Source organism: Nematostella vectensis, chromosome 10, assembly GCF_932526225.1.
Source record: "Nematostella vectensis chromosome 10, jaNemVect1.1, whole genome shotgun sequence".
Classification (NCBI taxonomy): domain Eukaryota; kingdom Metazoa; phylum Cnidaria; class Anthozoa; order Actiniaria; family Edwardsiidae; genus Nematostella; species Nematostella vectensis.
Window position 1 is genome coordinate 14,848,915 of NC_064043.1, and position 228,976 is coordinate 15,077,890.

At 41.7% G+C, this 228,976-nt stretch overlaps 11 protein-coding genes, 3 long non-coding RNA genes and 2 other non-coding genes across 38 annotated transcripts; 7 read left to right on the top strand and 9 right to left on the bottom strand.

Annotated features, from left to right (window-relative positions):
- Positions 1-335: 335 nt before the first annotated feature.
- Positions 336-36,261, bottom strand: LOC5509407 (integrator complex subunit 13). The gene is made up of 22 exons (XM_048733378.1): positions 35,921-36,261; positions 34,540-34,614; positions 33,378-33,565; positions 32,632-32,691; positions 32,164-32,251; positions 30,439-30,564; positions 28,000-28,084; positions 27,599-27,736; positions 26,612-26,655; positions 26,251-26,296; positions 26,089-26,163; positions 25,494-25,597; positions 24,675-24,756; positions 20,564-20,640; positions 9,110-9,181; positions 8,621-8,706; positions 8,237-8,318; positions 6,682-6,766; positions 5,160-5,211; positions 4,776-4,936; positions 4,179-4,335; positions 336-999 (listed from the first exon to the last, which is right to left on the bottom strand). The coding sequence occupies exons 1-22, from the start codon at positions 36,158-36,160 to the stop codon at positions 969-971; spliced, it is 2,154 nt and encodes a 717-aa protein (XP_048589335.1). The 5' UTR covers positions 36,161-36,261; the 3' UTR covers positions 336-968.
- On the top strand, positions 9,412-20,823 carry LOC116616299 (potassium voltage-gated channel subfamily F member 1). Of its 9 annotated transcripts, none has more exons than XM_048733381.1 (8): positions 9,412-10,597; positions 13,140-13,234; positions 13,529-13,685; positions 14,958-15,024; positions 16,613-16,743; positions 18,679-18,777; positions 19,430-19,498; positions 20,267-20,823. In XM_048733381.1, exons 1-8 carry the CDS (start codon positions 10,076-10,078, stop codon positions 20,270-20,272), a joined length of 1,146 nt encoding a protein of 381 aa, XP_048589338.1. In that variant the 5' UTR covers positions 9,412-10,075; the 3' UTR covers positions 20,273-20,823. The 9 variants fall into 9 exon arrangements, 4 of the variants coding, with proteins under 4 accessions (XP_048589338.1, XP_048589337.1, XP_048589336.1 ...); XM_048733379.1 differs by having other exon boundaries at positions 9,413-10,597; positions 19,430-19,625; XM_048733380.1 differs by lacking the exon at positions 18,679-18,777 and having other exon boundaries at positions 19,430-19,625.
- Positions 36,262-36,503: 242 nt separating the features above from the next.
- On the top strand, positions 36,504-42,763 carry LOC5503371 (pleckstrin-2). Its single transcript, XM_048733874.1, has 12 exons — positions 36,504-36,554; positions 37,002-37,058; positions 37,136-37,213; positions 37,290-37,415; positions 38,010-38,083; positions 38,422-38,519; positions 38,800-38,996; positions 39,586-39,678; positions 40,159-40,209; positions 40,619-40,702; positions 41,017-41,122; positions 42,214-42,763. The coding sequence occupies exons 1-12, from the start codon at positions 36,504-36,506 to the stop codon at positions 42,351-42,353; spliced, it is 1,155 nt and encodes a 384-aa protein (XP_048589831.1). The 3' UTR covers positions 42,354-42,763.
- Positions 42,764-50,125: 7,362 nt separating this feature from the next.
- LOC125573295 (protein unc-13 homolog C-like) lies at positions 50,126-51,941 on the bottom strand. The gene has a single exon (XM_048733832.1). The coding sequence runs from the start codon at positions 51,415-51,417 to the stop codon at positions 50,731-50,733; it is 687 nt and encodes a 228-aa protein (XP_048589789.1). The 5' UTR covers positions 51,418-51,941; the 3' UTR covers positions 50,126-50,730.
- Positions 51,942-55,711: 3,770 nt separating this feature from the next.
- On the top strand, positions 55,712-69,714 carry LOC5503381 (sodium- and chloride-dependent GABA transporter 2). The gene is made up of 13 exons (XM_032371726.2): positions 55,712-56,029; positions 58,806-58,937; positions 60,871-61,153; positions 61,514-61,646; positions 62,186-62,320; positions 62,750-62,853; positions 62,957-63,081; positions 63,703-63,815; positions 66,959-67,096; positions 67,369-67,471; positions 67,544-67,644; positions 67,937-68,107; positions 68,352-69,714. The coding sequence occupies exons 1-13, from the start codon at positions 55,897-55,899 to the stop codon at positions 68,484-68,486; spliced, it is 1,806 nt and encodes a 601-aa protein (XP_032227617.2). The 5' UTR covers positions 55,712-55,896; the 3' UTR covers positions 68,487-69,714.
- A 7,017-nt stretch (positions 69,715-76,731) lies between these two features.
- Positions 76,732-84,256, bottom strand: LOC5503377 (transcription initiation factor TFIID subunit 3). Of its 2 annotated transcripts, XM_048733416.1 has the most exons (8): positions 83,909-84,256; positions 82,823-83,068; positions 80,012-81,141; positions 79,947-79,979; positions 78,908-79,065; positions 78,557-78,737; positions 77,873-77,958; positions 76,732-76,958 (listed from the first exon to the last, which is right to left on the bottom strand). In XM_048733416.1, exons 1-8 carry the CDS (start codon positions 84,072-84,074, stop codon positions 76,835-76,837), a joined length of 2,124 nt encoding a protein of 707 aa, XP_048589373.1. In that variant the 5' UTR covers positions 84,075-84,256; the 3' UTR covers positions 76,732-76,834. The 2 variants fall into 2 exon arrangements, with proteins under 2 accessions (XP_048589373.1, XP_032227627.2); XM_032371736.2 differs by lacking the exon at positions 79,947-79,979.
- A 1,442-nt stretch (positions 84,257-85,698) lies between these two features.
- On the bottom strand, positions 85,699-187,537 carry LOC5503383 (transmembrane protein KIAA1109). Of its 10 annotated transcripts, none has more exons than XM_048733411.1 (74): positions 186,827-187,537; positions 184,590-184,668; positions 184,379-184,470; positions 181,281-181,347; positions 179,772-179,824; positions 179,437-179,503; positions 178,780-178,867; positions 178,586-178,672; positions 178,022-178,125; positions 176,873-177,082; positions 175,712-175,868; positions 175,218-175,342; positions 174,696-174,859; positions 173,965-174,123; positions 163,881-163,978; positions 162,477-162,938; positions 160,131-160,325; positions 159,794-159,931; positions 154,519-154,695; positions 152,585-153,007; positions 151,885-152,131; positions 151,571-151,777; positions 150,592-150,846; positions 149,944-150,059; positions 149,419-149,564; positions 148,941-149,175; positions 148,444-148,679; positions 148,099-148,320; positions 146,464-147,368; positions 146,007-146,192; positions 145,378-145,493; positions 144,713-144,994; positions 143,881-144,048; positions 141,230-141,490; positions 140,308-140,683; positions 139,359-139,548; positions 121,531-121,645; positions 121,181-121,414; positions 120,576-120,768; positions 119,882-120,160; positions 119,625-119,703; positions 118,987-119,199; positions 116,702-116,933; positions 116,198-116,287; positions 115,690-115,950; positions 114,332-114,469; positions 113,788-113,908; positions 112,818-112,888; positions 112,240-112,491; positions 111,346-111,390; positions 108,693-108,861; positions 107,953-108,132; positions 107,510-107,572; positions 106,603-106,903; positions 105,515-105,785; positions 105,167-105,323; positions 104,721-104,988; positions 103,983-104,305; positions 103,543-103,701; positions 102,769-102,941; positions 99,007-99,526; positions 95,605-95,824; positions 94,758-94,882; positions 94,171-94,326; positions 93,361-93,565; positions 92,726-92,883; positions 92,389-92,565; positions 90,421-90,714; positions 88,541-88,876; positions 88,108-88,116; positions 87,441-87,700; positions 86,743-86,974; positions 86,154-86,614; positions 85,699-85,975 (listed from the first exon to the last, which is right to left on the bottom strand). In XM_048733411.1, the coding sequence occupies exons 1-73, from the start codon at positions 187,095-187,097 to the stop codon at positions 86,244-86,246; spliced, it is 14,814 nt and encodes a 4,937-aa protein (XP_048589368.1). In that variant the 5' UTR covers positions 187,098-187,537; the 3' UTR covers positions 85,699-85,975; positions 86,154-86,243. The 10 variants fall into 10 exon arrangements, with proteins under 10 accessions (XP_048589368.1, XP_048589366.1, XP_048589363.1 ...); XM_048733409.1 differs by having other exon boundaries at positions 108,699-108,861; positions 112,240-112,530; XM_048733406.1 differs by having other exon boundaries at positions 112,240-112,530.
- Positions 91,045-91,116, bottom strand: Trnap-ugg. The gene has a single exon. It is a non-coding gene; the product is annotated as a tRNA-Pro (tRNA).
- Positions 92,004-92,075, bottom strand: Trnap-ugg. Its single transcript has one exon. It is a non-coding gene; the product is annotated as a tRNA-Pro (tRNA).
- On the top strand, positions 95,871-98,824 carry LOC116611354 (CUB and peptidase domain-containing protein 2). 2 transcript variants are annotated; one of them, XM_032371738.2, is made up of 4 exons: positions 95,871-96,550; positions 96,907-96,954; positions 97,490-97,771; positions 98,279-98,824. In XM_032371738.2, the coding sequence occupies exons 1-4, from the start codon at positions 96,490-96,492 to the stop codon at positions 98,647-98,649; spliced, it is 762 nt and encodes a 253-aa protein (XP_032227629.2). In that variant the 5' UTR covers positions 95,871-96,489; the 3' UTR covers positions 98,650-98,824. The 2 variants fall into 2 exon arrangements, with proteins under 2 accessions (XP_032227629.2, XP_032227628.2); XM_032371737.2 differs by having other exon boundaries at positions 95,876-96,550; positions 97,490-97,909.
- LOC125573081 lies at positions 160,457-162,470 on the bottom strand. Its single transcript, XR_007313948.1, has 2 exons — positions 161,189-162,470; positions 160,457-161,142 (listed from the first exon to the last, which is right to left on the bottom strand). It is a non-coding gene; the product is annotated as an uncharacterized LOC125573081 (long non-coding RNA).
- LOC125573082 lies at positions 164,354-173,955 on the bottom strand. The gene is made up of 2 exons (XR_007313949.1): positions 172,619-173,955; positions 164,354-166,962 (listed from the first exon to the last, which is right to left on the bottom strand). It is a non-coding gene; the product is annotated as an uncharacterized LOC125573082 (long non-coding RNA).
- Positions 187,538-190,827: 3,290 nt separating the features above from the next.
- On the top strand, positions 190,828-195,929 carry LOC116615668. The gene is made up of 2 exons (XR_004295058.2): positions 190,828-191,002; positions 195,358-195,929. It is a non-coding gene; the product is annotated as an uncharacterized LOC116615668 (long non-coding RNA).
- On the top strand, positions 191,565-194,354 carry LOC116611352. Its single transcript, XM_032371727.2, has 2 exons — positions 191,565-192,160; positions 193,875-194,354. The coding sequence occupies exons 1-2, from the start codon at positions 191,888-191,890 to the stop codon at positions 193,989-193,991; spliced, it is 390 nt and encodes a 129-aa protein (XP_032227618.1). The 5' UTR covers positions 191,565-191,887; the 3' UTR covers positions 193,992-194,354.
- Positions 195,930-206,532: 10,603 nt separating the features above from the next.
- LOC5508699 (putative beta-lactamase-like 1) lies at positions 206,533-226,131 on the top strand. 4 transcript variants are annotated; one of them, XM_048733598.1, is made up of 13 exons: positions 206,533-206,792; positions 209,568-209,817; positions 216,861-216,899; positions 217,267-217,407; positions 217,720-217,857; positions 218,142-218,263; positions 220,722-220,883; positions 221,154-221,282; positions 221,873-221,987; positions 222,784-222,859; positions 223,197-223,337; positions 224,386-224,492; positions 225,059-226,131. In XM_048733598.1, the coding sequence occupies exons 2-13, from the start codon at positions 209,605-209,607 to the stop codon at positions 225,413-225,415; spliced, it is 1,740 nt and encodes a 579-aa protein (XP_048589555.1). In that variant the 5' UTR covers positions 206,533-206,792; positions 209,568-209,604; the 3' UTR covers positions 225,416-226,131. The 4 variants fall into 4 exon arrangements, with proteins under 4 accessions (XP_048589555.1, XP_048589556.1, XP_048589554.1 ...); XM_048733597.1 differs by having other exon boundaries at positions 206,534-206,792; positions 217,717-217,857; XM_048733599.1 differs by lacking the exon at positions 216,861-216,899 and having other exon boundaries at positions 217,717-217,857.
- LOC5508704 (F-box/LRR-repeat protein 8) lies at positions 225,658-227,515 on the bottom strand. Its single transcript, XM_001629210.3, has one exon. It carries the CDS (start codon positions 227,438-227,440, stop codon positions 226,301-226,303), a length of 1,140 nt encoding a protein of 379 aa, XP_001629260.1. The 5' UTR covers positions 227,441-227,515; the 3' UTR covers positions 225,658-226,300.
- Between the last annotated feature and the right edge of the window lie 1,461 nt (positions 227,516-228,976).

Sequence of the window (228,976 nt, forward strand, 5' to 3'; positions counted from 1 at the left end):
TATTATTATTATTATTATTATTATTATTATTACTACTACAGGTTTTTACTCTCCCTTATAAGAAGTACGACAAGACGAGCGACACAGAAAGCTCTGCGCAGGAGGGTAGGTTATGTCCTATTCGATGAGAAATATACGTCATCATGACGTCATGCCGTAGTGGGGGCCCAATGGGATGATTGTGGACTGATGGATTAGGACACAAAGGGACCCCCCATGATGTACCGCGAAACAAAGCTTTACCATATTTCGTGGTTGTCCTTGCCATCTGTCATGTGACTGCAATAGTAGCTTCACGACACAGTGTGATAAGCAATGGTCTCTTGTAACATTACTGGGCGAGTCTCGTGAATCTTTATTGCAAATATCTTTAGAGCAGACAAAAAAAGGCTTGGCTTTGGCTATTCCACTGCGTGTTTAATGTCGTGACAGATCATTAATCATTATTCCTTTCGATACGAAGACTGTGAACAAAGCCGTAACATGGGTCTTGAAATAATAGCAGCATACAGCTCTTTCAATATAGTTTGTCGGTCGCTAAAGCCTACGCACCCTGAATGAAAGGTAGTTTGGCTAGAAGCAAAATATACTTTATTGATACCTCGCTGTTGTAGATGCTGTAATCAAAAGAAAAAAAAAAACAGAGCTTTGCTGAAAGCTAGTACGAATGTCCAAAGCTAAATATCAACTCGCAAACTCGAACAACGAGCACATTTGTGCACTTACACATACAACTTAGCAGTCTGGGTACGTAGAGTTTTACAACTTTTTTTGAAACAGCTATATACGCATTCCATTTCCAACACCAAACCCTTCTATGGTGTCACGCAATCATCTATCATGTTACGCCATCTTTCATGTAAAGCAGTGCCATCAGCTGTTACGTAACGTCTTCTGCCATGTTATGTAACGCCATCTATCATGTCACGTAACACCATCTCCCATATCACTCTATCTGTTAGGCTCATTCATAAGGTCTTTACAGGAGTTCCCCTGCCACTGAACAAAAAAAAAAAAAAAGGAACACAGGTGTAAAGTGCTGTATAGTCACGAAATAGGGGGTAAGGAAAGACGAGACAAGATAGGGGGTAAGAAAGGACGAGACAAGATTGGGGTAAGGAAAGACGAGACGAGATAGGGGGTAATAAAAGACAAGATAGGGGGTAAGGAAAGACAATACAAGAAAGGGGGTAAGGAAATACAAGACGAGATAGGTAGTAAGGAAGGACAAGACGAGATAGGGGGTAAGGAAAAACAAGACGAGATAGGGGGTAAGAAAAGACGAGGTAGGGGATAAAGAAAGACGAGACGAGATAGGGGTAAAGAAAGACGAGACGAGATAGGGGGTAAGGAAAAACAAGACGAGATAGCGAGTAAGGAAAAACAAGACAAGATAGGTAGTAAGGAAAGACAAGATGAGATAGTGGGTAAGAAAAAAAACAAGACGAGATAGGGGGTAAGGAAAAACAAGACGAGATAGGGGGTAAGAAAAAACAAGACGAGATAGGGGGTAAGGAAAGGCGAGACGAGATAGGGGGTAAGGAAAGACAAGATAGGGGGTAAGGAAAGACAAGACGAGAAAGGGGGTAAGAAAAGACAAGATAGGGGGTAAGAAAAGACAAGATAGGGGGTAAGAAAAGACAATACAAGAAAGGGGGTAAGGAAATACAAGACGAGATAGGTAGTAAGGAAGGACAAGACGAGATAGGGGGTAAGGAAAGACAAGACGAGAAAAGGGGTAAGAAAAGACAAGATAGGGGGTAAGAAAAGACAAGATAGGGGGTAAGAAAAGACAATACAAGAAAGGGGGTAAGGAAAGACAAGACGAGATAGGTAGAAAGGAAGGACAAGACGAGATAGGGGGTAAGGAAAAACAAGACGAGATAGGGGGTAAGAAAAGACGAGGTAGGGGATAAAGAAAGACGAAACGAGATAGGAGGTTAAGAAAGACGAGACGAGATAGGGGGTAAGGAAAGACGGGACGAGATAGGGGGTAAGGAAAAACAAGACGAGATAGCGGGTAAGGAAAAACAAGACAAGATAGGTAGTAAGGAAGGACAAGACGAGATAGTGGGTAAGAAAAAAACAAGACGAGATAGGGGGTAAGGAAAAACAAGACGAGATAGGGGGTAAGAAAAAACAAGACGAGATAGTGGGTAAGGAAAGGCGAGACGAGATAGGGGGTAAGGAAAACCAAGACGAGATAGGGGGTAAGGAAAGACAAGACGAGATAGTGGGTAAGGAAAACAAGACGAGATAGGGGGTAAGGAAAGACAAGAGGAGATACGGGGTAAGGAAAGACGAGACGAGATAAGGGTAAGGAAAAACAAGACGAGATAGGGGGTAAGAAAAAACAAGACGAGATAGGGGGTAAGGAAAGGCGAGACGAGATAGGGGGTAAGGAAAGACGTGACGAGATAGGGGGTAAGGAAAGACGAGACGAGATAGGGGTAAAGAAAGACGGACGAGGTAGGGGGTAAGGAAAGACGGGCGAGATAGGGGGTAAGGAAAGACGAGACGAGATAGGGGGTAAGGAAAACCAAGACGAGATAGGGGGTAAGGAAAGACAAGACGAGATAGTGGGTAAGGAAAACAAGACGAGATAGGGGGTAAGGAAAGACAAGAGGAGATACGGGGTAAGGAAAGACGAGACGAGATAAGGGTAAGGAAAAACAAGACGAGATAGGGGGTAAGAAAAAACAAGACGAGATAGGGGGTAAGGAAAGGCGAGACGAGATAGGGGGTAAGGAAAGACGTGACGAGATAGGGGGTAAGGAAAGACGAGACGAGATAAGGGTAAGGAAAAACAAGACGAGATAGGGGGTAAGAAAAAACAAGACGAGATAGTGGGTAAGGAAAGGCGAGACGAGATAGGGGGTAAGGAAAACCAAGACGAGATAGGGGGTAAGGAAAGACAAGACGAGATAGTGGGTAAGGAAAACAAGACGAGATAGGGGGTAAGGAAAGACAAGAGGAGATACGGGGTAAGGAAAGACGAGACGAGATAAGGGTAAGGAAAAACAAGACGAGATAGAGGGTAAGAAAAAACAAGACGAGATAGGGGGTAAGGAAAGGCGAGACGAGATAGGGGGTAAGGAAAGACGTGACGAGATAGGGGGTAAGGAAAGACGAGACGAGATAGGGGTAAAGAAAGACGGACGAGGTAGGGGGTAAGGAAAGACGGGCGAGATAGGGGGTAAGGAAAGACGAGACGAGATAGGGGGTAAGGAAAACCAAGACGAGATAGGGGGTAAGGAAAGACAAGACGAGATAGTGGGTAAGGAAAACAAGACGAGATAGGGGGTAAGGAAAGACAAGAGGAGATACGGGGTAAGGAAAGACGAGACGAGATAAGGGTAAGGAAAAACAAGACGAGATAGGGGGTAAGAAAAAACAAGACGAGATAGGGGGTAAGGAAAGGCGAGACGAGATAGGGGGTAAGGAAAGACGTGACGAGATAGGGGGTAAGGAAAGACGAGACGAGATAGGGGTAAAGAAAGACGGACGAGGTAGGGGGTAAGGAAAGACGGGCGAGATAGGGGGTAAGGAAAGACGAGACGAGATAGGGGTAAGGAAAGACGGACGAGATAGGGGATAAGGAAAGACGAGACGAGATAGGGGGTAAGGAAAGGCAAGACGAGATAGGAAGTGAGGAAAGACGAGACGCTAAAAACGGAGGATAGCTAGAAAATGTTTCTTACAGGTAATAAAGACCTGTTTAGACTAGTTCGGCCAAAATGTGTGTTTATTCTGGCATTTGAATGGGCTCATAATATATGCCGTTAAACGAGAAATGTGGCTGTTGTGTTGATGTTATGCTAATGTATTTTGCGTGACAAAAATTCACGCAAGTGTCACATACGTTCAAATACTGCTATGGTCGTGTAGATGTAATGGTATTGTGTGCTGCGTCACATAAGCGTGTACTTGGCTCTCGAGACGCTATCGGGATGTGGGTATGGATCAGCCCAAGGAGTGAGTTGCGTGACGAATGTTGCGTGACGAGTGTTGCGTGACGAGTGTTGCGTGACGAGTGTTGCGCGACGAGTGTTGCGCGACGAGTGTTGCGCGACGAGTGTTGCGCGACGAGTGTTGCGCGACGAGTGTTGCGCGACGAGTGCTGCGTGACGAGTGTTGCGCGACGAGTGTTGCGCGACGTGTGTCAAGCACGTGTGTACCTGGCGCTGGAGTCAATGTTGAGGTGCGGGTAGAGATCAGCCTTGCCGCCGCCACTGGACTCAGCGCGCCCGGCGAACTCCTCGTGCCGTTTGGCGGCGAGGGAGTTGATCTTACTCGTCCAAAGAGAAAGGAGAGATGGTGCTGCTGATATGTCACCTGGGGAAACCACAGGCAATATAACTATCACGAAAAAAAAACGACCAGGGGGGGCAGGATTTGGCTTTAACGGCCTAACCAAAATTAAAAAAAACTCCAAAATTTCATAAAAAAACTCCCCCCCCCCTTTTTTTTTAAATACCTGACACTAAATTCTATAGCCGTTTCCGTACATTTCAAATGCGCATTGGAGCAAGAATGCCCCTCCCAATTCAACAGGCGACATGCACTTAGAGGTCATGTGACTTTTAAATAAACACATAAATGACTGTGCCCGTCACGCTAAAGAGAAAATTTTCTAGCCGATTCGTAAGCGTTAAATTGCTTTTTGTTGTCATTTAACCGCTAAAAACCGAAGCGCGCGCAAGGTTGCCACCAATACAGTCACTAGCTTCCTTAGTGCATTTCTTTCATCAAAACTGTAAATCATGGGTGCTTACCTGTAGACTTGAAAGCGTCCGATTTATCGGCCTCCGCGGCTCGGATTTTTTTCTGTGCGCGGTCGATGTCGGGGGTATTGCGACCACGCTTGAAAAAGTAATCATTGTTTGTGTCCCCGCGATTGAAGTCCGTCTTTTCTCGTTCCGTCATACCCTGATATCTAAAGCACAGACACGAAACGCAACCATGTCACACAATAGACTTTACATGTCACGATACGCAACCATGTCACACAATAGACTTAACATAACTTTACTTTACATAACCATATCAAACAAACACTTTACCAATTAAAGCGTGTCAAACAATAATGTGCAACTTGACCAAGAATCCAATGTCTTGACATTGACGTGGGTGGAGCCCATGACGTAGTTTGTGTTTACCTGTCTATTTCTTTCCAGGCGAGATCGTTACTGGACATACTACCACCAGGCCCTGAAGAAAAAAACATAACTTGCATGCTTAAATGTTACAAAGCCAGCTAATATATCTGAGGATAATGTGGGAGGGTTTATCATGGAGAGGGATGGACTAGATAGTTTGATTTACAGTATCTCTCGCTAGAAGCACGAGGTGGTAGCCAGGCAACAAGAGGGTTTGGTTTACAGTATCTCTCACTAGAAGCACGAGGTGGTAGCCAGGCAACAAGAGGGTTTGGTGCACAGTATCTCTCACTAGAAGCACGAGGTGGTAGCCAGGCAACAAGAGGGTTTGGTTTACAGTATCTCTCGCTAGAAGCACGAGGTGGTAGCCAGGCAACAAGAGGGTTTGGTTCACAGTATCTCTCGCTAGAAGCACGAGGTGGTAGCCAGGCAACAAGAGGGTTTGGTTCACAGTATCTCGTGTTTGAAGCACGAGGTGGTAGCCAGGCAACAAGAGGGTTTGGTTCACAGTATCTCTTGCGAGAAGCACGGGGTGGTAGCCAGGCAACAAGAGAGTTTGGTTTACAGTATCTCTCGCTAGAAGCACGAGGTGGTAGCCAGGCAACAAGAGGGTTTGATTTACAGTATCTCTCGCTAGAAGTACGAGGTGGTAGCCAGGCAACAAGAGGGTTTGATTTACAGTATCTCTCGCTAGAAGAACGAGGTGGTAGCCAGGCAACAAGAGGGTTTGGTTCACAGTATCTCTTGCTAGAAGCACGAGGTGGTAGCCAGGCAACAAGAGGGTTTGGTTCACAGTATCTCTCGCTAGAAGCACGAGGTGGTAGCCAGGCAACAAGAGGGTTTGATTTACAGTATCTCTCGCTAGAAGCACGAGGTGGTAGCCAGGCAACAAGAGGGTTTGGTTCACAGTATCTCTTGCGAGAAGCACGAGGTGGTAGCCAGGCAACAAGAGGGTTTGGTTTACAGTATCTCTCGCTAGAAGCACGAGGTGGTAGCCAGGCAACAAGAGGGAGGAGTGGTAGGGTCGAGTTGTTTTCCGTGACTTGCAAGCTTAACTGACACCGGATCACTTAATGTTTAAGTTTGAATAGGAATATTGTTGGTTGTAATAATAATTACGGAGAAAATCTTTGGTAAACACTGCAATAAACATGCATTAAAATGCCGATGTGTTTGAAAAGGTACGGGAAAGCGGTGAAGCCGTTTGCCATTTGCCATTATTGTTTGCAAGTTAATTGTTGTGCATTTGTGAAATTTTGTTGTCGGATGTTTTGCTTGTCGTCTGTACTTTGTCTACAGTAGTATGTGGGGTTACTCAGTTTTTTTGTATAATTGTCTTACAACTCTGCTATTTCTAAGCATTTTTATCATTTTGTAGTAGAATAGTTGAGAGCAATAGGTTAGAAAACAGTTTTAACGGTTATTATGTAAATCTCGTTAAATAAAGCTTATTGTATTACGTGTATTGTATTTTTGTTTAAATATAATTTTTAAAAATGTTAAAATGTATCACAAGACTCACTCTCGAGCTCGTCAGTGGGCGTGGCTCGCGGGCTGCTATGGGAACTGAGTGACGGGCTCCCTGGCGTCTTGAGGCACTCGTAAACCTAAAACACAATATCACTATGACAACTTTTCCACTGAAGGAAGGAATAAGATATATTGGGGAAACGTTTTTAACTAAACTAAACAACACCCAAATCCAGATGGTAATATCCACATGGTAATAACCAGATGGTAATATCCAGATGGTAATATCCACATGGTAATAACCAGATTGTAATATCCAGATGGTAACATCCAAATGGTAATATCCAGATGGTAATATCCAGATGGTGATATATAGATGGTAATATCGAGATGGTAACATCCAAATGGTATTATCCAGATGGTAATAACCAGATGTTAATATCTAGATGGTAACATCCAAATGGTAATATCCAGATGGTAATATATAGATGGTATAAACCACATGGAAACATCCAAATGGTAATATCCACATGGTAATACCCAGATGGTAATATCTAGATGGTAATAACCAGATGGTAATAATCTAATGGATATCAAGATGGTAATATCCAGATGTTAGTAACCAGATAGTAATACCCAGACAGTAATACCCAGATACTAATATCCAGACACTAATATCCTAATAGTAACTTCCAGACAGTAACATCCAGATGGTAATATCCAGATGGTAATAATCAAATGGATATCCAGATGGTAAAATCCAGATGTTAGTAACCAGATAGTAATACCCAGACAGTAATATCCAGATGGTAATATCTATATGGTAATAACCAGATGGTAACATCCAGATGGTAATATCTAGATGGTAATAACCAGATGGTAATATCTAGATGTTATTAACCAGATGGTAATAACCAGATGGTAACATCCAGATGGTAATATCTAGATGGTAATAACCAGATGGTAATAACAAGATGGTAACATCCAGATGGTAATATCTAGATGGTAATAACCAGATGGTAATATCTAGATGTTATTAACCAGATGGTAATAACCAAATGTTAACATCCAGATGGTAACATCTAGAAGGTAATATCTAGAAGATAATATCCAGGTGGTAATATCCAGATGGTAATATCTAGAAGATAATATCCAGATGGTAGTATCCAGATGGTAACATCCAGATGGTAATATCCAGATGGTAACATCCAGATGGTAATATCTAGAAGATAATATCCAGATGGTAATTTCCAGATGGTAACATCCAGATGGTAATATTTAAGTGGTAACATCCAGATGGTAATATCTAGAAGATAATATCCAGATGGTAATATCCAGATGGTAATATCTAGAAGATAATATCCAGATGGTAACATCCAGATGGTAACATCCAGATGGTAATATCCAGATGGTAACATCCAGATGGTAATATCCAGATGGTAATAATCAAATGGATATCTAGATAGTAATATCCAGATGTTAGTAACCAGATAGTAATACCCAGACAGTAATACCCAGATACTAATATCCAGACACTAATATCCTGATAGTAACTTCCAGACAGTAACATCCAGATATTAATATCCAGATTGAATTATAATTCCTACCCTTTCATGATTCCTTGAAGTCTTACTCGCTGCTTCCAGGAAAATCTCAAGCTCCGCCCACAATTGCCGGTATTGCTCATCCCTGTAAAAGGAGGTGATACAAGTTGAACCAGACAAAGTAAGCATGGACATAAAAGGCTATAAGGAGGTCATACAAGTTAAACCTGACAAAGTAAGCATGGACATTAAAGGCTATAAGGAGGTCATACAAGTTAAACCTGACAAAGTAAGCATGGACATTAAAGGCTAGAACAGGACTGGCTTTTCACCTTGGTGTAATGTGACTAGCAACAATAAGACGATAACTCACTGACTAGGGTGACAACCCCCTATCGCTTAAACTATGTGTAGAACCTGGCCCCCATACAAGGGGCGTAAACACACCTCTTTGGCCCTTTCCCCCTTACACCCATCATCGTGATGGGCAGGACGTCGTTTCTACTCTCCATCGCTTGCAGCTTGTAGATCACCTAAAGAGAACAACGAGTATGGGTCAATCAATCATTTGCCCTAATTCTCATGACTCATGAAATTTCCAGCTTTTATTTGATAGACCAATAACAGGGTATTTTTGGTCGATTTTGAAATAGCGGCTGGTAGATAAAAATAGCAAATAACTTAAAAGAATTTAAAAAATACAATTTCACTAAAATTGAAATCTTTTCCCGGAGACCTAAGGTATTTTATTTGCTAGTTTTTAGTGAAAAGTTATCTACACTTTGCATTTCTATAGGCCCCGTGTAGACAGCGCCAATATCGGACAGCATTCCTGGCAAAAAAGAATAATAATAACTAAATATTGGAGAGCTGCTTCGAAATACCACCACACATGGTGTTCAGGTTCTGTTTGCACGGGACTTTAACATAACTTACTCCCTTGCACTCCAACACCTCGTCATCCGTTAGGGCCTCCTTCATCAAGTGTGAAGACAAAGGTTCTAGATGCTAAAGAAAAGACAAATGATGGTGACATCTATTGGTCAATCGGAAAGGGATGAGTTGGGATAGGGGGGAAAAGGAGGGGAGTGTAGCGCTTAAAAAAGCAGGTGTGTGTATTGAAGCTTTCCTTTGTGTCGGGTAACTAACAGGTACTGGTCGCTATCAACGCAAATATTCTATTGATTTGCTATTGTTCTACCATACACCATTTAAGACGCAATAAAAGATTACTAACCCATGGACGATTAAGCTTCAAAAGCTCTAAAATTGATGCCCAGCGGCACATCTTTTGATAGAATATCTTTCTAGTTAATATACAACTCGCAGTACTAAGTTAGTTCGTCGTTATAGTGCGTAGCCCAGACACGCGCGCTAGCGTGGAAACCTCGACTATTGAGGATGTGAGACACACATGCTTTCTAATTGACATGAATTGTACTACACAAACTACGAGGGAAAGAAATGCTCGCGCCTCAGAACACGGCGGAATAAGCGCCTCAGAACACGGCGGAATAAGCGCCTCAGAACACGGCGGAATAAGCGCCTCATAACACGGCGGAATAAGCGCCACAGAACACGGCGGAATAAGCGCCTCAGAACACGGCGGAATAAGCGCCTCAGAACAAGGCGGAATAAGCGCCACAGAACACGGCGGAATAAGCGCCTCAGAACACGGCGGAATAGGCGCCTAAAAAAAACTTTGTATTGGTGGCCACGCGTCGCACACAATAATAGGCAATTAGTATGACGGCACATTGCCAAAAGATGGTAAATTACATAGACATCAGAGGTGAATTGATAGAATAAACAATATAATTATCTTAACACGAGTCGGGTTTTCGCACACCAGTACAATGTTTTTACCCTGCCGGCTTAACCTCCATTCGCCCAACTCGTGAAATGTTTTTTAAGATTAGAATCTTGTTACTGCCCATCATAGGGTTTGGACTTAGGGCCGACAATATCACCATTTGCCCAAAGGATCTAGCAGTGTTGCAAATCTACTGGAACACTCTTATTCCTTACATATATCCAAAGAATAACACAGCGAGCGAACCCGAAGGAGAGTTGGTGGAGTACTTTGCGTTGGCTTCTACATTCTGTGGTTGCGGTGACCAAGTCAAACTTAACTTTACGAGGATGAACGTGTCGTCATCAGCCGAGATAGAGCTGTTTATTCGACACTCCATGCCCAACATAGTACCGCGATTGGTGTTTCCCGTCATCACCAAAACTGGTGTGAATATACAATACCTGCGGAGATTTTTGGCATTTCACCGCTCGCCAGGACCGGCGATTCTTGAATATGTGCAAACGAATGGTGGCAAGATCAGTTTTACCGAAATGGCAGTGCGTTCTGTCCCATATCTTATCATTATGGTGTTAATAGCGATTTCTGCAGGCACTCTTGTTTGGGGCATTGTAAGTAAATTTTAATGTATTTTATTTTTCAAAGTGTAAGTGAGCTTTCGTAAGCCATCTACGCATTGATCATGATTATCAACACATATTGTTACCAAAAACGGGACAAGATGCTCAACAGAAATTCATACCAAGCATCTTTTAATTTGGTAATATGGTGTTTCCAGACTACTGTGAACTAGAATCAAATCAATAATTAATTTTAAAGCTCTCAAAACCTACTTCGTTCTGCAAGTTGAAAACAATTTTCACAACAAGCGGTAATATTACTGGCTGATATGTTAAGCATACAAAAAAAAACAATCTCTTTCTGTACGGAATAATAACTTCATCTTTCTTTGGTTGAAAAGGGCAAATAGAAGCTGGGGGCTCAGTTTCAAAGTATTCTTTCTGTCACCATAGTGGTTTACTTTTTTAGTCAAACTCTATAAACCCATGAGAAAAATATATATATATGGAAGATGGTGAGGAAATTCAGTTCAACTTAATAAACAATTGTTCCGAGATTACAAAAAACTATTTGCAGTTTATTTGAAAAACATATTCAGATAAACAAAAAAAAAATCGAAAAGAAAATATTTTTTACCTTTAAAAGTGCCAATCAAGAGTGCGAAAAATTTAGTGGGCAAGCAAACTGAATACCAGAAAACAACAGATTACTCGAGGCCCCTGGTGTCAGAAGGCTTATTATTACCATTATTCTAATGAGCCCTGCTAATTCGACTCCAACTTCACCTGCATAAGTGAGAATTCATCTGGTAATTGTGGCTAGGGGCAGCATTTTTGGGTTGGATTATCACTGTCGAAATTACTATCCAAATAAGCATCTTAAGGCAGTCAAGTATTTATGACCAAATATTGGTATAACACTTGTTCGGTTGAAATAATCTGCAAATTATTATTAAAGTCGATTATTGTTTATTTCTTTAATGTGTTAGTATCCATATGAATTGCATACGAAATAAAGTGATGGTTTGTTAAGGATATTGAAAATAATATTATCTAAAAAATCATATTTGCAGTACTTCAGTTGCGGAATCTTACAAATGGTATATTCAGATTCAAATGGTAAATACTGAGATGCGAATCAGTATGCCTACCTTAACCGAAGGCAAAAAAATTATACATGCAAAACGGATACCACAGCAAAGCATAAGCAAGTAAAAGAAAAATAAAACGACTTTTCACTTTAGTTCCAGCATAAAATCTAACATGGAGTTATTTTTGAACATGATTACGAGGGCTAAAACTAAACTGTGATTTTCCTGCACTAGTGATTTTCTTCTTTTTCTTCACTTCCAAATTACACTGTTAAGTACTGTGAATTAGGTAGTCGCATACTTTGAATTGATGCATTTCATTCATCCCATCTTGTAATAAAATCGGATCAATATTTCTAAAGTATACACCATTTTCAATAAGTGTTGACTATAAGAAAATAGAAAATTACAAATGCCTTACACTACTGGTTAAAGAATACAAGTCCTGTGTCTGTTTTGACATTCAGTGAGGCTATCTAGGTTTTCAGTGAGGCCCATGTAGTGAATACGCCATTTTTGACACCAGAAAACAACATAGTTAGTCAAACTTTGTTCCATTTTCCATTTTCTTATTGTCAAAACTTAATTAAAATAGATGTATTAGAATGATTTCCATTAACCCGTGGACTAACTACACTTTAGCGTATTACGCTTTATTGCGTTCTAATCCCATTGTTCTCTTTTGTGTTTTCCTGACTATTGCACTTTGACTATCATACTTTATTTCACGGGTTAATGAAAACCACTCTAAACAGTTCAAGGAAAAACACTTAGTTCATGGGCCGAGCAATAGGAAAACGGTAAAAGATAATGAAAGATGTATCTAAGTATCACATATTACAAAAATAATGTTATTTCTGGATTAATTCTTAGTGAGGCGTGTGGATACGGACAGTCTTTCTAGATATGCATTCGTACAGACACAACGTCACTACTCGCTGTTTAATCTAGTTCTTTCAACACTGTTGAAAGCTAGGATACCGCTGACTAGGTGCAGCTGTGTTTGACTTTGACTGTATAAAACTCAGAATAGGGGGGAGGTATCTGTTTTCAGTCTGTTTTTTGTAAATTCAGCTCAAAAATAGCCAGAAGTCAATGGGTTAAGCAAAAATAGTAATTATGTCATTGTGACGTCATAAATTATTCCATCACACTCGAAATAGAGTGTGACGATTATTTGCATGCTGGTGATCATTGTCTGTAAGTTTTATTGTCATAGCCCAAGCGATTTAAGATTTAAATAGGTGGGACTTTTCATCTCTTCTAGTGTAGTATTGATAGTGACGTCATTTGATCACGTGATTTCTACATGACAGCTACCGTTTTGGCTATTATATAAAAACATAAAGTACATGAAACAAGCTTTCAGAAAATATATGATAGCCTTTGTCCCTTTAGGGTCTTAGGCCCATGACTAATTTTCAAGCCCGATTATTTGTCATGCAAGTTGGGCGTTTTTTTCCTGTCTATCTTTTTGTATACTTAAACCATACTCGTTCCAGGAAATGCATAAAAACTCAGAGCAGTTCTCGCGACCATTTCCTCATGGGGCCCTTAACGGCGTATGGTGGTCTTTCGTCACTATGACAACAGTCGGGTAAGAAAACAACAATATCACCACAACCTACAAAATTCATCGACAGTAAATAGGCAAAAATACTACTATACAACAACGATGATAAATGCAAGTCTTTCACTTTTTATCCTCGTCTCATCATAACTGTCCTAACAAAACTGCATCATAAATATTTCATCATCACTACATAAACATCTTGTTATCATCATAGTTATCATCATCACCGTCACCTTCACCACTACCATCGACATCATCATCATAATTCCCACCATCACCACCAATTAACATTAATCACATATTCTACTACGATCTTAGGTATGGCGATAAATCCCCTGTGTCAGTCATAGGTCGCATGGTCGGCATAATTTGGATGATCGTGGGGACTATACTTATGTCGCTCTTTAACGCACAAATAACAGCAGCCTTCGCATCTAACGAAATCGGTCAGGAAGTATCTCTAGTTGGAGAAAAGGTAAGAGACTTCGGCGTATATCACCAAAACACCAAAAAAAGTGTCTTTTGGTGAACAATTTTCCGTTTACCCGAAGGCGCCTACAATGGGCCCCTACCGCCTACCATGGGCGCCTACCATTTACCCCTACCGCCTACCATGGGCGCCTACCATGGTCGCCTACCATTTACCCCTACCGCCTACCATGGGCGCCTACCATGTACCACTACCGCCTAACATGTACTCATACCGCCTAACATGTACCCCTATCGCCTACCATGTACCACTACCGCCTACCATGTACCACTATCGCCTACCATGTACCACTATCGCCTACCATGTACCACTATTGCCTACCATGTACCACTATCGTCTACCATGTACCACTATCGCCTACCATGTATCACTATCGCCTACCATGTACCACTATCGCCTACTAGGTACTACTATCGCCTACCATGTACCACTACCGCCTACTATGTACCACTACCGCCTACCATGTACCACTACCGCCTACCATGTACCACTATCGCCTACTATGTACCACTATCGCCTACCATGTACCCCTATTGTCTACCATGTACCCCTACCGCCTACCATGTACCACTATCGCCTACCATGGGCGCCTACCATGTACCACTACCGCCTAACATGTACTCATACCGCCTAACATGTACCCCTATCGCCTACCATGTACCAGTATCGCCTACCATGTACCACCTACCGCCTACCGTGCACCAGTATCGCCTACCGTGCACCAGTATCGTCTACCATGCACCACTATCGTCTACCATGTACTACTATCGCCTACCATGTACCAGTATCGCCTACCATGTACCAGTATCGCCTACCATGTACCACTATCGCCTACCATGTACCACCTACCGCCTACCATGTACCAGTACCGCCTACCATGTACCCCTACCGCCTACCATGTACCCCTACCGCCTACCATGTACCCCTACCGCCTACCATGTACCCCTACCGCCTACCATGTACCCCTACCGCCTACCATGTACCAGTATAGCCTACCATGTACCACCTACCGCCTACTATGCACCACTATCGTCTACCATGTACCACTATCGCCTACCATGTACCAGTACCACCTACCATGTACCACTATCGCCTACCATGTACCACCTACCGCCTACCATGTACCACCTCCCATGTACCACTATCGCCTACCATGTACCACTATCAAATCACTTTGGGCTGGGCCATCAAGTCCAAGGTTGTTAGCAGTCAATTAGCTGTTGTTACAACAATAACATACATTCCATACGTCACCAGGTGGCCTTGCAGTTGGGGACGGAGAATTTCTTCTCAACCGAGACTAACCTGGGGGGGATCTACCAAGGTCAGCGCATTCCTCGTTTTATTCAAAGAGGGTTAATAAGGGCTATTAAGTGACCATGCTGTAAGAGAACGAATCCCCGTGGCCCATTATGTCGTCCTAGAAAGCTATTTTAAGATTGCCCGAACTTATCAATCATAGCATCCATTAATGATTCGTCGCGCCATATTTGGCTAGAACATTATCACAACAAATTTTTTTCCTCTGTACTTCTTTACTTCGTTCGCTACCTGTTTTTATCCTTTTAGCTGCTCTTCAATGCTCATGATCACAATGCTACTCGTAGGGTGGTGTCCTGGTATCTGTTAAGTTATCTAATTATTTTAAAGTTATCTAAATGTTATCAAATAATTGAAAGGGAAGACGTCGGGGAGACAGAGAATTTGGAGTTCATTTAAGATGTGCATCGTGCAGACTACTAAAAAGTTCTTTTTCTCTGCAATAGAATTTCTCTGGGTCTATGTTATGTATTTTAATACAAGAAGGCCTTTAATTTTCTTTGATTTACAATATTTTTTAGATGAGTGAACTTCAATTCTTCAGGCAAATGTTCAGAAATGTCACTCAAGAAACCCTTGTCACTGGAATACGGTTTACTTCATTATAAAGACTTGAAACCTTTTATTTGTTAAATGCCTGTCTAAATAACCACAATATCGGTGTGAATATAATGGTATTAAGTTCTGGATGTATCTTTTTCATTAAAAGAGAATTGGAAGAGAATTGTGTGTTGAAAACACAGATTTCTGATTTATTGTTGTTTTTTATTGCGAATTAGCTTTGAAAACGTTTACTGGTGAAGTTCCCCACGCCTAAAATCGCGCACTCTATGCAATTTAATGTCTTTAATGTCCGAGAAACGGTCGATAGAAGCCAGCGTATTCTCTGGAAAATCATTTTCACAGCGTTCGTAAAAAAGGAGGTATTTTCGGTCAAAAAGATTTCCATAACAGCCTTTGCCGGTTCACATCGCTTAAGATGTGATCGCGCGTAAGACTCATGTTGCTAGGAAACGTGAGCGCTGACCAATCAGAGGCCTATCTTAAAATAACTGGTTGTTCTAAAAATAGCTTTCACGGACGTCATCATTGGAACATACCCTAATACGGGGGATTCGTTCTCTTACATCATGGTCTCATGGGGCTATACATTCTAATGACCTTCTAAGGCACCAGCAGCGAGATAAGGACTGTGAACTTTAAAGGCCTGGAACAAAACAAGCTGCCAATCTTCCTTACTCCCCCTCGTTTATTTTGTGATCAAAATTCAAAAAGTCCACATATACACCAAATACACCAATTTCACAAACCGTTGTCAGTGCAAACGTCAAATGGCGGTTAGAAAATGGCAATTCAACGATCGGAGGGACCCATGGATCCCAATAGAATTATATCAAATGCAGAAAAATTCGGATATTCGTAGGATTCAAGCCGTCATCAATGTATGTCTCAGGCATCGCTTGATTTTATTTTTCACCTTTCTTACGAAAAGTAAACATACACCTTTCGGTCGTAGATTTTTCATTTGCACTGACAATGAAATAGGTGAAATTGTTTGAAATAGGTGCAAATAGTTTTTGCGTTTCCTTCAGAGCTTGAGATAGATGCATACGCCACAGAATTCCCAACCGGTCCATTCAAGTACTTTCTCGTCCACGACTATATTGCTGTGCAGCAGTATCCGGATGAGACCGTGAAAATGGTGAAAACAATACACCATGAGGTAAACAACAAACCCAGACGTAAATAACACCCACAGAGGTAAACAACACACCGAAAGGTAAACAACACCCACAGAGGTTAACAATACACCAAGAGGCAAACAACACGAGAGGTAAACAACACACCGAGAGGTAAACAACACCCACAGAGGTAAACAAAACACCCAGAGGTAAACAATGCACCCAGAGGCAAACAACACACCGAGAGGTAAACAACACCCACAGAGGTAAACAACACACCGAGAGGCAAACAATACACCGAGAGGCAAACAATACACCAAGAGGTAAACAACATGTGAGGTAAAAACTACACCCAGAGGTAAAATACACACCAAGAGGTAAACAATGCACCCAGAGGCAAACAACACTCCCAGAGTTCAACAACACACCGAGAGGTAAACAACATGTGAGGTAAAAACTACACCCAGAGGTAAAATACACACCAAGAGGTAAACAATGCACCCAGAGGCAAACAACACTCCCAGAGGTCAACAACACACCGAGAGGTAAACAATACACCAAGAGGTGAACAACACACCGAAAGGTGAACAACACACCGAGAGGTAAACAATACACCAAGAGGTGAACAACACACCGAAAGGTGAACAACACACCGAGAGGCAAACAATACACCGAGAGGCAAACAATACACCAAGAGGTAAACAACATGTGAGGTAAAAACTACACCCAGAGGTAAAATACACACCAAGAGGTAAACAATGCACCCAGAGGCAAACAACACTCCCAGAGGTCAACAACACACCGAGAGGTAAACAACATGTGAGGTAAAAACTACACCCAGAGGTAAAATACACACCAAGAGGTAAACAATGCACCCAGAGGCAAACAACACTCCCAGAGGTCAACAACACACCGAGAGGTAAACAATACACCAAGAGGTGAACAACACACCGAAAGGTGAACAAAACACCGAGAGGTAAACAACACACCAAGAGGTAAACAACATCCACAGAGGCAAACAACACACCGAGAGGTAAACAATACACCGAGAGGTAAACAATACACCGAGAGGTAAACAACACACCGAGAGGTAAACAACACACCGAGAGGTAAACAACACCCACAGAGGTTAACAATACACCAAGAGGTAAACAACACGTGAGGTAAACAATACACGCAGGGGCAAACAACACACCGAGAGGTAAACACACCTCACAGTTTCCTTAAATTTTCAGTGTTTCATTATTTTTATCGAATCAAGAGCATTGGACACCAATTCACAAACACCGCGAAAATGAGTAACAAAAACTCATAATACCTCATAAAATATGAAACTACTAAAAAATTTACTACTCGAGCACACGTATCAATGGTTGCATATGCTTGAATCACTGTCTAACAAGTAGAATTTATGTACACAGTCCAATGACAAAACGTTGTCATCAACCGGCTTCGCGACTTCGCGACAAGCCCGCATGTAAGCATGGGTAAAAACCATTGAAGCGCCTAGCTGCATATATTAGCCACCGCATAACTTCAGGCTTAAACGCCGTGGCTAATATACACCTATTTCAATATAGGTTGTCAGTGCAAATGGCAAACGGCGATTGGCAAATAGCAGTTCTACTACCTAAAGTAGCTATGCGTCTCGAAGAATATAGATAAATCAAAACAATTATCCATTAAAGGTTACCAATGCGTGGCACTGAAATTGTTGGACTTTATTTAACACCTTTAATTTTACAAATAAAAAGTACCCACAAGCCATTTACCATTTGCTATTCGCCATTTGCACTGACAACCTTTTGTGAAATAGGTATATGCAGCTAGGCGCACCGCTGGTTTTTACCCATGCTTATGTGCGGGCCTGTCGCGAAGCCGGTTGACGACAACGTTTTGTGTTGTGTATTGTTGAGGGTTGATGGAGGCCGGTTATATTATGGTGCCCTTAATTTAATTATGCAATATTTGACTAGTTATCGGTGGGTGCTGTGGTTATTGGAAATTACGAGAGCGCAACACATTACTTGGAATGTTTACATGGTTACATCAACAACGCATTTGGTATAAGGCAGGTAGGCTATTTACATAGAAGCACTAAGCAGTAAATAAAAACTATTAGACACACGAAATTAGATTATCAGGCTTATTTTTTTATCATTTTAAACAACTTTATTGAGTATCCCCAAATGCGTCAGCATGAACTGCATATTACCTAGCCTCAAAGCCTCAAATAAAAATCACTAGATGATAACGAGTACAACGTACACGCCAATCAACCGAACATTGTACGTCACAAGGCGATTAACCACAAATTGTACGTCACAAGGCGATTAACCACAAATTGTACGTCACAAGCCGATTAACTGCAAATTGTACGTCACAAGGCGATTAACTGCAAATTGTACGTCACAAGGCGATTAACTGCAAATTGTACGTCACAAGCCGATTAACTGCAAATTGTACGTCACAAGGCGATTAACCGCACATTGCACGTCGCCATGCACCAAACCGCAAATTGCACGTCGCCATGCGCCAAACCGCAAATTGTACATCACCTGGCGTTAAACCGCTTGACATACATCACCTGGCGTTAAACCGCTTGACATACATCACCTGGCATTAAACCCAAAAAGTACACAACCAGAGACAAAACCGCCAAATTTACCTGGCTTAATCCGCAAATTTGAATAATAAGTCAAAGCTCAAATAAACTGTTTTTCTCAGGCAATTATCAGAAAAACATTTTCCCAACAAAAGAAAACGATGCATGCCAACGAAACCCGAACAAAAGAGGTAACTCTTCAGACTGGCTTCATAGATAACGCGGTTTATGTTGCATCGGCTGGTGTGTGTGGCCTCTTTCTGATATTGGGGGCCGTGTGGGAGATACGCAGACGAACGAAACTAACGCTAGTGGTCGGTGAGTTGTACACATGATAGGATTGTACAGTGACATCACGTCTTATACCTCTATATAGCGACCAACTGTCAGGCAAGAGCCATAAAGTACCCACCCGAGTACTGTATCGGTCTCTATGCGCTATATCTTATACCTCTATATAGCGACCAACTGTCAGGCAAGAGCCATAAAGTACCCACCCGAGTACTGTATCGGTCTCTATGCGCTATATCTTATACCTCTATATAGCGACCAACTGTCAGGCAAGAGCCATAAAGTACCCACCCGAGTACTGTATCGGTCTCTATGCGCTATATCTTATACCTCTATATAGCGACCAACTGTCAGGCAAGAGCCATAAAGTACCCACCCGAGTAATGTATCGGTCTCTATGCGCTATATCTTATACCTCTATATAGCGACCAACTCTTAACAGCCATCTTCTCTAGTGCGGCACCTAATGCAATGGCTTTATGAAGCGACACGTTCATTAAGCGAGAATAGCTCCCATTTTCTAGTCAGTGACAATTTGCTCTATATAGCTATGCTATTCTACGTTCTCGCTAAAATTTTCAGATTTTTGTGTTCGCTCTGATTGAATGGAGGATACAATGCGTATCATAAGAAATATCAAATATGTTTTCTCTTTTTCACAATTCTAGATCTAGAGAGACAGTAAGGGTGAAGGGTACTGCAGAAGTGTGATGGAAAAGTCGAAAACAGAAAGCACAGGCTTCAAGCTATATCAACTTGAGCAACTTTTAGTTGACAACTGTAGGTCTTTGTGTACACGCACCATCAACACAAACTATTTGTTGAGAACATTTGGCGTGTCCTGCATCATGTTGGGTATGCTGTGCACCTGTTGTGCCTGTTAGGGGACTGGTGATTAGATACCTGCATCATGTTGGGTATGCTGTGCACCTGTTGTGCCTATTAGGGGACTGGTGATTAAATACCTGCATCATGTTGCCAACCAAGGTGTCACTGATGACAAGGGGGCAGTGCCGTGTGCAGCGTTCAAGCCTTCTCATACCTGGTACAGAAAAACAGGCACCATTAAACACAGTACATTATAAAAACATGGCACTTTGGCTACAAACTAGGAACAGAGGCACGTTCACACATCTTTTCCTTTTTTTGCTACGCCCAGTTGGCGGCATTTTAGCATATGAGCATGGTAAATTGTATAAAAAAAAATAAACCCTTTAAAAAACGAGACATCTTGTCGCAAAAGGGGGAAAAATGAAACCGGTGAAAAGTTTGTAAACAAACGCGCGCGCGCCCTGAAAAGCCCGCCATTTTCAAACCGGAAGCGCTTTTTCCCGCCTAAATTGCGAGCGCGCGCGTCAGCGTAGCAACCAAGGTCGCATAACAACCTAAATTCCGAACACCCTTAATTAGTGTGTGTATCAAAGGGATGGGGAAAAGTTCAGTCATTGCGTGTCGCACGTTAACAGCTGATTCCCTTCACTTTGCGATGGATGCACAGGTTAGTAATCACTGTAGTCGGAGGCTAAGGTACAGATTGTACCGAAGTTCCATTTCCAGTGGAGAACCAATGGCAGTCCTACTTCATTCAATCACAAAAATGATAAAAAAGATGATCCATGAAGTGACTTTTCCTTGGATCAAAGCAGAAAATTATTTTGATAGAAACTCCACTTGCGCTCCAGTTAATATCAGCAAAGGAACATGCAGACTCTCCAAGCCAAACCAAAAAAGACCCCTACCCCTTCCTGATCACACCCCAACCACCCCAAATACACAAGTCCATCTACTCCACCCACCCCACACACACAAGACCATCTACTCCACCCACCTCACACACACAAGACCATCTACTCCACCCACCCCGAACACACAAGACCATTTACTCCACCCACCCCAAACACACAAGACCATCTACTCTACCCACCCTCTCACCCATACACACAAGACCATCTACTCCACCCACCCTCTCACCCATACACACAAGACCATCTACTCCACCCACCCTCTCACCCATACACACAAGACCATCTACTCCACCCACCCCACACACACAAGACCATCTACTCCACCCACCCCAAACACACAAGACTATCTACTCCACCCACCCTCTCACCCATACACACAAGACCCCACTCACCCCAAACACACAAGTCCATCTACTCCACCCACCCCAAACACACAAGACCATCTACTCCACTCACCCATACACACAAGACTATCTACTCCACCCACCCTCTCACCCATACACACAAGACCCCACTCACCCCAAACACACAAGTCCATCTACTCCACCCACCCCAAACACACAAGACCATCTACTCCACTCACCCATACACACAAGACTATCTACTCCACCCACCCTCTCACCCATACACACAAGACCATCTACTCCACCCACCCTCTCACCCATACACACAAGACCATCTACTCCACCCACCCCAAACACACAAGACCATCTACTCCACCCACCCCCCACACACAAGACCATCTACTCCACCCACCCCAAACACACAAGACCATCTACTCCACCCACCCCAAACACACAAGACTATCTACTCCACCCACCCTCTCACCCATACACACAAGACCCCACTCACCCCAAACACACAAGTCCATCTACTCCACCCACCCCAAACACACAAGACCATCTACTCCACTCACCCATACACACAAGACTATCTACTCCACCCACCCTCTCACCCATACACACAAGACCATCTACTCCACCCACCCCACACACACAAGTCCATCTACTCCACCCACCCCAAACACACAAGACCATCTACTCCACCCACCCCAAACACACAAGACTATCTACTCCACCCACCCTCTCACCCATACACACAAGACCCCGCTCACCCCAAACACACAAGTCCATCTACTCCACCCATCCTCACACCCATACACAAAAGACCCCACCCACCCCAAACAAACAAGACCATCTACTCCACCCACCCCGAACACACAAGACCATCTACTCCACCCACCCCAAACACACAAGACCATCTACTCCACCCACCCTCTCACCCATACACAAAAGACCCCACCCACCCCAAACAAACAAGACCATCTACTCCACCCACCCCAAACACACAAGACCATCTACTCCACTCACCCCACACACACAAGACCATCTACTCCACCCACCCCACACACACAAGACCATCTACTCCACTAACCCTCTCACCCATACACACAAGACCATCTACTCCACCCACCCTCTCACCCATACACACAAGACCATCTACTCCACCCACCCCACACACACAAGACCATCTACTCCACCCACCCCACGCACACAAGACCATCTACTCCACCCACCCCACACACACAAGACCATCTACTCCACCCACCCTCTCACCCATACACACAAGACCCCACTCACCCCATACACACAAGACCATCTACTCCACCCACCCTCTCACCCATACACACAAGACCATCTACTCCACCCACCCCACACACACAAGACCATCTACTCCACCCACCCCAAACACACAAGACTATCTACTCCACCCACCCTCTCACCCATACACACAAGACCCCACTCACCCCAAACACACAAGTCCATCTACTCCACCCACCCCAAACACACAAGACCATCTACTCCACTCACCCATACACACAAGACTATCTACTCCACCCACCCTCTCACCCATACACACAAGACCCCACTCACCCCAAACACACAAGTCCATCTACTCCACCCACCCCAAACACACAAGACCATCTACTCCACTCACCCATACACACAAGACTATCTACTCCACCCACCCTCTCACCCATACACACAAGACCATCTACTCCACCCACCCTCTCACCCATACACACAAGACCATCTACTCCACCCACCCCAAACACACAAGACCATCTACTCCACCCACCCCCCACACACAAGACCATCTACTCCACCCACCCCAAACACACAAGACCATCTACTCCACCCACCCCAAACACACAAGACTATCTACTCCACCCACCCTCTCACCCATACACACAAGACCCCACTCACCCCAAACACACAAGTCCATCTACTCCACCCACCCCAAACACACAAGACCATCTACTCCACTCACCCACACACACAAGACCATCTACTCCACCCACCCTCTCACCCATACACACAAGACCCCACTCACCCCATACACACAAGACCATCTACTCCACTCACCCTCTCACGCATACACACAAGACCATCTACTCCACCCACCCCACACACACAAGACCATCTACTCCACCCAACCCAAACACACAAGACCATCTACTCCACCCACCCTCTCACCCATACACACAAGACTCCACTCACCCCAAACACACAAGTCCATCTACTCCACCCATCCTCACACCCATACACAAAAGACCCCAAACACACAAGACCATCTACTCCACCCACCCTCTCACCCACACACACAAGACCCCAAACACACAAGACCATCTACTCCACCCACCCCACACACACAAGACCATCTACTCCACCCAACCCAAACACACAAGACCATCTACTCCACCCACCCTCTCACCCATACACACAAGACTCCACTCACCCCAAACACACAAGTCCATCTACTCCACCCATCCTCACACCCATACACAAAAGACCCCAAACACACAAGACCATCTACTCCACCCACCCTCTCACCCACACACACAAGACCCCAAACACACAAGACCATCTACTCCACCCACCCTCTAACCCTTACACACAAGACCCCACTCACCCCAAACACACAAGACCATCTACTCCACCCACCCTCTCACCCATACACACAAGACCCCAAACACACAAGACCATCTACTACACCCACCCTCTAATCCATACACACAAGACCCCACTCACCCCAAACACACAAGACCATCTACTCCACCCACCCTCTCACCCATACACACAAGACCCCAAACACACAAGACCATCTACTCAACCCACCGTCTAACCCATACACACAAGACCCCACCCACCTCAAACAAACAAGACCATCTACTCCACCCACCCTCTAACCCTTACACAAAAGACCCCTTACCCCCCTCTCCCCAAACACATGTAAGTGAAAGTTAAAGTGTAAAAGACAGCCAGCCTACTTCGTTCTAGAGGGATGACATTTCCTTTAGATTTCTTGGGAAATGGTGCCAGCCGGTTAGACTTCATGAATTCACCAAAATCCTGATAAGTGAAAAAAACAAAGGCATCATTTGTTTGTTCCATTTGTTCCTTTTTTTTTAATTTCCAGGCCCATTCAAGTATTTCACGTTTTGAGGTTGACACTTGTGATTAACCTAGTTTGATTAACCGTGCTTCACCAAGTGAGACTCTCCTATGTGATTACTTTTGCCACAAAGCTTATTAAAAAATTGTTATCAGGCTTATTCTGGGTCCCTTGGACCTGGAAATGTTTAGTTTGGCTTTAGGGCAAAATTTTAAACAACTGTCATGAGAATGGAGGAAGAGTTGATGGGAGTTGATAGAGCGCAAAAAAGGTATCTATTTGTGGCTTATTCTGTGTTTTCTTCTTTTTATTTGTGTGTTTTGTGTGTTTTGCTGTTGTGTCTTTTTAATATTTTGATTATGCATTTCGATTACGAATTGGTCAGAAATCAAGGTTGATATTTTGACAACGGAGTCAATTCTTTAACATTGCTTGGATGAAGGTCGTCTATGCCTTGGATGAATCCTTGAGTATTTGGATCTTTAGGGGATGGGGATGTTTAGTTTGCATTTCTAGTGCCTGGGAGCGGGGGCTTATAGGAACGAATGAGTTTAACACTTGAAATAAAGTGGCATTTATAGTCCATCAAACATAGTATAGCCCCATCAAGTGAAAAACAATGCAAGCTCATTTCCATTCTTTCCTATAACAGTAGTCAGTTCATACTTCATTTTTAAAAGTATGTTTTACTTACATTTATCCTGTAGTCGGTTACCCGCCCACCGACCCCTTCACTAATAGAGGGAGGATCCTCATTTGGGGTGCGCGATGTAGAGACACAGTGAATGTAGATGTCACCTTCCAAGATAAAAAAAAACAAGTGTCCATAACAATGATACGGTAACAAACTGTGTATGAGGACCTAAGGCTAAGTTCACACGTCGTATTATTCATGAGCCGTATTCAATGCAAATGTATGCAAATGAAGATGAAATAATTGACTCGATTCATTTGCATGCATTTGTATTGAATATGGCTCATGGATAATACGATGTTTGAACTTAGCCTAATTTAGCTTAACTAACATTTCTGTATTTCATTATTTTACATTTAATGCCCCGCCTTTACAACTATTTTTGTCATCTTTATATTCTTAGAAACACTTGAAGTTCCTCATGATATATTTTAAGAACTGGTTACATTTCAGCCTTGAATGATTCTTATTTAGAGGTGCATAAAGGGAGAATTTCACCCTAACAGGTTCTTAGAGGCTTGATTCTTATATGTGAGTTTTTACCATACATTTTAATAAAAGTTTCTAGCTAAGAGAATGAGCTATCAGCACAAACCTCCATGACTCATCAAGATATGAGAGATAACTTTGCTACCAGTCTTTCGTGGTTGTTCCAGCATCACGTATCGTCCTATAGCACAAGGACAAAACCACTAACAATTATAAAAAAATAAAATAATATAACACTGTTGAAAGTAGTCTTTCTTTTTTACAGTACCTTGTAACAAAAATGATATGAGGCATGCTGCTGGTCTGCTGTTAACCTAAAAAATAAAAAATAAAGAATACACATAAAGTACACTTCAAATAACGGCAGAATATTTTTATTACACATTGTGCTTAGTATGTCGATTCTGATTGGCTAAGAGCGTGTGCTTTATTTTTAGAATAAGGTTATCTGTAAATAAATAAATTATCAGCTAGCAGGTTAGTGATTCTACGTGCCCAATGAATTTTGGGAATAGGGCGTGAAGATGCGATTGTAAGTGGCGTGCAAATCGGGAATAAATTTTGTTTTCGAGAAAGTGTGTTTTACTGGATCAATGTATAATGAAACAATTATTGTTTAGACATCACACCTCAACAGGAGTTAGTCTGTAGGATCCAATACAAGGCTGGAGATCTGCAAAAAAAAGCAATAATGGAAAAATGTCTTGCACAATGGCAAAAAAGAATGCTTTGTGTACCTCATGAGACACTAGCATGTAGAGCAAACATATTCATTATTGGTGAGCTGTTTGTGGTAGTACCCTGCTTTAGGTAAATGCTGATGTACTGAAATACTCACCATTGGCAGTACTGTTCTTGGGTGTACAAGTAAATACTCACCATTGGCAGTACTGTTCTTGGGTGTACAAGTAAATACTTACCATTGGCAGTACTGTGCTTGGGTGTACAAGTAAATACTCACCATTGGCAGTACTGTTCTTGGGTGTACAGGTAAATACTCACCATTGGCAGTACTGTGCTTGGGTGTACAGGTAAATACTCACCATTGGCAGTACTGTGCTTGGGTGTACAGGTAAATACTCACCATTGGCAGTACTGTTTTGGGTGTACAAGTAAATACTCACCATTGGCAGTACTGTTCTTGGGTGTACAAGTAAATACTTACCATTGGCAGTACTGTGCTTGGGTGTACAGGTAAATACTCACCATTGGCAGTACTGTTCTTGGGTGTACAAGTAAATACTCACCATTGGCAGTACTGTGCTTGGGTGTACAAGTAAATACTTACCATTGGCAGTACTGTTCTTGGGTGTACAGGTAAATACTCACCATTGGCAGTACTGTTCTTGGGTGTACAGGTAAATACTCACCATTGGCAGTACTGTGCTTGGGTGTACAGGTAAATACTCACCATTGGCAGTACTGTTCTTGGGTGTACAGGTAAATACTCACCATTGGCAGTACTGTTCTTGGGTGTACAGGTAAATACTTACCATTGGCAGTACAGTTCTTGGGTGTACAGGTAAAAAATCACCATTGGCAGTACTGTTCTTGGGTCTACAGGTAAATACTCACCATTGGCAGTACTGTTCTTGGGTGTACAGGTCAATACTCACCATTTGCAGTACTGTTCTTGGGTGTACACCACTTGAGGTAGACTGTGTCCTTGTTAACTTCTTTTTTACCACTGCTTGATGCCCCTGAGCTAGGGGGAGCTGGAGGTGAGCTCTCACTCTCCTCACCACACAGCTGATCTAAAAATAACCTAAAATATCAGGGGCACTTTATGTGTAACAAGCACGTTTTTCTTCACTTCAACCAAATCGAATTAACTGACAGGAACTAATTCCCATGGAGAAAATGATTATGAGGAACTCTAGTTAAAAATTTATATCTTAAATGAGTTAGATAATCCACTTTTGAAAGCCAGAGTCCACATATCCCTCACTACATGCTTACAACACAATATTATAAGGCAATTTTCTCTTTACAAAACATATGGAAGTAGTGTACGTACTGACAACATTCAAATCATGATGAACCTCAGCAGGGTGAAGAATTTCTACATCGTAGTTAGCTGAGCTTCCCGACTGCTGCTCCTCCTGCAAGGGAAATAGAGGGAGTTTTCTTGGCTGGGCTTCTTTAATAGATTATGACTAAGTGCCTGAGGGAAAAAACATAATTATTTTCATTCTCTCCTCTAATAGGTTCTACTACTTCTACTTCTACCAGAGAATTAATCAATGTACCAAAATAGTTTGTTAATCAGAGTATAAAATCGATTCATCTAAAGCTGGACTCTCACTGTTTGTTGAACTACTTCTACAAGGGGATACAGTAAAAATAGCAGAGTTTATAGCACTGTAAGAGGCCTTGTTCACTATAGTATTTTTGTAGCTCTCCTTGTAACATCTAGCCACCATATAAATATCTAAGTAATTTATTTAAATAAAGTAATAAGGAATAGCAATTATATAATTATTACTTGGTATACTATATTCATTACTTGGTATACCGATGACATTTTCATGATCTGGACTGAAGGTGAGGACACTCTGAGAGAGTTTATGGCTCACATGAACTCTATACATAGAACTATAAAATTTACGTTTGAGTGGTCCACTAGTAAGGTAAATTTTTTGGATGTTTCACTTACTCTTAGGGATGGGTTAATATCTACAGATCTGTATAGTAAGCCTACTGATAAGCATCAATATCTTTTTCATACGTCCTGTCATCCGTCTGCTTGTAAGAAAGGCATTCCTTTTGGGCAGGCACTACGTATCCGTAGGATATGTTCGGAAGACTCTTCTTTCGAAAAGAGGGTATTAGAGTTACAAGGTTATTTAGTTGATAGGGGTTATGACAGCAGGTTTGTGGGGAGGGAAGTTGACCGGGTTAGACGTATTCCTAGGGACGACACATTGAAAGACAGGCGTAAAGGTAAGAATGATTGTGTACCTTTTGTAGTCACTTTTCATCCAGCTTTACCTAATTTACCTGGTATTCTTCGTAATTTACAGCCAGTTCTAGAATCTTCTAGTAGATGTAGGGGTGCTATTGGTAGGGTACCTATGGTGGCTTATAGGAAACCTAGGAGTTTAAAGGATATGTTGGTGCACTCCTCTCTTAAAGAGGATGGTACTCAGGTTAGAGGTTGTGGTAAGTGTGGCGGTAAAAGGTGTAGGGTGTGTAACTTTCTTAAGACAGGGCGGGAGTTTCGCAGTACAGTTACTAATAAGAAATATGTCATTAATTTTAACCTGGACTGTAACTCAGATTTTGTTGTTTATCTAATTACTTGCTCTATGTGTAGCAAACAATACGTAGGGTCTACTATCAATTGTTTTAGGAAGCGTTTTAATAATCATAAAAGTAGGTTAAATAAGCACCCTAGTTTACCGGTTAGTGAGAAAGTGAAGGATGAACTTATCTATCAACATTTTCATTGCGACAATCATTTAGGTCTTAATAATGTTATGGTACAACTTATAGATAAGTGTAACTCTGAGGCTCAGCTTAGGGAAAGGGAAGGCCAGTGGGCTTATCGGCTTAAGTCTATCTACCCACGGGGTCTTAATAGTGATGACTTTTTTTGTAGTAGGAACCCACGTAGAGATGTGTAAATTCTTTTTATCCATAGCGCGCGCTATTCTAGAAAATGCGCGTTTTTGTCAGTTGTAATGTTTTTGCGTCTCGCGCCACTATTCTGATGTAAATAAGCTTGTAACGATTCACCTTCTTTAGTCTGCCCTGAAGAAGTCTTATTAAAGACGAAAATTTGGCAGAGTCGATTTCCAGTTTTTGGAGTATTACATTACTTGGTATACTATATCCATTACTTGGTATACAAGATTCATTGCTTGGCATACTTTATTCATTACTTGGTATACTATTTTCATTACTTGGTATACTATATCCATTACTTGGTATACTTTATTAATTACTTGGCATGCTATATTCATTACGTGGTATACCATATTCATTACTTGGTATACTATATCCATTACTTGGTATACTGTATCAATTAATTGGTATACTATATTCATTACTTGGTATACTATATCCATTACTTGGTATACTACACATTACTTGGTATTATTCATTACTTGGTAACATTATTGGTAACATTGGTAACATTATTCATTACTTGGTATACTATATTCATTACTTGGTATACTATATCCATTACTTGTTATACTATATTCATAACTTGGTATACCATAATTCATTACTTGGTATTATTCATTACTTGGTAACATTGGTAACATTATTCATTACTTGGTATACTATATTCATTACTTGGTATACTGTATATCCATTACTTGGTATACTATATTCATTACTTGGTAACTATATTAACCATTAGACTGAACTTTTATTCAATTGAAAGCCTCTATACCATTATTACACTGTACTGGTATTTTAATTAAAAGACTCATCTATACCTCTTTACCTTCATTGGAATCCCAGTTACTGTTGTTGAGCTAAGAGTAAAGTGCTTCATGGCCATTAAACTCAGTTTGGTGACAAGTTGAGATGACTTGACAGAGTGAACACAGACTGACAGACTTGGTGAGCTCTTTTGGGAATAAATAAATAAGACATGAACAGAGTTTACTTTGCACACTTTTGTGCTGATGAGAATGATGCTGATGACCATGGTAGGTGAGCAGGCCATGTGGGTTGTGGTGATGGTGATGCTGTTTCTGTTGCTGGTGGTGGTGGTGTTGGAGATGATGGTGATGGTGGAGGTGGTGGTGGTGAAAATGAAAGTGAAGGTGATGATGGTAAAAGTAGTTCTGGTGGTGGTTGTGGTGATACGAAATCACTGACAACGGTACAGGATGGAAGAGAGATGGAACTATCCCCGAATCAAGTTTTTAAGCAATCTGCCAAAAAAACATGCGAGAAATGATTTTGGAAAGTCAATTTTAGCTTTTTTGGGGGCATAGCAGCTGGTCAAATGGCATCCTTGGAATGTAATTTGCATAGACTGCAGAGCCCCACACCACCCTAGACCCAACTTGTCTTTCTCACAGTTTCCTCACTAACTTCTAAATTAACCACAGGTAGCCCAGGCAATGGTTTTGAAGATTGTTCGTAGCTCGGAATCGGCTGTTATTTTTTACATGCGAGCTAAATCATTTTCCCTGGCCGCTAGCCATTTTTTTGAAACGAGTAAGCAGGCATTTGAATCCTTGACTTCCGCCGTTGGACAATTAGGTACGCTCGGCTGAACACGGAGCAAAGCAATTTATGATTAGCCTGCAAGGTCTAGCTGCGAGGTGAAAAATCTGCAAGGCTGTCATCGGCGCATAGTAATCTGTTATATGAATTACACAAAAATAAGAGATAACAGATTACTTACCTTGCTCCGAAAACTGATAGTTCTGAATTTTAGACCACGAAAAATTATGAAATTCATATCGAATGCGCCGGTGACAGCCTGCTCACTCGTTTTAAAAAATGGCTAGTGGCCTGGGAAAGTGATTTAGCTTGGTTTTTTTTGCCACATATCGAATGTAAGTGCACCCTGGCATAGGTCTGCGAGATAAAAATATTTCGTTTGTTGTATTTTCCTCGCGAATTTCGACAGTTTTTGAGTGCTACCGAAAATGGCGCCTCCAACCTTGTCTCTTCCTTAGTAGGGGGAGAGAAGTCATATATTGTTAAGAAAACATCCAAAATAGTATATTACACATAAATATGACAACAACAAGGCATGTTCTAAGTTTTAAGGCAATTTTATTGGCAATTTTTCACAAAAAATCGCGACTTCAATCCACTTGTTTTACCTCTAAGAATAACAGCCGATTCCAAGCTACGAACAAGCTTCAAAACCATTGACTGGGCTACCTGTGAATTAACTTCACAAAATAAGAGACAAACTTAAACTCGTAAAATCGAGCTTCTATGGAAGAGAAACCACCACAGCCGGATACATTTACATCCCAACTAAGTTTATTTCATGAATTAGAGAATGAAGATATAACTAATAGATAATTATTTGTGTGAATTTGTATGTCCTTAGAAATCCTTTACTTACACGGGTGGTAAGCCTGTGATGATAATAGCGTTGGTGCAGGCTAGTGATGATGATGGTGATGGTGGTAGTGAGGGGGAGATCATTGTGGGGGAGCACTGATAGTAGTAGGTAGTTATATTTTTGATTACTCACTGGCTTTGGTATTTTTTCTGAGAATTTGGCTCCATCGGTAGTATGGATGACATGGAAAATTGTCAAATCGAGAAACTTGATGGGATCACTGAAATAAAACAAGACATTTGAGCCATAGCAAAAACAATAGCAGACATTTGAACCATAACAAAAAAAATAGAATATATTTTAACCATATTAAAAAATACCAGACATTTGAGCCATAGCACTGGCACTAGAAGGGAGCTAATTATGAAGGTACAGACAGCATGGTAAAGACATACAGTAGGAGAAGAACTCAACCCGGGCAGCTGCCATAAGATTCAAGCAAGTGCAAAAGCAACAGCCAATACTCACTCTGGAACTAGAAATCAAACCTGGAACCCAGTGCAAGTGGTAGTACAGCAGCCACTCTGCCAACTAGGGCACCTACATACAAGCCTCCCTATGTGTTTGTTTTAGTAACACATTCTATAGAAAATACTTTACCTTGTTGTATTTTGCAAAGCATCACTGACGCATGCAACAAGAGTGTTCAAGTGGGCATCACTGCAATATCATAAACACAGCAAGCTCATTAACAATGATGAAGTCAACCTTTTGCTCTGATTTGCTGAGAAGAGTTCATTAGAGCAACAACACATCAGACATAAAAACACAGGCGCCTCTGTAGAATTTGAGGGTTTTTTTACAAAAAAAAATTGGCCAATTTTGACAGACAAATAAGATCTAAATCTTGTGTAATGTATGTCCTCTATAAGATGCACAAAAGATATGAACAAACATTTGTTTGAGATATCAAACATGTGCAATAACTAACAAATATATAATACATACCGTGGAACCTGGATTTTACGATATGCCTCGTGATATAGAAAATACTTTGTAAAATTCAGGTATCGTTATGAAGAGGTTCTCGATTTTATGTTATAAAAAAAATCAAAACACAGGCGCCTCTGTAGAATTTGAGGGTTTTTTTACAAAAAAACATTGGCCAATTTTGACAGACAAATAAGATCTAAATCTTGTGTAATGTATGTCCTCTATAAGATGCACAAAAGATATGAAGTGTGTTCCAAACAACAGCCACACAGAAGCACAGAGTTCACCTATTTCACTGAAACTGGAACAAACTATAAAGAAGGAAGCTAACAATATCTAGATCATTATTATAGCTTATTTCGTAGTTGTTTTCATAATTGGAATAAAAACCAACTTTTGGAATAAAAACTAACTTTTTCAAGGTTGTGATGCACACAATTCTGACTTTGCCATCCTCATCAGGGCAGGGTTTTCCTTGCATCTTCATCATGGGAGCAGGCTCACTGGCACACTGCACAGCCATAGTCAGACCATGCAGCATAGAACAATCCTCCTCATTGTCAGGCTTTGGAGGACCAAGGCCAGCAAACATACGCAACAGCTAAACACATATACAAACACCATTTGTTTGAGATATCAAACATGTGCAATAACTAACAAATATATAATACATACCGTGGAACCTGGATTTTACGATATGCCTCATGATATAGAAAATACATTGTAAAATTTAGGTATCGTTATGAAGAGGTTCTCGATTTTACGTTATAAAAAAAATCAATTCATAATATGGTTGTAGCGAGGTCAGGTTGATAATCAACTTTTACAAAATAATATTGTAAATGTAGTCTGTGTAAGATCTGTCAAGTTGTGGAAACATCAATTAATTGTACTGTATGCATGTGAAGTCTTAAGTTTTTTCCCCTTTGTTGATAGACAGAATCAGTGTTGAATCAAGGTCAAAATTCTGCTTGGGAGATTTGTATCATAAAATCAGGAATATTACTGTGTCCAATATCCTTAGATCAAGGTACTTTCTTATACATTTCACTGTATTTCTGTCGGGAGATAGAAACGCCATCGTAAAATCAAGGCAGGGGCGGTGGAGTGGTCCCATAAGTGGGGGGGCAAAAGTTGAGGGGGAGGGGTGGGTAGTGGTTTCAGGGGGGAGGGGTGGGTGGTGGATCCAAATCCTATTTATAAGAACGTGGGGATTTTAAACTGTTCAACAAATTTGTTGTCAGTTGCATACATACCACGTTAAACTGTTGGTTTAAAATTAACTGTTGTTCATATATATCTAAAGAAACATCCAGTCATCCAGCCCCCCCTGCCCCTCCCCTTCAACCGCCCCTGCAAGGTTATGGTAAAATACAGTATTGTAAAATCCAGGTTCCACAGTATACACTTTAATTTTTATTTCTAGATATTTATACAACAAACAATAATATGTCCACACATAGCATATTTTTTAGCTATTATTCCTGTCTACCATCACTCTGCAAACCGACCGTCTTCATTTCACTTGTCTTATATATGTGCTTCTAGTATTTATATTTTACTTGTCTGACTTACATGTGGCACGCATTGCTGGTCTGGGGACTTTGTATTAATCTTGTGAGCTTTCTCATCAGAAACAATTACTTGTATCTGAAACATAATCATTTTCAGAATAGGTAAATACTATGGAGCAACTACAGAATACCCCACAACAATAGTTCTACAAAAGAACTTAATTTCTAAAGAACAAGGCAATGGAATGAAATCATGTTGTGGTGTAATTTTTCTAGTTTAGAAGTTTTGTAGTTTAGCAAAAACTACGTAACAACCACATGGCTCGCAATACCAAGGATTCAAATATGTGTACAACCCGCTGTAAATAAAGCCACTTTTGCGTATAAATACTAAACACATTTTGATAAATTCATTTTTCTTAAAATCCATTTTATTTTTCTACTTTTTTTAGAATATTACACAACCCTTCTTATTTTTTCTTCTTATTCATACCCTGCTTCTTAGGCCCGATTCATATGTTGCGCTGCTGTCATGCCAAATCTAATTGTCTATTAGGGGTAGCAATGGGTAAATCTGAGACTTGCCAAGGTGCAAGACCCATGTTTCAGAATCTGAGCCCAAGACTTTTGTCAAATTTTGGAATCCAAGGCCGAGCTTTTCCGATCTCTTAACAACCGAGCCCAAGTTTTTTTTCCAAGTTTGTTTTGGGAAAACTTGCTCAAGGTATGTCATAAACATAAAAAAAAAGTTACAATACATTCTTGCTACACTACAAAAAAAGGTGAAACCTGTAGCATGGTAATAACATAAAACAGATCGCATTTAACAAAAATTTGGTACCCTGAAATTGTCCGAGACTCCGAGACCATGGTAAAAAAAGCGAGGCTCAAAGACCCCCAAAATTTTGGAATAAATGCTACTTCGAGTCTTGTGTAACAAAACGCTGAGAATCAGAGACTGCAAAATTTTTGCAAGACTTTCAAAATTTTGAGGTACCCATAGCTACCCCATAGATTCAGACGTCGAACCAATCTTGTTTACGATGTGTTTAAGTCTCAAGAAGAGCACAAGTCCAGTTCAATTATTTAACTGATTTTGTCTTTGAATGCCTAATTATGGAGGACAAGATTGAAGAGCTTCGCTCACACATAATTTCTGTGTTTAGGCATGTGAGGGTTCCATCGCTTCACGATGTAAATATTACATCTGGCCGCCTCGAGGTAGTCATTAATGGACAGGGGTTTTTATTCTATTGCCTTTGCGTTGACTCTTATTGAAGAGCAGACACATACCGCAGAACTCTTTCAGAGAGTTTGTATAGCAGGGCAAGAGGATGAGGAAACGTGAAAGAGAAGCTGTCGTGCTAAATAGGAGATTCCCCATTTAAAAACGCATTAAATAAATTTTGTAAAGCGAGGCTGACAACCTCCAAATATAATACCTGATATTCGTGGGGGAAAATATCATAGACGATCCTACTGTACTCCACGGTTGCCTCCACGCTACAAGTCCACGCGTTTTTGAAAACCGGACCTATTTTCTCGGCTGATGTCCCCTTGCCGCGACCCTTGCCAACACCGTCTATATCGATGTACTGCTTTGACGGATCCAGAAACCTGCAGCTACGATCCAAAACAAATACCGTGCTCCTGGGACAACAGCCAAGCTTATTTTCAAACATCTTCAGGAAAAACTAGGAGATGAATTCGCGTTACTTTACTTGCTCCTTCTCAAAGTAGCCGCCATATTGGAGACAAGAGGCGAGGCTGCTTGGCTTATTGTTTTACCGTGATGCATTGCGGTCCTTTCTCCGCTCATGGAACAAGCCTCTGCTGATTTTATACTCAACTATTTAGGTTGGGTCGGAAACGGGCCATGGATTATGATAGCAAAACTCCGAAAGGGAGATGCAAATGATTTTGGTTTTTATCAGGAAAGAGTACTTGAACGGGATTGACCCGATTTATTGGAAGTGATTTACAATTTGACTGGTTGACTGTTCTGTGTTTATGGAATGAGAGTGAATGGCTTCATTATCTCGTAGAAAAATCAAGGAAGGATATCTAGTAAAAAAGGTAATCAAATCAAAATATATTCCTAATTACGAAATAACAGTACAGTAGCTTTTCATCGTAAGTACAGTACTCTCACAGTGATCAAAATTAGTTTGTATTTCTTCATGTCAAAATATATAGTACTTCTGAAGTACCCTAAGGGATAATAATTTGACAATAATTATCAACTGACAGCCGTTACTTGAAGTGTGTCTATTGAAGTGGTATGTCACATTTCGTTATATCCTATTAGTTAAAATCCGCACTTGTACTTTTAGGTGCTTGTTCAGGATAGTTGTTGACGAAATGTTTGCCCAAAGACAATTGCAGACACAAAAAGAGACAAGGTGTACACAAGGGAATTTTGTGATAGGGGTGTATTTTGGTTCATCGTATAGAAAAGAAATGTATATGTTTTCCCGTGAAGTATCATGTACTATATTACTTTTTTTTGGTTTGCTCTTGTAGTTTGGTTTATGGTTTGTGCTCTATGATGAGAAGCTATGCTACTTCAAAAAGAAAGAGGTACCACTTGAACGTCTAGGGGTGTTTTCACAAAGGGCATGGTAGATCTTATCTGTTGTGCTTTATGGTTATTGCAGGAAACAGACCCTGCAGGATGGGTAGATTTGCTTGGATGTTTCATTGTTAGCCCATGCACAGAATACACCAAAAAAGAGGTAAGTAGGACTTGAATTCATCTCTAATTGACCCGTGTTGAAGATCCAGATCTTGAACAAAGTATTATCATTTTAGGGTGTTTTTCGTCTTACGAGTGCAGTTGGTACAGAATATTTGATCCAGGCTGCTAATGATGAGGAGCGGGATAGTTGGGCTAACTCCATAGCTAATGCGATAAGAGATAGTGAAGCTAAGCACAGGGTAGGTGTTAGAATAAAGGAGAACCAAAAACCTAACCCAAAGCTATACTGCAACTAACAGAGGCAGTTGTATTCATTCCATTAAGATGGAACATTTTAAGGATATTATTAGCACAATTAAAGCCTAGTGCTACATCATTTATAATGACTGTGCACAAGACTTGTTATGGACGCGGAACTTGGACTTTTGCATTCCAAAAGTCATTTGTACTTCCTCGTCAGTAGTACTTCCTTATTACCAGCACAGTATTTCTAGTGTGGTTGATACCCCCTCCTCCCTATATGTGGAGTCAGAATTCTGCATCTGTCCTGGATTACAGAGAAGTAAAGCTTGTCTCCGCCAGGGGCGTAGCCAGGGGGTGGCCAAGTCCCCCCCTCCTTTTAGCAGCCAAAAATAAATGTTTGAGAAAGTAAATGTAGGAGACATTTGGGCCCCCTCCTCTTAAAAAGCCTGGCTATTCCACTGCCCCCCCCCCCCTACACTCATACCAAACCAAGTTACTTAGTAATGGACATGATCACAAAATTTGGGTGATTTTTCAAACAGGTTTGGTATTACTTATATTTATAGCTGTGATTTTTTGTTTCTCTATAGAAAGCCAATGCAGTGAAAGAAAATTCACAGCACAGCTCACAGCCTTTGGTCTCAATCTCTACTTCACGTTTACTGTAAGCTATTGCCTGTAGGCTATACATGCTGTTTTCAGCGAGAAAAACCCTTGAAAACCCAAATTTTTAGCTCGTGGCCGCCATCTTGTATTTGAGTGACAAAAGATGAGAGGCGCCATGGGGAGGGTGGCTGTATTAGGTTGATTTTTACAGTATGATTTAGTTGTATGCAACACTTCTACAACTTGAGTCGTCGTAGCGTGTAATTCAGAGACAGGTCCATAAGACTAAATCTTGCTGTCTTAATCAGCCTTCAGTAACCAGCAGATTTGCCACCTTGTTATACCCAGCTACCTATATTTGCATTTCTAAGAAATTAAAGATATTGTGTTTGAAAGGGAGATTGTGAATGCGATGCAAGATCCAGGTGCAGGTGTTACACTTGGTAGCCATTCCTGTGCAAGAGAAGAAAAGATTTACAAGTTGTGCTTTACTGGTAACTCTCTTTAGCCCCATCATAAGTATTAACCATCAATATTGGATAGGGACCCCATTGTCACAAAAATAGCAGTTAAGAAGCACTGCTTGGCAGCACTTTGCATCAATATTAGAGGGAAACACATGCCCCCAGTGCTCCTCCCTCTACTGCACTGCAGAAGTTCTCAGGATTGGGGGTCATTGGGAAAGATCCCCTCCATAGATGAGGGGGTATATATGTTTGGGATCACGCATGCAAGGCAATTAGAGCCCTATTTATCTTTATAATAATTTTGTAGGAACTCAAGTGGTTGACTGGCTTTTAAAGTGGTCTTTTGTGAGTGACAGAACAGATGGTTTTCACCTTGCTAATGCTTTGCTGGATGAGGCATATCTTCAACCAACTGGACGAACCAGTAAAGCTTCTTTTAGACGAGGGAAAAGTGAAGGTGGCGTTAGGGCTTTCCTTGACAACAATGATGCCCTATATAGATTTGTAAGTTAAAGCTAAAAAAGCTGAAGGGGAGGGGATGCCAAGAACAAGTGAAGTTAAAAAGACTGGGGAGAGAGTGGGGAGGAGGGGAAGCCGCTGGGGTCTAGGGAGAGTTGCATTCCCCCCTATTAGAAAAGAAAAGAAATACTATAAAACCCTCTCCTAGATTTGTGTTCAACCCCCTGATTTCATACAACACCTCTCTAGATCTCTTCCATTCCATTCATTTCATTTCCATTCCATTCATTTATTTAACCATTCACTTGATACATTTTCTATGTAATTACATTGAATTTATATGCAAATGGAAAGGATTATAAAGGAAGCAAAGCTTGTAATTATAGAATCCTTTTATAGTTTTCAGAGTTTTTTTTTTTTTTGGCTCTTAAGATGTGATTAACACAGTACACTTTTTTAAATCATTACATGTCATTGGTAATCAAGTATAACTATGCTGATTATAAATCACAAGCAATAGATCTGACCCAGGGAAGCCAAAGACATATGGTGCTCAAATACTAGGGGATCCTTCGTATCCTTGTGTCCTAAGTCTACCTGTCGCCTTTGCAGACCTACTTTTGTTGTTTCTCAGTCCGCCTTGAGGTACAGCAGTAACCAGGACGCACTGGACCTTGATTCATCTGATGACTCCACAGATTCTGATGATGAGCCAGTCAGAGAACCTGTAAGAAAATCACATCCTTGATCTTGATAGTCAAATATGGGCTCTTAGCCAGGGGAAGGTATCACTGTATTGGCCTCTTTGATTGGGAGATCCACCCAAATGGAAAAATTAAATAAAAACAAATTATTTTTGTTTGGCTACAAGATACAAGCTCTAAGCCAGGGGAGGTTGTGTGGTTCAAACAAAGCATACCTTCCTAGGTCTTTGATTAGAGGATTTACTCATGGAAAAGAAAGAAAATGATCTGCTCAATTCTTAAACACCCCCCCCCCACACACACACACACACACACACACACACACACCACTACCACCAAACACCTGGGTATTGGCTTGAAAAACCTGGCAAACAAGGATCAAATAAGGGGAAAAAATATTTTTTTTAATTGTGTGGTTTTTGTTTCTTTATTAACAATTTTCTAGTAGATTATTCCCCTAAGCTACCCATTATCCTAACATCTGCGCCCATCTTTGATTGTAGGTGGGCGTTATCAAAGGAACAGTTGTCAAAGAAGGCTTTCTAGAAAAGAAGGTAAATAAATCATTGCTGTTGCAGTATTATTGCTTTATGGACACCCTATTCAGTTTTTTTTTTTTCATGTATTTCCGAGGCCAATATCAAGCTCGAAAATATTACATAAAACAAGAGAATGTACATGAACCATAATCACATATTTATTATTGTTTACATAGTTTGCATATGTATATGCACAGTAGGGTTTAGGCAACTCTAACAATATTATAAACGCATAAACGTAACTTTTTTTATGTCTTTTGAGTAGTTTCATATGGTTACCTCTCCTTTGCAATAAACATAAAAGGAATTGAATAAGTCGGTCGAATTCTGATTCTATTTCATTCATCTCGCCAAAACCGAGTTAGATAGAGCCAAAAGAAGTGGCCATACCTGCCATGCACCTCAAGCACTCTTTTTATGGCAGGGTCACCTGCGGCATAACTGGAAGACACGCAAGTTCATTTTGTGTTCCGATCCACCTGCATTGTACTACTGCAAACCCTCCAAGGTGAGAAAGCCACGAACCACTCACAAACTCCACCCTACCCACTTCTACCCAAGTCAAACTGTCTCTAAGTTGGAGGGCAGGATTTGTGACCATTTCCAATTCTATGGCGATGGAGTTCTCAGAATCAGGCGCACAATCTTCATTCCCCCTCACCCCAAAATATCCATCTCTAGAGGGAAGGATTTTCTTCGCGGCAAAATAGTGGTCATTTTCGCTTCTAAGATGGATATCTTAGATGTTTAGCTGCCGAATGATGTCTTATAGTCACTTGAAAACCCAGATACACATATCTTTAATCTCTACTTTTCTGTTAGGGGAATCTTCCGGTCGGCAAACTCAAGCTTGATAGCTGTGAAGTGAAGGCAATAAACAAAGATGACGAGATTGCTAACAGCTTGCAGAATGGGGCAGGCGGCTCTGGTGAGTTAAGCATATCAAGCGTTTGTTTTCTCCAATACAACCCTTTTCAACGTTTCGCCAAAGAGTTAATTAATACAATTTGTTGTTTTCGGCTTTCTCACAATAAATACAAGTAAGGGTAAGAAAATGCAGCGAGTGTTCTATCTTACTTTCTTAGAAAATTAACACTACTCCAAGACATTTTGAAATGCTTTTATATTTCTGAGAAAAAAACAATTAAAATCATTAAAAAAATAAAAAATAAAAAGGGTCATTGTATAGTTGTGACCAGCTTATCAACATCTTTCGGCAATACTGACCGCTCAATTGAGTGCGAATAAAACTAGGTTCCTTGCTAAAACTAGGTACCTTGCTAAAACTAGTTGCCTTGCTAAAACTAGGTTCCTCGCTAAAACTAGGTTCCTCGCTAAAACTAGGTTCCTCGCTAAAACTAGGTTTCTCGCTAAAACTAGGTTCCTCGCTAAAACTGGGTTCCTCGCTAAAACTGGGTTCCTCGCTAAAACTGGGTTCCCCGCTAAAACTAGGTTCCTCGCTATAACCAGGTTCCTCGCTAAAACCAGGTTCCTCGCTAAAACTAGGTTCCTCGCTAAAACTAGGTTCCTCGCTAAAACTAGGTTCCTCGCTAAAACTGGGTTCCTCGCTAAAACTGGGTTCCTCGCTAAAACTGGGTTCCCCGCTAAAACTAGGTTCCTCGCTATAACCAGGTTCCTCGCTAAAACCAGGTTCCTCGCTAAAACTAGGTTCCTCGCTAAAACTAGGTTCCTCGCTAAAACTAGGTTCCTCGCTAAAACTAGAGGGGTGGGAGGGAGTGTTTTGATAAAAATCTGACCACCTCCGAAAGAACAAAAAAGGATTTTTTTATGCCTTTGCAGTATCTCCACGGGACGTTTATTGTCGGATTTGCTACATACCAGAGTGATCTAGCTTATGATTTATAGTTTTGTCTACAAATAGCACGTCTATTGAGAACCAAAAGTGGAGTTTCGGCCGTTGTGGGGGGGGGGGGGGGGGGGGGGTGCAGGGGGTGTGAACGCCTCCCCTTGGTACGGGCATATATAACGAGTGGATATAATGAGTGGATGTTTTTTTAGACCCCAAAAAGACTGCGTACCTAATCAAGTTGAGGACCCGGAAAGGAGCGAAATTCGTCATGAAAGCTGCATCGGAGAGTGACCGCCGAGAATGGCTGGAGAACTTGCAGACTGTGTGTGAGGACTCCATGGTGGAGTGACGTCACAGAATATATCATGCATAAAAATAGAAAAAAGACATCTTGTGTGCCAATAATTTGACTGCTGTACGTGCCAAACAATGCATGGTTCAGTGTATTTTAACTATGGTGAGATAGGCCAATTCGCATTTAATTGGGCTGCCTCTGTAATATCGTGGAAACGAGGCTTTTTAGGGCATCCATCCGCGCGTCCTCAATATGAATAGTTACAATTTCGCGTTACTACGAAGGAAGCATGTCTGATTATTGTTATTTTCTACGTTACTTGGAGAGTAAAGGTCACGGCGAAGTTTGGGGACAGCTTCTCGGCTGCCAGAAAGTGGAACTTTAGATAAAATTGCTGTAAACCCATGCGGTGTTAAGCAGCACAAGTGTCGTGTTTTACTATATAAAGACGCTTTCATTCATAACGAAATCAGACCTCGTTATTCAGGCCATTGGAGATATGTTTCGAGTTTCCTGCCCGCTGCCCGGCCCGCCGCGCCTCCCAGCCCGTTTTCACAACTTTTTCTTGTTTCGCACAACTCTCCCCCCAAGACTATATAGTATACGCGGCTTCTCAAAGTAATCCGGTAGCGCGCTCCGAGCCCCGTCCAAGCTGCAAAGGGCTTTATCGCGTAACGGTGGTCTGTAGCAAACCCTGAAATACCCCAGTGAGACCGACTAGCACCGCCCCGCTGCCCACCGCACCTCCCAGCAGCCCGTGTGCTGGGTAACGCAATAACGAGTATTCTATGTGGGGTTTTCCAGTGGAAGATAGGTAGTGCACGGAAAAAGCCTCGCCCCTGCGTCAAAGGGTTTTTTTAACACAACTGAAACCCAAAAGCAATGGCTCGAAATGCTCCCATAGGGCTTATCTTATGGGGCAGTTGAGTGGAAGAGTCAGGGGGGGGGCTTCGCCTTAAGGGGGGAGTTTCAAGGGATCGCCGGATATAGCCGGAAAAATCGGGATAACCTAAAGGATATCAGAGAGACTGGCCCCCTTGATGTTTAACATATGGGAACCCAACTATGCTTAGCAGGGCGTGTCACAAACTCAATACAGTCAACACCATACACCCATTTAGACCTATTTCTGGATTGGTATATGCGACCAAAATATGAGAGGTCAAAACCTGTGTCAGTGGCTCACGATTAGGAGCTTAGCTCGTTGCAGGAAAAGTTGCATCTATGAGCATTGCAAGATACATGCGCTAGGTTGAGGAAGGGCGCAATCGAACCTCATCCCCGAAGAAAATGTTGAGTGGGGACCCAGTCCGAGGCTCGGCTTTGCGAGGCCTGTGGTAATAACCCTGTAAAACACAAGCTTGTTTACAAAGAACAGCGGGCTCGAAGGATATTCCCCTTTGTCCTAGCAAAGCTGAGAAGTCGCTTTAGACAGTTGCATTCCCATTCCCGTTTTTAGGTATTTTCGAAATTTTCCTTTTATGGATATGCCATCCAGAGAGTATAACCCCTAAAATGGACGCTTAGAAGAAATTCTCAATGATATTCCTGATGATAAGGCACCTGATGTGGTGCAGAACATCCCCGAGGATGTCAAGCACACGCTGCTCATGCCACTCACACCGGCAAAAGCGCGGCCAGTAAAAGGCCAAAAGCCAGAGGCACACAAGGAGGAAGTCTGGCGCGAGTTCGACCCTTTGCTGCAGCAAAACGGCCCAGGAAAGCTGAATGGCGACAAGTATTACTCGCTGTTTGTGTTCATCGTTTATATCAAGACGGAAATGCTGTGAAGTTAGGAAGAAGCATTACGCCTCATACCTATGAAGAGATCCGTGACCTCGGTGAGGCAGGCTTCATTGAGCCGAAGCCCGTGGTGCGCGGCCCCGATATCAGCTACGACGGCTCGGTTTTGTAGATTTCGCACGAGCGAGAAGCACTGCTTTGGAACGCTCTGCTGCCAGAAGTGATGGAGATGCTTGACCCGGATCAGTGTTACAGAATCTTCACAGTAGTTGGTAAGGCACCCGAAGAGCCCCTAGCTCCAGTATCAGACGAGGAGGGACGCTCAGAACACAAAATGTGGGAAAGGGTTGCGCTTTAGAGGGCATAGACGCTGGCATGTGGGAGAAAGGCAGGGAATAATTGGTGTACGTACGTAACAAACTTCGTCCTTTGCCAGAGCCTGCGGAAGACAAAGAGATGGTCAACTGTGTTGTCACCTACGTGGCCAACTACCTGAGGGATCGGTGCACAGCGCGTTCTTCAGGGATGACAAAGAAACGAGCCAAGGTACTCGAAACCTTTGACGAGAAATTAGCGACTACGGGATGCACAAAGGAAGATCTCTTTCGCCTGGGGAGAAAGCTAGTGGCTGTCGATGCCCTTGGTAACACTCTCTGGGAGATACAAGAGAGGATACACACAAATCCACATCCCATGTCACAACAATCACGCATGGACCGAGCTCCCGACGGACCCGCCTTTCATCACAAGCGTGCATGGGCTCGATCCCGAGGCCGAAACAGAGTTGCAAGCACTTTATGAGGACAGGCCACTCAGAAGCGCGGCCATGAAAACACGCGACGCAAAAATACGGTAAGCACTCATCTGCTTCTTAAATAGGGCGATCCCAAGGAGCACCCGCATATGGCTCTGTGGTCACGTGATAGTCACGCACGAAGGCAAACTATACCGATCGAGACGGGACAACGTGGCTATCGACCGGGCGTTTATAGACGAGACAGGACATGATCCTCAATGGCTTCCTGATGATCACCCAGCCTACAAAGAGTACACCGAAGCTACGCACACATTGTCATCCTTACACATCGGGCCGTATAGGACAGTACTTGGAGCAAAATGATGGTTGGCTCACTACTCCGGAACTCAAAGACCAGCTTGATTCTGGTGATCGCATCAATGCCACGGGAGCTTCTGTTCAGCTTTGGGAAAAAGGACTGCATCAGATTTCCGCAGTCAAAAAAAAACAAAAGCGAAGACCCTCTGTATCACCAGGGCCGCGACCTCGCAAATGTGCCCGCCACGCAGATGAATCTTCTATCGTGGTGCGCGACCGAGAAGAGGCGGTGTATCTGACAAACCTGTTAGCAGGCACCGACCATCTCCTTAACTTTGAGCAGGCGGACGGGGCACACCTGATCTAAAACAGGGACGGAAATGACGTTCCCAGTGGTATCACATGCGCGCCTTAGTGCAAGCTTACACCAACATTGCTCTACGTAGGATGCTGCGAAGATTCCCGCGAGATGATGTGCTCAGAGTTTGCGCAGAAGCAATATATACCAAAGTGGTGCCCGATGAGGTGCAACGACGTCTGGAAGGAAAGAGCCCAAGATATGCCGAGTGGCGTCACAAACAGCCCAGGTACGGATGGCGTCCAAGAGCTGCTTGGCAGCCCAAGCTCAGTGGTAGCTTGCACAATGAGTAGAGCAATGCGCCACCCTTGCTAGCAGACCTTAAAGCTGTTTAATCAGCGAGACTATATCTGACTGGTCACGGCGGTTCGGGAAAGACAGAGTGGGACGTGAAAATGTTCGAAGGGCGAACAATCACCGTGCTCACCCCGGAAAATGACCTAGCGGATGATCATCGCAACAATCCCCGCCTCCAGAACAACAGGAAGCCCGTGAACGCGCAGACGTATCACCACTATCTCCGCATTCTCGCCGACAAGCCAATATAGGACTGGGATCCAGTATCCCTAGGTAACAGACTGAGCAATCTCGCTGAGGATGTCATTATCGACGAATGCTGCAAAATCCAAAGTCCTGCGCACCATCCTGGAGTATCTGGCTACCCGTCCGTGTCAAGTAGTATGTAGCGGCGACTATGGCCAGGTGCCTCCTTGGGGCTACAAAGAGGGTCCCCATACTATGCTCGAGGAATGGGCTGACGCTAAAAACGTGCTCTACTTTGACACCGACTACCGATGCGTATGCGAAACGTGCGGGCTCCCCTACACCTTGTGCCAAAGCAACCCAGACACTAAAGGGGGAACTTTTGTGTCGGTCGTGTGTTTTCTAGCCTTGCGTTGTGTGACAATAGAGTAGCACTTTTGTGTCGGTCGTGTGTTTTCTAGCCTTGCGTGGTGTGACATTAGAGCAGCGCTTTTGTGTCGGCCGTGTGTTTTCTAGCCTTGCGTGGTGTGACATTAGAGCAGCGCTTTTGTGTCGGCCGTGTGTTTTCTAGCCTTGCGTGGTGTGACATTAGAGCAGCGCTTTTGTGTCGGCCGTGTGTTTTCTAGCCTTGCGTGGTGTGACATTAGAGCAGCGCTTTTGTGTCGGTCGTGTGTTTTCTAGCCTTGCGTGGTGTGACATTAGAGCAGCGCTTTTGTGTCGGTCGTGTGTTTTCTAGCCTTGCGTTGTGTGACAATAGAGCAGCACTTTTGTGTCGGTCGTGTGTTTTCTAGCCTTGCGTGGTGTGACATTAGAGCAGCGCTTTTGTGTCGGTCGTGTGTTTTCTAGCCTTGCGTTGTGTGACAATAGAGCAGCGCTTTTGTGTCGGTCGTGTGTTTTCTAGCCTTGCGTTGTGTGACAATAGAGCAGCGCTTTTGCGTCGTTCGTGTGTTTTCTAGCCATGCGTGGTGTGACATTAGAGCAGCACTTTTATTGTGTCGGACATGTGTTTTCTGTCCCGGCATGGCGTCCTCACACAGACAAAGATGTACAGAAGCTGGAGCAAGTTCAAAAGAATGCTGCGCGCTTTGTTACCAGCACTTACCACCCTAGAGCGAGTACCTCCGAGCTTGTGTCATCTCTAACTTGGGACACCCTCGAAGTCCGCAGGCTGCTAGCGCAGGCCTTTTTTTTTCAGACTTTTTAATAATTTTTTTATTGTATGTTCCTAATAATTACATGAATAAATACATAAAGTATACATAAATAAGATACGTAAAAATAATTTTATTATACTACACTAATTACACTACATGTATTTCGCCTGCCTTTTTCTTTCTTTGATATAATTCTTTTTTTTTTCCTTCTCTTTTTTTTGTTTTCTTTTTTTCCTCTTCGTTATTTTTTCCTTTTTCTCCTCTTTTCTTTTTCCCTTCCTTTTTTCTTCGATGCTATTTTTCTTCGTTGTTTTTTTCTTTTTTTCTTTCCTTTGGTTTTTTTTTTGTTTTTTTGTTTTTTCTTCGTTGTTCTTTTTCAGAAGAGAATATCATTGGAAAAGCATGCTAGAGAAAAGAAGAAGGGAACGCAACAACACAGACACAGAAAATACGCACACAAAGGAAAAAAAACCCAGCAAAACAAAAAGAGTCGTATGCAAAAATAAGAACTCAGATTTGAGCTTTACTATCTTGTCAACCATGTATTTTTTATTGCTGACCATTTTTTGTTACAGCACTTTGCATCTTAAGGGTGTGGGCAGCTTGTTTTTCAAGCGTGTATGTCTTTTTTAGTTTATTAAGAAAGATTTGAAAAACAACTGTTTTTTTGGCCAAGGAACGTTGTGTATACATAGTATTTTGCAACAGTCAGTGCACAATTGAGAAGGATGCTGTACCTAGAATGTTAAAAAAGACCTAGAGCTAAGATAGGCTCACTTGCCCATCGAAAATTGTAGGGTGTTAATTTAGATTCTTTTTGGGCACCAAGCCACATGGCTTCTGTGTTTGAAACGTTTATTTCTAAGCCAGAAACGTGCTTAAAGTTTTCAAGTAAAATAAGAACATTATCTACTGATTTTGTATCTTCCAGCAGCAAAGTAGTGAGGTCTGCGTATTGAGTGATCTTAATTTCTTATTCAAAAACTTTGATTCCTTTTATGTTTGGATTATCTTTTATGGCCAAAGCAAGTAATTCAATACCAATCATAAAGAGCAGACCACTTAATGGACATCCTTGCCTGACACCGCGGTTTAGGTTGAAAATGTTGGACGAGTGACCATTTTTAAGGGTACAGCTCGAAATGTTGGAATAAAACACCTTCCCCCAATTTATGGGCTCAGGGCCGAAGTTGAATTTTTCGAGACAGTGAATAATGTAAGGCCATTAAATAGTATCAAAAGCTTTTCTGAAGTCTAAAAACAGTGCAATTTCTGGGATGTTATTCTTTTCGGTGTATTCCAAAATATCTGAAATAAGACGTATATTTTCACCTATATATCTTCCTTTAACTCAACCTGTCTGGCTAGTACTTATTATAGAGGGCAGTACCTTTTCTAATCTCAGCGCAATTGCTTTTGTTGCTATTTTGTAGTCCACGTTCAATAGCGATATTGGTCTCCAGTTTTCTAATAAAAGCGTATTTTTGTTTTTTTAGGAATTAGGGAAATAATACCACGTCTTTGGGAAATTGATAACTGTCCCTCTTAAAAGCCTTTATTGAAACAGTTAACAACAATTGTTTTTAAATCTTCCAAGAAGTATCGATAAAACTCCATTGATAAACCATCGGTTCCGGGTGTTTTATTTGGTTTGAATTTTTTCAGCGCCTCAAAACATTCATTTTCACTCAATTTTCATTCGCATTTTTCATTTTTCATTTTTCATCCGCAATTTTCATTCTCATCATCAACGGGGTTAGCGACATCAATGCGATTCATAAAGCTACACTCGTTACCATTCTCCGCTGATCCTGATTTTTGGGAGATTGCAGACGTATATAGCTTTTCGTAAAAGCGTTTTTGCTCTCGCAAAATTTCGTTGGCTTGCAGTTTGGTAATGTGTTTCTTGCTGTAACCTCGCTTTTCCAAACTATAAAAGTATTTAGTATTCCTTTCCCCTCTCTCAAACCATCGTACTTTGCTTCTCATAATTGTTCCTTGTATGTTGCGGTCCATGACCCTATTCAATTTGCCTTGGATCATTTGAAATGCAATTTGGAGCTCTAAAATGTTTTGTTTGTCATTGGCTTTTTCTATTTGCTTTTGCAAAGTATTTAGCTCTTTTAAAAGAGTTAGTTCCTCATTGCGCAATTTTGCGGCTTCTTCTCTGAAAATTGCTTTGTAAAAATTGCAATTTCCATCTTCATTAAATCCCAAAAAAGTCTTTCATCTTCAACTCCACTGTACTTCTTGGAGATAGTACTGAAGTGGGCTCGTATTTTAACTGTAAACTCGGGGTCTTTAAGCAATGAGGAATTGAACTTCCAAAAACCAGGGCCGCGTTTTGTTTTTTGATTTTCGCTTTGGATTTGTAGCAAAATAGCAGAGTGGTCAGAAAAAGGATCGAAAAAAATTTCGCAGTCCTTTGTAACCTGAGACAACTGAGACGATATAAAAAAATAATTTAGCCGACATTGGACCTTGTAACTCGGGTTACACCAAGTGTACGCTAACTCATTCGGGTGTTTCTCGCGCCAGATATCGACAAGGTGAAATTGGTCGATGAATTTTTTTATTCTTACGATAACAAGTGCCTTCTTTTGTATTGGTGATCCTCCTCTCTTATCCTTCTCTGTGAGCGCGCAGTTCCAGTCACCCATGACCAGCATATTAGCTTCCGGTAAATCATTTAAGTGCTCGGTAAACTCTTCGAGAAGTGCTATCTGCCCTTTTTGCTCGTTCGGCATGTAAACGTTACAAATTGTGAACAATTCGTCTTCTATTTTTGCGCTAAGAATAACGTATCTTCCACTTTTGTGATGAATAGACTTTAAAATTTTAACATTTTAACATCTAGGATCAAAAAGTATCATGGTGCCTTTACTATCACTGGTGCCGTGGCTGTAAAATACTTCGCCTCCCCATTCAGACCTCCAAAAAGGTTCTTTGTCTATTGTACTGTGGGTTTCCTGTAGGTAACTAATAAGCGCGTTTTGCTGGTGCAGTCATTTGAAAATTTTCCTTCTTTTGATTGTTTTGTTCATGCCCCTAACATTGAGAGAGACACACTTTAGATTAATTGGATTGTTTAACGAGCTCGTTTTACCCCCCTGGGAATCGGTGTTTAGTGAAGCGAAAGTGCTGTAACAAAAGACCATTGGTTGCATTGACAGGTTTTACCTTGAAATCATTTGGATACTTGACCGTTTGAAAAATATAAGTATAAATAAAATTCCACAATTTACGTAAAAGAAGACTTGACAGAAAACGATTAAATATGACCCTTAACGTCATACAAAGCTTATATAAAAAAACAAGTGGGCCAGGAAAAATAGCCCACAAAGAGAGTAAATTATCTGACTGGAAAATTTAGTCTGGCTTAGGCCTGGATGGAAAGACCATAAGAGTGACTTGTCATAAATAGCGTGTCTTGCTCTCGATTAAATATCAGGAAAAACAACTACGGTATCAAAAATAACAACCTCGCATGCTTATGAATGAGAATTATCTTAATTGGCAGCATGGTAGTAAATAAGTTACGCTGGATATAAACAAATGATCAACTTTGCCCCCACAATCTTCTAATAATACGGGCCAAAAACAAAAAGTTAAAGTTTGCATATGTTCAATAGTTATAACTCATCTCTCATCGTTTGTTGCTTGAAATTCCGGCGGGAGGTTCGAAGCTCTGAAGGTTTGGCCATTAATGTGAATAGAGCGGCCTAGGACTTTCGCTTGAACACCGTCTTTCTTTGCTTTTTCCATTGCAGCAATTAATATTGCTCGTTCATTTTGGATCTCACGGGGACAGTCTTGAGTTATGTAAGCGTTTTCGTATCGTGTCGAGCTGCTTAGCTTCTTTTTTCGGCGAAATACTGCGTCTCTTGTTTCCCTGGATACAAATCTTACAATAATTGGCCTTGGTTTTGCGTTCTTTTCTCGTTTCTTGCCGACCCTGTGAACAGCATAAAACATGATAGTTGCTGCCTTGGGCATTTCTAATTCGTTCTGTAGAATGCTAATAACCTTGTCTTTACAATTTTCCTCGTGGGTTTCAGGAATATTTTTAATGTTGATTTTTTCCCTCCTTGTATACGCCCCAAGGCGAATACGTTCCTCTCTTTCAAACTCTAGTGATTCCTGCAGTCTTTCTCGCTGCTTCTTCTCGCTTTCCTTTTCTGCTTGCAGAGCGTGAATTTCCTGCCAAGCTGCGTTAACGGAGGTTTCAAGGTCATTTATAGTTGTTCGCATCTCTTGAATAGAGACCTGCAATTCGTGTCTTAATACGTCCATGTCTGTGTGAACTTTTGAGAAACCATCGTTCATTTAAGCCGCTAGCTGGTTAATACGGTCTAAGATGGTGCTCAGCTCGGCGGCGGATTTTGAATCTCCTTGAACTGAATTTCTCCTTTTCTCGCTGCTTGTCTCGGGGCTTGATGAACTGCTCAATTGTCGCTTTTGAGCAAACATTTTTGGTCGAGGAGAGCATTAATTGCAAAAAAAAATCACTCTTTAGGTCAGAGCTCTCAAGACATGCGTCCGTCAACCATGACAACTCGACCCAATGTCATCGTGGAGCGCGTACTCGCGTAGGAGACGCGACAAGGCTTGCTTGTTCTATAAGATCCGCAACAACTCTGTGAACGTTAAATTCCCGCCGTGTATCCTGTCAAATCCCAGAGCAACCCGAAGAAATCCCTACCAATATAGGCAGATCCAGTCTAGTATTCTCACTCATAGTCACTCTTTTTTCCCTAGATCAGTTAGGATATGGAACCTGCTACCTTCTGAGGTAGTGGGTGCCCAATCTCTAGATTCTTTCTAATCTTGCGCCTTGACAGCAATTCGATCCTTGCGGGTCCCTGGCCATCTGGGACGTTTCTAGACCTGTCGCCACCACCTAGACATTAGCGCAAGCTAGAATTTATTAATTTATTTAAGTTATTGCGTTACCCAGTACACGGGCTGCTGGGAGGTGCGGTGGGCAGCAGGGCGGTGCTAGTCGGTCTCACTGGGGTATTTCAGGCTTTGCTACAGACCCCCGTTAAGCGATAAAGCCCTTTGCAGCTTGGACGGGGCTCGGAGCGCGCTACCGGATTACTCTGAAAAGCCGTGTATACTATAGTCTTGGGGGAGGGTTGTGAGAAACAAGAAAAAGTTATGAAAACGGGCTGGGAGGCGCGGCGGGCCGGGCAGAGCGGGCGCCAGCTGGTTTCACTGAAAGCCCCCAGTCCCCCCCCCCCCCCCCCTAATTAGAAAAAGCGCGCGTTCGTTTTTCCCGCGTTGCTATTCCGGAATGGAATGAAGGCAATTCCACCCATTCACAAACGAAGTTCAAAGCACATTATAAATAAACCATGCGCTGAGTTGAGTGGGCTTCCTGTGGCGTTATCACTGCACGGAGTGAAATTTCAAAATCACCATTCAGCGATTGTATTCAGCGATCTTTTTTGCGGAGGGCCCAATGCTCAGACGACTACAAATTTACCTATGCATATAATATCCACAGAAAAGACTACAATTTTTCAAATTTTATTGATTTATATGGTATTTTCTGTTTGCACATAGTGGGATTAGTTCCGTAGCAGCGGGCATAGTTCCGTATCACTAAAAAATTCTGCGTCTGGTACGAGTTTTTTCATATGAGAATCAATAAAAACATATTTACTGAATAACATATCACATCCCTTTCTTTTTGCTTAAAATTAATGTATAAAAATGATTTTAACTTCGCAATGCAGCAAGTTAACAAACCAACAATCGTCAATGGGCTTTCGCTCGCGTGTCGCTAAAAAATCCATATTGCAAGAAACAAAACGGTCGGATAAAATTTTCCAAAATAAATGCCACAACCCACACAAATACTGAAACGGCAAAATAGACAAAATGCAAAAATGTAGAGGATAAAAGGTGAGCCTAGAATTGGGTGATTTATTTTGATAATTTTCGTGCACGAGAGCTCAACAACAAGCCGTTTTTATTTACAAGAACAAAATGTGAATGCTACGGCCGCCAATGCGTTGTTGTCGTTCATTTACGAGTTCTGCAATAACAATCCCATTGTAAGTTAGCCAGCTAATGATTTAACTATGGTTAATCTTGGCCGTTTTATTTAATCATCCTAGCATTTTGATATATCAATCACAGTTTCAGTAATTATTTTAATATAGAATAATATTTTGTTGAGCGCTAACTAATACAAGCTAGGTTGTCATTAAAATGAAGTTCTTTATTCAGCCAAACGACTAAACCCACATAATTAAATTAACCGTTTATGATTAAAATAACAGAGATTAAAATGATTAATTGAGAACTAGATAATCAAATCAATCCTTTTCGCGGCTTTATATCTGCAGTCAAACCAAAAACACACTATGGGCGAAGGGATACGGAACTATTCCCAAGTCCTCTGGGAAGCACGAAAAACTAAAAGCAATGTAAATCGAAAAAATCGCATCATGTCAGAAAAAAAACATACACATTAACAGACATTCTTTCTTTAAAGCAGTCGTATAAAAATTAGGATATTTTTCTTAAAGGAGTTATTGTTTTTATCTGACTTTCGTGACGCGGGTCAGTTCACTGTGCAGTCGCTCATTTTAGCAACAATTATGAAAATCGCTTCGAAATTATGAAACTTTCTGTACCATTGGATAAAATAAGCTGGATTTATATCTCAGGAAAGGTTAATAGTTTGTATCACTTAGGTAGTTTTGGATTGTTCAAATCTACAATATTCGAGGCAAAAAGATAAAAACAAGTGCTGAGTGATACGGAACTAGGACTGCTACGGAACTGGTTATCGTACTGTAAGGGACTGTGCAATAATTATCAGGAGGGGGGCTGTAAACCAGAGGGGGGCACTAAGTTAATTTGTTACTAAGATAGGGGGGGTCAACCTTAACTTTTTCGCATATCAAACATATTCCCCATGGATAGTGTCCTTCGTTTGTATTATCTTATATGGGCATTGTTGCCCATATTTAGAAGAGCTAAACATTTTCCGCTCCATGATCTCCAGAAAACATGGTGAAAAATGCTGATTCCTGTCAATTTGAGACTCGCGGCGTGAATTTGTCAAGAAAAAAAATGATCGCTAGGTCAAATCTTTATCTCACTAATCTTGAAAAGCCCTGAGACCCAGGCCTCCAAGAGATTGACCGAGCAGGTTTGAAGGTCACCCAAATATTGATATGCATAAGAGAGGAGAAAGGGTTCTTACTTAAATTTACATCAATATGTTTGTATCCAGATTTATCAAAATTTCGGCGCAAATGGCTAAAAATGTCACCTTTCCCGTGAAACACAGTATCGAAACCTTGAGAACCTATTTGCAGAGTCTCACTAAGGACCGCTCTGTAAACAGGTAAATAAATCTATCTATATAATATATATTTCTCAACCCTTATCGGTAAAATAAGCTCGTTCACCTTAACTTTTTTCGGCCTCTCTTGATGTATGTGGTACTGATCTATATGTGGTACTGATAGGGCTGTTTCTGCACTTCTTGAGGCCGTACGGTCCAAGGAGAGCATCTTAAAAACAAAGTCGCCATTGTATAAATTGAATAATACAGTCAAAAAGACTATTCGGCGGTCCTCGTGTTGTCAAGGAAAAGTTGCCGGACCATTTACACGGTCAACTTCAGTTGTCAACCAAAAATTGCTCGTGTAAATGCATAGTTGTCAACCCAACTTGGACAGAAATCTTGTAAAATCGGGTGAAAACAGTAAACATATGAAACGAAACCAAGAGAGCCAATGCGGGTGAATACAGGGAATGTATGAACATTCTCACAAAAAAATAGGCTTGTGGTGAGGACCAAAATCTTGTGACACCCGCTTAATGCGGATGAGTTGACAGCTATGTAAATGGGCCTTTAATCCTAAAAAACACAAAAGCAGGACGCCATGAAAATCTTGAAAAGCCCCGTCGGAAATACTCTCTAAGCTACTCACCAATTGAATCTTAAAAACGTTATAAAATTTGATAATATATTTTATATTTGTCGATGCAAGCACCATACCTGTCAGGTCTCGTCAAGATGGGCTTTTGAATGGTCTTCGGCAGCGACTTTCTAATTATCTAAAGTCTAGCTGCCTGTATCTTTACTATTTTTTTATTTATGGATAGTACATACGTAAGAACTGCTTACAAGGCCGAAGGGGCGCCCTTCATTTATCACCTGTACGTCACTTTTTTACAGACTGGGACAAAAATGAGAATAATGAATGAAAAATATGCTCACTACTTCCTCCAAGAGTGCAGTCTCCTCAAGCTAAGAATGAGACGCAATTCTGCAGAGAAAAGGTATTTATTATTATCTACGTCTGTTTTTAGGTTATATTTGCTTATAGCTGCCCCCTTTTTCGACGAAATTTATTTTTAATTGTTTTTACCGCTTTTGTTATCCATAATCAATTTTTGTTATTGGCTTTCAACAACGTTCTCATCGAAAAGTAAGTGCCAAAACCTTTCTAGTACAAAGTACGACATTTAGGCAGGTGGTCATTGCTTGTTTTGTTGATATTTATATCTGCCAATCACACGGCCCGATTACGATACACCAGGGGTTTTTAGTAGTTTCACGGCGTATCACGTGACAGTTAGTAAGCGATCGGCTCTACAGTTGCTTCCAACACTGTGGTATGCTGTTCAGGATTTGAGGTTCATTCAACAAAGCAGACGCTTCAATCTGGATATAAAAAACTTGACAACAGGCAGAGTGAAAGCACCGCAGTGTTTTGTAGCAAGATTTGAGCTCTCTAATCGTCCACGGGTTGAGTTTGTCGCCTAGACGTAGACATGGTTGCTGCTGAGGTTGTAGAGCGCGAGACTTGGGTGGGAAAGTTGGATTTTATCCTTGCCCTCATCGGCTTTTCTGTCGGCCTAGGGAACATTTGGCGATTCCCTTATTTGTGCTACAAGAATGGTGGAGGTTAGTATTACAGAATCGCTTCCTTTTTCGCTTTCGTTTCTTCTCACGAAACTCGCACCTGACGGCGACAGTGGTTTATCATTCGTGATTCGAGAACTTTGTTTGTTGTTTGTATTGCTTAGAGTTGTAGTCAAAAACATTAACCCATAAATTCATGCGCAATCTATTCGCAAATCCATTCACTCTTAAGTTGTAGTAGTTCTATGTAATCCGCTATTTTTCTCCGTTGTATCTGTGGCTAGTTTGAGCGTGTTGTCTTTGTTAGTTAACCTCGTGCGTCGATCAACTCGATGACAGAACTCATTGAAAACCTCACGAGAGTCCAAAGATAACAACTATACTTTAGAAGGACTACGAAGCTTTCTTTCTACTCAACATGATCGATCGATTCCCTGCTTGCTAATCCTTGCATGAATCGCCGTGAATTCAATACTTTCTTGCGAAACAGATAGGAATTTGCGCTCACCCTCATATATATCAAGACATTTTTGGATTTGATTGATAATTCTCCTTAATACACGGAAAGCATGTTTTGTAGAGAGTGCGTTTGCTCGTACAAGCCGGCTTATACCGTAGGAGTACAATGTAGATATTCACCCTTGCACCTTTGGCACGACCCCCAAGTACTTAAATTAAACTTACTAAATATATTTTTGTAGAATATGAAATTGTTATTATCTTTATTGTCATGAATATGCTTTTACTTTCACTTAATCCCAAGCAGCTTTTATTGTGCGCGTTGACTGTAAATTACGACTTCAATGCGTTTTTATTGGGCGTTGTTTTAATGATTTACGCTGTATGCATAAACTCATTATTATTCAGGCCGTCGTTATGTAGACACAGTTGGGTTGTTCTGCTCAACGAAGCACTCTCCCATGAAACTTTGGTTACCCCCTTCTCTTCCACCAGCTTATTAGGCCTTTATTTAGCTCGGGTGAAGTATTCGATGGGCAAACGTCATCTTACATTTAGTTTAGAGCTTTAGCCTAATATTCACACTCAGATGTTATGTAGCCTCTAGCTCCATTTACTGCCATATGTCCCCTTTTTGCCCAAAAACTCCCTTTAATGATTTTATCATGAGTCTATCCCTTTGTTATATGGTTATAGTATTAAAAACTTTTCTTTAGACAAACGTGACAAATTTTTGAAGTACCAATTCCTGTAATCAACTCAACCATTTTATTCTTTGTTTGATAGCAGATCTTTTAGAACAATAGGACAATAAAACAGCATGGGATGTAGGCTTTTGCTGCTTTGAATAGCTGTAGGTTGTCTGCTAAAGCATTCAAAATATTTTTAAAGTAAAAAAAAAAAGAATAAACAACCTAAAGCCTGGGCCAAGTTTTTTTTTCTAATTTTGAAATAAATTTATATGTTTCCTAAGGCAAAAAAAACTATAAACCAATTATCTTGTGTGTATTGATGACTATTCCTTACTAATAGACCTCTTAACAACATAGAAAATTGCTGAAAACAGCTAAAACACAACATCTGTTTACTTACCCTTAACACTAGGTGCTCCATAAATCTGAATTTCCAATTTAAATTTTAATCCTATGAAAAGTTGTTGTTTTGCTTAACAGCATCCATAAGTGTTTTTTTTTCTGTTACCCACAGAGAACTATTATATGTCATGACAATTTCACTGTCAGTTCATTGATATTGGTATTTCTTGATCTTACAGGAATCCAAAAGATATTTTAGTGTTTCAAACCTATTGCTATTAATATCTTGCACAAAGAATGATATTTGATTTATCCAGTTTCAGGTCATTTTCTCTTTGTTTACATTTATAGTGCCAATGCTCAATGTATCAAGGCAATTTTCGAAAAAAAAATACCATCGTACCAATGTAACGTCTTTGTCCAATTTATCTTAGTATCTAAGATTCATTATTTTTAGTGTATTCTATAAAATTTACATTTCAATTATTCAGATGATTCTCTGGATAAAGATATTTCCTCTATTGTCACTACATACACCCCAAAAAGTTATTGAGGTAATCAGTTTATCATTCCCTCTTGATAAATCAAGTGGACAAACTCATAAGCTCTATTTTCATAAATTTCTTTTAATCGATAGTACAATCATATTGCACATACAGAGTTTTTTAGTAAATACATACATAGTTAAAAGGAGATTATGAAACCCAGCAAACTTCAGACATAAACAATAGGTGCTCTCTGATGTTGAACAACCCTGTCACATGATCAAGGATGTCCACAAAACAAGCAAACATATGGACAAGATTTATGAAATCAAGTATACGGGTACAAAACGTTTACTGCATTAGCAAAAAACTTTGCTATTTTATTTAACTTTCTTTTCATCTTTGTCTTTATCACTGCCATATTTTATTGCATTTGTATCCTGAGCTCTGCACCTAGAACATAAAAAATAAGTTTTCTACAGCGATGTATGTTTGTTTACAGCATGCATGATAGCATTGGTTGGAATCAGTATCAACACTGTGAAGTTTTTTAATGATAAAAATCATATTAAATGCAGATAGCAATTAATCTTTGACTTTTGCATCTACACAATCATGTGACAGGGCCAAATAACAAATAGATACTTTGGCCTTTGAAGTTCAGCAGATTTTTTTAACCATTCCACTCTATAACTATGGTTATTAGTAATAGAAGACAATGAGCTAAATATATAGTGAAAATTAGTTTTACTCTACTGTACTGTAGGTTTATAGAAACTGCCCTTTAGTAGTTACCTATGGCAAGGATAATTAATTAATGAGTTTCCCATTGTGTTTTAGGCTGTTTCCTGATCCCGTATCTTATTTGCCTGTTGTTGGCTGGAGTGCCCCTTCTAATCCTTGAAGTGTGCCTTGGCCAGTTCATGTCTCAAGGTGGTATTACTGCCTGGAAAATCTGCCCTCTTTTCCAAGGTTTGTAGAACATCAGCTGGGATGCCATTGTTTGACTGTATAGAAAAAAACTTGCAATAGTATGTTAAATCTCATGAGAACACAGACTGCACAGTGTTCAATTTGTTTGACAGTGCAGCAAATGTCAACCAATCACTGTTAGAGATCTGCAAAACAATGGTTTAATCTCACCAATCCTCGGGCAGTCTTCAACTCTCAATTGTCAGTTTGGTTGTCGGCATGACCTGTAAGACCATAAAAAGTTATTGGAATCTTTGTTTCGAACAATCACAGATCATGTGTAAGGTTTACAAACAGTTAACTACAGTACTGACGGAAAGTAATGCAAAAGAAATTGGCCGAAGTTCAAAAAATAACCTCAAGCACATCCGAAAATACCCAGAATTCGTCGGATTTTGGTTGTACCGAAATTCTTTTGTTTGACACATGCCTGAATTTCAGCAATTTTCGTCTAAGCCACGATTTTACAGCAAATGTGTTCTAGCCAAATTTCACTGTAATTTCGCCTACCGAAATTTCGGATGCTGGACTAACATGAAATCCTGAGAATGTACAGATACTAATCTTGGCAAAACGATTACAAAGTTTTATCAGCATGAGAGGATACATCTCCAACTATGATTCTTTTGGTTAAATAAAAGCAGGGTTCCAAGAAAAAAGTCTTTGAATTATATAAAGGTGCTTGTCACAATGAATGGTGTAAACCAAGTAAACCTTTTTGCTTTGCTTTCCATTCGTTTGGGCCCACAGATCATTCTTCTTTTTAACGTCTGAAGGGCTATTAAGGCCAACATCTCTTACTCCAAGGTTTTGGTATGTTGTTGTTTGAATGTTTTCACTCTTTTACTTGTTTTAAGTTGACCTTGTGCGAGAGCTTCATGTTTTCGCGCCTTTTCTAAAAATCAATCGATAAACTAATCGATATTTGTGCGAAAGCGAAAGTTGATTTGTTTTCTTCTTGCTCTTCAATAATGAAGCTAAAATCAAACTTAGAATAATAGCCCAATTTCTAGTTCCACTATGACCGCTGGACTTACAGACTAAGGAGGCATAAATACAGCCTAAGCCTCGACTTGAGGCAAATTTCATGCGCATACCAGCGAGAATCCTCTGGAACTTGGAATAAAACACTGCAAAAACCTGTGAATACTTCATGATCCCGCTGGGATTTGCAATCGATTCAATTGAAACCGAGGCTTGCACTGTATTTATGCGTCCTCTGTGCCTATGACCAGCAGGCACAGCGGAACTCGAAACTGGACTATTGCCATACAAAAGAAATTTAATATTCCACGCTACTTAGATACTTAATGCTAGTAAAAGCCTCTAATTTTGCTTACTAGACGTTGCTTGCGTTGTTGATAACATGTGTTATAGAGATTCAATACAGTAATGAAGCATCTAACTCAGAATAATTTCCATACAAAAAATATCTACTTTACCAAGCTATAAACTATTCAACTCTAAACGTTTTGATAACATACTATAATCCTAGCATTGTCTAGCTTGCAGGAATTTGAAATTACCACATTTGAAACAAAGATGTTTTGAACATATATAGACGTCATATATAGACGTGTTGTTTGATGATCACACATTTTATGAAACTTAGATAATGAAACTCCAAATAATCAAACTTCTAATAATTGCCATATTTTTCATGCTAAAACATTTCACGTTTAACGCTTTCAAATTTGTCTAATCCTAGCATTGCCTTTCTTAACCAAAGGCGAAAACATCCCAACTTTCGGATTGAGGACAAAAGATTGTAATTCGCTGAACTTTGTTTTGCAATTCTTTCCGTCAGTACTGTAAGAACATGTCTTAACAATTCTTGGTACTGAATTTACTAAATGTACCGTAAAGATAGCCCAGAAAACTACAAGGAGATCACTTTCCACAGTTTTAATTTGTGCTTTTACTAATTTCTAAGGAATTGGTTATGCAAGTGTGGTGATAGTGCAATACCTTAATATCTACTACATTGTCATCCTTGGCTGGGCATTCTACTATATGTTCCACTCATTCCAAGCCGTACTACCGTGGTCTCACTGTGACAATGACTGGAATACAGAGAAATGCCATGTAGGCAGGAAAATGATCACTACTTTTGTCAATGCCACCTACAATGCAACAACCAATGCAACAATAACAAATTCTACGACAGTAACAGTGGAAGCCAATGGAACAGTCTCACCTATTGTAGAATTCTGGGAGTAAGTGTTGTCAGCTTTTGATCAAATCTTTCAAATGTTTATGGAAAGATGCTGCTGATTATGTACATACATATGCTCTCAATATAAGAGTTGCTAATTAAAAACATTATGCTTATTAGTATTTAGCAACTCTTATATAGAGAACATATTTTAAAATGTTTTTAGAACCATGCCTGAATACGGACATAATTTTAGGAAATATTTTCAAATTCAGTTTGTATTTTATGAATCTCTACATGAGAAATCTCTTTTGTGAAATCTAGCTGGCACCATCATAGTCTCGAAAAAGTGCTAAACTTTAAGTTATGAGTTTTCCAACTGTGCTGTACTGTACTTTTTGTTTTTCTCTCCATATTTTAGGCGAAAGGTACTGAATATCTCTGGTGGCCTGGACCAAATAGGGACCATCAACTGGCAAATGGCTTTGTGTCTATTGTTTGCTTGGATTGTCTGCTACCTCTGCGTCTTTAAAGGTGTCAAATCTACTGGAAGGGTGAGGCTATTGTATGCTTACAAATAATCTTTAGCAAATCCTTCTTATGGAAGGGGAATTAGTTTTCAAATTTTCCCCTATCCTGAACAGCAGGCTCTCTGGTGCAAATTGCTTTTTATCTTTTTCTACTAAAGAAGACAATTTTTGGATAGCCTGTAGACGGTATTATAATTGCTTAATCAATTTTTGTAACTTTGCTCCTTTTTGGTTGATTTAGGCTGAATGCTCGTATTATTGAATCAGAGAAAAACAATCAGAGCTTTGTTTTACAAGTTGTCAAATTGTGATCTGTCATTTATGAGCAGAAATATATTCTGAGCAGAAATATCAATGATCCACTTCAATCATGAAATGCTTGCAAACCCCAATTTTCCTTTTCCACAATACACCTACTTTTATGTTCTATTTTAGACGAAAGTGGTAATTCTCTTTAACTTTGAATGCACAGGAAAATGTGTGCAGTAGCAATAGTGGCTAGTATCCTTAAGGCTCAAAGGATAATTATCTTGTTATCCTAACTCTGAATGTTCTGTTGGAAGGTGGTGTATTTCACAGCTACATTCCCCTACGTGCTGCTGACCATCATCTGCGTACGGGCTGTCACTCTGCCTGGCGCCAGGGAAGGAATCCGCTTTTATCTCGAACCAGACTGGAGCAGACTGCAGGATGGCTCTGTGAGTAATTCTTTTCTCTTTTACATACTTTGATTTAAGGGATAGTTTATTAGAACTTTGAGCAGCCCACATCCAAAAGTTGTGTTCCAGGATAATTTCCTGTTATTACATTTCATGTTGTTACATATTTTTAGTGTGTACTGAAGCTTTAGTTAGATGTTAAAAATAAACCGATGCTGTTTGCCATGTTAAATGGTAAACAAGTTTGAATCATTATACCAAAATGTCTGTAAAGTTGAAATTGGCATGGTAAGTGATTAAAAGAAACTGTGCCTGTTGGAAAATAATTTTTACAGCTTCCAATAAAGATATTTCAATGGAAACACATGGTCACTTACAGTACTTATGATTATGATGAAAGAAAAAAATACATACATTTAGTGCAAATTGTATTCTTTATCTGCTTTCAACCTCTCATGTTGGTCTTAGGTCTGGCTCCAAGCTGCCACTCAGGTCTTCTTCTCATATTCTATTGGACTTGGGACACTCGTAGCTCTTGGGAGTTACAATAAATTCAAAAATAATTGTTACAGGTTTGTGTGTGTTTTTTTAAACATCTATTTACATTAAAGTAGTTTGAAAAGAATGCATAGTTCAAAGGCAATTAACTTTTTGCAATTTTTGCCTTCTTTGCAGGGATTGCATTATATTTGCTTGTGTAAATAGTGGCACAAGTTTCTATGGAGGTTTTGTGATTTTCTCTGTATTGGGTTTTATGGCCGAAAAGCAAGGAGTTCCCATCCAGGAAGTTGCTGAATCAGGTACTGTTAAGTATAACATGTGAGGGTTCTTTTTCAGCAGGTGACCCTGAGACAGCAGAGACGACACAGCTATAACTTAAACATTTCCCTTGAAAAGAAATGCATTTTCTGAAATGATTCTCCTTGCAACCTTGGTTGCTTGCTTGGTAGGAATCCCCCCCCCCCCTTTACTTTCTCTTGTTGTTAGAAAATCATTTGACAGCAGGTAAGTTTATCAACATTGTCACAATCAGCCCATTACAAGATGGGCTGGCACTCGAACAAAATTCATTGGGTGGTGCTGTCCTCATCAAAAAGCCTCTGTTAGTAAAACTAGGTGTTTTCTATTTTATGTTATTCTTAAGGTAGGTGTCTACTAAAGTATTCTTGTCCTTGTTTGACTAACAGAACTTTTTAATGAGAAATATCATGCTACAGTATATTGTATTAAAACTGGATTATGACCTTCATATATTTAAATGAAAAAACATCTTAAACAATAAAATGCAATGAGCTTGGTGAGTTGAAATAAAATAAATTTCATGCATTTTCTTTATAAGCTCTGGCTGATTGTGGCAAGCTGAGTACTAGGGGGTGTGTGTAATTATTCTACTGTTGCTTATATTGGTTCACTATATATAGGTCCTGGCCTGGCGTTTATAGCCTACCCTGCTGCTGTTGCGGAGATGCCTATTTCCCCACTTTGGTCCATACTGTTCTTCTTTATGGTTATCCTGCTGGGATTGGACAGTGAGGTACTTCACGCGGCTTCCAGTAAAACTGGTTGCTGCAGTTAGCTTATTCAGTATTGTGCATTAATATATGCACACTAGTATCCGGGGCTCAAGGGCACTGAAAACATGAAACTGTGGTTCATACACATTGTTTTTAGTTTGATTTCAATAGCATCAACAATTTGGTAAGTATATGCTATCTGAGATCATCAGTTTATATGTTGTTCCTATAAACTAACATTGTTAGTACATACATATACTTTCTTATAAATCAGAGTTAACAAGTGTTTTCATAAAGTGTGTGTAAGCATGTGTAAAGATTAATGCAAAATTTTATTAAACCTGTTTTATCATTATAATTTATCATTTTAGCAAAAGCTTTAAGAAAGCAGGGCAGGAGTGTGAGTGAAGGTTTATTCTAAGAAGCCTTAATCTATAATAACATAGCTTAAACATGTTCAGGATATATATTTTTTAATGTTTTGGCTTTTTTACCTATATACTCTTTGGACTAAACGTTTTTTGTTGCAAAGGATAGATAGAGACATTTAGAATGTTATGGGCCCAAGCTTAGCAAAAGCTTTAAGAAAGCAGGGCGGGAGTGTGAGTGTAGGTTTATTCTAAGAATATATAATATATATATATATATTTAATGTTTTGGCTTTTTTACCTATATACTCTTTGGACTAAACGTTTTTTTGTTGCAAAGGATAGATAGACCCATTTAGAATGTTCAGGGCCCGATTTTAAAACTTAACTTAATATCCAACACAGGTAACAAAAAGGAACATGTAAGAGGTTGAATTGGCAACTGAGCTAATTGTTGTTGTCAGTACCTATGCCAGTTAGTTCCAGTGTTTTTCTTAGCAGAAATACTATCAACTAGTCACAGTGGCTATTTGAATGTGAGCACTATACAGTGGCAGACTTTGAGATACACTTGCACCTGTAGTGCCAAAATCTGACCCTGAACTTTCACTCTTTGGGATCTACAGAATAACTTTTGCTATATGTAGTATAACCATAATGTTAACCAAGTTATGGGGAAGTCATTCTTTAAGGGATATTTGATAATCCCATTTTTTTATAACCATTTGTTGTACTTTGTAATGTAAATGGGATTTGGGGAAGTAAGAAAAACCTGTAGTTTTTTAATCACCTTTTTACATAATTTAAGTGATACTACCGATTGCAATACACAATCATCAAAAAACAGGTTAGTTTAGTGCATAATACAGTATTCACTATTTCTTGTGATTTTCACTTGTCAGAAGAGTAAGTTGTAAAACATAATATGATTTTAATATAAAGCTTACAAGAAGTAATGTTTTGGTACTTAACATAGTCTAAACTATTAATGAATTCTCTGGTAAAATAAAGACCTACAGTTTGTATTTCCAGTAGACTAATATAAATAATGGCTTCTGGTGAAAACTTTAATAAGAATTAAGCATGAAAACAAAGGGGAAATAACTGCAACCTTAATGTGCAAAGTTTGTTGCTCTTAATTAGTATGCATTTCTTTGAATTTTTTATCAAATTAAAAAAAAAGTAAATTTGGCTTAGTATGCATACTGTTTAGAGAAACCTCCTACATACTAATGAGCTGTAAGTACTATTTTAGAAATAGAGCTTTAAATAGCATATGATCCACAGTTTCATAGAGAAAAAAAGGGAGTATATTACCCCTTTTTTTGTCCTGTTCTCTCCGAGCCCTGGTGTTTTCCAACACTCAGTTGTTCCGGCAGAGAGGCTTTCTCATGGAACCAAAGGGTTTTTTCTGTATCGATAATTCTAAAATTTTGTTACAATTCTAAGTAATAGTTGACTTTTGATTTATACAAGACAGGGTGGGAAAAAATCGACATTTAAAAATAAGCAATTTAGCATAAAGGTAAGTTGAAAAAAAGAAATGCTATTAGAATTTCTTCTTTTAAGATTTGGTAAATGACATCCAGAAATGTTAAGAAAGGTTCTCTAAAAGTACCAGAAATTTTAGAAAATGGAATCCAACAGAATTACATCATTTATTTGCCTTTACCACACACTGTTTTTCATAACGATATTGTTTTCTGGGAAATAGGAGCCCACCTTTGGTTTCTGAGGTACCAAGTAACTTTTTGCAGAAATGACTGAGTGTTTTAGTTAATGGCATTTTGTTGTCTGGGCGAAGTTATTCAAACATGAAAAAACCTCTTTTCAACCATACCACCTCAACACCTCTCCCATACCAAAGAGGACCCTTCGGAATGGCATCTTTTGTAACATATCTTTGCTTGGTCTTTGGTTGGATGATCTTTATCCAGCCTGAACTCAATATTAACCATTGTTCTCTGCAGGAACTAGTTATATACTGAATGTTTTTTTATTGCTCCTTAAAAAAATGTGTGTCCATCATAATTATAAAAAGTCACAAAAATATGCCATGGCATTGAACTTACTAAATCGGTTTCCAGTTGTCTTGACCCAGTGGTGAGGGTTGACTGGTCATGGCCTCCGCTTTGAGCAGGGATTTACCAGAGAAAAGGATTGTTTTACTTGCAAAGATTTTTTATCTTACCGCTGTAAGATGGTGCCTGCTTAGGATTAAAAAACCCTTTTTCTCTCCCATATTTCCGCTAGGTTTGAATACTGCTTTCAGAAAGATATTGTTACCTCTTTACCCAAACATTTTATAACTTTTGTTTGTAATCTTTGATACAGTACGTTTGTTTCAGTTCTTTTTTTCATGTAACCTTTTTTACATTGTGACCGATATCTTATTTTTAAAATTTCGAATATTTTTTTGTATTGTATGTATTTGTTGGTTATGTTTCGTATGTAGTCAATTTTTTTGTTATCTGTAAATATGCATGTTATGTTTCACAATTACAAGTTTTGTCTTTCGGTAAAAAAATAATCGATGCATATACCTGTGATTCTGCATTTGTTTATATCTTGTGCCCTTCGTTGTACATTGATGCTTTCTTTCCTGCATGTATTCTAAACACATCGGCTCATGTTAAGGACTGTTTGCAAAATTCATGTTGACTTGTAACTAATGTAACTTGTATCAAATTGTTCTGTAAACTTTAAAAGGCACAGTGCAATGTGCAATTCTGCTGTGTGGTCCTTGACAGGGAGCTTTTTGCACCAACTAACATATCTCTATATTTCTCTCTTAGTTTGTGGGCGTGGAAGGCTTCGTAACTGCCATCGTTGATATGTTCCCTGGATACTTGAGGCGTGGCTATCGAAAAGAGATTTTCATTGCTGCCTGCTCAACCTTCTGGTTTTTTATTGGCCTTGTTATGGTCACTGAGGTGAGGTTTCTTTTTCACCAAGTGGGTTGCAGGTACGTTCTAAAAGAGACTATGCCAGTCACCATTTTTTTATGACATATTTTCAATTGAACCTGATAAGTGAAATCTGGCAAGTTAATTCGAAATGTCTCAAAATTAACCTTGTTAAAAAAAAAAACAATGATTTGGCCCAAGGACTTCACCAGTGAGTTCTCTATAAACCTATTTTGCAGTAAATGGTTTTCCAATCTACCAAAATACCTCTAACCCAACGTGGTCATCTTGTGTTACAGGGAGGAATGTATGTGTTCCAGCTGTTTGACAACTACTCAGCCAGTGGGATCTGTCTGCTCTGGATTTCCCTCTTTGAGAGTATTGGCATTGGATGGGTTTATGGTAAGGGATGATTATTGGTTACTTGTTCCATGCTCCTCTTTGTTTGTATCTCATTTCTTGTCATTGTTTCAGGTGCTGAACGCTTCTATCAAAACATGACTGACATGATTGGTTTCCGCATCAATCCATACCTGAAGGTCTGCTGGATATTCTGCACACCCATCTTCTGCCTGGTAAATCCTTCAGGCTTTTTTACTTGAAAGGGTTACGTCAGGGTTTTTGAGGGCCGTGTTTTACTTGACAATCCAACATACAAGAAAACAGAAGCCACCCTGAACAACCCCAAATATATCGTTCAGGTTCTTCTGGTTATTTGCTATCTAGATGTTCAAATGGTGCATAGTCGCCTTAAATTGGCTCTATTATGTTCTGCAGAGGTACTGTAAACTATTATTTGTACAAATAATTTAAATAGATAGAGGTGATATTGACACGTCACTCACGATTTGTGTTTTTTTTTTTAAGGCTGTCTTCATCTTCAGCCTGGTGAACTACGAGCCCCTGACTTACAACCTGACCTACAAGTACCCAGTGTGGGGTGATGCCATTGGCTGGCTTCTCGCCCTCTCCTCCATTGTTTGTATCCCCCTCCTTGCTGTCATCAACCTGATGAGAGCTGAAGGGGACTTTATTGATGTAAGTGATAGGTTATTTAACTTCTCAAACAAAATCTTGCTAACAATTTGCAAAACAGTAAATCTCGAAATTGGTTATCGCAATTTCCCTTCTCGAACTGAGCTCAGTTTCCCTTGGACTTGGTTTTATGTAAATGTGAGCAGCTATGATATGGATTTTTTACATTTTAACGGTAGCTTGATAACTTGAACCCCCACTTTCTTTTTTGCTGTATTAACCTATTGGTTTCACCGTTATCTTTTAGCGTCTGAGGAGCGTAACCACACCCTGCCTACCCCCGGGCCGCGGTTGCTATACCAAACAAGAAACCGATGCCATGAATGGCAAAGCCATGGGAAATGGAAGAGAGCATAATTTTGAGGTCGACACCAAGATGTGATCAGCTCTCCTGAAGCCTCCTATTTGGATCGTATTGGGGTGTGGAAGCAAGGGGTAGCCCATAGTCTATCGTGATGATGTTTGATACCGTAATGATGCTTAATGCTTGAATCTTGTCACAACAGCTGATGTGTAGTAACCATCATTTAGAGGCCCTGCCATGCCCCATACTCCCACACACAAGCACACATCAATATCACAATATTCTAAATGGGCTCTGTGTTTAGATAGAGCGAGACAGCTTGTGGATAGCCAATCTTGTCAGTAAGCTTTATAGTAATTTTATGTTCAGCAATGCATTATCTTCCCGCCAGATATGTGGGGTCTATATGATCGCATCACCAATTAGTGCAAGCTCTTTCATTTATCCATCTGGAAATTATACACCATTTTTTGATGAAGTTAAGATTGAATTTGATCGCTTCTTTTAATATTTATTTGACTTAATGTTGGCCTTTGTGTATATTATTTAATGGCGTTTTACTGCTTGCTTTGGGATGTAACATCCAATTTTATCCCTCCGCATTTGAATTTTCACGATTTTATAGTAATTTTTGCGTTGATTTTATAGTATGCCATTGTGTAATAGAATAGCTTTAAATTTAAATTGTGCCCTATTAGACATTGAAATCTACTGCTTGGATAAGACTAGTGCATGTTTTGTATAATATAAAAAATGCCAGACTTTTGACTGCTATAATGATGTCTAGCATGTATAGTTATTTCTTTAAACATATGGTCAATAGAGATTTTAGCATTGACTTCGAATTCCCTCCACTCGTCCTTAGTACCCTCTTAGTACTTCATAGCTCTAAAATTCCCGGGCAATATTGTAAATATGTAAACAGTATATGATATGTAATAATAGTGATGTTCATTAACACGCGAACTACTCTTTTCTACTTTATCCCATTGTTCTCTTTTTTGTTTCTTTGACTATCACCCTTTTTCCACGGGTTATTAAAAAGCACTCTATAGGACTGAACGTTTTAGTCAATGCCCACTCCTTTGCATAAATGTGTAGTCATCATTCCCTGGTTTACCTTACAAACAGCGAAGTTCAAACCACCGTTAACCTATTTTATCTTTTGATTGTCAGTCCACAACAGCCCTAGAATATTAAATATAGAATAGAGTACAACAAAGGATCCGTGTCATGTAGAATTTGTCATTCTTAGAATTTAAATAACGTAACCTTCTGTAAGAATAAAAAGGCTAGATTAAAATAACAGGTTGTTATGTTCTTTAACCCCTTGCAGCCATCTGGGCAACACCAACAAGCGGCCATATTTAGGGCGAAGAAATAAAGAGAACGATTTTTTTTACTATTTCCGCAGTTTAATCGTCCAAAAACTCTTCTTATTTCGCCCTACACAATAAACCGAACCCTGTTTAGGACAACACCCTCAATTTTAGGATCCTGTTAGCACGTGTGAGAACTAGCAAGGCAATCAAATCGGCAGCGGGTTCAGTGGTTACGAGTTTTAGCAAGGCAACCAAATCGGTACCCTGTTTAGGACAGCCATGCTTAAAATTATGTACCCTGTTCAGGCCATAGAGGCCTGATAGAGGGGATTTGAAAAATTCAGGAGGGAGGAGAAAATCTAGTGATGTGCGGCATAACTAGATTTGAGATAGATCATTGGGAACTTTATCCCAGTGAAGAGCTCAAATATCTCCTCTTTAACAATAACAAGATAGACACACTCTTTTGTGTTTTTATCTTCTAGTAACCTCCGTTACAATTTTAAGTTACGATCGCATAAAATGCAGGTATCTTCTACTGGAACATATGAAATGCATTACTTTCATTGCATTTCCGATTCTATTATCTAGAAATGTAATTGCGAGTGTCATTTGCGTGCACTAAACACGACCTCGATAGAAGTACTATATTTGAATAAAGGAGCATTTTGCAGAATGCGATTGAGTCTCAAACCAACCGAAAAGAGCCCAAAGAACTCAAGCTAATGCTTGAGATATATTTGTAGGCTCTAAACATTCTATTAAGTTTAAGAAAAGCTGATTTGTTTGAACAGATTTTTAAAAAATAACCTCCGTTACCCTGTGTTACCGCATTACCTCCGTTGCCGCGAGTTTAGGATCTTGCTGTCTCACATCTACGAATTCACGCTTAGCAGATATACCTATATTGTATTGCGTTCATATCAATCAGTTGTAAAACCTTCAAAGTTACGCTCTTATCGTTTACGCTCTTATCTCTACGCTAGAATTTGGCATTATTTGAAATGTTTTTAGGTTTACAGCAGCCGCTTGTGGGGAAGGTGTGCGTGACACTAAAAGCGGCTGCTAAGCAGGCAAGCTAATGTGTGGCTCTAAAGTAGAGTTAACCTGGTTTGGATCTCATTTCTCTTCGTAACATCTCCACCTTAACAAAGAAACCCTGCATCACCTGCATCATCAACTTGGCTGAGTAACCTTTTGTCATTTTGACTACTGAGTAACCCTACCTCACCTTCACCCACTTTACGTCATCCTCACCTTGACTGACTCTACCTCGCCTACTGACTACTTATGTCTTGTACTTAACTTAGCTCACTAACTTGACCTCATCAGCACCTGCTAACTGCATCTTATCACCATCGTAAATAACTAATCACCACATTGACGTTTAATTATAAGTTATAGCATGACATGAAGAAAATTTAATGATTAAATTTCCTCTCAACCGAGGGATGATTAGGTGAAGTCCCGACCGACTCCCCTTATCTCATCCTCACCTTGACTGCCTTCCCTTACCTCATCCTCACCTGGAATGACTTTCCCTTACCTCATCCTCACCTCGACTGCCTCCCCTTATCTCATTCTTACCTTGACTGCCTCCCCTTACCTCATCCTCACCTTGACTGACTCCTTTACCTCATCCTCACCTTGACAGCCTCCCCTTACCTCATCCTCACCTTGACTTCCTTCCCTTACCTCATCCTCACCTTGACTTCCTTCCCTTACCTCATCCGCACCTTGACTGACTACCCTTATCTCATCCTCACCTTGACAGCCTCCCCTTACCTCATCCTCACCTTGACAGCCTCCCCTTACCTCATCCTCACCTTGACAGCCTCCCCTTACCTCATCCTCACCTTGACAGCCTCCCCTTACCTCATCCTCACCTTGACAGCCTCCCCTTACCTCATCCTCACCTTGACTTCCTTCCCTTACCTCATCCGCACCTTGACTGACTACCCTTATCTCATCCTCACCTTGACTGACTCCCCTTATCTCATCCTCACCTTGACTGACTCCTTTACCTTATCTTCACCATGACTGCCTCCCCCTACCTCATCCTCACCTTGACTGACTCCTTTACCTTATCTTCACCTTGACTGCCTACCCTTACCTCATCCTCACCTTGTCTGCCTCCCCCCACCTCATCCTCACCTTGACTGCCTCCCCCTACCTCATCCTCACCCCGACTGCCTTCCCTTACCTCATCCTCACCTCGATTGCCTTCCCTTACCTCATCCTCACCTCGATTGCCTTCCCTTACCTCATCCTCACCTCGATTGCCTTCCCTTACCTCATCATCCTCACCTCGACTGCCTACCCCTACCTCATCCTCACCTCGATTGCCTTCCCTTACCTCATCCTCACCTCGATTGTCTTCTCTTACCTCATCATCCTCACCTCGACTGCCTACCCTTACCTCATCCTCACCTCGATTGCCTTTCCTTACCTCATCCTCACCTCGATTGCCTTCCCTTACCTCGACTGCCTACCCTTACCTCATCCCCACCTCGACTGCCTACCCTTACCTCATCCTCACCTCGATTGCCTTCCCTTACCTCATTCTCACCTCTATTGCCTTCCCTTACCTCATCCTCACCTGGAATGACTTTCCCTTACCTCATCCTCACCTCGACTGCCTCCCCTTACCTCATCCTCACCTTGACTTCCTTCCCTTACCTCATCCGCACCTCGACTGCCTCCCCTTATCTCATTCTTACCTTGACTGCCTCCCCTTACCTCATCCTCACCTTGACTGCCTCCCCTTACCTCATCCTCACCTCGACTGCCTCCCCTTATCTCATTCTTACCTTGACTGCCTCCCCTTACCTCATCCTCACCTTGACTGACTCCTTTACCTCATCCTCACTTTGATTGCCTTCCCCTACCTCATCCTCACCTCGACTGCCTCCCCTTACCTCATCCTCACCTTGACAGCCTCCCCTTACCTCATCCTCACCTTGACTTCCTTCCCTTACCTCATCCGCACCTTGACTGACTACCCTTATCTCATCCTCACCTTGACTGACTCCCCTTATCTCATCCTCACCTTGACTGACTCCTTTACCTTATCTTCACCATGACTGCCTCCCCCTACCTCATCCTCACCTTGACTGACTCCTTTACCTTATCTTCACCTTGACTGCCTCCCCTTACCTCATCCTCACCTTGACTGCCTCCCCCCACCTCATCCTCACCTCGATTGCCTTCCCTTACCTCATCATCCTCACCTCGACTGCCTACCCCTACCTCATCCTCACCTTGACTGACTCCTTTACCTTATCTTCACCTTGTCTGCCTCCCCTTACCTCATCCTCACCTCGATTGCCTTCCCTTACCTCATCATCCTCACCTCGACTGCCTACCCCTACCTCATCCTCACCTCGATTGCCTTCCCTTACCTCATCCTCACCTCGATTGTCTTCTCTTACCTCATCATCCTCACCTCGACTGCCTACCCTTACCTCATCCTCACCTCGATTGCCTTTCCTTACCTCATCCTCACCTCGATTGCCTTCCCTTACCTCGACTGCCTACCCTTACCTCATCCCCACCTTGACTGCCTACCCTTACCTCATCCTCACCTCGATTGCCTTCCCTTACCTCATCCTCACCTCGATTGCCTTCCCTTACCTCATCATCCCTACCTCGACTGCCTACCCTTACCTCATCCCCACCTCGACTGCCTACCCTTACCTCATCCTCACCTCGATTGCCTTCCCTTACCTCATCCTCACCTTGACTGACTCCCCTTACCTCATCCTCACCTCGACTGCCTTCCCTTACCTCATCCTCACCTCGACTGACTCCTTTACCTCATCCTCACTTTGATTGCCTTCCCCTACCTCATCCTCACCTCGACTGCCTCCCCTTACCTCATCCTCACCTTGACAGCCTCCCCTTACCTCATCCTCACCTTGACTTTTTTCCCTTACCTCATCCTCACCTTGACTTCCTTCCCTTACCTCACCCTCACCTTGACTGCCTACCCTTACCTCATCCTCACCTTGACTTCCTTCCCTTACCTCATCCTCACCTTGACTTCCTTCCCTTACCTCATCCGCACCTTGACTGACTCCCCTTATCTCATCCTCACCTTGACTGACTCCCCTTACCTCATCCTTACCTTGACTGACTCCTTTACCTTATCTTCACCTTGACTGCCTCCCCCTACCTCATCATCACCTTGACTGACTCCTTTACCTTATCTTCACCTTGACTGCCTCCCCTTACCTCATCCTTACCTTGTCTGCCTCCCCTTACCTCATCCTCACCTTGACTGCCTCCCCCCACCTCATCCTCACCTCGATTGCCTTCCCTTACCTCATCCTCACCTCGACTGCCTACCCCTACCTCATTCTCACCTCGATTGCCTTCCCTTACCTCATCCTCACCTCGATTGTCTTCCCTTACCTCATCATCCTCACCTCGACTGCCTACCCTTACCTCATCCTCACCTCGATTGCCTTTCCTTACCTCGACTGCCTACCCTTACCTCATCCCCACCTCGACTGCCTACCCTTACCTCATCCTCACCTCGATTGCCTTCCCTTACCTCATCCTCACCTCGATTGCCTTCCCTTACCTCATCCTCACCTCGATTGCCTTCCCTTACCTCATCATCCTCACCTCGACTGCCTACCCCTACCTCATCCTCACCTCGATTGCCTTCCCTTACCTCATCCTCACCTCGGTTGTCTTCCCTTACCTCATCATCCTCACCTCGACTGCCTACCCTTACCTCATCCTCACCTCGATTGCCTTTCCTTACCTCATCCTCACCTCGATTGCCTTCCCTTACCTCGACTGCCTACCCTTACCTCATCCCCACCTCGACTGCCTACCCTTACCTCATCCTCACCTCGATTGCCTTCCGTTACCTCATCCTCACCTCGATTGCCTTCCCTTACCTCATCATCCCTACCTCGACTGCCTACCCTTACCTCATCCCCACTTCGACTGCCTACCCTTACCTCATCCTCACCTTGACTTCCTTCCCTTACCTCATCCGCACCTTGACTGACTACCCTTACCTCATCCGCACCTTGACTGACTCCCCTTATCTCATCCTCACCTTGACTGCCTTCCCCTACCTCATCCTCACCTCGACTGCCTCCCCTTACCTCATCCTCACCTTGACAGCCTCCCCTTACCTCATCCTCACCTTGACTGCCTACCCTTACCTCATCCTCACCTTGACTTCCTTCCCTTACCTCATCCGCACCTTGACTGACTCCCCTTATCTCATCCTCACCTTGACTGACTCCCCTTACCTCATCCTCACCTTGACTGACTCCTTTACCTTATCTTCACCTTGACTGCCTCCCCCTACCTCATCCTCACCTTGACTGACTCCTTTACCTTATCTTCACCTTGACTGCCTCCCCTTACCTCATCCTCACCTTGACTGCCTCCCCCCACCTCATCCTCACCTCGATTGCCTTCCCTTACCTCATCCTCACCTCGATTGCCTTCCCTTACCTCATCATCCTCACCTCGACTGCCTACCCCTACCTCATCCTCACCTCGATTGCCTTCCCTTACCTCATCCTCACCTCGATTGTCTTCTCTTACCTCATCATCCTCACCTCGACTGCCTACCCTTACCTCATCTCGATTGCCTTTCCTTACCTCATCCTCACCTCGATTGCCTTCCCTTACCTCGACTGCCTACCCTTACCTCATCCCCACCTCGACTGCCTACCCTTACCTCATCCTCACCTCGATTGCCTTCCCTTACCTCATCCTCACCTCGATTGCCTTCCCTTACCTCATCATCCCTACCTCGACTGCCTACCCTTACCTCATCCCCACCTCGACTGCCTACCCTTACCTCATCCTCACCTCGATTGCCTTCCCTTACCTCATCCTCACCTTGACTGACTCCCCATACTTCATCCTCACCTTGACTGCCTTCCCTTACCTCATCCTCACCTTGACTGCCTTCCCTTACCTCATCCTCACCTTGACTGACTCCCCATACTTCATCCTCACCTTGACTGACTTTCCCTTACCTCATCCTCACCTTGACTGCCTCCCCTTATCTCATCCCCACCTTGACTTCCTTCCCTTACCTCATCCTCACCTTGACTGCCTTCCCTTACCTCATCCTCACCTTGACTGCCTTCCCTTACCTCATCCCCACCTTGACTTCCTTCCCTTACCTCATCATCCTCACCTTGACTGCCTCTTACCTCATCATCACCTTGACTGCCTACCCTTACCTCATCCTCACCTTGACTGACTTTCCCTTACCTCATCCTCACCTTGACTGACTTTCCCTTACCTCATCCTCACCTTGACTGCCTCCCCTTATCTCATCCCCACCTTGACTGCCTTCCCCTACCTCATCATCCTCACCTCGACTGCCTCTTACCTCATCATCACCTTGACTGCCTACCCTTACCTCATCCTCACCTTGACTGACTCATTTTCATATTTTATAAGTTAAATTAGATATGAGATAAATCTATTGGGGACTCAAAAGAGAGCATGGTTTAATTAATGTTAACGACGACGCATACTATTTCCCTAAAGCACCAGGAAAATTTCACTGTTAACCCGTGCTATTAGTTGAGTGTCAAACTGGTATCTGTTAATGAACATGACCTTAAATGGTATCCGTAGCAACAGACACATTTGCATAGTAAAAAATACATAAACATTTTTTTTACCATCTAGATACTTAATTAATTCAACTCGCAGAGAACGCAAAAGGATAGAGATCAATAGAAACAAACAGGAAGAAAACTATGTTGCAGGGTAATGCAACAGAATAATGCCATGATCAAAATTTTAGTCATTTCACATACTTTATTTACATAAACATGGTTGGGAAATTTCTTTTCCTCTGCTTTTATTTGATACCAATACCAATATGTTTACTGGGGGTGCTACGAAACTCCATGGAGATTTAGCTCATGGACTATATTTGATGTCAAATTGAACTTGTTGGTGTGTTGTACCATTGCATTAAGGGAAATCAACCACAGTCTGTCAGCTAGAAGTAGCAAGTTGTTTTACTTTTCTTAACTGTTGCTCTACATACATACACAATATGGGTACACGCTTATGAGTATCAAATTGTTTTCGATCAATATTTATTTACATTGTCCTGAGCTTCTCCTTGACTTTGCTTTTTTTCTTCTTCTTTTTCTTGGCTTTCTTTGCCGTGCAATGAACACAGTACCAGTCCCCTCCAGGATCATCAAGTACACCCACACATGAACTACAAAACAAACAAAGCACATTTATCAAAATACAATTTAAAAACTTCACAAGGGATTAAAATGATACAAGGATGGTTACTAAAAGGGGAACGTTAAAAAAGTGGAATTATTTTAAAAATTGAAAGGCAGCAACTGAAATTGCATCCTGTCTTGAAGACAGAAATCTTTAAAAAGATTTCTGAAATCGTTCTCCGCCAAATCACTACTCGAAAATTCAAGTTATCCATCTAGTGAGGAAATGGACGCTTGAAGTAAAAATCTAGCCTAAGCCTACAAATCTAGTTCACTATTGTAGAAATAAAGTCTCTAGTCAATTGCCTGCTTCCGGATATAGTCTGTAAATTTTAAACTAGTTTTGAACATATCGTTTAAAGCTAAGGTCTTTTTCTCAGTCACGCAGTCCCAGCCGTCACCGTTGTCACATCTTAAAGTCCCTACTCTAAAGCTTTTGTCTTCCTCTCTTAGTTCCATTCAAAACAAAACAAAAGAAACTTTGCGTAAGATGGAGTTGAATAACAGAAATTCAGAGGAGCATGAAGAAATCAGCAATCAAACAGGGTTCGCACCTGTTCTGTCGAGTAAATCTGTTTTGCAAAGACTTGCTTATACATGATGGCTATATTTTGTTGATATTCGAAGTGGGCGTATATCACTGTTGGCTTACTATACAGTAGGAGGCGAGGTTTGTGTTCATCTACTGTACTGATATACTGTAATCTGGTAAGGTGATGGACTAAATCTGTTTAGTCTAGGTAATCATACAGTTTTGAGTTTACCTGGTTTACCAAATCAGCATGAGGGTGTTCTTTTTAAAGTTCAATGTTTAACAAGCCTATAGGGTGAGCAAAGAATGTATTCCTTTGATGGATAGATTAGCTCCCAAACAAATGAATAAGGAAAAGTTGCCACTTACCCGTGGTACCACTTGTCACAGCTGTCACAACCTATCATGAAGCTGCCATCGTCAGCAAACCCACATGCGGGGCAGAAGTACAATTGCTGGGGACCCAAGCATGGAAGTTATTGCACAATCTATTAAAAGCAGGATATAAGTCCCAAAGCAACGAGTCTAGAAATTACGCATAAAATTTGCTAGTGGAGCTCAATATCATTATTTAATCTTTTCATCAGCTAAACCAAAGTTAAAGGGGCAATCGCATGCTTGTTCTAAGATTACTTAATTAAATATGGAAAAAGTGTGTAACAAAACAATGTAAAATCTTTCTTATTACTTCGCCCAAGTGTAATAAATAATAATGAGCCAATTCTCCATAAACGTGAGGATGGCTGGGGGTGGGGGGGTGGGGGACTAATACTGCATCCGAAAATCACAAATATGGTTATACAGTGCCCAAGATCCGAAAAATCCTTGTATCAAGATACATGTCTATCCATTTTGAAAAGGCTGTATAATTCTCTATTTAAATACACTCAAAAGTTAAAAATGATAGAAGATGTGATGCCGTGAAATTAATTTGCATCCAGTCTGACTTCACAAAATCAAGTTTAGCACAGACAAACATGATACCAAGTCATCGTCACTTCACAGTTAGTGAGGAAGAAATGAAGGGAGGGAGGTTTTCTCCTTGAAGCTCACCACTGTTGAAGAGAGTGTCTCTGTCACAACAGTCCTGGCAATGCTGTCCTTTGCCTGGCTTGATGTGGCGGTAGACAAGTCAGGCTCCTGTTTAAGGTGTGATGTCCCCATGGTGGACCCAGGCAAGCCGACATGACTACTGGTCTTCTTGATCTTGGGTTCCTTATTGGTGTGGATCACACTGTAACAAAGAGAACATCATCCATTCAATGCCCTTGTTGGTTCTCCTATAGCATATTACTACCGGTGTTTCAGTACACCATAAGAGTTTCCTGTCTTGTTATCTAAAATAAGACTGTACATATAAAAATAGCAATTAACATGTGTGTGACTAGTTTTAAGTAAACTTACATTTTTTGAGCAGTAGGCTGTTTAGCCTCCTTTGTGGTAGCCAGCATGTCTGTTGTACTGGGAGGCTCAAGCTTCAACTTGATACGAGGGATTGAGCTTCCACTGTTACCAGGTATAGAGAGAGGGTCAAGCATAAATTCCTTGTTTTCTTGTTTAATCTGTAAGGTAACAAGATAATGCAACAATATTTAACTTTGGCCTCTAAACAACCAGGTGCACAGTACAGAGAAACATTTCTTAGACAGCCAAAACATTTCTTAGACAGCCAAACATTTTTTTCTCAGTCTTAACTTTTTTCCAGCCCCTTTTCTTTTTTTTTTCAGGACAAGTTTCTTTATCAGTACCATTTATTTTCTAGTTTTTCTAGTCTATTTTTTTAGCCCAGGTTTTTCCCTTCTAAGACATGTGTCTGGGATCAGATTTGCCCTTTTATGCAAGTCCTGTTTCGGCCAGCTCTGCCTTTGTTGTTTTGTGCTTATCTTTAGTCTCTACCTTTTTCGTCTTGTGCTTATCTTTAGTCTTACTATTTTTGTCTTTTTTTTATCTTTAGTTGTACCTTTGTTGTTTTGTGCTTATATTTAGTGTCTACCTTTTTTGTCTTCTTTTTATCTTTAATCATACCTTTGTTGTTTTGTGCTTATCTTTAGTCTCTACCTTTTTTGTCTTCTTTTTATCTTTAATCGTACCTTTGTTGTTTTGTACTTGTCTTAAGTCTCTACCTTTTTTGTCTTCTTTTTATCTTTAATCGTACCTTTGTTGTTTTGTGCTTATCTTTAGTCTCTACCTTTTTTGTCTTCTTTTTATCTTTAATCGTACCTTTGTTGTTTTGTGCTTATCTTTAGTCTACCTTTTTCGTCTTGTGCTTATCTTTAGTCTTACTATTTTTGTCTTTTTTATCTTTAGTTGTACCTTTGTTGTTTTGTGCTTATCTTTAGTCTCTACCTTTTTTGTCTTCTTTTTATCTTTATTCGTACCTTTGTTGTTTTGTGCTTAACTTTAGTCTCTACCTTTTTGTCTTGTGCTTATCTTTAGTCTCTACCTTTTTCCTCTTGTGCTTATCTTGAGTCTCTACCTTTTTCGTCTTGTGCTTATTTGAGTCTCTACCTTTTTCGTCTTGTGCTTGTCCTTAGTTTTATCCTTGTCCTTGTGTTTCTTCTTCTTTTTCTTGATAACTTCATCACCTAACGGATTAGATGGACCAGGTTCTGGGGTGGAGCAGCTTGGTGGCAGGAAATTTGCTATCGAGAACACAGATGTCCCACCCTGATTTGTACCCTTCTTCTTTTTCTTCTTTTTCGGCTCCCCTAATGCTGGTCCAGCATGATCACCAGGATGTTTCTTTGCTTTCTTTTTCTCTTCAGGATCAGCAAGATGGGACACCATTTGTGCAACTGAATATTCAGGGGCTGCACCCTTCTCCTGTTTAACTGGTTTGAAGATCAGTTTTGGCATTGTTGGAGCTGGTTCTTCCATGGCACTCGCCAGTGGCAATAATTGCTCAATGCTGCTTTCTTTAGATGGGCTTAGTATTTTGCTTGGTGGAGACTTTAGACTCTCTACTTTAACACTTGTCTGTTTGGGTGTCTTGGGCGAGGCAGATTCTTTTGCTGTTTGTTGGGCGGCTTTGGATAGAATGGGAGAGGTGACCGGAGATTTAATGGGTGAGCTTATCGGGGAAGGTGTTGCTGATGGAGACTTTGTCTTAGAATTCTTTAAAGCTTCAGCCACGGCTTTCTTTGGATGCTTCTTTTTAGCTGGACTCTTTTTAACCTTTGGTTTGATAGTAGCGCCAGTATCTGGAGACTTCAATAAGCTAGATGTTGTTTTCTTTTCTTTGACTGTCTTTCCCGGAGATTTCTTCACAAGTGTTGATTTGACTTTTGGTGGAATGGGCCCTGCTGTAAACTTGAAGACACCTTCTGATTTCTCATCCATATCCATGGGTAAAATGTCTGGTGATGGTGATGGCGATGGAGAGATTTTTTCTTGAAGCGCTTGCAAAATGTCCAGCTCATTTTCCTTATTATTCTTACTAAGAAAAGCATGTTCTAGCCGTCTCCTTTTGGTTTCTGTATCAGCCTCAGAAGGGCTGTCAAGTGACCTTTTCTCAGTAAGGTTACCAACAAGGTCATTGTGTGTCTCTTCTGCAACTGTTTTAATTTCACTTCGCAAGAATTGTTGTTCCTGGCCATTTTCCGGATCTATTGTTTCTGCTGGACCCGTTTCTCCTTCATCTGCAAAAAAGTATTAAAAGGATTTTTATGATGTCTGAAATCAGTCAAGCTATTTTTTTCTTCTTCACTATATCATTTGTATTAGGATTATGTGATTGAAATATCCTTAAAATTATTATTATATATGTTATAATTGAATATCTACAAATCTTTAACTTAATAAATTTTTCGACTCTCAAAACATTGAAGCAAAGTAAAGCTACAAAAAAGTTAACTTAAATTTCTATTCCTAAAAGTTCTGACCCAGAATGCATTAATAATTCAATATCAATGATATACCTGGAAAAATTAATAGGCTGACAGTATTGCAGCTTTCAGGCAATTTAGTGCAGGAAACGGTAATTCAGTATAACTGGACACTGATTGGCTTTCAAATAGTTGAACAATAGAAAATTCAAACATCCAGATGTGAATAACACTCTGAAATAGACTATATCGGGTATGTTTTCTACACACTAAAACAATTTTTCCCATGTATTTTATTAATAGGTAATCATTCTATTCTAGTTCAATTAGAAAATAATTTCCACCCTGCCGAAGATGGCTTATACAATTTGAACTTTTGAAAAACTCACTTATGCAAATTATTTCCAAATTGAATTCAAAACCATATGATTACCTATACATAACAGCTTGATTGCAATGTTGTTTTTTTCTCAATAAAAGCAGAGGCTAATTCACTAACCAGGAGCATAGCCATGGGAATCACTCAAGGGGCCCTAACCCCCACACCTGACAGCCGAAAAATACAGTTTATGTATAAATTGAATAAATAAATTATATTGCAATTATATCAGTCATGACCTAAGTGCTTCACATTTAAAATTCTAATATGTATTCAGCGTTTTCACAAAGATTTTTAGGAGCATGCCATTATGGGTTTGGGGGCAGTTTAGGTTGCTCAAAGTTTCATTTTTCTTTTCAATACCAAAACAAAAATAATATATTTTCTGTCTTGGTAGAGATGGTGAAAACTCCAGAAAAAGTAGCTCATTGAGCCAGCCATGTTGAAACTGAGTAACAGAAGGTTCTACTTACATTAGGACGGAGAAACAGAAATATTCTAGCTGTGTCATGATTGAGAATCGAACCTGTTGTAATTGGACATGTACAGTATGGTACAAAATCCTGGCTTTTCATGATTGTGTCATGATTGAGAATCGAACCTGTTGTAATTGGACATGTACAGTATGGTACAAAATCCTGGCTTTTCATGATTGTGTCATGATTGAGAATCGAACATGTTGTAATTGGACATGTACAGTCTGGTACAAAATCCTGGCAATGCTCTTGTTGTAATTGGACATGTACAGTATGGTACAAAATCCTGGCAATGCTCCTGTTGTAATTGGACATGTACAGTATGGTACAAAATCCTGGCAATGCTCCTGTTGTAATTGGACATGTACAGTATGGTCCAAAATCCTGGCAATGCTCCTGCTTACAGTACAGTATCAAAAAAACTTATTTTGTTTATTGTAAACCACACCAAAACTTACCAAAGACCTGCAAACACATACAACAAAATCCTTCCTCACACAAACTAGATAAAAAACAGACTGTTCAGGGGTTCACAAGGGAGATTGAGCTCAACTTTACTAAGAGGCTTTAAGCTTCACAAGTAACACTGAGGACAGATAATTCTCTAAAAAACACAAGGAAGAATAGAATAATACACAACCTTCAGTGGGCTGCAGGGCTTTGATGAGTGGTGGTAAGTGCTCATGGTAATATTCAGCACGTTCAGCTATCTCTCCATTACACGGGTGATGGAGGAGGCAAGCCTTCGGCTTTGGAAACCGTGGTAACTGGTGGAAAAAATGAACTTGGTCTACCTGAGTCACATAATCTTCAAGCTCATTTAACAAAACTCCAGTGTCACTGAATGCTAGTCCCAGGTCATCCAGGTTTGGTTCAGTGTGACAATCTTAAAAAAGAAAAAAAAGTCCATTAAGTTAACCTGTTTGACTTATGTGCAAATTACTGACTAGTACATGCTTGAGAAGGTGTATACACCACAGAAGGTTGTCAGTGAAAATGGCGAATGGCTTATGGGTACTAATTATTCTTAAAAATAAAGGTGTTAAATTAATTACAGCAATGCCAGAGCCAAGCATTGGTAACCTTTAATGGATAATTGTTTTGATTTATCAATATTCTTCAAGACGCATGGTTTCTTTTGGTCGTAGAACTGCCATTTGCCAATCGTCATTCGCCATTTGCACTGACAACCTTTATTGAAATAGGTGTATACCCAGTTCTGGAAGCACACAGATAGCTCACAGAGCAGAATCTATTTTTATTTCAAAGATCACAGATAACAGTTTTTAATGTGGGTTTTAGTGGGTTCAGCTGTGAACCATGAAACAACATTTGCAAGACAGGGTAGATATGGATAGAAAATTATAATTATCTGAGTTTAAGATAATGGCTTTCTATAGGCGTATACAGTACAAGATTTTTTAAGGTGTTGGGATAGAAGTTCAACTAAGAATTATTTTTTTTTACCAAACTCATAAAGTGGGGCTAAATTTTAACGTTATATATTTGCTACTTAACCAAGCTCAAACAACAGTCACCTGGGTAAGCGGGTGAGCGTTTAACAGCTTCATTATAGCCCTGTTGGGCACACAGGAATTGAATCGAATTGAATCTGTCTTTCCTTGTGTTAGGACTTGGAGGACACGAAACAAACTAAGAGAGTGGAACGAAACCCCAGAAACACCAATCAATTCAACCAAACGAGCAAAGTGGAGGAAAACCTTACATAGTTGGCAGTAGGCATGTGCAGACTTTGCAATTTCCTCCATGTATTTCTGCATGACGTCTGTGAGCAAGTCGTGGGTTGATTTGTGGAGCGAATCCCAGCCCATGGACTGGCATATCTGAGCGACCGCCACACGCAGGGCGAAATGGTTAAACCGCTCAGTCATGGTTAACGAACCCTTCCAAGGCTAGAGACCTTCACATCAGACTGGAGGATGTGTTACTTATACAACGTGATTCATCAGAGTATATTCAAGGTCAGGTAATAGCGCGTATTTGAGAGCGCTTTGTTCGAATCAACCCAAAGATATGAAATAAGAAAAAAAATATGGCCGACGCTGTTTGGGGACCAGTCCATCACGGTAGAATAAGCACAGCAGACCCAAGGCCTTCGCAGTGTTACTTATACAACGCATTGTTACTTTTACCTATACAACGCAGTGTTACTTATACAACGTGATTCATCAGAGTATATGCAATGTCGAGTAATAGCGAGTATTTGAGAGCGCTTTGTTCGAATCAACCCCATTCTCGCTCCCAGAGCTCCTCGGTCATGCTTTCCGCCGGAGGCTCTGGTCTGGATGTCTTAGGAGGTCTTGTAGCAGACGAAAACCGAAAGTCCCGGATTGTCCTAGATTCTATGTTTGCTTCTAAAATGTTTTTAGAAGCAAACATAATTATTGGCTGTTGTTGCATGTGTTTGCTATTAAAGGACTAATTGCTCTTAATAAAGGGTGTTACGAAAATCAGACCTCCCAGACAATTCCGGGAGGAATTCTTATCAAACGTCCAATACAAACTTTCCATCGATTTCCACGCCTTTTCGAGATATTTAGAATATAATTACATGCGTGCTTTGTGGTTTGGAGACAGTTAAACCATGCAAGCTCGTAATCGTTTAATAATTTTAAACCAGGTGGAAATTTGTGCTCAGAGTTCACTCAGATTCAGTAAAATAACAGTTTTAGCTATGCTGTGAGTCTCGGCTTTTAACTTTGCTTATGACTGGATGTACCAAAAATGTGATTCTCATGTGATTCATTCTCTTTAAAATATCGCCAAAATCTGATTCTTTTAAGACTTCTTAGGAAGTTGATTTGCTAACATATACTTTATTGTCATGATACTTTTTTGTTTAAAAAGTGTAACAGGCGAGCATACTATCTAATGTTATAAATGTAATAAAACATCGCCTTCGTCAAAGCGTGGGCTGTTGTCATGACAAATGGCAGAAAATGGCGTCCAGTCCTATAAAAGAAAGTTGGGTAGCACTGCGAACTTAGACGAAATACAGGGGGCGGATCCAGGGGAGGGGGGTGGGGTGGATATCCGACCCCCCTTTTAAGGTAAAAAACAAAATGAAAAGTATTTTTAGTTTTGAAGAAATTAAATGTATGCGGGACGGGAGGTACGGGACGTACTGTCCATGTGGCTTCGCCTGCTGTGTCTACTTTACTGACGTGACAAATCCAATACAGCTTGAAGTATTGTTAAATCATGTTGGCTACCAATACAAATTCAGGTCTCAAAAAAAGCTGTAGAATTCTAGTTTACCTCCTTATGAACATTCACATGGCTTTCTGATACAAGTCATAAATTCCCGAGTGCCACCTTTTTTGAAATAGGCGTATACACTTTTTAGATATTAGATTCTTTCCCATGGAATGCGCTACTTTTTTAACATAGCGCATCCCATGAGGAAGAACCTAATAATGGGGGACTATTTTTCCCTGGCACAATAATTTGTTTTTCGTCACTTTTTGGTCTAGGATGGTCAAACAGGGAAGCATCCTATTTGTAATCATTTATTCACTTATTAAGATTACAAATGACATATTGTTTACATTTCTTTTTCTAATAATACACAATTATAAAATCCTAAAGACCTAGGTGAGCCTTAAAATGGAAAATAAAAGTAAGATGTTTAGAAGCTGAATATTGAGGCTGGTGAGAGTAGGGACCACTACAACAAGCCACTTAAATAAGAAAGTAAAAGCACGAAAGTAAGAAGCATGGAGATAAGTGACCATGAATTGATGATCAACCTCAAAGCATTTGAGCTTTGTACGTCGCGGCTCGTCATCAAGGTAGGCGGAGCTCTCCTTTATTCCGGCCAATAGCCTCTCTATCAGCACTGACAGAAACATGTCCAATGATGTCACGGCTCGTCATCAAGGTAGGCGGAGCTTTCCTTCATTCCCGCCAATAGCCTCTCTATCAGCACTGACAGAAACATGTCCAATGATGTCGCGGCTCGTCATCAAGGTAGGCGGAGCTTTCCTTCATTCCCGCCAATAGCCTCTCTATCAGCACTGACAGAAACATGTCCAATGATGTCACGGCTCGTCATCAAGGTAGGCGGAGCTTTCCTTCATTCCCGCCAATAACCTCTCTATCAGCACCGACAGAAAAATGTCCATGGGGTCCATGGCGCCACGCTGCGCCCATTTGGGAATCGTCAGACGCGCATGCGTGAAGCCCAGCTTCTGTAGGACCCAGTCCATGTTGACCGGGTCCATGTTCTTGCCGGCCCACGAGAGAAAACGCACCTTCGGCTCTAGTTTCCAGGCCTTGCTGCGGAACTGCCGCACTCGCTTCTGCTGGTCCACAGCCTTTGGGGTTTTGTCACGCTCTTCCGAGGGGCCCGCACTAGACGGCGGAATATTGCGGGCGTGGGTTGTAGGGGACATCCCACGTGGCAGGGATCCTATAAATACACATATTAGGGTGAGATATAGCCTGCAAGGGATGACGGGTATGATAGATTCTCCGAGGGCTATGTCGCCGCCAACCCCTCCTCCAGCCACCCCCAAGCCTTTGGTTATTCTTTCCTACCTGAGGTTGTGGTCTCGTTCTCTTTGATATAAGTCTGCACCACGTCGTGCAAAAAGAAGAGTAGCCCCACGTCCATGGTGACACACAGGCTGTCATTAAAACACGACGAGAACGAGCACTCCACCACGTGCGGTGAGGGCGTGGTCAACACGCGGGGTACAGAAGTCTTGCGCTTGACCCAGCTTGGTGCATGCGCACTCATCGGTAAGTCGTGCTCGGTCTTGACATTGACCTGCGAGAAAAAGTGGAAAGGGCGTCATCGATACTACAGTAACAGAGTAATGGAAGATTGGTCATTAACATCACCTAAATTACCCCTAACAAAAAAATGTTGCAAGTAAATATAGATATTATATAAAGACACTAGACGTTTCGAAGGCTATTGCCTCACCAGAAGAGGAAGAACAGGTAGAAAAGCTCCTCCAGACAATGTTAAAGTGGCAGTAGCCACGAAACGCTACCTACATTGCCTAGTTTTCTCTTCGGGATAGAGGTTTTCGCGGATCACAATTAGTGATTTCCTCGAATTATGGAAATGCAATGATGGTCTTAAGGTGGAGCTCCGCGAATCACTTTTAGTGACTTACATCTAATATTGTCATTACGAAGATGTCTCGGGGTAAAGAGAGGTCGTATTCACGGAATGCAATAATTGATTTAGGTAGGTACCTATCCGTGGATGAGCCTACGTGACTTACCTCGAATTTTGGTAGCGCAAAGATTGTCTCAGAGTCGTGCTCGTATCGATAACTGGCAGACCTGCCGCGGGTCGGGGTGGAAGTGGTCTTCTTACTGCCACCAGGAGAGTCTGACCTCTGCCTGGCCGGCTCCTCGTCTGAGGGGAGGAAGTCATCATCCCCTGTGGCGCACACGTAGCCCAGCCACTCCTGCACGCTACTGCCCATGGACGGGGGGTTACGGCGACCCCTGGCCACCTTGCGTACCACCGCCATGTTGGCTGAAAACAAAGAGAACATTGAGACTGTCAGCCTGGCTTACTTAGGTTGATGCATTACAAGATTATTCAGGAACTTGAGGCAAGCAAAGAAATTAATCATTAGTTTATTAGTGAACAATAAAATCGTGGGCACAGTCTTGCGACACGTCCTTTCCAACACTGATGCCGATGATCTCTCATCATTTAAATATGAATCAGTAAATCTCAACATGAATTTGATATAATTGGACAATCGCGAAGTCCGTTAAAGAAACTAGTGACACGTGATTAAGTACTCACTTGCTGTGGCTGACACGTGATTAAGTACTCATTTGCCGTGAGTGACACGTGAATAAGTACTCACTTGCTGTGGGTAACACGCGATAAAGTACTCACTTGCCGTGGGTGACACGTGACAAAGTACTCACTTGCAGTTGCTGCAAAAAATATCATCAAGTTCGAAATAATGTCTTAAACATCAACAGTACACGAACAAGTAAATTCTCTGGTGACTGGAAAGATCAGAAATAGAGAATGGAGCGATTTTAAAGCAAAAACGTTTTGTTATTTTCACGCGCGCGCCAAAGAATAGCGTCATTTCAGACGACCGCGCACTGTTTTGAATTGTATTTTCAATCACAATTTTTATCGTTGTTGCCGTAGAAAACAACTCCCAAGAAGCTCGCCGTTCTTGCCTTGTGTATACAGAGTATTATTTCCAACTCCAAAACGATAAAAGTTAATCTGCGGCTCTGCTTTTTCGATATTCACGGAGCTCTGTCCTTGCCGTGGTCTAGCGGGAAAGACGACTTGGATCATGTCCGCGTCTTTTATACCGCGGGTCCTTGTTTAAGTACTCACTTGCTGTCGGTGAATGGGTCCCGGCTTGATCCTCGTCCCCATTCCCAAGGCGGATCATTAGCTGCTGTACACTGCGCACGCGCCGAACCTGGCAGCTCTTCTCTTCAGAGCACACTTTACTGACGAACTCCATATATGGTGACGAAAGAGAGAATAGTACCCAAGACTGCGCGCGAAAATTGACGCCATGGAAACAAGCAAGAGATACACCTTTACCGCGAAGTGCCAGGCTCCCGCCTAGTACCACGCCTCGCTCAGGCAAAGGGTTCCCAAGCATACTCAGCTTGAGCCCACACACAGCGTTCAGGACTTTGCTCCAATGCTGGTACTTGAGACCTGCAGGAACAAATCGTCATCACGTGGTTTGGCAACAAACCATCCAGTGCTAGGGAAATGGCACAACTAAACACCATGCGCTTGCTGCGTTGACGAACTTAGGGACCTTAAGCAACGACGACGGCGGCAACGCGACGCCGACGGCAGAAAACAATGGGATTTGATTCAGAATTCAATAGCAGCACGTGGAAATGTGTTCTGTCTGATACCTTTCAGCCTGTTCACCGTAAAACCACGACGTGAAAACTCCAAGTTTCACGGTCAATTGGGGACGCGGACGTTTGCACTATAAACTCCACTAACAACGTTCGCTGCTGTAGGAAAAATGTTCTTAGTTTATTTACTGTCTCTGACTATGTTTTGCTTATTCCATTGCAATTAAATTATTATTGATCGCACGAACACATCTTTTTCGATCGCGTTGTCCTAGCCGTCGTCGTCGTCTTGCTTAAGGTCCCTATTATAACAAGGTCCCTATTATAACAGGGCCCCTATAATAACAAGGTCCCTATTATAATAGGGTCCCTATTATAACAAGGTCCCTATTATAACAAGGTTCCTATTATAACAGGGTCTTATACAAGGTATTATTACAAGATCCCTATTATAATAGGGTCCCTATTATAACAGGCTCCCTATTATAACAGGGTTCCTATTATAACAGGGTCCCTATTATAACAAGGTCCCTATTATAACAAGGTCCCTATTATAACAAGGTCCCTATTATAACAGGGTCGCTATTATAACAAGGTCCCTATTATAACAAGGTCCCTATTATAACAAGGTCCCTATTATAACAGGGTCCCTATTATAATAGGGACCGTCGTAAACAAGGGGGACGACAAGGGCGAGATCGAAAAAAACGCGTTTGCGCTTTGCGGTCAACTCCAAACTCGTAGCAATAAAAAATCAAAACTTTATTGTCAGGACAAGATGAAAATGAAGGATATTATTTCTTTTAAAACAAGCAAGGCCAGATTCATACGTCGTGCTTCTGCCGTGCCGAATCTGATTGTTTGGATTGGGCATATAAACAGTTCGACGTCTGAACAATGAAGCACGGCACTAAGCACGGCAAGGCACGACAACGATTCAGACGTCAAGCTACTGAATTAATTTTGTGAAACAGAAACTTTACATGTCGACAACTTTGCAATCTATTGAACGCGACTTATTATAAGCGATGTCCTAATCAACGTTGAACCCAATGTATTTGTGCCGATACAAATAGACAATTAGATCAGGCAGGGTGGGAGCGCGACGTATCAAATGGGCCTTTAAGTTTACAGTGCAAACATCCGGGTCCTCAACTGACCCTGAAACGTCGACCTTTCACGTCATGGTTTGGAAAACAGATGAAATGCATCAGCCAAAGTAATTTGTCTAAGACAAAGAGCGATGAAATCCCAACTCCGTCGGTAAGGGTTTTAGTGTTCGTAGACCTTTTAGAATGGCTTTAAGGTGTTTCGTAAATTTTCAATCTGCATACTGCCTTTTTGTCAATTCCTAGTTCCACTGGTTTCTGCTAGGTGGCTACCACATACCGTTCTTGTCGAAGTCTTTGTCTTTAGGATGCGTGGCTGAGGGGGCGACTGGCTCAGTTAGGCTGCTCAGTATGTTCATCGTGTTGTACTGAGTTGGCGGGCGGAGCGTAGAAAGCGCGCGGATGCTGTTGCGGTGCTGTTGGGTAAAAAAGTCCTGGATCTTGGCGGTCATCTTGACAAGGTCAGGCGTGGTGGACCGGGAGATCATCAACTTGAAGTCAGTCCAGCACAAGTCTCCGTGCATGAAGATCTTGGCCTTGACGGGCTCGTCTCGTTCGCCCTCAAACAGCACGTCTGACAGCGGTAAATAACAACATTAGTCCAGTTATTTAAGGGTAAAGGGGGTTATTCAGCCAAAATTGCAACAGAATATCGCTTCGACGATTCAAAGTTTATTGAAGATGCACATAAAAGGGGGTCTAGCAAAACGTAAACCGATAATTTTAAAGCACCACTATTTTACGAAATAGATACGGAATTTTACGAGATAGCAGGACAAGGGTGGGATCATTTTTTACACTAAAACAAGTTAACATCGAGTGATTGCACGATAACAGTGGCGAAAACACAAATAACTCGTTTATCCTGAAAAAAAAAATCGGCTAAAGTGGAAAAACAAACACTGGGCTCAGACGGGAATCGAACCCGTGGCCTCTCGCACCCAAAGCGAGAATCATACCACTAGACCACTGAGCCACCCGACACTAGTAAATTGTTTGGAAAATCTAGTGATACCCGGTACTAAGCACCTGTTGCCAACGAACCGTTGCTAGCCACCCGCCATCATCTTACCAAAACTCCAAACTCGTGAATAATAAAAAGACTTACACGTAATCTTTTTGATTGCAAAAGTCGTAAACGCAGGCTTGATTGCAAAGTTCACAACATAAACAACCCGACTGTTGTGATCTTCATAATTTCTTCGCTAAGAGATCACGTGACTATTTGGATTGCCAAATAAGCGCGAACAGGCTTTTAGCGGCAAAACAACAGCAACAAAAAGCAACTTATCTTCACTTAAACTAGTCAAAATTCGGGGACGGCAATATCATAAAACGCGCATAAATTTTCTGAATTTTCTAATGACACCTGTCAATCAAAATTGACACATCTATCTACATCACAAATCTCTCGACTCATCTTGTCCCGCGCCTACCATTTCAAGCCGTTTTTCCGATTGCTACCAAAATATCTCAAAATTGCAGACTTTCAATGTTTTAAATGAATGCGCGCCTTTTGCTATCCATACGAAGCGGATATAATTTGATGGAAGAAAATAAATATAAAACAAAAGAATCCGAGGTGATCATAGTATTTCTTCGGATAAAGAGGTCAAACGATTCAAAGTTTATTGAAGATGCGCACAAAAGGAGGCTCAACAAAACGTAAACCGATCATTTTAAAGCACCACTATTTTACGGAATAGATACGGAATTTTACGAGATAACAGGACAAGGGTGGGATCATTTTTACACTAAAACAAGTTAACATCGATTGCACGATAACAGTGGACTCGTTTGCCGAAAACACAAATAACTCGTTTATCCTGAAAAAAATCGGCTGAAGTGGAAAAATAAAACACTGGGCTCAGACGGGAATCGAACCCGTGGCCTCTCGCACCCAAAGCGAGAATCATACCACTAGACCACTGAGCCACCCGACAATTACAAACCATTTGGTAAACCTAGTCATACCCGTTACTGAACACCTGTCAGTCTCGCTTGACTGGCTACATGACAAGGACATACTGACATTTTCTTTGTCTTGTTGTCCGTTAAGCGCGACTTCCCAGCAATGATGGCGGGTGAGATGTTTGTACGGGTAGTGTTCACACAACCTATATAGCGTTCTGCTTGGTCCAGACTGTATTTAAAAAAACCCAGCCCTTTTGAAACACTTGTATAGCCGCGTGGCACTGGAAACTAGTTGCTGTCGGCAGGGCATGTAATAATAGAATAGTCCGCTGACCTGTGGAGGGACTGTTGGCGTCGTGTAGCGTCCACTCGTCTTGCAAGTCGATCCTGAATGCGCTCATGTTTCCCATCAAGATACAAGTGCCCATGTAGTCAACACGTGCTTCTGCGTACCTCATGCACAGGGAGACCACATGCTCCGGGGGACTACCACGCTCCTCCGTCACATTAGCTATAACAAAGCACAGGGTTAGAGACACAGGGAGACCACATGCTCCGGGGGACTACCACGCTCCTCTGTCACATTAGCTATAACAAAGCATAGGTGGAGACACGGGGAGACCAGTCTCTATCACAAATACGGAAACAATTGTGCATATATAGGTATATACCTTTTGACACGAGCTCGTTGACCTCGATATGACCCCCTACGATCCCGCTGCGCGATTCGCATATCGCCTGTCGGATTTTCACCTTGGCTCGGAGCTGTCGGCGGCCTGTGTTAGTGAGCGTGAGGTGGGACTGGGCACGAATATCACTGGTACTCCATCTGCGGTGAACAAATCACAAGTTATGTGTTATCATGGGGTTTAGAAAATGTACGTGATATTCTGTTATGGAAACATTTGTTACTTTATGGTGGTACTTACACTGTCAGCCTCATGATGGAGCCCATATTGGTACTGAAGTCTGGACATTACCCCCCCCCCCCCCTACTCTCATCTACCCCCAGTGGTACTTACACTGTCTGCCCCATGATGGAGCCCATATTGGTACTGACGTCTGGACATCACCCCCCCCCCCCCCCTACCCTCATCTACCCCCAGTGGTACTTACACTGTCAGCCCCATGATGGAGCCCATATTGGTACTGACGTCTGGACATCACCCCCCCCCCCCCCACCCTCATCTACCCCCAGTGGTACTTACACTGTCAGCCCCATGATGGAGCCCATATTGGTACTGACGTCTGGACATCACCCCCCCCCCCCCCCCCCCTACCCTCATCTACCCCCAGTGATACTTACACTGTCTGCCCCATGATGGAACCCATATTGGTACTGACATCTAGACGTGAGAGGTTCAGCGCGACAATGATCACAGTCTCCCACTTCGACCTGGAGCCAGCACTCGACGAGGAGGAATGGGACAGAGGTCCGTCCACCTCGGTATCGGACGCTGAGCTCTGCTCCACAACAGAATGCAGCGGCTTCTCCGGCCTTTTTCGGGGCCCTGAAAAGACAGTAAAATAAAGAAATTCAGAGGGTACACCAATACTTCTGTAATTAAGATATTGAGCATTCTACGTTTTGTTTTATCACTCTCACGTTAACCATAATAATAAGCTTCTCTCCGGAATAAGCGGGGAATTTAAGCGACTGCGACGGCGGCAGCAGGAAGAACGTGTTTTATGTGGTCGCCGGCCTCGCCTGCAGTATTGCTTATTGGATCAATAACAGTAGAATTGTTTTCAGGTCCTTCGAACAACCAAAGGTCACACTATTTACCAGCTGTTCGAGGGTACGTTTTTGTAAATTAAGTCGCGCTGGTACGGGACACCGGATAAAAAACTATGTTTATGATTATGACGGTGTGCTTGGGCGGCCATTGGTTCAATAGACCCCTGATAGTCTTTTAGAAATTACTGGCACAAAGGACAAGAAATAGCGTTGTCATAGCAAGAAACGAAAAATGATATGAATGGGAGTAGCTCTCAATACCCATTCAGACTCAGATATGGGGGGATTCATCTGAGCCATTCCCAACTGGCCTGCCCCCAGCCTCGAGCTATAAAGGCTCAACTTCCTGACAAGACTATAAAGATTACAATAAAATACCTGTCATAGTCTGCCGTCGAGGCGTCGGCGGAGAAGCGTGTCCGGGAGTCAACAGTCCGTAATTAGTTCCGGACATGGTCATGGACCGGAAGAGGCTTGGGGATGATGGCAAGAAGCTGAAGAACCCTCCACCGGATGAAGGAGTCTTCCTTTGAGCTGGTAAAGAGTCATTACGAATAATTCAATAGAGCGTTTTAGTAGGGACAACGGCTGGTAAAAAGGCATTACGAATAATTCAATAGAGCGTTTTACAAGGGACAACGGCTGGTAAAGAGTCATTACGAATAATTCAATAGAGCGTTTTAGTAGGGACAACGGCTGGTAAAAAGGCATTACGAATAATTCAATAGAGCGTTTTACAAGGGACAACGGCTGGTAAAGAGTCATTACGAATAATTCAATAGAGCGTTTTAGTAGGGACAACGGCTGGTAAAGAGGCATTACGAATAATTCAATAGAGCGTTTTACAAGGGACAACGGCTGGTAAAGAGTCATTACGAATAATTCAATAGAGCGTTTTAGTTAGGACAACGGCTGGCAAATAGGCATTTCCAATAATTGCGTGTAGGTATTGTTTGCATTCTTACTGGACTTTGCCCTAGTGGGTGTGGTAGTTTTACGACGGTCTTCTTCGGACATGGATCGAGATAGAATTGGCCGGGATGGCTTGGCCTTGGTTCGCTCAAAATCCAACATCATTACCGGAGATGAACTGAAAGGGAGACGTATGAGATCAGCGGTTAAAGCCAGCGATGACAAAAAAGAGACGGTGAGAAGTGACGTTTGTGACGCTAATGGTCGCAAAAATGAGAGTAACAAAAATGATTTTCTTAAAAATGCTGTTATTGATGATGATGATGAAGATGATGACGATGCTGCTGCTGATCATTATGATGATGATGATGATGATGCAAATAATGATAATGATACTGTAATGCTAATGATGGTGATGATGATAATGATGGTGATGATCATGATAATGCTAATGATGGTGATGATAATGATAATGCTAATGATTATGTAAATAATGGTGTTGATGATGATGATGGTGATGATAATGATAATGCTAATGATGATGTTGTTGATGATGATGATGATGGTGATGATAATGATAATGATAATGCTAATAATGATAGTGATGGTGATGATAATGCTAATGATGATGGTGATGATAATAATGATGATGATGTTGATGATGATGATGGTGATAATGATGGTGATGATGATGGTGATGATAATGATAATGCTAATGATGATGGTGATGATAATGCTAATGATGATGAAGATGATGATGATGATGATGGTGATGATGATGATGTTCATGATAATGATGATAATGATGACGATGATCACAACGATGATGCATTCAATGACAAAGAAGACAATGCCGAAAATGCTCTCTGTTAGCTGAATATTATGTTGTTTTAAGCCCACCTTCGCTTGTGTTCCATCTCCACTCTCCCCCCTGTGGCAGCTGTACTAGCCGGGGGGTCCGGCATGTCCATAGCTTGTGACTTGGCTGCGTACGAGCCTTCTTTCCCCAGGAAAAGACGGCTCATCAGACTGCGCTTATACCACGCTTTCGGGAAATCTAGGATCTCATTTAGACGGCGCATGTCATAGTTGAACGCCGCTGACCCTATATCGCAGATGCCTGTGAAAAATCAAGCATTTATGATTCTTGTTAAAAACGGAAGCTAATCGTGCGTACCCCCAACCTCCAAAAGTATCTGCGTATCACCATTTTGGGCATGTAGACATTTTAAAACTACGACATAAGCGTAATATTTTAGTTTAGTAATTTGCTTTTGTATTTAATTTCAAACAAAAGACCAATACATAATGTAGAATACTCAAGTAGAAAAAAAAAACATTCTTCTGTCAGATTATTACATCAACGTATACCATTGAAAGTGTCTTTAGAAAAAGCATGTTATTATATGTGCACCGATTGGTTAAAAAACATGTAATTCCAAGAATGTCGATCAATTGTTTACAACTGAAAATACAGAGGATAATTTGCAACCAACCAAGGTTGAAATTTGATACTTTTATCATGATATGTGATTGAATGTTACTTGCTTGAATTACCTGATGATGAAAATGGATTTACAGCACAAAAGCGACATCTATAAAAACGGAACATATTGAGCGCATTCAATTACCAAAATCCAAAAGCCAATCGAATTGAATAAGTAGCCAGCTGCCCACGACACATAAACACCATTAAAATACACAGCTCATAGTCTGATAGCTACTTCCTGAGCTTCATTTTGTTGGGTGAGACAAAGAAAAAACGTAAAGTTGAAGTCGGCGGAGATGTTGCTTGGTATCGTTCTTCTAGGATTGTTTTTTCTACTACCCAACACGACAGCTCAAGGCGAGTTTAATTGGAAGGTCAAGAAATTAGGGATGATTTAGATAATCAAGTGGGTAGTTTCTCGAAAAAAAAAAACTCTTTTAACAATCGATAAATGGTTAAATAGATATGCTAAGTCGCTTTTTTAGAGAAGATACAAATTTTGGAGATCTAAAACGTCGATACTCCGGGATGGCTCATTGTCGTATGTTCCAATTCTCAAACAAGAGGGCCCGGGTTCAATCAATAATTTTAGGTTGCAAAGTGTAAGATATCAAGACAAATCAACTATTTTATAGTAGACCAAGCTCAATTTGGCATTCGGGTCCTTTCTGTAGTAACAGTACTCAGACTTAGAAGGATCATTATGCTTTTAGATGGCGACTCTACGCACAGACAAGCGCAAGCACAAGGAGTAAATCTCGGTGAGTGAAAGACCAAGGAATAAAGATAAGACTACCACGAAAAAAGCCATAAAACAAATAGACAAATTACATTAACTAAAGAAAATGACCAGGGAAATAGAATCAGAATAATTCTGAACGAAAAAGACAAAGGGATAAAGAAAAGACTACCACGACAAGAGCCATAAAACAAATAGACAAATGACATTAACTAAAGAAAGTGGACAGGGAAATAGAATCAGAATAATTCTAAGCGAAATTCAAAATCGATGAGGGAATTCCATGGTAAATTACAAGCAAAAAATGATATCGCACGAGACGACATGAAATTCACGAATCGACGATTAATTATTCTTGAATCCTATAGTCAAATTCCACAAATTATCTCTGACCAATGAGAGCACGCGTAAGAATTTGACTATAGCATTCTAAGCTAAAGCTCAATACCATTGTTTAAATTCACCAAGCTACACAACGCAGGACGGCTTCTAAAGAAGGTTAGACGATTGTTTTCTAATATTTTGTTGTCTAATAATTTTTTGGTGATTTTCTTTAGAAACCTGTGGTCGCGCGGAAGTGCCCGCGACACGCGTAATCAGCGGATCAGAAGCATTGCTCGGCGAGTGGCCATGGCAGGCCTGGTTACACCTCCAGCACACAGGATTCATATGCGGGGGGTCCCTGGTGGCCCCTGGATGGGTACTAACCGCTGCCCACTGTATTCTAAGCGACGACGCGTCCAAGTACAAAGTCGTCCTTGGCGACGTGGATCGCAAGAAAATTGAGGGTTCTGAACAGATGATTGACGTTGCCATGGTGATCAAGCACTATACTTACGGTAACCCTGTGCCTAATACTAATGATGTGACGTTATTGAAGCTGAGGGATTACCCGACAAAGACAGATTTTGTGAACACCGTCTGTCTACCGCAGTACATGGACCACGTAGAAATAGGAAAGGACTGCTTCATAACTGGTACAGTACACCCAACTGTTATTGAGGTTCATTTCAACCTACGTTTTGGTAAAAAAAGGCTAAATCGAAACATATCGTGAAATGGAGCAGAGGAAAAGACAAAACACATGTACAGACGCTATGCACATAATCTCATTGAAAGCTGTTCCCTTTTTTTACCACACTGTAAAAATGCGTTAGTGGCGTTCCATTCTCTCAAATCATATCGATAAGAAAAGTCAAGCACCCGACAAATATAAACCACCCGTGAGTCCATTTTTTTCATCATGCATAATTTGATCGCAAATATCACTAAAGCCTTTCCAAATCAGCCGATGAGAAGGAAAGCTTTCTCGCACGTGTTTTAACACTGCTCTATATTTTGCTTAGGGTGGGGGCGATCTTACTACCCAGGCCCCACGGCCAACAAGCTCCAGCAAGCTGACCTGCGAGTGGTTTCCAACCGCGCATGCTCAGAACGCCACATGGGATCAAAGAACATGAGGCTCGAAAACGGCACATGGCGAGTAACCGAAACCATGCTGTGCGCGGGGGATGCCGGGAAGACAGGCAAAAACGGCTGCAACGGGGACAGTGGTGGCCCATTCGTGTGTCGGAACACCGCTGGCCAGTGGGTACTGCAGGGTGTGGTGAGCTGGGGTGATCCGGAGTGTTCGTCTGCCAATCACTTCAGCGTGTTCGCGCGCGTCAGCGTGTTACGTCATTGGATTGATAAGGTTATTGCACGAAATTCGTCATAGAAGAAAATGTTTATCTCGTATGTAGTCCAGAAACTTTACAAAGAAAGGCCCTAATCTAATAACTTCATAAATAACTTTTTAGATCATTGGTAATGTATTGATCTTAGTGCTTGTTTTGCCTCTGTCGTGAATCAAAAGTGTAACATAAAGCAATATTAAACGTTGTTTAATCATTTGCTTTGTGGAATCCGTCTACATCCAAGCGCCTTACGGCGAAAGTGGACACGAACGGTCAAAAACAAATCTTATGTGGCTGCCTTGAAACCAACCAAAACTAAAAGTATTTTAAGGACTGTACGATACCGCTATGTTGAAGCAAAAGGTTAAGGTGAAAGGGAATGTAACGGAAGAGCTTACCCGAGACCTTGACCACAGTAGACGAGCTAACCCCAGACAGCAGGTCTGGTGACCCGCCACGGCTACCCCTCTCTTCCCCGCCCACCGCGCTAGCAACACGTCTACGAGACAGGTTGAACTTCACGAACTCCACATCCAGGCTCAACGAATCCTTCTTGCCAGACATGGGCTGAGTGGGGGTGAAGCGGAACCGGGCGCGGCTATCTTCAGAGGCATCAGCATCCCCATCCAGAGGGCTGCTTGATGCCCGGCTTACCCCCGTGTGCTGCTTGCCGTACGGGTGGAAAATGCTGAAGGAAAAGCTGGACAGGCACACGGTGAAGCTGATGCCACCGCTGTCGAAGGTCGGGGCCGAGGAGTCCGAACCCTCAGAGGGTTGCTTCCCTTCTCTACTTAGACCTCGTGGGGAAGTGTCCCGAGTTGGGGTACGCGTGGTGGGGGCTTGTAGAAGGTACTTGTTGGGGCTTGACTTGGAGGAGAAGACGACGTCGAGAGCGGGTAAACGCAGCATGCACTCGACCTGGTACGAACAGTAAGGCGTGTGAAACACACTGAACTAAACAGTAAAACGTGTTAATTTGCACTGAACTAAACAGTAAGGCGTGTGAAATACACTGAACTAAACAGTAAGGCGTGTGAAATACACTGAACTAAACAGTAAGGCGTGTGAAACACACTGAACTAAACAGTAAGGCGTGTGAAATACACTGAACTAAACAGTAAAACGTGTTAATTTGCACTGAACTAAACAGTAAGGCGTGTGAAATACACTGAACTAAACAGTAAGGCGTGTGAAATACACTGAACTAAACAGTAAGGCGTGTGAAACACACTGAACTAAACAGTAAGGCGTGTGAAACACACTGAACTAAACAGTAAGGCGTGTGAAATACACTGAACTAAACAGTAAGGCGTGTGAAACACACTGAACTAAACAGTAAGGCGTGTGAAATACACTGAACTAAACAGTAAAACGTGTTAATTTGCACTGAACTAAACAGTAAGGCGTGTGAAATACACTGAACTAAACAGTAAGGCGTGTGAAATACACTGAACTAAACAGTAAGGCGTGTGAAACACACTGAACTAAACAGTAAGGCGTGTGAAACACACTGAACTAAACAGTAAGGCGTGTGAAATACACTGAACTAAACAGTAAGGCGTGTGAAACACACTGAACTAAACAGTAAGGCGTGTGAAATACACTGAACTAAACAGTAAAACGTGTTAATTTGCACTGAACTAAACAGTAAGGCGTGTGAAATACACTGAACTAAACAGTAAGGCGTGTGAAACACACTGAACTAAACAGTAAGGCGTGTGAAACACACTGAACTAAACAGTAAGGCGTGTGAAATACACTGAACTAAACAGTAAGGCGTGTGAAACACACTGAACTAAACAGTAAGGCGTGTGAAATACACTGAACTAAACAGTAAAACGTGTTAATTTGCACTGAACTAAACAGTAAGGCGTGTGAAATACACTGAACTAAACAGTAAGGCGTGTGAAATACACTGAACTAAACAGTAAGGCGTGTGAAACACACTGAACTAAACAGTAAGGCGTGTGAAACACACTGAACTAAACAGTAAGGCGTGTGAAATACACTGAACTAAACAGTAAGGCGTGTGAAACACACTGAACTAAACAGTAAGGCGTGTGAAATACACTGAACTAAACAGTAAAACGTGTTAATTTGCACTGAACTAAACAGTAAGGCGTGTGAAATACACTGAACTAAACAGTAAGGCGTGTGAAATACACTGAACTAAACAGTAAGGCGTGTGAAACACACTGAACTAAACAGTAAGGCGTGTGAAACACACTGAACTAAACAGTAAGGCGTGTGAAATACACTGAACTAAACAGTAAGGCGTGTGAAACACACTGAACTAAACAGTAAGGCGTGTGAAATACACTGAACTAAACAGTAAAACGTGTTAATTTGCACTGAACTAAACAGTAAGGCGTGTGAAATACACTGAACTAAACAGTAAGGCGTGTGAAACACACTGAACTAAACAGTAAGGCGTGTGAAACACACTGAACTAAACAGTAAGGCGTGTGAAATACACTGAACTAAACAGTAAGGCGTGTGAAACACACTGAACTAAACAGTAAGGCGTGTGAAATACACTGAACTAAACAGTAAAACGTGTTAATTTGCACTGAACTAAACAGTAAGGCGTGTGAAATACACTGAACTAAACAGTAAGGCGTGTGAAATACACTGAACTAAACAGTAAGGCGTGTGAAACACACTGAACTAAACAGTAAGGCGTGTGAAACACACTGAACTAAACAGTAAGGCGTGTGAAATACACTGAACTAAACAGTAAGGCGTGTGAAACACACTGAACTAAACAGTAAGGCGTGTGAAATACACTGAACTAAACAGTAAAACGTGTTAATTTGCACTGAACTAAACAGTAAGGCGTGTGAAATACACTGAACTAAACAGTAAGGCGTGTGAAATACACTGAACTAAACAGTAAGGCGTGTGAAACACACTGAACTAAACAGTAAGGCGTGTGAAACACACTGAACTAAACAGTAAGGCGTGTGAAATACACTGAACTAAACAGTAAGGCGTGTGAAATACACTGAACTAAACAGTAAAACGTGTAAATTTGCACTGAACTAAACAGTAAGGCGTGTGAAATACACTGAACTAAACAGTAAGGCGTGTGAAATACACTGAACTAAACAGTAAGGCGTGTGAAATACACTGAACTAAACAGTAAGGCGTGTGAAATACACTGAACTAAACAGTAAGGCGTGTGAAATACACTGAACTAAACAGTAAGGCGTGTGAAATACACTGAACTAAACAGTAAGGCGTGTGAAATACACTGAACTAAACAGTAAGGCGTGTGAAATACACTGAACTAAACAGTAAGGCGTGTGAAATACACTGAACTAAACAGTAAGGCGTGTGAAATACACTGAACTAAACAGTAAGGCGTGTGAAATACACTGAACTAAACAGTAAGGCGTGTGAAATACACTGAACTAAACAGTAAGGCGTGTGAAATACACTGAACTAAACAGTAAGGCGTGTGAAATACACTGAACTAAACAGTAAGGCGTGTGAAATACACTGAACTAAACAGTAAAACGTGTAAATTTGCACTGAACTAAACAGTAAAACGTGTGAAATACACTGAACTAAACAGTAAGGCGTGTGAAATACACTGAACTAAACAGTAAGGCGTGTGAAATACACTGAACTAAACAGTAAAACGTGTAAATTTGCACTGAACTAAACAGTAAATAGTGTAAAATACACTCAACCTTATATAAACAGTAAAGGGTGTAAAATACACTCAACCTGATATAGACATTAAAGCGGGTGAACATATACTTAACCTTATGTCAACAGTTAAGCGTGTAAAATACACTCAACCTGATATAAACAGTAAAGGGTGTAAAATACACTTAACCTGATATAGTAAAGCGTGTGAAATACACTCAACCTAATATATTAAAGTGTATGAAATACACACGACCTTTTATAGTAAAGCGTATACATTCAACACGATTTGACAGTAAAGGTGTAAAATACACTTAACCTGATATAGTAAAGCGTGTGAAATACACTCAACCTAATATATTAAAGCGTATGAAATACACACGACCTTTTATAGTAAAGCGTATACATTCAACACGATTTGACAGTAAAGGTGTACAGTCGAGCGTTTAAAAATACACAGGGAAGCGTGTAACCAGGGCAACAACCTCCGGACAGAGGAAATGTACCTTAGACACCGGCTGACAGCTGAAGCGTATATCGGAGGGCTGGACTCTAACGACGACAACTACGTCCACGGGAAAGGAAGAGTACTCAGACATAGAGGAGGAGACCATGGAGCCGGCAGCACCCGCCTCATCGTCATCCGTCCCATCATCAGACAGGGTGGCACCATCTACACCTGAGAAAACATCACCCTCTTCAGAACATTCATGGACACTCTTTCTAGAACTTGTGTACAGAGGGTACCTTTGTATAGCTAGTATCTAGCATTTTGCTTATGCTAACAATTCTACAATCCTGGTATTAGAGCGACAGCTTTTAAATAAGCCGAAAAGGCGGCGTGATTTGACCCGGTATCCTATTTTGCGAATCTTTTCAATTTTTTTTATCTGAAATAAGAAGCATACTATAACAAGCCCTAGTAGATGTTTCTTTGGAGGTCTTCGAGTCTAAACATGCGCGTTCTGCCTCATAGGCTTCCTTTGTTTCGGCAGCAAAGGAGAACATGTTTTAGTGTCAGGTATTGACGCTTAGGTGTAAACGACGGTAATCGATGGCACGACAAGAAATAAGTTGACCTTTTCAGCGGAGATTCAGTTCAGCAATATTAAAATACTCGAGCGAAGACAACGTTTCTTTCTAAACTAGACCAAATTTGAAAAAGGATAGACATGTAAGGCGCGTTTCACTGAGCAGTTCCCTAGTTGTGCCTCATACTACGTTCATCTCGTATCATCTCTATCTCGCGTCTTAGGTTAATTATCGCCTTGTGTGCGTACCTTCGTCTGTGTCTGGCACGATGATTGGCTCCATGGCCTGCTCCACGAAGTCGATGATCGAGGGCTTCAGGACCATCTCCTGTGGCAGAGACTGAAGCGAAACCCAGATGTACAGCCCAGCGCTTTTCACCATCTTACGCACTGCCCCAGCCGACGAAGCTAAGAGAACACACATTGTCATTCAGGAGAACTGAGTCTTAAACAGTAAAGCCTCGATCAAACTGATATGAGGGTTCATGAGAGTCAATGAGAGCTCCTTCCATAAAAAAAAACTTCCATCAACCCTCAAAGGCTGTTTGATCGCTATTATCGTATGAGCTAAAAATGGGAACTCTCATGAACTCTCGTCTCCGCTTGATCGAGGCTTTGATCACACACGGTCTTACAGCAAGTGCAAAATTTTGGAATTACATTCTGCATCTGTTCACGTGAAATCAAACCTGGTTCTTGGCTGCTGTCGAATGTCCGAGCCTCAGACCCGACAAGAGTGGACGCCATGCTGCCATCTGCACACAAGGTTGAGGTCGTGGTCCAGGCGGGGCTAGAGGGAGAGGTGGTCGGTCCCTCGCTGTCAAAGCTCGAGGAGTACTGCATTCGCACGTCCACTCCCGGGAGGAGGAGAACCGTGTCTTTTAGCTGGTAGGTGACGTCTGTCGCGCTGCTCTTGTAGCGCCGTCCACTGGTGCTGGTCGAGGTCGGGTACATGGGGGAGAAGACCTTGGGTCGGGTAGGGTCAGCAGAGAGGACACGTTTGGCTGATGGTCTACAACAGACACAGTGCATCGAGGTTAGAGATCCTAAAACTTGCTTTTCAGCAGCACAAGAAACCGATACGGAGGATGAAGACGGCCGTTAAAGCTTCACGCATAGTCTGGTTGGCCTCATAATCTCAGACAAACCCTCACTTGGTCTCGTTGTATTTTTAATCTCATAAAAAACCTCACTTGGCCTCGTTGGCCTAATAACCTCAGACAAACCCTCACTTGGCCTCGTTGGCTTCATAACATCAGACAAACCCTCACTTGGTCTCGTTGGCTTCATAACATCAGACAAACCCTCACTTGGTCTCGTTGGCTTCATTATCTCATACAAACCCTCACTTGGTTTCGTTGGCCTCATAATCTCATACAAACCCTTATTTGGCCTCGTGGTACTCATGACCTCATACAAACCCTTACTTGGTCTCGGTTGCCTCATCCTTGTCTGCAGTGTCGCATGTGTGCAGCACGCACTTCCCGCCCTCGATATCAACCGTGACGTCAAGCTCGAAATCGAGGTTCTGCTGTGGAAGTGCCGCTGGCCGAGGTGATTCGCTACTTTGATCTTGCACGTCTGCTGTATTGAAGGTCACCCTGGGAACTACAGGGGCTGTTTGGTCCTTATTGTATGGGGTGCTGCGGTAGGTGGGCACAGTTTCATCGTCTTCGGTGAATGCCAGGTGGGGCCCTAGAATAACAATGAATGAAGTTTATGGTAACCCTATTGGATAATGCATGACCCTCCCTTGTGAACGTGGATCATAACTTAACTTCGGTAATGTTGTCGATATAATATGGTGGTGGTAGTTTTGGTGGTAATATTATCCCCCAATGTTTTCACGATGTTCATGATCTATTCGTCTCACCTGGTGTTGAGTTTAGCGCGTCCGTTGGTCGCGTCAAGCTGGACTCCATGCTCGCGTCTGCCTCATCGTAGGCTTGCTGCGGCATGTACGAGTCTGTCGTGTTCAACTTTCTGTTTAACCGCTTTCTTGAGTGGCTTAGATCGACCATCTCGCTGCCCTGGTAATCAACACGGACTTATGTTTCATACGTATGGCAGAAGCCCAAAGAATTGACAAGCAGTCACATCCCACCCATGAACCATTAGTTTGACGGCTATTTTCGTCGCATGCAAAGGCAAAAGATTTGTTAAATTTAAGTTGCAAATATGTTCCCGTTTTCACTTATCTCAAGTTACCGTTTTCACTCACCTCAAGTTCCGCGTCTGTCGCGTCTCCGGAGATGCGCCCGTGAAGGCGTGAGCGTGACCTTGACCCTTTGACCTGCTCGGACATGGCTCTGCGGGGGTCGTGCGATTTTTTACCGGTCTCTCCGCGATTTGCATACCCTGATTGCCCCCTGGAGTGCCGACGAAGCTTTTTACGGACGTCTTTGCGGAACTCGTTGAATACCGCACTCTCGAGCTCCTGTAAGAGCTTAGTCTCCTTCTCCAAGAGCCAGCCTTTGACATTAACTTGACGCCTGAAGGGCGGAGGTTATTTTAGCGTAAGGTCAAGGGCAGCAGGGACGTCATCCTATTGTTTATCTATGGCTTGTGTTACTTTGCAATATTTTCTATGGATTTTGTTATAAATCCAACAATGTATAAGTTATGTCTTCCAGTTTTTTTTTTCCGGATTTCCTCCAATTTGTTTAAAGGGCAAGTTATGCACAACTGTTATTGTTTATATTAATTTAGATTTGATTCTGTGAGGAAAATTCGCCATCTAAAAACAAAGTTTAATCTCTTTCAAAATTCAATATCAAATATTGCAATGAGCTTCCAAATAAGCGGATGATGGAGATGGACCTCGCACTCAGTACCATTTGCTACCATTAGTACCATTTGCTACCATTAGTACCATTTGCTACCATTAGTACCACTTGCTACCATTAGTACCATTTGCTACCATTAGTACCATTTGCTACCATTAGTACCATTTGCTACCATTAGTACCATTTGCTACCATTAGTACCATTTGCTACCATAAGTACCATTTGCTACCATAAGTACCATTTGCTACCATAAGTAGCATTTGCTACCATTAGTACCATTTGCTACCATTAGTACCATTTGCTACCATTAGTACCATTTGCTACCATTAGTACCATTTGCTACCATTAGTACCATTTGCTACCATTAGTACCATTTGCTACCATAAGTACCATTTGCTACCATAAGTACCATTTGCTACCATAAGTAGCATTTGCTACCATTAGTACCATTTGCTACCATTAGTACCATTTGCTAGGGTGACAAATGGAGGCAGACTAGGTGCTGGTGTGTGGGTAGACTCACTTGAGTTCGTTAACTTTGCGCGCCTGCTCCCACATGTCCTTCTCAACTCTCCTTGAACTGTGCTTCTCAGTCTTTGCCAAAGAGTCCACCTCGTCCAGTCCTTTCACGGTGGCGTGCGAAGCGTCTTTCTCTGTTGCCTCGGCAACAGACTCCATGTTGGCGATGTCCGTGTCGCCTGCTAGTGACGTCATGGTATTGGCGAGTGATGAGAGTCGTTTGCCGATGTCCGTGTCGCAGTGGATTTCAACGCCACACATCTGCCACCGAACAGACATCACCCATTTGCCTGTCTTGGCCATGTCTAAAGAACGAAAGCAAAACAAGCTAGTATGAAATTAGTGCCCGGGGAGCCTATGTATTTTTTTCGGATTTTGAACGGATCAATCATTGGGAAGGGTGCGCCTATTCCACTCGCGCTTTTAGGTTACGGCGTGCTTTGAGCCAGCGGGATTCCACCGGATAAAAAGAATCGGGAAAAAAGTTATTTCATTATTTTCAATTGACATCAACGGAGGACCAACAAATGGCCGGGGAGTTTAACAGGGCTAAAGAAAAAATGAGACGGCTGTAAGAATTTGGGCATTCATGGTCTCACATTCAGGTTCAGGTGGTCTTTCCGCTGATGACACCAAAACATTAAGACCTCACATTTGTTTCACAAACGTGATAGCAATATCAGCTGATGAAAAGGAGTCAAAAACAGAGTTTTACAAAGATTCGTATGCCGGTTAATAGCACTGTCACTAGCAGATTCTACAGACAAGCTGTAGAATAACTAGGTGCTCTGCGTAGGTGCGGTGGTATCAGGGAAATAAATCAATAGGGTTGAAATGGTTAACAGAAAAGTTTCGCTGACATTCGATCATTAGCCATTCGTCGGAGCAGGAAGGAACTAAAAGTAACTTGCCTTGAGAAAGTGGGTAACGGATGGTCCTTGAACAGAGTTCATATGTTCCTTGTGACACCACATCTGTACGGATAAGTAAGCAAATGGTCAATCTACATAGACAACAATACACAGGAAAAGTAGGCAGTAAGTAAGAGTAAATAAATTATTTTTTATAAGAACGTCTAATTTTCAGTTGAGGCTGGGCCGTTCTTATTTTTGGAACATTTAAAGGATGACAAGGTTCTTATCGATGTTCTTAAATTTCAGTGCATATAAGAAAAATAATAAAATCTCGATGAAGTATTAGAAAGGGAATTGTATAAGTGTTCAAATTTTTTGCCTGCTATCTGAGCCTCGACATGCTCTTAGAATTTTGTGAAATCTCAGGCCGAACGTTCTTTTAAATACCATCATGGAGATCAAAATATAATTTTGTTTTTAGGTTAATAATTTCAACTCACATGAATTCATGATTATGCCATCGGAGCTGGGTCTCCAATCGCTCGCCTGTTTGTCAAACTTGTCAGGGAACCACAGACAGAACCGGTTGAATTTGCCTTTACTGACGAACGAGGCGCTGGAGCAACAGGACAGCATCATCTCATCCACTGACAACACCATCGCGGCAGAGGGCTCCGGGTCTGGCAACAACAACATAATCAACATCAACAAGTAATTATAATAGCAGCAACAATATCAACAAAAACAACATCACCACCAACAAAAAACAACAGCAACAGAGAGCGCCATTGCAACTGAGGGCTCAGTTTTTAGCAACAACAAAAACAGAATTAACAACAGCAGCAACTTATCATAACAACAACAACAGCGGACACCATCCCAGCCAATACGTTACAAAAATAACGACGACAAAGAGAACAACAACAGAAATAATTAAAATAGCAACATCAAAATTGCATGCTTTTGGGTCTATACATCGTCAGCAACAGGAATATAGAAAGACAAATATAACCAAACAACAACAGCAATCTATAGCGCCTTGCACTAAGAAATCATGTCACTCGTCACGTTAGAGAGCGATGGTAAAAAAAATCTCCCAATGAAAATGAGCCCTTTCTGATATAGAAACATTTTGGCTGATTCGCAAGCGCCGCCAAAAGCAGGAGCGCGGGAGAGTCTGCTACCTAAAAAGTAACGTATTTTTTTAGTACAAGTCGTCTATTTGCCTATTACAGTCCACCTGTACATCTCATTTGAAATGCTTGAGCTGCGCCATCTTTAGCATTGTACAGCGGTATACATATTCCAAGCATATCAATGTTCAGCTGCAGAAACAGGGATCCTGACAACTGGGCGGCGTGAGTGCGGGCTGGAAGTTTCTCCAGAACAGCCTGGGTCGCAGTGTGAACCTGAAACAAGCACAGAGCACTGTCATGGGAGTCAGAAGTACATATTGTTTGTCAAACCGGCAGATGTGAGGACGGATAATCACCAAAGAAACGAGACAACAGGGCCCAGGTAACCCCCTCCATATAGACTGGAATATTTATAGTCGAATACCCCCTCCATATAGACAGGAATATTTATAGTCGAATACCCCCTCCATATAGACTGGAATATTTATAGTCGAATACCCCCTCCATATAGACAGGGATATTTATAGTCGAATACCCCCTCCATATAGACTGGAATATTTATAGTCGAATACCCCCTCCATATAGACTGGAATATTTATAGTCGAATACCCCCTCCATATAGACTGGAATATTTATAGTCGAATACCCCCTCCATATAGACAGGAATATTTATAGTCGAATACCCCCTCCATATAGACAGGGATATTTATAGTCAAATACCCCCTCTATATAGACAGGGATATTTATAGTCGAATACCCCCTCCATATAGACAGGGATATTTATAGTCAAATACCCCCTCTATATAGACTGGGATATTTATAGTCGAATACCCCCTCCATAAAGACTGGAATATTTATAGTCGAATACCCCCTCCATATAGACAGGAATATTTATAGTCGAATACCCCCTCCATATAGACAGGAATATTTATAGTCGAATACCCCCTCCATATAGACTGGAATATTTATAGTCGAATACCCCCTCCATATAGACAGGAATATTTATAGTCGAATGCCCCCTCCATATAGACAGGAATATTTATAGGCGAATACCCCCTCCATATAGACAGGAATATTTATAGTCAAACACCCCTCCCCCCATATAGACAGGAATATTTATAGTCGAATACCCCCTCCATATAGACAGGAATATTTATAGTCGAATACCCCCTCCATATAGACAGGAATATTTATAGTAAAATACCCCCTCCATATAGACTGGAATATTTATAGTCGAATACCCCCTCCATATAGACAGGGATATTTATAGTAGAATACCCCCTCCATATAGACAGGAATATTTATAGTCAAATACCCCCTCCATATAGACAGGAATATTTATAGTCGAATACCCCCTCCATATAGACTGGAATATCTATAGTCGAATACCCCTCCATATAGACAGGAATATTTATAGTCGAATACCCCCTCCATATAGACAGGAATGTTTATAGTCGAATACCCCCTCCATATAGACTGGAATATTTATAGTCGAATACCCCCTCCATATAGACAGGAATATTTATAGTCGAATACCCCCTCCATATAGACTGGAATATTTATAGTCCAATACCCCCTCCATATAGACAGGGATATTTATAGTCGAATACCCCCTCCATATAGACTGGAATATTTATAGTCGAATACCCCCTCCATATAGACTGGAATATTTATAGTCGAATACCCCCTCCATATAGACTGGAATATTTATAGTCGAATACCCCCTCCATATAGACAAGAATATTTATAGTCGAATACCCCTCCATATAAAAAGGAATATTTATAGTCGAATACCCCCTCTATATAGACAGGAATATTTATAGTCCAATACCCCCTCAATATAGACAGGAATATTTATAGTCGAATACCCCCTCCATATAGACTGGAATATTTATAGTCGAATACTCCCTCCATATAGACAGGAATATTTATAGTCGAATACCCCCTCCATATAGACAGGAATATTTATAGTCGAATACCCCCTCCATATAGACAAGAATATTTATAGTCGAATACCCCCTCCATATAAACAGGAATATTTATAGTCGAATACCCCCTCCATATAGACAGGAATATTTATAGTCGAATACCCCCTCCATATAGACAGGAATATTTATAGTCAAATACCCCCTCCATATAGACAAGAATATTTATAGTCGAATACCCCCTCAATATAGACAGGAATATTTATAGTCGAATACCCCCTCCATATAGACAGGAATATTTATAGTCGAATACCCCCTCCATATAGACAGGAATATTTATAGTCGAATACCCCCTCCATATAGACAGGAATATTTATAGTCGAATATCGCGACCCGCGTTTTCAAAACACGATTTGTGGTGGTTTTTTGTTCCGTCAGTAAAACCATTCTGAGCCAATCAGAGTCTCGCTTTGTGCACTTCCCTGGCTTTTCTCTGGACGAAAACCAGACAGTGCCGCGAAAGAAAGCCAATGCACTAGGCGAGAGATGGCAAGAATCTGATTTGCTTATAATAATTTGACTGGCGGAACAGAAAATCCCAAAAGCAAAAAAAAAAACAAAATCGATGTTTTGAAAATGCGGCGTCGTGATTCGACGGATTCGACGGTAAAAGAAATAAAAGCTAAAGACAACAAATTTAGCTTCTGACATATGTTCTCCATATTGCCTCCCACCCTATCCCTAGGGATTGGTACCCTCCCCCTCTCAAGGAGTCCTGGATCCGCCCCTGGAAAGTATTGATTGAGCATGCAGACAAGAAGAGAGTACTAACATCATTGCAGGAACACGTTTCAGTGGAGTTAATCGACGAGAGGTACTGTGAGATTAAAACACAAGAGGTGAAAGGAAAGAATTTCCAAATACAGACAAGCACAACACAAGGCTAGCTACAGATCATCATCAAAGTCCAGAGGAAAAAAGATTAAACAAAAGCCATATATACACCCTGTCGAGAGGAAAGAAGATTAAACAAAAGCCATATATACACCCTGTCGAGAGGGAAAAAGATTAAACAAAAGCCATATATACACCCTGTCGAGAGGAAAGAAGATTAAACAAAAGCCATATATACACCCTGTCGAGAGGAAAGAAGATTAAACAAAAGCCATATATACACACTGTCGAGAGGAAAGAAGATTAAACAAAAGCCATATATACACCCTGTCGAGAGGAAAGAAGATCAAACAAAAGCCATATATAAACCCTGTCGAGAGGAAAGAAGATTAAACAAAAGCCATATATACACCCTGTCCAGAGGAAAGAAGATTAAACAAAAGCACAAACAAAAGGGTGTATATATATACACCCTGTCCAGAGGAAAGGAGCATTACACGAAAGCTATACGTCCAATTTTCTAAAAAGAAAAACAATGTCAGCGCAAATGCTTGTTCCCAATTGGGAGCTCTACACTCAAATACCTCGTCAAAATTTCCAAAGAATGCTAAAATATATGTATATGAAATATGCAAATGCATCATTTTCTCATAACAATTGCTTTGCTGTCGCTATGGGCACTACGGTTTACGAAAGCTTCCGCCAAATACACAAAGCATCTATTTCCAACAGCAAATTCAAGCAAGTAACCGAGATTCTTTCGATAAAAAATCGTAAATAAAGTATTAGGCTTTGACTGTTCAAAGTCACGATATAGCTGGCCAAGCCTTACCTCTTCATTGAGCGCCATTCTTTGCTCGTTCCAATGCTCGTATGCATTCTTGTAGTTCAAGTAGACCAGAACCGCCTTGTCAAATGCAATCTGCTGGGCGTAGATTTTCGGCTGTGTGAGTGTAACAAGGAAAGTCTCCTTGTCCTCTGTTCCGCGAGTGGAGCTGACATCTTGGAAGGAGTTACGTACGCCTATGTTGGTGCGGAAGTAGGCCATCTGCACGAACTCCAGCTCGTCGTCGATGATGCGGCTCTGCGAGAGGCACCTGTTATCAGTATCATCTACTGGGATCTTAATAAGACAATAACATGTCAATCATCTGTCAACACTTGCCGGGTTTTCGCTCACGATTGGTTGTCAGATATGGTAAATCAGAGTACATACCACCGAATTTGTTACTCCCGTCATCCTCGCAAGCTCGCTTGATGCAAAATGGAAAAAATGCGCGAGCCTGGTCCCGAAATATGGTTTTTCTCAATTGTGATAACCACATTTTTCAATTTTCGCTTATTTGCTCATGGCGGATGATAAATGTGTTTATAAGAGATGTGTTCAGTTGAAAACCTATTAATTATCACCTTGGTGAACTCGCCAAGTGAAAGGTTCACATCAACCTGTGCTTTGCCAAACAATTTGATGAAGCTGTAACCTGGAATGTAAAAAAAAAATCATTACACGCAAGAAAACAATTTTATTTTGCAATGCGACGCGCGCTACCGTGGCCACCTTGACAATATTTTGAAGTTAAAAAGGATGCAGGAGAGATGCTATCTCATTGACATTAACTCCTCTAACAAGCCAGCGAGGCAAAGAAATGCTTCGGTGCACATCTTTCCCATGCTCGAGGATCCGGCATATTTTGCGCTTCCAAAGATCACTACCGGGAGCGCCCGCAAAGTACGCTGGACCTCGAGAATGCATCGTTCCACGTCGGGATCCCCTATTTATGTAAGTTTGTGTCAATCAAACTGTTACTGCGATGCTTATTATTGGTTAACCTTTTTGAGGCGCGCGTTGTACTATAAAACCTCAATATAAAGGTTACATGTAAAAATATGGTTCCAAATATCATACAATTTAATAATCAATATTTCACATGTTCCATTAAATTCCACATGAACGCAAAGAAAAAGCTTATTTCACTCAAGGTTTTCACTTTCATTAGCGCAATACTTGTTTCAATTAAATGGTGCCCATCTCAGAGAATGTAAGCACTATATAGTACATATTTGAGTGATGGCGCATATCGTGCAAGGGAATGGTACAGTTATACCGATATTTCGCCTCTTTACACAGATATTTTCTTAACTAAAGCAAATAAAGATCATATACAGAAAATGTACACAAAAGGGATCGGACAAGACCTATGACATCTTAACTTTAATGTAAAATCCGGGATAACGCTTTGCCAAATCTTGAAAGTATGCAACTATTGTAACCCACATAGTCTTTCATATGGTCTTTTGACTTTGAAGGCTTCAACCTAGAAGGTGAAGTTAAAGATAGGACTGGATATACTAAGTCGAGATAAGGGGTTTGGGTCCTTACTTTGCCTGAGCTGTCCTGGCTCTGGGGGAGACGGAATAGCGTTCGACACTTCAAGAGCCATCACCCCGGTATCCAGTCGTACCGCGGTTGATGACGGGGTCGTAGCCGTCACTTGGATGCCCTGAAAGAAAAGCTCTTCATCAAATACTTAAGATAAAAAAGGGTTACCACCACGCGAATTTATGCTCCATCATTAGACTACACACACAAAAACAAAGCACCCTTTATCATAAGCTTTGCTATATAAGGACAGTGTAATTAATCAACACTTTGCAGTGTCCACTTTTTTTAAGTTTGTTTCTCAAAACTAAACATCGCGTGAGATTTATTGTAAGGTATTGGAAAGGTCATGGCAATTAAATAGACAGGTATGACGAAATTTATTGGTAGTGGTATGTATTTGTAATATATTTATATTACTTTGCAACAGCAATAACGTTACCAATTCACATAGTATTGAAGCGTTCCGCTGTCATACAAGTAGACTGAAGTGCAGCAGTACGATGTCCATGTTTATAGTATTGTAGCTTAACGTTTAAGTCACCTTTAGAGTAAGTTTGAATGAGTAGAGAATAGGCACTTCCTTTTCTTTGGTGGAATCAATGCTATCCACAGACGCGCTCCGCCATAGCGGTACAGGCTGGCTCTCGCCCGACACTCGCTGCAACACTTCATTCACTTCCTGAGAAACATAAGCAATAACATCTTATTCACCTCCTGAGAGACATAAGCAATAACACCTCATTTACCTCATGTGAAACATAAGCAATAACAACTTATTCACCTAATGAGAGACATGAGCTATAACACCTTATTCACCTCTTATGAAACATAAGCAATAACACCTTATTCACCTCCTGACACACAAGGAATAACACCTTATTCCCCTCCTGTAAAACATAAGCAACAACACCTCATTCACATCCTGGGAGACATAAGCAATAACACCTCATTCACATCCTGAGGGACATAAGCAATAACACCTCATTCACATCCTGAGGGACATAAGCAATAACACCTTATTCACCTCCTGAGAGACATAAGCAATAACACCTCATTCACATCCTGAGAGACATAAGCAATAACACCTCATTCACATCCTGAGGGACATAAGCAATAACACCTTATTCACCTCCTGAGAGACATAAGCAATAACACCTTATTCACATCCTGAGGGACATAAGCAATAACACCTCATTCACATCCTGAGGGACATAAGCAATAACACCTCATTCACATCCTGAGGGACATAAGCAATAACACCTCATTCACATCCTGAGGGACATAAGCAATAACACCTCATTCACATCCTGAGGGACATAAGCAATAACACCTCATTCACATCCTGAGGGACATAAGCAATAACACCTTATTCACCTCCTGAGAGACACAAGGAATAACACCTCATTCACATCCTGAGGGACATAAGCAATAACACCTCATTCACATCCTGAGGGACATAAGCAATAACACCTTATTCACCTCCTGAGAGACACAAGGAATAACACCTCATTCACATCCTGAGGGACATAAGCAATAACACCTCATTCACATCCTGAGGGACATAAGCAATAACACCTTATTCACATCCTGAGGGACATAAGCAATAACACGTTATTCACCTCCTGAGGGACATAAGCAATAATATTCAGCTAAAAAGTGTCTACTGTCACAGAGACAGACAAGCAGCTTTAGTAGAGAATTGTTATCATATGGTAAAAGCCAATCTGTTGTAGTAGACCAACGTCAATCAAACGGAAATTGCCAATCAGTTGTAGTAAAGCAACGTCAATCATACGGTAATAACCAATCAGCTGTAGTAAACCAACGTCAAACATACGTTAATAGCCAATCAGCTGTAGTAAACCTACGTCAATCATACGGCGATAGCCAATGCCTTACCTTCATGAAGCTTTTCTGCACAAACACAAGATGATTTAGCAAGTCTGTGGTGAGGCTATGCTGGAACGCCCCGACCTCAGCAGCAGCGTTCAGTCTCCCCTTGGTCCCTGTGTAGTACACACGGATCCAATCTCTGTTAGCGTTAGGTTTGGCTTCGCCTCTAGCTGGCCGGGAGGGTCTGGACGTGAAATCACCTGACACTGTGACAGGCGGCAGCTCCACCTCGGTGGATGAAGGAATGTTGGACTCGACGGACTGGACCTACGGATGAAAAAAGTGGAATAAGGAAAGGCCAGAATCTATATGTATTCTTAATACTCTAGATAACTGGACCTAAGGATTGAAAAAAGTGGAATAAAGAGAGACTGAATCTAGAGATGTCCTTGATACTTAAGATAACTGGACCTAAGGATTGAAAAAAGTGGAATCAAGGACTCAAACTAACTGTCATTCACTAGACGAAATCAACTAGACGAGTTCGGGCTAGGATTCACATGTTATACTTTACCTTTGATGAGAACATAAGGCTGTGCGTTGGCATGGAAACTTTAAACAGGCTGTTCTTTCCGGTGCATCCATTTGCCGATACCCGACCGATCTAAAAATAAAAACAATATGACGCGCCAATTTTAGGGAGTAGAAAGAAAATCGTAATATACCATAAATATCCCCTGAGGAGAAACTAACGGTAAAACTATTTACCCATGCAGAAAAAGAAAGATCGGGACAAGCATGGGTGGTGAGTCTGCATCCATGTGGGCAATTAGAGTTGGCGAGTGTTGGTCAATTGGGCGAAGGACCAAGTGAATCCCAAACGCCGCTCGTCATAGGCATCCATAAGAAGCGTTTAATCTCCTTTGGATCTAACCCTGTAGCCCGATGTCAGTAGAGTGAACGGAAGAGTGAAGCCGTTCAGAATTAAAACTAGTATAAAAATATGCAACTAGAAGTTGCTAGTGGCTGGTAGATCTTGATAGATCCATCTATCAACATTTACCCTTATCGGGCTTACCCTGTAGCCCGCTTTTAGTGACGGCAGCAGAGAGGCCCCAAGAGTGAAGCCCTTGAGAACTACATTGAACGTGACCCGAGGCATGCTAGCATCGTTCCCGTCCACGCTATCCATTGGGGAGAAAGCCTTAAATCCAGTTGGGGAGGCAAAGTGCTGCTTGACAAACTCTGCTGGGACCCCTGAGATCCTACGGCTGATGCGCGTCGAGCTCGCATCCCAGCTTCCCATTGACCTGTCAGTAAATAAATGATTGGTCGTAACCACACCTCATTTAGCCGAAAGATCTCTATATGAATATCGTACATGGATGAGGTGGTTGCCTTCAACTGGTTTGAGACTTGGCATACATCTCATTATTAATAACTCGAGAAAACAATCCATTCAACTTTAAATCAAATAGGTCCTGACCCTTCTTGTTGCCCATGCGCTTGAACTTGACAACCTTCAAGGCTAAAAGGCGTCTTGACTTCTTCTTCTTCTTCTTCTTCTTGACAAAAAATGTTTCCCTGTCTTCTCGTGAAAATATACCTTATAGAGTAAGAACTCGCTGAGAGATTGTAGAAGCTCCACTCACCGTATCACTGATAGCAGAGTCTGTATGAGCTCCACTCACCGTATCACTGATAGCAGTCTGTATGAGCTCCACTCACCGTCTCACTGAGTCTGTATGAGCTCCACTCACCGTATCACTGATCGCTGAGTCTGTACGATCTCCATTCACCATATCACTGATCACTGAGTCTGTATGAGCTCCACTCACCGTATCACTGATCGCTGAGTCTGTATGAGCTCCACTCACCGTATCACTGATCGCTGAGTCTGTATGAGCTCCACTCACCGTATCACTGATCGCTGAGTCTGTACGATCTCCATTCACCATATCACTGATCGCTGAGTCTGTATGAGCTCCACTCACCGTATCACTGATCGCTGAGTCTGTATGAGCTCCACTCACCGTATCACTGATCGCTGAGTCTGTATGAGCCCCACTCACCGTATCACTGAGTCTGTTTGAGCTCCACTCACCGTATTACTGACCGCCGAGTCTGTATGAGCTCCACTCACCGTATCACTGATCGCTGAGTCTGTATGAGCTCCACTCACCGTATCACTGATCGCTGAGTCTGTATGAGCTCCACTCACCGTATCACTGATAGCAGAGTCTGTATGAGCTCCACTCACCGTATCACTGATAGCAGAGTTTGTATGAGCTCCACTCACCGTATCACTAATCGCTGAGTCTGTATGAGCTCCACTCACCGTATCACTGATAGCAGAGTCTGTATGAGCTCCACTCACCGTATCACTGATAGCAGAGTCTGTATGAGCTCCACTCACCGTATCACTGAGTCTGTATGAGCTCCACTCACCGTATCACTGATCGCTGAGTCTGTATGAGCTCCACTCACCGTATCACTGATCGCCGAGTCTGTATGAGCTCCACTCACCGTATCACTGATCGCCGAGTCTGTATGAGCTCCACTCACCGTATCACTGATAGCAGAGTCTGTATGAGCTCCACTCACCGTATCACTGATAGCAGAGTCTGTATGAGCTCCACTCACCGTATCACTGAGTCTGTATGAGCTCCACTCACCGTATCACTGAGTCTGTATGAGCTCCACTCACCGTATCACTGATCGCTGAGTCTGTATGAGCTCCACTCACCGTATCACTGATCGCCGAGTCTGTATGAGCTCCACTCACCGTATCACTGATCGCCGAGTCTGTATGAGCTCCACTCACCGTATCACTGATAGCAGAGTCTGTATGAGCTCCACTCACCGTATCACTGATAGCAGAGTCTGTATGAGCTCCACTCACCGTATCACTGAGTCTGTATGAGCTCCACTCACCGTATCACTGATCGCCGAGTCTGTATGAGCTCCACTCACCGTATCACTGATCGCTGAGTCTGTATGAGCTCCACTCACCGTATCACTGATAGCAGAGTCTGTATGAGCTCCACTCACCGTATCACTGATAGCAGAGTTTGTATGAGCTCCACTCACCGTATCACTGATCGCTGAGTCTGTATGAGCTCCACTCACCATATCACTGATAGCAGAGTCTGTATGAGCTCCACTCACCGTATCACTGATCGCTGAGTCTGTACGAGCTCCACTCACCGTATCACTGATAGCAGAGTCTGTATGAGCTCAACTCACCGTATCACTGATAGCAGAGTCTGTATGAGCTCCACTCACCGTATCACTGATAGCAGAGTCTGTATGAGCTCCACTCACCGTATCACTGATAGCAGAGTCTGTATGTGCTCAACTCACCGTATCACTGATCGCTGAGTCTGTATGTCACTGATGTGGCGAGATATCGCGCGCGAACTGCGGGTCATCATCGTGTGAAGCGCCACCGGATGTTGCGGGATGTCAATCTCGATCAGTCCAAGCGTCAGTAATGCCAGGTTCTTTTCTTGATCACGATCATGTGAGGATGTGTATAAGGCATGAGAACGATTCAAGTGGCATGTTATAACAGTTCTGTCGAAAAAATAAAAGAATCATAAAAGAACTGGAATTATAAATGAAAACACTAGGAAATGGTTTATTTTATTAATGCCGTATACTACCGTGTTGCCCAACTGTAATTTATTTCTAGTGTTTTGTAGACTTACCCCGCAACTTACCTATAACTGTCTGAATTAGGTAGGTCCCATTAATACTCTGTAGTTATGCCTAGTGCACACTAGCGACATATCGACATAACGACATGGGCGCGCGCACTCTTATCTTCGACATAACGACAGGGACATAATGACATAAAAGAAAGAACATGTTTTTTTTCTTTTATGTCATTATGTCCATGTCGTTGTGTCGGGCTAAACATAGTGCGCGCGCCCATGTCGTTATGTCGATATGTTGCTAGTGTGCACTAGGCATTACAGATTACTCTTTTAATAACTTGCCTGGTCTGCCGTTGGACTTTTTCTAGCAGGGAAACACTGATACTTCCAAGGTGCGCAGACACAGAGCCCGTACATTGACCTGTAAAAAAGTTAAGAATTATGGACAGTACGGAGAATCCCTGCGTATAAGATGTCTACTTAAAAAACGTACATCGACCTGTAATGAAAGTCAGGCATTACAGACTACCTCCCCGTTTTAGATATCTACTTAAAATGATATTTTTCCGATCAAATCTCATCACCCGATTTTGACTCACCAAAGCTTGGCCCATCCATCTCGCCCCTTCTTGTTACTGAAGAATTTACGTCTTTTATTTCTGTCTCTAGGACCAGTCCACCGATCATAGCAAGCAGTCGGGTTCGGGGTAGGGTGACCACACCTGAGAGGGTGTAGTCGGGGAGTGTCAGCTCGTGCCAGTCCCTGTGGCTAATATCGGACTGGCGAGTGCTTTGGGAGGCTGGTCCCGATGGACGCCTGCGGGGGCCGTCTTCAATGTCTATACGTACATCACATGGTTTTTCTGGCGATATTCGTTCTGTAAAATGAGAATGGCTAGAATGATAATGAATTCTTAGGGTGGTGTTTGTGTTTTGGCATTGATCGATGGATGTTTCTACACTTAAACCAACAATAAAGTACAAATAGATATATAAAAAAATAAACCCGAGTTCTTTCTTGGAACATTACCCAAATGAATCGAAAAGATCGGAGGACAAATGCCTGATTGAGCCCCTTTACACAGAACCGTTTCCGCTGTTGCATTCATATTTCAAATGCGTCGAATATATGGAGCCAGCCCTTGATGGACGAAAAAAGATAGCTAGCTATACGAGACCCGTGTAAACAGAGAGAGAAAATTCTCACGGTTCTGCGTAAACACCGCTCCCGGGTACACATTTGTGAGCAATCATGAATTCCACAGGCACCATGTAAAAGGGGCCTTTCCTCACCTGCAAAGCCACCTCTTTTCATAAAGCCTTTATTCTTGGCTTCTCTTGGAAGAGAGGAATACAAGTCTAAGACTTGGTACATGATCTTCCAGCACTTGACCATGGGGACAGAGGGCTGCTGCCTGGGCGAGCTCCCGGGGACAAACAGCTGAGCGAACTCTGGTACAGGACCGTCAGTGCTGTCCATAGCAACCTGATGGCAGCACACACAGATAACGTATCACGATTTTAGAACTGGCTTATTTATAATGAAACTCAAATAAGTAACATTGATCTTTAGAGTACGAGGGGTATTATTAGTATGCGAGAATCAAAGTTTTAATTAAGCTTGAAGGGTTCGTCATGTCCTGGTGCGCACTAAAGCATCCATTTGTCACGCTGTTGGCTAGTAATTGTAAAACGATCATATAGTATTTTCCCCGTATTTTCATTGGCTTGCTACCGAAACGAAAAACTCTTGTGCTTGATTTGATTGATTCAATTGGTGTTTTGTTAGAATGACGAAATGCGGGCTGACAGAGAAGCTTTAACAGCAGCTCTGCAATGCCCATCTTTTCGATGGCTAGAAGCCCTTTCACATTTACGGTCCACATATCCACACTTACCTTGGACTCGGAATAGCTCAACAGCAACTCGACCATATCCGCCATCTGTATGGTCAGACGCACAAATGATAGGTTCACCCGCTGAGTGATCGTACCGCAGCTGACATTGAACTTAACCGAGGTAGCCTTGGAACTAGTCAGGTCATCGCCCGACTCCCCGTGCGGCAACCTATCTCGTACCAGTTTAAAACAGAACTCTTTGGCGAGAAAGACTGGGTCGGCATCACTGAATAGCTGAAAGATAAGAGTTAACAGCTACAATTTAACGCTACCACATGACGACAAGGAAACATTAGCAGGCGACGTCACGCCAAATCAGCGGGATTACATTCGCATGTGTGTAATTCTACCTGTTTGCTAATAGAAGGCTTGTCCTCATCTGCGGCGGAGGTCTTGCCCTCCCCCTTCCCTTTGCTTTTAGTCAGATTGTCAAACCCACCACTCACAAGGTCCATTCGCACATACCTGAGAAGAAAACCAAAATATCAATAACCAGTAACTAGTAACCACTTTTAAGGCCCAGTCAGACTGCACTGAATCGATTCAGATTTAAGAATGGTGTTACAAGTTTAGGAGTTGGCCAAAGAAAATTGAGAAATTTGCATATTTAGCGTGAGACCCTCGATCTACGTCATCGATCCAATCCCCTTTTTGGCGCTTCCACAAATGTAAGGGGTAACCCTCGAAGCTCTGTTAAACTATCTGATTCTATTCAGATAAATTATGATAACCTGGAAGCTTGTTTATTCTTCGCCTGTTCAGATAAAATGCTATATGCTAAAATGCTATATAACTTAAATGGATGTGAGCAAAAAGAAATGTTGAAGGGATGACTAGTCTTTTATTGATAATATAACTAATCAAAGGCTGTATGAGCCAACTAGTGAATACAAATGTATTTTCCTAGTTATGTTCTTTTGTGCATAAAAGATATACAGGATACGGAACATAGCATGAACACATCCAAGATGCTGAGAGTACACAAAAATGTCCTTATACCTTTTTTTTTTCTTTTCGATGTCATGACACACCAAGAACAGTATAATTAATTATTATCATAAAAAGTAAAAAACAAAAAAATGAGCGCCCTCAATGGGAATCGAACCCGGGTAGCTGCGGTCATAGACCAGTGTTCGCACCGCTAGACTAACGTGCCATTACTGAGTTGACCAGTAATTTGAAATTATTTTTATTACTATTGGTATCGTAATGATCGAAAAGCTTTTTGCTAGCATGTAAAATTTCAGCATATTCTTTCCGGAAACAAAATAAAATACCCGCAATAATTGATCACGCAACTGTCATACAATGTGTTTATGCTATTAACATTCTAGAAAAGCGCAAAATCGTTATTCGATGAAGAAGCGGGGGCTATATGTTTGTACGAGTTTTGTTTGATATTTAGTTTATTTGATTGGGAAGAATTGTGAAAAAGTAATTTGTGGAAATCTATCCTCTTCTATTTAGTCCTTCGAACAGAGGTTTTTTCTTATTACCCGGCGACCAGATACCCAGCTAACAGATCCTTTACCTTATGTTTCTCGGACTTAAAAGTCGCAGTTTTACTTGTTGCTCTTCCAGCACAAATTCAAACAAAACAACGCGAAAACCCAGAGACGCGAATCAACAAGTACTAAAAGAAAGAGCTTTGGTAGCATTTTACTTGTTTTGTTTGCAAAATAACAACTTGAGTTGGACTGAACCGTTAAAGGTCGATTGACGTCGGTGACGAAGGCACATGCGCACGCTCAACCCACATGGAAGACGTTTTCTGAAAATACTAGCTTATATATATTTTACGGCTGTACAAACAAATGAAGGTAGCGGTCACAGGTCGATGCCAAAGCCATTTTATAGTACTGAGCTGAGCATTAACCGAAAGTTGAACACCGTAAGTTTACAGGATGACCTAAGGATTGCTGTATTGCAAAAGCACAAAAAAACTCTCGACCGAATTTAAACTATTTTCAAAGTAAATTACAACAACAACCCCTCAGACAATCCTAGGTGTGAACTGGAGGTCGGCAAAGCAATGGCTGACATTGCAAGCATAAGTCCTTCGTCCAAATCTAACTTAAGCTTAGTACTAAACGCAACAGTACTAGCAGTATCCTCGTCTTTAGCTACTTTAGGTAATCGCTTGAGGTCTTACTTGAGTTTGGTACTAAACGCAACAGTACTAGCAGTATCCTCGTCTTTAGCTACTTTAGGCAATCGCTTGGGGTCTTACTTGAGTTTGGTACTAAACGCGACAGTACTAGCAGTATCCTCGTCTTTAGGTAATCGCTTGGGGTCTTACTTGAGTTTGGTACTAAACGCGACAGTACTAGCAGTATCCTCGTCTTTAGCTACTTTAGGTAATCGTTTGGGGTCTAACTTGAGTTTGGTACTAAACGCGACAGTACTAGCAGTATCCTCGTCCTTAGCTACTTTAGGTAATCGCTTGGGGTCTTACTTGAGTTTGGTACTAAACGCGACAGTACTAGCAGTATCCTCGTCTTTAGGTAATCGCTTGGGGTCTTACTTGAGTTTGGTACTAAACGCGACAGTACTAGCAGTATCCTCGTCTTTAGGTACTTTAGGTAATCGCTTGGGGTCTTACTTGAGTTTGGTACTAAACGCAACAGTACTAGCAGTATCCTCGTCTTTAGGTAATCGCTTGGGGTCTTACTTGAGTTTGGTACTAAACGCGACAGTACTAGCAGTATCCTCGTCTTTAGCTACTTTAGGTAATCGCTTGGGGTCTTACTTGAGTTTGGTACTAAACGCAACAGTACTAGCAGTATCCTCGTCTTTAGCTACTTTAGGTAATCGCTTGGGGTCTTACTTGAGTTTGGTACTAAACGCAACAGTACTAGCAGTATCCTCGTCCTTAGCTACTTTAGGCAATCGCTTGGGGTCTTACTTGAGTTTAGTACTAAACGCGACAGTACTAGCAGTATCCTCGTCTTTAGGTAATCGCTTGGGGTCTTACTTGAGTTTGGTACTAAACGCAACAGTACTAGCAGTATCCTCGTCTTTAGGTAATCGCTTGGGGTCTTACTTGAGGTTGGTACTAAACGCAACAGTACTAGCAGTATCCTCGTCCTTAGCTACTTTAGGCAATCGCTTGGGGTCTTACTTGAGTTTAGTACTAAACGCGACAGTACTAGCAGTATCCTCGTCTTTCGGTAATCGCTTGGGGTCTTACTTGAGTTTGGTACTAAACGCAGCAGTACTAGCAGCATCCTCGTCTTTAGCTACTTTAGGTAATCGCTTGGGGTCTTACTTGAGTTTGGTACTAAACGCGACAGTACTAGCAGTATCCTCGTCTTTAGCTACTTTAGGCAATCGCTTGGGGTCTTACTTGAGTTTGGTACTAAACGCGACAGTACTAGCAGTATCCTCGTCTTTAGCTACTTTAGGCAATCGCTTGGGGTCTTACTTGAGGTTGGTACTAAACGCAACAGTACTAGCAGTATCCTCGTCCTTAGCTACTTTAGGCAATCGCTTGGGGTCTTACTTGAGTTTGGTACTAAACGCGACAGTACTAGCAGTATCCTCGTCTTTCGGTACTTTAGGTAATCGCTTGGGGTCTTACTTGAGTTTGGTACTAAACGCGACAGTACTAGCAGTATCCTCGTCTTTAGCTACTTTAGGCAATCGCTTGGGGTCTTACTTGAGTTTGGTACTAAACGCAACAGTAATAGCAGTATCCTCGTCTTTAGGCAATCGCTTGGGGTCTTACTTGAGTTTGGTACTAAACGCGACAGTACTAGCAGTATCCTCGTCTTTAGGCAATCGCTTGGGGTCTTACTTGAGTTTGGTACTAAACGCAACAGTACTAGCAGTATCCTCGTCCTTAGCTACTTTAGGCAATCGCTTGGGGTCTTACTTGAGTTTGGTACTAAACGCGACAGTACTAGCAGTATCCTCGTCTTTAGGTACTTTAGGTAATCGCTTGGGGTCTTACTTGAGTTTGGTACTAAACGCGACAGTACTAGCAGTATCCTCGTCTTTAGCTACTTTAGGCAATCGCTTGGGGTCTTACTTGAGTTTGGTACTAAACGCAACAGTAATAGCAGTATCCTCGTCTTTAGGCAATCGCTTGGGGTCTTACTTGAGTTTGGTACTAAACGCGACAGTACTAGCAGTATCCTCGTCTTTAGGCAATCGCTTGGGGTCTTACTTGAGTTTGGTACTAAACGCAACAGTACTAGCAGTATCCTCGTCCTTAGCTACTTTAGGTAATCGCTTGGGGTCTTACTTGAGTTTGGTACTAAACGCGACAGTACTAGCAGTATCCTCGTCCTTAGCTACTTTAGGTAATCGCTTGGGGTCTTACTTGAGTTTGGTACTAAACGCAACAGTACTAGCAGTATCCTCGTCTTTAGCTACTTTAGGTAATCGCTTGGGGTCTTACTTGAGTTTGGTACTAAACGCGACAGTACTAGCAGTATCCTCGTCTTTAGGTAATCGCTTGGGGTCTTACTTGAGTTTGGTACTAAACGCGACAGTACTAGCAGTATCCTCGTCTTTAGCTACTTTAGGTAATCGCTTGGGGTCTAACTTGAGTTTGGTACTAAACGCGACAGTACTAGCAGTATCCTCGTCCTTAGCTACTTTAGGTAATCGCTTGGGGTCTTACTTGAGTTTGGTACTAAACGCGACAGTACTAGCAGTATCCTCGTCTTTAGCTACTTTAGGCAATCGCTTGGGGCCTTACTTGAGTTTGGTACTAAACGCAACAGTACTAGCAGTATCCTCGTCTTTAGGCAATCGCTTGGGGTCTTACTTGAGTTTGGTACTAAACGCGACAGTACTAGCAGTATCCTCGTCCTTAGCTACTTTAGGTAATCGCTTGGGGTCTTACTTGAGTTTGGTACTAAACGCGACAGTACTAGCAGTATCCTCGTCTTTAGCTACTTTAGGTAATCGCTTGGGGTCTTACTTGAGTTTGGTACTAAACGCGACAGTACTAGCAGTATCCTCGTCTTTAGCTACTTTAGGTAATCGCTTGGGGTCTTACTTGAGTTTGGTACTAAACGCGACAGTACTAGCAGTATCCTCGTCTTTAGGCAATCGCTTGGGGTCTTACTTGAGTTTGGTACTAAACGCGACAGTACTAGCAGTATCCTCGTCTTTAGCTACTTTAGGTAATCGCTTGGGGTCTTACTTGAGTTTGGTACTAAACGCAACAGTACTAGCAGTATCCTCGTCCTTAGCTACTTTAGGTAATCGCTTGGGGTCTTACTTGAGTTTGGTACTAAACGCGACAGTACTAGCAGTATCCTCGTCTTTAGGTAATCGCTTGGGGTCTTACTTGAGTTTGGTACTAAACGCGACAGTACTAGCAGTATCCTCGTCCTTAGCTACTTTAGGTAATCGCTTGGGGTCTTACTTGAGTTTGGTACTAAACGCGACAGTACTAGCAGTATCCTCGTCTTTAGCTACTTTAGGTAATCGCTTGGGGTCTTACTTGAGTTTGGTACTAAACGCAACAGTACTAGCAGTATCCTCGTCTTTAGCTACTTTAGGCAATCGCTTGGGGTCTAACTTGAGTTTGGTACTAAACGCGACAGTACTAGCAGTATCCTCGTCCTTAGCTACTTTAGGTAATCGCTTGGGGTCTTACTTGAGTTTGGTACTAAACGCGACAGTACTAGCAGTATCCTCGTCTTTAGGTAATCGCTTGGGGTCTTACTTGAGTTTGGTACTAAACGCGACAGTACTAGCAGTATCCTCGTCTTTAGCTACTTTAGGTAATCGCTTGGGGTCTTACTTGGTATGTAATTCATCTAAATGCAAAGAGCTAGTTTTCCGCAAGAAAGGGTGTAATCAGAATATCGAGTTAGTGAACAACATTCCGCAATGTACGGTATTACCGATTCTAGGGATTACCTTTCAGTCTAACGGCAAATACAGTGAACATGTGCGTTCCAAGTTAACAAAGGCAAATAAGTGTCTTTACATTTTAAGATCTTTAAGAAAGGAAGGAATTTGTCAAGAAGAACTCGATCACCTCTTTAAGTCTATTGTCCTTCCTAATTTCACTTATGGCTTGTCCGTTTTTGGTGCCTCAGACTCGGATCTCACAAACATACAGAACTTCCTAGAGAGATGCTTTAAAAGGAAATACATTTCAAACATTGTAAACATCCGTAAACTTCTAGAGGAGGCAGATAAGAAGATTTATCGTACTCGCTTAGATCAACCTGAATATCCTCTGAGCAAAATCCTGCCTAAGAAAAAAGACCAAAAATACAACCTCAGAAAAAGAAATGTGATTTATCCTAGGGTTAACTCAGAGCGATTCAAAAATACTTTTGTCAATAGGCTTGTCTTTAAATATAGTGACATATAATTGATGTAGCGCATTTACTTATAATCGGTTTCTCCTACATTTTGTAAACTTAGACATGTTGATTTATCTAAGGCAATAAAGATTATTATTATTATTATTACTTGAGTTTGGTACTAAACGCGACAGTACTAGCAGTATCCTCGTCTTTAGGCAATCGCTTGGGGTCTTACTTGAGTTTGGTACTAAACACGACAGTACTAGCAGTATCCTCGTCCTTAGCTACTTTAGGCAATCGCTTGGGGTCTTACTTGAGTTTGGTACTAAACGCGACAGTACTAGCAGTATCCTCGTCTTTAGGTAATCGCTTGGGGTCTTACTTGAGTTTGGTACTAAACGCGACAGTACTAGCAGTATCCTCGTCTTTAGCTACTTTAGGCAATCGCTTGGGGTCTTACTTGAGTTTGGTACTAAACGCGACAGTACTAGCAGTATCCTCGTCTTTAGGTAATCGCTTGGGGTCTTACTTGAGTTTGGTACTAAACGCGACAGTACTAGCAGTATCCTCGTCTTTAGCTACTTTAGGCAATCGTTTGGGGTCTTACTTGAGTTTGGTACTAAACGCAACAGTACTAGCAGTATCCTCGTCTTTAGGTAATCGCTTGGGGTCTAACTTGAGTTTGGTACTAAACGCGACAGTACTAGCAGTATCCTCGTCTTTAGCTACTTTAGGCAATCGCTTGGGGTCTAACTTGAGTTTGGTACTAAACGCAACAGTACTAGCAGTATCCTCGTCTTTAGGTAATCGCTTGGGGTCTTACTTGAGTTTGGTACTAAACGCAACAGTACTAGCAGTATCCTCGTCTTTAGGTAATCGCTTGGGGTCTTACTTGAGTTTGGTACTAAACGCGACAGTACTAGCAGTATCCTCGTCTTTAGGTAATCGCTTGGGGTCTTACTTGAGTTTGGTACTAAACGCAACAGTACTAGCAGTATCCTCGTCCTTAGCTACTTTAGGCAATCGCTTGGGGTCTAACTTGAGTTTGGTACTAAACGCGACAGTACTAGCAGTATCCTCGTCTTTAGCTACTTTAGGTAATCGCTTGGGGTCTAACTTGAGTTTGGTACTAAACGCGACAGTACTAGCAGTATCCTCGTCCTTAGCTACTTTAGGCAATCGCTTGGGGTCTTACTTGAGTTTGGTACTAAACGCGACAGTACTAGCAGTATCCTCGTCTTTAGGTAATCGCTTGGGGTCTTACTTGAGTTTGGTACTAAACGCGACAGTACTAGCAGTATCCTCGTCTTTAGGCAATCGCTTGGGGTCTTACTTGAGTTTGGTACTAAACGCGACAGTACTAGCAGTATCCTCGTCTTTAGGTAATCGCTTGGGGTCTTACTTGAGTTTAGTACTAAACGCAACAGTACTAGCAGTATCCTCGTCTTTAGCTACTTTAGGCAATCGCTTGGGGTCTTACTTGAGTTTGGTACTAAACGCAACAGTACTAGCAGTATCCTCGTCCTTAGCTACTTTAGGCAATCGCTTGGGGTCTAACTTGAGTTTGGTACTAAACGCGACAGTACTAGCAGTATCCTCGTCTTTAGCTACTTTAGGTAATCGCTTGGGGTCTTACTTGAGTTTGGTACTAAACGCGACAGTACTAGCAGTATCCTCGTCTTTAGCTACTTTAGGTAATCGCTTGGGGTCTTACTTGAGTTTGGTACTAAACGCGACAGTACTAGCAGTATCCTCGTCTTTAGCTACTTTAGGTAATCGCTTGGGGTGTTACTTGAGTTTGGTACTAAACGCGACAGTACTAGCAGTATCCTCGTCCTTAGCTACTTTAGGTAATCGCTTGGGGTCTTACTTGAGTTTGGTACTAAACGCAACAGTACTAGCAGTATCCTCGTCTTTAGGTAATCGCTTGGGGTCTTACTTGAGTTTGGTACTAAACGCAACAGTACTAGCAGTATCCTCGTCTTTAGCTACTTTCGGTAATCGCTTGGGGTCTTACTTGAGTTTGGTACTAAACGCGACAGTACTAGCAGTATCCTCGTCTTTCGGTAATCGCTTGGGGTCTTACTTGAGTTTGGTACTAAACGCAACAGTACTAGCAGTATCCTCGTCTTTAGCTACTTTCGGTAATCGCTTGGGGTCTTACTTGAGTTTGGTACTAAACGCGACAGTACTAGCAGTATCCTCGTCTTTCGGTAATCGCTTGGGGTCTTACTTGAGTTTGGTACTAAACGCGACAGTACTAGCAGTATCCTCGTCTTTAGGTACTTTAGGTAATCGCTTGGGGTCTTACTTGAGTTTGGTACTAAACGCAACAGTACTAGAAGTATCCTCGTCTTTAGCTACTTTAGGTAATCGCTTGGGGTCTTACTTGAGTTTAGTACTAAACGCGACAGTACTAGCAGTATCCTCGTCTTTAGCTACTTTAGGTAATCGCTTGGGGTCTTACTTGAGTTTGGTACTAAACGCAACAGTAATAGCAGTATCCTCGTCTTTAGCTACTTTAGGTAATCGCTTGGGGTCTTACTTGAGTTTGGTACTAAACGCGACAGTACTAGCAGTATCCTCGTCCTTAGCTACTTTAGGTAATCGCTTGGGGTCTTACTTGAGTTTGGTACTAAACGCAACAGTACTAGCAGTATCCTCGTCTTTAGGTAATCGCTTGGGGTCTTACTTGAGTTTGGTACTAAACGCAACAGTACTAGCAGTATCCTCGTCTTTAGGTAATCGCTTGGGGTCTTACTTGAGTTTGGTACTAAACGCGACAGTACTAGCAGTATCCTCGTCTTTAGGTAATCGCTTGGGGTCTTACTTGAGTTTGGTACTAAACGCGACAGTACTAGCAGTATCCTCGTCTTTAGCTACTTTAGGCAATCGCTTGGGGTCTTACTTGAGTTTGGTACTAAACGCGACAGTACTAGCAGTATCCTCGTCTTTAGCTACTTTAGGTAATCGCTTGGGATCTTACTTGAGTTTGGTACTAAACGCGACAGTACTAGCAGTATCCTCGTCTTTAGCTACTTTAGGTAATCGCTTGGGGTCTAACTTGAGTTTGGTACTAAACGCAACAGTACTAGCAGTATCCTCGTCTTTAGGCAATCGCTTGGGGTCTTACTTGAGTTTGGTACTAAACGCGACAGTACTAGCAGTATCCTCGTCTTTAGGCAATCGCTTGGGGTCTTACTTGAGTTTGGTACTAAACGCAACAGTACTAGCAGTATCCTCGTCTTTAGCTACTTTAGGTAATCGCTTGGGGTCTTACTTGAGTTTAGTACTAAACGCGACAGTACTAGCAGTATCCTCGTCCTTAGCTACTTTAGGCAATCGCTTGGGGTCTAACTTGAGTTTGGTACTAAACGCGACAGTACTAGCAGTATCCTCGTCTTTAGGCAATCGCTTGGGGTCTTACTTGAGTTTGGTACTAAACGCAACAGTACTAGCAGTATCCTCGTCTTTAGCTACTTTCGGTAATCGCTTGGGGTCTTACTTGAGTTTGGTACTAAACGCGACAGTACTAGCAGTATCCTCGTCTTTAGGTAATCGCTTGGGGTCTTACTTGAGTTTGGTACTAAACGCGACAGTACTAGCAGTATCCTCGTCTTTAGGTAATCGCTTGGGGTCTTACTTGAGGTTGGTACTAAACGCAACAGTACTAGCAGTATCCTCGTCTTTAGCTACTTTAGGTAATCGCTTGGGGTCTTACTTGAGTTTGGTACTAAACGCGACAGTACTAGCAGTATCCTCGTCCTTAGCTACTTTAGGCAATCGCTTGGGGTCTTACTTGAGTTTGGTACTAAACGCGACAGTACTAGCAGTATCCTCGTCTTTAGCTACTTTAGGTAATCGCTTGGGGTCTTACTTGAGTTTGGTACTAAACGCGACAGTACTAGCAGTATCCTCGTCTTTAGCTACTTTAGGTAATCGCTTGGGGTCTAACTTGAGTTTGGTACTAAACGCGACAGTACTAGCAGTATCCTCGTCCTTAGCTACTTTAGGTAATCGCTTGGGGTCTTACTTGAGTTTGGTACTAAACGCAACAGTACTAGCAGTATCCTCGTCTTTAGCTACTTTAGGTAATCGCTTGGGGTCTTACTTGAGTTTGGTACTAAACGCGACAGTACTAGCAGTATCCTCGTCTTTAGGCAATCGCTTGGGGTCTTACTTGAGTTTGGTACTAAACGCGACAGTACTAGCAGTATCCTCGTCTTTAGGCAATCGCTTGGGGTCTTACTTGAGTTTGGTACTAAACGCGACAGTACTAGCAGTATCCTCGTCTTTAGCTACTTTAGGTAATCGGTTGGGGTCTTACTTGAGTTTGGTACTAAACGCAACAGTACTAGCAGTATCCTCGTCTTTAGCTACTTTAGGTAATCGCTTGGGGTCTTACTTGAGTTTGGTACTAAACGCGACAGTACTAGCAGTATCCTCGTCTTTAGGCAATCGCTTGGGGTCTTACTTGAGTTTGGTACTAAACGCGACAGTACTAGCAGTATCCTCGTCTTTAGCTACTTTAGGTAATCGCTTGGGGTCTTACTTGAGTTTGGTACTAAACGCAACAGTACTAGCAGTATCCTCGTCCTTAGCTACTTTAGGTAATCGCTTGGGGTCTTACTTGAGTTTGGTACTAAACGCGACAGTACTAGCAGTATCCTCGTCTTTAGGTAATCGCTTGGGGTCTTACTTGAGTTTGGTACTAAACGCGACAGTACTAGCAGTATCCTCGTCTTTAGCTACTTTAGGTAATCGCTTGGGGTCTTACTTGAGTTTGGTACTAAACGCAACAGTACTAGCAGTATCCTCGTCTTTAGCTACTTTAGGCAATCGCTTGGGGTCTAACTTGAGTTTGGTACTAAACGCGACAGTACTAGCAGTATCCTCGTCCTTAGCTACTTTAGGTAATCGCTTGGGGTCTTACTTGAGTTTGGTACTAAACGCGACAGTACTAGCAGTATCCTCGTCTTTAGGTAATCGCTTGGGGTCTTACTTGAGTTTGGTACTAAACGCGACAGTACTAGCAGTATCCTCGTCTTTAGCTACTTTAGGTAATCGCTTGGGGTCTTACTTGGTATGTAATTCATCTAAATGCAAAGAGCTAGTTTTCCGCAAGAAAGGGTGTAATCAGAATATCGAGTTAGTGAACAACATTCCGCAATGTACGGTATTACCGATTCTAGGGATTACCTTTCAGTCTAACGGCAAATACAGTGAACATGTGCGATCCAAGTTAACAAAGGCAAATAAGTGTCTTTACATTTTAAGATCTTTAAGAAAGGAAGGAATTTGTCAAGAAGAACTCGATCACCTCTTTAAGTCTATTGTCCTTCCTAATTTCACTTATGGCTTGTCCGTTTTTGGTGCCTCAGACTCGGATCTCACAAACATACAGAACTTCCTAGAGAGATGCTTTAAAAGGAAATACATTTCAAACATTGTAAACATCCGTAAACTTCTAGAGGAGGCAGATAAGAAGATTTATCGTACTCGCTTAGATCAACCTGAATATCCTCTGAGCAAAATCCTGCCTAAGAAAAAAGACCAAAAATACAACCTCAGAAAAAGAAATGTGATTTATCCTAGGGTTAACTCAGAGCGATTCAAAAATACTTTTGTCAATAGGCTTGTCTTTAAATATAGTGACATATAATTGATGTAGCGCATTTACTTATAATCGGTTTCTCCTACATTTTGTAAACTTAGACATGTTGATTTATCTAAGGCAATAAAGATTATTATTATTATTATTACTTGAGTTTGGTACTAAACGCGACAGTACTAGCAGTATCCTCGTCTTTAGCTACTTTAGGCAATCGCTTGGGGTCTTACTTGAGTTTGGTACTAAACGCGACAGTACTAGCAGTATCCTCGTCTTTAGCTACTTTAGGCAATCGCTTGGGGTCTTACTTGAGTTTGGTACTAAACGCAACAGTACTAGCAGTATCCTCGTCCTTAGCTACTTTAGGCAATCGCTTGGGGTCTAACTTGAGTTTGGTACTAAACGCGACAGTACTAGCAGTATCCTCGTCTTTAGCTACTTTAGGTAATCGCTTGGGGTCTTACTTGAGTTTGGTACTAAACGCGACAGTACTAGCAGTATCCTCGTCTTTAGCTACTTTAGGTAATCGCTTGGGGTCTTACTTGAGTTTGGTACTAAACGCGACAGTACTAGCAGTATCCTCGTCTTTAGCTACTTTAGGTAATCGCTTGGGGTCTTACTTGAGTTTGGTACTAAACGCGACAGTACTAGCAGTATCCTCGTCTTTAGCTACTTTAGGTAATCGCTTGGGGTCTTACTTGAGTTTGGTACTAAACGCGACAGTACTAGCAGTATCCTCGTCCTTAGCTACTTTAGGTAATCGCTTGGGGTCTTACTTGAGTTTGGTACTAAACGCAACAGTACTAGCAGTATCCTCGTCTTTAGGTAATCGCTTGGGGTCTTACTTGAGTTTGGTACTAAACGCAACAGTACTAGCAGTATCCTCGTCTTTAGCTACTTTCGGTAATCGCTTGGGGTCTTACTTGAGTTTGGTACTAAACGCCACAGTACTAGCAGTATCCTCGTCTTTCGGTAATCGCTTGGGGTCTTACTTGAGTTTGGTACTAAACGCAACAGTACTAGCAGTATCCTCGTCTTTAGCTACTTTCGGTAATCGCTTGGGGTCTTACTTGAGTTTGGTACTAAACGCGACAGTACTAGCAGTATCCTCGTCTTTCGGTAATCGCTTGGGGTCTTACTTGAGTTTGGTACTAAACGCGACAGTACTAGCAGTATCCTCGTCTTTAGGTACTTTAGGTAATCGCTTGGGGTCTTACTTGAGTTTGGTACTAAACGCAACAGTAATAGCAGTATCCTCGTCTTTAGCTACTTTAGGTAATCGCTTGGGGTCTTACTTGAGTTTGGTACTAAACGCGACAGTACTAGCAGTATCCTCGTCCTTAGCTACTTTAGGTAATCGCTTGGGGTCTTACTTGAGTTTGGTACTAAACGCAACAGTACTAGCAGTATCCTCGTCTTTAGGTAATCGCTTGGGGTCTTACTTGAGTTTGGTACTAAACGCAACAGTACTAGCAGTATCCTCGTCTTTAGGTAATCGCTTGGGGTCTTACTTGAGTTTGGTACTAAACGCGACAGTACTAGCAGTATCCTCGTCTTTAGGTAATCGCTTGGGGTCTTACTTGAGTTTGGTACTAAACGCGACAGTACTAGCAGTATCCTCGTCTTTAGCTACTTTAGGCAATCGCTTGGGGTCTTACTTGAGTTTGGTACTAAACGCGACAGTACTAGCAGTATCCTCGTCTTTAGCTACTTTAGGTAATCGCTTGGGGTCTTACTTGAGTTTGGTACTAAACGCGACAGTACTAGCAGTATCCTCGTCTTTAGCTACTTTAGGTAATCGCTTGGGGTCTAACTTGAGTTTGGTACTAAACGCGACAGTACTAGCAGTATCCTCGTCTTTAGCTACTTTAGGCAATCGCTTGGGGTCTTACTTGAGTTTGGTACTAAACGCAACAGTACTAGCAGTATCCTCGTCTTTAGGCAATCGCTTGGGGTCTTACTTGAGTTTGGTACTAAACGCGACAGTACTAGCAGTATCCTCGTCTTTAGGCAATCGCTTGGGGTCTTACTTGAGTTTGGTACTAAACGCAACAGTACTAGCAGTATCCTCGTCTTTAGCTACTTTAGGTAATCGCTTGGGGTCTTACTTGAGTTTAGTACTAAACGCGACAGTACTAGCAGTATCCTCGTCCTTAGCTACTTTAGGCAATCGCTTGGGGTCTAACTTGAGTTTGGTACTAAACGCGACAATACTAGCAGTATCCTCGTCTTTAGGCAATCGCTTGGGGTCTTACTTGAGTTTGGTACTAAACGCAACAGTACTAGCAGTATCCTCGTCTTTAGCTACTTTCGGTAATCGCTTGGGGTCTTACTTGAGTTTGGTACTAAACGCGACAGTACTAGCAGTATCCTCGTCTTTAGGTAATCGCTTGGGGTCTTACTTGAGTTTGGTACTAAACGCGACAGTACTAGCAGTATCCTCGTCTTTAGGTAATCGCTTGGGGTCTTACTTGAGGTTGGTACTAAACGCAACAGTACTAGCAGTATCCTCGTCCTTAGCTACTTTAGGCAATCGCTTGGGGTCTTACTTGAGTTTGGTACTAAACGCGACAGTACTAGCAGTATCCTCGTCTTTAGCTACTTTAGGTAATCGCTTGGGGTCTTACTTGAGTTTGGTACTAAACGCGACAGTACTAGCAGTATCCTCGTCTTTAGCTACTTTAGGTAATCGCTTGGGGTCTAACTTGAGTTTGGTACTAAACGCGACAGTACTAGCAGTATCCTCGTCTTTAGCTACTTTAGGTAATCGCTTGGGGTCTTACTTGAGTTTGGTACTAAACGCGACAGTACTAGCAGTATCCTCGTCTTTAGGTAATCGCTTGGGGTCTTACTTGAGTTTGGTACTAAACGCAACAGTACTAGCAGTATCCTCGTCTTTAGCTACTTTAGGCAATCGCTTGGGGTCTTACTTGAGTTTGGTACTAAACGCGACAGTACTAGCAGTATCCTCGTCTTTAGCTACTTTAGGCAATCGCTTGGGGTCTTACTTGAGTTTGGTACTAAATGCGACAGTACTAGCAGTATCCTCGTCCTTAGCTACTTTAGGTAATCGCTTGGGGTCTTACTTGAGTTTGGTACTAAACGCAACAGTACTAGCAGTATCCTCGTCCTTAGGTAATCGCTTGGGGTCTTACTTGAGTTTGGTACTAAACGCGACAGTACTAGCAGTATCCTCGTCTTTAGCTACTTTAGGTAATCGCTTGGGGTCTTACTTGAGTTTGGTACTAAACGCAACAGTACTAGCAGTATCCCCTCGTCTTTAGGTAATCGCTTGGGGTCTTACTTGAGTTTGGTACTAAACGCGACAGTACTAGCAGTATCCTCGTCTTTAGGTAATCGCTTGGGGTCTTACTTGAGTTTGGTACTAAACGCGACAGTACTAGCAGTATCCTCGTCTTTAGCTACTTTAGGCAATCGTTTGGGGTCTTACTTGAGTTTGGTACTAAACGCGACAGTACTAGCAGTATCCTCGTCCTTAGCTACTTTAGGTAATCGCTTGGGGTCTTACTTGAGTTTGGTACTAAACGCAACAGTACTAGCAGTATCCTCGTCTTTAGGTAATCGCTTGGGGTCTTACTTGAGTTTGGTACTAAACGCGACAGTACTAGCAGTATCCTCGTCCTTAGGTAATCGCTTGGGGTCTTACTTGAGTTTGGTACTAAACGCGACAGTACTAGCAGTATCCTCGTCTTTAGCTACTTTAGGTAATCGCTTGGGGTCTTACTTGAGTTTGGTACTAAACGCAACAGTACTAGCAGTATCCTCGTCTTTAGGTAATCGCTTGGGGTCTTACTTGAGTTTGGTACTAAACGCGACAGTACTAGCAGTATCCTCGTCTTTAGGTAATCGCTTGGGGTCTTACTTGAGTTTGGTACTAAACGCGACAGTACTAGCAGTATCCTCGTCTTTAGCTTCTTTAGGCAATCGCTTGGGGTCTTACTTGAGTTTGGTACTAAACGCAACAGTACTAGCAGTATCCTCGTCTTTAGCTACTTTAGGTAATCGCTTGGGGTCTTACTTGAGTTTGGTACTAAACGCAACAGTACTAGCAGTATCCTCGTCTTTAGCTACTTTAGGTAATCGCTTGGGGTCTTACTTGAGTTTGGTACTAAACGCGACAGTACTAGCAGTATCCTCGTCTTTAGGTAATCGCTTGGGGTCTTACTTGAGTTTGGTACTAAACGCAACAGTACTAGCAGTATCCTCGTCTTTAGCTACTTTAGGCAATCGCTTGGGGTCTTACTTGAGTTTGGTACTAAACGCGACAGTACTAGCAGTATCCTCGTCCTTAGCTACTTTAGGTAATCGCTTGGGGTCTTACTTGAGTTTGGTACTAAACGCAACAGTACTAGCAGTATCCTCGTCTTTAGGTAATCGCTTGGGGTCTTACTTGAGTTTGGTACTAAACGCGACAGTACTAGCAGTATCCTCGTCCTTAGCTACTTTAGGTAATCGCTTGGGGTCTTACTTGAGTTTGGTACTAAACGCGACAGTACTAGCAGTATCCTCGTCTTTAGCTACTTTAGGCAATCGCTTGGGGTCTTACTTGAGTTTGGTACTAAACGCGACAGTACTAGCAGTATCCTCGTCCTTAGCTACTTTAGGTAATCGCTTGGGGTCTTACTTGAGTTTGGTACTAAACGCAACAGTACTAGCAGTATCCTCGTCCTTAGCTACTTTGGGTAATCGCTTGGGGTCTTACTTGAGTTTGGTACTAAACGCGACAGTACTAGCAGTATCCTCGTCTTTAGCTATTTTAGGCAATCGCTTGGGGTCTTACTTGAGTTTGGTACTAAACGCGACAGTACTAGCAGTATCCTCGTCTTTAGGTAATCGCTTGGGGTCTTACTTGAGTTTGGTACTAAACGCGACAGTACTAGCAGTATCCTCGTCTTTAGGTAATCGCTTGGGGTCTTACTTGAGTTTGGTACTAAACGCGACAGTACTAGCAGTATCCTCGTCTTTAGCTACTTTAGGTAATCGCTTGGGGTCTTACTTGAGTTTGGTACTAAACGCGACAGTACTAGCAGTATCCTCGTCTTTAGGTAATCGCTTGGGGTCTTACTTGAGTTTGGTACTAAACGCAACAGTACTAGCAGTATCCTCGTCCTTAGCTACTTTAGGCAATCGCTTGGGGTCTTACTTGAGTTTGGTACTAAACGCAACAGTACTAGCAGTATCCTCGTCCTTAGCTACTTTAGGTAATCGCTTGGGGTCTTACTTGAGTTTGGTACTAAACGCAACAGTACTAGCAGTATCCTCGTCCTTAGCTACTTTGGGTAATCGCTTGGGGTCTTACTTGAGTTTGGTACTAAACGCGACAGTACTAGCAGTATCCTCGTCTTTAGCTATTTTAGGCAATCGCTTGGGGTCTTACTTGAGTTTGGTACTAAACGCGACAGTACTAGCAGTATCCTCGTCCTTAGCTACTTTAGGTAATCGCTTGGGGTCTTACTTGAGTTTGGTACTAAACGCAACAGTACTAGCAGTATCCTCGTCTTTAGGTAATCGCTTGGGGTCTTACTTGAGTTTGGTACTAAACGCGACAGTACTAGCAGTATCCTCGTCTTTAGCTACTTTAGGTAATCGCTTGGGGTCTTACTTGAGTTTGGTACTAAACGCGACAGTACTAGCAGTATCCTCGTCTTTAGCTACTTTAGGTAATCGCTTGGGGTCTTACTTGAGTTTGGTACTAAACGCGACAGTACTAGCAGTATCCTCGTCTTTAGGTAATCGCTTGGGGTCTTACTTGAGTTTGGTACTAAACGCAACAGTACTAGCAGTATCCTCGTCTTTAGCTACTTTAGGTAATCGCTTGGGGTCTTACTTGAGTTTGGTACTAAACGCGACAGTACTAGCAGTATTCTCGTCTTTAGCTACTTTAGGTAATCGCTTGGGGTCTTACTTGAGTTTGGTACTAAACGCAACAGTACTAGCAGTATCCCCGTCTTTAGCTACTTTAGGCAATCGCTTGGGGTCTTACATGAGTTTGGTACTAAACGCGACAGTACTAGCAGTATCCTCGTCTTTAGGTAATCGCTTGGGGTCTTACTTGAGTTTGGTACTAAACGCGACAGTACTAGCAGTATCCTCGTCTTTAGGTAATCGCTTGGGGTCTTACTTGAGTTTGGTACTAAACGCGACAGTACTAGCAGTATCCTCGTCTTTCGGTAATCGCTTGGGGTCTTACTTGAGTTTGGTACTAAACGCGACGGTACTAGCAGTATCCTCGTCTTTAGCTACTTTAGGTAATCGCTTGGGGTCTTACTTGAGTTTGGTACTAAACGCGACAGTACTAGCAGTATCCTCGTCTTTAGCTACTTTAGGCATTAGGCCAATCGCTTGCAGCACCGTCTTGAACGTCTCACGCTCATCTTGGATCTGTTTGCCGCTTGTTGGAACGCTGACCATGTCACCGGCGAACAGATCGGTGCTTTGCTCTGATTTATCTGGTGACACTAACAAATAAGAGATAATCAAGATGACAACGCATAGAGATGAGAAGCCAGTTTTCAAATGGCATGTAAATTTGATGCATTTCTTGCGTGTTACGAAATGTTGTCCGTGCAAACAAAAGGCAAATGGTAAATGAAAGTTTTACTATCAAAAAGCGCTTATGGGTACAAGGCATTCATACGGATGAAGATGATATACTTAAAGCCATCAAACTGAAGTATCAATATCCTTAGATATTCTGTAGAGTTTTAATGAGACCCACTGCACCAATCTGACCCGCCATTTTCCATGTACAATCCACCGTTTGCACCAATAGGCTTACACGCTTACTCAACTGTACAGCTCAAGTGTACAAGATACTCAAAGACACAAAGTGTGATGCACCAATAGGCTTACACGCTTACTCAACTGTACAGCTCAAGTGTACAAGATACTCAAAGACACAAAGTGCTGATGCACCAATAGGCTTACACGCTTACTCAACTGTACAGCTCAAGTGTACAAGATACTCAAAGACACAAAGTGCTGATGCACCAATAGGCTTACACGCTTACTCAACTGTACAGCTCAAGTGTACAAGATACTCAAAGACACAAAGTGCTGATGCACCAATAGGCTTACACGCTTACTCAACTGTACAACTCAAGTGTACAAGATACTCAAAGACACAAAGTGTGATGCACCTATAGGCTTACACGCTTACTCAGCTGTATAACTCAAGTGTACAAGCTTCTCAAAGCTACAAAGTCCTGATACTCTACCTGCAGCGTTAATCTGGGGCATTCTAGCAGCTGCTGCTTTGTTCTCGGTCGCAGTCCCACAAGTGGATGCTTGCTGCTTTCCCGCGCCTGATGTTGGGGTAGGAGTATTCGAGAGCCAGCTGTACAGACTCAGCTGCTTCTTATGTCCAGGTCTAAAGCCCTGGCCGCCATGGAAGGTCGCTGAGCGCTTGTTCCGAGGCAGGGTGTTGTCCTCGTCTGACTCGTCTGAGTCACTGTCTGCTGTTCTGTCGGCTTGTCGCAGGAGTGGCGTGCGCTGTCTGCTCGTGCTGGGAGAGGGTTCTAGGTGGACTGGGGTAATCGGCAGGGTGAATGCGCGGGGGGAGCGGGGAGGCTCACACGCGTCATCGTCTGCTGTGATAAAAATAAACAACTGCATCAAAAGAAACTAGGTTTGGCATAAGAAGTGTTATTAAAAACGAATATTTGGCATAGTCGACTACCAGTTTTTGGTGAACCATCTTCATTCTCTGGCTAACAAACACGACTATTTCGGTAGTTTGATTGATGGATTTCCTAAGAGATAATCATATTCAAGGACCACAGGTTCGTGGATTTTTTTAAGGACATCGGGTGCCAAATAACCTGTATAATATTCAATGGCAATCTTTGTTGTGCAGTTATTCTTGGGCCGTGCAAAGTGTCCGATAAATACGAAAGGTTAAACAAGCATTAAAATGAAGTCCATACGAGGAATTCTTTATCTCCTTATCATAATCTATTTTATTATAAAGTGGTTACATCTGCAATGTTCATTTCCAGTGGAGTTTGATCCCCAATAAAAACAGGCGAAACCCCTCCTTAAACCTTTGCAGACTAATATTCCATAAAAAAATAGTATTCATAAAGCAAAGGACGTGAAACACATCCGTCAATTACAGATTCTAAGTGTTGTCGCACCTTCCTTGTCATTGGCTTGACTTGGCTTTACTGCTTGTACAGGTTCTACAACATCAGCCTTCGCTTGCACGTTTGCATCTTCGTGAATGGTGTCCAGGGTCTCTCGGCCATGCTCCTCCTTCATGAGTATGGCCCGGTCCCTCTCGGTCAAGACGCCACGCCCCACAACTCGGCGTTTAATGGAATGCGAGCCGTAGAATAGAATCTCGCCCTTCTCTGTGCCAGCCAGGAAGCATTTCCATTGTCGCGCAAGCGCGAATATACCCTGAGCAAGAAACACACGGTGTGAACACACGCAAATATGCCCTGAGCAAGAAACACACGGTGTGAACACACGCAAATATGCCCTGAGCAAGAAACACACGGTGTGAACACACGCAAATATGCCCTGAGCAAGAAACACACGGTGTGAACACACGCGAATATACCCTGAGCAAGAAACACACGGTGTGAACACACGCAAATATGCCCTGAGCAAGAAACACACGGTGTGAACACACGCAAATATGCCCTGAGCAAGAAACACACGGTGTGAACACACGCAAATATGCCCTGAGCAAGAAACACACGGTGTGAACACACGCGAATATACCCTGAGCAAGAAACACACGGTGTGAACACACGCGAATATGCCCTGAATAACAAACACATGGTGTGAACACACGCGAATATAACTGAGCAAGAAACACACGGTGTGAACACACGCGAATATGCCCTGAATAACAAACACATGATGTGAACACATGCGAATATACCCTGAGCAAGAAACACACGGTGTGAACACACGCAAATATGCCCTGAGCAAGAAACACACGGTGTGAACACACGCAAATATGCCCTGAATAACAAACACATGGTGTGAACACACGCGAATATACCCTGAGCGACAAACACATGGCGTGAACACATGCAAATATACCCTGAGCGACAAGGAACTTGCGCGAATATACCCTGAACAACAAACACATGGTGTGAACACACGCAAATATGCCCTGAATAACAAACACATGGTGTGAACATGCGCGAATTTGCCCTGATCAACAAGCACATGGCGTGAACACATGCAAATATGCCCTGAATAACAAACACATGGCGTGAACACACGCAAGTATACCCTGAGCGACAAACACACGGCATGAACATTAGCGCGAATATGCCCTGAACAACAAACACACGGTGTGAACATACATAAATATGCCCTGAACAAGAAACACATGGTGTGAACAAACATAAATATGCCCTGAGAAACAAACGCATGGTGTGAACACACATAAATATACCGTGAGGAACAAACACATGGTGTGAACACACATAAAATGCCCTGAACCAACACATGGTGTGAACACACTTAAATATGCCCTGAGGAACAAACACACGGTGTGAACATACATAAATATGCCCTGAACAAGAAACACATGGTGTGAACAAACATAAATATGCCCTGAGAAACAAACGCATGGTGTGAACACACATAAATATACCGTGAGGAACAAACACATGGTGTGAACACACATAAAATGCCCTGAACCAACACATGGTGTGAACAAACTTAAATATGCCCTGAGGAACAAACACATGGTGTGAACACACATAAATATACCCTGAACAACAAACACATGGTGTGAACATACATAAATATGCCCTGAACAAGAAACACATGGTGTGAACAAACATAAATATGCCCTGAGAAACAAACACATGGTGTGAACACACATAAATATACCGTGAGGAACAAACACATGGTGTGAACACATATAAAATGCCCTGAACCAACACATGGTGTGAACACACTTAAATATGCCCTGAGGAACAAACACATGGAGTGAACACACTTAAAAATACCGTGAGGAACAAACACATGGTGTGAACACACATAAAATGCCCTGAACCAACACATGGTGTAAACACACTTAAATATGCCCTGAGGAACAAACACATGGTGTGAACACACATAAATATACCCTGAACAACAAACACATGGTGTGAACATACATAAATATGCCCTGAACAAGAAAGACATGGTGTGAACAAACATAAATATGCCCTGAGAAACAAACACATGGTGTGAACACACATAAATATACCGTGAGGAACAAAGACATGGTGTGAACACACATAAAATGCCCTGAACCAACACATGGTGTGAACACACTTAAATATGCCCTGAGGAACAAACACATGGTGTGAACACACTTAAATATACCGTGAGGAACAAACACATGGTGTGAACACACATAAAATGCCCTGAACCAACACATGGTGTGAACACACTTAAATATGCCCTGAGGAACAAACACATGGTGTGAACACACATAAATATGCCCTGAGAAACAAACGCATGGTGTGAACACACTTAAATATGCCCTGAGGAACAAACACATGGTGTGAACACACTTAAATATGCCCTGAACAACAAACACATGGTGTGATGCCTAGTACAACCCCTTTCATCTGCCTATGGATTTTAATTGGCGTATTTCGAGTTTTCACAGCGTTGGGTTCATAGGTAACACTTTTAGGTTAACGCTTTGGGGTACATAAATTACATCTCATAACTCAAACAACATGGCGGCTCCGACATTATGGTAACCGCGCACAAAGCATTGTGGTACTATAAGCACAGGAGGCCCGCGCTTTATATGTAACAGCATGTACCTTGCTGAGCTTGTCATTGGCAGGAATTCCTTCCTTGACAGCCAGCGCTGTACGGACCTTGATAAGCCTCGAGCCGATCAGTTGTCTGCGCAGTACGTAAATAAGCTGACTGGAATGGTCTTCTTGTAAGAATCGAGCTTTCTTGGTCGACAGATAATGGACGCCGTGCTACAGATGCAAAGAACAGGTTTCAAGGTTATGAATACAGCATGACTGGTTATTTGTTTTGAAAATATATTTTTTTTGGTTTGGCAAGTTTACTGCAAACAGAATCATAAGTTTACAATTAACATCAAAGGTAGTCTATTTGATAAAATAAAAACGGAAGAAAAATGTCCACAATAACTGGAAAGTGCCTCTTTCTTCACATTCTTAGAGATACATCGCGTGTCCGACATTTTCTGAGAAAATAACTAAAAGAGTCCATTTCTTTACATTCTTAAGAATACATCACGTGTCCGACACGTGTGCGACATTTTCTGAGAAAATGACCAGAAGAGTCCATTTGTTTACATTTTAAAGATACATTGCGTGTCCGACACGTGTCCGACATTTTCTGAGAAAATAACCAGAAGATCCCATTTCTTCACATTCTTAGAGATAAGCCCCGTGCAAACTGCGCCAGCACCGGACAGCATTGCTGGCGAATTCTTGCTCGACTTACCACAAGACAAAGGAAATGTCAGAAAGTCCATTTCCCATTTTGACATTTCCTTTGTCCTAAAGTCAGTCAATCGAAAATTCGCCAGTAGTTGCACGGGGCTATACATCACGTGTTCGACAAGTGTACGACATTTTCTAAGAAAATAACCAGAAGAGCCCATTTCTTTACCTTCTTAGGGATACGCCCATGGTCAGGGAGAGCCTGTGACATTAGACACGCCACCACGCTCATGAGATGCCGGCTCCTGTTATCCGCCAGCGTGCGCACTTGTTCCTTCACCTCAAGCACGCGAGGCAGCCAAGCCATCGTGAATGGCACGAGAGTCGTTACCAGGTTGTTATAAAGGTGGTAGTTGGCTGGAATTGTCTTGAGTGGTGTGGGGCACGCCAGGTTGAACCAGATGCTGGATACATTGATTGTGATGTCTACACGACGTGCGAGCTCTGCATCCTGGGAAATATTTATCAATGGTAAGTTTCCCAAAGATGAAGGCTCCACTTAAAGCTTGTATATCCAGAGCTTTCGGGGCCAGGGTCTGAATTAGGTCGGCCCATAACATTAAACCTGCCTTGACTTTACTCCCTTTTTCCTCACTTGACATTTCGCAAAACATTTTATTGGTTAACAAGCCTTCCCTTCTCTTTACTTCTTCTTCTTTTCTATACACTTCTCTCTTTTCAGCCCCTATCCCATTCGTAACTACCAAAGAAGGAATCACTAGTAGGCTTTTCACAAACTCTCTTAAGGTATCACTGAACCATCCTGGCCTTCTCCAATCGATTTCAATCTAGCTTTTCGTTAGACAAGAATTGCCTTTCTTTTCCAGTTGATACCTTTGGTTTGTTCGGCAGTCCTTCGTAGGGTATCTCCCCTGGTGCCACTTTACTTGGATCTTTTCTCGACTTTGTCTTAAGGAGTGGAACAGTGGCCTCTTCGTCCCTGTACGATCCTGAAGAACACAATTAGATTCAGTAAAACACCATATAAGAAGTAGGGTACAAAAAGGCCAAGGCACACTTGCAAGACTAGAAATTTGATTGAGGAAATATCAGTGAAGCTAGGTTGCAACTTAATCTCAATGCGGACATGTTGCACCTACCATCACTTTCAATGTCGGACATGTTGCACCTACCATCACTTTTAATGTCGGACATGTTGCACCTTCCATCACTTTCAATATCGGACATGTTGCACCTACCATCACTTTCAATGTCGGACATGTTGCACCTACCATCACTTTTAATGTCGGACATGTTGCACCTTCCATCACTTTCAATATCGGACATGTTGCACCTACCATCACTTTCAATGTCGGACATGTTGCACCTACCATCACTTTCAATGTCGGACATGTTGCACCTACCATCACTTTTAATGTCGGACATGTTACACCTACCATCACTTTCAATGTCGGACATGTTGCACCTACCATCACTTTCAATATCGGACATATTGCACCTACCATCACTCTCAATGTCGGACATGTTGCCGCTTGAACTTGATAAGAAGCTTAAGGTAGATGAGGTGAGGGAGCTGAGCCCACTCTCCACTGACTTGCGCTGGTCAGCGGGTAAGGCAGCCTCTATATCCAAGGATGGATTTTCACGCTGAAAGATGGGGTTACTAAAGCCATGAAACATTCCACCACCTGAAAGGTGAATAAAAGGCGTTCACTTCAGAGTGAGTAGGCCCTGGGCAGGCAGATCACCCAAGTATATTTTATATTATGCAGAACAGTTATATGTAGAACAATCTAGGGGGGGAATAGGGGAGCATTTGTTACTCTCCGGTTTGAATTACATTTTTGGCCTTTGCAGATTCCAGTAAAATATAGAATTTTGATTTCCTAAGAACAAGCAAATCTTCCCTACAAAGATCTTTAAAGACGAGGGCAACAAAAGCATTGAAGTCCATCTCACCTTCACCTGATGTTACGTCCTCGTCTGTTGCTTGAGCTTTACGCTCGGCATCCCGATGCACAGATCGTCGGCGTCGGCGGATCTTGGGCATGATCTCTTGTCCATTTCCACACTCGCTACCTCCCTGAATGGATATGTTATCCATGCCGCATTCGAGCATCAGCAGGCTCAGACACGTGCCAGAGGGCAACTCTTCGCCGCTTGTCTCGTCAACGTACCCCTTCAGGTGTTCTCCATTTACATTGAACTTGGCCTTTGCCGCTGGTTCAGGGATAGCTGTGGTAACACTATTCTCCAGTTCTGCGTGGTCACAGAGCTTTCGCAGCTGGAACTGAACATGACTGCATTTGATGCTACCGATTGTCGATGTGTTCCGATGGATCACTTTCTTGGACGGTTGTTCATTCTTTGGGGGTTCAATCTCCACTACACATGACATCTTCTCCTTCTTGTCCTTCTTCTCGTTCTTCTCAGCACTTTCTCGCCGCTCCTTGCAGCCTTTGCAGTCTTTCCTCTCCCCACTCTCCTCAGTCTCCTCAGCGGCTGCTTTCTGCTCGGTCAGCACCTCAGAGGTTATACCGCTGATGCAACCTGCAAGCAGCGAAATCGAGGGCACAGGTTCCCCTGTGGGTGTGCCTGGAAAGTTATTCTTGTCTTTGTGTGCTTCTATTTCCGGTATTGCGGCTTGTAAAAAACAGACGTTGATCTTAGAAGTGCTCATGTATAATACCGTTTGTTTGGACGGGTCTTCTTTCGGCGCTTCACTAGGTACAACGGAATTTGAGGGGTCTGCTAGGCGCCTGCGGTACATGTGCTCAGCAGCGTCTGTACATTTGCCATGCACCAAATCTATTACTGTAGCAGGGTGCAGCATTCTATCTTGCCGCGTGACCGAAGATATGTATCTATAGATAAAAGGGTTATTTTCAGACTATTTTGATTTTACCAATATAATGTATAATATATGACACTTTTTTAACATTTGTTAGATGCGATATGGCTCAACACAACCGAAGATAATTCAAAAACTTTAATCAAATATTTTATTTTCACAAAAAACAAACAAAGAAATGCACTAGACAACGTTTTATGCGGTGGTTCGAGATGGACCGTTAAACTCTGAGATTTATGTGGTGGTTCGAGATCGACCGTTAAACTCGGAGTTTTATGTGGTGGTTCGAGATGGACCGTTCAACTCGGAATTTTATGAGGTGATTCGATGGAGAAAGGTTGAAACCTATCAAACACGTGAAGAATTGTGGTTTACAAATCAATTCCATTGTTTCCTGTAGTCGCCATCCTTGTATCGTTGAAGTCTATTAGGTGTTACCCCCTAAGTCCACCTAAATCTATTACTAAGAAAAGTATATCTAAATCACTTACCTTATGAACTCGTCACTGACCTTAACAACTCTGATTCGTCACTGACCTTAGCAACTCTGATTCGTCACTGACCTTAGCAACTGATTCGTCACTGAGGTTAGCAACTCTGATTCGTCACTGACCTTAGCAACTCTGATCCGTCACTGATCTTAGCAACCCTGATTGATCACTGACCTTAGCAACTCTGATTCCTCATTGACCTTAGCAACTCTAAATCGTCACTGACCTTAGCAACTTTAAATCGTCACTGACCTTTGTAACGCGTCCAGTAGCAAGGGTGACACCAGCATGTTTACTTCGCCGTCAAACCTCAACACCACCATGTTCTGCCTGGACAGTGATGCCCTTTTCGTCAGGGTACCGACAGGGGAGGTGTCAGTAGAGCTAGCGGACATCACGTCGCCCTCGTTCATGGCAGACTTCCAACGAGCTTTGCGCACCGAATCTTGCTCACTCTGGTCTATGACCTCGTTACTGTCAAAGCAAGGGGAGGCAGTATAACGTAGTTATTGTTCGTTTTAATATATATGCTGGTAAAGCATTAACAATCACATGCGAGGGAGATTTATCATCAAGAGACCTTACAGGAAGTATTACCTGCCAGATGCGTTGCCTTTCTTCTCGTGCGTAGCCATGTCCAGCACAGTGTCATGGCTGACATACACAGACCCTGAGCTGGTGGAGCTAACATCTGCGTCGTCATCCGGGCTTTTTGGATCACGCTGGTTCCTATGGTAACGCTTCACAAGAAGTGGGAGCTCGAGCCTGCGGGCATTGCGATAATTGAACTGCGGTACGCCGGGCGGTGTAAAATTTTCATCAGAATCGGTGGCCTAGACAGATGATGTGGTCATTTAGATATTTCAAAGCAATTTTGTTGGGAGTGGCCGTCTAACAGAAGTACATATGTATTTAGAGTATGTGTAATCAAGACATTTTAAAAAAAGTGTTGCCTTTTTCCACTATCCTTAAGACGTACTTATCCGAGGTGATGTGGCGTGTTCCAGTTAAAAGAGTTAACTTGTTTGTTTTGCACTACTGTATGCTAAAAATGTTATTCCGATCCGGCCTTGTGCCTCAGATCAAAGAGTTACCTTTAGATTTTGCACTAAGCTGAAGATGCGCTTGTCCGGCGCGATAGTCTGGGGCATGCTCCAGTTCAGACACTCAAGCTGCGAGAGATGCTGTGAGTAGCGGTGCACGAGGTGGGGACATGAGACAAGGAACCGCGACATGTACGTGGCCTCATCTTCGAACTGCATCAGGTCTCCCGGGAATTCCACAGCTGAGATGAACGACTCGGCAGATGCGGCCCTGTACAGCGGGTACCTAAACAGAAGATATGCGAAGAGTCACTCATAACTCAAGAGCTAGTCCATCGACGGAAGACCCGGAACGCTAGAGTGCTTGGAAAGGGGAACTCATAACCTGTGCCAGCAAAGCGAGGGTGGAAAGCTGACAAAGGTATTCAAGCGAGATATCAGGCACATTGCTTGAATACCTGACAATAGGCATTCAACCAAGGGATAAGACACCCCATATGGAAAGCCCGTCCTGTTAGCGTTAACCTACCCTTCACTGTTGTTGGTCTCATCGAGCAAGCTGCCACAGGAATAGAACGATCCATCACTAGCCACTGAACGCTGAGACGAGGCTGAAGGGAGAGGTGGTCGGCCAGACTGTATGGACTGCGACCTGTTCAGCCCTTGACGGGAACCCTGCGGCAAGAAACAAAGAGAGAGGACATTATAAAGACGCTAATCCTGCAGAAATCTCTTTCTTAACGATGTTAAAACCTAGGTTATACCAGGAATTCAACCAGCAATTTTTATTGTGTGTTTTCAGAAAAGATCTATACCCCACGGAAAAACAGGGGGTGTTAAAATTAAAACTGTCCAAACAAACACTGTATTTTGGCCAAATTCGGTTGTTGCTATTCGTGGGGTGTGGTGAGATATTTCTTTGAGAAAATTTCATTTTTTGGGGGGTATGAATCTGTCCTGGAATCACATCACGTCATGTGCTAGGGTTACTTGTTGAACCAATTAATTCCAGCAGATAAGTAGAGAGGAAGAGAATGCTGGTAACAATGATCACCTGTAAGTTTCCACGCGCATTGCGCATGCGTTGATGCATGTTAGTAATACTGGATGAAACTTTCTGAAGAGAACTACTCCAGCTGAGTCTAGACGTTGCTCCTCCACCACTACCATCTAATGGGAAAAGAGTCAGTAACAGCTAGGCGTTAGATAAGAAATACGGGGTAAATAAACAAGCAAGCTTGATTATACAGCTCGTTCAGGCCCGTACCCAGTATTTTCTTGGGGGGAGGGGGGGTGCGAAATCCGAAAACAATTTTCGGGGGGGGGAGTTTTCTGATAAGAAACTGACCACCAAGAAAGAACAAAAAGGGATTTTTGTATCTCCACGGCACGGTTATTATCGGATCTAGCTACAAAAAAGTTTGACTTTACATTTACAGTTACATTTATAACATACCATAGTGACTTAGAATGCCCTTTTTATCTAATTCTCTTACGCTTTATCGTTTTTTTCTACCAATAGCACGTCTTTTGCGGATCGGAAGTGGAGGTTTCGGCCCTTCTGTGGGTGGAGGGGGGTGCGAACCCCCTGGGTACGGGCCTCTCTTTTCACAATACAATTAAAACTGCAAGAAAATCGCAAAAGCTGCCTCAAAGGCGTATACGCCTATGCCTTGTTAAGATTTACGGATAAGCGTGCTACCTTCATCTATATCCATATTTGTCGTCGCTTCTGTATCGTGACGGTAGCGTGCATGCGCAGGTCTAAGCTTGGGAGAACCGCTGGACTCTGATCCGTGGTATCGCTTGCGCGTAAACGCTTCCACCGAGCCCATGGGGCTGGCATCCATGTATGAGGATCCCAGAGCATCCCGGGAGTACATGAGAGCCTTGCTACCTTGATCGCCAAGGTTGGCATCGTCATAGAAACCGCCTTCGCTCCCGAATCCACCAATACCTGTGGGCAATAGGAGCAGTTCTCTGATGCTCTCGATAAGAACTAAACTAAATGATGCTCTCTATTAGAACTAAACGAAACTCGTGTAATTTCTCTCTATCGCCGAAACATTGCTCTAGGAAAGATGCAGCGCAATCAGTAAAACCGTAAACACCCGAAATATGTGTGGAATGTTTATTGTCTTCTGACAAATCAGACACAAGAATTTAGAGACTGAGACTTGCTAAAAAACATGTTTCTAGTTGACTGTTTGAATATCTCGCGATTGGTCGAAATAAACATTCCATACATATTTACGTGTTCATGGGTTTACTGGTAAAAGGAAGGTAAACATCAGAATCAGTAATAATTTTAAATTATCCAAAAGGCGTTTTTTGTGAATGATTTATCATAACCCTAAAACTATGTCAATTCACAAAAAATATCTTTGTACACAATTTTGGCCGAAGGCTACTGGAAGCCCACATTAATTAATTGTTAAATTTAATCTTAAAGCGCAACTAGTAAAACCGTGAACAACATTAATATGTGTAGAAAATTTATTGTCGTCTGACAAATCAGAACTGTCAACTGAAACTTGTTGACGCTGATTTATATTTGACTGTTTCGATATCTTTGATACATTATTTAAATAATTCAGATGATCACAGATTTGCTGGCGCTGTAATATTTATTTTTCCATCGTTTAGCCTTTATATAGCCTTAACAGGCTTAAGTGGTCTACCTGTGTCGTTGTAACTAGCATCCAGTTTCTCTGCCACAAAGAAGCGTGGTCCATTTACATTCTTGCCGAAAAAATTGCATCCCCCTACGCATGCGCAGCAGCCATGTCGTCTGTTCGGGTGCCTCTCGGACGGTTCCCATAGAAACCACAACCGCTGGCTGGCATGATCGTGATGCTGAAGGAAATCTTTCTGGCTGAACCGATTGTCTGGAAGGAAGGATAAAAATGCTTATTATACAACTACAGGGCTAGATGGTATAACACGCATTACGAACAACGTAACGCAATGAAACATTTTTTGAAAGGCTTCTCACCTAGATTATCAGTTGCTAAGGCAACGTCAGAGATGATCGGACCAAGTTCCATGGAGGCCGCCTCTAGCCAGATGACGTCATCACACACAGACATGCGCTTGTGCACGTCGCTGAGCATAGGATCCTCGGACAAGGGGAATGGGGCGAGCACAAATTGACGGATCTTGACGGCTTGCAAAAACGCACTCAAACCGCTAGACGGAACTGCTGAATGGAGATTACACGTGGCAAGACGCAGGGGGGAAATCTAAGGAAAACATTGAGATGAGGAAATAGATATGGGGGAATACTGACAAAAGGTAAAAGAAACGGGGGAGGGGCATGCGAGGGGGAGGGGGTTAATGCCAGGGTGCACAATAGATTCTATAATTTTGAGGGCAGGCATGTATGTTGAAGGGGGGGGGTGTGGGAGTTTTTTGTTTTACTTTTATATCAGTATTATAAAAAAATCAAAACAGTTCTTAACGAATAAAGCTAAGACGATTGCAACTTGAAAATATACTTCACGGCTAAGCGGGAACACAGTTTTATTAAGTGCATTATATAATTCGACAATTAATAAGGAGCCATAAGACACAACCGATAAACTGTGTTTCTAACGAATTAGGAGATAATCCTAACACGGTGGTAATATATAATAGCCGGCGCTGAGGTAGAAGAACACAACGTCGGCCAATTCCTGCCGCAGTCTTTTACGTACCTCTAGATTGCAGGCAACGCCTGTCTCAACTATGTACACATCCACATTCTCAAGGGATACCCTGGTCATGCGGTACTTGATGTCATCTTCAGTGATACACAGCTCGTCTGAGCTCTTAACAGCCTCGCCAGGATCATCCTCAACCACAGACCTCTTACGCCCCTTTCCTTTACCGGCCCCTTTGGATTCCGTTCCCTTGTTTCCTTTCGACCAGGACCCAGACCGCTTGAAGACCTTTTTTTCTACCGCCGCAGAGCAGGGCGCCTCCTCCTTGTTCTCAGTGGTTGGCTTTGCATTGACTGTGCACAGATTTTGGTAGTTGCCATGGATGCATCTCTGGTAAGGTCTAGAAGGCTCGAATGAATTCTCCTCGTTAAGAAGGTGAAAGACAAAGGTCTGTCCCCAGTTGACCAATGACTGAATCTACAAAACAATGGACCAAAAATACAAAGGTCTTCCCCCAGTTGATCAATGACTAAAGCTACAAAACAAGAGACCAAAAATACAAAGGTCTTCCCCCAGTTGACCAATGACTGAATCTACAAAACAAGAGACCAAAAATACAAAGGTCTTCCCCCAGTTGATCAATGACTGAATCTACAAAACAAGAGACCAAAAATACAATGGTCTTCCCCCAGTTGATCAATGACTGAAGCTACAAAACAAGAGACCAAAAATACAAAGGTCTTCCCCCAGTTGATCAATGACTGAATCTACAAAACAAGAAACCAAAAATACAATGGTCTTCCCCCAGTTGATCAATGACTGAATCTACAAAACAAGAGACCAAAAATACAAAGGTCTTCCCCCAGTTGATCATTGACTGAAGCTACAAAACAAGAAACCAAAAATACAAAGGTTTTCCCCCAGTTGATCAATGACTGAATCTACAAAACAAGAGACCAAAAATACAAAGGTCTTCCCCCAGTTGATCAATGACTGAATCTACAAAACAAGAGACCAAAAATACAAAGGTCTTCCCCCAGTTGATCAATGACTGAATCTACAAAACAAGAAACCAAAAATACAAAGGTCTTCCCCCAGTTGATCATTGACTGAAGCTACAAAACAAGAGACCAAAAATACAAAGGTCTTCCCCCAGTTGATCAATGACTTAAGCTACAAAACAAGAAACCAAAAATACAATGGTCTTCCCCCAGTTGATCAATGACTGAATCTACAAAACAAAAGACCAAAAATACAAAGGTCTTCCCCCAGTTGATCAATGACTTAAGCTACACAACAAAAGACTAAAAATACAAAGGTCTTCCCCCAGTTGATCAATGACTGAAGCTACAAAACAAGAAACCAAAAATACAAAGGTCTTCCCCCAGTTGATCAATGACTAAAGCTACAAAACAAGAGACCAAAAATAAGATGTCTGACGGTCCATACACTTACCTGTTTTAATTAATCATCAATTTAGGGCATTAAATGATATATTATGAATGTTTCGCTATTACAGTAAAATAATAATTATTATCATAATTACATTAGTTTAGTATGCGTGTCAAACTTTGGCACTGAAACGACTGCATAAGTGTCAAAAAAGACCATGGTTACCCCAAGACCATGGTTACCCCTATTTTTTGGTGAAATTGCCACTGCCATGTTTTAAAAAAGTAAATGCAAGCAATTATCTATTTCCTACTAGAGTATTTCGACACTATTTTTTTTTGGCAAAATCAGTCAATTTATAGTCATTACAAACCCACTACCCTCTTACGTGTAATTGTTCGGTAATCTTTCCAGACAGAACTACCCTCTTACTTGTGGTACCGTCATCTTTCCAGACAGAACTACCCTCTTATGTGTGATACGGTAATCTTTCCAGACATAACTACCCTTTTATGTGTGATACGGTAATCTGTCCAGACAGAACTACCCTCTTATGTGTGATACGGTAATCTTTCCAGACAGAACTACCCTCTTACCTGTGGTATAGTAATCTTTCCAGACAAAATGCCAAACTGCAGCTCAACCAGCCATGCATACTCCAAAGTCTCTGAATCTGGCGGGAGCCCCTTGTCCGAAAACATGGCATGCCCACGCATCTGGAATCCGGACAGACTTAAATGGCCCTTGGACAGGTGCTGGTGCATCAGGCCACGCTAGATTTAAGAAAAATGTTACAATATCTCCAAGGTAGTGTTTGAGATAGAGGGAAGGGACATAAGAAAAACGTTACAATATCTCCAAGGTAGTGTTTGAGATAGAGGGAAGGGACATAAGAAAAACGTTACAATATCTCCAAGGTAGTGTTTGAGATAGAGGGAAGGGACATAAGAAAAACGTTACAATATCTCCAAGGTAGTGTTTGAGATAGAGGGAAGGGACATAAGAAAAACGTTACAATATCTCCAAGGTAGTGTTTGAGATAGAGGGAAGGGACATAAGAAAAACGTTACAATATCTCCAAGGTAGTGTTTGAGATAGAGGGAAGGGACATAAGAAAAACGTTACAATATCTCCAAGGTAGTGTTTGAGATAGAGGGAAGGGACATAAGAAAAACGTTACAATATCTCCAAGGTAGTGTTTGAGATAGAGGGAAGGGACATAAGAAAAACGTTACAATATCTCCAAGGTAGTGTTTGAGATAGAGGGAAGGGGCATAAGAAAAACGTTACAATATCTCCAAGGTAGTGTTTGAGATAGAGGGAAGGGGCATAAGAAAAACGTTACAATATATCCAAGGTAGTGTTTGAGATAGAGGGAAGGGACATAAGAAAAACGTTACAATATCTCCAAGGTAGTGTTTGAGATAGAGGGAAGGGACATAAGAAAAACGTTACAATATCTCCAAGGTAGTGTTTGAGATAGAGGGAAGGGACATAAGAAAAACGTTACAATATCTCCAAGGTAGTGTTTGAGATAGAGGGAAGGGACATAAGAAAAACGTTACAATATCTCCAAGGTAGTGTTTGAGATAGAGGGAAGGGACATAAGAAAAACGTTACAATATCTCCAAGGTAGTGTTTGAGATAGAGGGAAGGGACATAAGAAAAACGTTACAATATCTCCAAGGTAGTGTTTGAGATAGAGGGAAGGGACATAAGAAAAACGTTACAATATCTCCAAGGTAGTGTTTGAGATAGAGGGAAGGGACATAAGAAAAACGTTACAATATCTCCAAGGTAGTGTTTGAGATAGAGGGAAGGGACATAAGAAAAACGTTACAATATCTCCAAGGTAGTGTTTGAGATAGAGGGAAGGGACATAAGAAAAACGTTACAATATCTCCAAGGTAGTGTTTGAGATAGAGGGAAGGGACATAAGAAAAACGTTACAATATCTCCAAGGTAGTGTTTGAGATAGAGGGAAGGGACATAAGAAAAACGTTACAATATCTCCAAGGTAGTGTTTGAGATAGAGGGAAGGGACATAAGAAAAACGTTACAATATCTCCAAGGTAGTGTTTGAGATAGAGGGAAGGGACATAAGAAAAACGTTACAATATCTCCAAGGTAGTGTTTGAGATAGAGGGAAGGGACATAAGAAAAACGTTACAATATCTCCAAGGTAGTGTTTGAGATAGAGGGAAGGGACATAAGAAAAACGTTACAATATCTCCAAGGTAGTGTTTGAGATAGAGGGAAGGGACATAAGAAAAACGTTACAATATCTCCAAGGTAGTGTTTGAGATAGAGGGAAGGGACATAAGAAAAACGTTACAATATCTCCAAGGTAGTGTTTGAGATAGAGGGAAGGGACATAAGAAAAACGTTACAATATCTCCAAGGTAGTGTTTGAGATAGAGGGAAGGGACATAAGAAAAACGTTACAATATCTCCAAGGTAGTGTTTGAGATAGAGGGAAGGGACATAAGAAAAACGTTACAATATCTCCAAGGTAGTGTTTGAGATAGAGGGAAGGGACATAAGAAAAACGTTACAATATCTCCAAGGTAGTGTTTGAGATAGAGGGAAGGGACATAAGAAAAACGTTACAATATCTCCAAGGTAGTGTTTGAGATAGAGGGAAGGGACATAAGAAAAACGTTACAATATATCCAAGGTAGTGTTTGAGATAGAGGGAAGGGACATAAGAAAAACGTTACAATATATCCAAGGTAGTGTTTGAGATAGAGGGAAGGGACATAAGAAAAACGTTACAATATCTCCAAGGTAGTGTTTGAGGTAGAGGGAAGGGACATAAGAAAAACGTTACAATATCTCCAAGGTAGTGTTTGAGGTAGAGGGAAGGGGCATAAGAAAAACGTTACAATATATCCAAGGTAGTGTTTGAGGTAGAGGGAAGGGGCATAAGAAAAACGTTACAATATATCCAAGGTAGTGTTTGAGATAGAGGGAAGGGACATAAGAAAAACGTTACAATATCTCCAAGGTAGTGTTTGAGATAGAGGGAAGGGACATAAGAAAAACGTTACAATATCTCCAAGGTAGTGTTTGAGATAGACGGAAGGGACATAAGAAAAACGTTACAATATCTTCAAGGTAGTGTTTGAGATAGAGGGAAGGGACATAAGAAAAACGTTACAATATCTCCAAGGCAGTGTTTTAGATAGAGGGAAGGGACATAAGAAAAACGTTACAATATCTCCAAGGTAGTGTTTGAGGTAGAGGGAAGGGGCATAAGAAAAACGTTACAATATATCCAAGGTAGTGTTTGAGGTAGAGGGAAGGGGCATAAGAAAAACGTTACAATATATCCAAGGTAGTGTTTGAGATAGAGGGAAGGGACATAAGAAAAACGTTACAATATCTCCAAGGTAGTGTTTGAGATAGAGGGAAGGGACATAAGAAAAACGTTACAATATCTCCAAGGTAGTGTTTGAGATAGACGGAAGGGACATAAGAAAAACGTTACAATATCTTCAAGGTAGTGTTTGAGATAGAGGGAAGGGACATAAGAAAAACGTTACAATATCTCCAAGGTAGTGTTTTAGATAGAGGGAAGGGACATAAGAAAAACGTTACAATATCTCCAAGGTAGTGTTTGAGATAGAGGGAAGGGACATAAGAAAAACGTTACAATATCTCCAAGGTAGTGTTTGAGATAGAGGGAAGGGACATAAGAAAAACGTTACAATATCTCCAAGGTAGTGTTTGAGATAGACGGAAGGGACACAAGAAAAACGTTACAATATCTCCCAGGTAGTGTTTGAGATAGAGGGAAGGGACATAAGAAAAACGTTACAATATCTCCAAGGTAGTGTTTGAGATAGAGGGAAGGGACATAAGAAAAACGTTACAATATCTCCAAGGTAGTGTTTGAGATAGACGGAAGGGACATAAGAAAAACGTTACAATATCTCCAAGGTAGTGTTTGAGATAGAGGGAAGGGACATAAGAAAAACGTTACAATATCTCCCAGGTAGTGTTTGAGATAGAGGGAAGGGACACAAGAAAAACGTTACAATATCTCCAAGGTAGTGTTTGAGATAGAGGGAAGGGACATAAGAAAAACGTTACAATATCTCCAAGGTAGTGTTTGAGATAGAGGGAAGGGGCATAAGAAAAACGTTACAATATCTCCAAGGTAGTGTTTGAGATAGAGGGAAGGGACATAAGAAAAACGTTACAATATCTCCAAGGTAGTGTTTGAGATAGAGGGAAGGGACATAAGAAAAACGTTACAATATCTCCAAGGTAGTGTTTGAGATAGAGGGAAGGGACATAAGAAAAACGTTACAATATCTCCAAGGTAGTGTTTGAGATAGAGGGAAGGGACATAAGAAAAACGTTACAATATATCCAAGGTAGTGTTTGAGATAGAGGGAAGGGACATAAGAAAAACGTTACAATATCTCCAAGGTAGTGTTTGAGATAGAGGGAAGGGACATAAGAAAAACGTTACAATATCTCCCAGGTAGTGTTTGAGATAGACGGAAGGGACACAAGAAAAACGTTACAATATCTCCCAGGTAGTGTTTGGGATTGAAATAGGACAATGTCTTTGTCGGTGACGAGGTTGTCTTTTAAATGGTTATGGCAAAACAATAAACCACGTCTCTGCTAAAAGTGTTGTTTTTGTTGCTGCCGCTTGTGCTGCAGCTAGGTAATTACAATGTTGTAACCATGGTTGTTGTTGTTGCTGCTGTCAGTCATTCTCCTATATTGTTGTAGTGTTCTATCGAGTATGATAACTAATACCTATAACGTTGTTGTTAATGCTATCTGGCCGACATGACGGCAAATTAAACTCACTTTACATCAAAAAAAGGCGGACAGTTCCTCTAAGTACTAAATGCGACTTTCTGCCACTGAAATCAAGCTATCCTCCCGGGGCTTACAAAAAAAACGCGAAAAAGATCAGATAAAATTCCCTGTTAATGCAAAACCCTTTGAGATATAAGCCTCTCCAGTTACGTTATCAGGGCTTATCCGAGCAGATAAATCTGCAACGGAGGAAACGAGCAAGCCACTGCCATTATCCTGACTCTTGGTTTCCAAAGCCTTGAGCTACTGTGGTCACTACGCACTTTGCTTTTTTTGTAGCAATTCTATTCCTTGCATATTTTCTTTATGTCATATTTTATATATATATGCAAATACAGATGAACTGAACCAGGGCGATTGTGCGCATGTGTTGAGTTTTTTTGTCATCTCACCTCGTTGTTGTGCGCAGTGCGCATGAGCGGAGTTTCTGTCATCTTACCTCGTTGTTGTGGTTGTGCGCAGTGCGCATGTGCGGAGCTTCTGTCATCTTACCTCGTTGTTGTGGGTGTGCGCAGTGCTCATGTGCGGAGCTTTTTGTCATCTCACCTCGTTGTTGTGCGCAGTGCGCATGAGCGGAGTTTCTGTCATCTTACCTCATTGTTGTGGTTGTGCGCAGTGCGCATGTGCGGAGTTCTTCTGCCATCTTACCTCGTTGTTGTGGGTGTGTGCAGTGCGCATGTGCGGAGTTCTTCTGTCATCTTACCTCGTTGTTGTGGGTGTGTGCAGTGCGCATGTGCGGAGTTCTTCTGCCATCTTACCTCGTTGTTGTGGGTGTGTGCAGTGCGCATGTGCGGAGTTCTTCTGTCATCTTACCTCATTGTTGTGGTTGTGCGCAGTGCGCATGTGCGGAGTTCTTCTGCCATCTTACCTCGTTGTTGTGGGTGTGTGCAGTGCGCATGTGCGGAGTTTCTGTCATCTCACCTCGTTGTTGTGGTTGTGCGCAGTGCGCATGTGCGGAGTTCTTCTGCCATCTTACCTCGTTGTTGTGGTTGTGCGCAGTGCGCATGTGCGGAGTTTCTGTCATCTCACCTCGTTGTTGTCTGACACCAGGATGGTCATTGGAGTCAAGTGTACTTGCAGCCTCGTTTCTTTGTACGTCTTGTGCATCTCGAATGTCAACCGCTCCATGATCAGCAGTGGGCTTGAAGGCTCATTAGGGCCGCAATGCTAGACGGGAAACCAAACGTCGTTTACACTAAAAGAAGAACCGGCCATACAATGCGAAGGAAATCGGCGAACTGCTTTTAATTTTTTGTTTGTTTATTTTTTGTTTTTAAGTTCACATTCACCAGGTAGCACATAGAAAATCCATGTGAATTCTCGAGTGCAATGCTTAGAAAGACTGTTTTTAGAGCGTTTTGAGTACCTTTGTGAGCTCCGTCTTGAAGTCGTACAAGCTGATGTATAAGTTTGCCTCTAGCGGACGCAAGCTGAACATATTGATTGTCTCTCGCACAGGCTCGGGCGTGGTTACACGGGTCCTCAGCCCCTCGCCCGCGCCCTTAGCATTGATCAATGAGACACACTCCTGGAACACCTGATCCATGCCGAAGTAGTTCTCCTACAAAATAGAGCGAAAAAGGTAGTATTCTGTGAGTCAAAGTCACTCCTTTATCTAACTATTCTGTGAGACTAAGTCAGTCCTGTATCTCCTTATTCTATATGACAAAATCAGTTCTTTATCTAAACGTGATCTGTACTATTCTATGTGCCAATGTCAGTTCTTTATCTAACCTTGATCTGTACTATTCTATGTGCCAATGTCAGTTCTTTATCTAACCTTGATCTGTACTATTCTATGTGCCAATGTCAGTTCTTTATCTAACCTTGATCTGCACTATTCTATGTGCCAATGTCAGTTCTTTATCTAACCTTGATCTGTACAATTCTATGTGCCAATGTCAGTTCTTTATCTAACCTTGATCTGTACTATTCTATGTGCCAATGTCAGTTCTTTATCTAACCTTGATCTGTACTATTCTATATGCCAATGTCGGTTCTTTATCTAACCTTGATCTGTACTATTCTATGTGCCAATGTCAGTTCTTTATCTAACCTTGATCTGTACTATTCTATGTGCAAATGTCAGTTCTTTATCTAACCTTGATCTGTACTATTCTATGTGCCAATGTCAGTTTTTTATCTAACCTTGATCTGCACTATTCTATGTGCCAATGCCAGTTCTTTATCTAAACGTGATCTGCACTATTCTATTTGCCAATGTCAGTTCTTTATCTAACCTTGATCTGTACTATTCTATGTGCCAATGTCAGTTCTTTATCTAACCTTGATCTGTACTATTCTATGTGCCAATGTCAGTTCTTTATCTAACCTTGATCTGTACTATTCTATGTGCCAATGTCAGTTCTTTATCTAACCTTGATCTGTACCCTTCTATGTGCCAATGTCAGTTCTTTATCTAACCGTGATCTGTACTATTCTATGTGCCAATGTCAGTTCTTTATCTAACCGTGATCTGAACTATTCTATGTGCCAATGTCAGTTCTTTATCTAACCGTGATCTGTACTATTCTATGTGCCAATGTCAGTTCTTTATCTAACCTTGATCTGTACTATTCTATGTGCAAATGTCAGTTCTTTATCTAACCTTGATCTGTACTATTCTATGTGCCAATGTCAGTTCTTTATCTAACCTTGATCTGTACTATTCTATGTGCCAATGTCAGTTCTTTATCTAACCTTGATCTGTACTATTCTATGTGCCAATGTCAGTTCTTTATCTAACCTTGATCTGTACTATTCTATGTGCCAATGTCAGTTCTTTATCTAACCTTGATCTGTACTATTCTATGTGCCAATGTCGGTTCTTTATCTAACCTTGATCTGTACTATTCTATATGCCAATGTCGGTTCTTTATCAAACCGTGATCTGTACTATTCTATGTGCCAATGTCAGTTCTTTATCTAACCGTGATCTGTACTATTCTATGTGCCAATGTCAGTTCTTTATCTAACCTCGATCTGCACTATTCTATGTGCCAATGTCAGTTCTTTATCTAACCTTGATCTGTACTATTCTATGTGCCAATGTCAGTTCTTTATCTAACCTTGATCTGTACTATTCTATGTGCCAATGTCAGTTCTTTATCTAACCTTGATCTGTACCCTTCTATGTGCCAATGTCAGTTCTTTATCTAACCGTGATCTGTACTATTCTATGTGCCAATGTCAGTTCTTTATCTAACCTTGATCTGTACTATTCTATGTGCCAATGTCAGTTCTTTATTTAACCTTGATCTGTACTATTCTATGTGCCAATGTCAGTTCTTTATCTAACCTTGATCTGTACTATTCTATGTGCCAATGTCAGTTCTTTATCTAACCTTGATCTGTACTATTCTATGTGCCAATGTCAGTTCTTTATCTAACCTTGATCTGTACTATTCTATGTGCCAATGTCAGTTCTTTATCTAACCTTGATCTGTACTATTCTATGTGCCAATGTCAGTTCTTTATCTAACCTTGATCTGTACTATTCTATGTGCCAATGTCAGTTCTTTATCTAATCTTGATCTGCACTATTCTATGTGCCAATGTCAGTTCTTTATCTAACCTTGATCTGTACTATTCTATGTGCCAATGTCAGTTCTTTATCTAATCTTGATCTGTACTATTCTATGTGCCAATGTCAGTTCTTTATCTAACCTTGATCTGTACTATTCTATGTGTCAATGTCAGTTCTTTATCTAACCTTGATCCCATTCAAAATCCTGAGCAGGGACCCAAACAGGCGGAGTGCAGCAGGCCCCGCCTCCAGCTCCAGCGTGATAACGTCCGGCTCCATATCCAAGGGCTCCCATAGCAGTGGTCGATCCCGAGGGACGTCGTACTTGCTATTCGGGATAACAGGGTGGTACATGTAACCTAAAGACAACCCCATGATGGGAACGGACATGACATCCACCCATCCACGACTGACGTCTGTGTATCGCCGGAATATGTTAGTGAACATCCCGTCCCCTCCCCCCATGCCCGTGGTGGTTTCGTCACCGCTATCAATGCCTTCCTCCGGCAGTGCTGTGGTGGTGGATGACCGTGAGCGCATGCCAGCAGCCTGGGGTCCACGCTTGTTAGAAGTCCTTGAGAGTGAGAGGAAGCTCCTACGAAGGGTGTCGTATTCAGGAAGGCATGCACGCGCCACCAGCTTTTCAACCTGTAGTAATAATAGCATGGAGCCATTTAATGGGCCATTTGCTGAAGAGGGATTTTAGCGTAATTTCGGAAAGCTTGAAAATAGCTGTTAAGAGGTAACTAATGAGGGATAACTAAGATAACCATAAAGGTTTATCAAGTTACATTTAATTATCAGACAATGCAATATTTTGCTATGTCCGTCTAACTTAAAGTGGATGGAATGGGGTTGAAAAATACACTTTTAGGTTTTAGTACAGGAGAACTTCGAAATTGTAAGACAACTTTTTCTTCTGTATATAATCTATATCACGGAAAGTAAGTCTTAAAAACGCGTCCCTAGCGCTTTTCTTAAGTCCTAGAAAAACAGGCGCCTTGCACTAGGAAATCGCGTGACGTTTTGAGTGGCAAACTCGTGCACGGTTCGCAAAATAACAACAACAATAACAACAAACCTATTCAGCACTTACGAAACACTCAAATAGTCAAAAAGGGCTTAATTTAATTGAAGATTTTATGTTTCTGTCACTCTCTGGCATGACGGTCGCAGCCATTTCTGTGTTTATTTTGGCGTGAATAAGGAAGCGCGTGAATTTACCAGTCAAAACATCACGTGATTTCTTAGTGTCCTACTGAGTGGTATGAGAGAGTCTACCTTGAGAAACTACCCTGAGAAGACAAGAGCATCCCGCCAATGCGGAAAGCCAAAATTACACCAGCTCATCAGACCCAGGTCCCCTCGCTAGAGAAGTCAGTACCACCGACTCTGAGCAACAAATTTATAGTACTATACCTCTTCCCCCCTATAGTTCTCAAGACAACCCCCTATGCTACCTCAAGACAATGATTAAGATATGGGAGGAGCGAGGTTCTGCGCGCTTTGCAGTCCAGGTGTGTTCTTCCTCTCAAATATCAGATAATAACCACGTGATCAGCGGAATGTACAGTATATAGTTTTGTTCACCTGTAGGAAGAACTTGATGTCTTCAAACTCTGGCAGGAAGCGCAAGAATTGAAGGACAAAGGTCAAGTCAAACACTTCACCACAGAAGGCAAGTTCGGCTGACGAAAAATAACAACGTCGCTATTAGGTGGATAACGATAGGGAAATAAATGAGCAGAATGCAGAGATGGTTCTTAAAAAACACAACATTGCATTTAACACTGATGTATATTTAGCCTGCAAAATACTGAGACATGGGCCGACCTTTCTGAACCGTCCTTTTTCGTCTCTTAACTGTGATGAAGGGACATACAGTACAACATCCTACTTCAACCTTCACCAGATCACTACGCAGATCAACAAGATTTTTTGCCTATTAATACCATCTTTCGTCTGTAGACTTTTTTGTCTCTCTATACCACCATTCATAGAGTTGGTCTGTAGGTTTTCTGTCTATTTATACCATCTTATCTAGAGTTGGTCTGTATGTTTTCTGTCTATTTATACCATCTTATCTAGAGTTGGTCTGTAGGTTTTCTATCTATTTATACCATCTTATCTAGAGTTGGTCTGTAGGTTTTCTGTCTATTTATACCATCTCATCTAGAGTTGGTCTGTAGGTTTTCTGTCTATTTATACCATCTCATCTAGAGTTGGTCTGTAGGTTTTCTGTCTATTTATACTATCTTATCTAGAGTTGGTCTGTATGTTTTCTGTCTATTTATACCATCTTATCTAGAGTTGGTCTGTAGGTTTTCTGTCTATTTATACCATCTTATCTAGAGTTGGTCTGTAGGTTTTCTATCTATTTATACCATCTTATCTAGAGTTGGTCTGTAGGTTTTCTGTCTATTTATACCATCTCATCTAGAGTTGGTCTGTAGGTTTTCTGTCTATTTATACCATCTCATCTAGAGTTGGTCTGTAGGTTTTCTGTCTATTTATACTATCTTATCTAGAGTTGGTCTGTATGTTTTCTGTCTATTTATACCATCTTATCTAGAGTTGGTCTGTAGGTTTTCTGTCTATTTATACCATCTTATCTAGAGTTGGTCTGTAGGTTTTCTGTCTATTTATACCATCTCATCTAGAGTTGGTCGGTAGGTTTTCTGTCTATTTATACCATCTTATCTAGAATTGGTCTGTAGGTTTTCTGTCTATTTATACCATCTTATCTAGAGTTGGTCTGTAGGTTTTCTGTCTATTTATACCATCTCATCTAGAGTTGGTCTGTAGGTTTTCTGTCTATTTATACCATCTCATCTAGAGTTGGTCTGTAGGTTTTCTGTCTATTTATACCATCTCATCTAGAGTTGGTCTGTAGGTTTTCTGTCTATTTATACCATCTTATCTAGAGTTGGTCTGTAGGTTTTCTGTCTATTTATACCATCTTATCTAGAGTTGGTCTGTAGGTTTTCTGTCTATTTATACCATCTTATCTAGAGTTGGTCTGTAGGTTTTCTGTCTATTTATACCATCTCATCTAGAGTTGGTCGGTAGGTTTTCTGTCTATTTATACCATCTCATCTAGAATTGGTCTGTAGGTTTTCTGTCTATTTATACCATCTTATCTAGAGTTGGTCTGTAGGTTTTCTGTCTATTTATACCATCTCATCTAGAGTTGGTCTGTAGGTTTTCTGTCTATTTATACCATCTCATCTAGAGTTGGTCTGTAGGTTTTCTGTCTATTTATACCATCTTATCTAGAGTTGGTCTGTAGGTTTTCTGTCTTTTTATACTATCTTATCTAGAGTTGGTCTGTAGGTTTTCTGTCTATTTATACCATCTCATCTAGAGTTGGTCTGTAGGTTTTCTGTCTATTTATACTATCTTATCTAGAGTTGGTCTGTATGTTTTCTGTCTATTTATACCATCTTATCTAGAGTTGGTCTGTAGGTTTTCTGTCTATTTATACCATCTTATCTAGAGTTGGTCTGTAGGTTTTCTGTCTATTTATACCATCTTATCTAGAGTTGGTCTGTAGGTTTTCTGTCTATTTATACCATCTTATCTAGCGTTGGTCTGTAGGTTTTCTGTCTATTTGTACTATCTTATCTAGAGTTGGTCTGTAGGTTTTCTGTCTATTTATACCATCTTATCTAGAGTTGGTCTGTAGGTTTTCTGTCTATTTATACCATCTCATCTAGAGTTGGTCTGTAGGTTTTCTGTCTATTTATACCATCTTATCTAGAGTCAGTCTGTAGGTTTTCTATCTATTTATACCATCTTATCTAGAGTTGGTCTGTAGGTTTTCTATCTATTTATACCATCTTATCTAGAGTTGGTCTGTAGGTTCTCTGTCTATTTATACCATCTCATCTAGAGTTGGTCTATAGGTTTTCTGTCTATTTATACCATCTCATCTAGAGTTGGTCTGTAGGTTTTCTGTCTATTTATACCATCTTATCTAGAGTTGGTCTGTAGGTTTTCTGTCTATTTTTATCATCTTATCTAGAGTTGGTCTGTAGGTTTTCTGTCTATTTATACCATCTTATCTAGAGTTGGTCTGTAGGTTTTCTGTCTATTTATACCATCTCATCTAGAGTTGGTCTGTAGGTTTTCTGTCTATTTATACCATCTCATCTAGAGTTGGTCTGTAGGTTTTCTGTCTATTTATACCATCTTATCTAGAGTTGGTCTGTAGGTTTTCTGTCTATTTTTATCATCTTATCTAGAGTTGGTCTGTAGGTTTTCTGTCTATTTATACCATCTTATCTAGAGTTGGTCTGTAGGTTTTCTGTCTATTTATACCATCTTATCTAGAGTTGGTCTGTAGGTTTTCTGTCTATTTATACCATCTCATCTAGAGTTGGTCTGTAGGTTTTCTGTCTATTTATACCATCTTATCTAGAGTTGGTCTGTAGGTTTTCTGTCTATTTATACCATCTCATCTAGAGTTGGTCTGTAGGTTTTCTGTCTATTTATACCATCTCATCTAGAGTTGGTCTGTAGGTTTTCTGTCTATTTATACCATCTTATCTAGAGTTGGTCTGTAGGTTTTCTGTCTATTTATACCATCTCATCTAGAGTTGGTCTGTAGGTTTTCTGTCTATTTATACCATCTCATCTAGAGTTGGTCTGTAGGTTTTCTGTCTATTTATATCTGAAGAGTGTGTAACGCTGGCCGCTAGGGCCTAGGTCTTATGTAAGACCGCTGACCGGCTCAGAAGAGAGCAGCCGGCCATCTTGTTTTGAACATTATTCATGTAAGTCCTACGCGTTCATTTGTTATATCCTAGTTACCGTTATTTGTAATCCTCAGTTTAATTATAATCCTTGATTTATTGTATTGCCATAGGACTTCCTCATCTTTGTCAATAAAATTAATTGAACATCGAGGAGTATTTTCTTCATGAGGAAGTCATTATCATGGTGATCGTCGAATGTTCGGTACCCAACTGCGACTTCAAAACACAGGATGTCTCTGATGCAATCGCCGTAGCGTTACTAAATAACCACGGCCTCGCACATCAAGCACTACCTCCCGCTCCTACTGCCCCACCGCCGGCCCGAGGCCCGAAACTCGACCGACCCAAAGTGGACATAGGGATCTCTATCGAGGAATGGAACATATTCATGCGCCGATGGGGGGTTTTCCGTTCTGGATCTTGCATCACTGACGCCCAGGCGCCTTTCCAACTGTTCCAGTGTGCCGGCCCTGACCTCGGGGACAGCCTACTGAAAGCCAACCCAGGAGCCACCTCGTTGCCCTTGCAAGATTTTACCGCAGCCATGCGCTCGCTAGCTGTCATTCCTATCGCTACATGTGTCCTCCGTACCGAGCTGCTCCAGTTAAAACAGGAACGGGACGAAACCTTTCGTGCATTCGCAGCCAGGGTGCGGGGAAAAGCGGAAACGTGCGCATACACAGCAGCATGTGCGTGTGGCCAACCCGTTGACTACACCGACCACATCATACGCGACGTCCTTTTAAATGGCATTTACGACTCAGACATAAGGCGTGAGACTCTGGGCATTACAGATATCTTGACCAACCCAATTAATGACGTCATTGCCTCGGTGGAGAGTAAAGAGATGGCTCGCAACGCCCTACCGTCTTCAACCCTGTCCGCGATGTCGTCCTTCCAGCGTAACAAAAACACGCCACCCTCAGACCAGTCACCAAGCGCAGCAGAGAAATCACGACAGGCCTCCTGTCCTGATTGTAAAGTGTCATTTCACGTCTTCTCAGAAGGATCTCGGGGCTGGAATTCCAAACCTCATCAGGTATGCATCGATTGCTACAGAGCCCGTAGGCGCAAAAGGCGACAACCAGCCAAAAGTCAACAGTCCGCCATCGAGTCAGGCCCGATCTCCCAGATCGCATCTCTACAATCCGGAGCCGTACCTCGCTCTCGTGGTAGACCACAGAACGGGCCCGCCAAACTGGATCACCATATCTTCACCAAGGGGGAGTGGCGACGAGCTCAACTCCGTGATCATCCGCGGACAAACATCACTATATCGCTCGATACTCCATCAGCTTCGGGAGCCACTTCCCGTCCTCGCGATCACCTCGTAGCTCAGATATCAGCCGTGGCCGACACTGGTGCCCAGTCCGACCTTTGGTCTCTAGAGGAGTTCCTTGCATGCGGCTTCTCGCGCGATGATCTGCAACCGGTCAACCTCAGCTTGTCGGCCGCCAACCGGTCTCCAATAGCCATCGACGGTGCTTTCTTCGCTAAACTCTCCACAGCTCCTCCCAACGGTGAGGCCACGTGCTGCCGTTCCATGGTGTACGTGAGCAGCTCAGTCCGAGCTATGTACCTCTCCTATGAGTCCCTCCTCAACCTCGGTCTCCTATCTACGGACTTCCCGACGAACCCGGTTGGAAGACACGACGGCCGCCGACCTACCCCCCATGGCCGCAGCATACCAGAGCCGCACTCATCCATCAACGCCACCCGTTCCATCAACGGCGGCTGCACAGCACCAAACACCCCTTCTGATCCGACCTGTCATTGTCCCCAGCGTACGGTGCCACCACAACGTCCGTCGGAACTGCCATTCCCCTGCACCCCGGAGAACAATGGCCGCATGAAAGACTGGCTACTCGAGAGGTATGCCTCCTCGACGTTCAACACCTGCCCCCATCGTGCGCTCCCGTGCATGGACGGACCACCCATCGAGATACATGTAGACCCAGCAGCCACACCCAGAGCGTGCCACACCCCGGCCACCATCCCTCTTCACTGGCAGCAAAAGGTATACGACGACCTTCTCCGGGACGAGGCCCTTGGTGTCATCGAACGAGTGCCGTACGGGGAACCTGTCACATGGTGCCACCGCATGGTTGTGACCCGGAAGCACGACGGCTCACCGCGCCGGACTGTGGATCTCTCGCCACTAAACAAATTCTGCCAGCGCGAGACCTTTGCCATGGAGTCTCCCTTCCACCTCGCCCGCCGAATTCCGAAGGACACCTGGAAGACCGTCACCGACGCTTGGAACGGCTATCACAGCGTTCCCTTACGCGAGGCAGATCGACACCTGACCACTTTCATTACGCCCTTCGGGCGCTGGCGCTACACCAGGGCACCACAAGGATTCCTCTCGTCAGGGGATGGCTACAACCGTCGTTTCGATGCTATCCTATCAGCCTTTGAGCGCAAAGAGCGGTGTGTGGACGACACAATGCACTATGATACTGACCTAGAACAACACTGGTGGCGATCCATCGACTTCCTTACATGCGTAGGCCAGTCCGGTATAGTACTGAACCCCGACAAATTTCAGTTCGCCGAAAAGTGCGTGGACTTCGCCGGCTTTAGGGTGTCCGACTCAACCATAGAGCCACTCCCTAAGTACCTGGATGCCATCCGTGATTTCCCCACTCCTGAATCGACGACAGACATCAGAAGCTGGTTCGGTCTGGTCAACCAGGTGGCCAACTACGCCCAATTGCGCGAGACCATGGCGCCGTTTAAGCCATTCCTAAGCCCACGGTGCAAATTCACCTGGTCACCTGACCTGGAGTCTGCCTTCCAAGAGTCCAAAGAAGCCATTGTTCAGGCAATCCGCGAGGGCGTGGAAATCTACGACATGCAGAGGCGCACCTGCCTTCGCCCCGACTGGTCCCGAAGAGGTATTGGTTATTTCCTCCTCCAGCAACACTGTAGCTGCCCCTCTGGTATACCTGACTGCTGCCCAGGAGGATGGCGGATCACTCTGGCTGGCTCACGCTTCCTTTCCCCAGCCGAACAACGTTACGCAGCCATCGAGGGAGAGGCCCTGGCCGTTGCCTGGGGTCTCGAGCAAACCCGGTACTTCACACAGGGTTGCGACAACCTTGTGGTAGTCACCGACCACAAGCCCCTAGTCAAAATCTTCGGCGATCGCACCCTCGATGAGATCACCAACTCCCGTCTGTTCAGGTTAAAGCAGCGTACCCTCCCGTGGCGCTTCACCATCACCCATCGACCGGGAAAAAGTAACCAGGCGGCTGACGCCACATCAAGACACCCATCCCCATCAGGCTCAACTAACAGTCTCGCAACTTCAACTCCTAGTGTACCGGACATGGTTGAGTCGGCCCTCATGGCCTCCATCAGGAACGACGCACATGATCTTGGGGCCATCTCGTGGCCGATCCTCGCACAAGAGACTGCTACGGACCCATGCCTAGGTCACCTCCTACGCCTCATTGAACAAGATGTTGTGGTTGACCCTAACGACCCGGCGCTTTCAAGTCTCGGACATCTCTGTGAGTCGATATATGCACAGGATGGCGTTCTACTACTCAACGACCGTGTGGTTGTGCCCATGTCCCTCCGCAAACGGGTCCTCCAGCACTTACACGCCGCACATCAAGGAGCCTCTACTATGGAGCAGCAAGCGCGTGCCATTGTCTTCTGGCCGGGGATGTCACGGGACATTCAGGGCACCAGAGACGGATGCACAGATTGCAACCGCAACGCCCCGTCACAAGCGGCCACACCGCCCCTCCCGACCTCTCCGCCATCTACCCCGTTCGAGGCTGTCTACGCTGACTTCTTCGACTTTGGTGGCCGCCACTACCTAGTTGTCGGAGACCGGCTCTCTGGATGGGTGGAGGTCCTCAGCTCCACCGCAGGTACTGACCTAGGGGGCTCCGCTGGCCTGGTCCGTCACCTCCGAGCATTCTTCGCCACCTTTGGCGTGCCAACAGAGATATCAAGCGATGGCGGACCAGAGTTCACAGCAGGCGGCACCGAGACCTTTCTCCGACTTTGGGGGATCAAACACCGCCTGTCTTCTGTCGGCTTCCCACAATCCAACGGGAGAGCAGAAGTGGCAGTCAAAACAGCTAAACGTCTCCTGATGTCCAATACTGGTCCTAACGGCAGCCTTGACAACGATCGCTTCCTGCGTGCCATGTTACAGCTACGAAACACACCGGACCGGGACTGCGACCTTTCACCAGCCCAAATCATATTCGGCCGACCCCTTCGAGACTCCCTCATGTTCGTCAATCGACTAGAGAAGTTCTCTAATCCACACATCCGACCCCTGTGGCGGCAAGCATGGGCGGCAAAGGAAGATGCCCTTCGGACCCGCATATCACGTACCACCGAATCATTGACGAGCCACTCCAAACCACTTCGACCTCTGAAGCTAGGTGAAAGGGTCTTCATCCAGAACCAGCAGGGCCCACACCCGAACAAATGGGACCGCTCAGGCATGGTAGTGGAGTCGCCAGGCCACGACCAATACAGGATAAAGGTGGATGGCTCAGGACGGTTGACCCTGCGTAATCGTCGGTTCCTTCGTGCATACACCCCGGCCACGCCCACCCCAGACCATCAGTACAGGACGCCACCACCTCCACCCAGATCTCCAGAGTGTCAACCCACACTTAACAGCTCACCGTCGCCTCCCACAGGCAGTGGACCATTGACGGGCAATCCTCACGTCACCACCCAACTCTCACACGGTAGCCATCCCGTCATACCCACAGAGTGCAACCAGACAGTTCCACCCGCTGAACCCGTCGCTGAAACACCACCTACCACTCAAGCCAACAATGACCCTGTATCCTCTTGTATGCCTGACGCCTCATCTCAGGCCCCGCAGCCACTCCCTGAACCTAGAAGGCCAACTCGTGCGAGAACACGACCAAAACGCTACGAACCAGAGACAGGGAATTGGACAGTAGCAGGAGTCCGTTCGTCTAGCCTTGTATAGACTCTAGACTTAGTATAGACTCACGGACTGGGGGGGATGAAGAGTGTGTAACGCTGGCCGCTAGGGCCTAGGTCTTATGTAAGACCGCTGACCGGCCCAGAAGAGAGCAGCCGGCCATCTTGTTTTGAACATTATTCATGTAAGTCCTACGCGTTCATTTGTTATATCCTAGTTACCGTTATTTGTAATCCTCAGTTTAATTATAATCCTTGATTTATTGTATTGCCATAGGACTTCCTCATCTTTGTCAATAAAATCAATTGAACATCGAGGAGTATTTTCTTCAATATCATCTTATCTAGAGTTGGTCTGTAGGTTTTCTGTCTATTTATACCATCTTATCTAGAGTTGGTCTGTAGGTTTTCTGTCTATTTATACCATCTTATCTAGAGTGGTCTGTAGGTTTTCTGTCTATTTATACCATCTTATCTAGAGTGGTCTGTAGGTTTTCTGTCTATTTATACCATCTCATCTAGAGTTGGTCTGTAGGTTTTCTGTCTATTTATACCATCTCATCTAGAGTTGGTCTGTAGGTTTTCTGTCTATTTATACCATCTCATCTAGAGTTGGTCTGTAGGTTTCCTGTCTATTTATACCATCTTACCTAGAGTTGGTCTGTAGGTTTTCTGTCTATTTATACCATCTTATCTAGAGTTGGTCTGTAGGTTTTCTGTCTATTTATACCATCTTATCTAGAGTTGGTCTGTAGGTTTTCTGTCTATTTATACCATCTCATCTAGAGTTGGTCTGTAGGTTTTCTGTCTATTAATACCATCTCATCTAGAGTTGGTCTGTAGGTTTTCTGTCTATTTATATCATCTCATCTAGAGTTGGTCTGTAGGTTTTCTATCTATTTATACCATCTCATCTAGAGTTGGTCTGTAGGTTTTTATATCTATTTATATCATCTCCTCTAGAGTTGGTCTGTAGGTTTTTATATCTATTTATACCATCTCATCTAGAGTTGGTCTGTAGGTTTTCTGTCTATTTATACCATCTTATCTAGAGTTGGTCTGTAGGTTTTCTGTCTATTTATACCATCTTATCTAGAGTTGGTCTGTAGGTTTTCTGTCTATTTATACCATCTCATCTAGAGTTGGTCTGTAGGTTTTCTATCTATTTATACCATCTCATCTAGAGTTGGTCTGTAGGTTTTCTGTCTATTTATACCATCTCATCTAGAGTTGGTCTGTAGGTTTTCTATCTATTTATACCATCTCATCTAGAGTTGGTCGGTAGGTTTTATGTCTATTTATACCATCTCATCTAGAGTTGGTCGGTGGGTTTTATGTCTATTTTTACCATCTTATCTAGAGTTGGTCTGTAGGTTTTCTGTCTATTTATACCATCTTATCTAGAGTTGGTCAGTAGGTTTTATGTCTATTTATACCATCTTATCTAGAGTTGGTCGGTTGGTTTTCTATCTATTTATACCATCTCATCTAGAGTTGGTCTGTAGGTTTTCTATCTATTTATACCATCTTATCTAGAGTTGGTATGTAGGTTTTCTGTCTATTTATACCATCTTATCTAGTGTTGGTCTGTAGGTTTTCTGTCTATTTATACCATCTTATCTAGAGTTGGTCTGTAGGTTTTCTGTCTATTTATATCATCTTATCTAGAGTTGGTCTGTAGGTTTTCTGTCTATTTATACCATCTTATCTAGAGTTGGTCTGTAGGTTTTCTGTCTATTTATACCATCTCATCTAGAGTTGGTCTGTAGGTTTTCTGTCTATTTATACCATCTCATCTAGAGTTGGTCTGTAGGTTTTCTGTCTATTTATACCATCTTATCTAGAGTTGGTCTGTAGGTTTTCTGTCTATTTATACCATCTTATCTAGAGTTGGTCTGTAGGTTTTCTGTCTATTTATACCATCTTATCTAGAGTTGGTCTGTAGGTTTTCTGTCTATTTATACCATTTTTCCAGTGATGAGGCCTACCATTCTCCTGCCTGGGGTTGGACGAGCACTCAATCCAGTTGTGTTCGTTCGCGATCCAAATCATCTCAAAGTCGTGCAGCACGATGTTAAACTGCCACTCATATGGGACAAACGTCAGAAGGTCCGGCCGATAGTTCACTGACCAGTCCTCAAGCAATTCTAACAAAAGAATATTATAGTTATTCTAGGGCATGTGAATTTTTTTGTAAGATTGAAATGTCCTTGTCTTGTTGTCGTTGTTGTTATTCTTGATTTGTTGCAATAAGAAGCACGTTTGCTCTAGTGTGCTAGGGCGTCGGCGTCCTGGCTGTGACGCAGGTCGAATGCTAGCTCTGACTGGGGATTTTTTTATTCTTATCTTTATAGTCTTGATTCTAATTTTTGTCAGAAATGAGTTGGAGTTACTCTTTTGTGTTACCAGTCTTATCAAATAAGGACACTGAACCGAATGTCCCATCTCTTCAAGCTGAACTACTCTAATCTGAATGAAGGAATGTAAAAGAACCACAGGGGACGCAATAAACCCTCTGGCATTGACCACCCTCAGTGACAGTGCTTACGGGTGCGCTTGATTTGGAGCCTCGCTCAGTTGTGTCTTCCTAACCAGTATAACTAGTGGAAGTTATATACAACATTTTTTCTCTTTTGTCACCTTTTTTATATTAAATATTGGAGGGTTTCCTTGTGATCAGTTTGGCTTGAAGAGAGTTTAGAATAAGTGTTCACCATACCTTGGAAGTACCACTTGTGGGTGAAGACAAAGTACCACGTGACCTTGTGAACGTTGACGTCACATGCCCAGTGCTGGGTCTGGTTCCAAACACGTGGAAAAGACATGTGGAATGCAAGGTCAAGGGTGTCTGCCTCGAATAAGTTGCGAAAGGACATGCTTGTGCTGCACACAAAACAAGAGAACATGTCAAAGTGAGTGTGGTTAAAGGGGAAGTGCCAAAGGGCGATAATGAGGCAAATGCCTCACTCAATCTTATGTAACAACAGAACAGAACTGTGTAGACATCACACGATTAGAATTCTACTTTTCACATCGAAGCTGTTGTGATATTTTAATTGAATCCAAGGGCTTTTTAAAGGGTATGTGAACATTCCAAGGTCGTTGCTATTTGCTAAAGTCATAAACACGTCAAGGAAGGGAACTGACTTCTTTCACAATAACTTTTAACCATGACATTTTCTTGCTCTCTCCATGTTTGAGGGTTATTCAAAGTTCAGTTACATGAGAATAAACTAAGTACCTTGCATCCACGTTAAGCAACTTGGTGACGACAGATGTGGTATAGCCATAGTCGTTGACGGTCCAGGGCTGATAAACCCCAATGTGCGACCCAGCCCCAACACAAACATGCACTGCACGGGTTTCCTGTCACACGAAAAATATCAAACGTTATCTACAATGAATCAAAGCCATCAAAATGCCAAAACGAAAATATATTTGGTTTTGCTTTGCTTTTGCTTTGTTGTGTTTAATATTCCCAGAACTACTGTCAAAAAGCTCATAAACATTTAAAAACCAGAGATAAAAACTCAACACATCTCAGAATGTATTGTGTTTTTTTATCAACAGACAAATAATGTACTGCATCTCTCAATTCATTTACAAATCCTGCTTTTTACCAAACTTACAAGCAATGGATTTTACTATCCTTATAACCAGACTACTCTCCCTAAGCACTGCTTACAAATAGAGTTTCCTAATATTTTAAAATATTTCAAATGTGAGAGCCAGTACCTGGTTCTTGGAAAACAGTATATCTAAACTTGCTTCATTCTCAAAGTCAAACTTGATGTCAAGTCCTGTGTGGATGCGCAGCTGGCCAGGAACAAGGGGTTTTGTGACAGCCATTTCTTGGTAGTCCAGAGGGTAGAAGAAACGCTGGAGTGCCTCCCTGTCAAATAAAACAATACAATGAAAAAAGTGAGAAAACAATAGCCAAAAAGCAAGGAGAGCTAGATACTCATATTAAAAATGGGGAAACTTAATTGAGCCATCAGGTCACATATTCAATGTTTAGGGAGGGACCATGCTTTGAAGTACTTAGTGGTACCAAGAGGTAGTACAGTATGTCGTATTTTTTTTTATAGGGATGGAGCAGGGGACAGAATTAAGTAAGTGAGAATGGGAGGGTGGTACTGTACATAGCTGTGAGTAGTCAAGAAAAAAGAGGTGAGAGCAGCACGGCTATAACTAGGGGGAGGGAACAGTTACACCCCCCCCCCCCCCCACCACAACAGTAAAGGGGACAGTTACACCCTCCTCCCACCACAACAGTAGAGGGGACAGTTACACCCCCCCCCACCACAACAGTAGAGGGGACAGTTACACCCCCCTCCCACCACAACAGTAAAGGGGACAGTTACACCCCCCTCCCACCACAACAGTAGAGGGGACAGTTACACCCCCCTCACCACAACAGTAGAGGGGACAGTTACACCCCCCTCCCACCACAACAGTAGAGGGGACAGTTACACCCCCCTCTTACCACAACAGTAGAGGGGACAGTTACACCCCCCTCCCACCACAACAGTAGAGGGGACAGTTACACCCCCCTCCCACCACAACAGTAGAGCGGACAGTTACACCCCCCTCCCACCACAACAGTAGAGGGGACAGTTACACCCCCCTCCCACTACAACAGTAGAGGGGACAGTTACACCCCCCCACCACCACAATAGTAAAGGGGACAGTTACACCCTTCGCCCACCCCAACAGTAAAGGGGACAGTTAACACCCCCCTCCCACCACAACAGTATGAAATTTGGGATGATAGGATGAAGTGTATTGGTGGTAGGCTGAATAAGATGGGGAGTAGGATAAGTAGATGTGGATTATAATGAGTCAGGAGTACAGTTGAGGTGATGGGTGGACTATCTGATTGACAGGTTTACTAACCTCTGTCTGTCCACCCAGGGTCCATAGCATATTGAAGTGCTTTTAACAAACACTATGTCTATTCCCCAGCTGGGGTCTGAATCAGGGATTTCTGTAAGGTTGCCTTCACCCTTACTCTCGGGAACAACGCCTGGCTCATCCATGTAGTATGTAATTCGGCAGTCACCAGACTGGACAACCACAAACCCATCTCCCATGAAGCGTGGGGGCCTAGGTATTATGTAAAGTGACACATTAGTGGCATAAGGACACTCACATCACAAGTAGGACATATAATGTTATAAATATGTAGTGCGAGATTCATTGATTCAACTACTTTAAAAGCTGCTGCTGCAGTAAAACCTCTCAGAGGTAACCCTAATGGCGTCTTTTTTTTTTTTTGGGGGGGGGGGTAAAGGAATTCTTTATTGCTTATAGGGATTTTAACTGGCCACATACTTCAGCCTGCCTATTGAAATTAGTATCTTAGTTCGTGCATGACACTAGTAAAACAGATTCTTAAAGAACAGTTCTGTCTGTCTCAGGACTGATTGTGCTTTAGATTTCTCAGAAGATGTAATAGAGCATGTGACCATCTTAAAATAAACTTGAAATTTCACTTATTTTGTTGTTTGTTTTTGTTTAGGGTAACAATTGGTAAATTTAGGGTAACAATTGGTAAATTAAGGGTAACAATTGGTAAATTTAGGGTAACAATTGGTAAATTTAGGGTAACAATTGGTAAATTTAGGGTAATAATTGGTAAATTTAGGGTAATAATTGGTAAATTTAGGGTAATAATTGGTAAATTAAGGGTAATAACTGGTAAATTTAGGGTAACAATTGGTAAATTAAGGGTAATAATTGGTAAATTTAGGGTAACAACTGGTAAATTTAGGGTAATAATTGGTAAATCCCAGACTTGCCGAGGAGCAGAAACCTGCATGTCAGAATTCGAGACTTCGGTCAAATTTTGGAATCCAAGATTGTTGACAAATTTGAATCTGTACCCGAGCTTGTTTTCAGATAACTTGCTTGAGGTATGCCATAAGCATCATTACAATTTTTTTATTACAAATTTAAAGAAAAAATGGAGCGGATTGTTTGGCAGATTCATAGACCCCTTCTGGCCTATTCACCCATCCCCTTAAAAGTCTAGATATGACTTACTCATCCCTTGGACCATTATAGCCTGGGCTTGGGAACAGCATCACTCTCACATTCCTGCCATTGCACTTGACGAGGTGCATGAATTGGTCCACAGACGAGTTGGGCTGCAGGTAAACAAGAACAGTCTGGTTTAATTGAACATTCTCTTGATTTGTACATACTCTCATGAATCATTGTTTCGTAATGCAAGCTTTTAGTACCTTGTTTTTTAACATTTGGACTTCAAAGACATGCATTAAATTTCCATTATTTGTTACCATAGTGACACTGGAGGTCCATAAAAGCATGATATCATCCATGTTTAAATTAATTTTACACGGAAAATCAACGATAAAATTTTCTGTAAGCAACTTATGATTGGAATTATAATATGGGCTGGGAAAAGTTGGGAACTACTGTAGTTATCCCAGGAAAGAAATACTTTTTCAAATAAGCTTTTTTTTAACTAAAGAAGTTTTAATAAATTTATCTAAAATATTGTGTAAGTAAAAGAAAAAAATAGTGTGGCATTTTCTATTTTTTCTCTTTATTTTAAGTTTGCCATTAACCTTAAAAAACGTATACCTGTGTTGTGGTGTAGATTCCAACTGCACTTTCAAATTGAATTCCAAGTGTTGTCTCAAACAGTCTATTTCCAAACGCAATCTTCCCCTGAGTCAATAAACAAGAATGTTCAAGTTACAGTGATGATGCAAGATGGCAATTAAATAAGAATGATGTTGGCTATTAATAAAATGGTGTTGACTGTATCTACATACCACATTGATATCAAATCTGACAGCAGGCACTAGATCCAGTACCCATGATGGCAGACTACTGCGTCCTTCAGGCTCTTGTGCTTCCTTCCTGAAATTTGCGAACAAAACAGCACATTATAAACACCAAAACAGCCCTTCATTTCTGAACACATATAGCACAACTTATAGAACAACTTTGTGTTTTATCTAATCTATCTATAATTTGGAGGAAATCTTTGTTTATTGGGTTTGAGGTCGAAGGCTTCCTTTTGTCCCCCCCACCCCCCCTCCCCCAAAAAAGAAAAAAAACAATCTTATTTATAAATATTAGAGAATAATGGCCTATGTACTTCTTTGTTCACAGCACTCTAATAAATCTGTCTGTCTGTCTGTCTGTCTGTCTGTCTGTCTGTCTGTCTGTCTGTCTGTCTGTCTCTCTGTCTGTCTGTCTCTCTGTCTGTTTTTTATATGTAAAAAAAGACAAATCTAATGGTTCCATACTCAGGGGTGGCAGATGGGGAGGGGCAGCGGGGTGTGCCCCCACAATTCAAAAAGTGGAGGGGGACAGCTCTGGGCATATCTGTTTGATCCTATACAATAGATTGTTAAAAGATAATATTAAATTTTTTCAAACAGTTTATATTTCATTTTTAATGGTGTGTCAAACCCAGTACTTACCCAATTTCTACATTTATTGGATCCGTTACATTTACTGCGTGGATGTTTTGATTTGATTTTGCTGCATCTATAACAAAAGAAATGTTCTTAAAAATAAATGAAGCTTTATAGGCTAAAATAACTATAATCATTATAAGTATAATTTAATAAGATGATTTAAACTGGGTAAAAAGATGTCAAAGTGATACAGTACATGAAATCTTTGCATGAGATAACAAACAGAACAACATAACAAACATAATAAATATCTGAGGAAAAACTTTGATTTGCCAGCCTCTAGAAAAATTTGACCCAACATGCAAGCCAAGTATGAATATGCAGTTTTAATAACTCACCCCCATATTTATCATATCTAAAAAGATCTTCAAGTTTGGTGTAAAGGCCAGATCTGTTAAGAACAAACAATATCAGGTTACATTAGCTGCCTTTTTAATATGGATATCTAATTTAAAAATCATTGCACCTAAAAGATATCATTTTGATTGGTGATTATGTGTTTGCAGCCTAACAGACGTCAACATACAGTACCTCCCAACACTCATGGACAGACATCAACATACTGTACCTCCCAACACTCATGGACAGACGTCAACATACAGTACCTCCCAACACTCATGGACAGACGTCAACATACTGTACCTCCCAACACTCATTACAGTACCTCCCAACACTCATGGACAGACGTCAACATACTGTACCTCCCAACACTCATTACAGTACCTCCCAACACTCATGGACAGACGTCAACATACAGTACCTCCCAACACTCATGGACAGACGTCAACATACTGTACCTCCCAACACTCATGGACAGACGTCAACATACAGTACCTCCCAACACTCATGGACAGACGTCAACATACAGTACCTCCCAACACTCATGGACAGACGTCAACATACAGTACCTCCCAACACTCATGGACAGACGTCAACATACAGTACCTCCCAACACTCATGGACAGACGTCAACATACTGTACCTCCCAACACTCATGGACAGACGTCAACTTACAGTACCTCCCAACACTCATGGATAGACGTCAACTTACAGATGAGCTGTGAATTGACTAATGAGCTGTGTATTGACTGATGACCTGTCTATTGACTAAAGAGCTGTGATTGGCTGATGAGCTGTGTATTGACTGATAAGCTGTGTATCGAATAATGAGCTGTGTATTGACTGATGAGCTGTCTTTTGACTAAAGAGCTGTGATTGACTGATGAGCTGTGTATTGACTGATAAGCTGTGTATCAACTAATGAGCTGTGTATCAACTAATGAGCTGTGTATCAACTAATGAACTGTGTATTGACTAATGAGCTGTCTATCGACTGATGAGCTGTCTATTGACTGATGAGCTGTCTATTGACTAAAGAGCTGTGATTGACTGATGAGCTGTGTATTGACTGATAAGCTGTGTATCAACTAATGAGCTGTGTATCAACTAATAAGCTGTGTATTGACTAATGAGCTGTCTATTGACTAAAGAGCTGTCTATTGATTAATGAGCAGGGGAATTGACTAATAAGCTGTGTACTGACTAATGAGCTGTGTATTGACTAAAGAGCTGTCTATTGATTAATGAGCAGGGGAATTGACTAATGAGCTGTGTATTGACTGATGAGCTGTCTATTGACTAAAGAGCTGTCTATTGACTAAAGAGCTGTCTATTGATTAATGAGCAGGGGAATTGACTAATGAGCTGTGTATTGACTGATGAGCTGTCTATTGACTAAAGAGCTGTCTATTGATTAATGAGCATGGGAATTGACTAATGAGCTGTGTATTGACTGATGAGCTATATTGATGGATTAGCATCAGCTTGAGATGAGCTCATAGACTTACCTACTGTACACATGATACTCAACACAGCTTAGCCAAATGTTCAATCTCTGCTCACTGTTTTCTTGTCCTTGAAAGAAATTCATAAACATTAAAAACTACATGTAATAATAAATGAATAATTATATATATATATATTTTTTAGAAATTTCAATAAAATCACATGTGTAATTTCCACATATTATTCCAGATATTGGGGGTTGGGGTAACCCATTGTCTTTACAAAAATAACAGTTTGATAAATATGGTTTGGGGGATGGGTGATTGGTTGACTATAATTCTGAGGCTAATGAGGGAGGGCATAATATTATTATAATATGCCCCTGCTATGGCCGTGTGCTGAAACAATAATGTGATCATATGAAAGTTGTGCCTTGTCACGCATGGCACATATTCAGGTGTCACGCTATGTCGCAACATTCGAACCACGCTCCTTGGGCAATATAATATTTCCGTAAACGATTACAGTTTTGTACAAGGATCATCATTTGATCTTTTGTTCTTCTTGAACTGCATTTCATGTTGATCTCCGGGTTTGAATGTGAAGGAGTCCCGCTGCTTTGCAATTATTGTATGAATTGATCAAATAAGAATTTGGAAAAGAAGTGTCATGGAGTGTTCAGACCTGTGGATTTCTTCATAAAGAAATATACCTGCACATATATGTTGTGGTTGGAAATTCATTTTGGTTGGAATTTTTGCCAACCAGTTGGAAATTTTTCAACTTGTTAGAAATTTTACAACCAGTTGGAAATTCTCCAACCAGTGCAAAATCTGGAAGACCTCAAATGTACCAGGCATTCTTTTTTGATAAGTACGTTGGGGTTAGGGTTAGGGAATGGTTGGGTAAGACTTTGTTAAAATAAACTTCAAGTATCTTTTGGTTAGGGTTAGGGTATGGTTGGGTAAGACTTTGTTAAAATAAACTTTACGTAACAAAACTGTGTAGAAGATATTTTTATTTAATTAATTGATTTGGGCGCATTTCAATGCGTCATAGATGTTGGCCTTGCAAGCAACCTCCTCCCCATCACTTGACCATACCTTCCCGTTGGCATAGGACCATTTCTTCCGTTTTATAGTATTTTCGTCGGCAGACGACAGAACTATTGGATCATCACTAATGCGCTCCTTTTTTTGCTTTAAAAATTGTTTTGCTTTTTCATACAAACCATCTTCAATGTAAAAATTGATTTCTGATTTTTTACTTTTTGGAGCTTCAATTCCGTAATCTTTTCTAGGAATAAAGCGCGGTCAACACACGGCACAACTTCCTCCGCCATGATGATGTTTCGTTCAATGACAAACTCACTGTTTTTATACCTTTTCTTTGTCGAAAATCCTATTATTTCTGAACATGAACATGAGAGTTGAATAGCATTCTTTATTCGTACAATACGCAATCTGGCTTTAAGTACAATGTAACTTTCCTCGTTCTAGTAATGACTTTTAGAACAATTGATATGGAGAACTAATAACTATCATATTTTCCGAGTAATGACCTTTAGCACAATCGAAATGTCTAATTAATTAAAAACATTTTCTATAGGTTCTTGTTCCAGCGGTACATTTCATAAACATCGGCTTCTTCAGAAGAGAGAATGTTACACAAAATCGAGTAATTACGATGCCACGAAGAGGACAAAAAATAATTATTCAAGAGAAATAAAAGAACACTATTATTGCTCTAATTATTGTGCAGTCTTACATGTCAGTCATTCAATACCCGCTTTCGCACCTATCTTGAGTTACGTTCGAAAAAAGTGCGTAATTTTAGACTCCTCCGAAGCCGCCAGGTCCGAGTCACGCAAAGCTTTTGCGTACGCAATTTTAGAATACGAAACAAATCTATTTAAGCCCTATACAGGTTCTGGCATGTTTTCAAACGTTGTAAATTCATTGTAATGGCAGCACAGTTAGTCTTTTGTGATATTTTTTGCTTTTTATCCACAAAAGTTTACGCTCGTAAAAAGATTTGAAGTCTCTGTTTTACGTTAATACGCATGCGTGCATTTATAACAAGCGTGACGTAAGGCGCATAAATATTACAATAAAGCAAGATTTAATCGCTCATCTTTCGTCACAAGCCTTAGTGGTCAAGTGGTAAGGGCTACTGACTTCGGAGCGAAAGGTTGAGGGTTCGAATCACGGTAAGGTAAGAAAAAATGTAAATTAGACACAGGTAACTCACTTAGTAGGGTAATGAATAAATAGATAAGTAAGAGTGTAGAAAGTAGAGTGGTGGGAGAGGAGAGAGAGAGGGAGAGGAGAGCAGGTGTAGGGGAGTGGTGTTCTTTGTTCTTTTAATACCCCCCTAAAAATCCAAGCCCCTGTTTTATTAATGAGCCCCCAAAAATATAATCCCTTTTAGAATGACAGATAACCACAATTTGAAAAATTTCCACTGGTTTGAAAATTTTCAGCTGGTTGTAAAATTACCAACCAGTTGAAAAATTTTCAACTAGTTGAGAAAAATTTCCAACTAAGATAAATTTCCAACCACAACATATACAAGAACAATGGTATTCACAAATGTAATTACGCGTTTTGATTTCCCTTCCATTGTCATGGATGGTATCCTTTTCTGCTGATAAAAAACTTGTCTGTCTGAACATATAAGCCCATCAGAAATTTGGGAAGATGAAGTTGTAATTTAGCAAACTATGGTCAATCTCATTTGCATTCCTTTTCATCAGTACTGTATGTCATGTTAGCCAGAATATGGGCAAAACATTCCTACATTACTAGGTTTTCAATAAAGAGATTCATGTTTCTTCTTTATTGTATTTGTCATTTACATTTGGGAATGTTTAAATTGAACACTTGTTAAATATTTTTAACATCAAGGATAATTGTTATTGATCATTATAATGTAACCCTGGAAACCAGAGGGTCTGAGAGTTTTTCGAGCGAAGTGAGTTTTTTTTAGCGAAGCGAGAGTTCTTCGAGAGTTTTTTAGCGAAGCGAGAATTACGATGAAACACCTATCCCCTAGCATGCTGGGAAAATCGGATATTCAGCCTCTGGAACCCAGGGTAATGTAACCTGTACTTGTATATCATAATAACTTGTCTTTATAACACATGGTGAAGCGCTCTTACCATGGCTGGTCTGGTCAAGTGGATATGGCTTCTTTGACTCCTCTTGCTTATATGGCAACCAGTATTTAAATATTGCATATCCATCAACAACCCTACAAAATAAGTGATATAGATAATGAGTGCAATTGCATAATCCATGTACTATTTGGGGGTGATTGAGTTGGCCACAGCACAAAACCATTATATTTGATATTGTAGTTAATAATCTTACCTAAAGCTAAGGTCCTTAGTGATATACTTGACATCTCTGAACATTATTTTACCAGACAAGATTGAAAAGGAAAATGATCCTACAGAAAGAAAGAAAACAATTTAATTAATTGAATAGTGCATTACATTGACAATTCAGTCTGTTTTTCTTTGTATTGTACCAAAACCTGATGTAAAGTTCATCTTTAACAAAAACTCTTATGGTAACTCTCATGTGCATGAGAAAGTTACCAAGCACATACCCAGAATTTGCTGAGATGGTCTCATATGGAAACAAGGATAGCATTTTTACAATCCCTCAATAAGAAATGACCCACTTCCTGGTAGGAAAGGGCACAGTTCCTCAGGTACACACCTCGTTACCAATCATAAATTGTTGGGTACCCAACTTGGTCAGTCCACTTTCTCTAAATTTTTCATCTTTCATTTATATGTTTTTCAAAGAAAAGTGAACAATTTTCAACCTGTCTAAAAGAAAGCAAGTTTGACACACCTTATTCACAGATGATAAATTATAATCTAAGCTACAATAGTCTGCCTTTGTTTTTATTTTAACAAATTTATACAAACTTTTCCAATGAGAAATTAGGAATTGTACTTAAAAAAACCCAGTGTGTTAGCCCCTCAGCATATGGGGTCTCTCAAAATAGGTAGCCCAGTGAGTTAGTGTGTCAGAATATAGGCTCTTGCCCTGCTGAAACAAGGGAGCATGGCAAAATGTGTTTCTATTTAACGTGCAATTGATATTATTGCAAAAATAAACCACTTTGTTATGCAACATCTCATGTGTGTTTGTTTTGTGGGAGTCATCAATTGCGCTGTTGAATGTTTGTCAACAGGGACTTTGTTCGTATCATCGGCCCGAAGATATTGGATATGCGTAGTGTCCGCACGAAGTGTTAACGAAAGATGCACAAAGTGCATTGTGAGCCTCGGAGAGGCGAAAAAAATAGAGGGGAATGAAACTGTGGAGGGCGTTATGGCTCTAAGCCAATCAGAACTGCAGATCCGGAGGTGTGTCTTCTCCCTATGCGTGTAGTAGTTTCCTAGGAGATATTTCGACTGAAATTAGAGATCCGTTTAGTTAATTAGTTAACCCTGATGAGAAACTTGAGTATATAAATCCATTAGCATTACAAATAACCTAGCCATGACAAGAAATCTTCTGCGAAGACGGACCAAAGCAATTTAAAGGATAATTTTTCTCACTTCCCCTCCTACTCTTCGTTTCATTGTGTCAGGGAGAGTTAGATTTGGTATTTGCCCCACTGTCTCCAGACTAAGAATAGCGTTGTCTGTTTGTAAGCACTCGCCCCAAAATACTTGGTACGCTTCGTCGACGTCAAGTTTATTTCCAGGAAAAAAATAGTCAAATGTATTCAATATTCTTCAAGGAAATAAAGCTGATTATTTTATTGCCAAATTGGAAACCAAAGAAACAATGCAGAACACACAAATAGTTAGCACCTCGTAAGAAAATCCCACAGATACAAACAAAGCTTCCAGAACGCGAAAGAAAAAAAAACATGCTCTTGTGAAAGTTCAAACGGATCTCAAATAGTTAACAGAGTCTATGGTATTTGTGCTGTTGCTGTTTTGATCGTACATTAACACAGTACGTTAATCAAATCAAATCTGAGTTTGAATACAGGCACGCTAGAAGTTTGAATAGAGTGCGTGGATCAGGTTGCAATTTGGCATAGCAACAATGTTTAGCATAGCAACATTACTACACACATCACTACATACAAGAGTTACAGTTTCACTCCACGTCACTTGTACTGTAACTCTCTATCCTCGGAAAGGATTCGGGCATTATACAAACAAAGACTGTGTTGACAAACATAATCCACTTCATAATCCGAGCCCTACACCCCCAACAGCTGATTTCTCTCCTTACAAAACAAACACATATGACGCATTTATTTTCGTAACAATATCAATCGCGCATTAAATAGGAATACATTCTGCCATGCTGCCTTGGCTGAAACAGGTTTGATTCCCTGTCAAAACATGGATAGTATCTTTTTGTTTCTCCGCCCTAAATTTGACATGTTCAACATATGTTGGCTTACTAGAAGCTTATGTTCCTTAGTTCCAACATCTTGATTCATATTGGGATTTTAAATGTAAAGTGCTTAGAACATGGTGGCTGTACAAGCGCTTCATAAATACTATATATCAATTATCTTGTTCTAAACCATTAACCCATGTAAAGCTTTATTGTTAAGAAATTACCTATCTGGAAGTAATGCCCTTCTTTCATGTACTTGAAATTGATAAATTCTGTCAGAATGTAGCCAAGTAGCCTTGAATGGTAGAATGTCATGTAAATGAGCCATAAACCGGAGCAAAGACATGCCACTATAAGAAGGACTATCCCCCCATCTCTCTCTGGGTAAATAGGAGGCCCAAACGTGCGAGGCCCTGTAGTGGGGATCAACGGTGCAAGCGGCGCTGATGTTGTCAGGTTTGTCCAGTTGAATACCGAGGTTGTATTCACGGCCATTTTATCTGGACCAATAACTTGTCCTTAATCTTGAGTTTACTGGAAACCATTCATGTTCGTAATGGTTCACTCGTAACACCAGATACTAATCCAAGTTTTTAGATGACACTGGATACCACGTCTAGGGAATTTGATCATTATCCTGCCTCAGGTTTTTCAGCTGATGTCCGTAGAATATATACACCAAAGACGTATTTTACTAATCACAAACGATAACACGTACGGCGAGGACAAGTTTAGATTGCAAAAACAACCAGCGCCGGAAACATTAACTGGATTCCTCTAAATTTAAAGGTAATGCAGATCCGAAGCCATTCCAGTCTCGCGGAAAAACTTGAACTCTGTCGCCTTTTGGGTTTTGTACGGCGGTTTTTTCAGCTAATCTCGTATTCAAACAGATGAGGAGCTCCCAGGAGCCATCTTGTTTTCATAAAGAACAGATTTCTTACCAGACTTTACGCCGCCACAGGAGCCCCAGTCCCTCCCCCCAACCTCATTTCCAAGTCGCCGACATCCTTGGACGACACGGCTGGGATGTCGGCGGATAATGTCCAAGGATGAGAAATGGTACGAAAAATAAGCAATTGGCCGAGAAGCGAAGCTTCATTTTTTCATTAGAACAAAAATTACAAGCTCAAAACTAATGGATTTACACCTAGACTATTTTCTTATTGTTCTGCTGAGGGCTGGAATAGAAATTGAAGCAAAAGTTTTCAATTTAGAAATGTCTTCTGCGCGCGCGCTAACGCGCGCTCAAGTTTTTTGTTTCGCGTTCCAGGATAAATTTTAAAAATATATATCGATGATAACTCTATAAAAGAAATCAAACATTCTTTCTGTACCTTCATAGCGGTTTGAAATCCTTGTTTGAGGAGTTATTGAGCAGACGGAAGAGAGTTTTGACTGCTAAAAAATGTTCACAGGACAGATATCACTTTGGCTGGACGTTATCGACTGATATTTGTCCTGTGAAAATGTGCACGTGACCCGTATTGACCAATGAGCGCGCGTGAAAATTCATCACTGGGATATAATTACTATATAACACAAAGTGAAGTGAGCTTATGAATACAAATAGGGGACTTGCGCTAAGAAATCACGTGACTTTTTGGGTGGCAAACGCCGGCTTTGTGAACAAGACATTGAGAGACATCCTTCATGCGAGCCCTTTGAGAACATGACGTCAAATTATGAATTAACACCGCTACGCCTTATTATGTTGTGCAATTTGATTCACCTGAAAGTAGTCTGGATAGGCTAAATGAATTACATGGTCATGTTAACGAAAAGATACCCCTACTAAAAGGAGTCCATAAGTAAGCTAGTTAAGTAAACATATACCCCTAGGGTATATTTTTCGTAGTGGACATCCTTGAAATGCTCTTTGATTTTTGATAACTCACTACCCGTTCGGGGCATGATGGACAATGTTAAGTAACAATGAGAATTGCAATGAGTGAACCCCGTTATAGGTCTCTGTTTTCCCCTGAATAAGCCAAGAATAGTGTGTTAGACATTGTGGGAAACAACGAGTGCACGGGGAGGGAAGCCACCAAAAATCATAGGTTCTTGTTCTCCCCCTAGATAAGCCAAGAATAGTGTGACATTGAGTATAAAGAATAGGAGGCGTTTCTACGCGCATGATTAAAAGGGTTCATTAATTAAACAGCCTTCGTCAGCCGCCATTTTGTAATTCTAGAAAAGTACCAACTGCGAAAAAGCATCAATTTCCATCGGCTGATTTGGGAAATTCAATGGAGCGGATGCAGGGGGTGGATTGGGTGGATATCCAACCCCCCCTTTTTGGGGTGAAATACAAAATGAAAAGTCTATTTATTTTGAAGAAAATAAATGTCTGAAGGACGGGAGGTACTGTCCATGTGGCTTCGCCTCCTGTACCTACTTTGCTGACGTGACAAATCTTTGTGACCTACCAAGAACCACCAAGCGCTTACCCAGGATTGGTCGAGGGGTGGGGGTGTTGGGGGCTCGCGGAAAAAGCATAGAGTTCGAAAAAGCATAATGTTTTTTTAAAAAGCATAGTATTTGATACCCCCTTTTTGGCCGCCAAGGGGGGGTGCGCGCGCACCCTGCGCACCCCCCTGTGTACGCCGCTGACCACTGGATCAGTTCTACAGTAAGCCGTCTCAGTAGGCCATTATCCCCCTAAGTTTAAACCCTGGGTCCGCCCCTGAATGCGGTATGTTTGACCGAATTTGACAATTAAAAAAGTTTACTTTGTTTAAATGTGTGGCTGAGAAGTGTTACCTCCGTTTGAGTAATAAGATCCATATTCCCTGTATAGACTTCCGAAATATTCTGAAAAGAAAATGATAATTCCACTTTAACCTTGTCAATACACCGGGATCGGATTTTTTTATTTTTTCCTCTCCAACGTACAAAGCGCAAGGCCTGTACAGGCCGGTTGAGGAGTCAATGGGTTAACAAGGACAAGAAAAATTTGTCTAAGAACCCAAGCTATTGTTTGGTTGTACATACGCTCCTATCACCTTGGTTTGATGCATATTTTCAAGATCATTAATCCGTTAGACTGCAAAATATGATTTTGTATTTTGTGGCTTGATTTATTGTAAAGATAAGGAAGTTTTCTTGCATCAAATTCAACACTTTAATGACTTCTGGACGTTTTGGTTGGTCAAGTAAAGCGGATCAACTTGCTGAACAAACTAGTTCCACGAGACAAGTTGTTTTGTCGAGTGGTAAACGCGAGAAATAGCTCTTCAACTTGTTTTGCAACAATTTGCGAGACAATTTGAGCATGCGATCGTGCACTCATTCTTAACACTCCCATCAACCATTCACTTGTAGCATGTTCTTGAGAGCTGACGAGGGTTTCGAATCTTTAATCTCTAGTAGATATTTGATTTAAATATTTGGTCAGAATTTTACCAACAAGGGCTGGAAAATAAACGTGTGATCACTGGTGATGAATCATGCTAAGAAAACGTAACCCCACTTTCATCAACTTTCAAAGATCGCGTTTGATCGTAAAATTTTGAGAGCTAGAAAGTGTGGAACTTTTCTCGACTCTCATTTCTGTTGGATCGAAGCTATTATAGTACATGGCTACTTTCTTCATTGCTTTTTTTTCTGCTATTCCCTCGCGCTAAAGACACGGATTTTAAATACAATCCCGGAAAAAAAACTTTGGATGGAATTAATTGAGAACCGGCATCTTGACAACAAAAAAGGTTTCAGGAGACATGGCGCCATTGAAGTATATGATGACATGAGACGAAAAAAGAAAAGAAAAACATCTTGGGAAGAGTTTGTATTTATTGGATCAGAGAAATTATTTAGAAAACTAGCTTTCATGAGTAGATAAGAGGAAATAAACTTGGCTGGAACCCATGGCTTATAGAGTGTTCATAAGGAAAACAAAGAAAAACAGAGACAATCACTTCCTTATAAGCAAAGTGTTCTGCCTTTATTAGAAATTAAGGGATTTCGATGTTACTCATGTTATTTTGTTACAAAAAGTCAATAAAACGTTATTTGATAAGTACCCTTGACAGAAAATCACGTTTAATGTATGTAAACAGGAAATTAAGTGGAACTGACGTTTTTTTGTTTAACGCAAAGAACTAATAAGACATCCAAGAAGTGAAAACTTTGTGTGATTGTTTTAATGCAATCTTTTCCCAAAAGGAAGGCGCTTTTTGGCTGATACTAGAATAGCGGTAATAATAAAGCAAGGGAAAAGGTTAACTTGAGTCCATTTACGGTAGTTAACGGAGACGGGTTCTGTGATATTTGAGATTCCTCCCAACCTTAAAGATTTCACTAGAATCATTCGTATCAACAGCTATAAAAGGCGCGGGAGGGAAAAGTGCTTCACTCGAGGAATCAAAACCTGGCCGACGTTTGCTAAAGTCCGGTTCAAGGTGAGCCATTGCCTATTCAGGAGGATTTCTTGGGTTATCAATAGAGCCATTCTTTTTAATTATGCTTGCGGACAGACAATTAATGGTTTGAGGGACTTTGGAATAGTTTTCACAAATTGGGGAACCACTCTGAAAAACTCCTGGATTTTCCACTCTGAGGCTCTGCTAGCAAGACATTTTTCTTTTTCAAAGAAGGAATAATCTTAAAAGCTATTTCTTTCAATATGGAGTAACTGTCCCCAAGCGTAATTATCTAGACGACGATTACATGGTGATATAAGGAAAATAGGACAAAATATCTAAAGGGCTAACACATTCACTCTAAATTCAAATACTGGTGCAGAAGTAAAAACATCCAGACAAAAAATCTTTCGCTCCGAATTCCTTCACAACACTTATTCATCTTAATATAACTACTAATGGTGAGAATTTCCAAAGCAATTTGAATGATTTCAGATGAGGAGAGTCGCATTTTTGAAAACAAATATCATGTATGGCAGACCCATAGCCAGGGAGGGGATGGAGGGGGGGGGGGGGGGGGAGAAAGGGTGTTGAAGAACCACCCCTCGACTGAAAGGTCCGTTCAAATGGAAGAAATTTGAGAAATACTGTGAGCTAAGAGGAAAACCCTCAAAGAAAATTGTACGCTACATGGACAAACGAACCCTTCCGCTTAAAGCCTTGCTGTCTAAATAAGGTTTAGCTGATTTGCGACCTTGAAATATATTCACCTCTTTAAGTACGTGTGACCTTCACAGAAAGGGGCATTTTTAATAGTCTTTTTGTAATTCATTCCCTAATTGATAAATTTAATCACTTCTAAACCCCTATCGAAATTTGCTACGGAGCTAATAGAAAAGCCCTAGAAAAACCTGTCGTTTTGTAATGACTACCCTCTCGTCGTCGACTGTGTTTCATAAGGAACCAGCGGGCCTGTTATCCTTTGCAGAGGAGTTTAATATTATTACCATTGTTGCCGTTTCCTTCCTATCGAGAGGGCCGCCCTCTATAGAGTGCCGAGGCAGGAAACAATTAGAAAAGAAGAATGGAAAGTTAGACGATAGAGGAATAAATACCACACGCCTCGTGAAGAAGACTAGTTCTAACGCCAACAAGGAGGAGCACAACAAGCTTTTATTTATTCAAGAAAGCACAAAGGTATGGTATTGTACACATTTTTCAACTAATTTATGTCGCTAAAAAATAATAACTTGAAATTCAATAAATTAATGCTTGTGAGAACTTCATTTATTTTTTTCTTTAAAGAAAAGCAATTCAATTCAGTTGTATAAAATATGATAAAAAATTTCATGTTTAACAACTAAGACGTAATCATCGCTTTACTTATTTTTATCTGTTTAATTTGTTTTTTCATAATGTTAGCACACATTGAGGGTTCACTTGAAATGGAAAATACACCACACTCTAATATATATAGCTCGAAGAAGCTTCGCACTGGATAATGCTTTAGAAAAAGATTCTTTATCTAAGATGGATTTGTTCTAGATTTCCAGTCTCTTATCTCTTGTTTTCTATATGTCTTTTTGTAAGTAAAGGTAGTATCATTTCTTAGTATAATCGAGAGAAATACACTCCTAAGGAAGGTACCAGTTTTCCTGTCGTTGCGTATTCTCATTTCCGTGAGAAGGCTGGATGGTGGGTTTTCCAATTACGCGAAATATTGACATAAGAGATCCCGCTTGATTTATTCGTGTCAAATGATTACGGAAATACGTTTCGAGTGTTATTATTTACCAATCCCGGGTTTTATTTCGAAATTGAAGGATAGAATATTGGCAAAGAACGTCGTCTCTCTATTTTGTACTCTTTTATTTGAATGCGTTTAATATATAGATTTAAGCATTGCCTAAAAGCGGAGCTCCAAACGACCACATCTTTGCTAATTTGCGCTTAATAATAAATATTATTAATAACATTAAATATTATTAGATTTCTGTTTTTGACGACGTCAACGATTTCTCATATCACGCGACCAACATGTTTAAGCTCCCTTCCCCTCACATCTACATGACACGTCAGCGTCAGGTTAGCGTTAGTTTAAATTTATTGACGTTATCGATAACGTCACGTGACCATCACATTGCGCCCCCTTGAAACATACATCACACCTACCGAGTTTTGTTGTCACACGATGTTTCTTTAATGAAATATTTTTTTATTCTGATGACGTCAGCATATTTTCTATTCTAGTGACGTCAGTGATGACGTCACAATCACGTGACCATATTGGTGCATCCCCCCTTCATGACACATACCAAGATTGGTTGTTATATGATGTTTTGTTCATGAGATATGGATATTTTTGTTCTTAATGAAATCGTAATAGCTTTTAGTGACGTCATCGATGACATCACAAATCACGTGATCACATATTTGCACCTCCCTTGACACATACATGACAACTGCCAAGTTTGGTTGTCATACGATGTCATACTTTAAGGGACGGACGGACGGACGGACAGACGGACATCGCGTCACGAAAACTCGAGTCGATGGGTTACCAATATTTGTTAGCATATTTGTTTTATATACCACTTTTTATTAGGCATGGGGCTCCGCTATAATGAATATGTTTATGATTGGGAGTTTTTGTGAAACAAAAATCTTAGGAAAATTTTCAACTTCTGCCCTATTCTGTTAACGAAATTTTAATAGTTAACAATACATTGGGTTGGTAAATTGCATTAAACGGTCCACTAACGCCGTCGTTTTCTATTTTCATTGCTACATTAAGCAAGTAACTGTTATTTCGAAGCTTTCTTGCAAATAGATCGTTACATTTTCAAATGTAAACAATAACAGGAGTGGTTGATCGAAATTCTTTAACCTTAAGTGTTGTTCCTTATTTCAGAGATGTGGTGTGCTGTGGAGTTCTTCTGTCTGCTGGTGTCGAGCGGTTTTCTACTCGCCTCTGGAACTACCTGCACCACATGCACTTGTTGTAGCAACGAGGGGGCGGCGTGCATGACCCAGTGCGACACACCCAAACTCTGCTATGAATGCGTTATACAAGCAGACCTTTGCAAAGGAGCTCTTGGCTGTACGAGAAAACGAGAAATTGGACGATATAGCAAGATTTTCAGCAAATACAGGGGAAGTTTATTTCAATTCCTCAGACGAAAGAGATAACGAGAGGAAAAAATGAAATTTCAATAACGCAATTCGGAGACTCTAAGCTCAGCACTGCTGGTGGATAACATTCGTTATTTGTAAAAAAAAATATTCATTAAGAAAAATATTTTTGATTATCTAATGAAAAGAATATATATAAATGATGTATATTTATGAAAGTTATTTATTTAGGGATATATTAAATTCTGAGACCATTCTTTTTACGTTTATTCAGTTATTTATTCTGATCAGAAGTGTGTTTGAAGCGTGCTCGTAAGGCCTAACAAGATTGGCTGGATTACCTCATTGTTCTATTGTATTCCCTGTTCTATTGTTTTGTTCCCAATGTTTTGTCTGTGGTGCTTCAATCCAATGTGGTGAAATCTTTTGATAGCTTCTACATGACCCTTGCATGTTTTTATGATGCTATTTTCCTGCTCTGTTTTTCTGACATAACTGAAACTCGGTTTACAAAAACTTGCCTCGATAGCATAATAATAACCTCGATAATAACCTCGATAGCATAATGAGCCAGGATCAAGGCCTTTTTTAAGAAGCCGAGAGAGCTAGGGATAGTAGAATCCGTACTAAGTGATGATACCGCTGTACCACGGGCAATAGGATAGTTTAGTGGTGGCTATGTATGGTTTGATCGGATAGTTTAGTGGTGGCTATTTATGGTTTGATAGGATAGTTTAGTTGTGGCTATTTATGGTTTGATAGGATAGTTCAGTGGTGGCTATGTATGGTTTGATAGGATAGTTTAGTGGTGGCTATGTATGTTTTTTTAGGATAGTTTAGCGGTGGTTATGTATGGTTTGATAGGATAGTGTAGTGGTGGCTATTTATGGTTTGATTGGATAGTTTAGTGGTGGCTATTTATGGTTTGATTGGATAGTTTAGTGGTGGCTATTTATGGTTTGATAGGATAGTTATTAAGTTATTAAGTGATAAGCCCTAAGTGATTAATTTTGACAAAAAAATCTTAAAACATATACTTCATTTCGGACTGGATTTGGGTTCTTAGGTTCTCCATTGAGAGTGCAAAAAATATTCTGTAGTAAAAATAAAAGCCGCGTTTCTACTGTCAAGATTTTTTGTTTTGATCTATAAAATCTGTACTCACTCCCCCCCCCCCCCCCCCCCATAATCCATTAAAAGCCTCCCTAAATCAGCCGATGGAAATGCATGGCAGACTTATCGCATTCCCCCATTTCTTTCAGATGAATTACTCCCGATTCGCTCTTCTCGTTTTCGTCTCAACGATGATCGTTTCCGCGGGAAGTGCTCGAGGCTATTGCAATGACTGCAGTTGTTGTTCAGCGAATGCAATCAGTTGTATTGGAATGTGCTCACATCCTCAGCAATGCAGCGGTTGCTCCGATGAGGCAGAGTCGTGCCGCACTGCCCTTTGTGGAAGGAAGAGGAGTCTTGATGCGTGGAAAGACTACATGGTGAAATACAACCGACGAAAACAACAAGAACAAACTCAACCTCAAGACTATGAACAACTCGCTAAGCTTCATTGATGAAAGATTGTCTTCGAGCGGAATGGAAAAGAAGAGATCAATAACACGTCATTATTTCACTTCACTTCATTAATCTCATTAACTACTTTAAGTACAAATTAGCCGACAGGTTAAGTTACCAGAAAAAAATATTCAGTTCAAGTCAAGTGGATTATACGCAGTGTCTAACAGACTAATTGTAAAAAAAAGGAAAACTAGTTTTTAGAACACGTTATAATCACACTTTATTCCTTTGTTTGAAAATTGATTAAAATTCTGTTAATCTGTCCAATGCATTCATTGTATCTTTATAAAATGGCAAAGAAATGATACCATCGTGGTCCTAGAGCCGCGATCAGCCTCATCAGCCGCGATCAGCCGCGATCAGCCTCATCAGCCGCGATCAGCCTCATCAGCCGCGATCAGCCTAATCAGAAGCGATCAGCCGCGATCAGCCTCATCAGCACTCATGCAAGCTTCCGCCTTCACCCCCCCCCCCCCCCCCCCCTCCCATTATATGCCCCCTGCCTCATGCGTTAAAAATTCGCAGTGGCTCAAAGGTCCTCAAAGGACTAAATGCCTGACGGTAGTCAATTTATTTAAATTGACTATCGCGGTGGATCAAAGGTCCTCAAAGGACTAAATGCCTGACGGTAGTCAATTTATTTAAATAACCCAGTAAATTTTATTTGCTGCAATAACACTGTCGGGAAAGGTCTTCAAAGGTAAAGCGACTGTCGGGCATATAGCTACTGTGTTACTTGAAAAGCCTGTGGCATGTGTTACCATGTAAACGTCATGGCACAGCCCCGTGGGTAAATTCTGGCTTTGCTATGCCCTGAAATATCATTTGTGTAAAGACGAGATTAAATGCCAAAAGTACTGATAGTAACACAGGCGGACCAGGATCAGAATCAGTCCCTCGTGATCCTTCAGGAAAATAAAATATAATTTGAAGTTGTGTCTTGACTGTTTTCTCAATAAAGCTAGTTACATTACTATATTAGCCTCGTGTGTTGTTCTTAAGGAGAATTGTGGCACAGAAAGGGGTTTAGTCCCTCGAGAGAACTTTGTGACCTAATTGATATTCACAAATGAAGTCAAAAGCACATGCTAAATAAACAATGCGCTGAGTTGAGTGGGCTCCCTGTGTTTGAAGTTAGCCTAACCTGAATATATAGCGTCCAACAGTCCAAACATCATAAATCATTTAAAGTGTAGAGTCTCACATACTGTACTGTAACGACGCACGTACCCATGGATTTTCATCGTAATATTTGCCAATAAATAGTTTTACAGACCGCTTCGTCACCCTTAGTTGCTATTTTTGTTTATAACAGGGTCGTAGCAGGGGGTCGAGCACTGGGGGCATGTGCACCCTAAGAAAAACTATCCCGATATACCTATATTTATATCTCCTAAACGAAACACAATAAGACAACCAAACTTGGTATGTGTCATGTATGTGTCAAGGGGGTGCACCAATATAGTCATGTGATTGTGACATCATCGATGACGTCACTAGAAGCAAAAATATGCTGACGTCATCAAAATAAAAAATATTTTTATTTCACGAAGGAAACATCGTATGGCAACCAAACTCGGTTAGGTGTCATGTAGGCGTCAAGGGGGATGCAACAATATGGTCACGTGTTTGCTGACGTCATCGATGACCTCACTTAGAGAAAAAAACGTGATTAAAGCAAAAACATTAATATCTCTTGAAGGAAAAATTGTTTCACACTCAAACTTGGCAGGGGTCAATTTTTTTGTCAAGAGGGTGCAAAAATATGGTCACGTGATTTTTGACTTTTTGACGTCATCGATGACGTCATTTAAAGCAAAACTAATTACGGTTTCATTTAGAACAAAAGTATCCATATCTCATGAACGAAACCAAGAGAGCATAAGATAAGAGAGGGACACTTTGGTATTACCCGCGCGCCATGTCGATTCCCAATCTGGCTATTTGTAGTAACGACCACCCCACCACTGCGCGTGAGCATTTTTACTCACCCCACCCCCGCGCTTTGGCATTTACATCTTGTTGTTTGCCGCTGTTTTGTGACTTGAAACCGAAAAAACCCACCCTATTTGCACAAATACCATCGAAAATTTCATTCTAGCATCAATGATACAGGCAGTTGCGGTTTATTAAACACTTCGACTTCGAGGATTGCAAGATTTCGAAAACGTTTAAAAAAAACAAGAGATTTCATTCAAAATCAACACAGTTAACCCACGCACTCGGTTTGTATTCTAGTACGCAAGAGAATTTGTATAGTTATGAAAAAATGGAAAATTAAAGAAAATAGACTTTCTAGTTGTCTCACTTTATTCTTGTCTGTTTTTGGGATCTCTCCTGAGTATTATGGGCCCATTTTACTAACTAGTTTCCCTTTCAGCACCCAGACATGACGAGAGAAGAAGAAAGAGAGAAGGGTGCACCCTAGTCATTCTCCGTAGCCCGAGGCATCGAGAATATCGAAAAAATGCTCTAAATCACCTCGAAATCGGTAAGCAGTAAGCTCTAAGTTTAAGCTTTTAAGCTGTTAAAACAGCCGAAAGAAGTTTAAGTCGCCATCTCTTTTTTGAGTAGGAAAACTTGGCATGAATGTTTTACTTCGCTGACCTTAAGCGCTCTGTCACGATGCTTGAACCGACCAGCCGTGCACCCAACTGACATTTCGGTTGGCTTGGTAACCGCTCCGCAAATCAAATATATATAGATATATATCCCCGCCCTACCCTGGACCTATCAAAACAATTTCATAAAATTTTACATACCCGCGCCCCAATGGGAGCCGTCACTGGTCTTCCCATTTCTTGTTTACATGAGGTCGCTTCGGGATGGTCTGACTTGACGGCTTCCATTAGGGCGCGGATGCATAAGATTTTATCATCCCTCCTTCTCTCGTCATGTATGGGTGCTGAAAGGAAAACGAGTAAGTAAAATGGGCCCTATACTCGGGAGCGATCCCCCAAAAAGACAATAATAAAGTGAGTCCACTATGAAGTATATTTCCCTTAATTTTCCATTTTTTCGTCACTATACGAATTCTCTTGCGTACTAGAATACAAACCAGGGGCGGCGGAGCGGTCCCATAAGTGGGGGGGGAGGGGAGTTGGAGGGGAAGGGGTGGGTAGTGGTTTCAGGTGGAGGGGTGGTTTGTGGTTTCAGATTTTAAACTGTTTAAGAAATTTGTCCTCGGTTGCATACGTACCGCTTGAAACCCATTGTTGGTTTAAAAAACGTTCATATATAAAAGAAACCGCTCAGAAAAGTGAGGGGCAGCGCCTCCCCCTCCCCCCCTCCCCCCTCCCCTTTCGCCGCCCCTCCCCCCTGCCCCTCCCCTTCCGCCGCCCCTGCCCCTCCCCTTCCGCCGCCCCTGCAAACCGAGTGTTTGGGTTACCTGTGAAATCAATAGCGGAAAACCTCGTGTTTAAAACACCGCTTCCACTCTAACTTGCTGCTTCCTCGGCTTCTTCGTGGTTTCTCAACATTCATTATCTTCCTAATGGTCAAACGAAATCTGTAAGTTAGACATTAGATATGATATTGATTTTTGTGAATATTCTAGGGAATTGAGAAGGAACCTAAGAAAAATACATTTCATAAAACTATCCTTGTAGCAAGGGAATGCATTTTTGTGATGATTAAAGCCAGCAAGCTGAAGCACGTGAGCTTTTCTAATAGTGAGAAAATAAAGAGGGAGATATTACTGTACTTCTTTGATGTTGTTTCTGGACATTTCTATAACTATTAAGTATATTATACAAGCTAGAGTCGGGATTTGAATCAAACGCGGTATCACAACCATTTTATCGCTCGTCGGTGTTATCTTTCTTCTTGACTTGACTTCGACGCTCAGGCAAACAAAAAGTCAACCTATTCGCGCTGCATACATTTCGGTCAGCGCTTATAAGATCTACAACCATGAATAAATTACCACAGTGTGCTTAACTACAGAAGCGGCGTACATCACTTCAAGCTCCGTGAATTCGATTCAGCTTTCACTTCGAACGTCAACTTCGAACGAGAAGCAGCTTTCTGCTCGAAATGGCAGAAGTGCAATACCCTCGTGGCCGGTCTGGACAACCTGAAGCCGTTCGAGTTCAAGTACCACAAGCTCAACCTGGACAAGCTCAACCACCGGGTTAAGCTCAACCACCGGGACAAGCTCAAATACCTGAACAAGCACAACCAGGACAGGCGGGACAAGAGCAACAACGACAGAACGAAAAAGGATAGTTAGAGGTAATTGTCTTACATTTCTTTCGAGATGTTTATATAAGAGCTTACATTTAAGCTGAGGGGAGCTTTAGCCTACGCTCACAACTGGCCTGTTAGACCTAGCTCGGTTAACTTACTCTTCTAAAACTACTGTCGTTCGTGTATACATTGCCTTATTTTAGTGTTTAGTATTTGTACTTAGGAAATCCATGCCTTAGTCCCGCTATGCCGTAATTATTTATGCCTTCAGCCTTGACATATACTTTCGCTCAGCATGTTGGTTCTACATTGTAATGGGGGGTAAGCCAGTCCCCCATCCCTGCCGTCATTCAGTCTATACATTGTAGCTTTCTCGCTACCTGGTTATCTATCTCGGGAGTTATTTATCGGAATTGGTCCCAGCCTCTTCTTGTGCGCGTTTCGGGGTGTGTATGTATTTATTTTGAGGTGTGTTTCCCCCTCCTTAGATAGGTTACGTGCAATTTTTTCCCAGTTGTTATTTATTTATGTTATCTCAATTATTATCTGGTAGTACGCGTGTACTTTGAATTTGGGTCCGTGTGGACCATATGCACCCGCGGGATATGTTTGTGGGGTACGTGTGTATTTTTTTATTGGGTCCGCGTGGACCGTTTGCGGGGTACGTGTGTACATTTTTAAGGAGTCCGCGTGGACCGTTTGCGGACGCTTCATGCGTAACACCCGTCTTAGTCGATCTTTATTGTTGTTTACAGAAGTTGAAGAAAGACCTCCAAACTTGCAAAAGTCTTTTAGTGACTTTTCAAAGCCTTCGGTTGCGGTGTTGAAGAGGAAAGCAATCGACTACGCGCAAAGGCCGGTCTCAGAATTTAACAAGTATGAGGCTCTCAAAATGCTAGAAACATTGCAGAATGTGGCAAGGGACAAAGAAGACGAAAAGTCCAGCTATCTTCGTGTGGTTTACCAGACGGCGCGGGGTAAGATAGAGTACCCCAAAGAGGACTTCCGCTCTTTAATGCTGAGGCTCCTTGGTGATAAAGACCATCAAGCTGCCTTTGATGCGGTCGCCAAAGTGGAAAAAGCAATGGGGAAACGCAATTGGCAAAGGTTTCAGGATTCTTATCGTCCGGGACCATCCAGAGAGCAGACAAGAAGAAACGAGAGCCCTGGTGCGGCTCGATGCTACTATTGCAACAAGACAGGGCATTTCATATCTAGGTGTATGGAGCGGAGGAGGGCGCAACGCCGGGGCCCATACCAGCCCCCCAGATAGGGTCCACAGAACAATAAATAGACATCCTGATTAACGCCGAACGATGATATGCATCTAATATACTTACTTAAATCGTGTTTTAAGTAATAAAGCAGAAGAAAGACAAAATATCTTTTTAGGTGGGTATAACAGTATATAACACCATTAAGCCAAGGTTTACTAGTCAACGACAACAAACAAACCCACACATAATTTATAGTCTCTTAGGCTAGATTTTGGAGCCACGAAGAGATGGGAGTTTTGAAAAATGGCTACAAAAATGCTCCCGGTCATACTGTGTCAGAATTGCCGTCTCTGCTGGCTGGTACGGGGTTTTCTGCCCATTTATTCATTTTTTCTCCTTTCTTTTGTGTGGTGTAGGTAACATTCTGGTTGTGGGAAAAAACAACGACTTTGATTGTGCATTAATGGATGAGCAAAATAAGAAGAACCAGATACGGTGGATAAATATTAAAGGAAACCCCTTGCTAGCCAGCAGAGAGGTGGCAGCTGACGCTAAGATGGAGCAAACAGCTACCTTGGTAAAAAAAAGGCAGGCCATGGGCAAAGTCGAAGATTTAGTTTTTCGAGACCCGGATGGCTTCGTGGCCGGAGAATTGCATGAGTATTTTGGGCACTGGGAAAAAAAATTGCTAAAAACGCCCCACCTGAACGCCGTGACGAGGTCTTGCAATGGATCTTGGGAAAAGTATCTGTTTTCCCGTATTTTCGACACTTTAGGGGGACATTTAAAGGGGAAGGCTTTGATTCGGACCGCCCACCGCACAGAATATTCTCGAACAACGTCAACTGTAAAGGCTTTGAAGAATTCATTCGGGAAACTCTCTTAGCTCGTTTGAAATCAGGTGCAATTTCACTCTTAGGGAAGGTGGGGCACACAGAACCTTACATATTGTTTTACCGCTGACCGCCGAACCGTCGATACCTCGACTGTGCAATGATGCGCGATATCTTAATCTTTGGATGCAAGAAAAGCCTTTTTCACTAGATAAAATCATAGATCTACCTCGCTATGTCTCCAAGGATGCCTTTCAGACGGTTCTCGACGACAAATCCGGTTACGATCACCTCCTCCTAACCGAGGCCAGTCGCCGCTTCTTTGGCATCCAGTGGGGCGGATGGTATTTTGCATCTCACCATATGTGTACCACACCACGGGACTTTTGGCATCTAATTACTTCAGATCCATCGGGATCCCGTGTCTACTGTACATCGATGACAGACACAATGGCCAATTAGTTGCCAATAAGGCAACTCAAGAAGAGTCGTGTCCCACAAGGGGACCTTGTTAGCATTTACTGCTGTCTCGTGCGCTCTATCCTGGAGTACGCATGCGTAGTCTTTGCCAACCTTCCAAAATATTTATCGCAAGATCTGGAGCGGATCCAGAGGCGCGCTTTGGCTATCATATTCCCATTTATCCCCTATGCGGACGCGCTGGCCAAGGCTGGTATTCCCACCCTTGAGGAGCGCAGGAAAATAGCATGCAGTAAGTTTATCCGTAAGGTCACTCCTGACAATCCACTCCATCTCCTAATACACAAACGCATAATTAACCAGTCCTCGCACTACAACTTAAGACCTAAAGACCATGTCACTCTAGCAACCAAAACCGACAGGTTCGGAAATTTTGTTAGCGTAAAGTTTGCAACCTCAGGCTTGGAGTGAATTATCAATATATCATGTGTAAATTATATGTTAATTATATATTTATATGTATGCGTAATTGACCGTCACTGTAATTCAGTCCATGGACTGCGAAAGTGAAAAATAAACTAATTATTATTATTATTATTAATTGCAGATACCGCCTGGATCGGGAGCATATGAGCGCCTGGGTACTACTCAACAGCGAGACTTGGCGGCGGCTCAGTCGGCGATTTTCCTAGTGGCCTTCCACTTGGTACGACTTGGATATTTCTTGGGACTATCGAAGTCCATCTTGACGCCCAGAAAGGTAGTCCCTTACCTGGGTTTCCTTGCCAATTCAGGCAGAGAGGTCTTTCATCTTAAAGAGGATAAAAAGACGAAGTTTCTTGAGTTAATCAAAGACACGCTCTCCAAACGCTGGGTGTCAGTTAAGACTCTGCAGCAAATTACTGGAAAGTGCGTATCATTCTCACTGGTTGTCCCGGCTGCTAAACTTTTTACCTTGGAAATGAATGCGGCGATTGCGTCCGGCTTACGTAAGAAGAAGCCAGTTCCGGTTCAAGGCGCCCTGAGAGAGGAAATAAGCCACTGGCTATTCCTTGAATGATGGGATGAACCACTGCCATGGCGTGATGAGAGACACATACAGGTGCAACTGGCGTCGGACGCCTCTCTCACTGGTTGGGGTGGAGTCGTCTTATCATATACCCCTCACCTGGAGACGTCCGACTACTGGACAGCGGAGGAAATGTCCCTCGACATCGCAACCAAGGAAGCTAGAGCGGTCAATCACGTTGTGCGCGCTTTTAGCAGTCATTTGAGAAACGCACCCGTTGACATGTTGGTGGATAACCAAGCGGTCGTCTATGCTTGGAGTAACCAAGGGAGCCGTAGCCACGCCCTCAACGTGGCTCTTAAAGAATTGTTCTTCTCGACAATGCAGTTGAATGTACAGCTCCGCATGTCTTATGTTCCGACTCTCCTCAATCCAGCTGACCCCCCATCGCGTAGATTGTCAGTAGGGGATCGCAAACTGGCACCTAGAGTGTGGAAGTTGGTACAACAGCAGTTAGGAGACATCTTCGGACACTCCTGTGACCTCATGGACCTAGATTCGAACACCATGACCGACAAAGCGGGAAGACCTCTCCCGCACTTCACACCATACCCGTCCCCGGGCTCGCTTGGAGTAAACTTGTTTGCGCAGGACCTGACACGCTTCTCAACAGAGATGAAGCGCCCTTACGTTTTTCCCCCGAGTACGTTGATAGGCCCAGTGTTGAGGTTCCTGAAAGGCTACACACAATCGTGTACAGTTATAGTCATCGACGGCCAAGGGAATTTTGGTGGCCCTTGATTCAACGTTTTTCCCGAAGGACATGCAAAGTGGCAGAGAGAGGGGATGCTTCAGCTTTACTCTACCCTTCAAAGACAGGCTGGACAGAGGGACATGCGGTCGAGGGTGACGCCTGGGCTTTTCTCGTAGAATTTGGACTGTAAGCCCACCCTGATAAACGTAACAGTAATTTAGTAAGTGAGATTAGTAATTTAGATATCATAGACATCATAAGCTGTCAAAGTTCCTTATAAATCAAATAGGCCCGCGACGTGTGAATAAAAGAGGATGTTCCCCTACCACTGTTCTCTATTTTCTCTTTCTCCCCTGTGCAGGACCTCCCGGTTATCGCCAAATTATTTCCCCCCTCGGTCAGATGCCCCGTATGTTCCCATGACAATGATCAAGATTTCCGGTTTTGCCAGCAATGCGGCTATAGGAGGCGAGTCTTGCCCCAGTCCCCGGTTAAGAAGATAAGCGTGGACCTACACAAAGTTGATAGGCGACTGCAGCAGTTATGGGATTTTGACAGGGCTACCAGTTATGCCAAACAAAAGGCTCTTGAGACGCGAACTAGAGGAGTTCCTGGAGGCGCTCCCTGGATACGTTTCCATAGCAACGGTAACGCCACGAGATATTTGCCGCTTCTTGGTCTCCAAAGACAAAGATGGGAGAACTCAGGTGCATCGTCTCTCATGTCGGTTTATCGTAAAGAAAGGACACTTCGGCTGTGGCTGCCCGACCCACCTATCTTACAAGACAGTTGACTCTTATATCGGAAAGCTAAGGGCTATATTTCACGCTATGGGAAGAGACAGCGAATGGGATAAACGGTTAGGTTTGGGCAACCCGGCAGTGGATAAGTCGCTTAAAGACCACCTGAGGTTGATAACCGCAGGGCAACTCCAAGCTAGAATGGACAAACTCTCGCAATTAGCTTTGCATTTAGACAGCGAGATGAATAAGGCAAAGAGAAATATCGATCGCTTCATCATAGTTCGCGACCAGGCGTACCATAAAATGGCCTTTTTCAGTGAAGACAGACCGAGCGACCTGGGGCAAATAAAAGTTGCAGAGATGTTGAGGTTTCCTCAGAATGACGGGTTTCTCTTCAATCACATCTGGGGGAAAACCCTCAGAGGTGGCGATGGAAATGTCTTTGGGGTGAGAAGAAATCCCCAGCTGGAGATATGCCAGATACGAGGTATAGAGCAATACATGGAAGTGGCGCGCGATATAGGAATTGATTTAAGGGGTTACCTTTTTCGCCCGGTTACACCAGACCTCGGAGTTTGAGACTCGCCTCTGTCCTCATCCGCGGCTGAGGCGAGGCTAAAAGGCTACTTGAAGGACTTGAAAGCAGATGAAGGAGAGACATTGCATGGCTTTAGAGCTGGGTGTGCAATCACCCTCGCCTTGACAGGCGCTGAACTTTCCGAAATTATGGATCATATTGGTTGGTCCAACCGCCATACAGCCCTGTTTTACATGCAGTTGGAAAAGGTCCTCAATCCTGCAGGGGCGTCCGCACGTCTGGCGTCTAAATCTCATGTGAGGGAGTACAAGCCTATCTGGGTGTTTGGATGTCCTTTAGGTATGGGGAGAAGATAGAGTTATTAATTAGGAGTTTGACAGTTGGTAGTTAACCAACTGTCAAACTCACAAAGTGCTAAGCTGGGAAGGGTGACTCCTTCCCCCTTTTCTTAGTAACCGATGGCCCCAAGGAAATATTGGTTTGGGAGAAAGGGGTCCATCGGTTGGCAGTGCTGTGAAAGGGGACTAGACCGACCATGAGCCAAATTTATCCCCAATCTTATGCGATGACACAATGGATGCAGTGTCGGATAGTTTACTATTCAGGGATTAAGCTTTCTGTGAGTATATTTGCCAATCTTGCTTACTTTAGTTAGACTTGTTTTCTTCTTACGAGTTATTTTACATGATCTCTTTTCATTCCTATCGAGTTGGCAAAACAACAACACGCAACCCGCGGGGGTGTAGGACAAAATAAAAGGAGCAAATCCTCACGCGGAGTGGTGGGGTGGTGGTTACTAAAAATAGCCAGAAAACTCGGGTGTGATGTTTGTTTCAAGTGGGGTGCAATGAGATTGTCATGTGTCGTCATTGATGACGTCTATAAAGTAAAACTACCCTGACGCCGGAAACATCGTATGACAACTAAACTTGTTATGTGTCATGTAGATGTCAAGGGTGGGGGGAAGGGGGGTTAACAAATTGGTCGCGTGATCTGTGAAATCGTTGACGTTGTCAAAAAAACAAATATAATAATATTTAATATTTCTTAAATATTTAAGCGAAATTAAGCGAGATTTTGTCGTTACGAGCTCCGCTTTTAGGCAATGCCAAAATCTATATATTAACCTTTTCCACAGGAAGACCGAGGAGACGGTTTCATTTCGATTGTGATGCCAGCCAAGAAAGCGAAGTAGGGTCCTACAAAGTTCATTTATTTCTGGACTTTATCTTTGGATGATTCGTAAATATAAATACAAATATAATACAAATATATTAGGTATTATATTATAAATGATTTTAAAATCCCGGTTTGCTAGGGATTTACATAAATTGAATAAATTAAGACTTTCAACGGATAAACAGACCGTACTCAAACAACCATGAAGACGATAAGATGAGCTCAGGATGGTAAAATAAGACAGGTAAGCATAACTAAATTTAATCATATCATTATACTACGGCTTGTATGTTGGTAAATTATGATTCTGAACGCCTGAATGGCGAAGAGAGCGATGTTTTGGCTCGGTCACTCGAGCAGAACAACGACTACTTGTCGATCATCCTTACACACTGCTGGTAGCGTTTTGTCAAAGCTTCTCACGCTGCTCGAGTGTGGAATTAAATGCCCTTGTTTACAGATAACTTTATAGCTCAATGGGCTGACATCTTGTGATTTTAAAATCGAGAGAAAGTCGAATTAATCCCTCGTATTAGTGTTATTGTTTGTTGTGTTTATTTCATGTAAAGATCGCAAAAAAGCGCGCTGAAATACAAAAATACAAACAGCTCGTTGCCAGATATATATTATACGAATGGTTTGGTTTATTCAGCGCAAGCGTCCTCGTCCTTCATTGTCAGTAAAACCATAGTTATCAGTGTTAACCATACTTATCAGTGTGTTTTTGTGGAGAACGGCCCCGGATTATAATTTTGAAAACGATCACCCAAATTGTGGATTACCTTGAAACCGATACCTTTTGAACAAGGGAAAACAGTGCTTCGCTGCTCTTAGCACTGGTTAGCACGCGCTAAGACGGACAGACCACTAGGCATTTATTTATCATTTTTTACTTTCATTTGAAGCTGATATGAAGTCTTCTCCCTGTTACGAATATGGTTACCAATATTCCTTTTGAATAGGGTCCTAATTTACAAGTACAGGAAAACCTGTAACGCATAACCTCAAAATATAAATTGAAAAGCTTTTAGGGTATTTTCCTTCTCGACAAAAATGCAAAAAAATCAATGCAGGTTTAGAGATTATTAAAGGCTGGAGCATGAAATAAGTCCGCGATGTGTCCCGTTAACAAAGGTACAATTTACAAAGTTTAACTGGCAAGGAAATCGGGACCTTGGAAAGTGTCCTCTATAAAGAGGTTCCACTGTATGTCTTACACTAGTACAGCCTAGTCCCAGGCGTTCTTACCGGGTTTCCTGTGCTCAGAGATAAACCGTGAGTTAGCCTGGGGGCTGGGACTTCCTGTGACGTCACAACTCTTCCCATCCACAGGAAACCCAACTACAGGAAACCCGATAAGAACGCCTGGGACTAGGCTGACACTAGTATAGATTTTCGGGATTTCGCTGCACATAGAGTCAGGTGTTTTGGATATCGGGACATCCCAGTCTTAAGCAAGTCGACCCCCCCTGCCCAAACACCTGCAAGAAAGCGCCAACTCAAATTAGGGCCCCTCAGACCAAACATGAAATAAGCACCGTGACGCTAAAAATTCATCATAGAATTTTTTTGTATCAAGTTATGTAAAATGGTTTTAGATCAATTAAGAATAGTGCATGCCTAATAATAGACGGCGGAAGAAAGAAAAACGATACCTGCAACCCCCTCCCTCTATTTCCTCTGCGAATAAAACAAATAAAACAAATAAAGCAATGAACTACGTTGCCTTATGCGATTACGGGTGCGTGTAGGTCTAGCGAGTTTTTTATTATATAAAAAACAAACACAAACGATAAACCATTGATTGCCTACAGACGCCTACATCCATGTATTGCCAATATTTTCTATACAATTGCTCTTCTATTAACCCATTTCTCACGCGTCGCTGAATAAGTAGGACAAAAGGGGACAAGGCGGTGGAATGTTAATTGGTTCACCTCACGTATCACTTCAATCACATTCACACAACAGAGACAAAGCCGCGGTAGTCCAACCTCCAAGCCACTTTGAAGCATTTTGTTCTGAAATAGACACGTTGAACCCCTTAATAAGACTACAACAGATTATGATTAATCAAGACTAAAATTAAAAAGACTACAAAAATAACTACTATTTGTTTATCATTTTGTTATAATCGTCCACTATCCTTATTTTTAACACCCGTAGAATCATCACCGCACAAGGTCACAAAATGATCGGAGGATAATAAGCAGTACATTTCATCATACAAACGTAACATATATTTGACGAAGCGACCAGTTACTGTTCAGCTTTACATACGTACTCTCATGTAAAGGATTAATTAATCTTGAGCAATGTTGAGAAATATTTTTTTCCAAGTTTCCAACCTCTATGGTTTAGAAAATGATGGGCGGGACGAAGGTATGCGAGAAGATTGAAGAAAGAGTGAGAAAAGAAACAAACTTTATGTCATTGCTGTTCTAATCAGTTCATTCTTTGTCATAATTTACACGTTTTTGTTTAACTTTCAAAGCTTAGTGAATGTTAATAATGCTGGTTATTGTTAATAACATTATTATTTTATTGCATTGTTATTACGTTCTCTTAGACACAAGGTGCTATTTCTTGGGCAACCTTTGTCTTGTATGTTTATCATGCCATTTGGGCGTGGCCTGGGGTACTCCTTAATATAAGCTCAGCCCTCCTTTTGTAGGGAGATCGGATGGGTGTCTTTATAGACCTTTTCAAATATCCCACACCCCTCTGTACACCACATGAAAACGTAGTAATGGAGTAGTAATGGAGATGTCGGCACGGGTCTCTACTGCTAGTCCTATCACGTTCCCTCGATGCAGACGAGCGGAGAGGTTTTATGTCGGCAAGGGGTTAACAGAATCATAAGGTCATTTTAATTCTAGATTTTGTGATTTGATTTTATATCGTTACCCTTGCTGACACGCAACTCACACATGTTATTGATGTGTTGATGTCCTCTTTTCCAAGAATCGAGTAGTAACTTTTGAGGATTTAAGACTAATATGGTTATTTCTTTTCTCAGAGGAGACTGGTGGGTTGGACTCGGCCAGCGAACCTCCATGGCATCCGATTACGGTTTCTTCGCCACCAAATCCTCTACAAATGACACAAACTCCTCTTCTAATGACACCAATTCTTCCGTTTCGATCGTCACATCAAGCAGAAGACGAATCGTGCGCCAGAGACTCACCATACAGATCCTTCTTGCCACACTTCTTGTCTTCGTTGCACTCTTTGTCTGGCAGCTAGCTACAAACTTGACACGCCAAAAGGTAAGTGACCATATTGAGTATTTTTTCCTTTCCTGCTATTGTCGCCTTAAAGAGTGTTCAGTGGAGTTTTTTAACTGGAATCCGCAATCTCTTTGGTTGTATTGTTTACGTTTGAAAATACAGCCTTGAATTTGCAAGAAAAAAACGGTTTAATACCTATGAACAAGTTGCGATATCTGATGGAAATTCTCAGTTGCTTGCTTTAATTAGCCGTCGGAAATAGATTTTTGTGGGACTTGATGTCATGCCGGAGCATAAAATAAAGGCACTGTTTGCCTTGTTTAAGGGATACCGGTGTTGCGACCTTCATCGCTGTTTTATCTTATGCATTTTACAAAAAACTTATGCAATATTGAGACCGGCATGTAAAGACCACAACTTAAGCCGCCATTTTACGATCCCGTACAATACCGAGTAACATACATACCAAGTATGCGTTACGCATACCTTAGCATCCATTCACACCAATTTATTCAAGTTTTTTAATATAAACAATAACAAAAGAGCGGTCGATCGACATTCTTTAACAAACTATCTACTAATTGTAGGGATGGATCGGTAGAATGTAAATGTTGGTTATGAAGAGGTTTTTCACCTATTATAATGTTTGTAGCTTGTTATCGGTGGATGGTGTAAGAGGTATGGGTGGGGGCGCTGCCAAATTTCTATCATGCCGCGAGCAAATGGGAGTCTTGACACAGCGAGCCGTGTGTGATGCCCTTATTGTTAGCTAACGTTAATAGCCGCTTTGTCAAACACGCAGTTGGTTGTGCTTGTACTGCATGCAGTCACGAATCCCAATGGCGCCAAAATTGTTCTTGGACGAACGATAACTTAACTAAATACTTCTTCCGCCTTCGATGAACAAAGATGGGCTCTATTACGTGAAAAAAAACCCCACTCATTAGATTATACAAACTGTGGTTTATAGAGATATATTTCAACCCCACTGTTATCCACAGAGAGCTCTTTTGTGTGGCGGGTAGCTAATGATCTGAGCTTATTACAACCAGCAGGATGTATATCTATACAAATTTAATAATAGAATTTAGGACAACGAAGTGATTGTTTGTATGTACCTCACCCTATGTTCCATGCATGCCGACATGTTGGACTGCACCTTGTGTAAATCAGGACCGTGTCTCGCGACGCCTAATAACTTTGCATCTAGCTGGGCTCATTTACAAACTCAACTTTTACTTCGAAAGCAATTTGTCTCTCAGTCATTGAAAAGCGCGCACGATTCACTTGCATGCACATGACACAACTCTGTCAGCCGTTATTGTCATCTTAGCAGCTAATACCGATGCAGTAGAAAAAACGATTGAATTTAGTGAGCCAAAGATGGAACATGTTCTTAGATTATATCCTTGTACTTATATTCCTAAATTAGGCTAAAGAAAGATCTTTTCGAGTTACCGTGACCGTCTGTCTGTCGGTGTGTCTGTCTGTCTGTCGGTGTGTCTGTCTGTCTGTCGGTGTGTCTGTCTCTCTGTCTGTCTGTCTGTCTGTCTGTCGGTGTGTCTGTCCGCCTGCCTGCCTGTCTGTCTGTCCGTCTGTCTGAATTTAGTTCATATTGATGGCTCTTCAGTTCTAAGGAAAGACCGAAATCGTAATGGAGGCAGTGTATGTATTTATCTACGTTCTAACATAGACCACCGTTTTCGAAATGATTTAACTATTGACAGCGATCTTGAAATTCTATCAGTTGACATTAGAAAACCAAACAGCAAATCATTTAATATTATGGCGGTTTATGGGCCTCCAGCAAATATCTCTGAGGGTTTTTTTGATCAGCCAGAATCTATTATTCAAGCTCTTGACGTAGAATCTAAAGAACAAATTATATTAGGGGACTTAAACTGTAATTACTTAGCAGAAGATGGAACAGGTAATTTGTCAAAACTAAAATAATTCTGTTTGATTTATCAACTCAATCAATTAATTTCTGGACCCACAAGAATTAGCCCTACAACAAGCACTCGAATAGATCTTAACAAATGACTTCTCTCGTATTGTCAAATCGGGTGTTGTGCATATTGGAATAAGTGATCATAGTCTCGTGTATGCGGTTCGTAAATTTGCCGTTCCATCTAATAACAAACAAAAATATGTAACTTTTCGTTTCTTTAAAAAGTTCGATGGAGCCGCTTTTAGAAAAGACCTTAAACTTGTGCCTTGCGACACTATTGAGAAATGCACGACTATCGATGAAATGGTTGACTGTTTTGAGAAATGCACGACTATCGATGAAATGGTTGACTGTTTTCAGAAATGCACGACTATCGATGAAATGGTTGACTGTTTTGAGAAATACACGACTATCGATGAAATGGTTGACTGTTTTGAGAAATGCACGACTATCGATGAAATGGTTGACTGTTTTGAGAAATGCACGACTATCGATGAAATGGTTGACTGTTTTGAGAAATGCACGACTATCGATGAAATGGTTGACTGTTTTGAGAAATGCACGACTATCGATGAAATGGTTGACTGTTTTGAGAAATGCACGACTATCGATGAAATGGTTGACTGTTTTGAGAAATGCACGACTATCGATGAAATGGTTGACTGTTTTGAGAAATGCACGACTATCGATGAAATGGTTGACTGTTTTGAGAAATACACGACTATCGATAAAATGGTTGACTGTTTTGAGAAATTCACGACTATCGATGAAATGGTTGACTGTTTTGAGAAATGCACGACTATCGATGAAATGGTTGACTGTTTTGAGAAATGCACGACTATCGATGAAATGGTTGACTGTTTTGAGAAATGCACGACTATCGATGAAATGGTTGACTGTTTTGAGAAATGCACGACTATCGATGAAATGGTTGACTGTTTTGAGAAATGCACGACTACCGATGAAATGGTTGACTGTTTTGAGAAATGCACGACTATCGATAAAATGGTTGACTGTTTTGAGAAATGCACGACTATCGATGAAATGGTTGACTGTTTTCAGAAATGCACGACTATCGATGAAATGGTTGACTGTTTTGAGAAATACACGACTATCGATGAAATGGTTGACTGTTTTGAGAAATGCACGACTATCGATGAAATGGTTGACTGTTTTGAGAAATGCACGACTATCGATGAAATGGTTGACTGTTTTGAGAAATGCACGACTATCGATGAAATGGTTGACTGTTTTGAGAAATGCACGACTATCGATGAAATGGTTGACTGTTTTGAGAAATGCACGACTATCGATGAAATGGTTGACTGTTTTGAGAAATGCACGACTATCGATGAAATGGTTGACTGTTTTGAGAAATACACGACTATCGATAAAATGGTTGACTGTTTTGAGAAATTCACGACTATCGATATAATGGTTGACTGTTTTGAGAAATGCACGACTATCGATGAAATGGTTGACTGTTTTGAGAAATGCACGACTATCGATGAAATGGTTGACTGTTTTGAGAAATGCACGACTATCGATGAAATGGTTGACTGTTTTGAGAAATGCACGACTATCGATGAAATGGTTGACTGTTTTGAGAAATGCACGACTATCGATGAAATGGTTGACTGTTTTGAGAAATACACGACTATCGATAAAATGGTTGACTGTTTTGAGAAATTCACGACTATCGATATAATGGTTGACTGTTTTGAGAAATGCACGACTATCGATGAAATGGTTGACTGTTTTGAGAAATGCACGACTATCGATGAAATGGTTGACTGTTTTGAGAAATGCACGACTATCGATGAAATGGTTGACTGTTTTGAGAAATGCACGACTATCGATGAAATGGTTGACTGTTTTGAGAAATGCACGACTACCGATGAAATGGTTGACTGTTTTGAGAAATGCACGACTATCGATGAAATGGTTGACTGTTTTGAGAAATGCACGACTATCGATGAAATGGTTGACTGTTTTGAGAAATGCACGACTATCGATGAAATGGTTGACTGTTTTGAGAAATGCACGACTATCGATGAAATGGTTGACTGTTTTGAGAAATGCACGACTATCGGTGAAATGGTTGACTGTTTTGAGAAATGCACGACTATCGATGAAATGGTTGACTGTTTTGAGAAATGCACGACTATCGATGAAATGGTTGACTGTTTTGAGAAATGCACGACTATCGATGAAATGGTTGACTGTTTTGAGAAATTCACGACTATCGATAAAATGGTTGACTGTTTTGAGAAATGCACGACTATCGATGAAATGGTTGACTGTTTTGAGAAATGCACGACTATCGATGAAATGGTTGACTGTTTTGAGAAATGCACGACTATCGATGAAATGGTTGACTGTTTTGAGAAATGCACGACTATCGATGAAATGGTTGACTGTTTTGAGAAATGCACGACTATCGATGAAATGGTTGACTGTTTTGAGAAATGCACGACTATCGATGAAATGGTTGACTGTTTTGAGAAATGCACGACTATCGATAAAATGGTTGACTGTTTTGAGAAATTCACGACTATCGATAAAATGGTTGACTGTTTTGAGAAATGCACGACTATCGATGAAATGGTTGACTGTTTTGAGAAATGCACGACTATCGATGAAATGGTTGACTGTTTTGAGAAATGCACGACTATCGATGAAATGGTTGACTGTTTTGAGAAATGCACGACTATCGATGAAATGGTTGACTGTTTTGAGAAATGCACGACTACCGATGAAATGGTTGACTGTTTTGAGAAATGCACGACTATCGATAAAATGGTTGACTGTTTTGAGAAATGCACGACTATCGATGAAATGGTTGACTGTTTTGAGAAATGCACGACTATCGATGAAATGGTTGACTGTTTTGAGAAATGCACGACTATCGATGAAATGGTTGACTGTTTTGAGAAATGCACGACTATCGATGAAATGGTTGACTGTTTTGAGAAATGCACGACTATCGATGAAATGGTTGACTGTTTTGAGAAATGCATGACTATCGATGAAATGGTTGACTGTTTTGAGAAATGCACGACTATCGATAAAATGGTTGACTGTTTTGAGAAATGCACGACTATCGATAAAATGGTTGACTGTTTTGAGAAATGTACGACTATCGATGAAATGGTTGACTGTTTTGATAAATGCACGACTATCGATGAAATGGTTGACTGTTTTGAGAAATGCACGACTATCGATAAAATGGTTGACTGTTTTGAGAAATGTACGACTATCGATGAAATGGTTGACTGTTTTGAGAAATACACGACTATCGATGAAATGGTTGACTGCTTTGAGAAACTTTTTCTTAATGTGGCAAATAGCCACGCCCCTTTAAGAACACGAAGAGTTCGTAAAAAGCTGTCGCCATGGATAACTTCTGAAATAAAACAAACACATTACTAACAGAGACCCTTTGAAAAGAAAAGCTCTAATTTTAAGAGGTCCACTTTTATGGGATATGTTTAAGAAGGAAAGAAACAGAGTTAATAATAAAATAAAGCCGGCAAAGGCAAAATATTATAAGACACAATTAGGGTCAAATAGTGGCAATCCAAAGAACTTGGGAACTATAAACCAAATAAGTTATCACAAAAGTACAAGTAGCACATCTATCAATGAAATTGAAATAGGCGATAATACTCTTACTATGCCCTAAGATATTAGTGAGGCATTAAATGATCATTTTACGCTCACGGTTAGCTCTTTAGCGAGACCCATTTCAAATCATATATCCAACCAACTTCGACGTCTTTTGAATTACTGCACACTTCTGTTCCTATAGTTTTAAAGTTGATAGAGAAATTGTCTACAAATAAGGCCACTGGTTTAGATAACATATCGTGTACTCTGCACGAGGCAGCCATTGTTTTGACGGCAATTATAAACAAATCGATAGACTCTAGATCTTTTCCTTCAAATTAGAAATTAGCAAAAGTATTTCCTTCATTTAAAGGTAATGAACGCAACCTTTCCCAAAACTACAAACCTATACCAGTCCTTCCAGTATTATCAAAAATCTGCGAAAGGGTTATTTATGATCAGTTCTTATCATATTCAAGCACAAATAACCTTTAAACAAAATACCAGTCTGGATTCTGTTCTTTACACTCCACAGTTACTGCACTGCTCAATGTCACAAATGAATGGTATCTTTATATAGATCAAGGCATATCTGATCTAGTTGTGCTTCTAGAAAAATATGCTCCTTTCCCTAAAATATGTTATCTATAAATCACTGATTCAACCTGTGTTTGACTACTGCGACGTTGTCTGGGAGAAACTAGACCAGGGACTTGCTACAAAACTCCAAAAGTTGCAAATTCGTGCGGCTCGTATCATATCTTTTTAGAGTTATGACGTACGCTCAGCGCGTATCTTAAATGAACTTAATTGGGCAGACCTTGAGTCCAGTCGTCAAAAACATTTAGCGTGATTTATGTATAACACAATTGTCACTAAATCAGTGCCTACATATCTAAGTGAACTGTTCACAAAGACCTCAGAAAATAATCCTTATGAGTTAAAACTTAGAGATTCTGGGCATAACGTAGATATACCTCTTATTCCAAAACTGATTTGGTTAATTTTTATATAGGGGTGCGTCTTTATGGAATTCGTTGCCATTAAGTATCAAAACATCCAATTCAAGGTCTATATTCAAATCTAAGCTTTCAAATATGCACCAGAAACTAACTAATTTTTGTATATATATAATATTAGCATTTACTAATGTATCTATTTTAGGGATTAACCTTGTTACGGCTTTCATGTAAAGAAGTTTTCGAACTAATGAATCTACCGTAGTAAAATAAAGGTCAATCAATCAATCGATCGATCGGTCAATCAATCAATCAATCTGTCTCGAGGGTTTCTCCTTGTAAAGGTCAATCAATCAATCTGTCTCGAGGGTTCCTTGTAAACGCTTAAACTTAAAGAATGTTAATTCTTCCATTCCAAAATACAACAATACAAAAAGACTATTAAATAAACTAAAGATTATATCAGATTAAAGTCTGGTAATTGATTAAGTATTTGGGTGACTGTGTGTCGAAGCGTTTGCCGTGATTGGTCATCTGTAAAGTGGTCCTGCTTGATTTTTTAGCCATCCGCAGAACAGAAGCAGCCGCCATATGATGCCAGTGTAAGTAGCTGTAGCAGGGAGTAACCTGGTAAGGGGTGGGGTAAGGTAAGAGAGACGTTCTTTAGTCAACATTAGAAATATAAAGCTATCAGCCATCATAAGCCATTCGTTTGTCATTATATGCCATTTCCAATTATCCTTAGTCAATCCTTTTTTCGTAGCCATTTTAGCATTCTGATTCATGAACCCGGCTCCCAAACTTTCCCTCTCATCCTCTTCCTCGTCCCCTCTCCTACCTACCCCCTCTCATATGCCAGGTGACCCCTTGCCATCATCGTCCCCCTTCTACCTTTCTCTCCCCTCCTTCGCCTTTTCCGTACATTCCTATCTATGCAGAAGCATAATGAGCTTCTTTTGCTTCTTACAGAGTCTACTGAAGTTGAACAACAAACCCTGTCCGTTCACTCCGTCACAGAGCAATCTTCCTCGCTACCTCCCCTCCACAGTCACTCCCGCACTGAAGAATAACAGACTGCTGTTCAATACATTGACTAGTCTCCCCTCCCTGGTTAGTTTGATATTTTAAAGGTTAGGTATCCAGATTACAGGAAAACCCTCCCCTTGATTTAGAGTTAGCAAAAAAATGTCAGATATTTTTCTCAAATGTAATACGATGATGATCGTGATGACGCTGGTGGTGTTGACGAAAATGGTGCTGCTGATAATGGTGGTGGTAGTATTTATAGTGATGATGATAGCCGTGGTGTTGATGACGATGATTAACAATGGTGGTCCTGGTATTGACGACGATGATGATGTATTACGCCATCTTTTTGTAAGTATTCAAATTGACTGCTAGTACTTGTTTTTCGCACAGAAGGCGATATCAGCCAACGTCGTGTTCAGGGATGTAATTGTTTGGCAACAAAGCCATGGCGTCAGGGATCCACGTGACTCTCTCCAGACTCCTGATGCTAACACGGTCTTCAGGGTGGCCAGCGTCAGTAAAGTATTGACGGTACGTTTTTCCACCTTATTTGCAAAGACTTTTTCTTCTGTTTAAGACGGATGTCCGAATAGAAAGCAAAGCCCGGCCCAGCAAGCTTTTTTGGCTCTGTCGAATGACATCAGAATCGCACAAACAGCAGGGTCATAATCTCTTGTCTAGCCCTCCTTGACACTGAGACGGTTGCGCAGGAAAAAAACTAGCAGGGCCGCGTCAATAAAACAGATATTCAAATCAGCATGAATCTTCTGCCTTTAGTCTGCCTCGAGTCTTTCATTTGACATATCTGTTTTTAGGCGCTGTTTGTTCTGATCTTGCTCGAGCGTGGTCACGTGACCAGCATTGACGACCCACTCGAGAAGTACGAGCCTCGATTCCAAGTTTCCAACCCATTCAATGCCCAGAAAATCACATTGAGGTAAATAATAAAATTCTCAAACGACTACTACGTACATACCAGATCATGCATCAGGGTCAGAGAGAGCATGCATATTTTTCTGAAGGCCAGGGTCCAGTTTGGGAACAGAGACAGCATGTGTCTGCTGAACACCAGGGTCCAGTTTAAAGGGAGAAAGAGAGCATGTTTCTGCTAAAGGCCAGGGTCCAGTTTATAGGGACAGAGAGAGCATGTTTCTGCTAAAGGCCAGGGTCCAGTTTATAGGGAGAAAGAGAGCATGTTTCTGCTAAAGGCCAGGATCCAGTTTATAGGGACAGAGAGAGCGTGTTTCTGCTAAAGGCCAGGGTCCAGTTTATAGGGACAGAGAGAGCGTGTTTCTGCTAAAGGCCAGGGTCCAGTTTATAGGGACAGAGAGAGCATGTTTCTGCTGGAAGCCAGGATCCAGTTTATAGGGACAGAGAGAGCTTGTTTCTGCTTAAGGCCAGGATCCAGTTTATAGGGACAGAGAGAGCATGTTTCTGCTAAAGGCCAGGGTCTAGTTTATAGGGACAGAGAGAGCGTGTTTCTGCTAAAGGCCAGGGTCCAGTTTATAGGGACAGAGAGAGCATGTTTCTGCTAAAGGCCAGGGTCTAGTTTATAGGGACAGAGAGAGCGTGTTTCTGCTAAAGGCCAGGGTCTAGTTTATAGGGACAGAGAGAGCTTGTTTCTGCTAAAGGCCAGGGTCCAGTTTATAGGGAGAAAGAGAGCATGTTTCTGCTAAAGGCCAGGATCCAGTTTATAGGGAGAAAGAGAGCATGTTTCTGCTAAAGGCCAGGGTCCAGTTTATAGGGACAGAGAGAGCATGTTTCTGCTAAAGGCCAGGGTCCAGTTTATAGGGACAGAGAGAGCATGTTTCTGCTAAAGGCCAGGGTCTAGTTTAGGAACAAAGAGAGCATATTTCTGCTGGAAGCCAGTGTCTTTAGTAACAAAGAGAGCATGTTTCTGCTGGAAGCCAGGGTCCAGTTTATAGGGACAGAGAGAGCGTGTTTCTGCTAAAGGCCAGGGTCCAGTTTATAGGGAGAAAGAGAGCATGTTTCTGCTAAAGGCCAGGGTCCAGTTTATAGGGACAGAGAGAGCATGTTTCTGCTGAATGCCAGAGTCCAGTTTATAGGGACAAAGAGAGCATGTTTCTGCTAAAGGCCAGGCTCTAGTTTAGGAACAAAGAGAGCATGTTTCTGCTGAAGGCCAGGGTCCAGTTTATAGGGAGAAAGAGAGCATGTTTCTGCTAAAGGCCAGGGTCCAGTTTATAGGGAGAAAGAGAGCATGTTTCTGCTAAAGGCCAGGGTCCAGTTTATAGGGACAGAGAGAGCGTGTTTCTGCTAAAGGCCAGGGTCTAGTTTATAGGGACAGAGAGAGCATGTTTCTGCTAAAGGCCAGGGTCCAGTTTATAGGGAGAAAGAGAGCATGTTTCTGCTAAAGGCCAGGGTCCAGTTTATAGGGAGAAAGAGAGCATGTTTCTGCTAAAGGCCAGGGTCCAGTTTATAGGGACAGAGAGAGCGTGTTTCTGCTAAAGGCCAGGGTCCAGCATAGAGAGCATATCTCTTAAAGGCCAGGTTCCAAGGATAACACTTATGCACGTGTGGCTGTTGATTGTAGCAATAGATACTCTATATTCTACATATTACTAAACATTGTGAGATTAAAATAAGCCACAATAACAAAGTACCATTATGTTTCCTTCAATAAATTGCTTTATTATGATAAGTTTTGTTCTTGAGACATATCCGCCCTTGTGACTTAATATGTCAAATATATCAGCCCTTATGACTAAATATGTCTATCATATCAGCCCTTATGACTAAATATGTCTATCATATCAGCCCTTATGACTAAATGTGTATATCATATCAGCCCTTATGACTAAATATGTCTATCATATCAGCCCTTATGACTAAATATGTCTATCATATCAGCCCTTATGACTAAATATGTATATCATATCAGCCCTTATGACTAAATATGTCTATCATACCAGCCCTTATGACTAAATATGTCTATCATATCAGCTCTTATGACTAAATATGTTTATCATATCAGCACTTATGACTAAATATGTTTATCATATCTGCACTTATGACTAAATATGTCTATCATATCAGCTCTTATGACTAAATATGTTTATCATATCAGCACTTATGACTAAATATGTTTATCATATCAGCACTTATGACTAAATATGTCTACCATATCAACACTTATGACTAAATATGTTTATCACATCAGCACTTATGACTAAATATGTTTATTATATCAGCACTTATGCCTAAATATGTTTATCATATCAGCACTTATGACTAAATATGTCTATCATATCAGCACTTATGACTAAATATGTCTATCATATCAGCACTTATGACTAAATATGTCTATCATATCAGCACTTATGGCTAAATATGTCTATCATATCAGCACTTATGACTGAAATATATGTCTATAACAGGAATATACTCAGCCACACGTCTGGTCTACCAAGAGAGGCTCCCTGTGGTCCCGGCTGGTCGAGAAGTCCTAGATATTTGTGTGCAGTCAACACTTCGTATGTGCTGGATTGGCTGAGGACAACTGAGCTGAAATCACCGCCGGGAGCAGAGCCAAGCTATAGGTATACAGGGTGTAACACAGTTTTTCATATACGATATCGAAGCTATCAAACTAGACAATATTTCTTTTTTGTTAAAAGGATTCGTTTTATCCGTATTCACTTAGAACCTCAATACTCCCTATGTTGTTTGGCAAGAGAAATAGCTATGTTACATAAGTAGCGGTCATTTCGTATAAAAAATACGCCAAATCTTTGATTTTTTTATGATGTTTATTTTTTTTTGTATAATACTAAAATATAATATGATAATTTGTTATTCTTTTTTTTCAGTAATTTGGGGTATGCATTGCTAGCTCGTGTTCTTGGCCAGCGGTTTGCTGCAGACGAATATGAAAGCTGGGTTACCCAGAACATCTTGCGGCCGCTGCGCATGATCAATACAGGATTTTATTTGAAAGAGTAAGTGAACTCATGTGGTAAGCCATAATCCCTGATTTCATGGGAAATATTACTCAATTAACACGAATTCAAACTTCTCGCATTAACTGATCTTGGCTTATAAAATTATTATTTGTTTAATATAATAATGGAGCATTTTTAAGAGCATTATTTTAAGTGTTTGAAGCAGTTCAACTCTATTGGATACATTAGTCAATAGTTTTCTGCGTCTTCATTCTCTTCGCCTTTCAAATAGATGTTAATTTCAAGGAACCATGCCTTTATTCGCCTTCCCCATGTCTTCCCTTAACTCTTTGCGACGCGCGTGAGACCGAGGCCAATTGGCAAAATTGTAAACAAGATGGCGAAGTTCGCCCCCTGACCTCGGCTTCACGCGCACGTCGCAAAGAGTTGAGGGAAGACATGAGGAAGGTGAATTTATTAGGCCAAAAGGCTGTGAGGTAGACTAACGACGAAAATTGGGCAGATTTGGTAGACTAACGACGAAAAGTTGTCGTCTTTCTAGAGGAGGAGGGAGTATTGTTAAATAAATCAGAGGGTGTCGCTACAAAGTGTACGACGTATTTTAAAAGTTGATCTATTTCCTTCAGTATGTCAGCCAACAGAGCGGTCACTTACAACAATGACGTTATCAACTCTGATATTGACTGGGGATGGGTTGCGCCTGCGCTACAGCTCTATTCGTCAGCGGCAGATCTGTCAAAGGTAAGCATACATGAAGTTACAGTTAGTCTACGGAACAGATGCTCATTTGCATAAGCCACTGTCCGGCGTCCTCGATTCCATGCGACGCCATTTTAAGTCATCGTTTCACACCGATGAGATAACTTTCTACCTAGCTCAATGATAATAAACCCAAGCCTGTACTTGAGCACAAACTTTGAAACATTTCAAAATTTAACGTGAGCAACTTTTCTAGCCGAATTCTTTTAAAATTTTTTCAGGAAACGCACTAAAAATATTGATATGGTGGAAAAGAGCTTCTGAGGAGAAATGCGACCGAAGAGCTTGATAAGTTATCTCATCCCTGTGAATCGACGACTTAAAATGGCGTCGCATGGAATCGAGGACGCCGGCCAGTTGCTTATCCAAATGAGCATCTGTTCCGTAGACTGATAGCTAAGACAACGCGCTGGTGTAACCCCAATAAAACGCGCGCGTTGCATTTAGGAAAAATCATCCATATCATTTGGGTAATCGGCCAAACCGTTTGAAACCAGGCGAAACCGTCAATCAGGGCATCGGAAACCCACCGGTAAAGGCCTATTTTGTACTAGCGAAGTAAGCGGAGACGTTAGATACTCCGCATGTGAAAGTCGGCACGAACGAAAATCAAGCGGAGAAGTTAATGGCGAAGCAAGGAACGGAACTATTCTTTTTTTCGTCCCTCGCTTGCATGTCTTTTGCGGCATAACACGTATTCGTATCATTCAGACGTTATTTCAAGCCTTTAATAGTAATGTAACATTAATAAATATTACCATCATGTTTTCCATTGAAGCTTATGATGGCACTGTTTGGAGATTTGTCACCCTCGCTCGTCCGCAAGGATCTGCTGCAGCAGTTGTTAACACCAAGTATGTGATCAGACTATGAGCCTTTTTATGTAAAACTTCCACTTCCCTGATGTAAACAAAGCCACAGTGGGTTAGGTTTACCATAAAATGTTTTTTCATCAAAATTTCTTAAAATTCGTAAATATATCACTATAGAATCATATTTCCAATTTAGACCGAAAAATAAAGGCGAACACAATCGATTAATTGGCAATTACTGAATTTGGAATTGACATCTCTCAGCATTTACCGTCATAGAAATTTGTAAGATTGCTTTTTTCTAGTGTCGGAATATTATTTTCAGCCAGTTTGATTACACCAAACATGTCGGCGAGTGCTGTATCCTATGTTTTCTCAGGCTTCGTGTATCCGGACGGCCAGACCATGTTCGGCTTGGGCTGGGAAATGAAGATCTCTGGGGCGTACCTCGTGGTCTCCAAGGATGGTATAGCCCCAGGATACTCTGCCGGATTTCTTCTATTACCCCAGCTAAAACTCGGTGAGCCTGTTTTTATTATATGCACTTCAGGTCTTTTTTCACCCATATCCACCAATGCCTCCATTCATCTACCCAGATTCGGGCAACTGGGTTATGATTTCGCCATATCTTCATAGTCGGCTAAGGTTGGCTTTTCTGTATGTCATAACCACCCAGTCTTACGCCATTTCGTAAAATCACACTAGTTGTAAATCATCAATGCTGCATTCCGATTGGTTGACTACTCATAGGTTATAAGCTATAGTCTATCAGAAGCGAAAAAATGCCGGATTTGAAAGCCATAAAATGGCAAATGACCAGCCCAACAACATTTTTGGCTATACATACAAACTGACCTACTAATTTGATCCGACAAAAGCAGGCTCGGTCTCTTGAATCAGAGCCCATTCGGGCTCGAGGAATAATTATAAAATAGTACGACTAGTAAGACTACGAGAAAGCTAGGTGGTTTTCGTAGCCGGAATAGAATCAGGGAAAATCAACACAAGGTTGAATGTTCTATGCATCTGTGAAAAGAGAGTTGTTTCGCTATCGCTCCGAGCCTCAGCTCTTTGCGTTCGACGAAGAGGGGGAGGGTGAAAAACTCTTAAAGTTAGTAGAACTACACTGGTTTTATAGACGCTTAAAAACATATCTAAATTTTTGTTGAAATAGACTCTGCCAAATTTTCGTCTTTAATAAGACTTCTTCAGGGCAGACTCAGTCTGCCCTGAAGAAGTCTTATTAAAGACGAAGAAGTCTGCCCTGAAGAAGTCTTATTAAAGACGAAAATTTGTCAGAGTGGATTTCCAGATTTTGGTGTATTTTATTCATTGTTCTGGTACGAGATCGCGACAGTTTGGGCTTTTTGATTCTAAATTTTTGTTGATTTATTTCCTTTTCGCTATATAGGCTCGGTTTTTTTATAAGCCCTATACCCGTCGTCAGGTAAGAAAATATGACGGGTACAAAAATAGTATTAAATGGGAGAGACGATGAGGTTCGAACCTTTCTTTTCTAGAAAAAGCCATCTTATTGTTCAATATAATAATTCACACTTCGTTTCCAGGGGCAACCGTTTTGATGAGTGGGCACGATGCTGCACCCGCCGCTGCTCAGCTTCTTGTGAAACCGCTGGCGCAACGACTTGCGGTCTACATGATAGATCAGATGAAGGTGGGGGCCCAAAACACACAAGACATGTGTATTTACCCTAGAACATGACATTTTCGCGACTTAAAGAGACACATTTAGCCTTTTCTGCAGGGAACGCAACGCGATTTCTAACGTTTAGAGGCGCCTGTGCAGGAGCCGAAGACGGCTCTTACCTCGCGACACTTAATCTTCGTGTTGTGGTCAAAACAAAAGAAAAGATATTTGAAAGGAGAGATTTTAAAGATTTTGAAACTGAGATCCATTTCCAACTTTCGAGTTTCCCGAGATAAGACGACAATTCACTTCGCCGATGCTGAGCATCTCCCAAAACACGAAATTTTCAAGTCATCTAACTTTCACGATACCATTTTTCACATGTCACCTTAATTTCGTGATATGTTAAATGTAGAGACAATGTCTAAAATACATGAGAAAATGCCTTGAAATGGCTTTTTGGGTCCCCTCCTGTTCAAGACCCTGGCTACACTGCTGAAGGTAGACCAGATGTGGTAAGGCCCCCAATAAGGGAAGGGGGGAGAATAGTTTTAAGCTGCTTTGAATTCTCACTGATGTTATTATGGTTTCAGGTCCAAGTGCCAGTTAACCCCACCAAGTACACGGGATCTTATAGACTTATCTCCAAGTGGGTATCCAAGGTGCATTTCAACATCACTTATAAAGACAATGTACTGGAACTGCACCAAGACCCTGGCTATCCCAAGGATTCCTTTCTCAGCTATGTGGATCATCAAGTTCTGGAGTTGGTATACAAGCCAGGCTATCCTTGCTCCGTGTACGGAATGGGTCAGAATCACGAAAGATTAGTCTTCCGGTCACCTCTGGGGAAAGATTCCAAATGCTCTGGCTTTACATTTGGTCCATTTGTATTTGAGCGAATTAGTGTGGACTCTGAGCAAACCAACAAAAATGTAAAAAGCAGATAACTATGGGAGATGGTGTAAAACTGTTTGAGGCCAAATTCCTTAATAAGCAACTGTAGATAGGTAGTGATATTAAGATTGATTATTATACTGTACAAAGACATGTTGGGGAGAGGGTGAGTTTTTTTTATAAAAACCTGACCACCACCCAAAAAATAAAAGGGATTTTTTGTGCCATTGCAATTTCTCCAAGGGATGTATGTTTATATACAGATTTTGACTCATAGATTTATGACATACCATAGTGCTCTAGAATGCCTTTTATTTATTTAATTTATGCTCATGCTTTATAGTTTTGTTTTCAAATAGTATGTCTACACTATTGCACATCAGGAGTAGACTTTCTGCCATCGTCAGGGGTGCGACCCCCTCCCTTCCCTGGGTATAGGGTTTTCAACCACCCTTCGGTAACAATGGCAAATAAGCCATAATTAAATCAGTGTCTTGCTTGCCACATACTGGCTACTGTATGCCCAAGTTGTTTACACTGGGCATAAAAAAAACTCCTATTGTTGTATAAGCTTTTAATGTGAGATACGAGTATTTTCTGTTTAATTTTTTTTCTTGTGAGTACCAATTAAGTAAGCAACCACAACAAATTGGCAAAGTGCAAAGGGCGGCTGCTAAAAGAGAGGTATCACTCACTCTTCATGGTTTTATTGTTACATAAACTTTATGAATTGTTACCTATATATTTGGAAAAAATGTCAGAGGTCTTACTTGAAGTTGTTTTGTTCACACCTCCCCACCCCCTCTCCCCTTGGATACTATGCGTAGAAGTGTTTTCTGTTTCAAGTATAAACCTTCGATCATCTATTTGACCATGCCACAGACATAAATCACTGGGATCTGAATTTAAAAGTGCTATATTTTACTCCTGAGTTGTTGTTATGGGAAGAATGTATCTGTTTCCCTTGTTTTTAACAAGTACCTTTTTAACTCAGGTCGTCTCTTTAAGATCTCTGTTTTGGCATTCTGAGAAATATAGCACTGGAATACATACAACTGTCTAAGGTAAGTGCAGGCGGTCACAAGGTGAATGAGTGCATTCTCAAGTTCTGGGCTGTTGGTGGTTGATAGTGACAGTGTTTCCAAGGTGCCGGAGTAGTGTTCAGCAGCGAAGTAAACTTGGCACACAAGTCTTGCTTGAACTTCCAATCTAAGGTCACTCACTGGTATTTCAGGTTTCAAAATTGCATTTACCTTAAACATTGGGCAAGAGCTGTCAAACGCAAGGTTCACCTTAAGGCCCGGCAGTTTGTTTTTAAGAACAGTCCATGTCTTAGAAGAAATATCTAAACCATATTTTTCCTCTCTTCTACACAATATTGAGAGGTTTTGTAATGCTGATCTCTCATCTTCTGTGAAAGCCAATAAAATGTCTTCCGTGATGCTGCCATAATGAGTAGCTAGGCAAATTAATTTTCTGCACTTTTGGACCAGTTTTAAGATGCAACCGGAAGTAACTTTGCAAACCAAGGAAGCATTCTGGATATTCAGCTCTTCCAATATTTTAAAGTTATTCTCGACCAAGCAATGAAATAAATCGTCTTCAAATGCTATTGATAGTTTTCTTAAGTCTACGCTTTTCAAGCCTAAAATAGCTTCTGTACCCTCTGGGACTGGCCCAAAGAGTGTTTTTAGGCTTCGAATGAATTCTTTGCCAGCGTAGAACAAAGGATTCTCGCCAATAAATCTAATGGAAATATGTTCAACTCGCCGTTTCTTTAGTTTTGCCAATGCTTCAATCGCTCTGCAAGCGTTCTGGCGATTTTTGTCTTCTGCTTGATCACAGCACACTTCAACTCGACGGAAATATTGGCCTAATTTGTCGAGACAGCGTTGGTATTTGAAATCCTCCGAAGCCGTAAATGTGAATCGAAAAGAATGCCAAAGGAACGGTGAGCAAAATGCTTCGTGCCAGGATTTACACACAAGCGAAACGTGCGATCTCTGGGGAAGACGTAAGTACGAAAGAACTGATACAATAATGTGATCTGGCAAATCTGCCCATGATTTTTCCTCCATTAGGAAACAGAATTCGCAGTTTTTGGGAAACCGGTTAGATTTTGCTGATTTGTGTTTTGATCACAACAATGTCCCCTGGCGTGACGTGACGATCTCCATATAAGGAGGTGTATGAACTATTCACGCATCATTCAAGCGAATAAGGTGTGGACCATTACAAATTTGGGGAGAGAGAGAGGGGGGGGGGGGGGGGGGGGGGGGGCTGGCAATAAAATAAAAAAAAAAACTGCATGGTCGGTTCCTTAAGTCGATTGACTTACCAAAAACCTGTTTTTTTTTCTGCCCTCAGTGGTATTCAATTGAACACTTCTACCCAAATCTTTTATTGGCCTAGGCCTGTGATCGCCACAAGGGTTTCTTCTGTCACACTCTTTGTACTTTTCACATTGAGTGTGGGTTTCCTGTCGGTATTTATTCAATATTATTTCAATATACCATATAGAAACGCAATTTGCGAGTAATCTCCGGGCCCACGAAAAAAAAAAAAACATGCACAAAAAAATTGCCACCCCCTCCCTAAATTTCTAATGGTCCACCATGGACATTTTAGTCATTCATTGATTGAAGACAGTGGAATTTTCAAGTCATTCATTAATGATTGGTGTAGTTAAGGTCTGTAAAGTTCAAAAATTTAAATTTTATTTAATTTTTTCTATTAGTAGATTCTTTTTTTTTTTCAATTTAACAATTAAGAACTAAAGACTCACGGAAAGACAGTGGAATTTTCAAATCCCTTTTAGGCTTTTGATGTCGAGAAAATAAAAATTTAGAACTGGCCAATCTCGCGAACACACGATCTCTAGACGGCCCAATGGATTTCATTTTCACAGAACTATTTTCCTGCACACACTCACCTAAGTTTTCTTTTAGCCATGTTCGTGGTTACACGACCTCGGCGAATCCAGAACCCTTGTCTCGTTTGGAAATAGCCAATCCAACGTCAAAACTATCTAAAGCTTTCATGTTTTCAATGTCGCGTCATTAAACCATTTGACTGCACACAGCAAGGAAATTGGTTGGTTTCAGTGCTATGATCTGATGATTGATTACGCACTATGCCCAGAGGAGAAAATTGGCGGACGCGCAACAACAAATTTGTCTATAAATTTGCTATGGTTTGCGGCCTCACCACACCAGAACAGATAACTGTGTACCTGGCTATTTTTTAGCTTAATTTACAATTAATCAAATAAAAAACAGAACCAAATAAATACCACCTTCTATTTTGAGTTTTTTTTATAGCCCGTCAAAGTCAAACAGTGTGATGTTCTCCTGGCGGTATCCAAGCTTTCCAATAGTGCTTTGCGATCCCATCTCCCGTCGCTATGCTATAGTCCAAGCCCAAAAAGCTTAAAAACGACTAGTTCCAGTACCGCGCGGTTAAACCAGCCTTGTTTTTAAATGGCGGCGTTTTACCGGCGAACTGTCACATTTTGGCGAATGCTAAGAAAACTAGACCAAAGTTAAGGCTATAATTTTCTTTATAAATCCCTCGTTATCAAACAAATCTGTCATCTCTTGTACAGTATCCTTTTA

Bases quoted from the DNA above. Each gene is read 5' to 3' on its own strand.
- LOC5503371 (XM_048733874.1), top strand. From the start codon at position 36,504: ATGGCTTCATTATCTCGTAGAAAAATCAAGGAAGGATATCTAGTAAAA. The intron at 36,555-37,001 runs GTAATCAAATCA...TTGCTCTTGTAG, and splicing joins AAGGATATCTAGTAAAAAAG to TTTGGTTTATGGTTTGTGCT. The intron at 38,997-39,585 runs GTAAGTTAAAGC...GTTGTTTCTCAG, and splicing joins ATGATGCCCTATATAGATTT to TCCGCCTTGAGGTACAGCAG.
- LOC125573295 (XM_048733832.1), bottom strand. From the start codon at position 51,417: ATGAACGATGGTTTCTCAAAAGTTCACACAGACATGGACGTATTAAGA.
- LOC116616299 (XM_048733379.1), top strand. From the start codon at position 10,076: ATGTTTTTTAAGATTAGAATCTTGTTACTGCCCATCATAGGGTTTGGA. The intron at 15,025-16,612 runs GTCAGCGCATTC...CGTTTCCTTCAG, and splicing joins CCTGGGGGGGATCTACCAAG to AGCTTGAGATAGATGCATAC. The intron at 18,778-19,429 runs GTAGGCTATTTA...TGTTTTTCTCAG, and splicing joins ACGCATTTGGTATAAGGCAG to GCAATTATCAGAAAAACATT.
- LOC116611354 (XM_032371737.2), top strand. From the start codon at position 96,490: ATGTTGCTTGGTATCGTTCTTCTAGGATTGTTTTTTCTACTACCCAAC. The intron at 96,551-96,906 runs GCGAGTTTAATT...TTATGCTTTTAG, and splicing joins ACCCAACACGACAGCTCAAG to ATGGCGACTCTACGCACAGA. The intron at 96,955-97,489 runs GTGAGTGAAAGA...GATTTTCTTTAG, and splicing joins AGCACAAGGAGTAAATCTCG to AAACCTGTGGTCGCGCGGAA.
- LOC5509407 (XM_048733378.1), bottom strand. From the start codon at position 36,160: ATGTTTGAAAATAAGCTTGGCTGTTGTCCCAGGAGCACGGTATTTGTT. The intron at 6,767-8,236 runs GTAGGAATTATA...ATTGTGTTTTAG, and splicing joins CTTCAAGGAATCATGAAAGG to GTTTACGAGTGCCTCAAGAC. The intron at 5,212-6,681 runs GTGAGTCTTGTG...TTTTTTCTTCAG, and splicing joins GCCCACTGACGAGCTCGAGA to GGCCTGGTGGTAGTATGTCC.
- LOC5503383 (XM_048733406.1), bottom strand. From the start codon at position 187,097: ATGGCCGTGAATACAACCTCGGTATTCAACTGGACAAACCTGACAACA. The intron at 151,778-151,884 runs GTGAGAAGCCTT...CCTTCCTTCCAG, and splicing joins CTTAGCAACTGATAATCTAG to ACAATCGGTTCAGCCAGAAA. The intron at 102,942-103,542 runs GTACGCACACAA...ATGTTTTCTCAG, and splicing joins CGTGCCAGACACAGACGAAG to GTGTAGATGGTGCCACCCTG.
- LOC5503377 (XM_048733416.1), bottom strand. From the start codon at position 84,074: ATGACTGAGCGGTTTAACCATTTCGCCCTGCGTGTGGCGGTCGCTCAG. The intron at 83,069-83,908 runs GTAAGGTTTTCC...TTCTTTTTTAAG, and splicing joins ACATGCCTACTGCCAACTAT to ATTGTCACACTGAACCAAAC. The intron at 79,066-79,946 runs GTAGAGACTAAA...GTTACCTTACAG, and splicing joins ATAAGCACAAGAGGAAAAAG to ATTAAACAAGAAAACAAGGA.
- LOC5508699 (XM_048733597.1), top strand. From the start codon at position 209,605: ATGGCATCCGATTACGGTTTCTTCGCCACCAAATCCTCTACAAATGAC. The intron at 221,283-221,872 runs GTAAGTGAACTC...TATTTCCTTCAG, and splicing joins ACAGGATTTTATTTGAAAGA to TATGTCAGCCAACAGAGCGG. The intron at 223,338-224,385 runs GTGAGCCTGTTT...CTTCGTTTCCAG, and splicing joins ATTACCCCAGCTAAAACTCG to GGGCAACCGTTTTGATGAGT.
- LOC5508704 (XM_001629210.3), bottom strand. From the start codon at position 227,440: ATGGAGGAAAAATCATGGGCAGATTTGCCAGATCACATTATTGTATCA.
- LOC116611352 (XM_032371727.2), top strand. From the start codon at position 191,888: ATGACTACCCTCTCGTCGTCGACTGTGTTTCATAAGGAACCAGCGGGC. The intron at 192,161-193,874 runs GTATGGTATTGT...TCCTTATTTCAG, and splicing joins TTATTCAAGAAAGCACAAAG to AGATGTGGTGTGCTGTGGAG.
- LOC5503381 (XM_032371726.2), top strand. From the start codon at position 55,897: ATGGTTGCTGCTGAGGTTGTAGAGCGCGAGACTTGGGTGGGAAAGTTG. The intron at 61,154-61,513 runs GTAAGTGTTGTC...TCCATATTTTAG, and splicing joins CCTATTGTAGAATTCTGGGA to GCGAAAGGTACTGAATATCT. The intron at 62,321-62,749 runs GTGAGTAATTCT...TGTTGGTCTTAG, and splicing joins GCAGACTGCAGGATGGCTCT to GTCTGGCTCCAAGCTGCCAC.